This window comes from Zosterops lateralis (assembly GCF_965231275.1).
Source record: "Zosterops lateralis genome assembly, chromosome: 28".
In the NCBI taxonomy this organism is placed as follows: Eukaryota; Metazoa; Chordata; class Aves; order Passeriformes; family Zosteropidae; genus Zosterops; species Zosterops lateralis.
In genome coordinates, this window is record NC_139788.1 from 5,628,971 (window position 1) to 5,903,682 (window position 274,712).

Consider the following 274,712-nt stretch of genomic DNA (forward strand, 5'->3'; position numbering starts at 1 on the left):
TGGTGTCTTTCAGAGGGAAAATGTTCCCAGCTAGGTCTGTGAGGGCTTTGGGAAGGATTGGGGATGCCTCCAGGCGGCATCCAGGGTGGCACCCTGAGCTGGACACACATACTGGGTGACCCCACTGCTGCCCAGTGCCGGAGCAGCTCTCCTGCCACCCAGTGTGAGCTGGGCAGCCCAACAGGAGCTGGGGTGACAGCCAAGCAGGGGGGACAGATGAGAAAGAGCCCTCAAAAATCATCCCCGGCTGCAGCTGATGCCTCCTTGTGACTTGTCCCCTCTTCTCCAGTTAGCTTTGCCCTCGTTCCCAGGCTGGTGGCACAGCCTCGTGTCCCTCCTTGGCGCTTGCAGAGGGGGATCCCCCAAACCCTGCCCCTCCCGGTGGGCGCTGGGAGCCCCCGGGACGCTCCTGGGGGCAGCGAGGAGCCCCCAGCCCAGCGCCCGGGGTGGCTGCTGCTCCAGAACCCTGTGAGCATCCCCGGTAGCGACAGCGGAGACCCCCGGGGTGGGGGGCACGCACCCCTCTCCCCGTGTCCCTTCGGTGGGCGGGACACTGCGCATGACCGCGCCTTTTATGCAAATATCAGTCCTGCGATTGGCGGAGGCGGGGCCGGGCTCCGCGGCCGGGTTATAAGAACGGGGGAACAATGCGCCCGCGGTCCCGGCTCGGGGGCTGGCGCCGGGGTGGGGGTCCCCCCTCATCCCTGGGGCTGCCCCTCTCCTGAACGCCCGTTTTTCTCTCGACCGCCCCTCTTTCCCGTGCCGAGATGGAGTTTGACTCGTATCAGCATTACTTCTACGATCACGACGCCCAGGAAGATTTCCACCGCTCCACGGCGCCCAGCGAGGACATCTGGAAGAAGTTCGAGCTGGTCCCCACGCCCCCGCTGTCCCCGCTGGGCACCCCCGGGGAGAAGGGGTGCTGCTCGGGGGCGGAGGAGCGGCCGGGATGGCTCTCCCGGTACTGCCTGGCCGGGGAAGAGCCGGAGTATCTCATAGGGACGGGGCAGATCTTCGGGAACCTGAGCGCTTTCATCCTCAAGGATTGCATGTGGAGCGGTTTTTCAGCGCGGGAGAGACTGGAGAAGGCGATGACGGAGAAACTTTCCACGGGCACGCAGAGAGCCACCCCGCACAAACCGTCCTTCGCGCAGGATTTTGGCTTCAGCAGCTCCGTCAGCGAGTGCGTGGATCCCGCCGCCGTCTTCCTTTGCCCGCTGGCCGAGAGCAAGATCCCCTCGTCCTCGGGATCCGAGGGCCAGAGCGATTCCGGTAAGGGATGGAGCCGCTCGGCCGCCGAGCTGCCCGGTGCCCCCGGCCCTGCTGGAGCCCGGCGTGGGGAACACGCGTGTCCACACATGTGTGTGCAGGGATCCTCCCAGCCGGCCTGCGCCTTTGTTGAGGCTCCAAGCGAGCCCCGGTCCCGGCCCCGCGAACAAAGCGGGCTCGGCTGTTCCCCTTGCCCTCTGGGTTTCTGCTCGGGAAGCCTCTGTCCCTCTCGGGAGGGTGCGTGGGGCTCCCTCCAGCTGTTGCGTGGGACTCTGGTGGCCCCTGTCGCTCGTCCCGACCCCGCGGAAACCTCGTGGGAAGGTTGAAGGGCAAGTTTGCAGCTCACCGTGGAAAGTTCGGGGGTTTGAGCGCTGCACCGCGCTCTGCCGCCGGCTCGAAATTCGGCTGCTCCCCTTTCTTCTTCCCACGGCCCACCCGGGACGGGCTTCCCTCGGGACAAAAGGCAAAAGATGCCCTGGGGGCAGCAGGTTTGGGAGCAGCGGCGTGTCCCCCGAGGCGGTGGCTCGGTAGGACGGGCAGGAACAGCCACCCCGTGTCCCAGCCCAGCCCCGGGGCACGTCTGTCTGTCTGTCCCGCGTGGGGTGTGTGTAGGTTTTTACACGGGGGGGTCGGGCTGGGACGCGGATACCTCCAAAACCCACCCGCCAAGGGCGGTGCGGTACCGCTGCCCCGCACCTCTCCGATCTCACGCCGATTTTCGGTGCTTATTTACAAACACCCTGCGGCTCTCTACAACCCCCCCGCCCCGCAGCCCCGTGCGTTGTTTCCCTCGTCCCGCGGAGGCCGGGCTGACTCGGCTGCCGTGGGAGCGCTGACGCGGTGCTGTGACCCCGTTAATAAATCTACCGGTGGCCGCCACCTGCGCCGGTGAGTCACGGCGCGGGGCTTAATGCCATTAGTAGCCCGGGGACTGTAAGCCAGGTCGCGGGCGTTAAGAGGCTTAACCCAAATATGCGGGGGCCTGGCGGGGGCCTCGGGGATGCCGGTGCGGTCCCGGTGCCGCGGGGGTCCCGGAGGGGTCCGGCCGCGCCACGTGGGCGCCGAACAAAAAGCAACAGATTGCAAACAATGAGAGGGGCCGCGCTGATGGACGGGAGCGCGGACCAATGGGATGGCAGAGAAGCTGACCGACCCCGCGGGACAGCCAATGGGCGCCTGCAGAGGGCGGGGCTACGATGTCTGACTTTTTTTTATTAATGAGCGCGTGTGTGTGTGTGTGTGTGTACGGGGCTGAGGCTGCGCGGGTCGTGACACTGATGAGTGTCCCCCAGCCCAGTAGCTCCAGTATCGGGGGGGTTTGGGCTTCCTGAGCTGAACCCTAAAGCCTGGAGAGTTTGAGGTATCGGCTGGGGCCGCTATCAGAAGCCCACCTCTGGACCCCTCATAGGAGAATGGGGGCCAGGCCTCTGCCCGCGATGCTGGTGAGGGTTTGAGCATCTCGAGGGACCTTTAGCAAGTGGCTGTGTTTTCCCCCAAAGCCTAGGAAAAAAATTGGAGGCCCATCCCCTAAAGTGAGAGCTGTCGCGGCGGATCTGTCTGGAGCCTGCTCATCCCGCTGTCCCCGAAGCAGCCATCTCCCTGCCACTGCGCTTTGCTGGGACAACTGCAGTGGCAACAGGCAGAGCGCTTCGGGGCTAATTAGGCTTTATTTAGGTCTTTCTGTTTCTGGGCTTGAGCTGCCTTTGAGGCTCAGAGTCTGCTGGAGGGACCTCTTCACCTCTCCCTCCCTCCCTGCACAGTGGGGGATTGTCCCCTCTGTCCCTGGGAAGCCGGGGCTGAATGGGCTTTATCACTTGTGAAAAGTAACAAGTCACCGAGGTGGGAAGCTGCAGCCAAGGGGAACAAAGGGTAGTTCTGCCCTTAAATCCCTCATTTACAATTCCAATGGGCCATGAAAGCACCCGACCGGGATGAACTTTGGAACTAGGCTGTCCCAGCATCCTGCTCCTCCAGTTCACCCCCACCTCGCAGGAGGGCTCGAGTGTTTCTTTCCTGATGATCCTTTATGATGAACACATGTTGCTCCTAGTGCTGAAGTGAGGCGGAAGTAAAGCCTCCCAGTCCAATTTTGGGGGACCGGGCTCATGAAACAGGGAGGGAATTCCACTCCTTCCCATGTGATGGTATTGGAAGGGCACTTAAATCACTCAGTCCCTTCTGGAGGTCGCAGAGTTCGCAGTGCATGAGCGAACCTTAGTGGGGAGGTTATCCAGGGAGCTGTGGGGACCCCCAGAAAGGTGACGAGAGGTGACTGAGCATTCCCAGCTGACGGGGCATTTGTTCTTTCTTTGTCACGAGAGCAGAAGGTGAAGAGATCGACGTGGTGACAGTGGACAAGAGACAATCACTCGGCCTGAGGAAGCCGGTCACCATCACGCTCCGTGCCGACCCCCTGGACCCCTGCATGAAGCGTTTCCACATCTCTGTCCACCAGCAGCAGCACAACTATGCCGCCCGCTCGCCTCCAGACTCCTGCCCCCCTCCTGAGTCACCCCAGCAGGACCAGGAGGAGGAGGAGGAACCACCGAGCGCTGTGGAGCCTGTCACCCCTGCAGTCACCCTGCCTGAGCCTGCCTTGCCAAAAGCCAGCAGCAGCCCCGGCTCGGACAGCGAGGACGTGGCCAAGAGGAAAAACCATAATTACCTGGAGCGCAAGCGGCGCAACGACCTGCGCTCGCGTTTCCTGGCCCTGAGGGACCAGGTGCCCGGGCTGGCCAGCTGCCCCAAGACCCCCAAAGTGGTGATCCTGAGCAAATCCTCGGAGTACCTGCAGTCCCTCATCAGTGCCGAGAGGAGGATGGCAGCAGAGAAGCGGCAGCTGCAGCTGCGCCAGACCCAGCTGCTCAAAAGGATTGCTCACCTTAAGGGGCACTAGCAACCGGTGTGCCCCCTACTCTGGTCCCCACAACCCCCCAGCTCCTTCTCAATTTGCACATTTTTTTATTTTTTGGTTGCTTCTTGAACTGTTGGCCCTGGGGGCTGGAGCACGTGGCAGTGGCTGCAGGAATGGGTCCACAGCAGAGATGCCCCCCAACAGCATCACCTACCTGGGGTTGGCTTCCTGGCACTGGCTATTCCAAGATTTCCCTTGTCCCTGCTGTGAACCTTCCTCAGTGACTGCTCCAGTTCAAGAGCTCAACTTTATTCCCCTTCCCCAGCAGCCCCTGCACCCCCTCTCTGCCATTTACCACTGACAGTGTCGCTGGGAGCTACCCCTGGGCATCCACCTCACCCTAAAACTCCCAAGCAACCACGTCTGCCTTGGATCCTGGAAGCAGGCAGACACAGAGCCCAGCATGGGGCTCACCTCTGGATAGATCCCATGGAGGTGGTGATGGCAGGATGTGCCTCTCACCAGGATGAACAGCACCCCGTGGGCAATCCCCTTGCTCGGCTGGACCGTACCTCATTTCCTTGTCACTTCACGCAGTAGCTGGTCCTGGATTTTATGTTCTAGAAACTGCTGCTGTAACTGCGAGTCTTATACTGGAGGCTGTGTTTTTATACTGTATTTTTGTACCACTTTTTGAGAAGTATTGGTAAAGAGTTTGCTTTTTTATATATATATATAAATATATAAAACCTTTTTTTTTTTTTTTTTTAAGGGGGATTTCCTGCTGTGGGGGAGGGCTCAGTCCTGCTGCACTTTAGGGAGATCAGGAAGGGGCTGGTTCCTGCTGGACCCTTGAGCTGAGTCCTCGCAGAGGCCATTCACCCCCTTGCAGCTCTCCAAACCACCCATTTGCAATAACAGGGGATTTTATCCCTTTCCCATCCTTATGAGCATCCTTGTGACCCCTTTTTCCACTCTTGTGAGTTTTCCTTCACCAGCAGCCACTTAAAATCCTCAGCAAAGTTTTGGGCTTTGAAGGGGGCGGGATGGGCTGCGCTGCCTTCCCTGTCTGTGCCCTCCTGCTGCCCAGCCTGTGGGGAGGTGTGTGGGTGACAGAGTCCCCTGTCCCCTCCCAGGGGTGCTGGCAGGGGTGGTCCTGCAGGATGGCACCCTGGGGTTCCTGCTGACCTGCTGAGAACGGTTAGAGTTAACACTGGTTGGATTTAGCACTTTCTTCATTACCTCATACTTCATAAATAAATAAGTTTGCAACAGCCTGGGTTGGCTTTTTCCATGCAGTCGGCTCTGGGTTTCCATGCATCACCTTGGTGCTCCTGGGGGGGCTGCTCTGGCCCCGGGTTTTGGGGTATCCTGGGCATGAATGGAAATTAATCTATTTTGCACCAGGGCTCAGCTGCACCAAGACTGAGCTCTTTGTCCTGGTTTTCTCCCAGCGCTCGAAGAAGAAGTGGCCATGGTGGTGGGGCCAGGGAAATGAATCACCTGGATTATTTTTCCTCCTTTTAAGTGGTTTTATTGGCAAGGGAGGGCAGAGAGCCCAGGCTTTGATGTAACTATAAACCCCCCTAATGGCGTTTGGGGCAGGGGGTGTGGGGTGATCGCTGCCCCACAGGTCAGGGGCTGGGGCTGTGTCTAGCAGTAACCCTATAGGGAGGGGGGAATGCAATCCACTCTCTTCCAGGGGCATTGGAGAACTCCATATCCCAGATCTGCCAAGTGGATGAAATTATATATACGTGTGTTCTCCCTGCTGCCCCCAAACCTGACGCCTTTGGGTTTCTTTTGTCCTGGCAGCAAAAGTCTTACTCGAAATGCAGGACGGATGTGGGATTATGTTACTGCTGAGGAGTCAGGAGCGAGGAGCTGCTGCTGGAGCCTTGATCACCCGGGGGAAACCAGCCTTAAATAGCAACGATGCCACACAGAAGCCCTTAAACACCCATCCCTTTCGGTCCCAGCAGCGTTTCACACTCTGTGTTGCATCACATGGTGTCACAGCCTTTCAGAGCTGCATTAAAAGGTGCTCCCATGACCCACAGCTTAACCAGGGAGCGGGCTGACCTAAATCTGACACCTCGCTCATGCGCAGGAAACAAAGCCCAGATATCCCAGCCCCTCAAACGGTTATTTTTGTTGTGTTTTTGTGACACTCACACTCTCAGTCTGTCGTCTTTCCTCAGCTCAAGGTGACCCTCCCGAGAAGGTTTTTAGCAAGCTGGGCTTTTTCTTTTCGTGCTGAAGGTACATAGGAAGTTTAAAACATTACTTATCTTCCTTGGAAGTGATAAGCACATCCGTGGACTTAGCTGAGACTGTCACCAGTGGGAGATGTCCCCAAAGCTCAAATCAAAGTGAAGAACTGAGTTGCAGTCTGTAAACACCTTTGAGTTCTCCTGCCTAAAGCCTGCATTCATATGGATCTACGTGAAACTTCCCTAGTTACTGCAGCACGTGTCTCCTCTCATATTGTCACGGTCAGGGTGAGGGAAGGAGACTGACAGTGCTATGAAGAGAACAAAATAAGCACACAGGGCTTTCCTACTTGCTTGTTCAGCACACTACAATTTTTGAGTGTCAGCTGCAATCATCACAACTCGGCATTGCCAGGGCCTGAATTATTTTTTAATGCACACTGCCCTGCTAACCCCCTGCTCTTTGCTGTACCCCCCATACCACTTCTACTTGCCCACCACATCATCCCTCCCATCCCAGCCCCGGCCCGGGGGTGTTGTGGGCGCGATGCCGCCTTCACGCCTGGGCTGGCAAATTTTTAGGACAGTTTCCCGAGGCGGTGATAATCCCTTCCCTGCCGAGGGGGGGGCGGCTGCCCACACCCCCCTGGCCCGCAGCCTGGCTCTCCCTGTTGCCGTGGCGAGGGATGTGTGTTGCCAGGGAGAGCAGCACCGCGGAGGTGCCATGGCAACGGCCTCCCCTTTTCCCTCCCCTCTGTTGCCGCGGAGACAACGGCCCGCTCCCCATCTCCTCCTGTTGCCGTGGCGATGGGAAGGAAGGACGAGCCTCAGTGGAAGCTGCGGTCGCCACGGCAACACGCTCCTCTCCGTTGCTATGGCAGCGGCCCCCTGGCATCATCCTACTCTGCCCCGTTGCTATGGCAACAGCCCCGCTCCTCAGCGCTTTGCCCCGTTGCTACGGCAACCGCATCCTTCCCGCTCGGTGGTGAGGAAGGGACCACGGGGAAGAGCCCCACGCGTGGACAAGGGCGTGAAGGGCTTGGGGGGTCACAGGGGACCCGAAAAGCGCCCGCGGGAATGGGGATGGGTTTGGGCACCCGGGACACGGGGAGGGGAGCGGGCTGGGTGTGGGGACCCCGGGCACGGACGGGGACACAGGGGCACGGAGCGGGCTGGGGTTCGGAGCGCAGCCCCGGGCACTCGGAGCTCGGGCCCGGCCCCGTCCTCCCCGCGGGCGGCCCCGGCCCCGGCCCGCCCCCGTCCCGCCCGCCCGTCCCCGGCCGGGCCATGGCGGCGGCCGCCGCGTTGTGCCTAGGCCGGGCCCCGCGGCCGCCGCGGCCGCTCGTGGTGATCCTGGGAGCCACCGGCACCGGGAAATCGGCGCTGGCGCTGCAGCTCGGGCTGCGCCTCGGCGGGGAGATCGTCAGCGCCGACTCCATGCAGGTACGGCCGGCGCCGGCACCGGGGAGGCCGGGGCCGGGCCTGGGCCGGGGAGGAGCCGCGCCCGGAGCTCCGGCGGGGCCTGGGCTTGGGCCGGGGGTATTGGGTGGCGGCTCGGCTTCTACCGGGGCCGGCCTGGGCTGTCCGGGAGGGCTCTGAGCTGTACCGGGGGAGGTCTGGCCTGTGCCGAGGCCGCCTGGGCCGCACCGCGGAAAGGCCGAGCTGGGCCTGGAGGGGTGCAGGGCTCCGGGCCGGTTCCCTCCGGTTCCCCCGTGCCCCGCGTCCCAGTGCCTGCAGGGGAGAGCCCGCGGGCTGTATCCTGCCTGTTGAATGTGCTCCCAGTGTCCCCGGTGCCCCTGTCCTGTCCCCGGTACTCCTGTCCCAGCCCTGGAGCCTGTCCTGCTGCCCCTGTCCCAGCTCCAGTGTCCCTGTCCCAGTGCCCCTGTCCTGTCCCCAGTCCCTGTGCCTCTCCCAGTGCCAGTTGTTGGGTTTGTGTCAGCAGTGCCTCTGTGTCCCCTCCCTGCCCTGTGGGCTCTGAACATGGCAGCACTACTAAAACTGCGGAGTTTGTTCTAAGTGTTTGTTCGAGCCCCTCCCCCGCCCCCATCTTCAATAAATTCACCTTTTGGAATGAAACCAGAGCGAAGGTGTTTTAATTTTAACCCACCGGAAGCTACAGAGAGGTGTAAAGGGTTGAGTAAGGGGAGGCAGCAGGTGGAGTAACTTGGTAATGAGCAACACCCAGGGTGGTATCCTCTGGCATCAGCAAAGGGACACCAGGAGATTTGGGGAAGAGTATTAAAAATTATACTTTCTACTTCTGTGCACTAACCAGTGACAGTGTCTGTGGTCTCATCTCTCATTGCAAGCAGCAGTGTGGAATATATCAGTTGTGTGGTTGGGATAAGTCAACAGCGAGGAGTCAAAACTCCTTTTTTTTGTCTGAATTTTGTTCAGCTACAAGAGCTTTGTCACAGGATGGACATTTCAGCCACCATAAGAATAACAATTTTATTGTTGTTTAGCAAAATATTTTCCTTACCGATCCACACTTTCATTGTTCACTTCCTGTAGTGCCTGAACTTTCCATCAAGTTTAATATTAAATGTATTTATTATTCTGTGTAAAAAGGTGTTTTCTGCCAGCAGCACTGTTTGTGCTGCTCAAAGATCAACTCCCGCTGTTCTGTGCCCACCTCCCTGTTTCCTGGTCACTGTTTGTGTCCCAGTGAGCTAAATTTAAAATCTCACTCCCCTGAATTTGGGGCAAGCAATCAGAAAGTAATTTTATGGAATGTTTCCCTTAAGCTCTTGGGGAAAAAGTGAGGTCTGAGCCGAACTGAAATCCTGAGAGGGCAAAACATGAAGCGCAGGAGCTTTGCCTGTGTTTAATATTGAGGAAGTGGCTGCTGCCTGGAACCATGCTGGGGCCACGAGGCTGCTGCTGCATCCCGAGCTCTGGGGATGGAGCTCCTGGCTTTGGAGCCTCCTGGCACGCCGTGAATCCCCGTTTGGGATTGGGAGAGTGCGTTTTGTGCTCTGTTCCCTTTCAGGCCCCACCATGGGAATGCGGGGAGGACCCTGCTGCAGGCGCCCGATGGCATCCGGGCTCCGGTGCCTCTTGTCCTGCTTTCCTTTTAATCTCATTCTAGCGTGACTGTGGAGCCAGGGCCGAGCAGCTCGGCTGCTTTATCCCGTAATGCAGCGTGCTGGCGGGGCGGGGCAGCCCGGCAGCCCCCGGCACGGCCCCCACCACGCTCCACTGACCCCCGGTGCCCCCCAGCCGGGGCTGCCTTTGTTCCCGTGGCACTCCCTGTCTTCCCCGTGGCGTGTCCCCCCCCTCCCCTCCCCGCCACGCAGGGCTGGCTCTGCTGTCCTCGCAGGAGGCTCGCCGGGGTTTGGAAATCCCTTTGCTCATTCGGGACTGACAGCTGCCAGCGACCGTGTCGCCCCTCAGCCCCCTCTGTGCATTCATTGCTGGGCTCCGAGCAGCTCTGACAAATGCTGGCAGTGTTTTGGGCAGCTGCTGGAGCGGGAGCCAGGCTCGGGAAGGGGCTGGGGAGCCCCGAGCCCACCTGTTCCCACACACAGGCACCCCTCTATCCATCTCCAGGGTGTTTTCGTCATGGCTCAGAGTCGCTGTGCTCAAATTACAGACTTAACTGCTGCCTGCTTGCAGCTCAGGAGCTCTAGTTAATCTGCTGGCCTCTTAATCTTTCTTTTTGTCCTTTCTGTTGCTGTTTGTCATCCCAGTGAGTTTTGTTGAGGAGTCAGTAATTCCTTGGAGGCAGGGTGAAGCCAGTCCTGTTTCTTCATTCCTGACAGTGAATATGCAGAGATCGCTGAGCCAGCTTGATGAGCACCCCATCCACTCAGGATCCCGGTGTCCCTTCTGGATCCCAGTGTCCCTTCTGGTTTTCTCCCTTGGGAGTGATGATGCAGTTGCTGTAGCACACAATTGGCTGTCAGTGTGTGGAATCAGGACATCTCCAGAGCCTTTGCTGGCATCGTTCTCATGGCAGAGGTTGGGGCAGGGATGCAATTGTGCTCTCCTTGCACCCTTGCTTGGTTTGGGTCCTCCAAGCCCCTCTCCAGCATGGCCCCTGTGAAATCCTGATGTTTTCCTGGCCACAAATGTCCTGGATGTTTTTGGGCTCTGTCATGTCACCTTCTACATTTCTTGCACTCAGGGTGAGGATGGTGCTTTCCCCCCCAGTGGCAACAGAGTTTGGGATGATGCACAGAACTGGAGTCAGAGCAAAGATTTGGGAACCCTGCCCTTCCCGGGCTGCAGATCCTGAAAATGGTGGGTGTTTGTGTCCTGCCTCAGTTTCCACACCTTTTCCAAAGGGGGCAGCGCTGACCTTGCAGCCCAGCGCGGGGGCTCAGCGCAGAGGTGGGAGGACGCCGTCAAGGCTAAGCATCTTTAGTGCTGGCTTGGGTTCCGTGTCTCGGAGCCCGGCTGCTCCAGGCTGCCGCTAATCTGTTTTGGGGCCTTAGAAAGCAACAAAGGCTTATCTGAGCCGCTGGCTGAAAATAGAAATGAGTGTCAGGAGGACGTCTCGGTGCGAGGCCCTGCCGACAGCCAGCTGGTGGAAACCTTCTCCGGGCTTACTGCCTGTGTGTAAAAGGCTGCCTTTGTTTCCTCCCAGCCCACACACTGACACCGCATTCCTCCCCTTGTTGCCAGATATTCCGGGAGGCTCTGGGTGTTCTAATCTCCGGGAGAACCCGGGGGTAGCAGCCTGAGCTGTTGTATCCTGAATGTGCCTGTGCAGGGCACTGGGAGCTGCTGGCTGACTCCGAGCCGCCCGTCAGCCCTCGGTGCTCGCTGTGATTTCAGGCGGGCAGTGGGAACTGGAGGAGCTGGAGGGTTGCAAATGGGGAGAGCAGGCACGGAGCCAAAGCTCGCTGAATTCAAAGGCTTTCTGTGCCGGCTGGAGCCCCGTGTTGAATGGAGCTGCCGAGCCCGGGGATCAATAGGCTGCCCGCAGCCACGGGGCACGTTGGCAGAGCTGCCTGTGGGCCCATCCTGCCTGCTCACCGTCCCCTGGGGCAGCTGCCTTTCTGCAGGTTTGGGTTGCCCTCCCTCTCCCCCTCTCTTCCTGCCCCCCGGGCGAGCCTTTTGGGATGGGAGCAGGAGCCAGCCCTGGTTCTTCCAGCTCCAAGTGCCAGAGTTAAGCAAGGTGGGTGCAGAGCTGGTTCAGCAGCCCCAGCAGCTCCAGCAGCTCGCATGACTGCTCCAGGCAGGGCTTGGGCTTCCCTGCTCCACTAACCTCATATCCTCACCGCCTCTCTGTGCCTGGTGCCCGTGGGTCACCTCTGTGTCACCTTGTCTTCCTGTCTGGAACCAGGGGAGCAGTGGGTGGAGGCCGTGCTGCAGCCAGAGGCTTGGCAGCTTCTCAGAGGGGATTAAGGGGAAATTTATTTCTTGAAGTCTGGCTGGGGTGGTTTCTGAAGGGGGGATGGAGAAGGAAACGAGTACAGCTATTTCCAGTCCTTTTCCCCATCATGCTGGTTTATCCCATGCTGGGAGAATTCTCTTAAGCAGGAAGGCTCTGAGAACTAAACACATCCTTCCAAAGCACCTCCTTTGCCACCTCCTGCTCAATCCTGGGCACGGTACAGAGGTGGGCTGGACAGAGAGGCTTTATGTGCCCCACTGTGAGCTGCCAGCTCCCTGTGCTGAGGAGGGTTGTGTTTGCATGGGAAGCAGGGTGAGGAGCTGTCCTCCCTTCTCCTGCCTGGGATCTGCTCTCACTGGGAAGGACTCTTCTGGTGGAACACCAAGCTCCAGCCCTTATAACCCCTGCATCTTCAGGCTGGGCTGTGGCTGGTGCTTTACACAGCCTGGAGGGTGGATTTGGTGCATCTGCTGGGATCCAGCTTGCCTTGGCTCTTTACCAGGAATGCTGCAGAGGAGTTGGTTTGGGTGGCTTGTCTCCCTGCTCTGCTGTCAGCTGAGGGCCAGCATCTCTCAGCAGTGCTCTCACAGGTTGTGTATCCCCAGTTTGAGAGCAAAGACATGTGGGATGCTGCTGGTTGTGCTCACCAATGTCTCTTGGTAGCTTGGCCAGGACGGTGCCTCATTCCCCTGGGATCACTGACCTGCTGCCTTCTGTATCCATGAGACTCAGGGAGAGCAGGCAGCATGTCACAGGCTTTTAAGGTGTACATGAGGTGAGGCTGTGTGTGTTTAGGAGGCTCCATGGAGTTGTGGTTTGCATCCACAGAGATCTGTGTGTGTGTTGCAGGAAGCAGCGATCCTTGTCCCCACATGAGACTCTGTGCTGTGCTGGAAATATTTGGAGAACAGCACACCTGAGCTTTTAGGTGCAGCAGCAGATGAGGAGGTGGCAGCTTGGAGGCCCTCATTTTGGAGCTCTGTGCTGGGCTGGTGACACTCTCTGCCTCTGACTGCACTGTCCAAGAGCTCAATCAGCCCTCCCACCCCTAATTACAGGATTATTTCACACCAGGAAAGCAGTCACGAGCAGTTGGACTCAACGGTTCATCTCCCGTGGGCAGGAACAAACACCAGAGAGAGGCAGCTTGGCCCTGGCAGGAGCAGGTGTTGGCAGCATTCCTGCTGCCCTGCCTGAACGTGGCACGTGCCCTTGCTGTGCCCCTGCCTCTCCCCTGCCTGTGCTGCCTGCCCCAGACACCAGGAGGGGCTGGGAGGGGTGACTGGGACAGGGGGAAGCAGCAGTGGTCTCACAGGACACAGAGGTGAAGGACAGGCTCTTCTCTTCCCCAGGTGTACAAGGGCTTGGACATCATCACCAATAAGGTTTCCCCGCAGGAGCAGCGTCTCTGCAGACACCACATGATCAGCTTTGTGGATCCCCTTGTCTCCAACTACACCGTGGTGGATTTCAGGGACAAAGCCGTGCCTCTGATATCCTGTTCATGCTGCAGCCTGCCTGGCCCAGCAGGAATGGGCGTCCCCCCTCCGTAGCCAGGGGGATCAATGTTTGGGCTCTCCACATCCCAACTGACTCTATTTTTTCAGAGGATTCTGCTGGTGAGAGGGCCTTGGGGCTTCTTTTACCCAGCTAACCCTCAGGACAGCCCAGGGAAGATCTGTGCTGAGTGTTGCCCTCCCTGGAAGTCTTGGAGTGTCCCTGAGTTTTGGTGGTGGCTGGCAGAGGTGACAGAGAGTAATGAGAGATGGGGAACATCTCTAGCCCTGTCCTGCAGCCTTACTGGTTCCCTGGGGAGAGTGGGATCTGAGCCCCAGGCTACTGCTCCCACAGCCCTGCCCCCCTGCTCTGCAACTCTGCTTACACTCCTTGACTCTGGCACATTGAAGATATCTTTGCCCGGGACAAGATCCCCATTGTTGTGGGAGGAACCAACTACTACATCGAGTCCCTGCTCTGGAAGGTCCTTATCAACACCAAGGTACTGTGAGGAGCTGTGAATCCCTTTGGGAAAGGATGAATCTGATGTTTAGGGCTTCCTGCAATTTGGCACAGTGGCACAAGGAGAACCTAAAGCCCCTCCTTCACCCCAAGGCTCGGGGGATCTTGTCGCTTACACTGGCCTTGCACAGGGTTTGGTTCAGGGCTGTCCTGTGCCCCACAGGAGAAGCCCAGCAGTGTCCCCAGGCCGAATGGTGACAGGAAAGTGGAGCTGGAGCAGCTGGACAGTGCTGAGCTCCATCGGCGGCTGAGCCAGGTGGATCCGGAGATGGCAGCCAAGCTGCACCCCCACGACAAGCGCAAGGTGGCCAGGTGAGCTTGGCGTGCTAGGGGCTAGGGGCAGGAGGTGCCCAGCACCCCGTCCTGAGGGAATTGTGTGCCTGGGAGCACGGCAGGATGAACATTCCCACCCCAGCTGGATGCTCTTGGGTTCTCAGCCGGTGCCTGGGGACCTTGGAGCATTGGTGCTGAGGACTCTCTGGGATCTGAGCCCTTTGGCCACACAGCCCCAGCCTGAGCTGCCTCTGGGGTGCTGGGCTGTGCTCTGGGGCTGCTCCCGTTCCGTGCCCCAGCAGCAGCAGGGTTTGTCTGGAGCTATTTAAAGAGCAAGCTGCCCTGCTGGCTGGGTAACATAGCTGAGCTCTGTGGGAACAGCACAGCAGCAAGACCAGGCTTGCTGCTCCTTCCCAGCCGAGCCCTGGCCCCGGGGAGCAGAACACCGCCCACCCCATTCGCACGGTGCAGGGGGATGGAGGGTTGGGCACCAGCACAGCTCCTACACCTCCCTCCTTCCCTGCCTGGGCTGGTAAAGCTCCACAGCAGCATCTCAGCACTGGTCCCTTCCCTGCAGCCCTGCCTGGCTGGAAAGGGCAGGGCTGGAGCCAGATCCCTGTCCCCTGCAGGGCTTGTCCCAGTGCCAGGCAGGAGTGGGTGGCTGTGCTCTGGGCTCCTTGGGTGCCAGCACTGCACCCTCAGGACCTGGGTGTGTGAGGATGCCGGGCACGGGACAGGGCTGGAGCCTGCCCTCCCCCCACATGAGAGGGTTGGATCTCAGCGAGTGTCTGCGGGTTCCCTTTGCTGAGTCCCCCGGGGCTGCTGGGGAAATGGGAACACTCATTCTCACCCAGCCTCTGAGCTCTGTGTGTCTCTGCTTCCAGGAGCCTCCAAGTGTTTGAAGAGACAGGGATCCCCCACAGTGAAATCTTGCACCAGCAGCAGGAGGAGGAAGGTGGGGGGCCTTTAGGTGGGCCCCTGAAGTACCCACATTCCTGCATCTTGTGGCTCCATGCAGACCAGGCAGGTGAGAGCGGGCACCTGGCTGGCTGAGGAAGGGCTGACTCCCTGCTCCTACCCCAACCTCCTCCCTGGAGAAGGCAGCAATTCCTCTGGCATCAGTGGGTGTGACAGAGAACTCCCTGACCTGCCGGGCTCTGCCTTCCTCAGGTGGAGCAGCAGCCTGGTAGTGCTGACTCATGTCCTGGCAGGCTGTGCAGCCCCCCAGGACACTTCTCCCTGTAGCTCAGCATGTCCTGCTCTCCTCCTGCAGCTCTGGATGCACGGCTGGAGAAGAGGGTGGATGACATGGTGGCTGCAGGGCTACTGGAGGAGCTGCGGGACTTCCACCGCCGCTACAACCGAGAGAAGGTGGCAGAGAACCGGTGGGTGAGCAGCCAGACCCTCTCTGCTCTTCCCTCTGGAGGTCTCCCACTGTTCCACAGGAGATGGCTGTGACCCCTGCCTTTGGTTCTCCAGGCAGGATTACCAGCACGGCATCTTCCAGTCCATTGGCTTCAAGGAATTCCACGAGTTCCTCGTCAGTGAAGGGAATTGCTCACCTGAGACCAGTGCCCTGCTGCTAGAGAAAGGTGGGAGGAGCACCCTGTGTGCCACACAAAGCTCCAGGTGATCTAAACCAAGGTCACAGCCCCAGCTGCACCTTTCTCTCTGCATTTCCCACTTCTGCCAGCCCAGAGGGGCAGGGACTTGTTTTCCAGTGCTTGGAGAGCATCTCTGAGCACACCCAGAGCAATCCCTCCATCTCCTCAGGCTTCTTTGCAAGATGTACAGGGTGACTTGGGATCTGGAGCAGGTCCACTTGGATGATGGGATCCCAGCTGTGGAGAGCAGGGCTGGAAGAGAGGAATGAAGCAGAACTCAGTATGTCAGCAGCACTGTGGTGACAAGGAATGTGGGCATCAGTCAGCAGGGATGCACTCTTTGGTGGTGTGTTATTCTGGAATGTCTGGACTGATGTTGGAGGGGAGCTGCTCTTCTCACAGGGAGGGCCCAGGCAAAGTCCATCTGTGCCAAGGAAGGTTCAGTGTGAAGTGGAGGTGGAGTCTGAAGAAACCACAGAAATGATAAAAGGCTTGAAAACAAGTCTGATGCAGAAGGAGCTTGTTGTGTCTGCTTTGGAGGGATTTGATAAGCCTGGTACTAAATATTGAACAGTTGTAGAGTGGTAAATCATCCTCTGCTGGGTGGGATGAACAGTCCTGGGCTCCATTTGTGCAGAGAATGGGGCATTATGAGAGCAGTGCAGCATTTGAACAGGTTGTTCTACCTGCTAAAAGCTTCAGAGTGGATGGTTTGGGCTCTTTGTACCCTCTGTTTATTCAGGGGTATTTGGGGTACCTTCTCCAGCCTTTCCATGCTGCCACTGCCCCTCCACTGTGTGTCAGGGCTCAGCCTCTTCCTCAGTGCAGGCACAGACCCCCAGACTGACAGTAAAAATAATTCTCATGGTGCCACTCAGCACAAACTTCTTTCTTGTGTGATTTCCCTCACCTGGAGCTGACAGCCTCTTCTCACTGACCTTTAGGGTTTTTTTTTCTTGTGTTAATCCCTCTGTTCCAAAGGGATCCAGGCCCTCAAGCAGGTGACCAAGAGATATGCCCGGAGGCAGAACAAATGGGTCCGGAACCGCTTCCTGAAACGTGAGTCCTCTGTTCCCACCTCTTCTCACACCCCACTCCAGCTCCAGAGGGGACACTGGTGCTTTGAGGCAGCCTGTGTTTGGGAATCTGCTCCCAACCAGACCCTCCAGGAGCCACCCAGTGTGGCTCCCACCAGGCTCTGCCTCACCCAGCTCCTTCCTGCTGGTTTGGCTTGCAGAGTGGATCTCCTGCCCCTCCTGAGATGTGTCCTGCCCACAGCCTCTCATCTGAGACACTCAAGAGCCAGCTCCTCCTCCTGTGCCCCTGTACTCCATCCCTTTCTCAGCAGCAGTACCATCAGGAGGGATAAATCCCAGGCAGACTCTCAGCCCCATGTCAGGCACCACTAGATGATGATGGTCACAACATCCCTGCAGCTTATCCTGCCAAATGCTCCTGAGGGACTTGGGGAGGGGGTCCCCACGCACCCACACATGCTCCTGGCAGGGAGAAAAGCCCATTTGACAGCTGCCCTCCAGATTAGGAGCAGGAGCCCTGTGGCTGCTCCGAGCCCAGGCCGTGCTCTCTGCTGTGGCAGAGAGCCAGCAGGACTTCCCCATCCCAGCCCCAGCCTTGGAGCAGGGCCAGCAGCAGCAGCTGGGAGCCGGGCACTTGTTGAAAGGTGCTCAGTAGGGTCAAAACAACAATAAAACAAATAATAAAAACAAAACAAAGCAAAAAACCAACCAAAAAAAAAAAAAAAAAAAAAAAAGAAAAGAGAAGAGAAGCAGGGAGAAACTTGAGTCACAAAAAGATGGACTTTGAAGGAGGCACAGAGCCATGTGCTGGGTGGCTCAGCTCACCTTTCTGGTGGCAGATGTGCTTCACATGAGCCTGTCAGGGGCTTGTTTGTGGGCACAGCAATAAAATCAGCACCTGCTGGGGACTGGCACGTGGAGCCTTTGATGGCTTTGTCCAGGCAGGAACAGCCAGGTGCCCATGGAGGGCAGGTGAGCCATGGAGAGCAGCCAGGTCACCCAGGGAGCAGGTGCTCTCTGATGGCAGCTGTTCCACGCTGTCCAGGCTGCAGCAAGTGCCCTGTGCCCTGGCATTGGGCCAGGGGTGACCAAAGGGGTGGCTGTGAACTGTGAACCTGTCCCTTGTCATTATAAAGCATCTCCTGCCATGTCCTGTTGCCAGGAACCAGGAGCATCAGCCCCTGCACAATCAGTTCCAGCTCTAGGTGGGAATCTACATGCTCAGGTCCCTCATCCAGGCTCCATGCCTACATCTCCTTGTAAGCATGGTGTGGTGGCTTTGTGCCTGGATCCAGCTCTTTCATCCTCCCAGCCTCCTGTGGACCAGGGCTGGGCTGAGTGCTTGTTGTGATGGGCTGTTGGCACACTCAGATTCCAGAACATTCTCCCAGCTGTAAAGATGCTTCCCTGAATCCTGAGGTGTTCCTGCTGCTTGCAGGAAAGAATTTTGGCTCTGGAGAGCCTGGTGCTGTTGGCTTCTGGGTGCTGAGAGGAAAAAGCAGATCCCTCTGCTCCCCCTGGGTTCTGGGAGGGGGTGCTGGGGATTTCTGGTGCTGACCTGCCTTGTGTTTCTGTAGGTCCTGGGCCCAATGTGCCCCCAGTTTATGGCTTGGAGGTGTCTGATCTCCAACGGTGGGAGGAGGATGTGCTGAAACCTGCCCTGGAGATTGTGGAGAGCTTCATCCAGGTACTGGGGAGCTGGGCTTGACATTGACTGGCTTCTCTGTGGTCTCCAGGCCCCCTCACTTGGCACACAGTCTCTCCTTGGAGCAGGGCTGGCTGTTCACATGCCCAGCCTTGGCATTTCCTTGCAGCAGTAGACGTTTGTTGTCTCAGCTGAACATTTCCCCCAGTTCTCAGTGCTGCACTTGATAAAACTCCGGTCCTATCCCAAACTCTATGAAAGTGAACTCTGTGAAAGGCAAATTTTCGTGGCAGAGACCAATTTAAGGCATTATTTGATCTCCAGGGCCGTGAGCCCCTGGCAGAGCCCCTGAGGATGGAGCACGACGAGAAGGAGAACAAGCGCAGCCACCACGTGTGTGAGCTCTGTGACAGACTCATCATCGGGGACAGGGAGTGGGCAGGTAGGGCCCAGACGGGGCACAGGAGGGCGTCTGGGAAGGCTATGGGGCTGTGGGATGATGGAGCAGCTTCCCTGTGGCAGGATGACCCCCAACTCATGATCCTGGCCTTTCAAGGATTGTTTGCAGCCATTTGCAGGAGCTGTGCCACAGGAACCATCTGTCAGGATTCCCCCCTTCCCTGGGCTTCCCTCCCTTCCCCAGCACTCAGCAAACACAGAGAGCATCACATCAGGGACCTGTATGTGGCATCAAGCTCAGGGCTGGCTGTGTTTAGTCAGGGCTCCTGGTCCTTCCCAACACTCTGGATGCTTCCTCAGAAAGCACAGAGCAAATCTCTCTCGTAAAATTCTGTTGTGTTGGAAGTTCTTAATGTTTTAAATCATTCAGTTTTGCTGCAATATTTCCTGTTTGTGTGTTTGGTTTTTTTTTTTTTCTTTTTAAACTATTCCTAGCTGTAATAGTAATAGAAAGGGATTTTCTATTTTCAATAGACTTACTTTAAAAGAGCTCAGCTGGAATCAGATTAAGTCAGTGAATTTATCTGTGCTGGGAGGCTCATGCTGAGAACCAGAAACAAAAAGTCATGGAGGAACTGGCTGCAGAAATTAAACTGGTAAATCTCCATGTGTTCCCCAAATACAGATGTGCAGGGTCATGGTTTAACCCCAGCATTTGAGCCCCCTACAGCCACTCGCCCACTCCCTGTCTCTGGGAGAGAGAATTGCAAGGGTAAAAATGAGAAAATTTGTGGTCTGGGTTAAAGTTTAATAGAGAAAGCAAAGCAATACAAGGATTTAATACACTGCTTGTCATGGTTGGGCAGATGCTCAGCCATCCCCAGGAAAACTGGGCTCCATCACATCTAAAGTTACTTCTGGGAAGACAAACTCTATCATGTTGGTGTCTCCCCCTTTCCTCCTCCTTCCCCTCTGGAAGCGTGAGCCGTATGGTCTGGGATATCCCTGGGGTGAGCTGGGGTCAGCTCTCCCAGCTGTGTCCCCTCCAACCCCCTGTGCACCCCCAGCCCCCTCTGTGTTGCTGTGAGGAGCAGAAAAGGCCTTGAGGCACTTCCAGAACTCTCAACAATAACAAAACATCCCCGAGTTATATCAACCCTGCGCTCAGCACAAATCCAAACACAGCCCCAGACCAGCTACTGTGAGGGAAATCAACTCTGCCCCAGCCAAAACCAGCAGATGCAGACACAACCAAAGATAAATTTCCCAAGTTGTTGGGTTTGAAGGAATTGCTTACTCCTGACTGAGGCAGGGAAGTGCTGAAAGCAAAAACGGGAGCTGGCTCTGAGTAGGAGGCTCCTTGCCATGAGATCAGTTCAGTGCAGTTGTTACTTTAGCCAGTCTCAGCTGTCTCAGGAGCTGCTTTGAAGGAGCTCTGCTTGTCCAGAACTGAAAGCTCTCGGGGTCCCTGTCATCCTTTAGGTCCAGCAAGTTCTGTGACCAAGTGGGAGCTCCTTGAGGTCCCCCCAAATGCCACAGCTGCAGCTCCATGTCCTTAGAGATGTCACCCCAGATAGCAATCGATGGTGACAATGCCTCCCTCAGCCAAGACCAGCTGTTATTATTCCCTGTATCCAGCTGAAATGGGCTCAGACCCCCAGATGGTGGGAGAAAAATGTTCCAAATCCTGCATGTTACTTGTGCCTGCAAAATGGAAAAGGGAGGTGAAAACAGTGGTGGGAGCTGGGTGGATCTGCACTCTGGTCTGTTTTCTTAGGTCAGGTGGCAGAGAGTTTTGGGAACTGCTTCCCAGTGCAGTGCCCTGCTGGCTCTGGGGGATTTTAAAATTGTATCTGATTTTACAATTTATATGGACTTGAAGAGCACAACTCCCCAGACAGCAGAAGCAATTGGCACTTCCTCAGCCACTGTGGCTTTGGTGTTGCTTGTGACAAATTGCAGGAGGTGAGACTTTATCTCAGGCTGAGGGTGACCCTCCAGCATTGTGATAAAGCAGCAGCTTTGCATGTGACTTCATCCTTTGACAGAAAAAGGATGGCTGGTAAACACCTGAGGGCCTTGATTCAGCAGAGCACATATCCTCGTTTAATTAAGGACCTGCTTGAAAAGTTTGTGCTTTAATTGCTGCTCTGATCTCTTGGAAATGGCAAAACCGCCCGCCAAGATGGTCAGACAAAGCCTCCCCTGAGATAAAACCGCTGATAAGGAGGTTTGGCTGTCCTTAAGGATGTGATTTCACCGAGAAATGCAGCTCCTGCTGCTCCAAGCCCAGTCCCTGGGATTACCCCTCTGTTCCCATCTGACTCCTGCTGCTGTGCTTTCATGGCTGGGGCACTGCCCTGGAGTTATTCAGAAGTTTAACTCTGCTCCAGGCTTTTCCCTGTGGCTGCCCTGTAGGACACACAGGACATTCCCAGTGCTGTGGTGCAGAGATCCAGTCCTACAAATGATCCTGGCAGTTCTCCACGGGGAGCAGGGAGTTGCACAACCTCACCTGCAGCCTGCAAAGTGCCACCTCTTGGGAAACACATTCCCTCTTCCCTGGAGAGGTTGGGAGCAGACTTGTTGGGAGTGACAACCTGGAAACTTCTGCTTACACAGAACCAGGATTTTTTCCCTCTCTCAGTTCTTCCTGAGGAGGTTTGGGAGCTTTATCTTTTTCTGAGCCCTGATAGTTTGTCCTGGAAGTGTCCAGAGGAACAGCCAGGGCAGGGTTTGGGAATTCACTTTTCTTCAGGAGTGAATTGTGCAGGAGGCTGGGAAGGGAGGGTGCTCTGCCTGGCGTGGGGGGTTTCAGCTGTTTCCTCCTCCAAAATCCACAGATTAAACTCTCTGTTTGCCTCTTCCTCCAGCTCACACACGGTCCAAATCCCACCTGCACCACCTGAAGAAGAGGAGGAAGCTGGAGGCGTCCGGCCGTGCCGGAGGGATCGTGGGGGACAGTGGAGATGCAGAGACCTCAGACGAGGATGGCAGCCTGCCTTTGCCTTAGCCTGGAAAAGGGAGCAGCTGTGCATCCACCTGCATGGAGAGGAAGCTCCTTAGTCCTGGGCAGCCTTGAACCAAGGAGCTGAGTCTTTTTCTTTTTTGGGATGAGGCAGGTGTGTGACTGCAAAGGCCGTCGGCTGCATCGGATCCTCTTCATGTGGCCTCATCCCGCTGTGTTCCCAGGCTCCCCCAGCCCTGCCTAGAACAGGCTGGGCCCCGGGGCAAGGCTGCTGGGAGCTGTCCTCCCATGCAAAGTGTGAATTCCTGCCAGAGCTGCATCCTTGGAATGGCTGAGCTGCTGGTATGTGGTTGTGTGGATCTCAGAGACACAAATACCCCAACTCCTCCAGCTTGGCCGGGAGTGCAGCTCCGGAGCCGAGTGAGCTCTGCCTGCCTTTATTGTGGAGAGGATATTTTTTTTGTTCTTTTATATGCAAATAAAGTTGCAGGATTATTGTGGGTTCCCCTCCCTGTTAACAAGCGCGGTTTCCTTGCTCTCTGATTCTGCCTGGCCCCAGTTCCCTGCTCTGGGCACAGGGCAGGAGATCCAGGTCTGGCTCCTTCTCTCAGTCACCTTTTCCACAGCTCCTGAGGGAGCTGAGCAGATGTTCCCAGCATGGTGGGGGCAGGGAGCCCTGTGCACACAGCAGGTGCAGGAGGAGCTGGCACCTGTTAAACAGGAACTTGGAAATGATCTCATCGAGTTTGCAACAGATGAGCCTGTCCTAGTTAAGGCAGAATTCCCGGGGGGTTACACTGTGGTTTGGCACTGGGAACTGGCTCTGAATTTGAATCCAAGCTACTGAGCAGCAAATTCCTGGTGCTGTGTCCGCCAGGCAGTTGGTGTCCCAGTGTTGTTCCTGGAGGATGTGAGTGCCATTTGTGCCTGGAATGCCACTCTGGTGAAACCAGGACAGCCTTTCCAGAGCCTTTGGGATTCTCCTGGCAACTGCAAACCTGGGAGGGTTTGCAGAGCACAAGTTTTTTCCTTGTGCTGCGCCATGTGGCAGGAGCCAGGGCTCATCCTGCCAGGGAAGGGCTGCGTGGGTGGATTTGCCGGCGCGGGCTCTGGAGATTCCTGCTTTGGTGGGGATTAGATTAAACCTCCGGTTTGTGTTCCTTGGTGTGGAATTATTCCTGTAGTGCCCCGTGGGGTGCCTGCCTCGGGCCGTGTGATGGGGTGTGGGAGCTCAGACTGAAGGGAATATGTGGGGAAGGGCTGGGAATTTGGCACTGGGCAGAGCTGGGCACCAGCTTTGGCATGCTGGGCACTGCAGTGTTGCTGGGTCTCTTCTCCAGCCCAGACTTGTTTGCCATCCGTGCTGACTCAACCCATGGATGTGGGCTCAGCCCAGTGGTGGAGCACACAGCCACGAGGTCGTGGCGTGGAACCGTGTTCTCCCAGCCTGGGTGGACAAAGTGTGAGCTGGGAATGAAGCCCCATGTGCTGAGCTGGTTTGTGATAGACAGCTCTGAGATGTTGAGTCATCTCCCCAGGCCAGTCTGGGATCACTGGGGCATTGCTGGGAAGGAGGGCTGGGATTATCTGCTCCGGCTCCTGAGTGCAGTCAGATGTCCATACTGTTAGAGATGGATTAAATATCCTTAATCGGTTTAATATGAACTTTGTTATCCCCACGGATACATGTTATTCCTCTTCCACAGTAGCCTGTTCTCTTTGGGAGCCTGCTAGGGATGGCCTGTGCTGAGCAGGGTGGGCAGGGGCTCCCAGGCCTTTTACCTCTTGGTTCCCAGGTGTTCCAGGTGAATAGAGTGTGCCACATTTCCTTGTCCATGCAATGGAGTGGGAAGTGGAGGGAGGACAGGCACCTGATCCTGCCAGCACCACAATACAGGTGGGCTTGGAGAGGTGGGGCTGCCACTGAGAACAGTTTATTTAAGCAGAGCCAGGGCAGCATCTCTGCCGTGGGTTGCTCTCCAAGGGAGGCCACTCTCAGTGTCTTGTACCTCTGCTGTTTGAAGATCTCCAGGCAGTGACTGGGATCGAGCTCCTGGCAGGGTCACACCAGTTCCTGGTGCTGGCACCAGCTCCTGCTGCTCCTCCTGCTGCTCTGGGCCCTGCAGAAGGGACAAACAATGCAGGAATCGCTCGCCAGTCCCAGCCAGGGCTCGCTGAGAAAGTTGTTGTGGTCTCATGTTTCAGGCTGCTGTCAGTGCCGGGAGGTTTGGGGATGGGGAATGGCACTTCACTCCATCTGCCCTCCGCTAATCCCCAGACAAACGCGGCTCTTCCATCTGTGCAGCCGGAGCCGCCGAGCCCATCACACCAGCCACTTAATCTAAATGGCTTTGGCCAAAGATAAGGTCATTAATTACACTGGGATTAGAAAACAGTCCAGGCCCGGCGTGGCTTGGCTCGCCATCAATTAAAGTCCTCGGCACCCTGGTCTGGCTGAGCATCGAGCCCAGAGCCTGAGCTGGAGGAGCTCTGTGTCCTTGTTGACCGGGCACCATCCCGGTGGCACCGCCTGTCCTCGGGGCAGTCCCCTCGTTGGACACTGGCGTTTTGGCACGGTGCTGGTGTGCTCCTGTCCCAGGCAGGGCTGGGTGCTAGGCGGAGCAGAGGCAGATCCAGGGGTCCCCTGGCACTGTGGCAGCCCAAATCCTGGTGCCCAGCAGTGAGAGGTGCACAGGCAGCACCTCCTCATCTGCATCCCGTTGTGTGCTGCCTCCAGCAACTCCTGCCACACCAAGCTGCCCCTGACTTGCTGCCCACAAGGGTAGCCACTGTCCTCTGAGCTTAGATGTTTGTGATGATCAAGGAGTTGTACATCCCTCTTGGTTCCCTTTTCTCACCCGGTTTTGGCTCTAAAATACTCTGACAGGAAATGTCTCATCCGTGCAGTGCTGCCCTTTGCCAGGGTGGCACATGCCACCTGCTCTGCCCTGAGAAGTGCCACATTGGGGACAGCTAGGGCTGGGATGTGGCACGAATTTGGCCTCATCCCTCACAAGCAAGGGGCATCACAGGGGGGATGTTATGGGCTCTGTGCCAGGACCCCACCGGCACTGGGACACCGGGACACAGCTGCCACCTCTCCCAGCACCGGTGACCAGCTGGTGTCTGTGCCCGTGCTCACTGGTGGCTTTAAAGGATCTGACTGTCCCTTGATTCCTGTTGGAGAGTCCCGGGTGGTGACACTGTCCTGGCTCTTCCCAACCCAGTTCCCACACTGCAGGGACACTCCTCAGATGGGCCAGGGACCATCTGGGGGACGGTGTCACCTGGGGACATCAGCTCCTGCAGACACGCTGCAGCTGCAGCCACCACACTGAGCCATGTCCTGGCCTCATCCTCAGCTCCCAGGTGGGATCCTTGTGCTGTGGAGCACCGGGGGGATTTAACCCTCGGGGTCCATGTGGGCTCAGCAGGGCTGGCTGGCACCGCTGCCATCACAGGGCTGGTGGGTCAAAGGAGCTGATGGGGAAACTGAGGCACGGCCAGGGCATGGAGCCGCTCGGGAGCAGCACAGGACATTGGGGAGCCTGTGGCCCATCCGATGCCTTGGCAGCGTTTCAGGTGGTTGTGGCAAAGTCAAATGTTGCAAGAGCCTAAAAATAAAAGGAGCTGTTGGCTGGGGTTGTGCAAGAGCATGTCCCCATCCTGCCCCGCGCGGGAGTTTGGAGGATTTGGCGGCAAACCCGGCCGTGCACGGCAGGATCCTGGCACTGCGCCCAGGAAATGCCAGGATCCAAAGGGCTGGGGACTGTCCGCCCTCTCTGTCCTCTCTGTGCCACCCTGTGTCTGATGAGGGGGGTCCGTGTAGGTTTGGGGACATGGGGGCCAAACTGCGCTGCAGGTGGCTGGGATGGGTGTCCCCGTGGTGGTACCCGGAGGAATTCCAGAGGGGTGCAGAGCTTGAGGAGCTGTGGGGACACTGCCCACGTGCCCCCCAGCACACACGGGGCAGTGGGGAAACTGAGGCAGAGCCTGCCAGAGTCACCTTGCACGAGGCTCTGGGTCTGTGGTGTCACTTGTGGGGTGTCCGTTGTCCCCCCCGGACATGCAGGGCAGAGGGAGGAACAGCGGGGCCGGTAGCTGCCGTGTGCCCGGCGGGAAAGGTGGCGGGAAGGAGGGGGCTGGCAGGACACCAAACCCCAGGGGACTTGGCCCTGTGCCACAGCAGCGCAGCCGCGCTGGGGCCAGTCCTGGGGGTCCCCTTTGGGGGGTGACACAGCCCCAGCCAAGGTCCTGCCATGCGGGGGTGTCCCCCCGCTCGGGGGGCTGCGAGTGCGAGGCCGAGTGTGTGCCCCCAGGGTTGGCTTGGCACGGGTGGGGCCGGCGTGGCTGCCTTGTCACGGTGTCACAGAGCCATCTGCCGGCAAAGGGCCCGTGGCACCCAGCCACAGCCTCCAGCAGCAGCCCAGTGCTCCCAGTCTGCAGCTGAACTGGGGAAGGAAGGAGCCCTGAGTGGCACCCTGGGCTATTGTCCCTCCTGGTCACTGTGGGAGGTGGGAGTTGCCCCACAGGGTGTCACGGTCCCTGGTATGGGACATAGTAGAGACAGCCCCGCTCTGGCCACAAACAGATTAAATGTCATTTTATTTCACCCCCCCCTTGCCCTCAAAAAATGTAGAAAAGAAGAGGTGAGTGTGGATTTAATTGCTCATATTAAAAATCTACCAGGTGAGACTGAGCCGTTTCCTCCAGAGTCAGTGCAGATCCACAGGGATACTTCTTCCTTCTCCTCTTCATCTTCCTCCTCTTCCGCTTGGGGACCAGGATGGGGACAGGGGCACCAGCTGCCCGCTCCCCAAGGTGCCCCCGTGCCATGGGCACCCTGCTGCCAGCCCCACCAGCACTTCCCTTGCCCGGGTCTCTCCTGCCCGGCCCCGGCCCCCCCACCGCGGTGTCCCCAAGGAGCCACCCACACCTCGTGTCCAGGAGTGGGTGCTGATTTGGGGGTGGGAAAGGGAGGGGGGACAGGAGCTCGTGGCGGGGGAGGTTGGCCTGGGGCCGTTTTGATTTGCTTTTTAGTATTTCTGTGTATTCCTCGTTGTCCCTTTTCCCTCTGTACAAAATGAGCTGTATGGTCATGGTTGTTGGTGACACGGTGACACGCGCGGCTCCGGCGGCCGCCCCGCGCTCACTGCAGCAGGGCCCGGATCTGTTTGGACGTGGTGTCATCGTTGAGGTGCCGAGTGGTGTACCTGGACGGGGAGGGGACACGGGTCACAGCCCCCTGAGTCACTCTGCTGTCACCTCAGAGTGCTGCCAGGGACGCCACGTCCCCGATGTGTCCCCAAGACCCCGTCTCACCTCAGAGCATTCAGGAGCCCCTCGGTGCTGGTTGAGGGTTGGTCTTTCAAGACTTTAATGCAGCCTTTCATCTGATGGGGGCAGAGAGAGAGGCTGTGAGCTCCCTGAGGGGGCTGTCCCCCTTCCTCCCCATCCTCGTCCTCACTGCTCAAGCCACTGAGAGGGACCTCAGGGATCACGGCTCCTGGGATGAGTGGCATGGCCTGAGACCCCACAGGTGTGACCCCACGTTGACTCACATCAATCTTGGAGGTCTTGGCGAAGGCCCCCACAGGGTGGACGTGGTCGTAGAGGATGATGACACCCACCATCACCCTCATGCAGAAGAGCAGGGTCTCGGTGTTGGTGAAGCGGCTCCGGTACTCCCTGTGCCAGGAGAGAGGCTGCCTGAGCCTGGGCAGGGTGGCAGAGGGACCCCAGGACAGAGATGTCCCCCCAGACCCCGACATGGGGTACTCACGGGGTCTCCAGCATCACCCTGCACACACAGGCCATGGTGCTCAGGCAGTCGGTCGTGTCCTCAATGGGGAGGGTCTTGTTCTGAAACCCAGCAGGTCCCAGCTGCTGTTTCCACCCCCAGCCCCATGTGTGGTGGCTGGAGGGAGGGGTTTGCCTACCTTGAGGGTCCCCCCCAGCCTCCCTCACCTCTGAAACGAACTTGGTGGTGGCATTGCTGAGTGTTTTCAGCATGGGGGTGGCCTCGGCGTAGAAGAGGGACATCCTGTTGGCCATCTCGTTGTTCACCTCACTCTCTGCATCCAGCTGGGGGGGTGTGATGAGGGTCACTGGGGTGGCTGAGCCCCCCCCAAGCCATTCCCAGCCCTGTGAACCCGTGGGGGAGGCCACGGGGGGAACAGCAGAGCCCTCTCACCTGCAGGTTGTTGATGCGATTCCGGCTGATGGTCCGTCTGTAGTAGCTGAAATCGTTCTGGATGGCGGGGTTGGTCATCTGAGGGGGGGACACCAGGGTCAGGGGTCCCGAGGGACTCTGCTGGCTCACAGGGGCCCAGTGTGGGGACCCCCCTCGTCGTCCCCCCCGCACAGGGAGGCACCTTGAGCTCATCGAAGCTCAGGGTGAAGTGCAGGATCTCGGCGAACTGCTTGGCCAAGGCTTGCTCCCGCTCCAGGTGCTGGGTCGGGGCGTAGGGAGGGCTGGTGAGCGCCTCCAGCAGGCTCCGCAGGGCGTTCTCTGCGGACAGAGCACTCCCGGTCCCTCTCTGCACCTCCACACCCCCTCCGAGGGGAAACTGAGGCACAGCTCAGCCTCCCGAGCTGAGCACACACTCCTGCAGCCAGGACTGTCGCAGCCTCCGGCGCGGGGGATGCAGGATGCACGGCGGGGATGCAGGAGGCAGCTCAGACACTCACCCAGCCGCAGGGAGAACTCGTAGAAGCGTTTCAGCTTGGCGACCAAGGGGCACACGGCGCTCCAGGCGCGCTCCTGCAGCCGCAGGTCCCCGGGGTTTTGGATGGCCTGGGAGGGAGAGCTCCAGCGGTTGCCCCAAGCCGCGGTGGGTGGGCGGGCAGGGGGGCGCCGGGGCTGCACCCACCTCTCGGATCTCCTGCCCGGCGCCCGTGTAGGACTGCAGCTCGGCCAGGATGGTCTGTGCCTCCTCCAGCACGGCGTTCACCTGGTTCCACACCGCCGTCTCGGCCTCCGTCGGCTGCGCATCTGCAGGGCAGCGCCCCGGGGAGAGAAACCCGGAGGGCTCTGAGCGGGGCCCGGGGCGGCGAGAGCCAGAGCGAGGTGCCAGCACCCCGTGCCACGGCTCCCCCGCCGGCCCGCAGCCCTTCCTGGCGGGATTCTCCCCCTGATCCGTTCTCCTTGCCCGAGCTCAAGTCAAGCCGTGGAGTTGGGGGGGGGCAGGTGGGGGTGAGTCCTGGCTGCCCTGTGCCCGCGGTCCTGCTCACCACGAGGGGTTCCCGAGCAGCCCTCGGCCACAAGAGGCTGCAAAGTGCCCCGGGGGAGAGGTGAGGAGCGACAGCCCCCGGCCACGGGTCTGGCCCCCCCTCCCCGGGGACACTCCCGGATGGCAAAGGTGGGGGGAGGACGTCTGGGATGGGCGCGATGCGATGGGCGACGGGGACAAAGAACTCAAAATGGTGTGGATGTGGAACTCAGGATAAGGACGAAACGAAAACGGAAAATAAAAATCCCATCTCACTTTCAAAGTCAAGGAAAAAATTAGGGCCTTGGTCAAGTTCGTTATAAGTCAACACTTTTAGAAGGTTCCCCATGTGAAACCTGCAAGAGAAGAAACAAGAGGAAAAAAGCATGATGGTGAGGTGGAGCCCGGGGAAGAGGTGCTGGGCTGCGGGCAGCGGCGGTGGCCGGAGCCCCGTCCTCCCTCCGCTGCTCCCCGGGGGCTCGGGGGGCTCCGGGGGTGACCCCGCGGCTGCTCCCGGCCCCGGTGTGCAGCCTCTTCCCCTCCCTGATGGTGATGAGCGCTGGCGGATGGGGTGATGGACAGGGAGGAGCGAAGGGAGGAGAAGCCGCCGGGAAGTCCCTGAAGTCCCCGGAGTCTCGGCTACAGCCAAATCCCTGTTCTAGGGCAGAGCCAGCCCCGAAATGAGGGGTCCTGGGGAGCCCCCAGAACCTGTGCCGCGGGGCTGTGGAGGGGATTGGAAGCAGGAAAAGTTCGTGCTGCCTGAAAGGAGCCAGGAGGAGCAGGAAGATCCCTCGCCGTGGGAGTGGGGGGCTGTGTGACCCCAGCCCGGCCTATTTTGGGGGATGCTGGAGTCAGAGGGGATGTGGGGAGCTGTGCACGGCCTGTCCCCGCTGGGGATGGAACTGGGGCCAGGGCTGGGGCGAGCAGATGCGGCTGAACTCTTTTCACCCTCCTCACTCTTGCTCTGAGCTGCGCCCTGGGAGGAATCGCGGGAGGGGGAGTCAGAGGAGCCCTGGGGCTGTGCCCGGCCTGGCATCCTGTCACAGCGGCCACTGTGTCCTGTGCCCCCCGTGTCCATCCCGGGGGGGCGAGAGCTGTCCTTTCCTGTCCTTTAGATCCATGGGAAGCTGAGGCACGTCCCTGCTCCCCATCACTTGGTGCAGGCTGCGGCCACCGCACTGACCTTCCCAGCAGTGCAGGTGGTGGCACGGATCATTCCCTCCTTCTCTCCCAGCCTCCAGGCTGTCCCTGTCCTGGCCGTGTCACGGGACATGCCACACGGCCACCAGTGCCATCAGCTAACAGCAGTGGGTGTGTGCCTGAGGAGGTGCCGGGCCAGGTCCTGCTGCATCCTGCATCCCACCACTCAGCCAGGAGGTCTGCCCCACTCTTTGAGGGATGGGACATCTTCTTGGGGGTCCCCTGCCCCATTTTGGAGACTTTTTCAGGGCCCCAAGGCACCTGGGGACACGGGGATGCTGTGCCTGTCCCCATCCTCTGGACAGCAGCCATGGTGGCAGCCCTGGTGCCCTCCCCATGCCCACCCTACTCATGGGACTTACTTTCAAAATCCAGGAAAAAATGAGGACAGTTTTCTAAATCTTTGCCCAATACCTTTATCAGGTTGCCCATGGCCAGCAGACCTGAGCGAGAGAAACAGAACAGAGTGGAACAGCACCGGTGCCACCTCAGTGTGACACCCCAAGTGCCACCCCTGGGCCCCCAAGTGCCACCACTACGGCACCTCCCTGTGCCCACCCCACTCCGTCCTGGCTGGGCACACAGCTGTGAGCATCTCCTGGAATGTCACAGCTCTCCCAGCACTTCTGCCACTTCCAGAGGTGGGAAGGGAAGAGAGGTGAGGGTCTGGGGGCCTTGTGCTCCTGGGGCACCCCTGGCCATGCTGCCACCCCTGAGACACCCCAGTCCCTCACCCCTGGTGTCCCCAAGCGATGAGGGGCCGCCCCCAGGTGTTCCCCATGGTGCCATGCCATTCCCTTGGGCTATGGGGCTGGGCATCCCTCATGGGCAAGGGAAGACCTCAAGTGGGAACTGTGCCCCACAAACCCAGTTTGGAGGTCTGGTGCCCGTGCCAGACCATCCTACCCACCCCACAGCCATGGCCTGGGGTCCTTACCTCAGCACCTGGTGTGGCAGTGGTGGCTACGGCAGGAGCAGGGGCTGTGCCACCCACCTGGGTCACTTCATGGGCTGGCAGGGACCTGTGGGCAGGAGGGCAAGAGGGTCAGGGCACCCCACTGGGCACCTCCCTGCCCTGGGGACCCATGGGTGGGTGACCAGGTGGGGAAGCACGGTGAGACACTGACTCTCCCCCTCCATCTCATGCTGCCACAAGCCTTCACCTCATTTACCTTGATTATTTTTTTATTGCCACCGGGAGAGCTCACCAGGCATCAGGGTGAGCATCCCCATCCCTCTTCACCCCTTGAGGGACCTGCCAGCAGCTCGGGGATAACCCCAGAGTGGAACCATCTGTCCCCATCTCCCCTTGGAGAGGCCAAGATCCCGAGGGATGACTTTGCCAGCTCCAGTGGTTGGGTTTGCTCTTTCCTGAGCACTGCCTGAAGATCCCTTTATGCCGACGATGAGCTACAACCCAAAATCCTGCAGGCAGTGGGATGCTCCCCCAGATCCCTGCACCCCACCTTTCCTACAGGGATGTGGGGGGGGGGGGGTCAGGATTGGCCCCATGGTGTCAGCAGGCACCAGGAAGCAGCCGCGGGACTCAGCAGGTTGTAATTAAGTGCTTGGGTTTAATTAATGAGGCTGGGGAAGGGGAGAGGGAGAGCTGGAGCAGCAGGGGGAGGGATGGGATGGCCTCGTGCCTGGAATGAGGCTGTGCCCCCCCAGCCAGTGCTCCCCAGTCAGCCCCAGTACAGACCATTGGTATCAACAGTGATGGCTCTGCCTTCCTCCTCATCCTCCTCTTCCTCCTCCCAGGCCCAGTAAGTGATGGCTTTACACTGGGGCTGCACAAGCCTGAAATGCATCTGGTTTTGGGGGTGATTGGGGTACATCAAATACACCTAGACCTGCTGCAGTCACCCCGAGGTTCATCCTGCTGAGCACTGGGGTGTTTTGAAAGGGTGCTGGGAGGTGCCTTGGGTGCTGGGGGGGTCCCTGGGGTGCTGGGGCAATCGGTGGGGTGGGAGATTGGCACCTGCTCTGCTCTGGTACTGGTACACAGCCTGTGACCAGCGTGTGGACATCGTCCTGCCCGTGCCACGGTTGTCCTTGATGGGCAGCTTGGGGCTGGGATTTGTCACTGCTGAGCCCTGCCTGTGCCCAGGGAAGGGGCACGGGTGGGTCCCCAGAGTGAGGACACCCCGGGGTGACTTCAGAGCCGTGGCACAGGGGTTGGGTGCCAGGTGAGGGTTTAGGGATTGCTGCAGCCCCTTGGGCTGGGGGGTGGCTCTGCTTGGGGTTCAGTCCCTGTTTTGTGCCATTTCCTTGGTCCCAGATGCTTAAAACCCCCCTGTGGCACTTGGGGAGGGGGCACAGCACATCCCTCCCGGGGGCGCTGTGCCCAGGGCGAGGGGCTGCCCCCAGTGCAGGCTGCCCACTGCTGAACTGGGGGAATCGTGTGCCCCAAATCCTCCGGGAGAGACACCCCAAACCGGCAGCACTCCCAGAGGAGTGTGCTGCCACAGGAGGGCTGGGAACAGCAGGCTCCCTGTCCCCAGCCACACCCGAGGTGGCCCCGGCTTCTGTCCCTCCCTGCGGTGGCCTCGTTGCACCCCAGCCCTGCTCCAGAACCTGCCCCTCTTCCCGCAGCGCCGCCTCTCCTGCCCCATGGGGACCCACGGCGGGTGTCACCTCCCTGGGGACATTCCATCCGATGGGGTGAACCCTCACTCCTGCTCCAAACAGCACCAAATCCTGCATCCAGGAGCATCCCTCCCCCGAGCCGGCAGTGCCCGGGCTGCCCACGCCGGAGGGGCAGCGATGCCCCGGGCTCAGGCCACCCAGTGTCACCGTTTTGGGGCTGTGCCCCTTTGCTGCCGGCGCAGCATCGCCCTGGGCACCGCAGCCTGGTGCAGCGCCGCAGCTCCGGCCGGGGGCTGCCTGCCCCTTCCCCTTGACCTGGCCCCGCTCCCCGCAGCCCCTCACCCGCTGGGTGCCCGCCGGGTGCCCGCTGGGTGCCCCCCAGCCGCCGCCGAGCCCCCCTTGCCGCTGCCCCCCGCCCATGGCCGCGCCGCCAGCGCCGCAGCCGCCGCAGGGTCGGGAGCGCGGTGCCTGAAGGATTTTCCATGGGGGAACACAGTTTATCCCGGGAATCGGGGCGCCGGGGCCAGATCTCACCCCAGGATCAGCCGGGGCACCCCCAGCCCTGAGCAGGGTGGAGTTGTGGGGGTTTCTCAGCACGGTGACCCCCCCGACCCCCCCTCGGTTCGGAGATCTCCCTGGTAGGAGGGATGTGTGAGACCCCCATGGGGCTGAGCCCCCCCTCGAGTGGGGCCGGGGGGCGCAGGGGGCTCCGCCGTGCCCGGCTGCGGCTGTGGCTGAGCAGGCGGATTTACCGCAGGGCTGCCGGCAGCCGCAGCACCCGCCAGAGCGGGCGGGCACCCACCCGTGCGCCCGCACCCACCCGGGGCCACCGCGGGGCTGCAGCAGCCCCAGGTGGGGCCAACCCGCCCCAGCATCGCCCACCCCATCAGCGCCCACCCCGGCACCCTCCAGCGCTACCGAGCACCGGGCCGGGGGTGCGCAGAGGAGAGAGGGGCTCCTCTGCGAGGGGCTGCCGGAGGGGTCCCTGGGGGACGCAGCCAGCCCCTCGCCCCGCTCCCAGGCCCGCTGGCAGCCCTGTCCCCGCGGCCGTGGCGGCCCGCGCTCACCGTGGCGGTGGGTGGGAGCCCGCGGCGTGGGCAGGCGGTGGCGGCGGCCGGGAGTCTGCGGATGCTGTGCCGAGCGCGGGGTGTCGGGGACGAGCCGCCCGCCGTGTGCGTGAGCCGCCCTGCGCCAGCTGCCGAATGCACCACAAAGACCACCATAGCCCCCCGGCCCCCCCCACGCCACTGGTGACGGTGACGTCTCAAGTGTGAGGGAGACGGGGAGGCTTAACCCCCTGCGTGCCGGCCGGCAAAGCTCTGCGGCCTTGGCGGGGAGAGGGGTCCGGCTGCTGCTCCCCGGCTTTGGGGGACACGGGGACATCGAGAGGGTCCCCCCTCGCCCCCAGTCAGAGCCAGGCCCAGCTCCCAGCAAAGGGGAGGGAAAACCCAAATATTCCCAACTATTCCTTTGCTCCTGCCCCAGTCCATGGGTGGCACCGCTCACCCCGGTCCCCTCTCCGGGGAGGGGGACAAGCACCGGCCCCACCTGGTGTCACCTCAGCGGGGACAAACCAGACCTGAGTGCCAGGCCCTCTGTTTTGGGCAGCAGCACCCTCTGTGCCCCATCAGCTCCCCCAGGACAGGGGCAGAAGGGGTTTGGGTGGCATGAACCAGCACAGAGCTGTTCCTCCAGGGGTGACGTAGGAGGAAGTAAGCCCCAAAATTGGGCTATTTCTGCTTTTCTACCCTGACTCCCCCCTTTTCCCTGACAGTGGGGACATAAAGAGGGAGCCCCCAGTGTTAGGGTCACCCCAGGTCCAGCTTTCCCAGTGGCACCCAGAGCTGCCCCTCAGGGATGAGGGGGGTGGGTGACAACAGCTCCTCACTCCTTTACAGGGGTTTTTGTGCTGGGGGGTCACAGAGGGGCTGGCTGAGCCCCCAGTGCCCCGAGCAGTGACAGTGTCACAGTGGGGTGACCTGGCAGGGCAGTGGGACCAGAGCTGTCGGTGTTCTGGGATCAGCAGCCCTGACTCCTGCTCCCCACAGCCCCCCGCAGTTTGTGGGGCGCTGACCCGGCTGCAGCAGCCCGAGGCAGAGGGGATCTCCCCCAGCGGGCACAGCCCCCCGGGCCGTGCTGCTGCAGCCCGTAGCCGCTGGGGGAAGCTGCAGCCCTTTGCATTCCTTGGAGCCGCTGGATAGGGAGGTTTTTAGGAATCAGCAGCGCCCTGGCAGCTCTGCGCCCCGGGGGTGGGTGTTGGGGGGATGCTGCTGCAAGAGTGGGGAGGGAAAAGCTGTCGCGGAGCCAGCGCTGCCTGCTCAGTGGTGTCCCCCCCAGACACGCCCTGTTGTCCCCAGTGCAAACCCAGGGCCAATATCCCATTTGAACCTGGGCTCAGGCAGGTTTTGGGGTGCTGGGCTCAGCTGGGTGCTCCAGCGGGTGCTCTGCCAGTGTGGTCAGCCCTCCACGACCCCCAGGCATCACCCCAGGACCACGACTTAGGGTGTCAGAGCCCCCAAAAGGACATGCCATGACCACACAGTCACCCCCATCCTCATCTCAAGGGCATCCCTGTCACTTGACACTCCCCTGCCTCTTCAGCACTGCCCCCCCCCCCCCGCCCCCCATCCCTTCGGCACCCCCTCCCCGTGAGCTGGGCCGGGCCAGTCTCAGCCCTGGCAGCCTGTGCCGCTTCAATTAAGCCCTCATTAATTTTTCAGTCCCCCTGAGCACCCCGGGCACGGGCGGTTTGCAGAGCTGCTAATTGGTGTCTTCTCTACTCCTCATCCAAGAACAGCCAGCGGGGCCGGGGGGGCTCATCCTCATCCCCGGCTCTCGGGGACGCTCATGGAGAGGCTCTGGGGCCACACTGAGCCACGTCTCGTGCCTGGGAGAGACTGTGGAGGTGACCCAAAATCCCTGGGGCTGAATCACCTCATTCCAGGTTCGGTCCAGCCCTGGCACAAGGATGCCACGTCCAGCCTGGGGGGGTCCCAGCCCTCCTGCCCCCAGGGCGGGGGAGGATGAAACACTTCAGCCCCACTGCTGCAAATATGTGTGGGTTTTGTAACCCAGCCCTGTCTCACCTCCAGCTGGGGCGGTTTCTGCAGCCACCCCTGCAGCAAGGGTGGGTGCACACCAGGGCAGGCGCCTTGGAGAAGGGCTGAGCACCCCATGGAATCCCACAGCCCCACTGGGGATGGGGTGGGGTGGGATGGGATGAGGAGCAGCCCTGGCTAGCTGGGGACTTCATCCAGGCTCAGAAGCCAGCTGTGGAAGGTGGCACTGGGATCACAGCAGGATGCCAAGGTCACCGGGAAAAGCGCTCGGTGATCTCCATGGAAACATTCCACGTTTGGTCCTGGACATCAAAGTGGTTTTCTTGTCCCTCTCTCCTCTGTGCTTCAGCTCTGCCTCTGTGTCCCAGTGTCCCCTGTGCAGGCAGTGGGGGGCCAGCATCCCCGGGATCCCAGTGCCGACATCTCCCTGCATCCCGGTCCCAGCAGCGCCCCGCATCCCACCTCCAGCATCCCCCAGCCTCGCGGTCGCAGCATCCCGGCCCCATTTCCCCTCGCAGCATCCCAGTACCCCCCAGTATCCCACCTCGACCCCCATCCCGCGGCCCCTCCCGCTTGATTGTCAGCACTCCCAGCCAATGGACGAGCGTCGCCGCCGGGGAGGGCGGGGGGCCCGCGGCTACAAGAGGGGCGGGAGCGGCGGGGGCTGAGCCGGCGGCTGGACCGCGGCCCCTCCGGTACCGGCTCCGCGCCCCGCCCGGCCCCGCCAAGCCGCCACCTGCCCGCGCCGCACCACAGGTAAGGGCCGTCGGGGCTGGAGCCGCGCCCACACCGGGACCCGGTTCCCGCGGTGCGGAGCCGCCGTCGGGGCAGGTACCAGGAGCCGCTTCCTCCGGTGGCCCGGAGCTATCCCATAGTGCGGGTGAGCAGAGCATCCCCGTGCCCCCACCTATCCCCCGAGCCCCGTCCCTGCTCCCCGGGGTGCCAATCCAGAGGTGCTGGGGTGCTCTGTGCTGCCCAGGGTGCAGCCCTGGGGGCGACCGCCGTAATGACGCCCCTCTTGTCCTGTTTTGGCACCAGCAGCCGCTGATCAATCGGTGCTTTGGGGCGGGCGTGGGGTGGCCCTCCGGGGTGCTGTCCCCTGCCCTGGCATGGCTGGGTGCTGCTTGGAAAAGGGACTCGAGGGCTGTGGACCACAGGATGCTGCTCTGGCCAGTTCGAGGGCTGAGCTGTGGTGAGGGGCTGCATCCTCCTGCCAGGGCGGCTGTGGGAGATGCGGGAGGACTTGGATCATGGCAGGTCTGCCCGTGGAGAGTGCCTGGCATGGTTTATAATCAATATCAGCAGTTTAGAACCAGACCGTGGTGCTGAGGGGGTTCGTGGAGCCGAGCTGGGGTGGCTGGGGAAGCCTTGGTTGCTGTGGGTGTCTGGACATTCCCTCAGCTCCGGCTGCTGAGGGCTGGTGGGTTCGGTGCTGCTGTGGCAGACGGTGACAGATGCTGGTGGGATGATGGGGCAGGAAGGAGCTGCTGCCTGTGGGATTTTCTGGGAGCGGGGCTGGCTTGGAGCATGAGGAACCAACCCCACATCACTCACCCCAGGGTGTGCCCCAAGCCCACACAGCCAGGACATCAGACCCCTGAGAGAGGCTGCTTGGTTGGGCTCCAGGTGAACTTCTCCTCAACTTGATGGAGAGAGGAGCTCCAGGAGCTCCTGGAGAACCATCTGCTGCTCCGGCTGAGCGGCGCTGGCAGCCGAGGCTGCGTGGGAGCGGGCACGGCGCGTCTCGGAGCGGCTCCTGCCCACACAGCCAGGGCCTGCCAGGGCTCCCTGCTGCTGCCAGCCCCCTGGCCAGAGCCTGTCCCCACCAAGGGCTGGCCAGGAGCAGCTTGGGCATCGCTGTGGCCAGCTGGATGCTGCCAGGGAGGTTTTCGTGTGCCCCAATGGCAGATTCTTCGTTCTCATCCTTAGAGAAGGTGAAAGGTGTTCCTGCTCACAGCAGTGTGGCTGGAGCTAAATGCTCTTTGAGGTCTTTTCCAACCCAAACCATTCTAGGATTCTATGGTCATGCTCTGGCAAAGGCAATGGGAAGAATTCTGAATTTTTGGTTGCTTTTTGAGTGTTTTCCTGCAGCCCAAAATGAGCCCAGGGGATGGGATGATGCTGCTAGCTGCCCTGGTGGGCTGGACATCTCCAGCAGCAAAGGCCACAGCCACACTTCCAGCTGCTGTCCTGAACGGACACCCATCAGCCAGGTGTATCAGCTCCAGCAAGGAAAAGAGGGATGTGGGATCAGCCAGCTGCCAGGGTGGAGGAGGGCCTGGGAGGAGAACCATCCCTCTTCAGCCTGGAGTGGATTTTCCTTTCCAGGGGCAGCCATGGGCAAGCACAGCAGCAAGCTGGCCCCGGAGATGCTGGATGACCTGGTGAGGAGCACAGAGTTCAGTGAGCAGGAGCTGAAGCAGTGGTACAAGGGCTTCCTCAAGGACTGCCCCACTGGCATCCTCAACCTGGAGGAGTTCCAGCAGCTCTACATCAAGGTGGGCTCCAGCTGGGGGTCTGAGGGCTGCCTGGAGTGCTGGAGCACCTCAGGTGCAGCCTCCACACCAAGTTCCCCATCCTCATGTCAATTCCTCTTCTCTCCTTCCTGCAGTTTTTCCCATATGGAGATGCCTCCAAGTTTGCCCAGCATGCTTTCCGCACCTTTGACAAGAATGGGGATGGCACCATCGACTTCAGGGAGTTCATCTGTGCCCTGTCTGTCACCTCCAGGGGCACCTTTGAGCAGAAACTCAACTGGGCCTTCGAGATGTACGACCTGGACGGGGATGGGAAGATCACACGCCTGGAGATGCTGGAGATCATTGAGGTACTGGTGATTCAAACTGGCAGAATTTGTTTGCTTTTCCCAGGCTTTTCATAGATATTGGGTCTCTCTTAGCACCAAAGAATGAGTTTTCCTACCCAGAGCCTTGTCTGAGAGGTGCTTAATGTGGATCTGATAGAAATGGGTGCCAGCAAAGCAGCAATCCTGTCCCTGTCCCCTGCCTTGTCCTGGGATCTTGTGTCCTTCCAACAATCCCTCTCATTCCCACTCTCATCCTTCTCCAGGCCATTTACAAGATGGTGGGGACTGTGATCATGATGAGGATGAACCAGGACGGGCTGACGCCCCAGCAGCGAGTGGACAAGATCTTCACAAAGATGGACAAGGACAAGGATGACCAGATCTCCCTGGAGGAGTTCAAGGAGGCCGCCAAGAGCGACCCCTCCATCGTCCTGCTCCTGCAGTGTGACATGCAAAAATAGAGCCCTGGGACTCAGGGCTGGACTGGCTGCAGCCAAACTCTGCCCCCTGTGATGGTTTCCATCCCCACTTTTCCCCCGTTTGGCCCCAGGCATGAGCCGCATTCCATCCCTCCTGCTGCCCCTGCTCCGGCTGCACCCTGGGCAGCCCACATTCCACACCTTCCCAGGGCAGAGCCTGCCCTGAGTGTTGTCAGCCTCTCCCACCCTGGAGCTGGACACCCTGCAGCCACTGCTGTGTCCTGGATAACCAACTGTTCCCACATCCCTGTTCCTTTCTCCTTGCTTTCCCCCACCTGGCCCATTCCCTGATCCTAAATGAGACCAATTCTGCCCCCTTTCTGCTGTTTTCCCCCCACTTCCTGGCTTGTGATGTCTCCAGGGAGGCTGAAAAGTCACAGGTCCTGCTACTGGTCCCTCCTTCACTGGAAATTCCCTGGAAAGCTGCCTGGAGAGGCCAGGGCAGGGTCTTGCACCAGTTTTAGCTCTTCCACCTCTTCTTTTCCTGCTGGAAACAGCCAGGGTTGGTCTGGACACTTTAGCAGAGAACAGAAGTGTCCAAAGCCAGCCCTGGATGTGTCCAGTGTCCCATCCCAGAAGCCACCTTCCATCCCATCAGGTGGGTGACATCCACAACTGCCCTTGGTGCTCTGTGGCATTTCTGACCTTCCTGGATATTGAGGTGACCCCTTCTGTCCCAAACTGAAGGGTCAGGAATGTGGGTGTGGAAGGCAGGTCCTGGTGCTGTTCCTGGGTGTGTGGCACTGCTGTGGAGACAGCTGGGTGCTGGATGGGGGCTGTGGGGAGGTGTGTGGATGGTTCCTGTACCTGCTGAGCCTCCTGGCAAAGCTCTGAGGCCACAAGAAACAAATCTGTCTCTTTCCTCTCCTCTCTCTCAGCCTGCTGCATCTATCCCTCCTGTCCCAGGTTAGTGTTTAGTCTGCATGTTGTGGTGTTGATGGCTGTGGTGTCTGTTAGGAGATGGTGAAGTCCTTACCTATTTTTTTAATGGAAAAAATAAACTGTCCCCTGTGTGTGGTGTCCCCCTCTGGATGGTTTATTGGGGCGGGGGGGGCAGCTGACTGGGGAGAGTGAGGTGACAACACTGTGCTTCTGAGAATATTTTAGAGGTCTCACCTGAGCCTGTGACACGCCAAGAGGTGGAGAAACCCTTCGGGACAGCAGAGTGGGGCTCAGGCTGGGGAGCCTTGAAGGTGGGTGGAAATTAAACCCTTCAGTCATGCAGGCAACTCTGGGGAAGAGAATGCCACTTTTGGGGTGAGGAGCCCCAGACCCCAAACCTCCCTGGAAATGGGTTTCATTTGTAAACCAGGAGCTGGCCCCTGGCTATGCCCTTCCCTCAGGGCTGGTGGCTTTGTCCTGGGCTCCATCTGTCAACAGCTGGAACCTGCTCTTGGTGCATCTTTGTCCTTTTCTCCACCCCCATCTTCCCTGCACAGATTTTCCTCCGGCCTTTCTTCTCCCTCAGCAGCCTGCACAGACAGTGACTGTTGCTAAGGAGCTCTCACAAAATTTTAATCCTTCTCTGCAATCAGTCGGGCAGGGCTGGCTCCTGGGCAGCAGTGCTGGCGCCCAGCTCACCCCATCCCACCTGGATCCTGCAATTCCCCAGCCTTTGGTGTGTCCTGCAGCTGCCAGCACGGGGAGCACGGGGATGGGAGGGTGCCAAAACCACAGCAGGGAGTGTATTTTTAGGAGTGCTGCTGATGGGAGAGCTCTGCACCTCAGCTTTGGCCACTGTGCTTTCCAGGAGTCTGCGTGTGGGTTTGCAGCTCAGCAGGGCCTGGGGAAGAGGGAACAGGGCAGGTTGTCCCACCCTGTGGGAGCTGGGGAGGTGCCAGGGCTGCTGCCTGAAAGGGCAGCGACTCAAAAGCTGGAGAGAGAACTGCCAAGAATAGTCTGGTGATCCCGGGGCCCCTCCGAGCTCCTGCTTCCCTGGGGGCCACCCCAAAGGAAGCTCAGGTGTTTCCCAGCAGGGAACTGCCAAGGCCCTGGGGAAAGGAAGTCTGTGAGGCTGAAATGATGTTGATTCCCCAAAGGGTTTGGGATTCCTGGAGCCAGCTCCTCTCACGAGCACACAGCTTCCCCTGGCTCTGCTCGGTGCAAGCTGGGGGGGTGTTGGATTGGTCTCAGGGATATGGGGGTCCCCAAGGCTGTTGTCTGGGAGAGTTTTTCTTTAGCTGGAGCACAGGGATATGGGTAAAACCCTGTTCCGTGACCTCCCCTCAGGAGCTGCCCTGTTCCAGGTGAGATCCTCCATTCCTTGCCCCTTCCCGGCTCTTGGGTTTTGCTCTCTGGGATGCACCCCCTGCTCTCCAAAGGACTTCGGGAAGGGGGGAGGTGGGGTGTCTGCTGGTCGTGGTGGAATTTTTAGCCCGAGCTGGATGTGCAGCTCTGTGGCTTCTCCCACCAGCACTCCTGGGAGTGGAGAGCCTTAATTAACACTCGGCACAGGTCACCCCGGCACGGAGCAGGGTCCCACCACCCTGGCTGCTCCATCCTCTCCAGTTCCCAGCTTTGGCCACCCTCGTGTCCTTCCCTGCGCTCTCAAGGATGGCCAAACCCCAGAGAGCCTCGGCTTGGGACGAGCAGGAGCTGGTGTCCCCCAGCGGTGCCCCATCGCTCCTGCTCCGCGTCCTCCCGGGGCTCTGCTGATGCCACCTTTGTCCCCAGCCCCCTCCCCTCTCTCCCGGGCGCTCGCTGCCCCCGGCGCTGGCTCTGCCCCAGCAGAGCTCCCTCCTCAATTCCCCGCAGCTCCCCGGTATCGCCGGGGGGGAGCGCGGCGGCGGCGAGGAGCGCTCGGTCTCGAAGAGGTTAATCCGTGTCCCGGTGGACTGAAACCCCGGAGCTTCATGGGATGCCTTATAAAGCTCGTTCCGCCGGGCCGGCCCCGGCTCCGGGAGCTCCCGGGACGCGCGGAGCCGCGGCCGCGCACGGAGCGGAGCGGCCGGTGCCCCGGAGCCGCCGCGCTATGGAGCCACCGGGCCCCGCCGGAGCTCCGGGGCGACCCTGGGATGAAGCCAAGGCTTTCTACGACAACCTCGCTCCCAAGAAGAAGCCCAAATCGGTGAGAGCCCCCGAGGTGCCGCGCAGCGTTCCCCGCCCCATCTCCTGCGGGTGCCCCGGGGCTCTGCAGGCTCTGTCATCTCCTGCACGTTCTCCTGGGTGCCTCATCCTCTCTGGATTCCCCTATGGAACCTCCCCCGGGTGTCTGTGGGTGCCCCATCTCCACCAGGCTCTCTGCGGTCCCTCTCGGTGCCCCATTTCCTCCACGTGTTTTGGGGTCCTCCCGGAGTCTCTCCATGTTCCCTGTCTCCTCCAGGCTCTGTGGGGTCCCTCCGTGGTGTCTTTGGTGTTTCTTTGACCCCCTTTGCCTCCATCCAGGTCCTTGAGCATGCCCTGGTTCTCACTCACTGCTTCATGGCATCCCTGGGTTACCCTTGGTTGTCTGGGGTCTCTCTGGGTTCCTGGGGGTCCCTGTGGTGCTCCTGGCTCCTTGCTGGGCTGAGGTGTCCTTTCAGAGTGGCCCGGTGCCCCATGAGCTGCCAGGCCCTGGCAGGGACAGGAGAGGTGGCATTGACAGAGCCGGGGCAGCCCGGGAGCCGGATGGCTGCGGGCTGTCACAGGGGTGTAGCTGTCCCTGCCAGGCTCGCCCGCTCCGGGAGATTACCGGGAAAGCCTGTGCGTTATCTAACGAGGGCTGAGCCTGCCGCCTTTAAACACGGGGAGCGCCTGGAAGTGGAAGTATCCCGGAATAGCAGCGGGAGAGCGGGGCTGGCCCTGCCCCTGCAGCCTCTGAGCCCCCCTAGACACAGCCACTGCCACCCTTGGGGCTGTGGGACCCCCAAAACCCGAGATCTGGCGGAGGTGCTGCCCACGGTGAGATGAGGGACCGGGTGACAGCTGGCAAAGCTCTGTGTGTCACTTCTCCACGAGGGGACACGTCCAAGCCCTCACTTGGGGCAGCCCTTGTGCTTTCCCTGCTGCCACCCCTGGGCCTGGACCTGCTGCCAGCTCACGTTGCTGCTGCCTGTGCCCTTCCCAGAGGAGAGGGACAGCCTGGCTCGGTGGCAGGATGCAGCTACTTGTCTTTCATGCCATGCTTTGCTCATGGATGTCAGCCCGGGCTCCTCCTCTTCCTCTCCTCGCAGCCGGCTCGCTGACCAGTGACCCACCCCCGCTGTACAACTGGGGAAACTGAGGCACGGGGGCAGCCGTGTGCTTTGCAAACCGAGATCCAGGTGCTCATGTCCCTGGAGCTGGGCTGTGCCACCACTCCCTGTGAGGCTGGGGATGACACCAGGGGCTGTGCCACCACTCCCTGTGGGGCTGGGGGTGACACCAGGGGCTGTGCCACCACTCTCTGTGGGGCTGGGGGTGACACCAGGGGCTGTGCCACCACTCCCTGTGGGGCTGGGGGTGACACCAGGGGCTGTGCCACCACTCTCTGTGGGGCTGGGGGTGACACCAGGGGCTGTGCCACCACTCTCTGTGTGGCTGGGGATGATGCCAGGGGCTGTGCCCCTCTTTTGGGGCAGGCTGGGGGCCCTGTGCCTGCAGGCAGCCAGCTCAGCTGCCCTCACACAGCCAGGCAGCTGCCAGCCCATGATGGATGGCTGCAAGGCGCTTTTCTGCAATATAAATAATGTTCCTGGAAAACTCCAAACCACCCTGAACTTTAATCTGATCCCGAGCAGGGGGCTCGTGGTGCTCCCGGAGGAAATGGGGTTTGGTGTCGTCTGTCTGCGCCCTTAGGGGTGCTGGGTCTGTCTGTCCTGGCCCAGCAGGAGCAGAAGAGAGCTGTGAGGTGACAGGAGAAAAGGGGGTTTTGGGAATGGGTTTTTGTCTGGGGAATGGGTTAATGGGGCATTCCTGCTTTGCAGTGGTCAGAGCTCTTCCCATGGCTGCTCCAGCTCCTGCCAGGAAGGTCAGCGATGAGACCTGTCACCCTTCAGCAATGCTGGAAATGTCCCCCAGCCTCTCTGGTGACACCAGGAGCTGGTTTTCTGCTGGCTCCCTTCCTCTGGGCACCCTGCCCCACCCATTCCTTGTGCCGGATTTTTGGGATGCTGTAGCTGGAGTGGGGACAATGCTTGACCCTTCCTGCAAATCCTTCCCTTTCTGTAACCAAAATCCACCCCTGAATATTGAATTAATCACAAGAATTTGGTCTTCTGCAGCATCCAGAAAAGTGCCTGGGGCTGCCAGAATTCCCACAGGGTTTTAGGATGGAGTTGAGTCCAGCCCCAGGCAGTTCAAAAGGATCAAGGGGTGCAGAGTGAGGTCCCCACTGTGGCTGCAGCCAGTGGTGGCCTCCAGGGGTGGAAGTGAAGTTTAGTGGCACCGGTGGCTCTGTGGTTGGGTTGTCCCACTGCACATCCCGGGAGCCTGTGGGATTTCCAAATATCTGCCTCTAATCCTTGGGGAGCTGCTTAGGATTTACATCTGATTAGAGCAGCGGTTTAAAGGCTGCCAGCTGTTGGATCCGCAGGGAGAAAATTGGGCTGTTTGCAGTCACTCCTAAAAATACACCTTTACCCCAAAACTGGGAGGTTTGGGGTCTGGGATGGGGTTTGCACTCAGTGGAGCTGGACCCTGCTGGAAAGGTCTTTTTACACTCCTGAAGTGGGGTTTGGACCTTGTGGACCTCCTGGAGTTGTGCCAAGGACTGATGTTCCTCTTCAGAGGGCTGGGCCATCAGGACATGTCCCTAGTTGTCCCTCCTGTTTGGCTGACCCTAGGGAAGGGCCCAGGATTGGGGTGGGACCTTCCCCCACCCTGTTCATACTCCTCTTAAACCCATCATTAATCTCCTACTCGAGGTTCAGGAGAAGGCTGGATCTGACCTTCCCATGGGAAGGGAGAGGAGCTCACCATGAATCCCCAGGCAGCAAATTCAGTCGGATTCGGCTGAGCAGAGCCTGGACTTGTGTTGGATGAGCTTTCACTGACCTTGGCTGACCTTGGATGCTGCTCTGAGGGCAAAACAGAGTTTGTGATTCAGCCTAAACCCTCCAGGGCTCCAGTGCAGGAGGCTGTGGTGGGATGGGGGCTGAGGGACCAAACTCTTCCCAGCCAGGACTGGCAGTGGGACCCCTCCCATGCACACATTTCCTGTTACAAAAGGAGAGTGTTTGCCTTGAAACATGACAATTTCTGGGGAAAAGTGGGGTTGGGTGGGTTGTTTGCAGCACTCAGACAGAGGATTTGAGGTGCTGTGGTTCCTTTTTAAAGGATTTGAGGTGCTGAGGCTTTTTAAAGCTCATTTTTTGAATGTTGTAATGACCATCTGCAGCACTAATGGGGACCGAGAGGCATCCAAACAACCTTGAGGAGGGAACGCTTCCAAATGAAACCTCCACTTGAAAGAAATGTCAAAATGCAGATCCCTCCTTGCAGTGCAGAATCGCCTCGTTTTCCAAATGTCAGCATTTCCCAGAGAACAGCAGGGCCCTTCCAGCCCAGCCGGAGCTGGGAGCTGCCTCAGCACCCGGGTGAGACTTTCCTGCCCCCCGCCCCCCCCACCCCCCGAGTGCTCCAAAAGGTGCAAATTTTCCTCAGCAGGATCCGGCAGGTCCCATTCCCAGAGGCTCCCTGCCCGCAGGCACCTGGGGCTCCAGCAGCCCACGCTGGGGCACAGTCAGGCCTGGAGCTGAGGGTTATTTTTATTGCTGTGTTTATTGCCTCTTAAATGAACCTCCCGGAGGGGTTGGTGCCTTTCAGAGGCGGGGAAGAGACCTTGAGCAGCCGGGGCTGTTGTGCAAGGTCCTCAAGGTGTGTGCCAGGGGAAGAGGGAGATGGAAATTCCCTCTGGGCTTGGCTTGTGGCCCTGAACATCCTTCTCACCCTCTTGAACATGCCTCAGTGCTGTTACATCTGTTCTGCTGACCTGTTTTCTCTCCTGGGAACCTCCCTGCAGGGCTGACCCTGGTCCAGGATCAGGGAGCAAACACCTGGAAGGTTTCCTTGTACCCAGCACTGCAGGGACTCGGGAGCAGGATGGAGCAGCAGGACTCCAGCTAATGGCCGGATGTCCAAAGACCTTTCAGAGTTATTAATATTTTCAGCTAATAAATGGCCCATGACACCAGAGTTATTAATTAATGAGCTGAAGTGCCAAGGCTTGGCCCGTGACCAGTTAGTAGCTGACACTCCTTGGGGACCTGGCTGTGGTTCACTTGGAGCAGTGCTGGTGTCGTGGATCAGGTCCTGCCTGTCCTGGGGGTTGTTCCCTTGCTTTCCTAAAAGAGCCACTTCCACATGGGGTCTGATTCCCCTGAAAATGCTGTGGGAAAGGGATCCCTGTGGCCGCAGTGATCTTCTCAGCCCGAGCTAATCTGGGTCTTGTCCTAATCGCCTGCTGTTTAATCGCTTTGCTGGGGATTTAGGGGATTTTGGGGACGGACGCAACCTTTGGAGAGGTGCCTGGGACGGACCTGCTGCGGGGCCGGCGCTGGGAATGGCCTGGAGGCTCCCCACTGACTCATCTCTGGGTGGGGCTGGGAGCAGAGCGAGCCCAGCCCTGCGGGGAGCGAATCCCGGTGTGGATGGGGCACCTCCTCGGCCTTGCCAGGCTGCTGCTCCTGAAGAGTTCAGCCTTGGGCAGGGTGGGAGCTTGAACTTTGGAGCACCTGGGTGTGCGGAGCAGCTGGAGGAGGCAGCCTCCACCCTGGGCAAATGGCATTGCCAGAGGATTACTCATGGATAACATGGCATAATAGAGGATCCTGGAAGTCACAGAGGAGCAAGGGGTGAGGTGTTCCTGAAGTGCTGACAGCCAGGCTTTCTCAGAGACCCCCTCAAGCCCTGTTCTGCTTGCTGGACTCCTCTGTAGGGGACAGGACTCCCTGTGCCACTGTCCCTCTGTAGGATTTGCTGTCCTGGCAGCCAAGATTTCTCATTGGCCATTGGTAATTAAGTTATTTTTGTGCTTGTGAGTGAGTGATGGGGATTAACACCCTCCCTGCCATGCAAGGGGAGAGAGGGAGGACGGCTGGGGGTCAAGATGAGCTTGACTTTCCCTCTGTCCCCTCTGTCCCTGCCAAGTCCCTCTGGAGGCACCTTGTCAGCTTCAGCTTGAGGAGGTTTGGGATTTGGGTTTTGGATCGAGCCCTCCAACATTAATAACAATGACTCATAAATCGTTGCTTGCACCACCTGTTTGTCATGTTCCCACCCACAATAACTGTATCAAGTGTTTGTGGGAGCTGAGCTGGCACGGGCTGTTTGTCACATCTGGACGGCATCACGGGATGCGGATCTGGCTCAGCTGCAGAGCGCAGCTCTTTCCTGGCTGGGGGGGTGGTGAGAAAAGCCACACAAATTCCTTCTGCATGGGCTCCAGCGCTTCCCCCTGGGGTCTGCACGGCTTCTGGGAGCCTGTTTGCAGCAGGAGGGCTTGGCAAAGGGATCTGAGGTGTCCCAAATGTGCGGGGATGCAGCATCAGGGCTTCATCTGTTGAAGCACTGGGATGCAGCTTGCTCCATTGTTCTCCAGATCGTTCCAGAGGTGTCACCCACCTCGTGGCCTTTCATGCTGGGGGTGAACGTCACAAGTAGAACACGAAAGACAGACACTCACCCATCCGCGTGAGAGGGAGAAAAAGAAGCATTTTATTTTGGGAATCCCAAGTTATATAATTCTTGGGATTTGGTCAAGGATTGGGGGATGAGAGGAACACCCCTGTTACCCCAGTGGTCAAACCAGCAGTCCAGTACAGAGAGAAATGCAAAAACAATCTACTTTGTTTATGTTTCAATGCATGAGAACTACAATATGAGAATGCAAAACAATCAGAAGGCTGAAAATCAGGGTGACAGGTGAACAGATGCCAGCCCAGGCTGGGAGCAGGGGCTGCCTCCCTGATTTTCCCCTCTCCCCACACAGCCCAAGCCCGAGAATGCCATCACCATCGCCGTGTCCTCGCGGGCGCTGTTCCGCATGGAGGAGGAGCAGAAGATCTACACGGAGCAGGGCGTGGAGGCCTACGTGAAATATCAGCTGGACCACGAGAATGAGCCCTTCCTCCCCGGGGCCGCCTTCCCCTTTGTCAAGGTGAGTGGGCACAGCGGCCTGGTCCCCAAAAATTTTGGGGCGAGGACAGAGATTGTGTGGGACCAGGATGGACACGAGCAGCGGGGCAGGAGGGATGGAGCAAACAGAGGGCAGATGAGCCTCCCAGCAAGTGATGTGCTGCTTCCAGGGCTGGATTTTCCATCTTGAGCCCAAGAATTGAACAAATCATCTCCTTGGATCACATTTAAAGTTTCCCTTTAGGGAATAGTCTTTTTTTTTTTTTTTTTTAATTACTATTATTATTACAATTTATTTATTTATTCTTGTAAATTGGCTGAGTTTAGCCTTGCTCTCAAGTCAGCCAATTTCTAATCCTGATGTGTTGAAATGAGGCATTTCAAACTTGAAAAATATTTTCTAACTCCTGTACCAGTTAGTGCAGTTTTGGGTGCTGGAGCCCATTCCCAATGAATAAATTAATCAGCTCTGTGGGGCCAGACTTGTTTCTGATTGCTTGAAAAACACTTATCTGTAACTTAGAGCTAATTTATCCTCATTTAATAACTCCAAACCTTTTGTGTTTGCAATCAGAAGAGTAGCTAGGTGGATTATTTTTTCTCCCCAAAATGAATCTATTTTTTCCCAGCTCATGTCAGCATGGCTTGGGGTGAAGTTGAGGTGAGGATTTTGGGGATGAGGAGTGTTTTGTTGATGGGAAGGGGTGAGGACCACACCTGGGGTAGGCCAAATTTGTGGATTTGGTGACCAGGAGTGTTTTGCTGGGTGGAAAGGGGGTCAGGACCACGCCTGGGGAGGCCTGGCTGACACCCACCCCCTCTCCCCGGGGTACTGCAGGCTCTGGAGGCAGTGAATGCTCAGCTCCGTGAGCTCTACCCCGACAGCGAGGAGCTCTTCGACATCGTCCTCATGACCAACAACCACGCCCAGGTTGGAGTTCGCTTGATCAACAGCATCAACCACTACGGTGAGATGGAGACAAAGCTGTCCTTTGGTGGCTTTTGGGTGCTGTCATTGCCTGGCACCAAGAAAAGGAGATGTTTTCTCCCGTTTTTCCCAGCTTCTCTCAGATTTTCTGGGTGTTGGGCAGGAACTGGCTGGTGGGGAGGGGCTCTGGCTGCTGGCCCCGCAGAACCAAAATTAACCCCACTCCTTCTAGCACCAAGGCTGGGTTTCGGGGGCAGCCAGGCTCACCTCAGGGTCCCTCTTGCCCTCAGATCTGTTCATCGAGAGGTTCTGCATGACGGGAGGGAACAGCCCCATCTGTTACCTCAAGGCCTATCACACCAACCTCTACCTCTCCTCCGACGCCGAGAAAGTGAGTGGGGCCATTGAAGAGGGTGAGTCTGGGGTCCAGCTCAGGGGGGGCAGTGGGGGGAGCCTGGAGCCCTCAGGGGGTTGATCCTAGGAAGGAAAACTCCAATATCCACATCCCAAAGCTGACATTTATTTAAGTGTTGCCTTGCCCCACATCATCTGATGCTCCAGAGAGCTTCCAGTTTCCATAGAAATGAGCCTTTCCTCCAGCTCCACAGCTCTCCCGAGGCAAAGGCGGTGTTTCTTCCCTCCTTAATTCTTGTATGCAAAGGCTGATTTGTCATCTGGGGGTTTGTTTTTGCCGTGGGAGCTCTCAGGGCCGAGCTGCAGGTGCTCCCGGGCGTGTTTCCCTCGCAGTGTTTCGCTCCCAGCCCTGTCGTGTTTTTGCTCTGCTCCACGAGGACAGATCCTTGGATAACTGCCACCTCTTGCCTCATCCTTAGGGATCGCTGCAGCCACCATCTTCAGCCCCAGCAGGGACCTGGAAGTGTCAGAGAAGCAGCTGCGGGTGGCATTCGACGGGGACGCCGTGCTCTTCTCGGACGAGTCGGAGCAGATCGTGAAGGCTCACGGGCTGGACATGTTCTTTGAGCATGAAAAGGCCCATGAGAACAAGCCCCTGGCACAGGTAGAGCTGGGCTGAAGGCAGGAAAAGGCTCTGGGAGAGACACAGCCCCTCATGGGAGGCTCCTAACTCTGGGATCAAGCCAGAGTGGGGGGCGAGGTGGAGTAGGGCAGCAGCTGCTGCCTCAGGGGATGGCATTGGGGTCATTTTTGGGAGGGTGGCTCACAAGGTGAAGGGATGGTGACAGCAAGGTGTCGATTGGAAGGGTGACAGGTTTCTTCTTGCCCCACCAGGGCCCCCTGAAGGGCTTCCTGGAGGCTCTGGGCAAGCTGCAGAAGAAGTTCTACTCCAAGGGGCTGAGGCTGGAATGTCCCATCCGCACGTACCTGGTGACGGCACGGAGTGCGGCCAGCTCAGGGGCCCGGGCCCTAAAGACTCTGCGCAGTTGGGGCCTGGAGACGGACGAGGCTCTGTTCCTGGCCGGGGCTCCCAAGGGGCCTCTGCTCAGGAAGATTAGGCCCCACATCTTCTTCGATGACCAGATGTTCCACGTGGAGGGAGCGCAGGAGATGGGCGCCGTGGCTGCCCACGTCCCTTACGGAGTGGCCCAGAAGCACAAGAGGCCGGCGCAGGACAAGCAGCAGAACCCCAACAGCAAATAATGGGGTTGATCCCACAGCCCCCCACCCCACAGGCACGGACCTCATCCCGTGGGCCACGCTCCCTGCAGGAGATGTTTGTTCTGGGAATGGGAGTTCATTCCCCCAGGCAGGGGGAGAGGAGGGGAAGTTTCCTTGGTGGCTCTGTTGGTCGGGGTGTTGTGGTGTTGTCCCTGTTGTTCATGGGGCTGGAGGCTCCTGTGTGCCAGGAGATGTTTCCCCAGCTGGTCCGTAAGCTCTGCACTCGCTTCAGGCAAAATCCCTCGAGGATGGCTCTGCCTTGTGTGGAATCTTTGTGCCAGGCAGGTTTAACTTATTTATTTAAAACCTCCAGTGACTCCCAAAGCCTTCTGGCTTTCCCAAGCAATTGTTTAGGCTGAACTGTTGAACTGGAAAGTTGGGAGCACCCAAAAAACCTTCCAAGCAGCTTTGAAACAAAATTTTGTTCCTTTTAACTGGAATTAAACTGTGATATTGTTCCTTCACAGCCCCAGTTGCTGCTCCCCAACCAGAAAATACTCAATGTCTGTCCTTTCACCAAGATTTTACCAGCTTAAATTTGGAAAAATAGAAACAAATACTTAACATATTTAAAAAAAAAGAATCACATTTCCTGCTTGGAGCTTTGGGCTGTGTATTGTTGGCCCAGGTTTTTACATTTGGGTTTCACACTTGCATGATTTAGCACTTAAAACTAATAATCTCAGTGAGCATCCAAAGCCCAGCTTGTCCAAAGGCTGCAGATGCATGCCCAGGGCTTGAATTAAGTTAAAAGCAGGCCCTGATATAGTAGGGACGTCATTTGAAGTCCATTTAGGTAAATCTGCAGAGAATTTCAGCCTGGGGATTTCAATTAAAGGATTTTTTTTCCTCCCTTTCTAGGCTGAGCCCATATGAGTTGATAATCTTTTTCTCCTCAGCTTCTTAAAACCTCTGGTGTTTCCTAAAATAGACACTTCTGTTAGCGATGCTGTGAGAGAACCAAATCTCTGATTAAAAAAACAGGATGGGAAATCAATGGGAGAGAAACTGGTGTGAAAATCACACTGACATTTCTGCTCAAAGCCCCATCCCAAAGGAGACTCTCGGGAGGAAAATTTAAAGATTATTTCTTCCTTGTGGGTTTTTCTTTTCCTCTATTTTTTTTTCTTTTTGCACGACACCCCACGGCTGAGCAGGAAGGATGTTCAATATTATCAGACAGTTTTCTACAGATTCCATGGGCTGAAATTTTCCAAGTTGTGTGTCTGGCTCTTTCCAGGGAAGTCTCAGCTCAATCAGTGAGGCTGGAGCTGGAGTTATCACCCTTTTGAAGGAATATGTAAATAACCAAGCTGGAGATGCCTTCAGTGGCTCGGGAGATTTTTCTCATTGCACTAAATCCTGCTTTAGCAGCAAAAAGCAAATTGCACTTTTTCCCTCCCCCCAAAAAAAATTCTTTGGCAGACTGTTAACTGTCACATCTGGCTGACAAACACCTCGGAGGAAGGTCTAAAATCCAAACAAACAAATGCAAAATCTTGAGAGAAATGAATTTCTGAGTGTCACATCCGCCAGCACTCAGGTTTATAGGAAGGTCTTGTCTTTTTTAATGTGAACCCAAGATTTTGGGATCTGAACTGGATCTTGGGAGACCTTTTTTGGCAGCTGGGAGAGGGAGCACAGCCAGTAAACATTTCCAAGGTGTTTCCTGAAGATCATGGAAGCCCAGCCAAGCCCGGCTTGTGCAGGGGAGAGGATGTTGCAGGAGAAATGGAATTGTCAGCCAGCCCTGGGGGACAGGGCAGGGTGCCAGTGGGATTGGGGACATGGAGATGAATCCTTGGCATGATCCAGAGGTGATGCTTGTGTTGGCAGGAGGAGATGGATGCCCAGGGAAGTGATGGGTTGTGGTTTTGGGGCAGAACCCTGGATTTTAGCAGGTTCCTGCTGCCTCTCCAGGCCCTGAAGTGCACAGGGAGCTGGGTGCAAGCTGGGGACAGGGTTTTAGTGACCCTGCTTTGGATCCTCCTGCTGCCAGGGCAGCTTAGGGGCTCCCTGGGAGATGTGAGGCTCAGGAAATGGGCCCCAGGTGAGCCAGACCTCCCCAAATCCTTCCTGAGCAAGGAGGATTTTCCATTCCCACAATGGCTGCCCCTTTTGCTTTTATCCACGTGGCTTCCTCTGGGTTTTTTTTTTTTTTTTTTTTTTTTTTTTTTTTTTTTTTTTTTGTTTCCTTCCCTCCTTCATTACTACAACTTGAAGACAAGGACTTGCTGCTTGTGTTGTACTTCCCTCGTGTCCCCTCGGGCTGGGGAGTGTCCCTGGGATCATCCCCTGGGATGGGCACTTCTCCCGCAGGGTTTTGCCTGTCCTGCTGTCCTGGCTGACAACTGGATTTTTCCTGCTGTGTGTTGTTGCTGTGGATTTCGTTGTCCTCCAGTGGGTTGTTGTTTTGTTTTGGTTTTTTTGTTTTTTTGGTTTTTTTGGGTTTTTTTGCCATGTTAATGGGATCCCTCGAGGTGTTTTTCCGTAAATAAACCGTGCTGGTCCCAGCTCCGGCTCCCTCTGTTCTCACAATGAATTTTTGGCTGCCTGGTGCAGGGTCTGAGCTCCCTGCTTGGGACCTCCCAGGTTTTATGGTGATGGGGTGGGGGGGTGACAAGAAGAAAAAAGGGGGTTTGGGGTTTAAGGGAATTCAGAAAATGTGATTAAAGCTCCCACTCTGGGACTGGAGACCTGTGGGAGAGGTGGGATTCCAGGGGTGGGATGTGCTGTGACACAACCACCTCACTCTGCTTCGTGAGCAGCTTTTGTGGGGCACCTGGGCTCGTGATGAAGCCCTGGATAAAAATACAGCTCGGCAGGAGACTTTTGTCAACTTGATCTTCTCCCAGCCAACAGGTGGGAGGCAGCACAAGCTCAGCAGAGGAGATTTATGGCTGCTGAAGTACCGGCTCCATCCGAGCAGCGACACTGCAGCTCTGGCGCCGGCTCCTCCCTGCCAATGAGGGGAACAGATGGACTGAGGGGAAGCAACAAATTCTCCATCCATCACCAAATATAGCCAAGGAATGTCCGTAGGCCCCAGGGCAGCATCCCCTGCTATGGGTCTTCATTTAAGGGATGGATGGCCCTCAGCAGAGCAGCTCCTGCTTTGCTGGAATGCTTTCCCCCTCAGCCCATCCCTGACTCTGCTGTGTTCTTCCACCAGATGCTTAGAGGGGAGGGAAAAAAAAAATCAAATTCCAGCCCAGATTCCAGCCTGTGATACACCAGGGAAAATCCAGGTGTGTCCATCCAGTCGTGGGAGGTCGGGATGTCCACAGCAAAGCCAAAAGCTGCAAGAACAACCCCAAACAACAAATCCTTGATTGTGAGCGTTGTCACTGAGATCAGGCAGGGACAGGGGGAGGTTTGTGCAGGTGGATTTGGGATGCCTGGCTCGGCTTTGCTGCAAGCCTGAGGTTTTGATTCTTCTGCCTCTTTTCCAAGCTTTTTTTTCCCCTTCATCAGGCATGGCAGGGCTTTGCAGGGAGCGTGCTTTGAAATAAAGTGGAGGAGGAGGAGGCGGAGGCAGATCTGGTGGGAATTATGCTGCCACTCAGCAATTGTCAGCACAGATGTTCCCGAGGTAATCATGGCCCTGAATAGCAGGAGCTGCTTTTCATGAGGAATCCAGGATTTAACCCCAAGAACTTGTGGGGTGTCTTGAGAGAGTGGGACACCCCTGATGAGCATGGAAGGGAGGTCAGGCAGAGTGTGGACCCTGCTCTCCTGGTCCTTTGGGTGCACCAGGGAAGTTGTGACACATCCTTGCCTTGATTTCCCCATTGCTGTGAGAACCACAGAATCCCAGACTGGTTTGGGTCAGAAGGGACCTTAAAGCTCATCCAGTGCCACCCCTGCCATGGACAGGGACACCTCCCACTATCCCAGGGTGCTCCAAGCCACATCCAACCTGCCCTTGGACACTTCCTGGGATGGTGAATATAAAACTGACGAATGATCCAGAGGGAATGGAGGATGATTCCAGCTCCTTAGGGAGGGAAAGCAGAAACCCAGGAGTGCTCTAAAGTGCAGTGAAGCCCCTGCAGATCCTGCAAATCCAGGTCTGCTCTGTGGCCCAGGTGGGAACTCCTCTGCAGCACGTTTAGTTTTACATCCTGAACAGGAACCTGCAGCCATCCCAGGGGGATAAAATGTCATGGCAGGGGACGTGGTGACAGGGTGACAGAAACACCCAGGGCTGGAAGGACAGATAAGGGGACCTGGCGGCAGCAGAACAAGCAAAGGCCACTTGCTATCAGCACTGGCGGGGCCGTGCCAGGATTTGAGCAGCCCCGACCATCTCGTCCCTTCGACACCGCTATTTTTAGCTGTGGCTGCTGACACCTCTGTCACCAGTGCCTAAAATGGTCCCCCCTGAGCTCACCCAGGGCCACCCTGCGCTGCTGAGGCCACCAACGAAGCCGTGACTCAACGGGGCGTGTGTGGAGCCACTGCCTGGCGGAGGCAGCCGGAGCCTCCCGCTGCCAAGAGGCAGCTCCGTGCTGGGCCAGCGCCTCAGGAGATGCTCCAGAAGGTTTGGGTTGAGGGCCTGGCCCCTCTCCAGCAAGAGTCAGTGGAGTATGTTCACCTACCTTCCACCTCGACCCACCTTCCACCTCGCCAGAACTGCGAATTGTGCAGCCGTGACTGGGAATTGTGGCTGGCCCTTGGTGTTGGTCCTTAAGGGATGGCTCTGTGGGGATGAACTTCCACTTACGCTGGTGGGAATAACCCTTTGGCTCCCGGGCTGCAGCAACACATGAGAGGGAAAAGACTTTGGAGCCACAGAGCAAACCCACCCTGTTCCCTGCCTGGAGATTCCCCTTTTGTAAAAAACTGCCTCCTTTTCCCACTTCTGCCCAAAGCAGTGAGCGACGGAGGCAGAGATCTCCCTGTCCTGGTGTTCTCCCATTCCTGCAGCGAAGGCTCCGTTACCGGGGCTGCACTTCAAAGCTTTGCTGGCAGTGCTGTGCCCGATGGGGCTGTGCCATAATCCCCCCCGGGAGGAGAGCAGAGCTGGGGGGGGGGGGGTGTGTCTCAGGGTCTTTTGGAGCTACAAGAGAGCTGGAGAGGGACTTTGGACAAGAGCATGGAGTGACGGGATGAGGGAGAATGGGGTTAGACTGAGGAAAGGTAGGTTTAGATTGGATATTGGGAAGAAATCCTTCCCTCTGAGGGTGGTGAAGCCCTGGCACTTGTTGTCTGGAGAACCAGTCTGTGGATGCCAGGGAGGATAAATGAGGGAAAATCTGCTCCCATTGCACTGTGAAGGAAGCTTGTCTTCCTCGACCTGCGCTGACTTTTGGTGGGAATTGGAGCACGGGTGGACACTGTTGTCCATGCTGGAATTCCTGATGGGGATGCGCTTGCCCCAGGGAATGGGGGAACATTTCTAGTGGGGACAGGATGGGGACAGGGACAGTTGTGGTGCAGAGCAAGTACCACGAGAGGGCGTGGAGGGCTGCGCGGTGCCGCCAGAGGTGACCTGGTGGCCGATGTCCCCCTTCTTGGTGTCCTTCAAGGGCCAACGTGCCCTAAGTGGCATCACCTCCTTCCACGGTGCCACCTGGTGCTCCTTCCCTTCAGGTGCATGTTTGGGGTGCGTGAACAGGCACCTCTGCCTCAGCACAGCCCCGGGGGCCACCTGAGCCCCTCAGAGTGTCCCCCAACCCACCCCCCTGCAGGGTTTGACCTCCACGGGGAGGGGCAGCTCCTTGAATCCTACCAAGCTGCACGTGAAGATTTTCCTCAGCGCCAGTTCCAGCGTGGGACACGTCCTTAAATGCCATCTCAGGCACTTTGTCACCCAGGGTGACCTGGCTGAGGGGGCTGTGGGGCCACCCCTTATGGCAGGGGTGGAGTGACTGGGGGCTTGTCCTGCTGGCTGCACAAACAGGCCCTGCTTCCTCGCCGGCCTCCTCCAGGTGCGGCTGGGAATCATTAGGAGCTCTCCGCGCCGGCTGAGTGTGGGAACTGGAAGAGAAAGCTGGAGAGAGGCCTTCTTTCATCTCCCCACTCCCTCCTCCCCCCGCGTCTGCCAAGCCTGGCTTCCTTTTGAATCCTTTAGCTTGTGCCAAGCGAGGGAGAAGAGGAGGGGGGGAAGAAAGAGGGGAGAAAAAAAAAAAAAAAAAAAAAAAAAAAAAAGCAACAACCACAGGAATGTGTCCAGGGATCTGGCTTCATTCAGGCTGCCGAGCCCTGAATACCCCGGCTCCACTCTGGGAGCTGGAGGGAGGGCAGCAGTGGGAAAACAAACAAGGAAGCACAGTGAGTGTCACCACAGGGGGTGACAAAGGGTGTCAGGGAGGGGGACACATCCCCTGCTGTGGTACCAGGGGTTTGAGAGCACCTCCGGGTCAGGGTGCCACAAGTCCCATGCTGGGAGCAAAGCTCCCATGTCTGGGCGAATCCGTGTTCCATCCTGGAATGGGATGGGTCCTGTTCCATCACCGTGGGGACGTGGTGCCCGTGTGCCAGGCCTGTCCCTCCCTGCAAAGGCAACAAGGCTGCTGCCAGGGAGGGCTCCTGGAGAGTCTGGGAGCCTTTCCTCCAGCACATCGAGAGAAGGATGGTTTTTGACTCACTGCCGACTTTATTCCCAGCAAATTAATAATTTCCTCTTGTGGCAACGGCATTGGCCTGTGAGTGCGTGTGCTGGGGGCTCCCACTGCCCTCCCAGCCGCCTCTCCTCGCTCCCGGAGGGTCCGTGCCGCACCTCCCGCCATCCTCGCCCTCAGCTGGGCTCCTTCCAGCTGCGCAGAGCTGTCAGATCCAGCCCAGCTGTGCCGGCCGCGGCCTCGGGAACACCCCGGCGGGAGCAGGGGCCCGGCTGTGAACTGATGATGCGAGTGCCGGAGGTGGCGGGGAAGCGCCTTGGGTGGCGGCGAGGGAGGCGCAGCTCCAGGAAGGAGCTCCCGCCGCCTCTTGGCTTCGCAGCCGCTCTGGCAGCGCTCGGAGAAACGGGGGAAAAAAGCAGCGAGGGAGCCACCAGCGCACGCCGGACTCTGTCCTGGGGACACGGGGCAGCTGCTGGATAATCCCAGCGTCGGATGGGAGCACCGGTCCCCCCGGCAGAGCGCCTGGCAGCGACCTGGGCATGGCAGTTGTCACCCGCGTCCTTGCAGAGCTCCACACACGCTCGCTGGCCGCTCCTGCCCGTGTGCCATGAGCTCCGTGCATCCCATCCTGCGCGCTGGGCGCTCATTTCCAGCGCAGGGAAGATGCTCCCGGGGCTGTCCGTGTGTCCGGCCGGGGCACAGACACCATCCCGTGTGCGGGCACGCATCGTGGTACCCGCTATCGGCAGATCTGCTGGGAATGCCGGCCATTCCTCGGGCAGCGATTGTGGGTTTTTGTTCCTTATTTATATCCCCGGGGTGGTGCCACAGGTGGGCGATTGTTCCAGCTGACAGCCTGAAAGGCAAAGGAACGAGATTGAACTTCCTGCTATTCAATTAGAGAAAGTGAGCATTCAGCAGCAGCTGCTGGCTGCTGGCAGGAGCCGAACCCCTGCCGCGGTGGGCGCGGAGAAAGGCAGGAAAAGCTGCCTGATGCCATGGGCACGGCGGGTTCGAAGCACCTCTGGCTGCCGCTGCTCTCTTCTGAGTTTGTTTTTCGGGAGGAGATTTCCTGATCAAAGCAGCTTCCATGGAGCAGAAGTCAGACGAGGAGGAGCTGGGAAAGGGGCTCAGCCTGGGGAAAAGTGGGGTCAGGGGGGTCCTCCTGGCTCTGCACAACTCCCTGACAGGAGGGGGCAGCCAGGTGGGGGTCAGGCTCTGCTCCCAGGGAACAGAGTGAGAGGAAACAGCATCAGGTTGTGCCAGGGGAAGTTTAGGTTGGATATTATGAAAAAAAAAAATCTTCACTGAAAGGGTGGTCAGGCTGGAACGAGCTGCCCAGGGCAGTGGTGGAACCACCATCCTTGGAGGTGTTCCAAAAACACGTGGATGTGGCACTTGGGGACATGGTTTAGTGGAGAGCACAGCAGTGCTCGGTTAATGGTTAGACTCCATTTTAAGGGTCTTTCCCAACTTTAATGACTCTATGGGAAGCACCAGCGTGGAAAACAGCAGCGTGTGGTGGTAGGGGACACTCAGTCAGGAGCTCCAAGTGCCGGAGGGAGCAGCTTCTCCCCGGGCTGCAGCTTCGCCTCTGCCCTGAACTCTGTGTGATCCTTGACCCTGGGGCCTCTGAGGCAGAGGGCTGGTGGCTTTGGAAACCCTTTGGACGAGCACTTCTCCTCCTCTGGGCTGGAAGGACCAGGGGATGATCCCTTCCCCTCCTTGTCCCTGTTCCTCCAGACATGTCTGCGCTCCCTCCTGGAGGGCAGCAAGGGAGGAAGGAGTGTGTGTGCTCCTGTGAGCTCCACATTGGGAACAAACCTCTCCCCCTCTTCCCCTGCACTGCCTGGGCCCCCTCTGAGACACCCAGCACCTTGTGGAAACTCCTGCAGCACCCAGGGTACAGTGAGGGCTTCAGGGTTTCCATATGCCAGGAGCCCAAGGCCATCTCTGTTCCATTTCCTTCCTTCACTCTTCTCCTCCTGGGGCCGATCCAGCCTCCCGCTGCCACTTCTCCCTGCCCCTTCCCCGTGCCATCTGTCCCCAGCACAGTGACAACCTCACTGGTGGCGTTCCTGCTCGAGATCTTCCCGTGCACCCCGCAGTTCCCTATTTTTAATCCGTTTCCGCGGCCTCGGGGTGTCTCCCAAGCTGGTTGCGATCATCGGGGCTGCAGTTGGAATCCGTTTGGCACGGCCGCGGCACACGGAGAGCCCCACATGCCTCCACGCTCGCCAGACCCCGCAGCTCCCTCACCCTGCCCTGACGCAGAGGGTGGGAGCGGGCTGAGCTCAGCACCTCGCACGAACATCACAGGCTGGGGAGGTGACACTCCGCAGCCAAGGCAATCAGCAGCAATTAAGCCCCTTTTGGGAAACGCTGCAGAGGCTTTTCCGTGCGTGCCGATGCTTTGGAAGTGACACGGGGAGCGGGTTGGACGTGCCAAACCACCGGCCACGTCTGAGCGAGGCTCGGTGCCTCGTGTCACTTCCAGGAGGCTGCGAGGGCTCGGGGGTGATGTCTGTGAATGTTAAAGGCACTTGTGTACCCGAGCAGCTCAGGCACATGCTGTCATTGCCTCTGCAGTGCCATCTGGCCAGCAGCAACGCAGCTAGAACCAGGGTTGTGCGCAGGAGAACATTTTACAACAGAAAGCAATTAACAGAATAAAGCCCTTTTTAAAATCCAGTAATTAAAAACAGTCCCTCCCCCTTGTTTTCCTTTTAAGCTGAAAGTTGCTGTTTACTCATTTGCTTTACAAAGTGTGCCTTGTTGTGGCTTCAGAAGAAATGAAAGTTTGAAGTGGTTAGAGAAGAAAGGCTTTGGGGCTGGTGCGTTCCAGGCAGGGCGGAGGGGCAGGGGCTCTCCAGCCCGGCTTGTTTGTATTTGTTCTTGTCTACTCACAAGATCGCTAAACACACATTTAACAAGTGGTGAAACTGTCTACCAGCCTGATCTCTCCCAGGGTTCATGAGAAGAGCCTGGCACATTAGCATTGCTGGGGGAAGAGGAGGGGGAGGACAGGCCTTTTGAAGGGTTGGTGTTTTGGGGCTGAGCGAGGGAAGGGCTCCTTGAGCAGGCCAAGTCCCAAACAAAGGCATTGTGTTCCCGGGAGCCCTTGGGGACTGGCCCCGGGGGAAGGCCAGGACCTTGCCTCACCAGCCACGGGTTTTCCCATCCCAGCTCCTCTCATTTCCTACATTTCCTAGCACGGGTGCAGCCCTGAGGCCATCCAAGGCTTTCCAGAGGCCAGAGGTGGGAGCGGGGCTGGCACCTCCAGGGCTGGCTCACCCCATCCCTGAGAGCCAGAGCCAAGGAACCCAGGGCTGCAGCGGTCATGGGGCACCCTGTGCCACTGCAGCTCACTTGGTCCCCATCACCCTCATCTTGTCTCCATCACTCTCTCTGCATACAAAATACCAGAGAGAAGCAGCCCAGTGTCCAGTGGCAACAAGTCTTTTGTCCACCCTGTGTGGTCACAGGGGAGCCCTGACCTCAGGGAGCTCCTGGACATGCAGTGACCCCAGTCTGTTGGCAGGTTTGGTGCAATATTAATTATCACTCGTTGTGGTTTCTCTGTGAAGTGAGTGCCCAGTGCAGCAGCATCATTATGGGTGGGGAAACTGAGGCATGACAAGGGCCTAACCCACTAGTGGTGTCTGGTGCTGAACTATCAGGATGTTCTGCTGATTCCATAGCAGGATGGTGGTGATCCTGTCCCTGGCTGTCCCTCAGCCCCACTGACCTGGTGACACAGAGTGGCACAGACTCAAGGGGACAGCAGCAGCTCCAGGGTGTCCCAGCTGTGGTAGGTGCAGCCTCGTGGATCCCAATCCCATGGGATTTGCAGGGCTGAGCTGCATTCCCAGACCCGCCGTGGGGCAATAGGTGTGAGGACACAGACAGCCCTGCCAGGGTGGTGAGGGCAGCGCCGAATTTCAGCTCCAGGATCTGCCCTGTGCCTGCCTGGGGAAGGGTGAGGCCACGGGTTTGTGGGAAAATGTTGTTTTTCCCTCCCCTGGACTGCCCGTAGCAGTCGGCTGGGCGGGCTCTGGATTGCGTGGGCCGGGGAAGTGGGGGGGACTTTGCAATTGTGGTGCCTCTGGCTTGGAGCAGAGCCACGGCAAACAATCCTCTCCTGGCCCTGCTCCAGATCTGACAAAGCACGGAGGTGATACCGTATTCATCCCTCCACGCTTTCATCCCAAATCACCTCCTGAAAGCCCTGCCTGGTTCTCCCGCCTGTGATGAATCTGCTTAGCCACAGAGCAAGGCAGCCTGTCCACACACAGCCAGGAATCCTGTCCAGCATCCCTGTGAGGCCTCTGCTCGGGAAATTACAGCTGTGGCTCTGGCAGGCGGCGGTGGGACCTGAGGTTAGGAGGTGATGTTGACTGAAGATGTGCGGACAGGGCATTCCAGGCATGCACGGGGTTAAATCAGAGGTGTCAGTTCACGGGGAGGTAACAGATAAGTCCTGCTCCTCGGCTGCCTCTGGCTTTCCAGAAGCCTTGCTCTCCCTCCCACATTCCAGCTGCTGCAGCTTTTCACAGCTGGCTGCTCTCCTGGGACATTTCCCAGAGCTGGGAAGGCGGGAGGGGAGGGAGCAGCGTGGTCCCAGCCTGCAAGGGGGGTTGGTGGCTGGGCTGACCATCTCCCCTCCAGGGACACTTAGTCTGGAGCCCTTCATCCTCAGGACAGGCCTGGCAGAGGGAAACCAAGGCAATCCCAGGTCCCTGGCAGGGATCCACCCTCAGTCCTGGCCCGGAGAGTTTTTCCTGCTGCAGGGAAGGGACATCAATCTTTGCAGCTCACTTATTCCTTGGCCTCTGAAGCAGGGTAGCCAATTAGTGCTGGGTGTGATGGATGGCTTAGCCCTGTCCTCGTGACACCCATCCTCTGGAAACAGTTCCCACCACGGAGAGGCACAGCCAGCCCGAGCAGGGGACAGCTCTCACCAGCCCCTGAATCCCTGAGGGTCCCAGAGGGGTCCCAGGGACGGGGACAGGCATGGCAGCAATGCTTGCTGTGATTCCACAGGGGAAACAGCCCTGAACACGGGGCCAGCGCTGTTAATTCAGGGCTTGGGGAGAGATTTCCTCTGATAATTCCCTGTTTTGGCTGTGGCAGAGCTTGGAGCTCTCCAGGGAAGAGCAAAGCAGAGGTTGGTAACCCACTGCTTGTGGCTCTGCTCTTGGGGTCACTGTACCGTGGGAATTGGCTGCAAAGACACCCAGCAAGAGGCCAGGAAGGGCTGAACCCCCATTTCTGCACCCCAGCTCCCCTTGCTTGCAGTGGGGGAGGTCTGGCTGCTCCCTCCTGTGGGACACGGGTGACACTCCCAAAATCCAGCTCCCCTCAGGCAGCTAAACCCATTTAATCCTTCCCTGAAGGTTCAGTCTCCACTGAACCGGTCCCTGAGGGGTCTCTGCTGCATCTGGGATGGTTCAGATGCCCTTCACAATCCCCCCTGGGATCCCTGGGGTCGATTGTAAACGGCTCTCCAGGAGCACAGGCTGGAGAACGGATCCGATTACAGGAGAAGTGGGTTTCGGGGGCCCTGCTCTGTTCATAATGAAGTGTAATCCTAGAAAAACATGTTGCCAATTACACTTCAATTGAACCCAGATAATGATGCTTAGACAGGGCCCAGAAAAGATGGAGTCTGGACAGTGAATTCCTTTCTAATGGAGAAGAAAAGTGTTCCTCTGTGGCAGGTCTGGGCTCGGCTTGGTTCAGGCTTGCTGTGATATGAATAAGAGCCTGAAACAACCAATCTCAGGAACCCATTTAAATGGTTTTATCAGTGGAAAGAGTATTAATCTCTCAAAAACACATGTTTATGGGAAGTTTGGTTTGGAGATGTATGTGTTTCTAACTGAAATCACTTTGGAAAGGGAGGAGGAGCCGGTCTCAAAACTGCTAAAATAACACTTTTCTAATTCTTCTGGTTCAAAGTAACTTTTCATTTGGAAATGTAAGCTAATAACAGCTCGGCTTCTTGACCACTTCTCATAGTGAAAACAAAACACCAGAATTACAGTAACAAAGTGCTGCGACCCAAAGCAAATGTTTTACTCCCCTTTTTCAGTTTACAAACACCGCCGAGATGTCAGTTTTCCACTCCAGCCCAGGACGGCTGGTTCAGGTCCCTGCTGCTTCACTTCAGAAGGGAAGATGGTGTGGTTCAGTCCCAAAAACTGCTAAGGAAGGGAAGGGAAGGGAAGTAGGGGAGCCGTGCTTTGCTGGGCTGGGGCAGGCGTGGGCGAAGGGCAGGCAGGAGCCGGGATTTGGCTTTTCCCGAGCTGCTGGCGAGGTGCTGGGGAATCGCAGACACCTCGGTGTTGGCGGGTGCAGCGTGGGTGAGCTGGCAGAGATGGCTGAGGGAGATAAGGGAGCACCTCAGGAGGCCACGGGAGACGGGCGGCTTGGCTGGCCCGAGCGGCGACGGGCTCTTATCGCCGCCGCGGTCTCTGCAGAAGGGCTTTGGGAAACCCACGTGTTGCCAGATCTCAGCGCTGATTATTTTCTTCAAAATAAAAGGCATTATTTTCGTACTGGGAACCTCCACTTCGGCGCTCTCCCTCCTCCCCTTCTCTCTGTCTCTCTCCCACACGCACACGTTTTTTGCTGCCTTGGGGGATTTTAGCAGCGCAGGGCTCTGAAAAACAGATCCCTGCCTCCTTCCCGCAAGAGCAGGGAAACGGAGATGCTCGCTCGGTGCTGGGCTTGTGGGTTAAAGTTTCCAGCATTGTGGAAAGAGACCAGAAAACAACGATTCATCTCAGTGTTAGGGAGCCTAAAGCTGGGCTTCGGCCGTTTTGTTCTCACAGGGTGAGGTGTCAAATGCCCTGGCAGCGGCCCTGAGCTGGCACTTGAGGAGGCTCCAAAGGCTGTGGGAGCGTGGCAGGGGGCCGAGCTCCCGGCGGGACCACCGCGGTGCGGTGCCAGCCCTGGCCCGAGCGCGGTGCCACCGCTGCCGCCGCGGCCCTGGGCAGTGGCCGCTGATTAATCCCAGGCGAGGGCCCTTTGAGCGGCGTCCTCAAACAGCACCGCGCTTCGAATAAAGCCGGTTTTCCATCGGAGCCCTGAGCCTGCAAAGTGCCTGCGCCGCGCGGAGCCGGGCAGACATGTGTGTGCGTGTGGGGCTGGATGTTGATTTTTCCCTGAAACAACTCAAGGCTTTATCAGTCCCATCTCTTTCCCACGGTTTTCTGTTGCCAGTGAGGTCACTGGTCCCTTTAAACTGGGGCTGAGGCCAATGTGCAGCGGGTGGAAGGGGGGCCGTGGGCAGGAGCGGGGGGGACATGAGACGGTTCACACAGACTGTTCCTTTTACAGGAAGACTTGGGATTTCGACCAGCGAGCGGGAGGAGGCGGAGGGGCGAGGGGGGGCCCTGGGAACCGGGGAGCGCCGGCGCGGCCGCGTAATCCGTCACTCCCGGGAGATGGTGGCTCATTAACCCATTACCCGGGAGGTGGGGACGTGCCGGGAGGGAGCCAGGGAAGGAGAGCCGAGGGTGGGAGAGGCAGAGCGGGCAGGGGAGGAGCCGTGCGGGGCCGGAGCGGCGGAGCCCGGGCAGGGACAGAGCAGTGCCCCGAGCACGGCGGGCAAGGACGGCGGCGGCCACCGGGGCCACGCGTGGGGCAACCTCGCCGAGCCCAGCGGCCTCTCCCCCCGGCAGGATGAAGCGGCTCTGCGAGGAGAGCTCGTCCGACACGGAGTCTGACGGCACCATCGACGTGGGCCGGGAGGAGGAGTACAGGTGAGGGCAGGCTCCGTCCCACGCGGGTTTTTGGGGTCCCGGCACCGCTCCCCCCGAGCTGCTCGGGGCGGTAGCGCTCGGTGCCTACCGGGGCACGGCACGGGAGGGCACCGGCGCTGCCACCGCCGCACCGGGAGTCCCTCGCGCCTCGTTTAACCCCTCGGGGTCGGGCTGGTCCTGCGGGGACCGGCAGGATGACCCCAGAGTGCCGGCCAGGGCTGGTGCTGGTCATGGGGCTGACCCCAAAAGGAAACCGAAGTACCCATACAAGTGTTAAAGCTGTGTTAGGAGCTTCAAGAGAATCCCATTAAAGCCACCGCGGTGGCCTTGTCCTGCCAGGTGGGAGAAGGGCAGTAGGAGCCCGTTCTCTGCCCCCCAGAATGGGGCAGCCCCACACCCCTGCGCTCCCGGCACTCCGAGGGCTCCCAGGCAATGTGGAAGAAACCGGGTGGTTTAGCATGAGAAAAACGCTTCTGCTCTGCTGATGCATTCGTAACGCACCAGCTGGGGCTGTGATGTGTTAGGGGGGAGCCCGAGCAGGGAAGGGCTGCCCTGGTGCTGCCCCTCGGCAGCGCAGTTGGCAGCTCTGTCCCATCGGTGCCGAGCTGCGCTTTCAGCTCTGGGGCTTTGCTGTTTGTGAGGGAATGGTGAGGACAGGAGCCGTGTGTGGTTCCCCAGGCGATGCCCTCAGGCTCCCCTGGCACTGGGCATCCCCAGCGCCGCTGGCAGCCCGGGTTCCCAGGCTGGGTCAGCCCTCCCAGGCTCCGAGGGTGCAGACGGCACAGGGGATGAAGGAAAGTCTCTGTTATTTGTTCCCATCCAAAAATCAGCTTCTTTTGAACTCTTGTTTCAGTAGCCAAGTGTCCCCCCCTCCCTCTGCATCCAGAGAGGCCTTGGATTAGTTCATTCCCTCTTGCTCTTTGGTATCCTGAGTGGAGAAACTGCCTGCCTGGTGCCAAGCTCAGGTTCTCATGGGACTAAATTCATGAATCTGCATCTGATACAGTCACAGCAGAGTCGGGCACATCTTGCACAAAATGTCCTGCAGAAATTCCCCGAGCCCTTATGCAGTTTCCAAGTGCATCAATATTTAAGCTGCTTTCCTGCTGCAGGTGAAATATATCCCAGCTCTTCACATCAGTGCAGCGCAGAGTCCATAGAACCCTGAAATACTGGAATTGTCACAATATTTTATTTCAGTGACCAGTAATCATGAACTTTTAATCTCTCTCTGGTGCTGTTAATGTGTTTGCCTTCTCGAGGCAGTGGTAGAACCAGGCTGGCTGTGATCGGGTGATATTTGTATAGGTGGATGTTGTTCCTCATGCAACGCAAATCCACGGCCGAAAGAGCTGTTCCTGCCCTGCTGAGGTCACACCCCAAGTAATGCCATCCTGCATGGGATGCTGGTGCACCCAGAAAAATCAGACACTTCCAGGTGGGGAGTGAAGAGGAGTGATTAGAACAGAGAGAGGCTGCCTGGCTGGGGTTTCCAGCCCATTACCCACCGGTTGAGTGGTTTGGGCAAACCAGTTTCCCTGTAGTGAGGGGATGAGTCACGCCGGGTGTGAGGCTTGGATCAGTGCATGGAGCAAGTTTAGGCTCCAGGGTCACTGCAGAACTGTGAGATCCCCTCAGTCCACAGCTAAAGCTGTGCTGTGGATGATAAAACTAAGCAAAGAGCTATGCAGAAATTTTAATTGTCAGAGAATATACTCATGCTATCTTTTATGTGGTTCAAATCCACCAGATGTATTTTTAAAGTAGATTTTGCAGTGAGATGGATGTTGATATCCACATCTGGACCTGAAGCTCACAAAGAACAGCGCATCCACACTCCTCTACAAAGAGAGTTTCAAAAATCACTATTCTTCTTTGGGTGCCTACTTTGTATTTCCAGATGAATTCAGCACCTTCCCCCTGCACCTAAAACACCCCAGTGTCTATACAGAGCCCATTTTCACATCAAAATTGCTCATTCTGTGTGTGTGTCTGTGTAGCTGGCCACACTTGTTAGTACTTGTGGAACCAGCCAGCACCTCTGCCCAGAGAGAGCCCACCCAGCAGACATTCAAATAGGGGACCTGTATGGAGATGAGCAGAGCAGGCAGTAGAAGAACGTGTTATTGTGTAAAACCACTTCTGAAAGTGCCTCGCTTGGGCCTATTTTTAATAGGCTGAGTGGGTCTAGTTTTCAGCTGGCTGCAGACAGTCTGTGCAGGAAAATCCTTAATAGACTCCTATTAAAATGCTTCGTCAAACTGAAAAACATTTGGATTGGGGTGAGCCCAAGTGCCCCTTTTCCAGATTCGGGTGTCTGACACGAGCTCTGGTCCCTGCGGCGCTCTGGGCTGGCCGGGATTGCAGGCGGGTGTTCACATCCCTGCTCCGAGTTTCGTAAGGCACAGAAACAGCCCTGAGCCAGCTCCACTTTCCAGAGAGACAAACCCTGCTCGGGGGAGGTGGGAGGTGGCCCAGCCAGCCTCATCCTCCTCCTCAGCCATGGGGGTCTTGCTCCAGGGAGTTTCCCATGCCCAGTTATCCATGGTTGTGGAGACTTCACCTCCATGGGGACCTAAGGGTTGAACTTTGCCTCCCTCTGCATGTCTAGTGCTGACCTTTGGTGCCTTTAGCCTGGTAGTTTGTGGGGCCCTGTTCCTTAGCCTGTCCCCATGATGTCCCTTGTCCCCTGAGCAGAGCTGCAAGCCAGCAGGAAGGTCCCTGCTCTGTCACCTCCTGCCAGGTGTCCTCCCTGCCCAGCTGCTGGCCCCTCTCTGAATGGTTCAGGGGTGTCTGTGAGTTTGGAACATCCCAGCCCACCCCGAAAATTGTGGTTTGGGAAGTGACTCTCTGGGAAGCCCTCAGAAACCACATCAGTGCCACCACTGGCCTCACCCTGAGGAGCAGCCAGCCCTCCCTGGGTGGGAGCTGGGATCCCAGAACTCAGATCCCTCCTGCTATCGTGGCTCTGAGATGCAAAGCCCGGCAGACAGGGCAGGCTCAGACACGAGAGACGGGAGGTTCACACATGGAGGAGAAAAAGGCCATGACTCCAGAGCTCAGATCACTGCTTTTCTAACACCATGGAGATGCCATCACAGGTTGGGATTGAAGAATTGTGTCTGGCAGTGGATGGACAGTTTGGTGCAGTAATCTGTCCCAGGCTGGTGGGAGATTCTCGGAGGGGAGAGAATGGGATTCAAATCCCTGCTTTGCTCCTCATCCCCAATTCCTGAGCTCTGTGTTGTGGGTAAAAATGAGATGGGAACCATAGAAGACATTTTTTGGGGTGGTGGGGGAGGAAACTGCAGATGGCAAACGTGTGTACAACATATGTGCAACAGAGGTTGCTCTCCAGCCAGAAATGATCCCCTTTCCTTCCTTTCCAGCCATGTTTCCAGGTCTGTGTCTCCCACCACGACATCTCAGATACAAGCCAGGAAGAAGAGGAGAGGGGTGAGTGTCCTTTATGATGACCAAAGCAGCTGTGTCCCTTGGTCAGGCTGGCCCTGTGTGCCAGGGGTGTCCCCCTGTGCGAACTGGGGGGCTGTTGGCCCATCCTTACTGTTAGGACACAGTGCAAAATCACTTTTACACCCCTCCTGCAGAGCTCTCCCCAAAGCAAATTTTTTTTCCCCAGAGATTTGTCCTCAAACCTGGCAGAAAAGAGGAGAGCAATTTCCCCTGGGGTTACCACACCAATTCACGTTTCTTCACTCAGCTTTTGCACCCCCAAAAACATTCAAACCCAGAGCCCTTCCAAAAGCACCTGGAGGGCTTTAGACCTGTGAGCTGTGCCTGTGAGTGACTGTGGTTTCTTCTGTTTGCTTGGAAAATCTCCCACAGATCATCGAGAAGCGGCGCCGTGACCGCATCAACAGCAGCCTCTCGGAGCTGCGGCGCCTGGTGCCCACGGCCTTTGAGAAGCAGGTGTGTGTTTGAGAAGCAGGTGTGTGTGCTTTTTGGGAGCCCCTGGTGCCCTCCTGTGAGGGCTGCAGGCTTTGGGGTACAGCCCCCAGAATGAGGAAGCCTGGAGCCGAGGCTATGCCTTTCTTATCATCCTCACTCCGGGGAGTAAGTAGGTGGTGGAAATAGGGTGGTGAAACGATATTAGCAAATATTCAGGAGCCCTGGGGAGGATGAATTCAATCTAAGTGTTTTGCAGATATGAGGAAGCACAGAAATGGGGATTTTTCAATCTGCATCGGGGAGGAGATCTTTTTTTTTTGCTCATTTGATGTAAAAAACAGAGCCCTGGTGGATGCCCTGTGCCATTCTGAGCACTCCTGGGCTTCAGGGAGGCTTCAGGGAGGAAATCATTGGTCAGACCTCGGCTCCTGAGAGGCACAAAGCCCTGGACCATAAAATGACAAATGGCTTTTCCTTTCTGCTCCCAACACAGGGGTCTTCCAAGCTGGAGAAGGCAGAAATTCTACAAATGACAGTGGATCACTTAAAAATGCTTCATGCCACAGGAGGAACGGGTAAGAACTGCTCTTATGAGCACAGGGGTGAGGTGAAGGTGCAAACCTGGAAGGAAAATTCCCCAGCAGCAGCAGAAACAGCAAGCTGCCTCCAGCCAGCTCTGCCTGCTCCCCAAGGGAAACACCTTTTGAGGGAGGGCAGACGGGCATTTTCCTACAGGTGGGTCAGCATCCCATGGATCCACTTGGGAGACTGGGGTATGTGAGATGATGAACCCCCAGCCCCACAGGGACAGTACTGTTGGTGTCACACCCCCTGCTAAAAGCTGTTTTGCCAGAGACTCATTTATTCCTGCTCAGAAGTGGAGCCTGCTTCCAGAAAAACCATATTAAACTCTTTACCTCCTCCCTGGGATACATTTCCTGTGGAGGCTGAATTCTGCATGAGGACTCTGCAAATAAACAAGGCTTTTTTTCCCTTTCTGTTCTTTTTTTCTTTTTTTTTTTTTTTTTTTTTTTTTTTTTTTTTTTGTGTGTGTGTGTCTCTTGGTTGTTATAGGAAGAGACAGGGAGCCCTGTGCAAAATTCAACAAAGCTCTTATTTGTACCGAGACCTCAGTACAGACCCTCTGTCCTGTTCCAGTTAACAGGATGGAGATCACAGCTCCAGTAAAGAAGCCTCTGGCTTGCTTACCACCCAGTTTTGGCTTGCTGGGGACATTGCTGGCATCCAGGCTTTGGTTCAGGGCTGTAACTTGGTCTGGAACATTTGTTTAGATATTCAGTTTGACTGCACTGCAACAAAGGGCTGCATTGTCACAAGAGACCCCGTCAAGCACAGTGGTCCAGCGCTTCACTGTGCAGTGACATTCTCTGCTTTATTGCTTATGGTCTCATGAAGCTGCAAGTTGGGAGCAGAAGCCTGAAAATCAGCGGTTGGTTGCTGATTTCTGTGGCTTTGAGCTTTTTCAGCCCAGCTGTTTTAGTTCTGCCACTGGCCTGTGACATTGGCTTAAAGGGAGGGTAAATTTTTGTGAGCCAGGCAGAGGGAGGTGGTGCTAAGCTGTGCCTTGAGGAGACACTGTCCTGAGTGAAATATCCCACTGGCAAAGGCAGCCCAGTAATCCCAGTGCCCATCTAGCCCACAGCCATGTCTCCAGCAGTGGTAACTGATAGAATCCAATAGGAAAAAATTCTTCTTTCCTGAGCACAGTTAATGAAACCTCTCACTGGTCTCACACGGCGTGAGAGGCTCCCTGACCCTGGCGGGTTTATCCCGGTGAGATAACCACAGATGCCTCTCTCATCCACACTCCAGTCCCTTGGGACACCCACTTGGCTGCCTGCTTCAGGAATATCACACGGCAGCAAAGTGCCTCAAGTGAAATACACAGTGCATTTAGAGAGGGTAGTGAAATCCAAGTGCATTCCTGAGCTCTCTGCACGGCCTTACTGTCACCCATGTCCTCTCCCTGCAGGCTTCCTGGATGCCCGGGCTCTGGCCGTGGATTACAGAAGCATCGGCTTCCGCGAGTGCCTCACCGAAGTTGTCAGGTACCTGGGCATCCTCGAGGGCCAAAACGCTGCCGACCCCATCCGGCTCCGCCTCCTCTCCCACCTGAATAATTACGTGGCGGAAATGGAGCCTTCGCCCGTGGCCACGTCCCTGCTGCCCATCCACACCTGGCCGTGGTCCTTTCTGCACGGCGCCGCCGGCCCTGTGCAGATCCCCAGGAGGGAGGCTGCTCCCGCTCCGGTTGTTTTGACTGCGTCTTCCCTGGCTTACCCCAGCCCTGCAGTGAGGCCAGCCCCTCTCCGCCGTGTCCCCGGAGAGATGCTGCCGTCCCGCCGGAGCTTCCTGGCCGGCAGGATGGGCTCCTCCAGCCGGAGGGCCCGGGCTGCCGGCTCGGCTGCAGCCGTGCCAGCCGTGCCCAGGATGCCGTCGCCAGCGGGAGCACTGAGAGAGGGCTCGTCCAAGAGCAGCCAAATCGCCACGTTCCTCTTCTCCCCAGGCTCTGCCGGCATCCCTGTGCCACCAGCTTACGCGGCACCTCCCGTCTTGGGCACCGCCGCGCAGGGACCAGGGATCAGGGTTGGGACATCCAGGATCTGCCGCTCCTGGGCGACGGAAATCGGGGCTTTCTGACCCTCCCTTCCCCTCCGGAGACAGGAGTTCTTCAGCACTCATCGCCCACAGGGCTGAGAACAAACTCGGTTAAAAAGGCATCTTTCCTGCTTTGCAGAAGCCAAGGATCCATAGAGAAAATTCTCTCTGCTCTTCCCCCCCTCCTTGCACCACCCTCCTCGCCTCACCATCGCACGTCCTCTCCCTCGTTGACGCCTGCAAGCATAAATCACATCTAATTCCATGCACTTGTCTGCACGAGGCCACGCTCCAGACCCTTCTGGCTACGAGGGAGGGGGCACCCGCAGATCCCAACTCCCTTCCTCCTCCAGCAAACCACTCTGCAGAACCCAGCCTTGCTCTCCTTTGGAAAACAGCCAGCCTCGAAATACTGTCTTTATTTCCCTGGGGACTCGGAGCTGCCAGCCAGACTCGCTCGTGCTGATTCCCTGCAACGCGTGCCCCAGCTGCAGCACCTAATTTTGGTGTGGTGGGATGGACACAGCTCCCACCCCGTGCCCAGCACTGCTGGCACCCACGAGGCAGGCTCCAGCCCCCCCAGCTCCCGAAGAGAACTGGCTGCCTGCTAATCCCTGTGCTTTCCTCTCTGCATTACCAGCTTTTCCCACTTATGTGCCCTTAAGGTGGAGTGAGGCAGCGGCTTAGCAGGGCTGGCTCCCACAGCCCGGCTGAGATCCTGCCGTGGCTGCAGGGCCTGTGCTGGGTTCCTGGCACAAACCCTGCTGGAGCAGCTGGCCAGGCTGTCTGGGCGCAGCCCCTGCCCCTCGCCGAGGTGTGAAGAGGTGAGACAGAGGATTTCAAAGGGACGCCTGTCACAGAGGGGAAGGCTTTGACGGCCGAAGTGAGAAGAAAATGCCTTTCCCTCTGCCAGCCTCCCTGCTGGAGCTGTCTCTCCTCCACCCCCTGCTGAACAGCCGTGACTGCAAAGGGGGAAAATGGGTTGGAGCAGCCTGAATTTGAAGTGCCTCCCTCACCCTCCCCTCCCACAATGTCTCTGTTTTCTTTCTCCAGCACCATGTTTGAGTCTCACACCTCTCACCCCCCTCCCTGGGCCAGGACCAAAAGCCACTGTGGTGTCACTGCACTTGTCCTGAGAGCTCTCCCTGCCTTGCCCTGTGTGCCCCTAAGTGTCTGACATAGCAGATCACACCTCTGCTCCTGCAGCTGGCCTCCCCTCCTCTCTTCTTTGGGCAGAAAGAACAGAAACTTGAAGCTTTCAAGCCACCCTGCCCCTGTGCCAGGTCCTGTGGTGGCAGAGCAGGGTGTCCCAGTGCTCTCCCTCACCTGCTCCCTGCATTTGTGCCTTGACTTGCTGGGATACATGTGCAGAATATTCTGGACCCAGCTGCATGCCCAAACCCTTGCCCACCTCTACAGCACTCCCACATGGAAAGAGAGAAAAGGTCAGTGCAAAGAAAGGTTAAAAAGTGGAAGATCTCTTTTGAATGCGAGAAACTCTTCCCATGCCTCAGGTCAGAGGTGCAGCCTGTTGGGCTGTGTGGATGAGCTGTTGTTTTCCTTCCTGAAGATGGTATCTGCCATCTGCATGTCAATGTATGTATCTGCCACTGTTTGGGAAGTGAGTCCCTCCCAGTTGTTTTGATGGAAGTCATCGCACTTAATACACAGAAATGCCTCTGCTGCTTCTCACCCTTGTCCTCAAGTGCAGGAATCAGCCAGGAACAACATATTCCCTTTTAATAAAGTCACAGGAGGGAAATCCTCGTGGACCCTGGCTGTTCCTGCAGCTGGTTTGTGCACTAGAGCTCACGGCCTCACTTTACACTGTGCAGTGCTCTTAGATTCACGAGCTGTGACATCAGCAAAGGTGTCAAATAAAGTCTTTCAAACCCCTTTCCTGGTTGTGAAATGTGGTGTTGAAGTGAATCCGATCTGCTCATCCAGCCTGCCTGGATCATGGAAGGGACCTGTGAAAGTCATTGATGAGTAGTTTTGTGGCAGGTTTTGATTCCTGAAAAGCTTCAAAAAAGAACAGGTAAGATGCAGCTTTTCAGGTGACATCCCCTCTGATTGTTTTATAGCTCTTGGTCATTCTGGCCCCAAGACTTTTTACTTTGGAAAACAAGTCAAAATCAGCTAGGTATTCACCAAGGCTTGCCCTGAGATTGGCAATAATCTGTCACTTGAGAAGAAATAATATAATTTAGGGTCTACAAGTGTCAGGGAACAGATGGGATCCGGCAGAACCTAGCAGCCAGACTGAGGGCTTGCCCTGGTCTCCTGACCCTTTGCAGCCAGGACCAGAATAACCCCTGTGGCATCTCGCTGTTGGGAAACTCTGGACTAAACAAAGAGCCACAGCTGAGAGCCTGTCTCTGTTTGGAGGAAAGGACCAGTAAATGATCCCTCTTCGTGAAAGATGCTTGGGAGAACTTTACTGGGGAATGGTGGGAATTCAACTTCCTTTCCCATAACTCCTTCTCGCTGCAAAATGCCTTTCAAAACCGCCCATAAATCCCTTCCTTAAGTGCTGTGTGGGGAATTGCTGGAAGGGAGCAACTGCAGCTGTGATGGAGTAATGCAGCATCCGTCTGGAAGCGGGGAGAAACTTCAAGAGCAATAATAGGGCTATTGATGACGGGTCGTCCCGCTGGTGCCTGGGCTGCCCTGACCCGGCTGGAGGGAGCTCTGGTGTGGCCTCGGCCAGAGGGAGAGGAACCAAATTACCCTCCGTGGGAGGCAGGCACACAAACCGGCCCCGCGGGCTACAGTGCTAAAACAAAGCAGAGACAGTGGAGAAAAAACAACAACCTCTTCCTGATCTCTGCGGATCAAACGGGAGCTGGGATGGGTGGAAGGGCATCGGTTCAGGCCTTGGGGTTTTCTCCCCACAGCAACACGGTGATTATAGAGCAGTACCTTGGGACTGCAGCTTTTTTTTTTTTTTTTTTTTTTTTTTTTTCCTTCCCCAGGGTCTTCTTTAGTCTAAACTCTTAATACATCCTGGCAACTTTTGATCTAACCTGCAGGGGAAATCCCCGAACTGTCCGTGCACTCCCTTCATCCTTGTTCTTCAGGCAAAAAAATCCTGATGGAGAGGCCTGTGGGAAGGCGTGGGCGGGGGGGGCACAGTGGTGTCAAAAAAGGCTCCCACCCCAACACGGCGGGAACAAAACAAGGTCCTGATGAACGAGCTTGGAGGGGACAGGGACACTCCCAGGCTGTGGGAGATCTGCCGTGTGCAGATCAGCAGGTGCTCCAGGAGCGAGCCCTGCTCTCCCAAATTCCCCTGCATGAAAAATGCTGCTTATCTCAGTTCTGCTGCTGTCTGCTCTGGGCGAAATGTTCTCCTTCCTTTCTGCTCGTGGAGCAATCCCGCCCTGCCATCTGCTGGTGAAATCCTAAAGCCGATGAGAAATCCTAAACGGAGGGCAGCATTTGGTTGAAAACCCGCCATCGATGCTGAGAATTGGGCGGTCTTTTAGAGTGACCATCAACGACTGAGGGGCACAGCTCAGACACACGGCAGCAGAGCAGCTTGGGAGGACCCTGGAGGACCGACCCATGGGTCACCCACCAGCACCATCGGTGGGGATGGATTGGCCAGATAAAGCCATTAACAGATGTCCCCTCTGCTCCAGGCGCTGCTGAAGGTCCTGATAAAGCCAGCTGGGAGGATCTCAGGTATCGCTGGTCGCCAGGAGCAGCTGCACTCGTGTGTTCAGGGCACCAAGAGCAGTGGCGTCCCTGGGGCAGTTTTGTACCCCCTGCCCGTCAGTCCCTGTGGGGAGTGAAAAGGATCGAGCAGGACACAGGACACTGTGGCTGTCTGCACAGAGTCCCCTGGGAGGGAACACAAATGTCACTAAATATGTTTCAAATCAGAGCCGTTTGCAGCGTAGCCACAGCGGCTGCTGCAGCCAAAGGGCGTTTTATGTGGAAACACGCTCTTTGAGCTGAGCTGTGTTTTGACTTTAGCTGTCAAAGCAGGAGCTGAATGCTCCCACAGCGACATGCCTGTGTCAGTCCCTGGTTTCCCAGCGGAGGAGGTGCCAGCTGTGAAGGACCAAGCACAAAACAGTGGCAGGTGTGATCCCACCAGTGCGGCCTTGCAGCTGTTTGGAGAGTGATGAGACCGAGAGGAGGAGGATTTGTGCCATTTGTGTTTTTCAAGGCAGAAAATACTGCAAATCGCTACAACTTGCTTCGCTATTTTAACCTTTATTCTGCTACTCTTGAATATTCCACTGCAGTGAAGAGGAAGATGTCATATCCCATTTTTATGATAGCGTTGTGTCATGCTTTTAAAGCCAATTAAAGTTAATTTAACAATTGAAAATCCACAATGCTCAGCTAACCAGTGTCTACAGACTATCTTAATCCCCCTTAACAGGACAGCCATGGAGCCTGAAGGTCACTGATGAATCACTGAATCCTGCACTGCCGTGTCCTCACGCTCCGCTGAAGATGCTGGAAATAGATAATTACGGGTCTCCCTGGAGCTGATCTCGTGAGCGTGAAGCCACGGGACAGCAGCAGAGGGGGTGGATCCTGCTCCTATTCCAGCAGCTTGCTGTTGGGGGTTGTTTAAGCCTCACCCTGAGAAGAGGGACTGACAGCTCGCTTCCACGGCGAGACATCAGGACCCTTGGTCGTGCTCCAGGGCAGCCCATGATGGGAGCTGGCACAGTGCCGCAGGAACTTGTGCTTATTTGAGGAAAAAATGATGTTCTGAAGAGAAGGAGGTTGTGAGAACAGCTGCAGCTCTGACCGCTCCTCATCCCACTGACAGCGACACCTCCAAAAGCAGAGCTCGGAGCAGTGAGAATGATCCCACAGGAATTGTTTGCTCTCCTGGTGCATTCCTCTGCTCGACCTCTGCTCCTCAGCCCTGGCCCCAGCCCCATGGCATAGCTCTCCCCAGGAGACTTCCCTGGATTTTTTTGTGTTTTATGGTGGGACCGAGCTGCCCTGTGAGACATCTGCACATGTAAGATGGGGTGGGAGGGAAAACAACACCAGAAACTTCTGGGGTTTGTTGCTGTGGATCCATCTCTCTGCCAGCTGCCCACAGAGGATTGTTTGTCCCCAAATCTGCCTAAACGTTGAAGTGTTTTAGCTTATGGCTATTGCTCCTTGCTGGGTAACACTGAATAGTTTGGAACCATCCTCGGACACCCCTTTTTAAATATTTTATGGATTTATGGGATCCCCTCTCAGCCTTCCCTTCTCCAGAATAACCAGGCCCGGCTCCCGCAGTCTGCCCTCCCGATGCTCCAGACCTCAAAAGCAACTTTGTTCCCTCTGCCGGATCCCCTCCATCATCTCCTTGCCTTTATTATCCTAAAACTAATTAGGGAAGCCGCACCATTTCCAACAACGATTAACTTCAACCATTCCCAACGCGTTCTCCTGCGGCGGCCCCGAAATGGCGGGAGGCGGGCGGGTCCTCCCGCCCGCTGGGGGGCGCTGCGTGCGGCGCGGGGCGCTCCGGGCCGGGCCCGGCCGCCTCCTCTCGGTGGCACCGCGGCCCACTCGCGCCGCCGCGGCGCCTATAAAGGGCCGCCCGCCGCCGCCGCTCGGAACCGCCGCCCCTCCCTTCGCCGCGGCCGCACCGCGTGAGTTCGGGTCGGGCCCGGTGCCGCCGAGCCCGCCCCGGTTGGGCATGGCGGGGTAGGGAGGGCTCGGGGGAGCGCGGTGCGCCGGGAGAGCGCGGCGGCCGCGCCCTGTCCGCCCGCCCGCCCTCAGGCCGCCGCGTGCCGCGCCGCCACAGCCGCTCTGGTTTATTTATAATACCTTTAGGCTATCTAGCCGAGCCGGTTTTAAAAGAGGTAGTTATATTCATGTATGTTAGAGCTTTATTTATTTATTTATTTATTTATTTATTTAATTTTTTTTATTTCCTCAGAAAATCAACGGGCCGCCGCTCTGCAGAATCTGGGCTAAATCCAAGCAAAAAAATAAGAGACGTTGGTGTTCAGGAGGTTTTTGCCTCAAAGCGCTCGGGGGCCGGCGTATGAATTTTGGCGTCTCATACGATCCCTGCTGTCCAGGAGGCTTAAGTTTGGGGTGTTTTTGCTGATTTTTAAGCTTGCACGACCCTCTCCAGCTGCTCTGTGTCCTGGTGCCTACCCTGCCGCCAGCCCCCTCGTCCCAAGCTTCCGCCGGGCAGCTTAGGCTTTAATTAAGAGCTTGAGTGTTCCCCCAGAATTAATATTTATAAGAGGCTTGACTTGAGAGACCCCAAGTGAAACCCCCCCGTGGTTGAGAGCGCCGAGGGGAAGATGAACACAGCCGCCAGCAGTTACCCCATGGCCTCGCTGTACGTGGGGGACCTGCACCCCGATATCACCGAGGCCATGCTCTATGAGAAGTTCAGCCCGGCTGGCCCCGTACTGTCCATTCGGGTCTGCAGGGATATGATCACCCGCCGCTCCCTGGGCTATGCCTACGTCAACTTCCAGCAGCCCGCAGATGGTAAGTGACAATTGCAGCCACATCCATGGCTTTTTTCCCCCCACTAATTCACGTGTTGCCATGTAGCTGCCCAACACAGCGTTACAGGGTGAGTCGTCGCTTTCTGGTGATTGCAACAAGAGTATTTTTTACTGCTTGGTATCTATAAAATGCTCTGTAAATGCACTTAGTAACATCTCTTTTAGACAAGCCTGTTTCTTGCACTGATACTAAATTTTAGAGATTTGTTTGTTCCTTGCATAAGAAAATAATCCCCGCTGTGTTTCCCTTCATTCTGGGGTAGTTTGGGGCTGTTTCTGTGGGGATTTGTGCAGCCAGTCCTAGCAGAGAAAGTTCAGAGTAGTCAGCCCTGGCTGAATGCTCAGTTATAAGTGACTGATCCTGTGGCTGCTCCACAGACTCACAGTTTAATGAATTCAATATTCAAGCAGCTGGATGCGCCTCTCAGTTTGGGAAGTGGTGTTCTTGCTTTAAAGTGAAATAAAATGGCTTGTTCGGTGCGTGGAAAGCAGATTGTCTCATGTGCAGAAGCCACATTTGCTTTGCTCTTGCCAGACTCTCCTTTTTTTTTCCTCACACTTTGTTTCCTGCTCAGAGCCAGGTGTTGCAGAGCTGAAGCAGCATGTGAAAGATGGGACAGGAGAGGTCATTTTGGAACACGTCTTTTCTGGAAGGAAAATGGGTCAGCGTTTTCTGCCCCAGTTTTCAGAGCTCTGCCTGCTGACTGCTGCAAGTTTATTGCACCGTGCTGGGGTTTAACAGCATCTCTGTGATAGAGACATCCAAGTAGAGAAGAGAGTGAGCTTTTCCCTTGAATTCAGAATCAGTTTACAACAGCACAGACTTCAGCAACAAGTAAACTTTCCTTTAGCCTGTAGCAGGTTTTTTCTTACTTTATATTTTTGCAGAGCTTCCATCTCTACCCCAGGGCAGTTCTTTCTGATGCCATTTCCTTGGAGTGATCTGACACTGAGCACTTTTGATCCTTTCCCTTGTCATGCTGATTAAAAGCTGACTGGCACCCCATTGCATCATTTTTCATTCATGGCTCTCTCAAAAAAGCTTTTTTTTTTTTTTTTTTTTTTTTTTTTTGGGTAGTGTATTTGTGTTTTAAGGATTCTCAGTGAGAAGGAAGGAACCTGAGAGCCTGTATTTGTGATTCTATCCTGCCCTGAGTGCCTCTTACAAAATTACCTTAGTTCATTTATGTGCTGAACAAAGTTATCCCAGCTCACCTGCCTTCCTTAGGCTCTGATCTCATTTTGCAGGACCAGAGAAATAAAAACAAGCAGCAGAAACAAAGCCAGCAAGGAACTCCAGCTTGGATTAGATAAATTTTGGGGAGATTTTGGGGTGCAGAAATGTAGATAAATTCTCTCAAAGCAGAGAAGAGTGATCTCAGAGGAGATCAGTGGCTGGTTCCACGTGCTTTAACAGAAACATTTTGCACCTCGTACAAATGGGGACCCTCCCAACATATTCCAAGGTAATCTTTTATAGTAATAAATAGGCAGGAATTTAGGGGGAGGTTGCACCATTCTGGGCTGCTGAGGAGGCAGCAGACATTTTAGGAAGCTCCTGGACTTGAATTGATACTTGGAGCAAGTAAGTGGTGTCCTGTTACTGGTAGGTCTTAGAAGGTCAAGTGGTTTCAACCTAATCGTCGGGTGAATATCGGGACAGGGAAATAGTGAAACTCCTCCTGCCTCCATGAAGAGACGTGAATTTCTGAATTTCTCCTGTCAAACTGCAGTGTGTGTTACCCTGCAGAAATAAAAAACCCGGCTGCTGCACTCCATGTAATGCAGCAGGACGTGGACAGATAATTTGGAAGAGGGTTGTGGTCTCTGCAAAACAAACTTGACTATGAAGAATATAATCTGTGTTGTAAAATGCAGAAATTTGGACTGCTTTCAAGGTGGCACTTGCCTGCATGAGGCTTTCTGAGAGGAGGAGGGATTCTGTGTTTTCTTCCAGGAATGCATAATCAGAAGTGCACTTGGGCTTCATCCCACTAAGTCTGAGAAAAGCTGAGAAGGGAGCACTGTAGGAATCGGGTTGGATTTATGGTTGAGAGTAGGTGCTTACAGTAATCGGGAGGCTTTGTGCTCTGCAGACTTCATTGTATGTTTGAAAGGTGCTAAAAGGTTGATAAATGATAGTTTGCACTTCCCTGGCACCTTTGGTTGAAGGGTGCGGGCTTTGTAAATCTGAAGAAAGCAATGTTTTAACTTTTTTTTTTTGGTGTGTTCTGAAGCAGGACTCTGCCCCTGTGTCCACGGAGCAAATCAAGCAGCCAGAACTGTTCCCCATTTCAGGGTCACAAGGAGCTCACACTGTCCCATCTTGAGCTCTGCACTTCCATGTTCCTGTGTCCAAACTGGGCCAAAATTTGTGTTTTTCTTTACAGTTTTTTAGCTGCTGGAGGGATGCTGGACAAGTATCGTCTAATGGGCAGTAGTCTGCTGCAGAGAGGTTATTTTTAGGGAAAATGAGCTCTGCTGGTTTTGATTGCAGTTCCTTGCTGTAGTAACTAGGGAATGCTGAATTCTGAGCCTGTCATCCTGTGATAGGCAAGGTAAGGAAGCACTTCAAAGTTCTGGCTAGTTCAGGCTCAGCGGTGGTTGTTAATATTTATTAATTTTGACTGTGAAGAAGAGAAAGAAAACAAACTCAACAAACAAGCTGAATTTCTCTTTTCACGCATTCCATGCAATTGAATTCCAAACACTGACAGTCAGGAAATGACAACTCAGGTTAATGAAACAGAGAGACTTTGGCTGCAGAGATAAGGTGTTCTGAAAGTGTAGGAAAAACAGAATGTTTCCCAAACTAAGGAGGATCCCAGGACTGGGAATAGATATGTGTTTATGTAGAAAAGTATAGATAAAGTTGTTTTCCTCCTTGAAAGGAGTGTAAAGGAGCTGTGTAAGGCAAACTGTGAAGCTAAAAAGGAGGAGTTGGTACTGACACAAGCTTCATTGCAGCAGCATTTTGTTGTAACCTCAGTGATTGAGGAATTTAATTATTTTGAATATGCCCCATCTTTTTTAAAGAAACAAGTGGCTAAATTTGCACTGTGTGCTTTCCTTGTCAGGACTTTTTTGCTCAGTGACCTGAGTGAGAACCCGGAGGTTTGGGGAAGAATAAAACTCCTTTTTGGGGTTTCTCGGGGTGAATCTTGGGGTACGAGGTTGGTTATCAGTCTCCATGCTGCTCCAAGCACAGCCACTAATTCCGGCATTGCGTTAACCCTCCATCTGTAAGGGAGGTTAATGGCCCTTGAGGCCTGAGGCAAACTGCAGTGAGTGTTCAGGTGAAAATGAAATTAAAAGAAAGCCTGAAAGGGGCTGTGAGTGTATTTAATGTTCTGCGTGAACCGCAGTTGAGTCTGCTGGAAGGATGACAGGAACCAGTGGGAGAGAAACAGATACAGGAACCGAAATGGCTGAAGCTTTGTGGCTTAAATAGAAGAAAACGAGAAGGTGTTTGCTCAGATGAAGGAAATGAATCAGATGTGCTTGGTGTGAGTCATTCACAGAACTCTTGCAGATCCCTTGCAGGTTTTCTGAGGTCCTGGTGGTAGTGGAGTTGCATTTCCACCTGTGGGTGTGGCACACATCCCTCGGGGAATCCATGTAGGGCTTTCACCGCTCTGCTAGAAATGTCTGGGTGAATTTCGAGCGCGGTGTAATAATAGAGTGGAACAGTAGCAACCTGTTGAAAGAGCAGTGCAATAGTATCTGCTCAGGGAGCTTGGAAGAACCGGGAGGAACTTGCTAACTGCTCTGGAGCCTTCACAGCTCCCCCCTGGTTACAGCCACTGCTTAATCTGCTCCTCACCTTCCAACAGGAGCCTGCTCCTGCTGCAAATGGTGTTATCCACACGGTTTGTGCCCTTGCCAGCACATGCTTCTGCAGGACTTCTGCCTGCTATAAATAAACACTGCCAAATTTGACGAGCTGCACCGGGTCGTCTGCTGAGCTGCCTACACTAGGAAAGGACTGCAGCAAGAACCTGGGGCTTGCATGGACTTGGAGCAGCAGCTGAGGAATCATTTTAGCCTGGTAGTTCATTGCATTTAACACCTCGGTCTAAACAGAGCTGTTGGGAGTCCTTTAAATTACAATTTTTTTTTTCAGGCAGAGCTTGTTTCCAACTGGATTTGTGTGTGGGGAGAACAGTGATGGTCCCACTTCAATTTAAAAAGCAGCAAGAACAGAAAAACACATTTCAAAGGACGAAAAAGTTTGAGAAACTTCCATGCAGTAGTGAAAGCTGGCATTGGGGGTAGGGAGTGCAGGTTTTTGTAGGAAATATTCTGTTGGAATTCCTGGAGGTAGTTTTGCGACATGCTGAGTAGTTACTCAGGCTGCACAGGTCAAGCCAAGTCATGTGCAAGGTGTTCAGATTGGTCTTTTCCTTGAATTTTCAGCTCCTGAAATCTAATCAGCAAATACCACAGGGTGGAGGTGGCCTGGGAGAACTGAGCCAAACGAATTTGACATACTTTGGTTCTGCCCTGTTAATTTTCCTTGATTTTAATGCACGACTTTCCATCTCTTTGCCTGCCTCATGCTGGGAATTAAGAGTCTTTCTTTCTTCTCTGCTTGCTTCATGCTGGGCGTGTTTTCTGGCACAGAACAGTGCAAGCATCTCAATTTTATGAACAAGATCCTGATGTGTGTATGTAATGATCCTTTTAATACACCAGCAGGCAGCAGAAATAGCCTCGTGGAGGGGGGTTTCAGTGAGGTTACAATGACAGTGCTGGCTTTTGAGAGTTTAGATAAACACTTCCCTGTTAATCAGATGGGGTGTACAGACTTTTTTCTCCCCTAGAATTTTCTCAACTCTTGTCATCTTTAGCTTGAGTAGCTTGGGAATCAGTTTTTGGCCACATAAGTTATGTAGAGGCTGACTCATGTCCTCACAGCCAGCCATGTGTTTGTGCACATTTTCCCTGACCTGACAGGGAGATGATCCTTCTCTCTGAATAGAAATGAGGATAGGGAGATGTGAGCCTCATGAAAAGCAAAACAGCCACACAGTCACTTTATTTTTTTTTAACCAGAGTTTCTTGTTTTTCTTTTCCTTCTTTGGGTTTGGTAATTTACCTTTATAATAATTCAGAATATAGCTAATAAACCAGGCATTTTGATATCTATTTTGCTGTGGTGGTGAATATCTTCCTATAATGTAAATTTAAAGTCTCTGAAACCTCTTATATACTTAGTAACTGTGCTGCGAAGCCTCCCTTGAAACATTGAGTTAAAAAATCATTCATCGCCTCTGATAATACCCCAGATGCCTCCATGAGCTGAGTAAAATCCAGTGAAAAGGATCCCCCATCCCATAGAAACGTTTATTTTTTTAACCAACCCCAGAAATCTGTCCTTGGCTTCTCTTGCAGCTGAGCGAGCTCTCGATACCATGAATTTTGATGTGATCAAAGGGAAACCCATTCGCATCATGTGGTCCCAGAGGGACCCTTCCCTGAGGAAGTCGGGGGTTGGGAATGTCTTCATCAAGAACCTGGACAAATCCATTGATAACAAGGCACTTTATGACACATTCTCGGCGTTTGGAAACATTTTGTCCTGCAAGGTGAGATGCGGTTACATTGTCCAGTTCTTTTAGGGTGGGGACGTGATCAGAGATTTGAGTGGAAGTGGTGAAAAGGACACTTCTTGCCAAGTGTAAGGAGAATCACAATATTCTGAGTTGGGGCACAAAAGGCTCATCAAGTCCAGGTCTTAAAATGAATGGTGCCTACAGAGATCAAACCTGTCACCTTGGTGTTAAAACTGAATCTCTGAAAAACAGAGATTTACTAAAAGCTCAGGGATTGCTGAAATTACATCAGATTTGGTCATGAAGTGCAGGAATCTGGCACACAGGTGGTGTCTGCCTGGTGCTGACCCCTGTCAGGAACTGCCTTGTGCTGGCCTTTGGCAGCAATGCATTTTCACCCACCGGCCTGTGGCAGAGGAGGGACGCTGACACCTGGCTTTGCTCCCTGTCCTGCAGGTGGTGTGTGATGAGAATGGCTCTAAGGGCTACGCCTTTGTGCACTTTGAGACCCAGGATGCTGCAGATAGGGCCATCGAGAAGATGAACGGCATGCTGCTCAACGACCGCAAAGTGTGAGTGTCACAGGCGGCAGCAGCAGCGCTCACATGCTCCGGGATGCATCTCGGTATTAACAGGGACACACAAGGCACTGGTTCTCCTGGCCCAAGCCTTGGCCTGCTACCTCTCCACTCCAGGGCTGGTGAGTGACCCTGCCCAAGCCATGGCCTGCTACCCCTCCATTCCAGGACTGGTGGGTTTCCCTGACCAAGCCTTGATTTGCCACCTCTCTGCAAGTGGGCTGGGGTGGGTTCTGTCTAGGGCCAGTGGGAGTCCTTGGCCAGCCACAGCACAGGTGATTTTTCTGGTTGGTCTGTGGGCTGTTTGTTGTTCTCTGCTGTCACCCTTTCTTGTCCCCATTCCCAGCTCCTACTGCACACTCATTTTTTTTTTTTTTTTTTTGCCTCGCCACGAGTCACACATTTTTTTTCTCTTGAGACCAATCTGTTTATTGGGATTTTTGTTTTGTTTTTTTTTATCTTACAGATTTGTTGGGAGATTCAAGTCTCGTAAAGAGAGGGAGGCTGAGCTGGGAGCCAAGGCGAAGGAATTCACCAATGTCTATATTAAAAACTTTGGGGATGACATGGATGATGAAAGACTAAAGGAGCTCTTTGGGAAATACGGTAAATACAGAAATACCTTTATTGAGGCTATGAATTTCATGAAATGTGGTAGTTTGGGTCCTACTGTGTAGTCCCTACCTGGGTCACTTTAAGGCTGAGGACTGGAGCTATTATCTGGAATTTAATAATCTTGAAATACTTTTGGTATTTTACTAATCCTGTCCCTTGGTTACAGGTAAAACTCTGAGTGTTAAAGTGATGACAGACCCCACTGGAAAATCAAAAGGCTTTGGTTTTGTAAGCTTTGAAAAGCATGAAGAGGCCAACAAGGTAGGACCAACTTTTATGTTGCTTGGATAACTTCAGAGAAGAAAAACTTGGTTTGTCTTGGGAGCCTGTTTCTGAAATGGAAGAAAATTCTGCCTCAGGCATGACCTCTTGTAGATGTGGGAACTTGGAAACCTTTTGCACCTTAATAGCTTGATATTCAAGGGTAACTTGGCATTCCTCCAGTTTCCTAGATCGACACTGAGTGCAGTGGTATAATCATGAATGTTAATTGCTGAAGAAATACTACAGAGCAGGGCTGAAGGAGGAGGAGGGCACCTAGAGCGAGAACACTGCTCAAAAATGGTATTTTCTAAGCAGGAATGCTTGTTAAAATGTAGTTTTAATTACAAGAAAGGGTGGGGATGAATTTCCAAGTTAGTTCTGTGGTGTGTCAGCTTGATCTGTGTGATAACTTCAGCTTGTCTTTAATGAGCCTGTTGTTAACAGGAGCAGTGCAAAGGTAACGTGCAAACTCTGATTTATTGACTGACAGGCAGGGGCACAACGTCAGCTCTGGGCAGTCCTGTTCTGACAGGACCAGGGGCTGTCCTGCTGCAGCACCTGAGAGTTTCCTCTTGAACCCTCTGTGCAGGCAGTGGAAGAAATGAATGGGAAGGACATCAATGGGAAAATGCTGTTTGTGGGCAGAGCACAGAAGAAGGCTGAGCGTCAGGCAGAGCTGAAAAGAAGGTTTGAACAGCTAAAACAGGAGAGACTCAGCCGGTACCAGGTGAATAAGCTGTTTCTTTTCTCAGTTTAAGCACTATTTCTGGTCTGTTGAAGGAATTACCAGAGTAGTTATTGTCCTGTGAGACATCCTGGGTTAAAACACAGAGGTGTCTCTGTGGTATTTGCTGGAAAAGGGGGGCATCAGGGCTTGGTCTTGTTACTGAAAGCATTTAGGAGGATGTGAGACAACAGGCATGAAGTCTTCTTGACTTTCAAATGAGGATCCCTGGAGGGATGGGAAGAGACAGCACAACTCTGCACTGCTCTCTGTAATTTGTGGCAGAACTGGATTGTGTCAGAGGGGGCATCTGAAACTACCCCACTCCCTGAGGTGCAGTGCTGGACTGGGGACATATGGTGATGCCACAGGAAGGCAGAGGAAATCCAGACAAGCTCCTTTCACCACAGTGGGACTTGTCTCTACGCCTTTGCAACATATATCACCTTCAGCTTTGGGTGGTGTGGAAAGAACGTGATGCTAAATTAAGAATTTTCAGATAAATTACAGCTCTGGCAGATGGGTAACAGTTGATGTGCTTAAGATTTTTTTTTTTTTTTAATGTTGTGAATGTCATGCTGTTGTCTCCCTTCCAGGGTGTGAACTTGTACATTAAAAACCTAGATGACACTATAGATGATGAAAAACTGAGGAAGGAGTTCTCACCTTTTGGGTCAATAACGAGTGCCAAGGTATTGTGGGATTTGGGGGTTACTTGGATTTTGAAGGCCTGAAGAAGGAATTGTTGTCTGACATGAGATTAAAGGCTGTGGCTTTTGTGATTCTGAAAACACCTTGGCTAGTAAATAGTGGGATTTTACTGAAAATTTCATTCTCTTGCCAGAAGGAGATGGAGGAAGTGGCAAACATGCTTGCTTGAGGTGATAAGCATGAAATGGCACTTTCCTCTGTGCATTAAGAACTGCACCAAATCTTTCCCATTCCTTACTGCGCAGTGTGGGCCTGGGGACACATGGTGCTGACAGCAACGCAGAGCAAATCCAGACAGGTGACTCTCCATGAGAACCTGTCTCTACACCTCTGCAACAAGTTATGTCCTACCTAAAAATCTAAAAAAAAACCCCACAGATTCTTCAGCTCAGCTGTACTGGTACTCCATTAGTAATGGAATCTTTACTGCAGGTGATGCTGGAAGATGGACGGAGCAAAGGGTTTGGCTTTGTCTGCTTTTCCTCTCCAGAGGAGGCCACCAAAGCTGTGACAGAGATGAACGGGCGCATCGTGGGCTCCAAGCCCCTCTATGTGGCCCTGGCACAGAGGAAGGAGGAGAGGAAGGCCCATCTCACCAACCAGTACATGCAGCGCATCGCTGGCATGAGGGCCTTGCCTGCCAACACCATCATCAACCAGTTCCAGCCTGCTGCTGGCGGGTATTTCATGCCTGCTGTGCCCCAGGTGAGCTGCTGTGGTGGGTTTTTTTTAACCTGTGTTGATCTCACTGAGCTTTTCTTATGCCTGTAAGCAACAACCCCTAATGAGGGGTGCAGCAGTGGAGTTAATTCTGGGACTTGCCAGCTGCCTGCTCTCTTAATCTGACCTGAGCGTTGAGTCCTGGCAACGGCTGCCAAAACACATTGTAAACAATGTTTATGATGCACTTGGATGTTGCCTCTGAGCTTATCTGATCTTCCTCCAGGCTCAGAGCAGACCCACTTACTATGCACCCAACCAAATGACACAGATGAGACCCAACCCACGATGGCAACAAGGAGGGAGACCTCAAGGTGAGAGTGCCAGAGGTTGTTTTGGTTGTAGAACCCTTTGAGGGTGGTACTTCCCAACAAGAACAATTAATTCTTTCCTTTGTGAGAATGCTCCTGTGCAGGGCCTCTGATCCTTGTATGTCGCTTCCAACTCAGCATATTCTGTGATTATTTTTTATTCTTCCCATGCACCACTCCTGTAGCTGACTGTCCTGCTTTACCAGCTGGTTCCTTTCTGAGGATTTCCCCTCATTCCATCCTTTAGGATTCCAGGGAATGCCGAATGCCATGCGCCAGTCGGGGCCCCGGCCTGCCCTGCGCCACCTGGCCCCCGCCAATGCTCCGGCCTCCCGGGGCCTCCCCGCTGCTGCCCAGAGAGTTGGTAAGAAAGGGTCTCTTCCTGGCCTTTTCCCCTTCTCTGGGAGGGAGGAGGGTGCTGTGGAGACTCGACTTTTACTCCCAAAGATGATTGTCAGACCTGGGATGTCTACAAAGAGCAGAGCCAGCACCCACCTCATTCCCGTTCCTTGCTGTGCAGTGCAGGTCTGGGGGCTCTTGGTGCTACAGCACAGCAGTGGAAATCCAGATGAGTTCTTCTTTCCTGGTGTGGGACTCATCTCTACACCTCTGCAACACCACTCAAAAAAATCTCTGTAGCTTTCAGGTTTTGCTTTCAGGGGAGAGCATCCAAATTTGGTTGGTTGTTTTTTTTTTTTTTTTTTTTTTTTTTTTTCCCCAGTGATCAGCTGTAATACAAAAGATGTGGATCTATGGATTGCTTCTAGGGAGAACAGCCCCTTCCTGAAGTAGCCAGCTGCACTTTGGTTTCTAAAGAAGCATTACCAAGCAGAGCATAGTTTGAATTCAGAATTAAAACCAGACATCCCAACTTGTTTGCATGTTGTCAGTGTTCTCCTTCCTTTGCAGGTGTTGGCACAGCAGCACAGAATTTGGCTCCCCGTCCTCCTGTAGCTGCCCCTGCTCCCAGGGCTGTCCCTCCTTACAAATACGCCTCAAGTGTCCGCAGCCCACACCCAGGTGTCCAACCTCTGCAGGTACCACCAGGGGCTGGGCTGGGAAGTTCCTGCAGTTTCACATGCAGCTCTGAAGTATTTTTATAGAAACTTCAAGCTACTTTTATGACCCAGACAGTGCTAATTTGGAATTTAAAAACCTGGCAGTTGAGACTTTGCCATGGGCATCTTGGTTGGTTTATCTGTCTTGTACTCACAAGCCCTTTCGTAGCCAGACTGGCTGTAAGGATATTTTTCTTGGTACTTTGTTCCAGTTTTGCAACCATTTAAGTCTCTCTCCTCTTTGCCAAGTTCTCTCTGGGGTATCGTTGAAAGAAAGAGCACCATCCACACCTGGCTTTCTCAACATCTCATGATGCTTGATCCAGTTTTTGTAAGATATTTACAGTGTTACTGTGTGGCATTCCAGTTTTTTGAGCTCAAGACTTGCAGGGAATGTTTGTGCACCAAACCAGCCCTTTTCTGATCCTGAGGTGTTCTCTAGGCTTCACAAAGGTGGTGTTTTAGGAGGGAACGTCTTTGAATTGTCTAAATATGAAGCAATCATGCTTATTTCAAAATCCTTGTCTGCCCTTTGCAGGCACCTCAGCCCGCAGTGCATGTGCAGGGCCAGGAGCCACTGACAGCCTCCATGCTGGCTGCTGCCCCTCCCCAGGAGCAGAAACAGATGCTGGGTGAGTACAACCCCACTGCTCACCCATCATTTTTTATCCCCTCAGGTTTCAAAGATCAAAACTTATCTGTCTGACCTCCTTTTTCTCCTTCAGGAGAACGTTTGTTCCCTCTGATCCAAGCTATGCACCCCAGCCTGGCGGGGAAGATCACTGGAATGCTGCTAGAGATTGACAACTCGGAGCTGCTGCACATGCTGGAATCTCCAGAGTCCCTCCGGTCCAAGGTGAGCTGCTGTTCCTTTTTTGTGTGTGGGAGGCTTCTGGGAAGGGAGAAAAATCTCACTGGATTTGTGTCCCCAAGGTGGAGGAGGCCGTGGCAGTGCTGCAGGCTCACCAAGCCAAGAAAGAAGCTGCCCAGAAAGTGGGTGTGGTTGCTGCTACCTCTTGAACCAGGATGACTGGTGAGTGTCTCAGTCCTCAGTGAAAAGCTTCCAGAACGGGTAAATAAAACACAGTTGTTAGTGAACAATTCATGTGGGTCTGTGACCAGCACTTACCTGGTTATAGTCCACTCTTCAACAACAAAAAGCTCCTACAGTAGTTTCTCCCAGCAGAATACTTATGTAGAACTTTAGAAATACTCATTCTGATGCTTATTTAAGGGATCTAAAGTTGTTGAAGTCCCTGAGGTGTTCCTTGGAGCTGACATGCTGAGGATGAGTCTTGTGGAACTGCTAATCTGGGAAATAGCCACAAGGAGCTCTGGCAATTTTGAGGCTAAACAGGCTCTTAGTGCCCATTCCTTATCCTGGAAACCATCTGCCTTCAGGATATAATAAATGTTGGAAATGTTTCCCTGCATAGGTCTGTCTAACACAAGTGGTGTCACCTGTGTTTGGAGTTGGCTCTTAATAATTTATGAATAAAGATTTTGATTCTTGGAATGCCTCTTCCTGTTTTTCATGATCCATTTTCCTGTGGGTTGTCTGGAATTGCCATCTCCAACACTTTCTGTGAAGCTGTTTGTGATCAGATGTCACAACTCAAGCTGGTGAAGAATGATGAGCATTCTTATTTTCACTGGGTGGTCTAGCAAAGAATTTGAGTTTCTTGTGGATAATAACAATTTCTGACTATCTGACCACCATGAGCAGCCTCTCTGTACCAATTATACTGGAATCCTTGTTCCTTGGAATTCTGGAATGTTCCCTAGCGTGGAGCAGGGATGCTCTGAGTAACTTCTCTCCCTTTTTTCCCTCCAGGATACAAAGAAGCCAAATAGCCCCTTCCTAGGCATCAACTCAAGATGTTTCAAGATCCTTCACTGTCCTGCAGATCTCAAGGCCATGCATTGTATCACATAGTTATATTGCATTTTGTAAATTAAATCTTAAAGATCTTATTTAAAAAGCCAACTCTGAAGCTTGAGGTTTCCAAAACCAGAATATGGGGGGGTGGGGGGTTTGAAAGCTTTTCCTTTGCCAGAACAGAGCTGCCCCTTATGTCTTCTAAAGAGGACGTTGAGGATTTTAGGCTGGAAGTATTTTTGTGAGTTTGTGTTTAATTGAACAATCCAGTTTGGAAAGTTTGGAAAACATTTATCAATAAAGGAATAAACTTGCACTGTGTTTGTCATCATTCCCCTCTTGGATAAAAAAACATGGTGTGTCTTTGTGAAATTAAACTGATGGTCAGTTATTGGGGGGGGAGTAGATTAGGCAGGGATTTGACTTGCTGTGATTGCTAATTTTGGATAATGAGTATTTTGAGGCAGCTGTGTGAAAATTATGCCTGGGGCAGTGTCTGAAGGGCTGATGACTGTAAAGAGTGATGTAAGAAGGGTTGGAGAGGTATTTTCAAGTGAAGGGTACAAGGATTTGGGCTCCATTTTTGTCATGGGCTGCTCTTTGTTTACATTTCTATATTTTCAGCTGGATCTTCAGTGGTTCTGCTATTTTATACTCCAAAGGTGGCTGAGTTTTGACACTGGAAAAAGGATAAATCCTTTTTGAACTTATTGTGGGTGATCCTTTGGGATAAAAAGCATTATTCAGATAAACAGCAAGTACTAATTCTGAAAGTAAGAATCAGGGACTTGTTGAGCTCAGAGAAGACCTCCACACTCCAAGGTACAGTAATCTTGTTCAGGCTGGAGCTGAACTGTCCACTGTGTCAGTTTTGATCTTTGAAACCTGAGGGGATAAAAAATGATGGGTGAGCAGTGGGGTTGTACTCACCCAGCATCTGTTTCTGCTCCTGGGGAGGGGCAGCACCAGCATGGAGGCTGTCAGTGGCTCCTGGCCCTGCACATGCACTGCGGGCTGAGGGGCCTGCAAAGGGCAGACAAGGGTTTTGAAATAAGCATGATTGCTTCATATTTAGACAATTCGAAGACGTTCCCTCCTATAACAAAAGCCTAGAGAACACCTCAGGATCAGAAAAGGGCAGGTAAGCTGTGTTTAGGAACAGCCTGGGAAGGATTGGAAGGGGCATGCCGGGGGTGCGGAACTCTGCTGGATTCTCTCCCACAAACGCGCTCCGTCCCGGCGCGGCCCCGGCGGAGGGCGGGGCGATGTCGCCGTTCCGGGGCGGGCCGGGCCGAGCCGAGCCGTTCCGGGGGAGCGGGGCACGATGGCGGCCACCAAGCGGGTGCTGTACGTGGGTGAGTGGCCGGGCTGGGGGACCCCCGAGGGGCCGGGGCCGCCGGCGGTGCCCGGTGACCGCTGGCCGCCCCGCAGGCGGGCTGGCCGAGGAGGTGGACGAGAAGGTGCTGCACGCCGCCTTCATCCCCTTCGGAGACATCACCGACATCCAGATCCCGCTGGATTACGAGACCGGTGCGTGCCTGGAGGGCCTGGAGCGTCCCTGGGGTGCGGGTTTGGGCGGGGGGGTTTGCCCGGGATGGGAAGCGGTGTGTTCGTGTTGCTCCTGACCCCTCGCTTCCCTCCCTGCAGAAAAGCACCGGGGATTCGCCTTCGTGGAGTTTGAGCTGGCAGAGGTGAGGAACCAGCAAGCGCTTCAGCTCTTTGTGGGTTTTGCTCTCCTTGGGGTTTTGGGATGGATCCTCTTCCTGCTGGAGAATTCTGTGAGATCGGGTGCGGGTTTCCCACCACGGTATTCAGATGTTTGGCTCCTCCAAGTTCCCACTTTTCCCATTTTCTCTTGGGCTGAAGTTCCCACTTTTCTTGTTTCCAACCCTAACTGCTCCCCTGCCACCATCCCTGGATGCCTTTCTTGGTTTCATGGCCACCACGGGCTGTCATATATTTGTCCTCTTATCATCTGTCCTGGGCTCTGGTACACATATCTCTCCCACATGTTCATGGTAGCAATAAAGCATCTTAAATACAAGGGGTTAGTGGGTTGTTGGAAGATGAGACCCACAGGGATGAGGTTTGGATATGGCTTTTACAAAACCCATCAGTTCATGCATCCCTGGGGTAGATGAGGTTTAGGAAAACCTGGCAGTCATCTTTATAATGAGATGCTGGGACATGGCTCTGCTGGGCCTTGAGAATAAATGTTAATAATGATTTTATTTTGATTTTTTGGCAGGATGCAGCAGCAGCTATTGACAACATGGTATGGGCCCTGCTCCCACTCCTGTTCCATGGGGATGTGTGGCTTTGCTGCTCTGTGGGCTGTGCTGTGGGCTACAGAGAGAGCACAGGCTCTGTCCCCTGAGCTCTGCAGGGCTCTGGGGGGCACGGTGGTTTTATACTTTTTGGTGGGCTTTGTTGTGCTTTTTTTCCCCCTCTGCAGAACGAGTCCGAGCTTTTTGGCAGGACAATCCGTGTGAACCTGGCCAAACCCATGCGGATTAAAGAAGGATCATCCAGGCCTGGTGAGTTGGAACATCCCTGGGGATGCTCGCTCAGAGCTCTGCGCATAAGCTGAGGGTCAATTCCTGTGCTCTGACCTTTCCTTTTGTGGCTACAGTCTGGTCAGATGATGAGTGGCTGAAGAAGTTTTCAGGGAAGACTTTGGAGGAGAACAAGGAGGAGGGAGGAGCTGAGGCCCCCAAAGCAGAGGCACAAGAGGTAGGAAAAACAACTGGATCCCCGTTATCCCAAAGGATATCCCAAAGCTGGAGGCAGAGCAGAGAAACATCACCACAACTTTGCTTTTCTTTCTTTTCCTGCCCAGGATGAGCCTCCTGCCAAGAAATCCCGGGTCAACCCCCAGGTTTACATGGACATCAAGATCGGGAACAAACCGGCAGGGCGGCTGCGGATCCTCCTGCGCTCTGATGTGGTGCCCATGACTGCAGGTGAGGAGAAGGCTCAGCCTCCCCTCCTGCTGCCTCCCAGGGTGGCACAGCTCTCACTTCTGCCCCCCACACAGAGAATTTCCGCTGCCTCTGCACCCATGAGAAAGGGTTTGGCTTCAAAGGCAGCAGCTTCCACCGTGTCATCCCCCAGTTCATGTGCCAGGCCGGAGACTTCACCAACCACAACGGCACCGGCGGAAAATCCATCTACGGGAAGAAGTTTGATGATGAAAACTTCATCCTCAAGCACACAGGGCCAGGTAAAGCCATCTGCAGGCAGGGGTTGGAGAGAAAAGGGCTCAGCAGCACTTAGGGAGCGCATTTGGGCTGTTTTGGCCGTGTTGATAGCAGCAGCCATGAATTCTAATTATTATAATCTGCATTGGCCAGATTCTTCTGCCACGTTCAGACCCTCGTGTCTGAAGCAGAAATTCATCATTCTCTCTCCATCCCCTTTATTTGCAGTGTTACATAAAGGAAAACCAATTTCAAAGCTGCTTTTTCTGCTTGATTTTAAACGAAGAATGTCACAGCATGACTGTGAAAAGCAGGAGCAAGCAAGCAGCTTTATCTTCATACAAACAGCTTTGCTGTTACTGCAGCTAAAAATAGCTGACCATCTTTCACACTTGCAAGTGTTTCTCAGCATAATTATTTCCAGAAGTTTCTGTGAGTTTTGATATCCAGGAGCTCCCCTGAATCTGGCAGTGTTTTGTGGGGTGTAGGAATGGGGCTGGGCTGAAGAAGCAGCTCCTGTGCTCAGCCCATAACTGCACTCTCTGATCCCAGGGATGGTGTCCATGGCAAACTCGGGCCCAAACACCAACGGCTCCCAGTTCTTCATCACCTGTGACAAAACAGACTGGCTGGACGGGAAGCACGTGGTGTTCGGGGAGGTGACAGAGGGCATGGATGTGGTGCGGGAGATCGAGGTAGGTGAGGGCAGGGGGGATGCTGGGGGCAGAGTCCTTCCTGCCCTGAGGATTCATGTCTGGAATTCCTGCTGCTCGTTTTCTCCAAGGCTCAGGGCACCAAAGATGGGAAGCCGAAGCAGAAGGTGATCATCTCGGACTGCGGGGAGTGCCCATGAGCTCTTGGCGGGGCTGGATGGGGGGAGCCTGGCCTGGAGGGACAGGGAAGCAGCAGGGATGAGACACCCCAGAGACTCCCCAGCACTGCCCATCCTGCAGCTTCCATGGGAATTCCCCTCCAAAGATTCCTGTGGGCAGGATTTATCCTTCCTGGGATAAATCGCTTCCCAGCCTGCGCTGCCCAAGTGGGGCTGGGCTGGTCCTGTTGCTGTGTTCTGGAAAAAAAATTATGTTTGGTAAAAATAAAACCTAGTTTTGAAAATACTGAGGGCCTGGCTGCTGAATTCCTTCTGTGGGAGGCTGGTCTTTGAGCAAAGATGCTTTTGTTTTGTTTTTTATTCCCCCTCATCTTCATGAATCCTGTGCCTAAATCCTGGCTCCAGGGGAAGATGCCTGTGCCAGGGAAGGAAGAGCAGAGCTGAACCTCTCGTGTTTGTTCCTTAGCAGCATCTTGTGGAGGCATTTCTGGCTTTGTAGTGTCGTTTTCCAGCAGCAGAGGGAGTCAGGTCCCTGGGATGTGTAAGAACGTGGTCAGGACAAGGAGCACCAGGAAATGAGGGAGCCGTTTGGGTGATGAAGAAAAAAAAATCCAGAGTGATGAGGCTGTAGGAAGGGATTTCCAGACTCCAGAGTGGGATAAACCACATGGATTTATAGTTCCTGTGGTGGGCAGCCCTGGCTTTGCACTTAAAGGTGACCAGGAAGTGATGGATTTAGGATTTCCTGTGAAATTACGGAAGGGATGTTTGGTTCTGAGCTTGGCAGGAGGGGTGAGGCTGCTGAGGTGGAGAGGAGAATTTGATGTTTGGATTTTGGGGATGTTTGGAAGTACTTGTGCCATTGGGATTTTGGGGTTGCCCAGCCCAGCCCCTCACAAGTCAGAGGTGCTTTTTTTTCACTTGCTGGTTCCCTAGGGTGGTTGAGGCTTGTTCATTGTCCTAAAACTGAGACAAGGTGAGCTGCAAGGATGTGATTCCTGACAGACAAACCAGCCCAGCTTTCCCCTTCCTTGCTCCCTCCTTTTTGTTTAAATCCCACAATTTAAAGTCAGCCCTTGGAGGTACCTTCAGCAAGGCCTGAGAGGGAGAGTCCAGGGGCAGTGGAAGGCCTGGATGTTCTCTCTGCAGGAGGCACCAAATCCCATGGAGCCAGGGTTGCATCCTGAGCTGGATTTCGTGTAGAATTAGAGACCCGGATGAGCAAGACCTTTCCTTGGGAAGCTGAGCACTGACAGGGACCAAATCTTTCTCATTTTGGTGGGTTATTGGGATTTTTCCCTGACTGTGCCAGGTTCTTTCCTTGTTCATTGATGTAAAGTTCCCCAGGTAGCTGAGCTGAGAACCAGAACCTTTTCCTTTTAAAACCAGAGCAAATAAATAATTGAATTGTGCAAATAGCCTGGGACTGGTGTGGTCACAGCCCCATTGGGAGCCCATGGGATGGGCACAGCCTGACCTAAAACTCACATCAGGGCTCATTTTCAAGCAAATAGGTACAATTTTAGATGATTCTGAGTATTTTTCATTGCGAAATGTCCTCTGAACAGAGCCCTGTTGTGCTGTGACATTAAAAAACAAAGAGCAAGAGAAACTCTGTGTTTACTTTCCAAACTTAGCGTTTATTTTACAACAGTGCTGTAGCTCAATATGGATATTTTCTTTTTTTTTCTTCTTTTTTTTTTTTTCCAACTGGCTGAGTTTGGTGAACTTTGGGTAAACAGGAGGGGGTTAGTCAGCCAGCTGCTTAATTAGCTGATGATATTTTCATTAAGGGAATTAAAAGCACTTGGGGTAGAAGATTGGTGAGTGGAGAAATACACAGCTAGAAACAGGTCATTCCCAGATCAACCTGGATGCTGCCACCCCCCCAAAACTGCCTCCACCACAGGGAAAACAAATCAGTCACAGACAAAACAGAATCAGCCAAAAATCCTCTCTTTCCTATATATATATGTGTGTTTGTATATATCTGTGTGTCTCATCAAGCAGGATAAGAGAAAGGAAGTTTTATATTATTTACATCCACTTCTAGAAATGGGTGGGAGGTTTTTATTACTATTGGTTTTTATTACTATTAATTGTTAATGGTTTTCCTCTGATGCAGCCCACAAAGCTCCTCTTCTATGCATGGACCAGAAACCCAGGGGTCACATTGCTCTGGTGTGAATGGGAGGGGACACTCAGGGATGGGACACCCGGGGGTGGGGATGGGACACCCAGGGGTGGGGATGGGACACTCAGGGGTGGGGATGGGACACCCAGGGACGGGAATGGGACATCCAGGGGTGGAAACTGGGACCTGTCCATCAGTGGCAGCCGCAGGATTTCACCACCATGTTCCGATGCTTCTTGAGGATGACGTTGTTGTTGCTGTCATAGTAGAGGACAGAGGTGGCACTGAGCTTGGTGGGGGCACAGCATGCCTTGGGCACAGCCTCAGGCTTCATCAGGTGGACCTGGGGGGATGGATGGAGCCCGTCAGAGCCAGCAAACATAGCTTCAGGCAACAGAAAAAGCATCAAACCAACCAAAAAAAGTCCGGTTGAATGGGGGGATTATTTCCATCTTTTTGCAAAAATATTTATTCTAAACTCCAGGCAGTCCCTGCTGTGGTTTATATTGGATCAGGGCTTGCAGCACTGCGTGGGCCAGGCAGCCCCTTCATTAATTTGGGATTTCAGGGCCCTTTTTCTCACAAAAATAGATAAATTAGTTTAAAAAAACCCCCATAAATCAGCACAGCACGGGTCAGGCTCCGGTGTGGGCGGGGGACGCTGGGTGTTGTTCCAACAGAGATTCTCCACCCTAAACTTCAAACCTAAAACCCACAACACCTCTGTGAACGCGACTCCGCTTTGGGATGGTTTTCCCCTGCTCGGGACACGCTTTATCCCGGTGTTTTCCTGCAGGGAGCAGCCGGAGGGAGGCTGGCAGGACTCGCGGCTGCCCCGACATGTGCGATTAATTTATGGCAGGGGCAGCCGAGCTCTCCCAGCTCGGAAGTCCGGTGTTTTTGCTGTCCAACCCTGCTATTTGCAGCTCAGGCCGGGGCTGGCACGGCTCCTCAGCCGCCTTTGCCCTGCCGCTTCCCAGAAGGGCCGGATCCAGGTGATTCACATCCTGCCCGAGCGGCTCCGTTTTTGGGAACAGCGCTGGGTTTAGGGGTGATGGGTGGCTGTGGGGGGGGGGGGTAAGGGCCCCTCCCTGCCGCTGCCAGGATGGTTCTCAGCCCCCGGATGGGCCCTGGAAGCTTCGTTAATTTCCAAATTAAACCCCGCCAGGCGACACCTTCAAAGGCCGGGCCGAGGGCTCGGCGCTCCCTGTAATTAACCGCGAGCACCGGAGCCGGGGTGGCTCTGCCATTGGGAAACCAAACACTCACAGGGCAGGAAATTCCAGAAATTAAAGCGCTGGCTGGGATGTGGGGTGGGTTTGGGGAAAAACAAAACAAAACAAAAAAAAACCCCGAGGCATTAAAGCTTTCTTGCTCGGAATATGCTGAGCCCAACGTTTGGGTGCCGGGGCTGTGGATGAACCCTCGGAAACAGCTGGAGAGGAGGATGCAAGGATGACATGGAGCCTTTTTTGGGAAGAGCAGGGGGGCTCTGGTGTGCCATGGGCTTGTCCCTGCTCCCCAGCTCCTTGTCAAAGGAAAGGGAGCGTTAATCTGTCAGAAATCATCAGTTTTTGCCCCAGTTGCTGTGAAACTGGAGCAGAATCAGAATATCAAGAGGTGAGGGAGCTCTGGAATTTCAAAATCCAGAGGATGAAGATGAAGGACAGAGCTTTGTGCCCTCACTCTGGGTCTCTCCTCAAACGCTTTGAAATTCCATATTGGAACCTCCCACGAGCCTGTGGTGGGGGCCAGCCTGTGAGCAGCCATCCAGATGTGTGAGCAGCCATCCAGATGTGCATTCACCCACCCAGATATGCCTTCACCCACCCAGATGTGCATTCACCCATCCAGATGTGCATTCACCCACTAATTCTTTATTTCAATCAGGAGCCCAATCACACCCTCCCACCTAAACGCCCTCAAACGCAGCCGTGCTCATCCCAAAATTCCAGCTCTTCCTCAGGACCTGCCGGGCTCTGACTGTCCCCCAAGACCCCAAGAATGTCCCCCCAGGGCCTGCACTGACCAGGGATTGCAGGATGGCGTGGTTGGTGGCGTTCATGCAGGAGTCCAGTGGGAATGCACACTCCCCCTCGCAGTAGTAGGCTGAGTATCCCTGTGGAGCAATCACCCAGTCCTAAAAAAAAAAAAAAAAAAAAAAAAAAAAAAAAAAAAAAAAAGGGGGGGGGGATTAACATGGAGGGCTTCACTCTTTGTTCCCCACCTGTTTAAACAACTCAGCCACCTGCTCCCCGCATGGCTGTACCAGCAGCAAGGGTTTATTTTGATTTTTTGGACCGAGCCATGGGTTGTTCGGGGTCACCGGTGGGGGTTGGGGTTGTGGCAGTTCATGTTTGCCTTCCCAGCTCCCGGGATGGTTTCATCCAGCCTGGGAGGAAGCCCAGGGTGGGGGAATGGAATGATAGGGGGGGCGGGGGGGGAGGTTTGGGGATTTTTGGTCATTTACTTCTCCCAGCAGACAAGTACCAGCCAGCCGAGGTCCTGGAAGCTGACGTAGAGCTCGTGGCGCCGGCAGACCTGCCGCCCATCTGTGCTGTGGACATCATCTGTGGGAAAAGGGGAAAATCTCAGCCCTGGAATCCCCCATCCCACCCTTCCCCTGCAGTCACACCCCTTCAGAGGTTGGATACAGCCCCTGGGATTGGGATTAGCCCAGGAGAGCCAACGGAGAGGAGCCTTTGTTGCTGCACAAAGGGAAAAGCAGCTCCAGACTGGCCCATAAATTGATATTCCAATATTGGGGTGAAGGAATTCAGCCTTGAAAGAGCTGAACCCCAGCTTTGCTCACTTTGAGGGTTTCCCAAACTCAGTGGTTTCAGGGCCTTCCTGCTCTTCCCTCCTGCCTGAGCTTTCTGGAGCTGTGACACCTTCCCAGGGCTCCGAAGCCAAGGGCAATGAGGCGAAAATTCCAATATTCAGTAATCCTGACACGCTCACAAAACACCATTTCCTTCAGGGCATCCAACCCAAACCCTCTCCACACCTCCCAAATTGCAAAAACCTCCAACCCTAAAACCTCAGAACTTCTTTGCTCTGTTGCCCTTGGGCCAAAAATCGGGATTTCATGGCACTGACAAGCATAGCCTCGTGTTTTCCATAGGGGATCCCTCCTCCTCCAGAAAATACCTTACCAAAAATCCCCGGGAGCTTGTTTGGGTGGGGGAGGTCGTTGGATTTCTTGGGTTGCCGCCGCCTCGGGGGTTTGGCCGCTCGTGTGACACGGGAGGGGCTGGGGCTGGCCCGGAAAAATGTCACCATGAAAGGCTGGTTGGAGCGGGGTCCCCGGCGCCCCAGGAGCCCGGCTGAGCCCGGATCGACGCTGTGCCCTGCGGGGGACAGGACCATGGCTGGGGTTGTCCTCAAACAGAACTCGTTTGGTTAAAGCAGAGATTAAAAATACAGGAAATTTGCGGCAGGAGCTGCGGTTTTGGCATCCCAAGGAGCCCCCCTGCGCATCCTGTTCCAGCACGAAATGGTCACAAGGGGCTATTTGAGGATTAAAATCGATTTTCTCTTTCAGTCCTGTGGAGGGAAAGGGATGGATGGGGAGTTCCACCCCATGGGCTGGGATTCCACCTCCCATGGAAGTGGAGCTGCTCTTTGTGTGCCTTCCCACTTGGAAAAGGCACTGCCGGAGTAGATTTAATCCCGTGGGGAAAAGGGGGTTAATCCTCTGCCACACACACAGAGGATCCCTTCAGGTAAGGAGTTCATTAAGTATTAATGGGGTTAATTACAGTCCATGCCATCAGAACCTGTGAACACAGACTTCAGGCTCTCATCACAGCTGGAAATTGAAAATTGCACTGAGGTCAACCCCCTTCTACATCCCACAGCACCAAGAGGACTCCAATTCCTGGGAATTTGGCCCCAAACACTGCAGGGATGTTGGGAAGACTCACCATCATCAGTCTCCACGTAGAGCCTCAGCCCCAAGTTGTATTTCTGATCCACTGACCAGTGATTGCTGGCGGCTGTGACGTCAAACACCAGCCAGCCCTCTGTCCCAGCATGTAGATCCTGCACATCCAGCAGGAACAGGTCAGATTCCCTGCAGGAACAGAGGGGAAAAGGAGCAGCTGAGTAACAGCACCCAAAGGGCTGCAGCAGGAAGGATAATTAATGGAAATGACTCCTGGGAGCTGTGTCCGGACACATCCCAGCTCTCAGTGCCACCGGCTGTGCTGGACACCACGGGGGTGTCCTGGCAGCTGCCCTGGGAAAAACTCCCTCCCCTCCCAGGTGGAAATGCCAGGGTGTGGCACTGCCCTGTGGGAAAGTGTGGGAGCAGCTGGACACGGCGGTGCCACTGCGGGTGGGGTGGGAAGGGAAAGCCTGGAGCTGGTCCTCATACCTGCCTCCATCTCCACCATCTTCATCCCAGTTCCCATCCCCATCATCTTCATTTCCCTCCCCATCACCCCATTCCCACCCTCATTCTCTTCTTCTTCAGTTCCATTCCCATTCCCATCTTCATTCCTGTACCCATACCCATCATCTTCATCCCCATTCCCATCTTCTTCATTCCCTTACCCACATTTTCATTCCCACTCCTATTCCCTTTCCCATCATCTTTATTCCTATTCCTGTTTTCATATTGCTATCCCCATCAACCTTGTTCCCATTCCCATCTTCTTCATCCCCATCCCCTGCATTCTCACCCCCATTCCCATCATCTTCATTCTCATTTTCATTCCTATCCCTCTCCCTATCCCATCAATCTTGTTTCCAGTCCCATTCCCATGATCTTCATCCCCATCCCCTGCACTCTAACCCTCATTCCCTTCATCTTCATTCCCATTTTCATTCCTGTACCTATCCCTATCCCTATTAACCTTGTTTCCATTCACATTGCCATTTTCTTCATTCCCTTACCCACTCCCCTTTCCCTTTCCCCTTCCCATCATCTTCATCCCCATCCCCTGCATTCTCACCTCCATTCCCATCATCTCCATTCCCATTCCCTTCCCATCTTCTTCATTCTCATGCCCTTTCCCTTCCCCATCCCCTTCATCCTGACCCCCATTCCCATCTCCTTCACCCCATCCCCAATCCCATTCCCATTCCCACACCCCTCTCCTTCACGCCACACCCACTCCCAGCACCTTCATTCCCATTCCCACCCCCCTCATCCTCATTCTCAGCGCCCTTCCCACCGTTCCCAGCCCCTCACCTGTTGGAATGCTGGGCTGCCACCTCGTAGATGCTGACGTGGAGGGAGCTGTTGGCGTGGCTGGGGACACCCCGGGATTTGTAGATGCGGAACTCGGCGGCCGTCACGGCCTCTCCCACCGGCACCTGTGTCAGGTCGAACCTGAACTCCTTCCAGTAGGGCTTGGGTGAGAACAGGTCCCTGTCCTGCTCCACTGCAGAGCAAAAGGGGTCAGGGATGGCTGATCCAAGTCTGGAATCTCCCCCACTGAGTCCCACCAAATGGAATTCTGGGGACAAACCCAAAACCCCGTTTGGGTTCTGAGCCGCTCGCCCTTGGCTGGAGATTCCCGTCTCCTCAGAGTTTGAATCCTGGTGCAGTTTCTCCCTATTTCTGCAATTTGTTTTGTTGTAAACCCACCAGCTTTCCTTCCCAGCCCCTTCATTTCTTATTAACTAAAATAACTAATTATTAAAAATAATTAAAGAATTATTAAATAAATTATTAAAATAATTTAAAATTAAAAGCACAAATGCTGGCCATGGGAAGAGCACAGAGAATGTGCCATGCTTTAGGGGCTGCAGCCTTTTCTGCTTCATCGAAAGATGAAAAAAACACACAAAAAAATTTGAGGTTTTGGGGTTCAGCAGGGCCATCTGGAGCAGGAATTGGGGTTTTCCAAACTTTTCTTGCAGCAGACAAGCCCAAGGCTCATCAGAACCATCACTGGCTATCACAGGTCCACAAGTAAAATATTTGTCCACAAGTAAAACTTTATCCACAAGTAAAGATTTTCAGCCTGTGTGTTTTGGGAGAGTTGGGGGCAATTATCTCTCTAAAAAAAGATCCTCCTTTTTTTCCCAAAAACACCTTATTTCTCCATCACACCGGGACAGAAAAAATCTGATTTTATTTTATTCATCCATAAAGAATAAACCTTCCTTTCTTTATGGTAATGCAGCCCCCACAGTTTTGCTAATGTGCAATTATTTGCTCTAAATTATTCTTTAAAAATATCCCAATCTTCCTCGTCTGAGTGTAATTAAAGTTTATGATTAAATATGATTCAATGTGACTAAAGCTTCTCCTGCTTCAGGCACAAAAACAATGTAACCAATTCAAGCTGGCGCTCACTTTTAAAACTAAAACAAACAAATAATTAACTAAATAAAAAAATAAACATTTTGCATTTTATAACCAATAAAAAAAATGCATTTTTTAACCAATTCCAGGGGGGAAATAATTCAAATCTAACCCACCATAAGCTTGCCATTCCCATTTATATGGAGGGAACAGCACATCCCTCCAAACCCAACACCGAGATTTTACTTATGTACCCACAAGACTTTTTTTCCTTCTTCTTCTTATTTTTTCCTTTTTTTGCCCCCTCCTTTTTTTTTTCAAATCCCACATTCCCTCCAGCTCCTGGCCTCACCACAATTTTTTTTTTTTTTTTTTTTGGTGTTATAAAAAAAGCCCAGGGCCAGGCGGGCAGGGCGGATGCGGAGAGCGCTTCCTGCTCCGGCGGGGCGGCTGCCAGCTGCAGCAGGAGGATGCTGAGGGGACATAACCCAACCCCTGTCCCCTCTGAGGGGGACACAGAGCCCCCCAAACCCTCTACAGCACCTCAGGCTCTTCCCTCTTTTCCATTTCTTCCACCACTGGAAGGTGGGTTGGGTTTATTCTCCTGGATTATTGGTGGTGCTGAAGCTACTGAGGCCTCGTGGTGCTTACAAAATCCTTAAATTCCCCCCCCCCCCCCGCCCAAAACACAAGCAGAGGAGTCACCTCTGCTTTTTTAACCCCCAACAGGTGTCCCACAGTCAGTCCAGGGGACACTCGGGTAGAGAGTGGTGTCCCCTTGGGTGTTTTTGGTCATTTGGGTGATCCCTTTGCTCCCAAATCTTTGATTGTAGCTGGACCCTCACCCAGGGATGGACAGAGGGATTTTTTTTTTTTTTTGTCAGAGACAAGGAGGTCAGAGAGACCCTGCACCAGATAAAAAAAGCCAAAAAGGTGATTTTTGTCCCTAGAGAAGAGTGAAAGCCTCTGCTAAATTTTTAAATGAAAACTTCCTGTTGCTGTGAAGGTGATGGAGGGGTCCAGGGATGAAGCAGAGGAAGGGATTGGGTGGGAGGGGAGCCCAGGGACACCTTGACAGTAGGGGAAATTCTAAAAGGGCTGCAATTAGCTGAGCTCCTTGATGAACCAAATAAGCTGTGTCTGACAGCAATCTATCTATGTTTGGAGTGAAATTCTGGGAGCAACCCCTGAATTCTCTGCTTCTTCAGGGATTAAAAAAAAAAAGAAAACCCCTTTGGAGGGAGAGGACTGAAGGAGAAGCTTCCCCTTCTGTGCCACGACTGGAACACAAACAGCAGCTTGGAGAGGGTTCAATATCACCGTGTTTGCTGCTAAAATAAAAACGGTTGTTACATGAGAACCCTGCAGTTCCCCCAGAGCACCCAATGGGTGCCCCAGCAGAGCTGTGAGTGCTCAGATGCTGCTGGGGATGTGCTGCAGGTGCCCCCCCAGGCTGGTTTTGGGGAGCCCACGGTGCCTGGGAACCTGCCCCTGATCCGGGTTTGACTCAGCCACACCAACCAACCCTCAATTATCTGTGGGTGGATTATCCGGATTGCAGAGGAGACGCACCAAAAAAGCCCAACCCAAGCGCTTTGCTCTCCTTTCCCCCTCCTTTGGCATCATCCCCAGGAGCTGCTGCATCTTCCCCTGAAGCTGAGTGTCCCCCCTGTGCTCTGTGCTCCCATCACCCCCACAAAAAATAACCTAAAATGATTATTCACTAATATAAACAGCCTTGGGGCTGTTCCCCTGCGCAGCTCCATCTCAGCAGAGCCTCCTGGTATCTCTCAGTCCCTGAGCATTCCCAGATCTCTTCCCAGATCCATCCCACCCTTCCTCCTGTTCCCCAGGTTATTCTTAGCTGCACGTTTTTCATTGTGCACTTTCTGTGCTTCAGTCGTAATTACCGGCCCTGGCTGCTCCCAATGGGTGCCCATGATCATTTCAGACACCAAATTAAAAGGAAATGCCAGGATATTCAACCACATCAAGTGCTCTGGGTCCTAAAATAGGTTTAAAGGAGATGCAGGGAAGATGCTGTTTTTCACTAGCAAGCAGGAAAAAATAAGCTCTGGAGGCTTTCTGAAGTGGGGAAGGATTTAGGAGCTATCCCAACACATCCAGGCTCACAGTTTGCCTCATAAGTGCTTCCTTCATCCTCCTGGGATGAGCACTGGGAGCTGCAGGACATGGGGCTGGGCTCTGGACACCCCCTTGGCCCCTACACACATCCAGCCGTGTCACAGGTGGATCCCAGGGATTTATTTGGGAAGCTTTTCCCGTTTAAATTCACACGGAGGGTGAATACAGAGCACTGACACCTTGGTACAGGCTGCCCTCAGGTGGATGCCCAGAAGAGGAGACTCAAATAGCTGCAAAATGAAGCTGGGGGTGGGAAAATCCTGATTTCAGTGGTAATTGTGGAGGGAGCGAGGGCAGTAGGTGATGAACTTCCAGTGTGGAGTGAAGCAGCACATCCCAACTCCTAAAATTCAATCAAAGAGGCTGCCCTGTTACCCACAGTTTCGGTTCCCTGAGGTGCCTGGGGTCCTGTGGCTGTCTTTGCCAAGGTGTCCTGCCTTCCTCTCCAGGGCTCCCTGGATTTTCCAGGGAGATGTTTGGCTGTGGGCACAGCCTCATCTGGAACAGCCACGGAGGGAGTCCAGCCACGTGGAATTACACACTGCTTTGGGCTGGAAGGAACCTTAAAGATCATCTAATTCCAACCGCTTGCCATGGGCAGGGATACCTTCCAATAAATCAGGAGCCAGGAGGGAAAGGGGGGATGAGTGTGCTGTGGTGCCCTGGGGGACTCAGGAATGCTGTGAGTCCTCACCCCCTTCCCATTACAAATCTTTCGTCTCCACAATTACACCCTGCTTGTATCCATGACTCACAGCTGAGGCGAAATCCCAAAGCTCATCCTAACCCCAGGTTTAAAATCCCAACATCCCACCCGACTCCTCCAGCGAGGGCACAGAAATAGCACAGGTCAGGCTTTATCCTCACCCTGAAAGGAGAAAAAGGGATGGGATGGGTGGATCCACCATCACCAAAGGCAGCTGGGGGTGCCCAGTGGGCCTGGCTGCCCCTGACCCCAAACTGGGCCATGTTTGTGCTCCAGGGAGGTTTGTCATTCCCTCTTCCCAGGAACGAGGTGTGCCTGGCTCACACAGAGGTGGCTGCGAGCAAAGAGGTCCAAGTGCCCAATGGGGCACAGACTTCACCCCATTTGCATGTCCCATCAGGATAATTGTGCAGCTAATTATGTATGCAAATGAGAGCTGGCCTTCTCCCACAAAAAGAAAAAAAATCCCTTATTTAATTAACATGAAGGGGCTGACAAAGCTGCAGAAATCAAAGCCATTCAAATTGAAGGCTGGAGTTGTGTTCCCCCTTTCCTGACTACTCCAGGGGCACTGGGAAGGGGAGCAGTGCCCCTGGACCAGCAGTGACACCTCCCAAAGGCTCCCCTGAACATCCCACTCTGGTTGCCATCAAACCTGACCATTTTAAAGCCCATTTTGGTGCTTTGGGTGTTGTCCCAAGTGCTTGAGGGGATTTGGTGCTTCAGGTTTTTTGTGTCCATCACTCTGGGCTTTCCCAGGATGCTGAGCTCCACCAGTTCCCTCAAAACTCTGGAGGGGAGTTGAGTGCTGGGAGCCTGCACCTGTGGGCGCCCCAAGCACCTGGCTCTGTCCCTGGCAGACTCCTCACACCCACACGTGGGACAGGGGGTGTAGGAACGAGTGGGAGACACCTCTACAGCCCTTCCCTCGCCTAAACCTCCTCCCAAGGGTGAAGATCCTCCTCCCTGCCTCAGTTCTCCAAGGAGTGATTCTCCCCATCCTCAGAGGTTGTGCTTGGGGCACCCAAACACCCCTTAAAAGTAAAGAGCAGTGGCAGGGAAAAGCTTCATATCCGAGCTCCTGGTCTGCAAATCCACTGGGCTCAGGCCACCCCAGTGCCTGCTCTGCTCTGGGAGAGGACTCCTCTCACCCCGAATATTTGCAGCCCCGTTGATGCTGGGAATAGCTCTGCTGCTGCCGGGAAAGACGAGGGATGCTGGAGCTGGAGCCCGATAACCAGCTGGACGAGATTCCAGCAATGATTAGCAGCCTCGAGGATTTTATTTGGAGCCGAGGTTCGGTGTCCCATCGAGGGTCACCCTGCTGCTGGCACCAGAGCCGCTCTCCCGCCTGTCCCGAGCCCCTTGTGCCCACCGAAATGGGGAGAGAAGGGTGGACGAGCTTCCCTCAGCTCCCCCTTGCTGCAGGACATTCCTCTTCTCCATTTCCCCTTTTTAAACGAGTTTGGGATCCATCCCGGCCACCTTCACCCAACTCCCGTGTCCCTCACCGCCACCGTGTTCCTCACAGCCTGTTACTGAGCTTAACTTTGGGAAAAAGGGTTCCCTACTTGAACAAGGACGCCCTGAGAAACCACCGCAGGGCCGAGGGATGCTCGGAGCTGCCGGTACCGCAGTCCCAGACCGGGAGGTCGGGTTGGGGTCAGCTCAGCCCCGTGTGCCCGTCCCGCCGGTGTCCCCCCGGTGCCTTCCCGGCTCTGCGCTGTGCGGGCTCAGCCGCCGCCTCCTCGCCGCTCCTGCTCGTCCACTCCTGTTCGCTTTTGTCCCCTCGGTCCCTCGGTGCGCCCCGGTGCCCCACGGTCCTGCCCAAACTCCCGGGATAGCTCCCGGGATAGCCCCCGTGCGCTCCGTGCCTCCACAAGCCCCGGTCGCTCCGGTGTGCTCCGATCGCCCCGGAGCTCCAAAGCCGCCGGGATCCTGCCCGCACATCTCGGCATCCCCTCCCGGTACCCTCGGTGAGCTCCGGTGTGCTCCGATCGCCCCGGTGCTCCAAAGCCGCCGGGAGCCTCCTGTCCGCACGTCCCGGCTCCCCCGGTACTCCCCGGTGCGCTCCGGTCCTCCCGCTGCCCCGCACATCCCGGTGTTCCCCCCGACGCCCCCGGTGCCCCTCGGCGCCTCTCACCCATGTTGACGAGGCTGACCACGGTGTCTGCGCGGCTCACGACGCTGCCGGGCGGGGGGCTCTGCGTGCTGAGCCCGGTGAGCACCGGGCGCGACACGGCCGCTTCCTCGCCCTCATCCTCCTCCTCCTCGCCGGCCACGGCGTGGTACAGATCGAGCATGAAGAGCGGCGCGGCGGCTGCGGGAGCTCGGGCAGGGGCTCGGGGCCGGGGCCGGCCGGGCAGCCCCAGCACGGCCAGGATCTCCCGCTGCACGTCCCGCCGCTCGCCGCCGCTCAGCCGCCGCTGCGGGACCCCGGCGGCGTGGAGCCGGCGGCGGAGGACGCTGCCGCTGCCCAGCTGGCACAGCACGGCCGCCACCCAGAGCAGAGCCACGGTCCCACGCCGCCTCCCGCCCGCCCCGCGCCCCGGCCCCATGGCACCGCCGGGACCCCCCGCCCGCCCGGTGCGGTGCGGCCCCGGGCACCGGCACGGCCCCGGCCCGCCCCGGCGGGGCGAGGGAAAGGGACGGTCCCTTCAGCGGCACCGCCCCGGCCCTCCCCGCCCAGAGGCTCCGGGGCAGCATCGCTGGGCATCAGAAGCGGCGGGCAGCCAAAGCTGTGAAGACCCAAATCCATGGGAACTCATCCCTAGGGATGCTTATCCTCGTGGGCACCCAAAGGCGTGGGCTCCCACCCTCACTCACACCCAAACCCATGGGAACCCATCCCTACGGATGCTCCTGCTCGTGGGTGAACAAACCCATGGGAATCCACTCCTAGGGATGCTCACCCCATGGGCATCCACTTCTAAGGAGGGTCACCCTTGTGGGAAACCAAGCCCCGGGGCACCCACCCTCACTGGCACCCAAATCCCTGAACATATACACCTGGGGATATTCACCCTTATGGGAAACCAAACCCAGGGACACCCAAATCCCTGAACATCCACACTTGGGAACACTCGCTCCCATGGGCATCCACTCCCAAGGCCACCCAAACTCTTGGACACCCCCTTGCATCCCTTCCCCCCACAGGCAGCCACTTCCCCACCCCACTGAGCACCCTCACCAGCCTCACCCACACACCTGGACAATTTAATTTTGGGGCTGAATGGTTCCCTGCTCCATCCCACAAGAAAACCCGGGTGCAAACACCTCCTGACTTCCCACATGGGATAACCAGCTCCAGCTCATCCTTACAAAGCTAACACTTCGGGAATAAAGTAGGAGGCAAGATTGTTTATTACCGCAAGCAATTTTAATACAAAAATGTGTCTTTTTTTTTTTTTTTTTTTTAACAATTTCATTGGTAGAGCTTCAGGTTTTTTGCCTCAATTTGAAACCAATTGAGAGAATCACACAGCAACACGGTCAGAGCCGGAGAGGAACAATATTTAATAAATACAGGAGCTGTGGAGAGCCCTCGCCCCCAGCCCGTTTCCTGGTCACTTGGTCAGTTGGATTTTTTTTTTTTTATTACAAAGAAAAAGGAGCGTACAAAAGCGAGACAGGACTTGCAGCAAGTGTGCTGGTGAGACTCATTTTCAAGGACAAGCAACTGTGCGTGTAAGTCCAGATTTCTCCTAGGAGCAGAGTTCACATCAATCTCAGCCTGGCTGGAAGTGGAATGACCAGTTAAATAATAAATAGGAAACAAAGATAGGAGATGCAGATAAAACATCGATTGTGTAAGGAACGCCTTGGGGGGGGGCTGGTTAAGCCATCAATCCAGAAGAATCCTTGATTTTGGAGGGTCCCCACCACCTTTAAGGGATGCATCCGAGTGATCCAGACCTGCAATCCTACCCTGTGCTCTCCCCTCAGTGTGAAGCCCCTCCTCGAACCCCTCCCCAAACCCCTCACCCTCGGTTTGTTCTTTAAAAACAAAGTTGTCAGGACAGTATTTTCAAGACAGCAAAATTGTCACGGCCTTTGCTGTAGTGTGTGCAAATTTTATTAAAGTCAAATTCCGCTTTCTTCAGGTAAAACCACATAGCTTTAAAAAAAATGGAAACATAAGCCCCAAGTCCCCTCACCTCATGTTTCTCTGGTTGAGGTATCTGTGATTTACAAAAAGAGAGTTCCTTGAACACTGCAGGATTCAGGTCTTTGCTTTTAAATATAATTTACCTTGCTGAGACAGCAAGTTAAGTTTATAAAGATGCATTTAGGAAACAATCCTAAAAGATAAAGCAGGTTCACACCCTGCACCGCGCAGAAATCCTATTTATATTTTAGTTTTTCTTTACACTTTCACATCTTGACCTTTTTTTTTTTTTGCTTCCTTTTTTTTAAAATCTTTTTCTTGATTTTTTTTTCTTTCTCTCCCACATTTCAGTTTTCCAGGCCCCTCTCTAAACAGGGGTCACCGAGAGGCAATTTTTTTTTTTTTATCTACATAAATATTCACATGAAAATAGTAACTTACAAAAAAGAAAAAAAAAAAAGAAAAAAAACCAAAAAAAACCTCAAAACAAATAAGGCAGCTTCATAACACAACTTCTCTTTTACACTTTTTAACAATATAGTTTCTCCCATTTAGAATAAATATACATCCAATGTACGGAGCAGGGTTAAAAACTGGACATGGGTTGGGTCGGGTTGTTTTTTCCTTTTTCCTTTCTCTCTTGGGAGGGCGGCGGGTACAGTATTATCTCTTAGGGCCCGGAGTTTTGGGGGTGGCAGAGGGAGTTTTCTTGGACATGGTGGGGATTTTGGAGGGTTTGGCCCCGCCCCGCCGGGAGCTCTGCCCGCCGGCCGCGCTGCTCTCCGAGGTGTCCGAGCACGCCGACTGCGTCTCCAGCAGGTCGAAGTCGGAAGCGTCGCTGCCCCTCCTGCTGCTGGCCCGGCTCCCCGTGCGGCTCCCCGCTCGGCTCGTGGGACGGCTGGCTGCTTTTTTGGGGTCTGTAAAAAAAGGAGAGGCCCGCCCCGCCCCGCCAGGCAAAGCTGTGAGAAGGGAGGTTTCACGGAATCACAGAATTTCTAGGTTGGAAGAGACCTTCAAGATCATCGAGTCCGGTCCATGCCCTAACACCTCAGCTAGATCATGGGCATTGAGTGGCCACATTGTCGCCCTGATCTTTTTCAGCCTTCTGATGTTTGCATTTTTGTAGTGGAGTTTCTCATGGAATTTTAGGTAAGCAAAAGTGATGTTTACATTTCTCTCTGGAGGAGGGACTGTCACTGTTCACGACAGGAGAGAATGATACTCACCCGTCACATTGAGAAGTGAGGAGCAAAAGAGAAAGTTTATTATGATTTAGGGTTTAAATAGGGTTTGGAATTTGATCAGGGATTGGGGGATGAAAGGACCACCTCTCTGACCCCAGTGGTCAACTCTGAAGTCCATCACAGAGAGGAAGGAAAAACTACCTTTGTTTATGGTAAATGTGTGAGAAGCTCCAGTAGAATTGTGTAAACAAGATCAGAAGGCTGAAGACCAGGGTGACAAGGAACAATTGATAGACTTCTAGTTTGACCAGTGTGGTTGGAGAGGTGTCAACCTCGTTTCTCCACTCCCTGGTCCTTGTCCAGAATCTATATAAACCCAAGTAAAAAATAAAACGCCCCTCTTTTTGCTCTGACAACCTAGCTGCGTGTCGTTCTTTTTGTGTCCTCTAGTGACACCACATCCAGTCTTTGTTTAAACACGTCCAGGGATGGTGACTCCATCACCTCCCCGGGCAGACAATTCTAGTACTTTATCACTTTTTCTATCGGCTTTTGCCACACGATGCCATTAATGCCTTAAAGCCAACCATCAAAAACTGCCCCTCGTAGGTCCTACTACAAATGCACCTTTCATAGTTCTATTTCTCCAAAGTATCTAGCCTTATTTGCAAAGCCATCATTTAAAACTTGTTTCCAGTTCCACTTCTCTCTCAACAATGTCTGTCCTATTCCGTAAAATGTCCAAGTCGGCATTTTCTATCTTGAAGTTTGCATACAGGTACATACTATGTGAGCCTTCTGTCAGGCTTTGAGAATTCTCTACAAATCCATTTCCCACATTCCTCCTCAAGCCTTAAGGCATTGGGATTCTGCAAACTGAAAATTTCAGGCTTTTTGTGCTTAAAAGGTGCTGACCCTCAGGTGGGTGCTGTGTTTGATCTGAGGCTATGGGATGTTAGAATCCTAGAAACTTAGAATCTGAGGGACAGGCTTCTGAAATTGAGTGATAGCACTGGGGTTGGGGGTGTGTGGTTTGAATAGTATTGTGTGATCTCACAGGGTGAAAGACTTCGATTTTGAGATTTTTGAATGTATATGGGGCAATATGGAGGATTTAAGGTGTTGTCTAAGTTCTTCTTTACCACCTTCTTCTTGGTTTGGGGTGTTTTTTTGTAATTCGGTGGAAGAGGTCTACATTGCGGACCTTGGGTGGTCAATTATTGGGTTAAAAGTATAAATAATATAGGTGTCATCTTGGTATTGGATAGTTTATGCTTAAATAACCTTGGAAAGAGTTAGAGGCATATCCATTTTCTACCTTGTTAGAGCTCGTGGCTCGTGAGACTGTACTTTAGATAAGAATTAATAAATACTGAATCAAACACGAAACTGCGACTCCTGTGTATTAATCCCAGCTCTAACACGAAGAAAAGAAGATAAAAACCTCACATTAAGGTTTAGCTCTCATATTTTTCAGATTCTGTACTGCATTGATACGTAACTTTGAACTTCATGTGAAGTGTTAGTAAGTTCTCTTCAAGGTTTAGTCAGACAAAACAATCCTTTTCCAGCCCAAGGACACCACTGCAGCTTCAGACTCAAAAATTATAAACAACAGCTAATTGAGAAGAGCAATCTGGGAGGATGGGACTGCATAACCTGAAGCTGTAATTGTACAATTAACTCCAATATGTAGATGGACCAAAACTTATAAAAACGGGAAAACTTGTGACCCACTGTCCATCTTGGGTAGAGCCATGGCCAGGCTCTTGTACTGCCCAAGGTGTATCCTTTGAAGGCCTTTTAAATAAATACCTACTTTATTCCTTTAACACTGCCTAGCATCTGTGGGTGCTTCCACCAGCACCCCTGAGATGGGAGATTCAACATCAGGCCTGATTCCTCCCTAAATTTCAGCGATTCCTCCCTAAATTTCAGCAATTCCTTGGAGTGCAGAACTGTTTCAGCACATCCTCCCCCATTGCCCATCCCTCGAATATTCCCTATTTTCTCCACTGTGCCAGGGGGGAATTTTTCCATCTTTTCCCTTGACTCACCTGCCCGAGTGGTTTTGGCACCTGTGGAGACTGGTGAGGAGCTGTTACTGGTGTCCCCAGCCAGGGAGGTCCGGCTGGAGTGGAAGGTGGGGCGCTTCAGCTTGCTGCTCGCCGAGGGGGTCACCTTGGGAGGAAGCACACACAGGACATCCTTCAGCTGTCACCTGCACTGTGACCTGCACCACATCCCTCATCAGATCCTCAGCAAAAAATCTGGGCATTTAAGGAACACCCCCATCTTAATGGTCAGGGAGGGCACAAGTAGCTGTTTCAGCAGTTTGTAAAATAAGGGAAAAGCGCAAAAATCCAGAAAATTTGGAGGGGAATGGCAGCTTGTGAGCTGCAGGCTGATGAAAGGGAATTTGTTGGGAAAAGGAAAATTCCAAGCAAAGCTGTTAAAGAGACAGCATCAGCTGGGCTTGAAACATCCACAAAGGGAATGTGGAATCTGGATAGAGAGGGATTTTAGGATCCAAGCAGCTGAGGAGCATTTTGGGAGGTCAAGTCCAACTCCGGACCTTGAGCAGCACAACCCATTGTAGGGAAGAGGTGAGGGGACACTTTGGTGCTGATGTCCACACCACTCCCAGTGTCCAGAGGCAGCCAAATTGGAAAAATGATGAGACACGGGCACAAACCACAACAGATCAGCTCTGGCTGCATCCTGAAACGGTGCCTTTTCCCGACCTTTAAGATGTTGGAAGTGCAGCTGGTGTGGGGTGAAGCAGCACAGCAGGCAATTCTGCTCCCACTGCTGCTGCAGGAAGCCAAGGGGAAGGTGCCAGCAGGGTGAAGGCACCTGGATCCAGCTGGAAAAGGCAGCTCCAGTTCCTGTTCACCATCCCAAGTTCTGGGTTTGGGGCAGTGCTGCAGGAAATTGCCTGCCAGTGGTGTCCCCAGCCCTGGGGGTTTTAGGGTTGCTGCATCCCTGGAGAGATGGACACAGATCCCAGAGGGCATTTCCCACAGAGTTTTGAAGCAATAGCTGGAGGGGCTCTCCTCCCTCCTCTGTGATTTTGTGATTTTTGGGAACCTCTGAAATGTTGGAATGTGATGAAACTGGAGCTGCAGGGGGTGAAGGGCAGCTGAGGGAATCAAAATCCATTAACACGTGATTTTCGAGGTACCATTGCCATCATCAGAGATTTCGATTCTCATCCTTGATCCTATTTTAAAATAGGCAGCAAGCATCAATTTGGGGCAATCAGGGAAGTTCTCCTGACCTCCTGGTGAATCAAATTAATCCATTTTTCCACATGGAAGCACCGCTGAGCAAGACACAGTTACCTCACCAGTGCAGTGAACTGCCGGGATCTACCCAGTGCTTCTCATCACCCACTCCCAAGGGCAGGAAAAGTCCACGAGGAGGCTGAAAACTTTAGGGAAACCAAAGCCTCAGCCCAAATTCATCCTCCTGGGAGCATCAGGGCGGTGGCTGGGCACACCAGATGTGCTTCAACATGGTGCTAAACACAAAGCTCTCCATAAAACTGAGGCGGTGTGGTTACGGTGCATGCGCTGTAGCTGATTTTCAAGTCTCAACTCGGCTGCTGGATTTCAATTTTTTGGGAAGCCAAACGCGGCCTCTTTCCAATAAAGCTCGGAAAATTAATACATTTTTCAAAGCACAAGGGGATTAACACAGTTTGGAGGCAGGTGAAGGTGAATTGTGCTTCACTCTGAAGCCGATATTTTTGATTTTAATCCGAGTTGGAGACCCATGAAAAACGCCAACAGTCGGAGCGTTAGCAGTGCTACAAGCGCTGCTCTACTATGAGGAAAGCGTTAAGAGCAGGCAGGGAAGTGGGATGACTCCATGGCAGGAGCACTCCAGCCTGCCAGCAGCTCCTTGGGGCTGGCAGACCATACTCTACCTCGGCGCTTGGGAGCTGGAAGTCGGAATAATCGAATCCCCTCAGGGGGGTGCTCGCTTTACTGTTTATCAACCAGGGTTTGTCATAACATCGAGAGAAGTGGTGTGGAGTCTGTGAAATGGAAAAGCCAAGGAAAGGGGGGGGAGAGGTGGGATGAGTAGTAAAAAAATGAAAAAAAAAAAGAAATGGGAGAATATCTGGAAAACGGGGGGAAAATGGCACTAAAACGGAGCAAGGACCAAACAGGAATTATGTAAATTAAAAAAAGGGGAAATAAAACCCCAAAAGGTGATGAAATAATGGCATGGTGGGGAAGGAGAGATGAGGAGTGATGGCTTCCTCCTGACACCACAGCCCTGCCTCGGGCACCAGGAGCTGCACAGCGAGCGCTGGGGACCCTCCTGTGGAGCCACAGGGCTCCAAGTCTGGGCTGGAAACCTGCAGCATCCACCCCCATCCCCACCTGGACACCAGTCAGCACCTTCTAGAGCCCTCCTCAAGCCTCCAAACCCCAACCTTCCTCCTCCCTACACCTCTTGCAGCTCCTCCTCTGGGTTTTGGAGACCTGCAGCTCCTCATCTGGGTTTTGGAGACCAGCAGTTCCTAAAGGGAAGGGGAAAGCTTCACCCCTGATGCCCACCTTGGCTCCACTGGCTGGAGTGGCTGGGGAAGAGGGCATGGAGGCGCAGCTGTGGTTGCTCTGGCTGGCACTGGAGCTGGATCGTGTCGGGGAAGCTGCCCGGGAGGAGGGTTTGGATCTCCGGCCCCGTGACCGGAACGGGGTCATTCCCTGCGAGGCTCCCTCTGGCAGGATGAACTTCTCACGCAGCTCCAGGTTGGTCCGTCCTCGTGCTGGAAGGGGAGAAAGGAAAGGAGAGCTCAGCTTTGGAGGGGACACAACGTCCTCCAACATGGAGCTCAGGAGGCTCCAGGGCTGGGAGCAGCTTCCTTGGGCATATCCCCACACCCATCCCCAAAGGCGGCAAGGCCGCCCTGGTTCTCCTGCTCTGCCTTAAAACCACCTCCTGCCACGGATCAGCTCTTTGAGAAACTGTCTGATTAAAAGCTGCCCCAGGGCCAGGAATTCCCACTGAATGCTCTGTTCCTCTCTTGTGGAGAAGCAATGGCCTTCAAACTCACTGTGTCACAACAGTGGTCAACGTGATCTTTAACGTGGCTTAAAAATAGCAAAAGCAGCCTTGAAGGGTTGAGATTCTTGAGAATCTCAGAGAAGCTCTCCATGGATTTTTTGGAGGAGAGAGGAGAGAAAACCACCTTCCCAACTTTTCCAACCAGCCACTGAAAACTGACTTTTCAAAACTTTCAAACTTTTTAAAACATCCAAACGCCTCAAAGAGCTGGAGGGTCTCCTTTTGACAAGCAAGGGGTAACCAAGCAGGGAGAAGGTCTGTGGGCTTCAGCTCCTGGGCCAGCTGATGTGTGCCAGAGTGCTTCATGCTCAGGGGTGTTCGAACAGAGAGCGAGGGCATGCACCAAGCCTTACGGGACACCGGAGGAATTCCGGAACCGATGGATTATGGACCAGAAAGCCAAGAAAGCAATTGGAGGAGGGAAGAGCCACGCTGAGATAACCAAAGGATAGAAACAACCTCGATGTCAGCGCTGCAAAAACATCTGCTGCAAAGCGTGAAGGGCAGAGGAGGAGGAGGAGCAGGAAAACCCCGAGGGCTCTCCCCAGAGCTCGCTGTAAATCATGCTGCTTTCAGCAACAACAGCCGTCGGGCAGCCGGAGCACGGAATGCAGCAGCTTGAACAAGACATACCCGAAGCAATTAACACCCCAGAGACCCCCAGGGAAACATGGAGCACTCTCCAAAACACGCTCCAGTCCTGGCCAGCCCCTGGCTAATCCTGCTCTGTCCCCTGGTCATGGCTTTCATCCAGCCCAGTGGCACTGACCACTATCAAACCTCAAGGTTTTGGGAAAGAGGTGACCCCAGCTTCACTTGCTGGGGTCTTAAAACCAAGGAAAACACAACCTTTCCCTCCTTCCCTGGATAAACACCACCAGGTTTACTGCAGCATCACCAGATCTGGTGATTCCAAGTTCTTGGTTTGCTTTGGATCTGTTTTCTCCAGCTCCTGCCCATCTGGATAAATGACCCACGCTGGTTACCCAGCCACAGCATCCAAACTCCCCTCTGTGGGTGGGAAGACTCAGATTGCATCAAGCCTTACCTCTGCACGGGTCATTCTTCACTAAAAACTCGTCCAGGGCCATCCATCCTCCGCCCACACGGACCATGACCGTGCTCCGCAGGATACGGACCAGCCGCAGCTGCTGGGAATCGCCGAACTGTGGGGCCAAGGAAAAGGTCAGAGAAAGGGGAACACCCAGGGGAATGTGGCTCCTTCCCTCCACAGGCTGCACCAAAAGCTTTCATCCACCTATTTCATAGTTTAAAGGCTTCTCCAGGCTGGTTCTTCTGGGATAATAAGTGTAAGGTAATACCAATTGGTGAGGAGTTTTTTCTGCCTGGTTTGAAGATTATGCAACCAACCCTTCAGTTTTAAAGGTATTATTTTAGAGCAACACTTTTAGAATTTGGGGGTTGGATGGGTTTTCTCAAGCAGAATTGTAGCTTTTTTTTTTTTTTTTTTTTTTTTTTTTTTTTTTTTTTTTTGTGAAGGAAATAGAGGCTGCCAATCCCCTGACCCTCCTGGTGCAGCCCACGTGGGAAGGAGCCAGCTGATTCAGCAGGACAAGCCGAGCCTGACACCTCTGATCACCAGCAAGTCTGAAATCCAGGGATTCCCCTGAGCCTCAGACTTGACCCCAGAAAGCCCCTGCTGCAGAATTACCCGGTGAGGATGTTTGGGTGAGTGCAGAGTGATGGGAATCCAGGCAGGAATCCCCAGCAATGTTGATTAGTGATTGCGATGTTCATTAGTGGTTTGAAATGCCTGTGGTATCAAAAAAAGTGCACCCCAGATCAAAAGTATGTGCTTATAAAGCTCCCCTAAATCTCCTGGACACCAAAGCCCAGGGTCTTGGGTGTCTGCCAGGTCTGGGAGGGACATGGAGAGCCTGGCTTGGATGTGGCAGCTCTGCATCCAGGTCTGCAGAGCACCTGCTGGGATGAGAAGACAAGAGAACCAAGTTTTGGGAGCAAGATCTTCTCCAGAATGATTAAAAAAAAAAGGGGGAACCCCCCCCCGCCCCAAACAGGAACATGTTCCATGGGTAGAGATGCAAAAAATAAGAGACTCAATGAAAGCAGAGAGTGCAAAGTGACTGGGATGGATCAGGGCAGGAGGTGACATCTCTGACCCACAGGGACATGGGACCTGGACCATTGGTGGATGTCCCTGCTCGAGGGTCCTACCAAGCTGTCCTTGTCTCAGCTAAAGAGCTGCCACTGTGCTCACAGACAGGGAAGGGAGCAGGGAAACTTTTTCCCTCTCTCCAGACTCTACGTGAGATGTCCTTCAAGAGCCAACCGCAGGGACGAATCAATTCTCATTACTTCTCAATTTTTGTTAAAAACATTTCTATAATCACTGCCTAAATTAAAGCCAGAGCTCTCAGGAGTCATCCACTTCCAACATCCAAGTTTGTTTCACTTTGGGCATCTTTTGGGGCAATTTTTGGGTGGGCACCATCACTGCATGTGAAAAAGCAGCTTTTTTTTTATCCAAGCAGGGGCAGTGGGGATATCAGAGGGACACAGGGTGCTCCAGCCCTGTTCAGAAGGGGGCTGGGTTTATCTCAGGTCACTCTCAGGATATATGCAGATTCTGGGAAGGGAGCCTTGCCCCAGTGAGGAGTTACTCAGTGGGAGTAGCAGGGATGAGGGTTTAGTTGTCCTACAGGATTACTCAGCGCTCTCATTCCATGGTGATTGCAGTCCAAACCCACCCTGAGCCTGGTGCAGGTTGAGTCTCCTGGGCTGGCTGTGCCCCTCAGGAGAACACATCCACCTGTGGTCCAGTGCCATGAGAACACCCCCAATATAACCAGGAGAAAAACAGAGAGAAAAATTCCTCCGCTTTTGCCAAATCCTGCTTTTTCCATCGAAAGCTTTTTTTTTTTTTTTTTTTTTTTTTTTTTTTTTTTTTAGGCGGGGGTGGCACTCCCCTGTACCAGACTCTGCTGAGCAGCTCTCCCAGATCACATCCTCCCACAGCACCACAGGACAGAGCAGCATCACAACACACAGAGAGCTACGGTGGTTAAAAAAATTCCAGAGGTGAGAGACAGCACCACAAGGTAAACTGTACCTGATTGCCGAGGAAGAACTATGGAGGGAAGAGGGAATGGGGAGAGGGAAAGAAAAGAGGAAGAGGAAGGGAAAGAAAAACAAGAAAAACATTTATGGGATTAACAGTGCAATAATTATGAAATCTGTTAACTGCAGGAGTTAGAAATCTGGGGAGGTTTGGGCTATTTTGGGGGGAAGGAGAAGCTCTGGGAGCAACTGGAGGCGGATCAGCTTCTCCCAGCTGGAACATCAACCCCAAACCCAGCTGGGGCAGGGAAGTGGGAATTCTGCTGCCACTTCACCTCGGTGAAGGGTTTGAAGTGTAAACAGCAGTTTGTTACAAAGAGATTCTGTCAGGAAATTATTCTCCCTTCTTTGGGGAGTGAGCTAAGAAAAACACAGGCGTAAGGTACACTCATCCAGGAGGGAAACTTCAAGGGCGGCTCCTGCCCAGTGAATGCAGCATTTCACTGGGCCCCCGGGCTGCCTGCCCCAGAACAGGGACACTTTTATGTTCTCCCAGTTCAGGGAACGCCCTGGGGCCAGGGATGGAGCTGGGAAAACACATCCCAGCCACCTCTGCCAGTGCCAGGGACAAGGTCTCAGCCTCACTCTGGGTCCCCCCCTGTGCCAAGCTGGGCACCCCCTGGGTGATCCCCCCCCTCCCTGGGTGGGAAGGGGGAGGAGGATTTGAGGAGGTTTCCATCCCCCTCTGCCTTACCCTGTATTTGTTCTCGCCGATCTGCTCCACTTGGAATCTCTTGGCACACTTGCACTGGGCCACTTGCCTGGTGACCTGCCACCACCAACATGAGAGGTGAGGAACCAGGATTTTTTTAGGAGTCTCCCCCAGTACAAATCACTGCTCAGATAAAACAGCCCCAAGCAGCCTTTCCTCCTAAAATGCACTCAGTTCCAACCAATTAATTTGGCTCAGCACCACCAAAATCCTCTTCTAATCTAATTTTTCACTTCCCCACTGCATGCCCGCAGCCTGAACCGCCCCCAACCCTGCTGAGCACCCCGTTTTTTTTGGTGCTTCACCTCATCCTCGATCTTGTCAGCATCAGTGGTGGGTCTGTAGGCATCCTTGTTGGGATGGAGGGCAGCCACAAACTCGTAGTAGTCAATGTAGCCGTCACCATCACGGTCAAAGATATCGGCCACCGCCGTCATCTCCAGCTTCGTGGTGGGGAATTCTGGAAGAAGGGAATGAGGAAAGGATGAGCTCCTCAGTCAGAGACAGGGATGGAGGACCAGCAAGGTTGTCTCCCAGGCTGGTTTCCAGGGACTCACTGGAAGCCAGGATGCCATCGATGAACTCCTGCCGGGTGATCTTCCCATCCTGGTCCTTGTCGATGCGTCGGAAGAAATCCATGACCCGGGATTTCTTATGGTTCATCCAGCGCATGTACTTCTTCCTCCAGACGTCAAAGTCGAAGTTTGCAAACTCCTTCAACTGGAAGGAAAACCCAGGGAGAGTCAGTGGGGGAAATGCCAAAGGAGCAGCACCCACAGAACCACCCCAACCCCCCTTGGGTGAGCTCCTGGACTTCCTGGGAAGGTTCATCTGGTTTATCCAGACAATTCCCAGGGAGGGGCTGCCCAAACTGAATTCCCAGCACAGGACACACAGCAGAGCCAACAGCCAGCACGTGGATTGTGCATCCCAGGAGCTTGGGATGCTACTGTGGGGACACACAGGCAGGGAAGATCAGCTAGAGGCACACACAGACACACACACACACACACACCCCGTCTGCTCGGCCTTCTGTGGATGCTTCCTCACCCCAGGGATTTGCCAGGGAGGAATTCCCACTGCCAGTATCATTCTGGGCATGGATCTTCCCTCTCCCTTTCCCTCTGAGCAGCCAAGAAGGGATTTCTTGCTCATCTTCCAGTTCTACAAGTCCCAGCCTCAGACCCTCCAATTTAAGCACTTTTCTTATCACCCCACCCCAAAAGGACTCCCATGACCCCAACCAGCTCAAGCAGCTCACACCAAGGTAAGACAACATTTTTAAGGAGTTTTGGGTTGGTTTTTTTTTTCTTTTCTCCCTCTCTAAACATTCTTGGGGTGAAAAGCAACAAAGAAAAAACATGAATACGAAGGAACTGAACTGACCTACAGCAAAAGCAACAAAAAACAAAAAAAACCACTCACTTCTGGGCATAGCTGCTTTGTTAAGCGTAAATAAAAACAAAAATGACATTAGATGGTTGGAAAAAATAGAGACAGTAATTGTTAAACTAATTATTAGGAGGAAAGCAGGGCCTGGCTGTCATTAACTTTACAGATATCAAATACAGCGGTACAAAGCTGGTTAATGTGCAGTTAATTACTTAATTACCAAAGAGGTATTTTAGCCTTAATATTTTAGGAATATTTGATTTCTGCAAGGAACTGTCTGCAAGAGCCGGGGCAGCACTGATTTAAAATGCTTCTTGCACCTCTCTGGGGATGAAGTGCCAGCTCCCACCCTGCCAGGGGCTGTTACCTCCTCCAGCCTGTCCAGGGCATCGTTGAGCTTCCTCTGCCTCTCAAGGGCCAGCAGCCAGACCTGCTGCCAGCGTGCTGAGAGCTGGTTTATCCTGGGATTCTTTGTTTCTGACTGGGAGATAATGGGCATGCTGGGGGGAGCAGCCTGCCCCAAGGATTTCCCTGGAAAAAAAGGGAGAGAAGTTGTTTGAGGTGCTGTTCATGGGTGCAGCGAGTCTGAAGAGCACCAGTGAGATCTGTTTTGGTTTTTTTTTGGAAGGGAAAACCTCCCACGGCTTTGCTGGCTGCTGTCCCAAGGGATGCATTGTCCCCAGGTAGGAGGACAGGGTGACAGACAGCTCCACACCCACATCCCCCCGCACTTGGGAGCTCACACTGGACTTTGACTTCAAGAAACTACATAAAAAAGACCCCAAAACTTCATCCCAAAGCAACTGCAGAGAGAGAGAGAGGAGAGCAGTGCTGGCCCAAACACCCCCAGGAAGAGCACACCCAGCACGGCTGTTTTGGGAAATGCCACCTGGATCCTCCCCTCCTGACAAGGCTCAGCCGCCTTCCTGGTGGCTGTTAGCTCAGGATGCCTTGTTAATTGATAATCAGAGCTAATTAGCTTCCTAGGAGTTTAATTTCCTGCCATCCTAGGACCAAAAGCAGACTCACTGTTGCTGCGGGACTTGTCGATGAAGGGCCCATGGGGAGGCTCAGTCGCTTTTCTTTTGTAAGTCTTCGTCACCCTGTCCACATCCGGCTGTTTCCTTGTCATCTCCTCCATAAAGGACTGTCAAAACACAAAGAGCATAAACCCCCCCCCTTTGAAATGTCACTGTTTTCTGCTTTCCAGCCCTCATTGGGACATGCCAGGCCTGTAGAGGGAGCTGAGCATCAAGCACCAGCGATTGGGGATTGTGGCTGAGCTGCTGCTTGGATTTGCCAGGGCTGGAGATCATCCCTGGGCTGGTTTTGCTCCAGTTGGGTCCCACGCTACTTTAATAGGGAATTCCAGAAGAAGTCAGTGCCTCCTCCACCCAAGGGAAGCCTCCCTCCCCTGCCCCTCTCCTGAGCTCAGCTCTGGGCTCACCTGGTGTTCGGAGATGAGCACCTTGACCTGATCAATATTCTGGGGCATGGGGTCCTGGTCTCGCTGGATCAGGGTGGTCTCAGCCCACTGGATCCAAGCCAGGAGCTCCTCCAGAAGCTCTGCATTGGCCACCAGCTCAGAGAGTGCTGACTCCAGTCTCTGCTGGTGCTGCTTTGCCCATGTGAGAACCTGTTGGAAACATGGTGTGACCATCCAGAAGGAGCAGGACCCATCACTCTGTGGCCATCCCTGGAATCGCCACCAGGCTTGAACTAATCCTGCAGGACTCACCTCCTCAAACCTGGCTCGGATGATGGTGATCCAGTGCTTGATGGTGGTGATGCAGTCGGGGTGGCAGGCGCCCAGGATGACCTCGCCCATCCCCACCGCCGCGTTCACGTCCACCCTCTTCTCCTCCACTTTCTTCATGAACTCCTGGAAGTCCCAAAGGAATTATTTGGTGATATTCCCCCCTCTAAACTTGGCCTGGGTTGTGTTTTGGAACTCCCCCTTACCTTGTGGGCATCGATGAGGGCCTGCAGGGCCTCGGCATCGTCCGGCAGCGCTCCCCGAAAACGCAGGGACTGCTCTGCTTCCGAGAGCCACTCCAGCAGCATGTGCACAGCTGTCCTGAACTCTTCAGCCTGCAGCAACAACAGCACAGGCCTTTGTCAGCCCTCTCCATCTCCCCAAACAGGCTGCTGCATTCACTCCTGGCAGCTGGAGTGACAACAGGGCTGAAAAGGGCTTTAAAAGTACATCAAAAAGAGGGAAAAAGCCCTGTTTGGGGCTGGGGTTCGGGCTGTCCTGCAGCACTCAGGCACCTCCCTCCCCTCGGCATCAGCTGCACTGAAGAAGGAAATGTTTTTAAAAACAGCACAAGTGCTGTATCCTGAGCAATCTGGCACCTGGGTAGTTTATTCTGTAAATTGCCTACTTGACGTAAAAGCTGCTTAAGAGCCTTTGACCTTTTTGGGTTTGAAGTTTTTGGGGTTTTTTAGCTTCAGTTGAGTCTCTCTGGACACTGGCAAAGTGCACAGCAGTGAGATCTTCCCATCCTCCCTTCTCAAACCAGTCTTTATCTGCTCATTTTTTAGGAAAAAGAATCAGTAATGGGGGATTACCCACCCCATTTATTTGCAGGAACCACTGTAGGGCTGGCGTGTCCTGCCCAGCCAGGGCAAAACTTCTTCCCTGAGCATGGTGCAGAACAAACCTGGAGCCCAGCAAAGCACCCCAAGACTGTGTCCAGCCACATTTTTTTCTCCTCACCTGCTTCAGGGCTTGCTCCAGGCGGGTTTGCTTGGACACAGACAGCTTGCACACGGTGTCCCAGCGGTTGCTCAGCTCCTGTAGCTGCACCTTCACCCAGGTGGTGTCATCACGGCTGTTCTCAATCAGCTCCCGGCCTGAGCGCTTGAGCACCTGCACTGTCCCTGTGCGCTTCCCCAGCTCCTTCTGGAACACCTGGATGGACACAGCAGAAGCTGAGCAAGGTTAGACAGCTCTACTCCTGTCACCTTCCCAGTAATGTGGAAGTACTTCCCATCTTTTTGCTGTTTTTTAACCTCTTTATCCGCTGCAGGAAAGTGGCCAGGCATTCCTGCAGCAAAGCACCAATTCTGTGTCTGTTCTTTGGCTCTTGGGGAGGACAAGCCCTGCTCAGGTCTTGGAGAAGAGCTAGGGAAAGCTGCTCTCACCTTGTGAGCATCCATCAGGTTCATGACCAGATCCAGGTCCCCGTGGACAGGCTGGTCCTCAGCTAACTGGGGCTCCACCTTGTAGAGCCAGTCCACCAAAGCCTGCAGGGCATCCATGAACTGCCCAGAGAAAAGAAGGGCCTCTTCCAGCTTGTGCTGCCTGGAAAAAAAACACCCCAGAGAACTTCATGAGCAAAAAGCCACCTCCTTTCGTCACATCCTAGTGACCTCCAACCAGCCTACAAAATCCCTGTGGCACACAAGCACTGCTGGTACAACCTCAGGGCCAGGCTCACCTTTCCACGGATTTTCCACACACCGTGTCCCACTTATCCCGGACTTCTCCCAGCAAATTGTCCAGCTTTTGAGTGTCATCTGAAAGCAAGGCTTTTTCTTTGAGGGCTCTGCCTGTCCTTATAGTGGTGTCATAGACAGGCTGCTTTCCACCCAGAGTCTTCTGGAACTCCTGGGAAATGGAGAGAAAATGAAACTGCTTCAGAAAGCCTGGCCTTGGCTCTGAGGATTCCCAGATTTCCATGGCAATGGGAGGCATGGACACGCTTTTCTCCTGTCCTGGCAGAGGAAATATTGCCCTGCTCATCCTCCCAACAGAGCCCCTTCCACCCTGTGTCCAGGACCAGCCTGGCTTTGGCAAAGCTTCACCTTGTGTTTGGAGAGCTGGAGCTTGATTTTGTCAGGATCATTGGAGATCTCCAGCTCTGAGTCCAGGTGATTCTCTGCATCCTCCAGCCAATCAATCAGCTTCTTCCAGGCTTCATGGAACTGCAAGGCAACATAAGCCAGCCTGAAACTTCACACTGGTTGTGTCCCCAGTCCCTCTGTGGTCCTGGGACCTCATACTGGCCATTCCTTGGGGCCTGTCCCACCCTTCCCATGCCTCTCACCTGCTTGGCTCTCTTCCTGGCATCATCAAGAGCCCGTCCCCGCTCCACCGAGCGCTGCACCACCTTCTCCCAGCGGGACTGGACACTGACCAGCAGGTTCTTGATCAGCACCACGTCCTGCTTCTGGCTGAGGAACTTCAGCTGGTTCCCGGTCTGATCCAGCTCAATGATGCGATCCCGGTGTGCGTTCACCTCGTTGGCGAACACCTGCCAACAACAAAGGGTGCCCCATGTGTCAGAGGAGATGGATGTGACCTCCAGAAGCCACAGGGGAGTTGAGGAGCCACCCCTGGGTCCCTCTGTCCCGGGAATGGAGCCCTTGGGTACCTTGTGCTCGTCGATCTGGGCCAGCACCGCGGCGAGGATGAGGCTGGGGGGTGGTGCAATGTTCAGGCTCTGCTCAGCCAGGGTCAGCCAGTTGATGAAATCCTGGAGGGAGTTCTGGAAGTCCGTGGCCAGGGCCAATGCCTCCTCCAGCTTTGCCTGTGGCAGCGGGGAGGGAGAGAAAGAGAGGAAAAAACACAACACGGAGGGTGAGAGCTCTGATCTGCAGACAGAGGCAGCCTTTGTGTCCCTGCAACAGGAACCTCATCGTCCCAGCCCGGGAACGCCACTGGCTTGCCAAGAGGAGGGGGCTGCAGTGAAAGGCACGGCTTTCTCTCCAAACCAAAGAATGGTTCCTGAAAGGGGAGACCTTCCTCGGCACACAAGCAGCTGCGTCACCCTCAGCTTCCTGGGAAAAGGATCTCCGTGGGGATGGGGCTGGGTGCATGGGGGATGATATTCTGATGGCAGCAGCTGCAGTGCTGCAAATTTATTCTGGGCCCAGGCCATCGAGGCCCTTGTTTTATCTCATCCCCGGCCAAAAGCTGAGGATGGAGTCAGCTTGGAGGAGGGTTTGGCTTGACCAACAAAGCCTGCCTTTGAGAGCTGCGGGAGGCTTCTTCCCACCTCCCTGAATTAACTCAAAATGCCATTTCACTCCCATTTTCTGTGTGATTTACTCAATTTTGATGACTATCTACTAAAAAAAAACCAAACCCACACTAACAGCTTGACACTCAGCACCACCTGAAAAACACACTCAACCTTTACAGCAGAGGGAGATGGACAAAAAAACTCCAACTCCCAGCTTTGTGTGGGAAAGCAAAACAGGGAGCAGCTGCTGTCAGACCATGGGGCAAGGTTGGATGCATTTTTCCCTCAAGGTTACCTTTCTCTCCTCCATCTTGGTGCTGACCAAACACCATTTCTGCTCCAGCAGGGCCACACTCTGCTCTGTCTTCGAGCCGGAGCTGGAGTCGTCGCGGTTGAGCAGCATCAGCCTCCCCTTGGCCAGCAGTTGGCTGTACACATCCTCCTTGGCTTTGAACTGGCTGTACAGCTCCTGCAAAGAGCCACCACCAAAGGGTTAGGCAGAGAAAAAGCTCAGGGAGTGAACACATCATGCTGCAAAGCTCCAGGTGATGGGAACATGAGGTTGGGAAGTGACAGCACAGCGACACTTTGAGCTGAGAAAAGGTGGTTAAAGCATCCTGATGGTTGTTCCAGGCATCAAGTGCAAAATGATCTGTAAGAGGAGACCAGAGCAGCCTCTTTTCCCCATCACACACAGAAAGGGGAAGTTTTGATGCTGACATTTGACAGGAACTTGCTGAATTAAAAGCATTGAAAAAAAAAATTGTCTCCTGAGAAATTACCATGTGGGCATTGAGCTGTTCCCGGGCAGTTTCTGGCAGACCTCCTGTGGGTTTCGATGCTGACAATTGGCTCTCCATCCTCGTTAGCCACAGGAGGAAGTCTTCAATCTCACCATGGAAACCCTGAGCCTGTTCAGGAACAGAGAATCGGCCCCGGATCAGATGACATCAGCCACCATTGATCATGTGCCAGGGGGTAACGCTGTGTTTGCTTTGAAAGCAGATAAAGAGGCAGAGCTGGATGTGCCAGCGTGTTCAGGAGGGTGAGACGTGGTGTGTCCAGAACCCACAGGTGTGCCTGGTTCCCACTGCACTTCTGGGCAGGCACTGAACCACAGAAAAATTTCCCTTAAAAAAATCCCAGTGTTACCCCAACTCTTTCCCCCCTTTATTTCTCCCTAAAACAAGGGGGAAAGTGGCACCCCACTGCACAGTGGGGAGTATTCCCAACACCTCCTGCTGACCTGCTGGAGCGTGGACTGCAGCTGCTGTTCCCTCTCCTCTGTCTTCTGCAGCACTGATTCCCAGCAGGAATTCAGCTTCTCCAGGCGGTTCCGCAGGCTGCTGGCATCGTCCCCTGCGCTTGACTCCAGCAGCTCATTCCCTGCTTTGTTCACTGTCTCCACAGTGGCTTGGTGGGCCAGGACGTCGTTCTTCAGCACCTGCATAAGGTGGGAGAATGTTGGACACCTCTCCTAAACACCCTGTCTGCTCCCAGGGATCAAACCAGCTCAAATCTCAAATGAGATTTGAGCTCAAATTTCTCAAATGAGAAATTGAGTCCTGCCATGGGAACAGGCTAAATAATGTAGCTGGAGTGGGAAAACACTCACGTGATGCTTTGCAAGCTCGACCTCGATGACTTTTGGGTCCCCGTTGATGGGTTTTTGGGCATCCAGCAGCTCCTCAGTGTGGGTCAGCCAGGCCATCAGCTCCGCCAGGGCGTGCTGGAACTGGCCCAGTGCCAGCAGAGCAGCTTCCAGCTTGTGCTGGGAAAATACAGGGATGAAAAAGGGGAGTTTTAAAGGGTTGGGGAGCACCACAGTGAGTTTCATCTTGTGACAGCCCCAGGTGTTCACTCTACCTGTCTGTGAGCAATTTTCTCGCCCAAGTTCTCCCAGAGATGTTTGAGCTCTGTCAGTGGTTCCTTGATGATGTCTCTGTCTGTCTCATCCGTAGCCTTTTTTAGCATCAGTTCACCTTGGTGATTAAGCTTTTCCATCTCAATCTGCTGCTGGTAAACCTCCATTTTAAACTCCTGCCAAGACAAGCAGGACAAGAACCAGAAGCGAGTGAATCACTGGAGCTCTGTGAGGTGAAGCAGCGCCGCAGAACCCGTCCCTCCCCTCCCAGGTACCTTCATCTCGTTCATCTGCTCCTTGACCGTGCTGAGGTCAGTGCCCACAGGGGACATGTTGCACAGTTTGATCACAGCGTTGTCCAGCCAGTCAAACATGGCCTGGAAGGAGCAAGGACAACATGAGGGAATGGAAAAGTGTCCCCCCTGCAGCTGGTCAGGGGATAAAGAGGTCCCTTCACCACCCCACAGCTGTGAAAGTCGTCTGTCAGGGCAGCTCTGCCTCTGCAGCTCCCTCTTGCCTTCCCTCATCCTGCTGCTCTGAGCAGAAATCAAGATTTGGGAAGACCAATGCTCCTCCTCAGAGCTGGCAGTTGAGCTCAGGCTCCCTCAGAGCCTGCAGACACTTGCCAAGGAGATGTTTCCTGCTTTAAGGAAGTGCAAATCCCAGCACAACTCCAGACAGAGGGCTCAAAGTGATGTTCCCAAGGTCCACCCACTCCACACCAGCAGCCCTGCCTCTTACTTGGAGTGTATCTTGGTACTGCACAGCCGACTGCATGGCTTCCTCCAGCTTTTCCAGCCTCTCCTTCCATGTTTTGTTCAGGTTTTCCCATGCGTTGTTCATCTGCGGAACATGGGATTGCCCACAAAATTTGTTAGGCTCCTCAACCAGAGCTCCCACTTGCTCCCACCTGATTTTATCTGGAGGGGAAGCTGCTGGCTCTCCCCACCTCATCAATGCTCTTCTTCACTTCTGGCTTCTCAGTCTCGCCACAGGCAAAGATGAGGTCAGTCCCGAGGAGGCGGATGAACTCCAGCTCTTCATGCAGCCCGTCTGTCTCCTCCTTGATAGTCTGCAGAGGCATAGCCACAGAACAAAAACCTTTATGATCAAACTCTCTTCCAAAGCTGCTCCATGAGCAGGAGGGTCTTTTCTGCTCCAGCGTCCTGCACCTTGGCCAACAGCCCAACTCCAAACCCCAGGAGCAGGTGACACAGACAGCAGGTGGCCAGTTTTGTCACCACCACCACCCTGGTGTGCTCCCACCTCTGGGACTAAAATAAGAACATCTGCATTTAGCTGTGAGCCTGAACTGTCCTGGCTGAAGATGTTGTTTACAGATGTGCTGTTTACAGGAGTGTTTGGTCAATACAGGACTGAGGGTTTTGAGGCTCAAAAGGTGCAAACCAGAATCAGAATGGTTATGAAAAGGGAGCAACAAGGCTAAACTTAGCAAAGCATAAAGAAACATCCCTGCTCCTCAAGGCCTGAGTCAATTCAAATCCACCTGAAGTGGATTTTGCCACTTACTTGAAGAAATCAGCAAAACACAAATCTAAGCACTTATCTCTGGTCTGACCAAAATCTAAATATACTCTTCCCACGTCAGCCAGCCTCTGGCTTGGGTTGGGAGCAGAGCTCTGCAAGCTTCCACATTATTTCAAGCAAGTGGGCACAGAGCTGTGACCACACAGAGCTCCATGTGCTTTCCAAAAGAGCAGCAGATAATGTGATTTAAGGTGAAGGATGTGTGAAATCCACTTCCGTTTTTTTTCCTTGCAGCTCCAAACTGCAATGGAAATAACTCTTCATAATCCGACTGACAGCCTACAAAACTGATTTACAGCCACCTCTGGCCATGGTCATGATCTAAGATTTTCCCAATTTAGCAGATAAGCTGAGAGCAGACAAGCTCCAGACTGAGGAGCAGCCTCATGGGCCTCACCTCTGCTGCTTCCACCTGCTGCTTGATGATGGAGGGGTCAATGCCTGGGCTCTCCAGGTCATGGACAATGTCCTGGGTGTCCTTGATGGTTGTCAGGAGCGCTGCCATGTCGTACCAGAACTTCTCTGCAAGCTCCAGGACATCAAGGAACTTCATTTCACGTTCTTCTGTCCGAGCTTTGATGTCCTCCCAGAAGAAAACCATCTGATCCAACTTGTCCTGGATGACTGTGGAAGGAAATTAAAGTATTCAGGGAAGAAGGAAACCTTTTGACCATGCAAGAGCATTTTGAAAACACTCAGAAACAGCCAATAGAATATCCAGAGGAGAATAAAGATGGCCAAGACTACCAGGGCAGTAACTCTGGGAGATGCTGAGGAATGTGAGAAACTCCAGCTTGCAGAAAAGCTTTTATTTATGTGCAAGCTCAAGGCAAATTTGCCCACACACTCTCCCTCCAACAAACCTCTGTTCTGGCCACCTCTAGCATGAAGTCCCTGCTCACTCAGTCCATGAGCTGCCTGTTGAGCTGCCAAGGGAGGTGCCAATTAGTGCCAATCGTGCTGATGGCTTTTTTGTGCTGGGGGATGTCCCTCCCCTCCATTAGATGCTGAACTGACATCAACAAATCCTGTCTCGAGGGCCACCAACAAGAGGCCAGCTGGACTGAGAAAAGCCACAAATACTTTTTTTCTCTTCTGATTGATGCCACTCTGTCTGTTCCAGATGGAAGCAGGCATATCCATCCATCCATCCATCCATCCATCCATCCATCCATCCATCCATGCGACCTCGGTCCTAAGTCCAGGTTAACCTCCCAAATCCATACAGAGGACTCAACCTTGGTCCTAAGTCCAGGTTAACCTCCCAAATCCATCCAGAAGACTCATCCTTTCCCCTAAAACCAGGAGAGCTTCTCAAATCCATCCAGAAAACTCATCCTTCCTCCTAAAGCCAGGAGAACCCCCAAAACAACACCCCTGGGACATCGAAGCCTCCTCAGCAGCAACAGAGGCACAGTTTGGGGAGAAACTGGACGCTTCAGTGCCCCCAAAGGTACCTTTGGCTGCCAGGTCCTTGTCTGCCCCCTGGGAGCGGCTGATGAGCTCCTCCCCACGGCGTTTGAGGGCCTCGAAGGAGGGCTGCAGCTTCTCCAGCTCCACCGTGGAGTTCTTGTTCTCGCTGATGCACTCCCGGATCTTGTCGACCTCGGCGGGGATGAGGGGCGGCAGCCGCAGGCGGGAGGAGAGGCTCTCCAGGGTCTCCAGCATGGGCTCGATCTTGTCGTGGAACTGGAGAGGAGCAAAGCCATTAGGAGGGCAGGAGGGAGGGGACAAAGTGACACCACAGAGCCGCTAGCAAGAGCCACAGTGCTGCCCCGGAGAGGGGACAGACAGCGCCTGCAACAGCAGTAACGGCAGCTCTGCAGCAGCAATGGCACCTCTGCAACCTCCTGCTCACACCTGCTCTGCTCCATCAGAGCCAGGGACACTCACAGAGCACCTGTGACCCAAACACGGCAGCGCCTTGGATTCAGCCCTAAAAATTTGCGCTTTTTTTGCTGCTGTCTCGGGTTTGGTGGCTGGGCAACCTCAGTGCTGGTTGAGGGAATACCCAGGCAAGAAATGCTGCTGGAAAAGCGCCCGTGTTTGGTGCTGATGGGAATCTCCACGTGGTGCAAGGCCAGTGGAAACCCATCCCAGCTTTTAGGATCAGCGGGAGCTGCATGCGGGTGGGGATGAGCTGCCATGGAGCTGCGGCCTCACAAGCAGAACCAGAAAGCCAGAAAGTGAGGGAGGGAAGGAGTCTAGCAGGCTTTATTGTTTTCTTTTTAAAGAGAAGTCAACTTTGGCCTTAAAGATCCCAAACTGCCTCTGCTGGTGGGAAGGACAGCTCAGCACTGGGGCTGCTCTTGTCCCTCTCCCAGTTCCTACTGGGAACACATTGGTGCAGGTGCCCACCAAATCCCAGGCTCTCCCAGCAGAGAGGGGCCAGGGCTCTTGGTGCAAAGTTGATCAGGACAGGCTGGCTCAGCCAACAAGCAGGAGCAAGCCAGTACATCCAGCTGGAGTAGTGTGAACCCTTCCAAAAGCAAAACCTCTGCCCTGCAGGAAGCATTCCCAGCGAAAGCTGAGACCAGGCAGCAACGCAACAGAAGCCATCCCAAAAATGTGAATCCAGGCCCCCCACCCCAGCATTAATTTTTAAGCATGTTCTGCTGAGCTGTGCATAGACCAGAAATGAAAGTCTGGGTGTCAAACAGAATCAGGCCAGGGAGGATAAATGAACATCTGTGGTGGGGGGACTCGCTTACCTCCGAAATCTGCAATGGTGGGGCGCAGTCAACACAAGAATGAAATGGGACCATGTGGGGAGGACGGGCACAGGCAGCAACACACACAGACAAACACATTCCACAATGGGAGTGAGAGATGAGAGGGAAGGGGAATGTGGGGGGGGAAAAACTCGGAGTTAATACAAGTGCAAACCAAGAGAAGTGACTACACAATACAGGAATTAAGAAAATAAACACCCAGGACATGACAAAAACCAACCGTGCTACGGTAACACGGGGTGAAATGAAACATAACTGGGGGTCATCAACCCTTGGTAGCAGGAGCACTTCACCCGTTTTCTGGACTTTAGCACCTCCAGTCTCTGCCCTTCCTTTCCTACTTCTCCTCTTGCACTCACCCACCTCCTCAGGAGATGCCCAGACCCCAGAGACATCCACTACCTCTCCCATACAAAGCATCCCATGGCTGCTCACTGCATTTACAGCTTATCAGAACTGAAAATTATCTCTTCAAGCTCTTTCAAGAGGCCCTTTCCAACCTTGGGTGGATGCCAGAGCAGCCCCTTTGAACCAGCATCATTACTGAGGCCATAAAAATTTACAACCCTATTTACTGTGTGGAGCCTTAAACACATTCTCCTCTGCTCCCACAGCCAGCAGGAAACTACCCTTGAGGTGCCTGACCACGTTATGCCTTATAAAGGCGTTTTACAGGGGGAATAAAATCACATTCCAGAGCACGTGGTTCTCCCAGGGGGGCTGTGAGAGAAAGATTCACCTCCCTGGCACCCCAGCGTACCTGGGTGGACTGAGAGAAGGCCTCGTCGAGTGCCAGGGCCCGCTGGCAAACTTCCTCCTTGATTTTGGCATACAAGGCCTCAGCCCTGGAGTATTTTTCCTGCACCATCTCCCCTTCCTCGGGGTTGAGGTCCTTGAGCTGGGGCCCGATTTTCAGCAGCTTGTCGATGTGAGGTTTGTGTTCAGCGATGGACTCTCTCAGTTGCTAGGGAATAGAGGGAGGGGGGGAAAAAAACCCACATTTGTTTAGAAATCTGCTGCGAGCTGCTGCCTATTTATTCCAAACAGCACTCCAAGAGCAGTGATCCTATCTGGGAGGAACTCACACCCTGGATTTCATGCCCCAGCATCTGCCAAGCACATGGCACTCGGCTCTTCCCAACATGGCTATGGCACAGCGCCTGGCACGGGTCCTCCCCCAGCCCCTGACCCTCCCCACAGCTCCACGGGGGACCCCAGGGGGAATTTTTTGCTTTGCAGTCTCTACCCTAAAAGCACAAAGTGTTTCTTTGCTGCCATGAGCAGGAAGGAGATCCAAAAGCAGCCAGGTTTCCTTGGAAGCGAACTGAATTTTGGTAAGGAGTGCTCCAACATAACAGGGGATTTCCATGTGGCACTCTTGCATAACACAAGCAAACTCCCCAGAAAGAACAGAGAAGGGGGAAAAAAGGAGGAAAATTCAGAAGAAAAGAGTGCTCTTTCCCCTGCCCTCTGCTGAGGGCAGAACTGATGGACAAGAGGTGCAAACTCTGCATCCTCTTTACCCTCATGTCGTCCTGCTGCTGCTTGAGCTGCTCATGGTCAATGGCTGGGGGTGGCAGCTGGGAGATGAGGGCTTGGGTCTCCTCAATCCATGGGTTCAGCTCCTCGTAGGTCTCCCAGAACTGGTTGACCAGAACCTGTGCACGCTCCAAGCGAGCGTAGCGCTCCGAGTTGAGCTGGCTCACAGCCTCGTACTGCTGCACCAGGGACTCAGTTTTGTCCTAAAAAATAAAGAGGGAGGAGAGTTATGGGGAGGGATGCAAAAGGGCCCAGGAAAAGGGCCAGCTCCACGCTGTGAGCTGGAAGAGAAGGAGGTGTCTTTGGTGGCCTTCCATGTTGTAATTCCAGTTAAAGCAGCCTGGGGAATCTCCCCCTCCCCATCCCCAAACCGTGCAATAAAAATAGGCAATAAAGGAGAGTCATAAATGTAAAGAGATTCCTGCTAATGCTGGTGGGAATTGCTAAAGATGGAGTGATTTTAAACTCCTTCAGCCCGTGCAAGGGCTGAGGATTCACCTCTCTGCCCTCTCTGTCCCACTGTGTTGCAGGAAATAGCAGAGGGGGCTCACCTGGAGAACAGCTTTTTGTTCCTCGCCGCAGGTGCCGAAGATCTCGTTGCGCTGGCTGAACAGCTCATCCATGGAGTCTTTGTGCCGGATGATGTCGATGGAAAACGCCTGCAGAAAGAGCAAGGGGAGAACTCAGAGCCGAGCCCAACTTCTTCCCAGCCCATCTACAGCGTACTCCTGCCAAAAGGACCCCGCAAAACTCAGTGCAAGTGTCCCGTGGCAAACTGAAAATCTGGCTGGGAATGCAAATTCCCGCCTGTTTTCCTCATCTAAACCAACCTCTCCCTTTCAAAGACCCGAAAACAGCTCTTAAAATTAGGTATGATCCACACCCAAGGTCCTCAATGGAGGAAAAGCTCCATCATCCATTTGTTAGTGAATGTTATACCACAAAATGATGCTCTCCAGAGCTGCATCCACCAATAACTTTGCCATTCCCAAGGTCCACGAGATTAACAGTGGGAAGCTGAGCTCAATTTAACTTAATGCTCGATGGTTTAGTCCCCCATCTCTTCTAACACTGCCTTATTTTCCCTTTTATTTCTTTAATTTTAAATCCAATAAGCCTGCGTGCTGCTCTGATTGCCCAGGCAAAGGGAAGAAAAGGGCCGTTTATTTAAAGTGCACGTTCTTTCAGGCATGAGCTCATCTCAAAGATATATAGGAAAAAAAAACCCCAACCCCTCCAGCACCTCTTTGTTCCACGTCTGGCTGCTGGGAGGGAACTGTGGAGTCCCTCACTGCAGGGAACAATGAACAAAAAGCAAATGGAAACCACCCTCATTAATCAATATATACATTTCTCTAAACCTTTCATGCTGCCAGCACCAGTGAGACCCTGGCAGAGCTTGCTCTGGTGGCCACAAGGAAAAGCTTCCACGGGAGCAGTTCTCCCAAGGGAGACCAAAGCAAAGCACCCATCAAGCCCTAAACGGCTCCTGTAAGCAGACAAGGAGCTTCTTCCTTGGGAAGCCCAACACTTGCATGAATTAGAGCAGTTTTTCCTTTGTTTTTTTTTTTTTTTCCTTTCACATCTCAAGGACGAGTGTTGCATCTCTCCTGGTGCTCTGGGCTCAGCACTGCACACCCCAGGTAAAGCTGCTCACCCAAAACACATCCCACGACCCAAACTGGACCATCCCTCCTTGCTGCCCACCCCACCCAACCCATCAGGAGGTGCACACAGACCTTCTGCACCTGCAGCTGAGCTGTTGTCTGGTCCTGCTCCAGGCGGATGGGACCCAGAGCCATCAGCTTCCGCTTGGTCTCAGCCACCCAGGCCAGCTCTGCATCAGCTGCCTGCTCGTACTGGCACAGGGGAGAGGAGGGGCAGTGGTCAGTGCTGGGCAGCAGGGATGGAGCACAGGGAGAACTGGGGACAGTGGGAATCACAGAGGGACCCAGTAGGACGTGGGGACAAACATGTGGAGAAGGGGACACTGGGGTGGGGCTCAAGTTTCTGAATCCACGCTGCCCTTGTGGCTCCTGCAGCTGGTTTTTGGGGCAAGCTGGAGCAGCCACCTCTCCCTACACCTCCCTGCCTGCAGGGAAAGGGAGGAAAGAGAAATCCCTATAAACAGGAGCATGTTCTTTGCTCCTTTGTGGAGAACAAACTCTATGGAGCGAGGTCAGGTATTCCCAGCACTCCACAGCCTCCAGTCCAAGCAAGACCAGCCTTTGGGGAGGACTGTTGGCCTGGAACAAATCCCTGTGCTCTCCCAGCAGGAGATGGCATTTTCCCAGCTTTGACAGTCACCTGCCACCACTTTTACACCATCTCCATCACCCCTGCAGGCACAAGTTCACAGGCAGTGCTGTTCCAGAGTTATCCCACCCCAAAAATACACACCAGGATGGGTCAGCCACCATTCCTGCCTGCCACACGCTGCTGCTGGGGTCCATTTCTTGGCATTCCTGATGGGATTTGCCCTTCCTGTCTGGCTGTGCTTGCCAGCCCTCCCGCTGCCATGGCCCTGTGTGCCCAGCCACTCATTCCTGTTCTCCCGAGAAAACCCTGCAGGGGTTATTCACTCACCTGCTGAGATCTCTGAATAGCAGCATCGATTTCTTCCACCCTCTGCTTGATGGTGTCACTGACCAGCTTGTAACGCTCGTTGGTGTCTGACACGAGCTTGTCCAGCCCCTCTCGGGCTCTCCACGGCACCAGCTCCAGCAGAGCTCTGCTCACCTCATTCACCGTGTCCAGGATGAGTCTGTGTTCCATCACCTCCTTCTTCAGCTCCTGTGGAAGGCACCCATGGGATGTGTGTCCTTCCCTAGCCTCCCAAAAGCAGAGAACAAACCACCCCCAACAGTTCCCCACCCCAAAGGTGCTGCTCTCCCACCTTTTGCCGCTGCTGGAATTGGGGGATCTGCTCGCCAGCAGGAGATTGTACTCCGCTGGAAGCCAGCTCATCCTCCACCTTGCTCATCCACCCAGTGAGCTCCTCATGGGTGGACTGGAATTTGGTGGCCAGCTGCCTGGCCTGCTCCAGCGTGCGCAGGGCCTTGGAGCTGGCGGCGGTGATGTCAGAGTAGCGGGTCTTGATCCCATCCAGCTTCTCCTGGATCAGCAGCACCTCCTCCCCTGAAGGACAGCAGCAAGGGGAAAATGATGTTGGGCTCTGAGGGCTGAAGGAGCCACCCCAGGAGGCTTCAGGAGCAATTTTCGCTGTTCATCTCTCTTTCAAACAGAGACTTCCAGCCTCGCTTTCTTTGCATTAATGCAACTTCAACCTGCTTTTACTTAGAGTTGAGATTTTCCACCAGCATGAACATACACCTCATCCCCGGGATGGGATGGAAGTGTGCTGCAAAGCCCAGCTTTGCCACAAGCCCCAAAGCCACCTCGACTCAGTTCTCAGCAGCGTGTCACAGCTCCAAGAAAAAAGGGTCAGTTCACCCCTCGCTGCTGTTTCCAAGAGGACACAGAGCTGCCTGCCAAATCCTTTGTAATCACTCTTCCTGCTCCACAGCTCCCACAAGGACACAGGGCTGTACATCTGCTCCGAGCAGACCACATCTGAAGGAAACGCAGCGCCCCGACCTCTCTTCCCACTCATAAACATAAACTCACACCCACGTGGCAACAGCCACAACTGCTCAGTCTGGGAAAGCAATATTAGGAGAGGGCTGGAGGTATTTTTAACCTCTTTTCCATGTGATTTAGCAGCTGGCTGCAGTGAGAAAAGCCTCCCTCAGCACTGAGCATCCCCACAGCAGCAGTGGGAAACACCCGCTCCCCAAGCTGTGAGGTTGGGATTTTGGGACCAAGCAAATCCTAAGCTGGAGTGTTTGTGGATGCAAGGCTGGATGCAAACCAGCTACTTTGAGAGTTTCCAAAAGGAAATGAAGACCTGAGGGAGAAAAGCCTCCACCCAACAGAGCATGGACTTCCCAAAGAAAAGCATGTGGAGGATGGATTCCCAGACCCCCCACATTTGCCAGTGTGCCAAGATCTCCTCTGTGTTACCTGTGGTTTGCTTCAGGAGAGCTTGTCCATTTCTAATGGCTTGGTCCACGTTCTTCTTCCTGTTCACAATTTCTTCATTCAGAGCCTGAAGAAAATGCAAATTTGGGTTATCCTGGTGTGGGCAAGTCCCTGTGTCCTGCCAGCCAGAGATGCTATGGAGGGCATGAACCTCCCTACTGAGCACAGGCAGGGTGGACAACCCATCTGAAAACTGTCCAGCCATCCTGCTATGGGAATTTTTGGGATCAAAGGCCCAAATCTCAGAGCAAACCCGACCCAACGCATTGGATCTGTGTCACCAAAGGACTCGCCCTTGTATTAGACAGAACCTCACTCTTGAACAGAGCCTGCAGAGCCCCAGGGAGTGGAAGCAGAAGCTTCTTCGGTGGCCAGCCAAACTCCAAAAACCCACCAGGCTTTTCCAGCTCTCAGTTTTGGAAACAGCATCCAGCTTTCTGAAGGCACCAGGGTGGCCAAGCTGGCTCAGACACTGTTCACAAATCAAACCAACCATTTGAAGCTCCCCTGCCTTGAGAAACCCATTTTTTTTTTTTTTTTGGAGGGGGGGGCACAATTGTTGTTTATAACACATGAAATCTCTTTACACTCCTCTCCAAGCCTTGGAGAGACCCAGCAGTGGAATGAGCTTCTCAAAATTAAAGCCAGGCCAGAAACATAAACAAAACCAGCTAAAATGCAACAAAACAACAACACAGACATGGAAAGGAGAGAAAAGAAAAAAAAAACCAAAACAAAAACGGAAAATACCAGCTGGTCGGCATGCTGCTTCTGCAGGACGTCCCGTTTGTAATCCTTTATGGACACTGAGCCCAGCTTGTCCTCCACCTCAGCCAGCCAGTTGAGCACTTCCACCTCCTCCTCCCCAAAAAGCCTGGCGTTGGCCAGGGCTTGGTCCAGCAGTGCTGCCTTCCGGCCGCACCGGTCCCGGACCTCTCCGTAGCGGCTCTGCAGAGCCTCTAATTTCTCTGCCAGCAGCCTCTGCTCGGCGGCACAGCTCAGGGAGGACAGCGACTGCCCGACCCCCAGCGCCTGAGACACGTCGGCAGCGTGGCTCTCTATCTCCTCCTCAAGAGCCTGAATGGTGGAGGGGCAAAATGGACAACAGAAAGGGGTGGGGGGGAAAAAAAATATGAGTGGAGAATGAAGAAAATAAAAGAAATGCAATGTAAAAGGGTGAATGCAACTGAAAAAATGGAAGGGATGCAAAAGCCACCCGCAAACGGGCAAACTGAGTTGAAATTAAAAAGAAACACATGAATGAGAATGTTTTCTTTTTTTCTATCCAGATCTGCTGGGAGGTGCAAGGACATCAGTTTAATGTTTACCCACGCTGGTGGGTCAAGGCTTGCAGCCTTCTCTGTACATAAAACAGCCTGGATAACTCCTCCAAGTCCCTGTTTGTGCCAAAAACCCCCTCTGGTTGTGGTGGAAACAACCACTGGAGCGGGACCTGACTCCAACCACCTCCATCCTGTTCCTGCACAGATCCTACCTTGTGGCGGCTGATCTGCTGCTGGATTTTGGCAGTCTGGGTACCAATGGGCTCAGAGTTGGCCAGTTTCTTCTCTGTCACCGACAGCCAGTCGGACACGGGCTCCGTGGTTTCGTGGAACTGCTTCGCCAGCACCAAGATATCCTCCAGCTGCTTCTGCCTATAAAAGTGTAATCATAAAATCAGAAGGAAATAATTGTTCAAAGGCAGGTTGGATGCGGTCCTGAGCGACCTGGTCTGGTGGAAGGTGTCCCTGCTCACAGCAGGGGGTCAGAACAAGATGGTTTTTAAAGTCCCCTCTGACCAAAACCAGTCTGTGATTCTTTGAGACAATGAAAACACTTAAGGAGCAGATCCCAGCTGGAGCCAGGCATGGGAAGTATCTTCAGGTATTTAGAAGAAGGAACCAAAGCAGCTCTGTTCAGAACAAGGTGAGATACCATTGTCAGACAAGCTGCAATGGCAAAGATAAAAATCAATGTGGAGGAACTGCAAAATAAGCTTTTCCTGCAGCTGTGCCTTCAGGATCCAGTTTATTGCCCTGGGAAGGTGACAGAAGGCCTTCCCCATTGTGCAGCTTTCTATGAAACAGTTTGAGGTTCAAAAGGACTTTAAAGATCATTTAGTTCCAGCTCCCTTTTTTTCCATCCCTATCACTGTCTTGGACATCCCTCAGCTTGTGGCCAGGCTTTTGGTCTTTCAGAGCTTCTGGTTAAAGACAATCCTGGGGTGGAGAGTCCTGGATGGACAGTCTAGCTTGCTGGCAATGATTAAAAACATGGAGAAGGGTCCAATCTGGCCCTCAAAAGTGACTTCATAACCTCAAACATCAGCTTAGGTAGAAATAAGTAACTCATAAACAAGATTCTGGCGGCACAAAGGTGTCAACAGGATGTTGCTAAACGTTAAAGCTTACAGGAATAAAAATAACATCCCCCCCCTGCAGGGAAATTATTTAATCTCAGCTCTCCCCTGCCATTGTAAACCACTGCTATCAGCATCAGCTTCCTAGCCAGCCTTTGATTCCTCATGTTTTCCAGCTGTTTCCAGGATGTATCTGCACCAAAATCTCCGCCAGCTTCCCGAACGCTGTCACCCTGGGCTCCGGGGCATTATGACTTGTGGGGTGAGCCTGTCCCACCTCCTCTCACCTGGCAGCTGCCCTGCCCAGCAGCCCTTCCCAGCGCCGTGCCAGGCTCTCTAGCTGCCCCACGATCTTGTCCCGATCTGCGGGCTCGGCCGACTGTGCGATCCGGTCACCCTCCGCCTGGATCATCTCCACTGTGGCTTTGCGATCGTCCAGGAGACGCTGGAGCAACTTTGGGGAGGCAGAGGAAAGGGGGAAGTTACCAAACTGGGGCAGCAGAACCAAATCCAAGCCCTTGGAGGGGTCAGATCTTTAATTGTGGCTCAGAATTGCTGCCAGCACTGGGCTGAGAGCAGGCCCAGCCCAGAGGGATGGCTCTGCCTTCAAAACCAGTTCAAAAAATTATAGTTATATTATATTGTTATATTATATTACATTATAAAAATCAGATGCTTTGATTTGGGCAGCACTGAAGTGGTCAGGGAGCTGGACAGGGCAATCACTGTAGGTCCTATCCAACTGAACTTTCATTTGATCTATTCTATTCTATTCTATTCTATTCTATTCTATTCTATTCTATTCTATTCTATTCTATTCCATTCCATTCCATTCCATTCCATTCCATTCCATTCCATTCCATTCCATTCCATTCCATTCCATTCTCCTTTCCCCTTTTCTTTCCTTTTCCCTTCCCCCTTCCCTCTTTTACACTACTCAAGATCCAAACCACTTCTGTGCCAGGAGAGTTTTCAGAGTCTTTCCCACCAACTCCCTCTAACTTATCAAGTTTTTAACTTTCACTTGAAGCACATTTCCTCTTCCAACCTCCACACGTCAGACCAAGCCTGGGTAAGAATTCGTTTCTAAAATATTTCCCCATGACCACACTTGACCTTCTCTCTTCCCACTCCAAGGGCAGGCGCCGACCCCGGGCTGTTATCTCAGCAAACACCGGCACACCTCGGGCCCGCTCTCACACTCTGTAACATTCCCTTTGTCCAAACACCCAAACCAGGCCCTGCACCATCACCAGCTCATTCCTGACGCAGCAGAATTATCGGCACAAAACAAAACTCAGGGCTGGAAAAACACGGCAGACCAGCAAATCCAACTTCAAGAGGCAGTGGGACCACAAAGGCACATGGCGATTTAGGCAATGGAAATTGTTGAGTGTGGGCAAACTGTTCATTCCATTGGGATGTGGGGAACTGAGATCCACCAGGAAAGAAGCTTGGACATCCCAGCTGGACTCCCAAAATATTGTCTGGTTGTCCTGAGGTCCTGTCCCATAGAGCCACTCAGTGCTCACTCACCTTCTGCTCTTGGATCTGGGCTTTCACCACCTTGTACTCAGCAGAGGGAGGTTTCTGGTTGGAGATGAGCTCCTCGGTGTCTGCCAGCCAGCTCAGCAGTGGCTCCAGGGCGTCCTGGAACTTCCCACAGTGCAAAAGGGCTTCCTGCAGCTGAGCCACTCGCTGGGCCACCTGCACCCCAAAAACAACCCCACTGCAGCATCAGGCACTGGCGCCGGAGCCTCAGCTCCTCGCCCTTGATTCCCTCCTTCCCCCAGATCCCAGAGAAAGCAGGGACAGCCCCTCCCCATGCTCCCACCTTTTTGTTGAGGGTGTTCCACCGGGTGTTGATTTCTTCCATGTCATGCTCCAGCCCTTGGACATCACAGTTTTTCCCGGCACTTTGGATGAGTCCCTGACCAACTCCATTGACTTGCTGTAGCTTCAGCTGTAGGGGATCCACTTGCTCCTTCTGGAATTGCTGTGGGTGGAAAAGGTGGGAGAGAAAAGGTGATTTGTTAGCTGTGAGCTGCTCTTCCAGTCGCTCAGTCTTTCCACGGATACAACAGGCTTTCCTCTCCAGGGAAGATGCAGTAGCCACTTGCACTGATTTTATTGGAATTGGGAAAGTTTGTCTAAACTCCTCCCTCGCCTTGACCTAGTGACACAGATGTCACAGGAATCTGCTGCTGTGGAGCACAGCTCAGGGTCTATCCATACCCTCCTCTGGTTTAAAATGAGTAAATCCCATTTTTCCAAGCACTGGAGTGAGGTAAGAAGAGAATACTGAGGAAGGAATGAGAGCATCGGCTCTGACTTGCCATCAGATTGGGAAATAATGCTCCTGGGGAAAAACCTCAAGCAATTCTCACAGTGAAGCTATTGAGAACGGAGACCTGACATCATATGAGTTTTGTTAACCACGAAATTACAGGCAGCAAGGAGCTCGCTGAATTTCAAAAGACAAAGGCAATAGGCAATTAATGTGCGAGTCGTTTACCACGGATTTGGCACGGTCCTGCCTGGGAATCCTGTGGGGAAAAGCTTTCTAAACCAAAAAAGATTTGATAGGGAAGGGGGAGGAGAGCGAATGAAGCTCCCCATTGTCAGGAGAGGCAGCAGGGAGAATCCTGTTTCTCCGGAGGAGATAAATGCTCTTTATCAGAGCTGGGGATCTGCTAGAACCACGCGCTGCCTGTGCACCCTGTCCCTCTGCAGTCCTTCCCCACCAGTCCCAAGGGATGAGCCTGCCCTGTCCCCACAGCAAACACCCCCAAAATAGGGAGCAGATTCCTGGCTCTCTCTGCTTCCCTGGCCCACAAGCCCATGCAGAGCACGGGTCACCCCACAGCCGGCGCTGGGCAGGAGCAGAGCCCTTGGCCCTGCAACATTTTCCCTTTGGGAAGCAGAGGGGATGGCAGCCAGCCACCTGCTCCCTGTGCCTAAGAATGCACTGAAATTGGCTGCACTGAAAAATTCCCACTTGGATGCAAGATCTCCCCCAGCAGAAGAGATCCTCATGGAGCACACGGCTCTCTGCGCCTGGCAATCGCTTTGGTCTGGAGCAGCATGAAGCAAAACCCCCTAAAAACACCAAAATCCCCCAAAATACACAGGCACAGCTCCCAGCCCGAACCAGAGCCACTGCTTTGGCCTTCCCTGCCTCATTTCCAAAGGAAAAAAAGCTACTTCTTCCCAGCAGAGCTCAGCAACCGGAGGGCAGGGAGGTCCCTCCAGGACACGAGGGAAGGGTGAGCTGGCAGACACTGTCCAGAGCTGTTTGCTCATGGAGAATTCTGCCACGGTTATAAGAAATAAATGGGGACTTGGAATCATCGATTCCCGGGCTGTTCTCCTGTTACTGTTTATATATGGAGCTGCTGGGTAGAAGAGCCAAACCCACAAAAGGATCTGGCTGATAAGCCTGGCATGCCAGGCTGGTCTGAGCTCTCCATGTACTGCAAAACAAACTCCAAAGGAGCCAGGCAGGGAGGGAGCCCTGTGGAAAAGCCTGGATGATCCAACCAGGGCTACCTGCCACACAGGTAGCAGCCAGCCCGAGAGCCCGATGCTCCCTGAGGAGCCTGACAAAAATAATCCCAGCAACAGCCTGAGGGTGAGCGTGTCCAACACACTTGTTTTCCTTTGCTCATAAAAGATTCCAGCGATTTAGTTCATTAACCTCACTGTGACTCAGCTTGGAAACAAATATTTAACGACCCGCCTTTGCTGTGGAGAGAGGTGTCCTGCCCTGGGGAAGAGCTGGACAGACATTTTGGGAGAGCAGAAGGACGTCTGCTCCACCACACCTCCTCCTCACTCCCAGAGAGGCTTCCCAAAGCATCCCCTTGCTTTCTGCTTCCCTCATTTCCCTTAGCCCCACTGCTGCTGGATATTGAATTCCAGGAAGCATCTCCAGCAATGCCTGGAGCAAGGGGAAGGTTTGTGGGGTTAACAATCAGAGGTGCTGAACCTAAAATAAAGATCCTCCCACTGAATTTCAAGCAATAGACAACTATGGCAAGAACCTAATGGTTTTTCACTCATCCATGTCCCCTTTGGATGTGCCAGCCTGTGCTCACATGGACCCCCCATGTGAAACCACCTCTCCAAGCCCCTCCACGTGCATATTTCAAAGAGGTGGTACAGCCCAAAGGATGAGTAATTGCCACCAAATCGGGATTTTTGGTGCTGACTAACTTCTGATGTCTCCTTAGTGATATTTCTCCTAATCCAGATGGCAGGAAATCAGCGCTGGGGTGTGGGAACTCCAGCACCGAGGTCTCTCCAGGCAAGAGCCACAAGAAACACAAATCCCCAAACACCAGAGAGAATCTGAGCCCCTTTCCCAAGTGCTTTCTGAGCCTCAACACTTCAATGCTCACAGAAAAAAAACTACAGACAACAGTGACTGCACGGGACAGGAATTGCTTGCAGTTAATTCATTTCACAGGTTTCTCTTTCCTGATATATTTTCTGCTTCAAAGATGGGAACTCCCTGCCAGGAGCCAGCAAGAAGGTTTTTTTCTGAAGTCTGTGATTTCCATCTGAGTGACCACAATGTACTTTAATAAGCCAAAAAAAAAAGTGCAAGTCAACATTTCAGGTCATCGAGCAGCGAGAATCTTTTGCCTCCCTTACTTACACAATCACACAATTCCCTCCTCCCATCCCCCCAAAAAACCCCTTTTTGCCTGCCAAATTCAAGCCCATCTCAGGAAGGGAGAAAGTTGTTTGGAAGCCCAGATCGTGTGTTACTGAGTGGGCTCCCACCTCCCACCCACCCCTGGAGTGCAAAATAAAGCGAGTTCTGCGCCTGAAGCCCCGGCTGCGGGAGCCTGAGCAACAAATACCTCGTTATCTGGAACGAATCCATCTGGGAGAGCAGGGGGCCCTTCTGCCATGAGAGCGGCGCCGAGGGCTCCCTCTGTGCCCGATGTCCCCTCTCCCTCGCTGGGACACAGGGGAAGGGCACCCCCACAGCTGCGAGGACCGAGGGGGCCCCTCAACATAGCCCTGGGGAGGGTTTGTGCCCTGGGTGCTGTGGCAAAGGGTGTCCCCAGCAGGTCTGGGGTGGTGGGACCCTCTGAGAGGGGTGAGAAGGCACCAGGGGGACCCTCCCAACCTGCCAGCCCTGCTGCAGGTGCGCTGGTAACAGGGTCATCCTCCAAAGCCATGGCTTCAGCAGGCAGGTGCTCCAGGATGGGTGGTACAACCATGATGGCAAAGTCATCTGTATCCCCTAAAGCCACCACCAATGGCACAGGGTCACCACTGAGGTCCCCGGCACCTGAGGTGAGTGGCTTGGCTGCTGGTGCTGGCAGGATGGCAGCAGGCACATCAGCAAAGGGTGGTGGGGCTTCCAGAAGCTCTTCCACCATCAAGGGCATGGCAGTGGTGATGGCTCCTGGAGGTTCCTCAGCATCCATGGTAGGATCCCCGGTGGCTGGTGGTGTCCTCTGAGCCTGGGGCTCCAGGACAGCCACATTTCTTGGTGAAAGTGAGTGGGTTGGAGCAGAAAGCTCCCCAAAATCCCATGGGATGGCAGGCCCTGCAATGGACAATGTGCCAGGAAGCTCTTCAGGGGTGGCTGGGCTGGCAGAACATGGGACCTCCCAGCTGGGGGCGAACAACAAGTCCACATCTCCTGGCTGCAGGATGGCTGCTGCTGTCCCCCCATGTGTGACAGCCACCTCCACAGGGCACCCCTCTTTGTGGGCAGCCCCTTCCAGAGACAGGCCATGGCCCAGGGAAACCATTTCCCATGGGAGATCCTCAACAGGCACGGAGAATGTTGTCGGAGCCTTGGAGCCTGGCTCTGATGCAGAGCCAGTGTTGAAAGGCAGCAGAGAACCACAGCAAACATCCCTACTCTCTGCTGGATGAGTCCAGCCCTCAGCTCCACTGCCTGATCCCAAATCTGCGGCTTCATCCTCAGAAACCAGTTCTGGGACATCCCAGCTGGCAACCTCAGTCCTTCCAGGCAGAAGGTGATGGGTCCTGAATGGATCCATGCCCTCAAGGCCAGCCTGGCGGTGCTGTGGAGGGGACCCCAGGTCCTCCATCGCTGTGTCTGGAGCTGGGGGGTGGCAGGGAGACACTTGGCCAGGACAGGTGCCTTCAGGAAGCAAGTCTGGGTTATCTTCACCCCACCCCACTGGAGCGCTAGGGTACCCATCTCCCCCCAGTCCAGCAGCTGGATGCGCCCCTGTGCCAGAACATGGCATCCCACCAGGCAAAAACCCTGGGTCCATGAGTGGGTCAGGATCAACCTCCCCCACCACTGCTGGGGAGCACTCCAGGAGGGACCCCAGCCCTGCCATGGCCACAGGGCTGGGGGAGGCCCCTCCATCTGAGTCTGTCGGGGTGACAGCCAAGGTGTCCCTTTCTGAGAAGGGCTCTGTCAAGGGCTCCAGTGTGCTCAGCACCTGGGAGCTGCAGGTGACATCAAAGTCCTCCAGATCTGACACAACTGCAGAGTCCGAGGCGCTGATATCCAAGGGGGCCCTGTGCTGACCCCCTTCAACCACTAACCCGGCCAGTTTGGCCGAATCTGGGTCCAGCCCCTCTGAGTCACTTGGGGACATCTGAACCTCCAGAGAGCCAGGGACAGCTCCATCGCCCCCATCCTCATTCAGGCACTGCTCTTCCAGCTCCAGGAACATCTGCACCGAGTCCGTGTCAGACAGCTCGGGGCCTGTGGAGCTGGTTGAATGCTCCAAAACTGGAGCGAAGTCCTCAACCCCACATTGCACCACTGCGTCCTCTGTGCAGCACGTGCTGCCACCACCTCCTGGGGATGTGCAGGACCGGGAGGTCCCCGGGCTGGGGGCAGAGCCATCCTCCGGAGCAGTGGATTGTTCTCTTTCTTCAGAAATATCTGCCAAGCAACAGCTCCTCTTCTCCTCTGCCACCAGAACAGCCTTTCCTCTCTCTGATAGCGTCGCCTCCTCCCACTCCTCCATCATCACCCAGCGCTCGTCCTCCTCAAATCTCAGCTCAGACTCCGTTTTCTCCCTGAGATTGGAGGTGATGAGAATATCCAGCCCTGTATCCAGCAGCTCTTCACTAAGGCACGGAGAGAGGTTGACGTTCTCCACTGTAGAGTCCGACTCGGAGGCCTCCAAGGTCTCCTGGTGCCCATCGTTGAAGTTTCCCCTGATGAAGTTCTTCCTAGCTCGTGGCCAGGTGGCACTGGGGAGGCGGCAGGCCCTGGCCAGGACCCTGACATGGCTGTCACTGGCGTTCAGCAGGGGCTGGCGCTCGTCCCGGGGACCGCCATAGCCATCCCCGCCGAACTGCTTGGCCGCCAGAGCCTCTGTCGTGCCAGATGACTTGGAGACGTGCTCCAAGGTGAGAGACTCCGACATGGGCTCACCGTGGTTGGGCTGGCCCGACTGCTCGGCCAGCATGGCGCTGGAATCCCGCTTATCCCGCAGGGAAGGGTTGGAAGCACCTGCCTCCGACACCTCGCTGAGTGAAGCCCCCATCCTCTCAGCAAACTCGGTGAAGTTGGGTGGCATGAAGGACTTCCACGAGCGCCGGTTGACGTTCTCCTTCTTCTCGGGGTTTGGCCGCCTCTTTGGAGGAGCCGGTGCCGGCTTGGAGACGTCACTGCTGAGCTTCAGCTGGTCAAAGATGACTCGCTCGTCCAGCTTTTTGGGTTCTGGCGGCCTGGACTCGAAGACGTTGGCAGCTCCCAGAGTCCCATTGCTGGATATGGTGCTGCCATCCCCCTTGCCCAGGGTGCTCTTGGAGAGCTGGTTGAGCTTCGAACCCTGATCGATCTGCTCATTAATCCTCATTGTGTCATATATCGATCTCTGGGGCACGTAGCAATCCTCTATATAACCATCCTCATCCTCACCCTTCCCCAGGCAAGTGCGGTTCTGCCGTAAACAGTCTGGCCGGCTCAGTGGTTTGCCCATACTCTCGTCCTTAGGAATGACAGAACCACCCCGGCAATCTTTGGCCCGCCACGGCAGGAAGCATCACACAGAGCCAGCAGGTCCCAAACCTGCCGGGGACAGCCTCTAGTCCCAAAGTGACACTACGGGGACGGGAGGGGGGGACCGGCAGCACCGCGCCGGCTCAGCAGCCCGACCGGTGGTCCCAGGCAGTAAAACAACCCATGTCATCCCCCCTCCCAATCCCCCTAAAAAACCCCATCCATCAACGGATCATCCAAAATCCAACAGCTTCGGTAAAATATTCCAAGTGGTTTGCACCAGAAACGGCGGCAGAAGAGTTTGAAGCTCTTAAATTATCCCGTCCGTCCTTCTTTACTAACAAAGGCACTGCTTGTCCCGGCCGCTCCCGGCCAGCAGTGGCGAGCGGCTCCGCGCGTTTTCTGCCCGGCTCCGAGCGCCGTGGAAGTCCAGCTGGTCCGAATTAGCCTCTCCCCCCGACTCTCGTGTTTTCATTTGAACTGAGCTTGTCAGCGGATATTCGTACAACTTTAAACACAGGAAGTTCTTCATTCAGGGCAAACTCGGAGGTTTCCTGTCTCAAAAACATGATGCCATTGTCGCTGCCGTCACCTCGCCCGGTGCCACCGGCAGTGGTGGGACCCCCAAAATCCAGCCGGTGGGTGTGAGGCGGCGGCGGCACGGCCGCGGAGCCCGGAGGTGGAGGAAGGCTGCTGGGTCTTTGCTTTTTTTTTTTTTTTTTTTTTTTTTTTTCGCTTTCTCCCCAGGAAAAAAAAAAATTGGCTATAAAACGCATCCAAAAATGGCAAAGGGACGGAGCGGGATGGAATCCCCTGAGTTGCCTCCGGGAGCCGACGAGGAGCAGCCGCAGCTGGAGGCGGCTGTTGCCGCTGCTGCTGCTTCTTCTTCTCCTTCCTCCTCCTCCTCCTCCTCCTGCTGCTGCTGCCGGCCCCGCTCGCACTAACTTTCCCGGCGGCCAGTGTCGGGCTGCGGCGGCTCCGCGCCACCGGGCGGCCCGGCCATGGCGGGGCGGGAGGCGAGCGCGGATCCGGTACCGGTGGCGATGCGGGGCGGACCGGGGCTGTCACACACACCCCCCGGGACCGCCCTCCCGTTCCCCTTCCCCGCCGCTCTCGCCCCTTTTGTGCGCGGCTCAGCGGCCGGGCCGGGGGCGGGGGGCTCCGCGCCTCCCCCGCGGGCAGCCCCCGGCCGGCGCGGCGGGATGCATGGCCGCTGCCTTCCTCCTCTTCCTCCTGTTCCCGCTCGTCCTCCTGCTCCCGGCCGCCGCCGCCCGCTCTCCTTCCCGCCGGCGGAACAAAAGGCCGAGCCGCACAGGCCGCCGCACGCCCCGGCCCCGCCGCCGCCGCCAGCACCGGCTCCCGCGGAGCTCCAGCCCCGGCGGAGGGCGGGGGGACGCGGGGGCGGGCGGGGGGCGGTGCCGCGGGGCGGGGCGGCAGCGCCGGGGCCACCCCCTCCCCGAGCGCCTCGGTGCCTCCCGCGCCCCCCCGCACCGACCCCCGCCACCGGCCCCGGGAAGGGGGGCAGCGGAGCGCGACCCAGCTGGGGAACGGGGGGTGATGCTCGGCGTTAGCGCGGGGGTGGTCCCCGCCCGCCCCGCCGGGAATGGCCCCTCCTCCGGGGGGAGGCGGCAGCCCCCGACAAAGAGCAGCAACGCCCTGGCTCGGCGGCGGCTCCGGCTCCCACCGCCACCGGCCCCGCTCCCCCGGCCCTTTGTCCGCTGTTCCCCGAGCCGGCGCTGGCAGGGAGGTGGCGACCCTCCCCGCACATCGGGTCTCCCCGCTCCTCACACCCTCCCTCGCACAAAGAACCGAGTTTCTAAATCACCGGAGAAACCCACCCGAAACACCCCCGAAGTACCAATTTTGCCTTCCCCCAATCGCTCTGCCAAAAAAAGCCACCTGCAACTTGCCACCGTTCCCCCCGACCACTGCAGGCTCTTTTCCTAAAAATCATGATTTTTTTATAGCCCCGGCTCTACGGTAGCATCCTGCTCCTCCCATCCTGAGTCCTGTCACCCTCTTTTCCTCCCCCAAAACCCTTGGGTTTAAGAGATGGGGAACATTGGAAGTGGGGAGGGAGGCAGCCCGGGCGCGTGAATCACCGCTGCGAAGTGATGCTGAGGGAAGTCACAGACTTGGGAGAGAAAACAGGAGGGTTGGGAACAGCCTCCACACATCTCCAGGCAACAACCCGCCCCACCAGCCACCCGGCCTGCTACTTTGGGATGAATTATGGCATCGGGATAAAAATACAAGGTGTTTAACAGAGAAAAACGTGCAGCATTGCACTCCAAAAGCACTAACACTGGGAGAAATCAGACTGAGATCTGAACTTTGCTGTGCCACAGCTTCACCAAAGCCTTCCCACCTGGCCATAGTGAGCCACAACCAAGGAAGATGAAATCTCGAATATTTTTTGATGCGCTGCGATCCTGAAAACACTGAGGCTTGGCCAAAGTCATAGCATGGTGTGGTGGGAGCCCAGCTTCCACATCCCCAAGCTCTCAGACCCTTCATCCCCACGTCCCAGCACCAACTGCACGTGCAGCAGCTCCAGCACCACATTCCCAAAGCTTTGTTTTGCTTTCAGAGAGATGGGAACGGATGGGAACGGATGTTTTGTGGAAGGGGAGGGTTCAAGGGGAATTACCCATGAAATGGCCCGAAGTGCTCCTCAGATGGAGCTTTTTGCACAGTGGGAAACCTGTGGAACCCCTTTTTTCCTCGACCATTAAATATAACCAAGGAAAACAGCGGGAGCTGGGGAGGGAGTGGGAATCTGCGAGGGGATTCCGAACATCCCCCACGGAGCCTCTTTGGCCATCCAGGGCATGTCCCCTCCATGTCCCCCTGAGCCCTCATGGACAGACAGCCAGACATTCAGCCCTGCAGCCTCCTCCAGCCCCAGCTGCCAACACTGCCAGGATTTTTCCCCTTGGCGGGGGACACCGCAGCTCCTGCTCCCTGGTATTAATCCAGAGCAGCTGAAACAACAAGAGGACAAGGGTGCTGTGCCAGCAACACCGCCCCGGCTCCTCTGCTACCACCTTGGCCGGGAGCTGACGGAGCTGCACCGTTACCGCTCCGCTCCGGGGCCCCTCCACCAGGAATCCCAGGCATCCGGGCTGGGGTGAGGAGGATTTTTTGTTCCACTGTGAAGGAATGATCTCTCCCTCCCTCTCTCTCTCCCTGTCTCCCCGACGTGGAGCTGCCCCGTTTCACAGCCAGAAATTCTTTTCCCATTTCCTCACCGAATCACGTGCCAGGAGCGAGCCGAGTCTTCCTCTGACACGTTCCCCCCACCAACAATTTTTAAAACCATTAGGGAAATATTGGGCAGGGATGAAAGCCAGTTGGAAACCTGCTGTGCCTGGCCTGAAGATCCCAGCCACAGCTCTTGCAGGTTCCCCAAATCACGTCTTTAAGCCTCCAAGTGCCACCCCAGCGATGGGGACAGGAGCCAAACAGTGCTGAGAATTGCAAGGTCAGGGCTTTGTTTGAGCCTTGTGTCACTGCAAGGCATGGATGTGGAAGGACATGAAGGTCTTGTCTGATTTTTGTCCTCTCAGGTGTTTCCAAGTGACCACCAAGACCCCTCATTTGGCTTTTGCTCAGTCCCCAAACCTCCCACAAAACAGCTCCTGTCACCCAACCTACACCTGGACCCACCCCAGGCCACATCCTGCAGCTCACCCTCAGCTAAAAACCACCTAGAGGTTTTTCAAAGACCTTCTCCAAGTAGGAGCATCTCCATTTGTCTCCTGAACCTGCTGGTTTCAAGCTTTCCTCATATGGCCACAGGCCCCGGCGCGTGTGGACGCGAGCTGTCCCCGTCACGGGCTGATGTCACCCTGTTTACGGCTCTGCTACATCCTGCCACCGCTGCTGCCACTGTTTACATGGCACAGCACTATTTGGAAACCAATGTATTTTTAGCTTTCTTTTAATGCATCTCAGCAGCTGGAAGCGAGGGACCTGTGTTGTGTGATGAGCGAGAAAGCTCAGATGCCTCTGATGGATGGGTCGTTTATAAGATCAGGGTGCAACCAAGGGTCTTATTTGCCCTCAAAGCTTCTTTAATCTTCACCTTGGTGCCTTTCTGCCCTGGGAGTACAGAGTGGGTGGAAGAGAGCTCCTGGTTTGGCACTATGAGCTTTGTCCCTCCATGTCATAAAATCATAAAATAGTTTGTGTTTGAAGGAGAGGAAAACTCATCCCCCTCCCTGCTAAGGGAAGGGACACTTTCCACTAGACCAGGCTGCTCCAGCCTGGCCTTGAGGGATGGGGTAGCCACAGCTTCTCTGGACAACCTGTTTCCTGTGTCTGTCATTGTGTGTGTCATTGTGTCCCCCATATCTGACTCCATGAGTGCTACCTCTGGACTGGGACACTGTGCCATGTCCAAGCTAGGCAGAGTGGATAAGGCCAAGTGCCTCCAGCCCAACAGAAGGACTGAGGGTGCATTTCACCCTCCCTCAGACACTGCAATAGAAGCACAAAGCCAAATCAAGCACACACAAAATCTCCCTTAGAAACAGTGCTTTAGGTTGCGATGGGATTTTTAGCAGAGGATTCATGTTTTTTAAAGCCTTTGCTGCATTTGTCAGGTCAGAGGGACTTCTTTCTTTCCCTCTTGCCCTCCTCCTCATTCATTCCTTTTCCCAAACCTCTGTGATTGCCATTCCAGTGCCTGATCCAGGCAGGAGCACCGGGGCTATTCCCACCCCGCTGTGCTCCTCCGGGTGCTCCCTTATCCCTTTGGCTCACAGCTGACTTCCAACCAACCTCCCACCAGGGCTCTGCCACCACTCAATCCCTCTTCAAATGCTACAGCTGCTCGGGATGCAAGGAGCCAGCACATCTTTAAATCAGCCATTTGGAACCTGGAGCCTGTTCTTTTGGGACTCTCCTCCACAGGGCTGTGGGAGGAAACCTCAGCAGGCCCCGTGGAGGTCTGCACCTCCACGGGGAAAGTTTTAGGAAGAGGTTAAAACCCATACTACTCCCAGAGAAACCTCCTGCACTTTGGATGCACAGCTGCAGTGAGCGCTGTAAAAAAAATAAAATAAAAAATTAAATTTATTTTGTTCTTGCAAGAATGCAGGAGCTGCACCGCAGCGCTTTCGCTTGCAAGGCAGCTAATATAGATGTTGGTATAAATAATTCTCGTGAACGAAGCCTGGAGCCCACGTGTTATAGCAGCACTCAGGCACAGCCCCACGGCACTCAGCGTTCCCATGGAACCCCATTTTCGTGCACAGAGAGCCCCAAAACTCCCTGGCAGCAACCTGTGAGTCAAGGGTAGAGCCACGTGCCGGGGCCCTCCTGGCCAGGAGGAGAAAGCTACTGAAATGCCCATTTCTGTCCTCAGCTGTTCCGTTTCCCTGCAAATTGAGGCACTCTGAGCTCTTCGAACATCCCACTCCCACCCCACTGCCCACGAACTGCAGAGGCTGCTCCCCAGAGCAAAGGGGGACAACAGGGATGGGGTGATTAATGAATTGCTCTGAGGCTCTTTAGGAAGTGAGGTAAGTGTGTTATCATCCTGAGAATCCTCTGCATGGGAGACATCGAAACCACTCCTTCAGCAGGAGAGTTGGCAATTGTTCTTGAAAGGCTGCAGTGACTAATCCAAGCCTGAGTCCTTCCCTGCTTGCTCCAGACCCGGTGGCCACAGTCCCTCCCTTCCCAAGCTTGGCTTGGATGCTGTGGGTGATGGGAACATCCACAGATTCCCCCCTCCAAGGCTGCATCCTGCCAGGACCAGGCTACTCTCCCTCCTCTGCTCAGCCCTTGCAGACAAAAAGCTTCCCATCTCCTCCTCCCTCGGATCCTCAGCTCTCCTGGTCTTATGCAAAGCTGGTATTTTTAGTATCTCCTGGAAACACTGTGAAGTGTCATCACCACCAGCTAACGAGAGTGCTCCGGAGAGAGGACATTCCTCCGGCCCATCTCCCTCGGGCTCAGACGTGGCAGGGTCACCAAAGCATCTGCAAGTGGGTGGCTTTTGGAGCACTGACCCAAGGCAGCTCCTGAAAGGCAGCATTTGATCACAGCCTGATTGTTTCACGGTCAAGGAAAGAAAAGGAAAGGAGGGAAAAAAAAAAAAAAAAAAAAAAAAAAAAAAAAAAAAAAAAAAAAAAAAAAAAAAAGCGCCTTGCTGTGATTTGGTTGATCTCAGCAACTCTTGGCTCAATTTTCTCTTGTTCTCGGGATCAGGGAAGTGTCTGTGCCTCTGCTGACACGTCAAGGTCAAAGCCCACCCGTGGTTTGCTGATGAACCAGCACACCGGCAGTGTTCCCTCTGGAAAGGAGGTGCTCCAGGGGTACATTTGCTCTTCCCTCAGTGCCAAAATTTACTTCTAAGGAGCACGGAGGCTGTTGGGGCCACTCTTGTGGCACAAGATTGCCAGGTTAGAAATGCACCCAGCCCCACCATGGATCTGCAGCTTGGGCCACTCTCCCCAGCCAGGCTTGGTGACAGCCCTGTCGCCCAGCACAGCCCGTGCTTATCATCCCCCGTTTATCATCCCCTTCCCCAATGAGGGGAGATGGTGCCTTTAAGGCAGCTTAACAGCTGTCAGAGAGGAGGCATTTCTGCCTGTGCTGCTGATGCTGAAAATACAAGCCAGAGATACTTTAAGTAGGTCTGGAAAGCGTTCAACGAGAAGACACCGTCACGCAGCCTGTCCCCACTCCCAGCCCAGTCCCACCCAGCTGCTCCCAACCCCACGACTGTCGGGAGCCTCACGCATTCCTCCGGGGGCACAGAAGGGTTAAAAATACCCTGGGCCAGGCTGGGGCACAGCAAGTGGCAGTGTCCCTTCCCTGCCACATCCCATTCTCAGAAACCCACCTCCCCTTGCCCACCTGCCGGGGGTTTGGCTGTTTGATGGGGTGTGGAGTGCCCGAAAAAGCCACCCCGGAGGCGTGGGCTGGGTACTGGGGCATCGCCTGTGTGACCACTTGTCTTGGCTGAGGATCACTTGTCCTGCTGCCTTCAGAAATTAAGGCTTTGAGTGTCAATACCTTGTGCCATCAGCACAGGGAGTCTACTCCTGCTCTCCAGTCCAGCCCTGCAATCCCAAAATGGGATGCTGCTTTTCCTCTTTGCCCATCTCTGCTCTCCTTAGGAGGGTTGGAATGAGATGATCTTTAAGGTCCCTTCCAACCCAAACCATTCTCTGATCTTCAAGAGCAGTTCAGCAGTGGCAGGAGCAGAGCTAACAGTCCCAGGGAGAGCCACAAAATCATTGAGGTTGGAAAAGACCCTCAAGACCACCCTACAAAGGAAGGTCACAAAATCCCCCTTGTGCACCCAAGGACCAATGAGGAGCACGAGCTGCAAACCTAAAAGGGTTAAAACTTCTGGGGAGAAACCCAAACTTTGATCCTCCTGCAAAATATCCTTGGTGAAACACTGCAGGATGCTGGGCAGTCATGTCCCACTCTCTCCCTGCCTCTGACATCAATGACTTATGCAGGGGACACGATGAGGTGACATCAGTAGCAGCCCCCTCTCCAAAACCCTCAGGCAGTGACACCTGGGAGAAACCCAGGGACATGAAGCACCAGTGACACTTCTTTGAGTCAGCTCCCTGGTGGAAAGGTTGGGGGAATTACGAGTCATAAATAAAGTGCTGAGAGAAGCTGACACCCTCCCCAGGCAGGAAGAGGGGCAGGAGGAGCATGCCTGGGCTCCCCATCCTGGGCTAACTGCTGCCTTCTCCCAGGGAGGGCCTGGAGCAGGGTCAGAATGGCATTACAATGGCCAGATGAGTAATTCTGGTTTGAGCCTCACTCACTGCATCACCACTCCTGGGATTTCTTTCCTGATTTTTTTTTTTTTTTTTTTTTTTTTTTTTTTTTAATTGAAGCAGACAAAGAGGGTGCTGGAGGCACAACGGCTGCACGGACTCTGGCCGACCTGACCTACTCTAAAATAAAGCAGTGAGGCTTCAGTTATTGCTGTCTAGGGATTCTCCCTCCCCCTCTTCATCATCCATCATTAAACCTTTATTGCTGTGACACAGCACTGCCAGAGTTCACCGCATTGAGCAACTCCAGTTTCCAAAAACCTTCCCAAAAAAATTCCAAGAGGAGAGGCAGGATCCCAAAATCCCATCTCTTCCCTCCGCTGCCTGGGCAAAGCCATCACCCACTGAAAGCTGGATGCGGGAGACCCCCTCCTGCTCCTCCCTCCTCTCCAGGGTGGGGTTTAATTAACTCGGGGAGGCCAGACCCTGGATAAACAGCCTGGCTGTGCCAGCTGCGGCAGGTCCTGGCTCGCCACATTCCTGTGCCGTGCCCCAGCGCCGCCGAGCTAAGCTGTGGTGACAGCAGGACCCACCAGCCCATGGTGTCCAGCCAAGCACAGACACGTCACCAGGTGTCCCCTCCCCTCAGCCAGCTGCACCTGCACCCACCGAAAGTGACGGTGACCCTTTGGTTTTGTCAAGCTCGATGCTTTTCATCCTTGGGTTTCATTCTGGGGGAAGTGCTCCAGATTCTCACAGAAATCCCTTCTGGCTGTTGAGCACAGCTTGGAAGAAATGCAGGGTTGATCCCGCTCTCATCTTCCTCACGGGGACAAAGTGTCCCCAGCAAGGCAAAGCACCCTGTCGGGATACAGCTGAGATTCCTCACTGGAGGAAATGCTCACAAGAAGCTATGGCTGTCCCACCCCTGGAAGAGTTCAAGGACAGGTTGCACAGGGCTTGGAGCAACCCGGGACAGTGGAAGGTGTCCCTGCCCCAAACCATTCCATGATTCCATGACTGGGGAGGCACCAGGATCCTTCACTCCTGAGCATTGTAAGGCAGAGAGCCCAGAAATCCCTGCCAGCTGACCCAGGGCTGAGCATCAACCCTGTGCCTCGTAGGTGAAATTAAGAATTTGTTCAAAAACAACACTGTGAATCAAAGAGGGTCCCAGACCAGAACTGCCAACGCCAAGCACAAGCCACACTTTGAAACCCAAGTTCAAAATCCACTGAGTAAAAGATAAACAAAAGCCAGGCTTAAGCTTGCTTAGCCAGGAGGCCAAGCTACCCCAGCACAGATGTCTGCCCCAAAACACCCAAGAATTTGATTCCATGAGCTCCGTGGCCCAGGCTGATGGGTGCTTCTTGGCCAGACAGGACCAGCCCATGCCTGAGGCTTTCTGGCACCTCTGCTGCCAACCAGCAAACCTCACCTCTGCTTCTTCGGCGTGTAAAGGAGGATGAGCCACTTGCACTGAGCAGCACAAGCTTTATCCCATTAGTTTCACGATTTTTGGGGTTCTTACTCAGGGTCATCCAGCTGATCAGGGCTTGCTGGTGATGGAGAAAAAGCAAGGCAGAAACCCCCTATGCATCCATGTGAGTGACCCCCCCCCTCCCCCCCCGTCTCATCTGTACCTGGGGAATCACTTCCCTGGGGAATTCTGCTGTTTGCCAAACTAAATCCACAGAGCTGTTATGTTTAGAAACATCTCAACTGTAGCTCATTTGATTCCAGTCATTAAAATTTAATATTAGCGTAAGCTTTGAGAAACCTGAGCTGACAGCAGAGACAGTGGAGGGGGAAGAAGTGCCCCAGCCTGGAAACTCCTACGAGCAGCTCTTGCTGGTGCCTGCCACTTGTCCCTCGTGCTGAAGAGCCCAACTTGGCTGTGTGAAGCTCAGCACAAAGATTCTCCCAGCTTTTAGCACCTTTTTACTCAAAAAAGAAGCTCCTCAGAGAGGCAGCTATGGAATGAGAGCCACTTGGGTTAAACTCCCGCTGGAGATCAGGAGTTAAAGATGAGGTTCCTTTGCTCTGACAGCTTAACATGAGCTAAACCCATGTTATTTCTTCTGTGGCACAGCTGGATCCAAAGCGATCCATAAGGATGTCCATATAAGCACAGGCTCCAAACCACAGAAATGCCTTTCAGCTGCACTTGATCTCACCAGAAAACTCGGGGCTGAATTCGATGACCCCTTCAAGTCTCCTCCAGATGGGGTTTCTTACAATCTTGCTACAACCAACCAGTCCCTGCCTAGTTTTCCCACACTCCCTGAACTCCAGCTTCATCCTGGATCATTGTCCTGGCTCCTGACGGCCGTGGGAGCTGGTGAGGACCCATCCCCAAAATCGAATCTGCTTGTTGACTGAAGCAAAACCCCTCCTGCAAACAAAGCTTCCCCCTGAGCACAATCCAACAGCTGCTTCCCAGCCTCCTGCCTCGGAGGAACCCAGCCAGGAGGAAAACTTACAGCGGGCTCATCCATCCCAAAGCCAGGATTAGTCCCTCTGTGACCTGAGAAAGGGGCTGGGGGGGTGGAGAGAGAGGAAATGCACAAATGGCAGTTTTCCAAAAGTTAAGGAGGTTGTGGCCTTTTGGGGAAAGAAAAGGGAAAAGAAAAATACATGGGAAGCTTCAAATATGAGCTGCTTCCAAAGTCATCCGTTCCCAGCCTCCACCAGAGCCTTCAATGTATCTCCTTTATTAAAATCTGGACACAATGAGTCCAGAAGTGCCCACCTTTGTCAGGGCTCCACTGGCAACTTGCCTGGAGCCCCGGGGGCTGTGCCTGATTTGCATCTCATTTACACAGATGTTCATTAAAATTAATGCCTTAAGACATAATATCTGCCTGCATTTGAGCCTTCTGGACAGACAGAGCGCGACTGCTCCCAGAGAGCCCCCATCACCCCATCCATCACCCCATCCTCCCCCCGGAGCACTGCCAGCATGAGGAGCTCCTCTGCTCCACCAGGATATTCTGGGCGCGCCCCTGGTTTGCAATCCAAGGAGGGCAAGAGTTGTGATATTGTCTTAGAGAGTTAATTTATTGGGAAATAAAAGCCTGGTGCAAGCAAGAGAAGCCCCCCAAGCTCCCCACGGAGCACGAGCCAGGCTTTTCTACAGCTCTCCCTCTCCAGTCCCCGCTGATGCTCTTCCACATGCAGATCAAAATCTGGGATTGTATTTCCCTTAGATAGGAGCAGAAGGTGAAGCTTTGCCAAGATCAGCTCTGCAACCGTTTGGATTTGTGCAAAAATCCCTTGGGATGAACCGTGCATGGGAGGAATGGAGGAAAGGGGGAGCGAAGGAATGCTGCTGTAACCACGATTGCTCCATCCTCCACTTGTGCTTCTCCCCTATTTCACTCCCAGCCATTACACAGCAAAACCTTCCCACCACTGCTGCAGCTTTCACTTTCCCACCCCCAAAGGCCTCAACTGCTCCACGTGGCCTCAGTGGCCAACGAATGACTCTTGGTAAGGACACCTCAGAGCCCCAAACCCCCTCAGCTCAGGTCACCCACACCTTAAAGGGTCATCCTCAAGGTCACTGAGTTGTGGACCACGTGCAAACACCACGGTGGGTTAAGCTGCTCCTGCCCAGTCTGGGTTTTGTCATTGTTCCTAATGAGAGCTGCTCAGCCAGGAATAATCCCTTGTTCTGCAGGAAAGGTTCACTGATTTTAAGGACTCAAATCTCCTTTTTGGATATATTTGTTCCAAGTGACTCTGTGGTGTTTAATGGTGAATCGAAATCCTTCTCATCAACATCAGCTCAAAGCAAACTGCCCAACACAAGCAACACCATAAGGTGAGGTCGAATTTGTCCCATAAATACACTTCAGCTCTTTTTGTTTTTGGATAGGCAAAACCCAAACCAGGAACAACTTGTCCTGGTGAAGGTTTCACAGAGCTGCTCAAATGGTGGAACGTGATCAATTAGCCATGAGATGAAAAGTAAATGGCTGTAAAGCTGCCTCTCCCTCCCGCCCCCCCATTAACACCAGGAAACAAGCAGCCAGATGTAAATCAGCCCAATCATCAACTCCTGAGCACATCAGGAATAGAAGTTTCACAGCAAGAGAATTTCTAAGCCGTGTTAATATAATTAATGTAGTGTAACAGCATGACCAAACATCATAATACTGTATAGAAATATATCAAAACACACTCTTCCCTCTCTCAAATCTTGATGGTCTCCATCAGCTCCTTGCTGGAAATGTGAACAGCCCACATAAAACTTCACCTTGGTTTTATTTCCTGAGTGTACTCCTTGTCTCACAGTTTATCTGTGGCACTTTTTGTACCCAAAGATCCCAAAATGGACGTAATGTGTGACCCAGACCGAGTGAACAACAAACAGGAACAGTGAGCCAGGCAGAGCCAGACCTACAGGAGGATCTGGTCTGGACTAGACTCTCAAAAAGTGCAAATTCACAGCCCAGGTGGACTCAAACCCCTCCCTTCCTCCTCCAAAATCTAAATGCCAGCCACCTCTACCAGCCCACGAGGTGCTGGCACGCCAACATCACACATCACCAGGAGAACAGGGATTTTCCTGCCAAGCCCAGAATCTTTCCACACCTTTTCACCACAGACTATCAAGTCCACCAGCAGGATTACACATTCTCCAGAGCAAGGATGTTACAGTGCAAACCCACTCAACAATCACAGCAACAAACAACGAAGATGCCGCGGCTTGAAGCCCACAAAAAACCACAACGCCAAAAAACCACTTTAAAAAAAAACTAACAAAACACAATAAAAACCAAACCATTGTAGAATCAAACTCACCTTGAAGTCTGCCAGCTGCTGGTTGATGGTCTCCACCTCTGTCCCCACCACCCACTGCAAGGCCTCATTCTCCTCAGCCGCCGCGGTCATGTGGCTGAGCTCCTTCAGGCGGCTGTAGAAGTCCTCGACACGGGACAGTGTGGTCTCCACCTGCTCCTGCCGGTTCCTCCCTCTCTCTGTCAGCTTGCTGCACTGCTTGCTCAGCGTCTCCAGCTCCCGCTTCAGCCCCACCAAGTCGGGGCTGCCCTCGTCCTCCAGCATTTTCTTGCACTCACTCTCGGAGGACTCGATGTCACCTTTCAGGCGGAGCAGCTTGCCCAGGAAGGCACGGATATCCTCAGCCTGGGACTGGAGGCTGTCAGAGTCTCTCCCAATGGGGCCCATGCTGTCCAGCTCATCATCCAGATCTGCCAGCTGGGAGAACATCTCCCTGACCCTGCTGTTGAACTGGCCGATCCCTTCCAGTTTGTTTTCCATGAGAGCACAGCAGTCGTTGACTTTCTGCTTCACAGCCTTGAAGTCCTGCTGAGCCACCTCAGCTTGGCTTAAGAGCTGGGAGCAGTCGGATCCGTCTGGAGCATCTTCTACCAGACCTTGAGTGAGGTTTTTCAGATAATCCACTTGTGGCTCCAGGGCCTGCAGCACCTCCTGCTGCGCTCTGAGCTTCTCCAAGTTCTTGTTGCTGCAGGCTTGCGGCCCCAAGGCATCATAGATCTCCAGCTGGTGCTTTGCCCCTTCCAGCTTCTTCTCGATGTTCTTGAAGCTCTCCTGGAACTCCTTGAGCCTCTGGGACATTTCTTCAATGGAGCCAGTCTTGGTTTGCAGCTCTTCTGTGATGGCATCCATCTTCTGGTTGATGCCGGCCTTTTCATCACGGATGTCATCCTCGTCCGTTTGGGAAGCGTCAGTCAGGATGTCAGCAGCACTGTTGAGCATCTCCAGCAGGGACCGGCGCTTCTCTACGTCACTCAGCATGGCCTTGGACCTCAGAAGAGTGGCCTCCAGCTGCACTGGATCCAGAGTTACCTCCAGCTCTGCCATCCTTGCCTTGCAGTCCTCCACCCATGGCAGGAGGTCGTCCGCATGCCGCTGGTACTTCTGAGCTTTCTGCAAGCAGTCCTTGAGCTTGGAGTGTCTGTCAGCAGCCTGTTTGCTGAGCTCCTCCCAGTGTGTTTTCAGGCTGACCAGCTGGTTCTGCAGAGTGGTCTTCTCCTCCCCAGGCTGGACGGAAAGCAGCAAAGATTCTCCCTCAGCCACAATCATCTCATAGGAGCCGCTATGTTGGTTGAGGCTCTTCTGGAACTCTTCTTGCTCCTGGATTTGGCTCTGCAGCCTCTCCAGTTTGGCAGAAATCGGTTGGCTCTGGGCTTGCTGGCACCTTTTGTCATCCAGCCAGGTCCTGAGTTCATCAAACATGTGCTGGAACTGCTGCGAGCTCGCGAGCGCAGTCTGCAGTCGGTTCATCCGGTCGGCTGGAATGGCAATGAGATTAGATGGTGACAATTAAGCTCAAATCAAATAAGCAAAGTGCAATTATTTAAAATCATCTCAGATGCACCAACTGTGTTTTGATTAACAGGAAGGAGCTTTCCATTGCATCACCAGCTCCTTTTTGCTCACTGATTCATAAATTTCTTAAGTAGTAAAAGGCAGCAGTAATGCAGAAATCTCAGCTCTCCTGATCAGTCTCTAAATGTAACCTCTCAGAAACCAGACGATGCACCCTAAGATCGGAGGGTGGCCTGGGGTTTAGGAATTTAGGAACCAGGTTTTTTTTCCAAGCACATGTCACCCTGCTTGGTGAAGAGCCCCATCAGTGGGACTAAACACCTCTGCTCTTTCCCCAGGCTCAGGTATTTCTGGAGCTGGAACTCTCCCATGCTTGGTCCCACATAAAACAGCCATGAAGAATCCTAAAAAGTGATAAATGGTGCTTTCCCCTATTATTTTCATAAACCCAGTGATAGGAGAGCCCTTGGGAAAAGAGCAGCAGTGGAGCTTGACACTCCAACATCTCTTAAGCAGTTTCTCCTCCATCTCACCTGCTAGATCTTCCAGCCCTTTGAGGGGAAGTGCCACCGTCTCCAGACGTTTCCTCAACTCATCTTTGAGGTACTGCTCTCCAATCAGAACGGAGAGGTCATCACAGAGGGTCTGAGCCTCTGAGATCTCTTCTTCCAGCTGCTCCAGGTCCGAGCGGATCTCACTGGTCTCCTCCAGCTGCTGTTTGACAGCATCAGGCTGGGTGCTGATGGCAGACTGGCTGCTCAGGCGCTGCCCAACAGCCTTCACCTTCTCTGAGAGGCCCTGGAGAAGATCCTGGTACTGGGTGCTCTTTACTATGGCTTGGTCGATCTGGCTGGAGCGGGAGTTGAGGCGCTCCATGAGCTCGGACCATTTCTGGTTGATCCCTTGGAGCTCATCCCGCACCTGGCTGGTGGATGGAGAAACATCTCCAGGCCCAGTCAGGATGCTCTGAGCTGCCTGGTTGAGCTGCTCGTGCTGTTGTCGGCGAGCTTCGAATTCCTTCAGCATAAACTGGAACAGAAATAAAATAAAAATGTTTGCATAAAACTGACAGCTCCAAGTACACACAGTCAAAACAAACCAGACCTCCAGGGGCTTTATCCAGCCCATGGAATCAGCAGGAACAGGCCCTGGGATGGAACAGCAGTTGGGCTGAGTAGCTCAAGATTTACTATGACCTTGGAAGTTAAAAAGCTGGGAGGGGTCTGTGACTTCAGGACTTTGCTCTCTCTCTTATTTGTCTTGTAATGTAGCATAAACCACTTAGATGAGATGCAAATCTAATTATCTCCACTGGGGCTTTTTTGCTCCATGATGTGGCTGGTTACAGCCATGTTAGGATTTGGAAGCAGGAGGAAAGAAAGGCCAGGCTGGCTGGCAGAGGGGCAGCATTAGCAAGTCCTGCAGAGCGTCAGCACAGCCCTTGTTTAAAGCAATTCCACTCTCCAAGAGGGGCCAATTGATTCACTGGTGAGTCAATCCAGCATGGGAAGGGAGCTGATCACCGCACCCTTTTCAAGTTACTCACAGCAGTTTGGGCTCAACAGGGTTTGGAGCACTTGGAAGAGCAGCCACAAGGTCTCTGAGCACTCACTGCACATCAGAGCACTCACAAGACAAGCACACCCTTCCACCTCCCTCCTGGATGAGGCGCTCTCCTCCATCCACGAAGACACAACCCCCTCTCACCTGGACCTGCTGCTTCTGAGCACTCAGCATGTTGGGGTCGATGGAGAGGGGGCCCAGCACACTCATCATCAGCTCCTTCTCCATGAGCCAGGGCCGCAGCTGGGCCTCGGCAGCCTGGAATGTGGCCAGCTGAGTCACCGACTCCTCCAGCTTCTGCTGCCTTGCTGCTGTGGCCTGGCTGGCCCTTTCCCACCTGCAATCTGAAGCACCACCTCTTGTTGGCCATGGTCAAGCTGCTGGTCAGCTCACCCCTCCATTCACAAGGTTATTTTCCCCTCCCCATGGTTTGGCGGAATCTCTGTTTTCCAATAAAACTACTGTGGCTCCATCTGCTCTTCACCTGATAAAGCCATTACCCAAATCTAGTGGCTGCATGGTCTGGAAGCTTCTAGAAGACCTTGCAAGCAGGATTTCTGTGCTCTAGTCACTATTGCCATGAGCTGGGCTGACCTTGGGTGAGCTATCTCACATCCCTGGCCTGATAAATGAGGATACTCTCATGTGTACCTGTCCTCATACAGCACACTCAGATCTCCTGGATGGAGTCAACACATTCCTGCTACTTCAAAGAAGGGAATCTCTGGGCTTCTTTTTGAACACACAGCCTTGTTTAGTCAACACTTAATTACCTAGGATAGCCTCACTAATGACTAGAATTTTGTATCAAGCAGTGAAGCTTTTAATCAAAATAATCAACCTGTGCCACTAACACATTTCCCCCCCACACCCTTTTTTTTTTTTTTTTTTTTAAAGCAATTTAAGGTGGCAATCCTTTCAAATCCACATCCATCACAGAGATTTCATTAATCACGACAGTGCTTGTCTCAGGAACACCTTCCACACCAGACAGCTCAGAGATAGATTTGCTATTTACTGAATTTTAATTAGAAGTGACTCTGCTCTGGCGTGACTTTGGGGTCGCTCCACACTCCTGAACCACGTCTAACGTGATGTTTGGAGACAGAAGCCTCATTAGTGCTTCAGGGCACTTACTCAGGTCTTCCTGCATCTTCTTCCAGTTCGCTGCTTCTGGGGAATCTGGATATTTCTCCAGCAAGCTAGAAAGTGCTTCCTTTACCTTCTGGATCTTCCCAGAATTCTGTTCCAATTCAGCCAGAAATGCCTGGAAAATAATGATTTGAACTTCCTCAGATACAGGGCAAAAGAATCTCTGAGTAGGAATGAAGCAGCAGCCACAAGCTGGAGCTTGATAATTTGTGTTCTTTGCTCTTTAATTAAATCAATTTTTTAGCAATATTGTGAGCTAACTTGGCTGCAAGGGCAGGGAAAGGCTGGGAATTGCTTTCCAGGAGAAGCTGGAGTGACCCAGCAGCAAGGGCTCCAAATAATCTCTTTTTCCCTCTAAAATCAAAGGTGAACTTTTGGCTGGTGCTCCATGGGTCTGCCTGGAATTCCTGATCTGGGATTTCCCTTCATTAACTCAGGGCAAACCCTTGTGCTTAATTCTGTGCAATAAAGCACATCTTTGGGAGATGCGTGGCAGAGGGGTAGAACTGGGCCCCTTTGTGATTCTATGACCCAGGCAGCAACTGACAGAACAAGAGGACACGGTCTCAAGCTGTGTCAAGGGAACTATAGGTTGGATATTGGGAAAAAGTTTTTTACAAAAAGGGTGATAAAGTACTGGAATGGTCTGCCTGGGGAGGTGGTGGAGACACCATCCCTGGATGTGTTTAAAAAAAGACTTGATGTGACACTAGGTGCCATGGTTTAGTTGAGGTGTTAGAGCTGGGTTGGACTCAATGATCTTGGAGGTCTCTTCCAATCTGGTCATTCTCTGATTCTGTGGCCCCAGAAAGTCGGGAAGAGAAGTTCACCTTGTTATGCTCAGCCTGAGCTCTCATCATCTCCGTCTTTGTGGGCGAGGAGGAGGCTTCCAGCTCGGACAGCGTCCGTTCCTTGGACTCCAGCCACTTGAGCATGGAGCTGGCCTCCTCCTGCACCTCCTGCATCCTGTCCAGCATGGCCGAGAGCTGCTGCTGGCGCTCCTGCAGCGCCGTGCCAAGCGCCTGGTACCGCCGGCTCACATCCGACACGTCACACTGGATCTCCGTCAGATCTGTGCCCGAAAAACCAGCCCGGGGTCAGCACCACTGCCCATGTCCTCCACCTCAGGCTAACAGGTTCTAACTCAGCCCCAGGCAGCCACACACAGCCCAGATGAGGATCAAGAGGCCATGTTATGTCCGCTCTGCCTGCAGAGCGACGTCTCATCATCCTCACCTCTCCTGCCACAGGGGATTTTCCACTTGTCCCCCCTATGCCCTTTGACAGTTTACAAACAAAGCTCTCTGTGAGCCTGATGCAAACTGAGCCCCCTTTTTATAAAGCCACTGCTAATACAAGGTTAAGTAATTTGGCACCAAGATATGAAGCCATTTTTATGCACCTATTACCTCGTTGAACTGGCGAACTAACAGCAGATAACGGGCAATAATTAAAATTGCTCTTCAAACTGGAGGGTTGGATGCCATTATAATTCCACAGGACCAATAAATTTAATTGCAGGCCTTAAAATGATCTCCCATTTATCAGCTCCTAACACCACCCTGACGAGGTGTCAGGGTGCTGTCACTCACCAAGGCGGCCCCCCTCCGTCCTTCAGCTCGACCTCCACCCTCCATCACAGCAGCTGAGAATTCCCAACCCATTGCCAAGCTCATTTCCCTTCTACCGGGATGATGACAGTGTCACATTGAGGTTTGTATTCCCAAGGAATGGAAATGCATGGACAAAAACGGGGCAGGGGGACGGCTCAGCGATGTTGACAGCGAGCTCACCTTTGCATGTGTGGTATCCATTCACGCTGCCTCCTGAGCCTCCTGGGGTGGGCAGAGTGGCACCTGGGCAGAGGGGACAGGGGCAAGAGGGACAAGACAGAAGCATTAGCAATGCAGACAGCACATGGTGAATGGCTGCTGCATGACAGGGATCACCAAGCACCAACATGGCATCTCCACTGCCCACCTGCCCAGCACTGGGCATTAATTTGGTTTAGAATCCCTTTATCTCTACTCCTCCTGCTCTCCTCACTTTTCTGGAGCTGCTCCTGGCTTTCTGGAGCTTCTGAAGCTTCTGGAGATGGGCAGCTCTCCCAGCATCCCAACATCACCCAGAGAGCAGGGATAATGTGGCTCCTGCATGGGCTGCAGTACTGGGGACCACAAGCGTCTTGCCATGTGCTACCCTAAGCATAATTTTGTGAATTACATCCAATAAAACTGCTGAATGCCTTCCATGAAGGGATTAATTCCCTCATATCCTCCTTTTTTTAATGGGATGAAACTATTCAAACCAGCCCTGTGTTCATGCTCTCTTTGCCCAGAGATGCAGGATGCACCAGTGTCTTCTCTGGACACCAGATGTCACAACCAAAGTGACATTGACATTTTCAGTCAAGACTCTTTTATAACCACATATTTTAAAGCTTTCATGGATGTAAGGGGTTGCACCTTTCATCACTCACAAGCCTCTCCCCACTTCTAATGGTTTTCCAAAGAATTGCTCATGAACTTAATCCTAACAAACATATCCAGACTGTAAATTCCCATCAGTGATGAGAGTCCAGGGACTTGTTCTCACAAGCTGGAAGACATCTTTGAGCTGGTTTCCAAATGAACCAGACATAATCTCATTGCCTCACAGACTTGAAGCCAAAAGGGAGACCAGTAAATCACATCTGCCTATCGCAGCCCCAAAGGTCATCCAGATATGAAACCCAAATGCTGGAAGTTGATTAAAACAACTCCAGCCCCCAGGAGGCTGAAGAACATCACCAGGAGAGAGCAGGAGCCACTTCCACGAGCTCCCAAGCTCTATCAGAGAGTGATATGTGTCTGCACAGCAAACACAAGGTAATGTAGAGCTCATTAGGCTACAATTAATTAAGCCAAATTAGGATGATGCATTAAAGCAATGAGCACCAACGATTCAACCAGTGGGCTGAGCCTCACCATACTCAGATCACCACAGGCCCTCTGAAGGGGGAAATAACCCCGATTTTTGCTCAAGGCAGGCTCAGAGAAGACACAGCGGTAACAGCAGAGTTGTCCTCAGGAGCATCAGCCACAACTCACCTGCCTTGGGTGGGGTGTTGGGGGCCGTAATCTCCACGATCAGGTTCTCCAGGAGGGTCCCTCTGCGGCCAATCTCCTCTACTTGGGACCCCTTCCCCTTCCATTCCTCCAGGAGATCCTGCTCAAAAGCAAAGTTTGGGATTGGAGGCCACACTTGTTTGGCCACAGCCCTTCCTCCCTCTCCTGTCCCCTCTGGTGACACAGTGACACCGGGACACAGCACCCAGGGAACCAGCCCACGGCTGCATTGGGGAAAGCGGGTGTGACACATCTATTTTTGCCAGGGGGGAATCAAACAGCAAAAAGCTCTTCCCAACTAATGGGTCTGCTGAAGGAAACCTTCTCCCTCCCACCATTCTGGGGACATCCCTCCTCCCCCTTCCTGCAGAGCCCAGCCTGGATGAACCCATTCCCACTGCAGGGTGTGAGGGCTGTGGGTGACTCAGCAGAGCTGCTCTGCCTCTGAGTCAAACTCCGGGCACATCCCAATTTATCATATCCCTGTGCTGGAGAGCAGCGGGGGCTCGGGTGACAGGAGGCCACCTTCCACACCTACCACAGGAAACACCCAGAAAAACTTAGTGTGCTTGGGTCTCTCACTCCCAAATCCCACTCAGAGCAGGCACAGGGAGTGACAGGAAACCTCTCACACTGCTCCCTGCTCTGAAAGCCATTGGATGCACACTGAGGATTCCTTAAACCACCTCCCAGGCCTCTCTGCTTCTTAAGATTTGTTGCACATTCCAGCATTTCAATGCTTTCCCAGTTTGATTCCAGCTTCCCTTGGCCCACCTGGATCTGCTGCCTGCGCTGCTGCAGCTCCTGGGTGCCCAGGGAGGTCTCAGCAGGTGGAATTTTGCCTTCGCTCTCCCTCAGCCACTTCCTCACGGCGCCAACCAGATTCCGAAATTCATCCAGTTGCTCCTGGCAGGATGATGCATCCTTTTCTCTGGGAGTGAAAAGGTTTTGGAGAGTCAGAGCTCGTGCTCTGCCTTGCAATTATCCCCTCCTGAATGCAGCATGGTTGTGTCTCTAGGAGCCCTTTTTAAAATTATTATTATTACTATTATTAGATGTTGCCTGGGAACAGCACAAAAATGAGGCGCACCCGGTGCCAGCCCCTCACTGCTGCTGACCCCCTCAAATCCTGGTTGGTGGCACTTTTGGGCACCCCAGTGGTGGCCAACAGCCATGGGACCACCACTGCCAACCTGCCCAGGCTCTTTGTCCTGGGAAAAGCGATGCTTTTGGGAAGACAGGGTTCATTCATGCCTTGTCTCCCCAGGCACCTGCATCCCGGGGGGAGCCCAGGCTGTGCTGCCTCTCCTCCCTGGCCAGAGTTCCATCCATTGAACAAGGCAGCCTCTGGATGCGAGTCACAGGCCCCTCTGGCTCATCTTTGCTGGCCCCAGCTGCAAGCAGCCTGCACAGCACTGAATTACTGGGGATTATTGGGAGTTTCACCTGCTTTTCCCCACCACCTTCCCTCCATTCCGCAGGGATTTCAGAGATACAACCAGAGAGGTGTGACTCCTGGGATGCTGTCACTCTGACCCTGCTCAAGCTCCCTTTTATCCCCGTTTCAGGGCACTCCAGGAACAGGCAGCTCTGCTGTCACCTCACTCCCAGCACCCAGCAGGAGGCTCTGGGATGGAGCTGTGGCAGCCCACATGCCGGGAGCTGGGAAGCACAGAGCGCCGGCTCCTGCTGCAGCAACACCAGAAATTTTTCACAACGCCCCCAGCCAAGGCTTTTTTTAAAGCGTCAGCTGGAGTAGAGCTGCCTCAGGATCCTGGCGTGGGAGGAGGGTGGCAGGAAGAGTTGGAAAGGAGATTTCCACAGGGTCTTGTTCAGACCATGAAGCCACCCCCAAGCTCCCCTCCCTGGGACTCACCTGTCTATTGCCACCTTTTGTAGCTGCAGGAAATCTTTCTTGAGGCTCTGCAGCTTCTCCTGCTGCTGGAAGGTGCTGGGGGCAAAGCCACAGGAGCTCAGCTCCTCAGCCAGGTGCTCCAGGGTGGCCAGGTCCTCTTGGTGCTGCCTCATCTCTGAATTCAGCTCCTGCCAAGAGGAAAGGGTGATGCTGACTGTTCCCCACCAGAGGGCATGAACTGGACAGTCCCACGTCCTGGAGAGACCTTCTGTGGGCAGTGCCATGCATGGCACCAGTGCCAAATGTTGGGCACAGCTCAGTGCCACCTGCTCCTCCAGCTCAGCAAATACTTTGAGCAGCTGCAGGGGCAAATCCCACTTTCCCTGTTGCTGGTGACTGGGATGGGATGGGAGGCCCTAGACCAAGCCAAATCAACCCCTCCCCACAGCACAGGTGTCTGGTTTTGTATCATCTTCCACCATTTCTGAGACTGTGGATGAAGCATCCCCTGTAGCAGAACACTTGTGGGAAGCCAGAGGAAGGAACCCATGCACAGGCACCATGGCCCACAGCACACCTGAAAGTGTCCAAGGCAACCTTGAGCAACCTGGTCTAGTGGAAAGTGTCCCCGTCCCTGAGAGGAGACCTGGAATGAGATGATCTTTCCAACTCAAACCATTCCAGGATTCCCTGATTCTGCACTGCCCTCACTGCCAGCACAGGGATACTTTCCTGTAGTAACCCCATGGAGTCTTTAATTGGTAGAATCCTGCTGCATTTGGACTGGATCCTAAAAGCCTGGCCACAGATCGCACCTGAAAATCAGCCTGGCTCCTGGGAGATGTTATCCCCTTCTCCCACAGCTGGGAACAGCTGGACCCTGCCTCAGACACCTGGTGCAGATAGAACCTCCTCCCTCAGTGCCTCACCTGGATGTGCTGGGAGAAGTGAGCGATGTCGTGGTCCGGCTGGTTCCCAGACGCCAACATCCGCGTCCTGCTCTCCGTGAACTGCTGCAGCTTCTCCGCGAGCTGCTCGTACTGCTCCACCTTGGGGAGGAGGCCCTTGAGGGTGTCCTCCCGCTCCTGCTGCTGCTGGCACAGCCTCCCAAAGTGCTCTGTCACCTGGGCCAGCTTGTCCTGCAGGGCAGAGGCCGTGGGGCTGTCAGCGGCCTCCATGAACCGTGTCACCATCTCCCGGGTGGCTTCCAGGCTGCTCTTCTGCCGGGCAATGTCCTGCTTCAGCTTCTGTGGGGGGCACATGAGGACAGAGAGGGCTTTTTAAGGAAGGTTCTCGAGCAGAACTAACTGGGCTGCCCTTGGGAGCAGCAGCAGGTGCTTTGACACAAGCACAGTTGGGAAAAAGTAGTTTTATATCCCGGTTTTCCTTTCCTTTCTGACCTGCCCAACATGTTCTGCTTTTCCCTGTGTCTAGAATCTTGTTAGCAAAGAAAAAAATAGGTTTTCAACAAGTCTGTTCGTGACCTTGCACAGTTTGCCCAAAGATGCTGGAGCTGCCCCATCCTTGGAAGTGTCCAAAGTCAGATTGTACAGAGCCCCGTGCAATCTAGTCCAGTGCAAGGTGTCCCTGCCCATGGCAGGGCATTGGAATTAGATGGTCTTTGAGGTTCATTCCCACCCAAATCATTTAGTGATTCTATGAAAATAAAAAGCTTCTGCTCACATTCCTTTTTAGGGTTTTTTCCTGGTGCTTTCAGAACTCAGTAGTTAAACCCCACCAAGCCCTGCAGAGTGAAGGTGCTGATCTGGGGTGCTTGGGGTGAGGGAGCCGAGCCCAGCCTTACCACACTCATGGCAAGCGAGTCCTGGATGGAGGCAGAGGAGAGCACAGCTGGCTGATCCTTCTCCAGGTTCTTCTCAATCTCAGCCACTGACTGGAGGAGGCTCTCCAGGCTCTCCTGGACGCTCTGGGACTGGGCAATGGATTTCTGCAGCAGGTCTGAACGTTCAGACATCTGCTGGGAGAGGCTCTGGAAGCGGCTCATGATGGCATCTGCAGGGTTCAGCACAGAGGACACTCAGTGGTACAGAGCTCCAAGTGCTCACAGAGCAGCCAGGGTCACCTTTGGCACCCCCAGAACTCTCAGTGATGACAAATCCCTGTCCCCAAGCAGCATCTCCTGTCCTCAGCAGCAAGACAAGTGGCCACATCCCTCCCCACATGCAAACACAAACCCCGAGGATGCACTACCAAATGATTACTCCCAAATTCCCCAAAAAGTGACTTATCTTTGCCCCCTCTGGCTTGCTCTCACTCTCCCCAGCCCTCCCTGCCAACACTGCTTTGCTCTGTACCTGTTGTTTCCTGAATGTGGCCGTGGTCTGGGGCTGGCTCCCCTTGGATGTCCAGCAGAGTCCGAGCTCCTTTCTGGAGCTTCTCCACTGGAACCTGGTGCTCAGCCAGGTCTCCCTGCAGTTGCTGTTTTCACACAAGACAAGCCAAAATCAGAGATGGGTCCCAGGAAAGATTCCCACACTCATGGAGCCCAGGGCTCCATTTACACCCTCTGAGGGATCCTCTGCACTTTGTCACTGAATGGTTAACAAATGATGGAAAAATCTATCCCCACACTGCAGGCAGAGCTAGGTCTGAGGGTTTGGCTGTCCCAGTGCTCTGGCACACTCATGGGGGATGAATGTCCCCCTCTATGACCCTCTGGGGTGTCTGCGACTGCAGCCCTGGGTCCTTACTCCAAGCACCTCTCCAGTGTGACCCCACCTGACCTACAGCACCAGAACCTGCTATAGGTGCATCTTTGCTCTCAACCATCAAAAAAACCCCAATGGGTCATATCTCCTCCCTGCTGCTGACTGCTCAGAGCAGCCAAATTCCCATCCAGGCTCCAGCACTTCCCAGGAAACCCCCTAGGGTGCCTGTACCTTGGTGCTGGCAAGTTGCTCCTGCAGCACGGCCAGATCTGACGAAACGGTCTCTGAGAGCAGCTTCCCGAGGGCAGCTTCACTCTCCTGCAGCCACGTCCTGAGAGACTCTGCTACCTCCTGGAACTGCTGGTAGTGATCCAGCAAGGTGTTCAGGTGGGAGCCCAGCTTGGAGCACTGCAAAGGAGCAACGAGAGGTGACAAGGATGCACACAAGTGCTGAGCAATCCGTGGGAAAAGGCACAGAAATCAGCACGAAAGAAAAAACAATTAAAAAAAAAATCAATCTTGCCACAGGCTCAATGAATTACTGGGGTAACATGCAGACTAGCAGCAAGACAAGGGTGTTGCCTAAGTTCTGAAGAAGACAATCCTTGTTCTACAATCTATATCAATGTCCTAGAAGTCCAGGCAGGCAGCTGGGACAAAAATCCCTCTGCTGTCATTGCACAGGACAAAATGAGCACCCAGGGTCCAGCTCGCACAGCTCTTCCCATACCTTGGAGTGCAGCGTGGTGTATCTCTGTGTGGCATCCTCCAGCTTGCTCTTGACCACACTTCTGGACATCAACAGCTGGGATTCAGCATCCTCAGCATCCCCATCCAGAAACTTCTGCCCTGACATGGTGACAAAGCGCAGGTCGCCCTTGTGGGAGATCACATCCTCCGAGAAGCTCCCCTGGCGCCGCAGCAGCTGCCTAAGGGAGGCAGGGTCACTGTCCCCTTTGTACATCCCTTCCAGGTCCTGCTCCGCCTGCTCCAGCCAGGCCTGGAACTCGCTGTGGTCCCGCAGGAACTTCTGGAGCTCGTCTCGCAGGAGCTGCACCCGTTTCAGCTGCACCTCGGAGCGCGACAGCGATGCCGAGTACTGATCCCTGAGCTCGGCCAGCTGCGCCTGCAGCCGCTCCCGCTCCTCTCCGGCCAGGCTGTGCCCCTGCTTGTCCAGGAAAGCCTGAGCTGACTGTGTGGCCAGGATTACGTCCTGCTGCTGGGACAGCAGCTCCTGGTGCTGCGCCTGAAAGATCCAGGGGGCAAAGGTGAGGCTCAGGGATGAGGGTCTCAGCCTGATGCCTTTAAGTTTGAGCTTTCATATTTTTCGGATTTTGTGCTGCCTAGGGGTGCAGTTGTCACCCTCACATTAAGTGTTACTAAGCTCTCTCCACAGAGTAGGTAGACAAAACAAATCCTTTTCCTGCTGAAGACCAAAGACAATGAGTACAAATTTCAGGCCCAAAAGCACAATTGAAGGGAGGAACAAGAAGGATGGGACTTTGCAACCTGAAGCTGTAATTGGACAATTAAACCCCAATATGCAAATGGACCAAAACTTATAAAATTGTGAGACTTCGTGACTGTTTGTCCATTTTGTGATCATTTTGGGTCCACCATGGGTGTAGCACTGGCCAGGCTCTTGTCCTGCCCAAGGTGTACCCTAAAGGCCTTTCAATAAGTATCTACTTTATTCTCCAGCTTTGTCCAGTCTCTGTTTCAGGTCAGCCTTCCCAAAGCATCAGTTTCTGGTGACCCAGATGAGGCAACTGAAAACCCCCTCTGGACTAGAGGAACACACCGTATGTGTGTCTGAGCCTCTGTGTCCCCCAACAGCTGTGGCTGTGCCATCCCTGGAAATGTTCCTGGCAGAATTGGAGCAGCCTGGTCTAGAGGATGGTGTCCCTGGCACATGGAGTGGAACAGAAGGATCTTTAAGGTCCTTTCCAACCCAAACCTTTTCACTATTCCGTGACAAAGCACCAGCAGGGTGGGGAAAACTGGGAACATATCAGGTTGGGCTACAGGAGTTCTGCTCACAGAAGAGTGACTCTCCTGTGGCCATCATGGGCACCTTCTGGACCCTAAGTACACCTTGCCAGGGCAACACACATCCTGCATCTCCTGCAGGAAGCCAGACAGGGTCTTCCTGAGCCTCCTACATGGAGAATCAGGTGTTTCTGACCCATCTGACACCAAGGTCAGGAGGCTTTGGGTGAGATGAGGTGTCAGTGCTGACCTTCAGCCTGTCGTACTGCTCATCCAGGCTCTCAGCAGCACTGTCTGCTCCCACAACGTGGCCATCAGGGACATCCCCAGGGCTTCTTCCTGTCCCTTGATCGACAGGGTGTGGTCTGTACTCTGGGAGCCCTCCTTTCTGCTCCAGCGATGCCATCCAGTTCAAAAGGGAATCAATCTTATTGCTGTTCTCCTCCAGCTCTTTGGCAGCTTTCACCTGAAAGCACAAGGGCTCCAGATAAGAATGACCCAGTTCTTGCAAATTCACCAAACTGCTGCATGGGGGAGGGAGACAAAAATCAGCAGAAGGAAAAAAAAAAAAAAAAAGAAAACCTGAAGAGTTTCCCAGCTTCAGCAAATGCCTGAGACACTCCCAGACCCTTTGTGGCTCTCTGGAAGGTGCAAGGAAGCTGTGAAAACACTCACCCTCACTGCTACACTGAATTTCTCATCCTGATACAACCCAGAGCCTCCACCCCAAAAGGACTGGGATGTGATTGACAATCCTCATCCATTAAGGGTCACCCCAAAGGCAGAGTCAGGGACCTTTTCCTCCTCCATTCCTTCCACAAGCAGCTCATCCCTGGCTGCATGTCTCAAGGCATTTCATGACAGAAATAACTGGTGGAAACCTTGCCCGGAGAATACCCATGGAGGAACCACAAACTGTTTTGTGCTGCATCACCCAGATGGCTGCCAGGACCTCACAGCCTCCCTCAAGCAAAGCCTGATGGCTCTACAGCTCCTGGCACATTACCTTCTCTGTCTCCTGCTGCACTGCAGCACTCACAGCGCTCTCCAGCTCCTTCTGAGCCACCTCTGTCCTCTCCTGCAGGGACTGATACTGCTCCTTGGCACGCTGCAGGTCCTGCTGCAGTGCTGCCAGCTCCCCTGGCTCCAGCTTGGCCTTGTTCTCCTCCAAGAACTGCTCTGTGCTCTTCAGGACGCTGGCGAAGGAAGCGGCTCTGCTGTGCATGCTCCTCTGCAGCTCCTGGGCGGACAATGCCGTGAGGCTCTGGGGGCACTCCTGAGGTGAAACCTCTCCACCTCTGCCCCCCTGATTTTTAAATATCACTGACCTTAACATCGCTCTGCCTCTGCTGCAAGGCAGGCAGGTCCCCTTCTGCCCTCTGCTGCTCTGCCAGTGTGTCCTCTGCCTGGCCCAGCCAGCGGCTCAGCTCGGCCAGACTCTGTGCCCGAGCTGCCTGTTGTTCCTGCAGCGTCTGCGGGCACAGCAAAGGGGACAGGGGGGACAGGGGACAGTCACTACCAGCCCTGCACCTCCTCTCATGCTGCTGAAAGCGAAGGTGAGGTTACAGCTGGAGCAGCTCCAGGAGGCGAGGATGCAGCACAGAAAACTTTGCGGCTCTCCAGGTACTCCCTGTCCAGCAGCAGGTGCTGCGTCCCTGCTGAGCTGGTGGCATCTTTGTCACCATTCCAGGTTTCTGAGGAGCCCAAGGTGCAGCTGCACTGCTCTCCAAGGAAAACTTAGCCACGAGTTTCTGTGCTTTTTCCACTCCACTTTACAAACATTAAAACAGCAGCAGAAACTCACTGAATGAGAGGCAACAACGACCTGGGTCAGGCAGCACTACTGTGGAGCACCAGACAACCCCAAATAAGGGATTTTTAAAATGATCTGGGGTTGGAAAGGGAGCCCTGGAGAGGGAAAGTGTTTCTGTAGCTGATCCAGCTCCTCTTTTTGCTGCCAGAGCACAACACAGAAGCGCCTGTTTGAGCAATTGAGCATGATGTGACCTGAGAGTCCCTGTGACACCCCCATCGCCCTCTGCCAGGGGGGATAAAAGGTTTTTCAGTTTTTCACTGGCATTTTCAGCAAGGTGATGTACAAACTTGTGCAAAACACTGTGCCTGTTTCTCCCAGTCATAAGATAAAACAACAGAAGCAAATCGAAAGAGCCTTCTTAAGAGCTCTTCAGCTGCAAAGCGAATTCTTCCTGGGTTAGGATGGGCGCACACTCAATCTGAAAAGGCAAAGCAAACTGGTTAATACACACACTCCAGAGAAGACAGGCAAAAGTTACAGAGAGCAACTGTTAATAAAAAAAACACATTAATTCTGCCTTGGGTGAGAGGATCCATGCAGTGGTGGGTGCTGCAACAGTGCAGCAGAGAGCTGAGGACTTGTTTTTGTCCTTGCCAGCTGTTTCCCTTGGACACCAATGCCTGATGTATGCAGTAGGTAATAGGCCATTAAAACTGTTGGGTGTCTGTGGTGGCCTCTCTGCACAGGGATTTTGGGGGCAATTGCAGGGTTTATTCCACCCAGCCCCAAACAATTCTATATCTAGCAGAGAACTGCTACCCAGACCTCAGCAGGGCTCTGTATTTTGGGAGCAAAGCAACCCTCTGCCTGGCTGGAAGAAGAAAGACTTTTAGAGGAAGCTCATGATGTGCAGTGAGAACTCCTAAAGTGGGAGTGGCATGCAGGAGAAATCCCAAATTTGAGGTGCCTCAGCTCCTGTTCCTGTGGCTGGGAAGCACTTCAGCGAGCAAAAGGCAGGCAGGGAAGAGATGTCTCACAACCTTCACCTGCTCCGTCTGCTCCACTTGCTGGAGACAGACCTGCAGCACCTCCACCCGTGCTGTCACACGCTCTGACAGGTCCCTGAAGGCTTTCTGCAGCTCATTGAGCAGCCTCAACAGCTGCCTGCTCTGCTGGGGGGTTAAATCCTGGGCATGCTCCGAGATCAGGAGCTGGATGTCAAAGGCAGTGGCATCCAGCTCAGCCTTGGTCTCAGCGAGGGGCTCCTTCAGCTCCTGAATGAGAGAGAAAAGGTAAAACAGGTAAAACGATCCTGCAGCCAGGGCTGTGCTGCACTGCTTCTCATCTGCAGGTACCACAGGAAATATATATCCCGGAAACACCAAGCTCTCCCAAAACAACACTCAGCATGGAGGTGAGAGCATCTCACCCTAGGGATTTTCCCTCTGCACCAGGTGCTGGAGGCACCTCACCAAGAAGTTTCTTGGATGTGTGTAGGGCTGCCCTTGGGTCTGAAGATGACTCAGACCTGGCTAAAGTGACTCCATGTGCTACCAATAGCTCTCAAAGCCTTCAATCCCCTGATTTCCATGCCGAGGTGCCACCAAACTTGGAAATAATCTTTAAAGCTATTGCTAGAAGATGGATAAGGAGAGTGGGCTCCACCTACAGGTGACAGTGACCAGGGTAGATGTGATGGAGCAGCTTCCCAGAGGATGCAGCTCTCTCCTCAACAGCCTGACAGGAATCTCCCCAGATCACTTAGCCACCACCACACACCCTTGCACAGGAGCATGTTCAAACAACCAAACCAGGCCATTTCTTATGGAAACAAGTGACTTTAAAGAACACCCAACACCCAACTCCTGCTGCAGCAGAAGCTAAGGGCAAACCCTTGGTAGGCTCTGGGAGAGAAGCAGGATTAAAAGCTTCTCCTCTGTGCAGAGGGCAGCAAGTTCATCAGCCTGCAGGATTAGGGGCATTGCCATGGTTACCTTGTAGTGCTGCAGGCAGAGATTCAAGCTGTTGGCATCTGTGGCCTGCTGGAAATCACTGTCATCCAGTGACTCCGTGGTGCCAGAGACCCAGCTCAGCAGCTCCTGGAGCCTGCCCTGAAGAGCCTCGTGATGGGCCAGGATTTTAGCCTTAAAAGCAGAAATTCATAGTTTAAAGGAGGAATTTTAGGGAGCTTGTGTGACAGCAGGGGGCAGTTGCCAGCTCTACCTTTTCAGCTTCTGCAGCCCCACAAAGGTTTTGCAGCCGGGACTGCAGGACTTCCTTTGCAGAGCTCAGAGACTTCTGGAGGTTCTTGGCATCCTTCTCCAAAGCCTTCAGTAACTGCTCAGGGACTTCTTCAGGGGGGTTGGCCACAATCCTCTGCACAGCATCCAGCTCCTGATTCACTGAGAAGCTCAGCTCCTGCAACTCAGTGCCCAGAGCCTGAGACAAAGACAGCATCGTTATGTCTAAGACAGGGTGACTTCACCTCCCTGCTGCCAAAACCCAGCAGGGGTTTTGGAGAAGCAGCTCCAAACACTGAGTCTAGGAAGATTCATCACCACCCTGCAGCCCTGCTCAGCTGCCAGCACTCTCCTGCCTTTCTCCAGGCTGTAAAATTCATGTCAGCCAAGCTCAGGCTGTTGTCTGGGCAGGGAGGAGAAGGTGGATGGATCAGAAGGAGGGATGAGGTTTGATATAAAAGCCTATTAAACCTGAGACAAAACTCCCAGAAGCAGGGAGGGGTGCAAAGGCTATGCAGGAAGCTGGAGAGAGGGGGGAAAAACTCTGTCTAACACCAGCCAAGCCTCACTCACCTCTGCTTGCTGCCTTAGGTCATGCAGGGCTGCCAAATTCTGCTCTGCTGGCTGCACTCGTTTAATTCTCATCTCAATATCTCGGAGCATGGAGAGATAAGATATCAGCCTCTGGTCGTGCTCCAGACACATCTTCTTGCTGAACTTGATCTGCAGAATCAGACAGGAAATCAAAGCTTCAAACTTAGGCAGAAAAGGAGACAAAGTGTTATATAAAATTCTTTTTTTTTCCAAGGGAGAAATTTGTTAATAACGTTCCCTCTCAGGGACTTGCCACTTGCCAGCCTTATCTACAAGATTTACTACAGGAAAAATAAAACACATGGCTCTTTTTCCAACATAAGCTTATAAATGGCAAGAGATCTCTTGGTGTTGCAGCAAAAGTGCCAAAAAAAGAGTTCTACTTGTTAGTCATTTAGCAGTAATGCTCCAGCAAAAGGAGCCACAACTAAGCCCTGAGTGTTTCCAGTTGTACATCACTGGCTCCTTTGCCAAATCCACTGCAGCTGATACTGCAACATCCACTCCTCCTGCTTTAGCTGCCCTCTGTGCCAAGATTTAGCATCAAACATCCACAAATAGCTCCGAAAAATTGCCAAAATAGAAAAAAATATTCACTGACCTGGGCTGGTCTCGTGGACTCCCTGGAGGTTTCCAGCAGCTCCCCCTCCATGATCACAGGCAAGAGCAAACCTCGATCACCTGGACCTGGCTGCTTGGTCCTCTCCTGGGGGGTTTCTTCCTGGGATTTTGGGGGAGCAGGGGCACCCCCCTGGTCTGCTCTGAGCTCAGCCATTTGCTCGTGCTGTTTCTCTTCTCCAAGCTCCAGGACTGCAGAGGTTTCCCGAACTTCTGTGGGTTCCTCTCTGATAATTAAGTCACGGGGCAGTTCCTGTGCCAAGGTGGTTGTGCTGGACACATCCTGGATGGTTTCCACCCTGGTGTCTTCTTGAGCCATCCTTTCCTCCAGACTCAGTGCTACCAAGGAGTGGTGACCATCCTTGATCTCACCTTTCACCACCTCTCGAGCTTCCCCTTGCTCAGGGGGCACAGGGAACACCTGAACCTCTCTGGGGGTTCCTGTCTCTTTCCCAGGAATTGTTTTCTTTCCTTTTCTACCCTTGTGCTTGGCTGTGTCTCGTGCCAACCCAGCAGCAGTCTCGATGCCGGATTCATGTTTTGGCTCTGGCACCCTGGAGACAAAGTGCTCCTCCTCACCCTTTTTTCTTGGAATTTCATGGGAAACTGGAGAAGGAAGGAGCTGCTTTTCTGCAGAAGGTTTCTCTGGCTGAGTGCTGTCTCCTGGAATTCTGCCCTGCTTTGCTTTCTTTTTCTTGCTTTTCTGTTTCTGGGTAGGTTTTAGCTCAGTTTCACTCGTTTTTTCCTGATCAGTGGGACCTTCTGTGTGAGAGGTTTCTCTTTCTCTGTGTTTGACAGCTTTTTTCCCTGCAAGTTCATCTCCCACAGGCTCCACAGGAACACCAACCTCAGGGGGTTCTCCAGACTCTGCAGGACCTTTCCCTCCCTTCTCTGGGCTCACACTGACAGATACCCTCGGGCCTGCTGCTCTCTCCTGGACCACACTGGCCACTCTCTCTCCTTGCCCAAAAGTCACCACTGCACCTTCTCCACCTGCTACAACTCCCTCTGCACTTACAAACTCTCTCCTCCTCTCTTCACCATCCTCCTCCCTATGAAGCACCTCGGTGCCCAAGAACAATTGCTCCTTCTCCAAGCCTAGTCTCTCTACTTTCTCTGTCCCTCCATCCACTTCTTTCCTGGATTCCTTCTCCCAGGCTGCTCTCACTTGGGAGCTGCCTTTTGGGATCTCTTTTTCCACAGCTCCTATCACCACTGTCTCTTCAGGGAGAGACACTGTCTCCCACACTGAGGGGTGCTCTGGAGTCATCTCAGCCTTTGCCTGGGGATGATGAAGATGATGATGCTCATCTAGAGGATGGACACCACCCTCTGAAGCTTCCTGGGGTTTTAATTCCCTTTTTGTCTGTGTTTTGGGGGTTTTCTCAGTGGCAGCAGCTGCACTCGGAGCTGTGTCATAGCTCACAGCTTCAGGCTGAGCTTTGGGCTCAGCACCATCAGACTTGGCAGTTCTGGCAGGGGGAATGACACCTTCCTCTTTTGGAGATAATTTTTCTGTTTTTTCCTGTGAAAGTTGCACTTTTTCTACTTTGCAGACCTCAGAACCAACCTTCTCTTTGGTTATTTGCACATCCCGAAGACTGGCAGCTAATTTTTGGCTAATCAGTCCTTTTCCAACAGCTTCCTTCACGGTCAACCTTTTCCCACTGGGGGCATCAACAATTCCCCCAGCCCTAAGCTGGTTGGTGGCGATGACTTTGGCCATGGCCTCATCCAGCATCCCTTGTTCCACAGCTGCCCTCAGAGACAACCTCTTGCTGACAGTGCCCTCCACCACCCCTCCACTGTCTGCCTGTGCCTGCAGCAGCCTCAGGGTGGGCAGGGGGTCCACCTTCCCCAGCTTCATTGCCTCAGCACAGGGCAGCTTGGTCCCTGTCACCTCATCCCTGATGGCCTGGAAGGGATGGACCTCCAGGTACCTCTGCCCAGATTCGATATCGATCTTGCACTTCTTCAGGAACTCCGAGTAGGGAACGATCATGCAGGTCTCGGGGTCTACGATTCCTTCTCTCATTTCTGAAGATGACAGGGCTTTCTCCACCACCTGCTGGGGCACCAAGCCCTCCCGCACTGCTTGACACAGTGCTAGTCTCTGGCCAGAAGCTGGATCAAGAATGCTTCCACTTTCAGCCTGGATTTCCTGCACTTTCCTCTGGAATTCTTGGCTAACAAGCCCCAGTGACACTGCCTGGGGCAAGGGCAGCTTCTCCTTTGTGGCTGGATGGACAAAGTCCTGCAGGACCACACTTTCAGCTTTCCTGAGCTCCTTGCAAAGATCTGGATTGATCAAACTGTGTTTCATCGCATTGTCCACTGAGAGCCTCATCCCTGACACATGATGGATGACTCCTCCATCAGCAACCTGCTTGGTCAAGAGCTGAAAAGCTTTTTCCTTCTCCAGGAGCCCTTTTTCAACAGACTCTGCCACAGTCAAAGGCCGCTTGGTTTCAGGGTCCACAATTCCACTGGTCTCAGCCTGTAAATTGATGAGCTTCTGCCTGGTCACCTCATCAGTGCCTTTCCCCTTGGAAGCCTTCTCCAGCTTGACCAGCTCTGTCTGACTCGTTGGCTCTATGAGGCCCAGGTTTGAAGCCAAAGTCACTGACACTTTTTTGCCACGTTTCAAGTCAACAATCCCCCCAGTAACCACCTGCCCTTCCAAGATCCTCATTGCTGTCTCCTTGTCCAGAAGGCCAATGGCAGCAGCATCCTTGATAGAGTAGACAAAATTGTTGCCTGGGTCAAGGACACCACTTATGGCTTTGTCGGGCATGAGGACCTTCTGGAGCAGCTTCTCATCCATCAGGCCTTCTTCAATCACGTCCTCAGTGGTCAAGGGTTCACACACCTGAGAGTCAAAGAAGCCACTGAACATCTTCATCCTCTCCATGAGCTTCACAGCTGTGTGGCCAGACACCACCCCAGAGGCCACCGCCTCGTCCAGCAGCAGCATCTTGCCCGTCTGCTCATGGACGATCCCACCACTTTGGAGCTGTGTCAGGAGCTTTTCCAAAGTGTCCTCTGCCTCTTGCTCCTCAAGGTCTGGCAGGGATGGTTCCTCAACACCCTCATCACCCAATGCTTCTTCCCGCTCTCCTTCTTCCACTTCCAGCACACTTTCTGTGTCTTTGCTCTGCCTCTCTGCTGGCGCTGCCTCTCCACTTGCAGGGAGCACAACCTCCTCTCCTCCCAGCACACCATTTTCAAGTGTTTCCTCCTTTAGCAAACAAACCTCTCTAACATCTTCTGCCTCTTGTTCAGATACCCTCAAACCCTGAGACCTCTCTGCTGTCATTTTCAGTCCATCTCTACTTTCTGGAACACCCATTGTTATGCAGATTTCACTTTTCACAACCACTGTCCCACTTTCCAATGCCCTCTTCTGATATTCAGGACCTTCCACTCCATCTACTGCAGGAGGCTTGGACTTTCCTTCTGCCTCAATCATCATTTCCACTGTTTCTCTGATTAATCCACTATCAAGGTCACTGGGAGGATCTGGCATCAATAATTTTACCTGATGTTTATCCTTGGTTGTAAAAGTGACCTGTTCTTTTCCAAATTCAGCATCAGTTTCACTCCTGATGGTCTCCTGTTCAGTGGAAATCTGCTCCTGCTCTTCCACACGCAGGAAATCCTCTGCATCTTGCAAGAGGAGACTTTCAGGTCTCTTTACCACCTCCCCATTCTCCAGAGCAGTTCTGGGTGGTAGGATCTTCCCAATTTCACCTTTTGAAGGAGTGAACTGAAGTTCAAGCTGCTGCAAAGCCAAACCACTAGAAGGTTTGCTTTCAAGAGCTGCGTCTGCCTCTGTCTCCTCAAAGCCTTCCTGTGCACAGGATCCATTTTCTTGGCTTTGGATGATCGCTTTGGTGAGATTGTTCAACTCTGCATCCACTAAGAGCACCTTCTGGCCATCGTGGATGTTGATGTAGCTGTGGTTCATCAAGTGGAATATTAGCCTTTCATCATCACTCCTTAGCAGAGGCTCCTCATGACCTGTGGGGCTCCTTCCAGGGGAGCTCTGGCCATGCCTGCTCCTGCTTGGAGAGCCAGCAAGCTGCACACTGGCCATGACATCAGGTATGGCTGTTGATTGCAGCTTCTTCACCACCTCTCTCTCCAGAATGCCTTGTTCCACTGCCTTTTGCCAGGACAGCACCTCTGTGGTTTCTGGTATAAAAACAGCCTGAAGGAGCTGTCTCTTGCTGAGAATCTCCTGAATCAACTCTGTGGAGAGGATCCCCTGCTCCAAAGCATCTGCGACAGGGATGATCTCCCCCGTCTCTGGCCACAGCAGGCCCACGAAGCACCACAGGGATTCCAGAGCCAGCAGTGCAGTCCTTGGAGCCACCAAGCCCTTCCTTAGGGCTTCATCCATGGTCAGCCTCTCTCCTGTGGTGGTGTCGATGATCCCACCCATCTGCAGCTGCCGGATCAGGAGCGTGCAGGCCAAATCCTGATCAATCAAACTATGCCTGACAGCCTCATCCACGGTCAGCCTGTGTCCTGTCCTGGGGTCTACAATGCCCCCAGCAAAGAGGTGGCCTTCCAGCAGCCTGATAGTCACCTCCCTGTCCATCAGCCCCTCCTGGATTGCACGGAAGATGCTGACCTCCCTGCCTGACCTCAGGCTGACCATCCCACCTGCCAGCTGCTTGACTGGGAGCAGCCTCAGCCCAGTCTCTTGGTGGATGATGCACCGGTCCAGAAGCTCAGGCAGACTGATTTTCTCAGCAGTGTTGGGGTCAATCAAACCCTTGCCACCTTCCAGGTGAGACAGGAGCCTGGAGTGAAGCTGGGGGGGAAGGAGCCTTTCTTGCACTGCTGTCTCCATGCTGATTCTGCCCTGCTGGAATTTAAAGCCCCCAGTAGCAAGCTCAGTTTCAAGAATCTTTAGCCCAATGCTCTCACTGATCCTCCCCTCTTCTATGGCAGCAACAACGGGGAGGAGCTGCCTCCCTTCGCATCTGACTTCTTCCACCTGCTGGAGAGCATCCTTCAATTCCTGCAGCACCTGGAATGCCCTGAGATCAATGATGTTTCTTGCCAGAGCTTTCTCCAAGGAGAGTTTCTCACTGGTCTCTGGGACAACTAAGTCAGAGGTGATCACCTGGGCCTCCAAGAGGACCAGACCTGTGTCCTGATCTATAAGACCTCTCTGCATGGCACCAAAGACAGGGAATATTTCTACCGTGCCAAGATCGATCACTCCTGCCACGGCTTCTCTGCCCTGGAACAGAAAGAGAAGGGAAAGAATTAAAACAAAACCCAGCATTTCCAGCACTCATTGCATGAGCTTCATGGAGACCTCAGTTTAAAAAAAAAAACAAAAAACAAAAAAATCAAAAAAAACCCAACTAACTTAAAATCCCCAAACAGGCTAGAAAGTCCTAAAGTGTTTGAAATCTAGTCCATCACCAGGGCAGCACCAAGATGCTTCCAACATCCACCACCAGTAATGCAGCAAAGCAGCAAGCACCAAAACTCAGAATCATTCCTAATGCTCCACGGAAGAGGGCAGGAGACCAACAAGCACAACAAAGCCCTCCAACAACTCCAGCTTTAAAAGGTAAAGACAACACAAATCCCACTGTGCACTGATGGGGAAGAAAACCCCCCAAAACCACCCACTTTGGAGTAAAGAGGAACCTCTCCCAGCACAGCCTCCATGCTGATTCCTGCCATGCTGAAAATCCTGCACTTCCCAAGCAAATCCCAAGTGCCAGGATGGATGGGGAACACCACAGAGCCCCATGCCATGGAGCAGCTCCCTGCCATGCATCAGGGCAGGAGCAGGACAGCTCCCCAAGCATGACCACGGCCCCTGCTCTGCCCACTCCAGCACCTCCAAGTTGTTCCTCAGACAGGGCCAGGGGAGAAATGGAACAAGTTGGAGGTTCCAGCATGGGAACAGTGACAGACTGGGACCACACCAACTACTGTGGCGTTTTTTTGGAGGGGCTTTTCTTCCTGCTATTCCCACAGGGAGGACATTCATTTACGTGATAAAGAGTGTCTTAGTTCAAAGGCCCTTTGGACATTTGGGTTTCTCCCAGTGTCACTGGTTGAGTATAAGCCTGGCCCAAGCACTCCAAGATTTCTGTGGGGATAGCAAGGAGGGAATCCGGACTAAGGAATGAATTCCTTTTGCATCCCAACACCCTGCTGTGGGGACCGGAGGAACCTTCTGGGACAACCTAAGCTCTCCACCACCATCGCCAGACCCTGACGTGCATACTCAGAGATGAACAAGCCGTGGAAAGACAAAGAAGAGAGGGAAATGAGGGAAACAAAAGAGAGATAAAAAAGGAGATGGATGGGAGGGAGGGGAGTAAAAGGCTTTTACTTACCGACTTGCAGGGTGTGCCTTGAGCAGTTAAAGACAGAGCCTTATGGAGCAGTTCAGCCGTATCACACACAGTGTAAAGCTTGGGGTTAGCGTCCAGCATGCGACTGTTTTGTTTTGCAAAAAGAACCCCACCACACACAGGTCCGTCCTCTTTCCCTTTTGTGTGTTTTGTTTGTTTAAATCCCAGGGGGGTTAGTTAAACTTGTAAGCAAGGATGTCAGTTAATCATAAAAACAGTTGACATGAAACACAAACCGTACAGGGACACATCATGCTCAATTTAGCGCGTTCTGCTTTGCATTTTTTTTTTTTTTTTTGGTCTTTTGTAACTTCTTTCTGACAGTTGGATGTTTCCAGCAAGCAAATGTTAAAGAGTTCTTCATGCTCCCTCTACAGTGAGGCAACGGCTCAGCAGCAGAGCTGCAGGGATGGTTTTGCAGACGGGGATTTAAGGTGAAGCCCCACTGCCATGTCTTGTTTTGCTGCCTGGGCTTCATCGAGTGTGTGAGTGAAAACTGCTCCAGCCCCAAAGCAGCCTCATGCTGTACCAAAACAGCTTGACAAGCCCTGGAGAAGGCTTTTGCTCTAAAATCATTCTCCTGACCAAAAGGGAAGAAAAGGGAAAGGAAAAAAGCATCCATTCCATAGGGAGGCTGCAGCAAATCTGTGATAGCTTAACAAAATGATCTGTCCACCTTTCTGCTGCCAGCACAAGGGCTAAAGGGCTTGCAATAAAATAAATAATTTCCTGCTCTGAAACACCTGGAATGTGCTGTAAAGTCCAGTTTGGAGCAAAACACTACATATTTAGGTGGAGTCTGGAAAGCCAGATCGCAAAAATAAAAGCAGCTCTGCCACCTTCTCTCCCATGAGTGGCTTGAACAGGGCTTCACTCACAGACCCGAGGGCCAAGACCTGCGTCTCACAGCCAGATGTGAGCGGGCTGTTGCTTCAGGGTACAGGGAGCCAGCAAGCAAACACACAAAAAATCCATTGACACATGAATATACACTTAGAGAACACGCACACGTAAATCTGTGAATGACAGCTCGTAACAAGAGGCAATAAGGATGTGCTTCCAGCCCTCCCTACAAGGATGGGGCCTGGTGGATATGAGCAGGGAACAGGTCCTGAAGGTCTCCCAGGTCAGCTGAGGGGCTGGACAATGCAGTTGCCTTCCATAAGGAAGAGCTACTTGGTTCAGCCATAGCTGAGAAAAACCTTTGACCAGACCCTGAGACGCCTGAGGCCACATGAGTCCCACTTTCCTGCACCCCCTGCCTGCAGGCAGCCTGTGGGATTGAGCCCTCTGAGGTTTACAGCCCTCCGAGGACAGGGATTTCCTCAAGGGGGCCATTTCCAGGGCAGAATTCCAGCTGCCACCCTGCTCACCAAGCAGTAATGAGACAGCCCTTGTGCAGAGGGCAGAGCCCTGATGGGAACCAAAGGACAACTCTCCCATGGACCTGGAAGGCAGCAGGAAAACAGCTCCTGCTTGGCCTCCAGGGACCACCAGATGCTTTGGGTGACCAAAATGGATGGAAGAGAAGGGAGGGCAACCACAAGCAAGTAAGAGGCTGTGAATGGCCAGTGGCCATGAGACACACAACAAAATGAAACCTTTTCCACACCCTGAGGAGTGAAGGTGAGGAGTGAACAGGGCTGAGCAGGGAGCAGTACCTTGTGCTCTGTCTCCTGGGCCAGCTGGCTCTGTAGCTGCTGGAGCTGCTCTGTGGAGTTGCTGCAGAGAGCCTGGTAGGTTTCCTTCAGAGCACCAATCTGAGCAGAAATTTGGTCCTTTTCTTGTTGGGAAAGCCTGCAAGGGGAAAGGGAAATATCTCAGGATACTGCCCAAACCAGGTCCATAGAATTACCATGTCCTTCCAAGCCCAGGAAAAGGCCAAATCCACCATGAGTCCCTTCCTCTCCTTGCCTAGCTCAGCTAAAACCTGCCAGGAGAACTGAGCAAAGGCTGAGCTGCATGGTAGCAATTGAATCCCCAAATATATGGGGCTGCATCTCAACTAAAGAGGATTAATATTGTCCCACAGCATAAATGGATTGCATATTTCACAGGTCTCACTGCAGACAATAAAGAAGACAACTGTTATGTGCAGCTCATTGTTTTTAATGAGTCAGGCACTGGATCCCAAGGATCCACCAGCTCTAAGGAATCATCTCCAGCTCCTGGAACCACACTCACTTGTGGCTGTGTTTTGCCAGGAAGATCTGGGAAGTTTTGATGGCCTCAGAGACCTGCTCCTTTTTTGCGGTCAGCTCGTCATTCAGGGCCTGGAAAAAAATATAAAAAATAAAGAAAGCAGCTTAATGCAGCTGTGAAAAAAGACCAGAAGTTAAACCTCAGTGTCTTGGTGTCACTCCTGCTTTACCTGCTGCTCTGAGATGGATTTCTCGATGTCTCCCAGCTCTCTGCTCCCAGCAGCAGCTGTCCTGCCCTGCACACTCTGCTTCAAGCCCAGGGCCCAGCCCAGGAGCTCCTTCACCTTGTCCGTGTGCTCCTGCTTTTCCTCCTCCACCACTTTCTGCAAACACAAGAGGAAGGAGGAAGACAACCATGTCAAAAAGGATCTCCAAAGTGGGGAGCAACACCCAGGGTGTACCCTCAGCATGGAGCAGCATCCTTGGGGATGGAGGGAATGTGATGACAGAGTCCAGATGTGTCCCATTTCCTCACCTCCTCCTCCTCCAGCCGCCGCAGTGCGTCACTGATATACTTCACGTGCTGGGTGGTCAGTGTCACCAGGGCCGTGTAGCGAGTCCTCAAATCCATGAACTGCCAAGGGAGAGAGGGGAAAACAGAAGGAAAAGGGGGTGCATCAGTCCTGCTGCTGGATCCAGAGTGTCATCCTTCACAGTACATGACACGGATGAGGCACCTCTGGCCTGGGAACCCCCCGAGGTGCCTGGCAGACCCGGGATGGCACCAATGGAATGCAGCTGGTCTGCTGGGGAGGGTGGTGGCCACACAAGGCATGCTGCACGACACTGGAGCGAGGGGAGACTCCGGCCACGGACACTGGGGTGGATGCTCAGCTCTTTACGGAAGGGCTACCGGCATCTTTAATATCCACACAGAGCAGACAGGACCTCGGGTCCCTAAAGGGGGTCTCATCCCAAAGATGCACACACAGCAACACTGCATGGTGCTCTGGTTATTTACCTCACAAGGCTGAAGGGCTGAGCCGACCCTGCTGGATTTGACCCAGGGGTTCCCAGGAGTCTAGGTATGGCATACCTGGTGCTTAGGGCACTAAGCCATCCTCTCTGGCTATTGGAAAAAACAGCGAGGGTGGAAACTTTATTCATACAAGAGAGTTCAGCAGAAAGAAGCTCATTTCACAGAGGCTGCTGGGTGATTTTGCTGGGCGTGGAAGAACCCCCCGCTGAAATTTCCCCCTGCTGAGCTTAGCTGGGTTCCTACCTCCTGGGTGATAGCATCTGAGGAGGAGAGCATCCGCCGGCGCTTCATGGGGGACTTCTGCTGCGACTCCACAAAGGCCCTGTAGGTCATCAGCTGCAGCTCATAGTCCTGCAAAGGTGGGGAGAGGTGGAGCTTGTGAGATCTGCAAACTCTGCCGGGGCTGCTCCTGCCCAGCCCACCCTACCCAGGTGCAGGGGGGGAGCTGTACCTTGACAGCGGCCGAGTATTGCTGGGAGAATTTCTGACACTGGTCCAGCTTGGCTTGGTTTTTCTCAATTTCTGCAGCCAAAGCCTTCAAGGAAATTCAAAACAAAAATGGTTGTCAGAACAGGTTGGCTGAGCTGTTGCCCAGAGAAGCTGTGGATCCCAACCCTGGAAGTGTTCAAGGCCAGGCAGGACTTGGAGCAACCTGGTCTGGTGGAAGGTGTCCCTGCCTTTGGCAGGAGGATGGAAACAAGATGATCTTGGAGATCCCTTCCAACCCAACCTTTCTAGGATTCTATGACAGCAGCTGTGGGGACATGAGCAGAATTCTGGTTTGCATCCCTGTGCTTTTTGGGTAAAATCTTTACCCTCTCTAATTTTTCACGCAAGACCTCATCTGCACCTCGAGTCAAGCAGAGGTCCTCCACTTCCCAGACACCCAGCTCAGGCCTGCAGCCTCTTCCCTGCTGCTTTTCATATTTCCAAGCTCAGAGATGAAAAAAGAAGTGACATGGTCATGGCAGCAACGAGACATCACGAGGTCCTGCCTCACCGTTTGCTGGCTGAGCTGCTCCGACAGCACACGGCTGTCCTCAGCCTGGCCAGGCTTCATCAGCTCCTGCTGGGCTGTGATCTCCTCGATCCACTGGACCAGGGCGCTGTGGCACTGCCGGTAATCACTCAGCACCTCCTGGATGCTCTCCAGCTCTGTGTGGCTGAGAGAAAACCACGACAGGTTAAGAGGAGAGGGGTGAAACGCCACCAGTGGGAATCCCAGCTAGAAAAAATTCACCACCACTAAGCCTGACCCAAGCTCTGAGCTGAAGGACGGGAGTAAATCTGGGAGAGGAGGCAGGGGGGTCTCTCACCGGGTCTCGATCTGGGCACAGACTCGTTGCCAGCGATCCCAAAGCTGGCTCCCCTTCTCCTGGAAGCGCTCCAGGTCGATGCTGCGCTCCTGCCTCAGCCTGAACAGCTGCTCCCCCACCTCCTTCGCCTTGGCCATCTCCTCCTCCAGCGTGGAGAAGACGGAGCCCTTGTCCTTCACCTCCCCCAGCCATTGCTGCAGAAAGAGACAGCAGCGGGTCAGTGTCACTGACAGCAAAAGGGACCAAGTCAGAGATGTTCTCCCACCCAGAGGTGACAAAGCTGCAAAGGGGTTAATGAGTTTATTTTCCCACTCTCCTTAACCTGCAAAAGAACTGGGAGGTTATAGGAGGTGTAGAATGAAGGGGAACATGCTCCCAGGTCAGACTGGTTCAGGCCCTGTCTTACAGCAGCAGACAGAGCACAAGCCACAGCACCTCCTCTACACTTGCAAAGCAATCAGGGCTCTCACATCAGCAGCACAAAACCCTCTCAAATGCATCAAGGCAAGAAAAATGTCCCGCAGTCCAAATTCAGCAGAAAAAAAGGGAAGGGTGCTGCCTGACAAACCAATAGCACCAACCTGCAATGCCATTCTGTGAGTCTGAATGGCTGCCAGGTCAGCAGGAACAGCCTCCTCCTGGCTCAGCTTCACCTCATAGCCTTTGACCAGGGATTCTGCCCCTTGGGTGTTGCGGATAATGACATCAACCGTCTTCAACCTGCCAAGTCAAACAGAGGCAGCATGGTGACATCCCAGATGTGGCACAGATCTGGAGGCTGCACCATGTGCTGCAGGGGGATGGATTCAGTTACATCCAGCACAAGGTGTGTTGGAGGGACAAAATAAGGCCTTCAGTGAACTGGGAACACTCAGAAAGGTATTTGGGAACAGAGGCACATCCCACTCACTTTTCCAGGTAGACAGAAGACAGCCCATGCGTCTGCTCCATCTTGTTCACCACCAAGTCCAGCTCTGAGCGCAGGTGGGGCGTACTGGGCCCTGCAGGAGCTTTGTCCAGGAAGCTGTAGCACCTCTCAGACACAACCCGGAGCTCCGACTGCAGCTGCTGCAGATCCTCCTGCGTGCGCTGCAGAGGGAGGGAGGCAGCGTGAAAAGAGAGCTCAAACAGGCAGGGAAAAGGCAGGAATTGCCCTTGGCAAAGGAGCTGCTAGGAAATGAAGCAGGGAGCCCACCTGCTGAGGCTTCCCACTGCCTTCCGCGCAATGAGATTCCCTCAAACCCTGCAACCCCTTCGCCCACGTGGAGGAGCCACAGCTATTTTTGGGTCTGTGTCCATCCCACCCCTCCCCTGCCCACCCCACCTCCCAGAAGCAGGCCTGACCTCCTGCTCTGCAATGCGGATGGCGTTCTCCTGGATGGTGTCACCATCTGCCCGGGGGCTGCTCGGGGTCTGGATGCGGTTCACGAGCCTGTGCTCACACTCCTCCAGGCGCAGGCGGATGTTCTTCAGCTCTGAGAGGTATGTCCTGGCAACGGTCTCATCCTTGTCCTCTGCAGGCCAGACACACACACAACAGCAGCTCAAGCACCCTCAAGCACCACTGGGCAATATCTGTCCCAAACAGGACCTGCTGGGATCCCCAAAGCTGAGCACAGCCTTGTGCTGACACCAGGATCTCTGCTCAGATGGAGAATATGTTAATTAAATAATCTCCTGGAAATGAGTCCAGCCACAGGGAGCCTCACAGTGTCACAAGTGCCACCGCCGCGTGTATTTTCCCAAAGACTAAATGCAGGAAGAGCTCCTTGCTTGGAATGCATCCCCATTGCCAACACTACAAGGGGAAGAGGACTCAGCAGCTTGGCTGAAGCCAAGACTTCTCTGCAGGAATAGTGCTGGACAAAGGCCGAACACTTGGATGGATAGATGGAGAAATAAGCAGAGCAGCTGCTCACACCATCAACCAGCTAGCTCAGAAAAAGACGAACACGAAGCTGTTCCATAAACCCTTTGTTTATGAGTTCCCACAGCTCCTGCTTAAGCCATCATGCCCTTTGAAGCTCACCGTTCTCCATGGACTCCAGCAGCTGCCGGATGTGTTCCTTGGAAGACTCCACTTCCTCCTCCAGGCGCAGCCGGTCCGACACAGAGAAGAGCTCCGAGTCCCGGCTGTCCTGCAGGAAATCCTCGTAGTGGGCCTGGAGGCTCTTCAGGGCTTGCTGACACTCCCCTTGAGCCAAGGATCTGAGCTGTGAGTGGAAAAAGTGGCACATCCAAACATCAGGAACAACTTCCTCCACACCAGTTGAACTGCCTTCATTTGCCCAAGGAGTATTCTCAGAGGGGGAAAGGTAAATCCTCTGTATCAGACCCGTGCTCACTCCCTAATGAAATGCTCATTTCACAATTTCTCAGCAGCAGCAAACTCCTGATGCTCTTTTTACTGGGAAAAGCTGCAATCCTTTTGCACAGCACCCCCCAACTCGGGTTTTCAAGGTGTAAATTGTTCCCTTTTTCCTCCGCTGTTCCCCTCAACTGTAAACTGTGACCCTTTTCAAGATGTGCACTGTCCCAGGTGTAAAGACCCTTGGCTTCCCCAGTCTTGCACTCTCTGGTTTTCCCCTCTCTTCAGCCACACAGAGAAGCCTGGAGAGCAGCACAAACCCAGAACCAGGCAGGGAAGCTCCTATGTACCTTTTCCATGCTGAAGCTCTGCACCAGGGCAATGTCCTTGCGCAGGTAGTTCCAGGAGATGAGGCTCTTTGTGTTCATGTGGAGCTGGTGCCAGAGAGCCATCACTTTCTGGTACAGCTGCTCCACCCTGCAAAGGGAAGGAGAGGATCCATCAGTCCTGGATCTTCCCAGCAAACCCAGCTCTGGCCCCATTAATCCTCCAGCCATCACTGCCAGACAGCAGCCCACCAATCCAGTGATCCCAGTCTGGCAGTAGGCCGGGAGTGATGCTCGTGCTGCTCAGTGCCAGAGATCCCTGTGGGGATCTCTCCTCCCAAATTGTCATTTTTTAATTTTGCAAGCTACTGCAGCAGTCTACTGCAATGGAGTTTGCAACTGTAGAACCATGAGGGATTCCTCTCCTCACCACAAACCACTTTCATACCTCCATCTCCACCCTTTTCCCATTCCCACCCCAAATCTGTCCCCTCCCATGCCACCACCCCGTCTCCCTGTGACTGCCACCAAGTTACCTGTTGGCCATCTCAATGGCCTCTTTGTTGGGTGGGGGGATCAGGAAGCAGACAGAAGGCACCATGGCCTCATTCCCTGTGGGGCTGATCACCTTCCACTTGGTCCTCTGGGAATTGTCCTCCAGGACACACTCGTCATTCCTGCAGATGGTGATCTGCAACAGCAACAACACCAGCAGCCCATCAGAATCCAGCAGCAGGGACCTGCACGCCTGTCCCTGCTGCCAGCCCCTCTCCTGCGGTGAGCCCGCTCCCAAAAATACACAGATGGATATGTTTTAATCAAGTAACAGCCTGGAATGGTGCCAAGCAGTGCGGCACACTCGTGCCGGGAGAGGAAGGGACAATGAAGTTACAGGGAGTTGGCTGCCACCCACATGCTTGTTTGGCTGAGGCTGATGAAGCCTGTCCTCCTTGGAAGGGGAAAGGACTCCAGCTCCTGCCCAGAATAAATCTGAGACATGGAAATCTGCTCCAGGAAAAACATCCCTGCCGTTTTCCCTCCCTCCGTCTTCCCACTCCACTCCTGCTTTCCGTTGACAGATCCTACAGCGCTCATCCTAAACCACAACGGCCTGTCAATCCCCCTGCCTTGTCTCTTGTCCCTGCCTTCCCTTTCCAATGCCATCAACACCCTGCCAGCCCTCACCTCGATCTGCCTGTAGTCACAGACAGCCTTGATGGGAATGGTGCTCTTCACAGTGTGCTCTGGGTTCCTGGGCCGCAGTTGGACGATGGATTTGGATCTTCCCACCAGGCTGGCAACAGAGCTCTTGGACTGGATGAGCTGCTCCTTCTCATCCTGGGAGGGAGAAGGAGGATGGGTTGCTCAAGGATGGTGAGGGGAGGTCTCTCCCAGGCATCTTGGTTCTTCCCCCCCCACCCGAATGCTGGCCTGGAAGGGCTGAGCAAACACATCAGGAGGGTCCTGCTGCTCTGGCAGGATGGGAACAGGGCTCAGGAGATGGGATGGGAGGGAGGACGGAGGTCACTGCTACTCCCACTGCCCTGCAAAGCCACATGCACACCTCTGGCTCTCTGGCTGGTAGGACAAGAAAACGTTTTCTTTCAAAAGCACAAAAAAAAAAAAGAGAACACAACATCCACCAAAATAAAATCCCAGGAGCTGTGAGGGGCTGAGAGCAGGACAATGTCCAGCCCAAAGCTGGGGAGGTTTAGCTGCCTGGAGGAGAGCCCAGGGAAGCATGCTCCCTTCTTAAAGCAAAGGATGAAGTGGTGTTTAAACCAATGGCTGAAATGGGAGATGATGAATTATGGGGACAAAACATCTCAGGAGAGGGGGCTCGGGGTGGAGCAATCGCACAGGCCTCTGGCTTTGGAGGTAACTGATTCCTACAAATCCCTGCTGGGTTTGGTGATGGGACCAACCCGGGGGGGAATAGTGCAAAGCTCCCCTGGAACAGCCTCTGGCACAGGTGGAGACGTATGCAGATCACAACACTGGCAGCTCATGAGATTAGTGACAGCTCACAGCTCAGCTGGCGCTGGCAAAGGTTTCAAAAAAAAAAAAAAAAAAAGGATCCCAGAAAAGGTTCTCCCTCATGCTCATTATTCTGGGGTTGGTTAGTGTGCTACAACAGTGGAGGAGAATTTAATGGTTTAAAAAGAAAATAAAGAAAATAAAAGAAAAAGAAAATAATAAATGATTAAATAAACTACCTGTGCCTGTCCCAGGGAGCATGATTGGAAGAAATACAACTTTAACTTATTAGGTAAGAAAGAGTAATATAGATGAGCTCAGGGCAGCTGCCCCAGTCCTGGGTTTATGGCCACTCTCTGGCTGCCCAGAACTGCCTCTCCCACCCCAAATGGCACCTACCAGACTCCTGATGTTCCAGGGCTCCCAAACACAGACCCAGGAGCCAGGCTGGCTGCTCCATGTCCTGGCAGCACCACAGACAGGCCAGAACAACCCCAAGACCATGACAGAGAGGATGGGGGAACCCCCAGGCCTCCAGGAGAAAAGACAGTGCTGATGCACCCATCACCCCCAGTAAGTGCACCCCAGAGCCACTGGGGACACCCTGCTAAGAGCAAAGTGACCACCTGCCTCCACTCAGTGTCACCTCCTGATGCTGCCAGCACAGCTCAGCACTTCAGCCACAGCCCAAATCCTCCCCTGGCCCTGGTGTCAAACACCAGCTGATGCTTTGCTCCTTGGGGGGTTGTTTTTAGGTCGTTTTTTTTCAGGCCAAATCAGGCAAGAAGGTGACAGTGCCTGCTCAGCTAAGCCAGGCCACGTGTTCAGAGATCAGCCTCTGGCACAGCCAGGCTGCCCTGGCTCTCCCCCATCCAGCAGGATGGATTAACACAGGATTTGGGCTGGATAAAGAGCAGGCATTTCTCCATCAACTCCAAAGCAGAACCAGGAGCATCCTACAGGCCCTGCCTTTGTTAACAGGACTTGAGCAGGATGGCAGGATGGGCATGGCAGGGGCAGAAGCAGCTCACACATCAGGCTGTAACCTTACACAGACAGCACAGTCTACCTGCTCCTCACCCTGAGGACACACAGAGGTCAGATGGTGCCTCTAAATGACAGCCACAGCACAGCCTGCACCCCATCCAGGGAAAGCAAAGGTGGAAAACAAACCACATCCCAACAAACTGTGGGGATGAAGAGCCTGGTTCTCCCTGAGGAAGCAAGAGGTGTCCCAGGCAACGCTGCTGGACCAGAGCAGGGTGGTGGGGTGTGGGAGAACCCACCATGGAGTCCTGCAGGAGGTCCTCCAGCCGTGTCAGGCTTGTGTTGTGGTCACAGGAATATTTCCTTTTGATGGAGTCCTGCAGGTTCCGCAGGTACGTCTCCGACTCCCGGGCGTCGCTGAAGAACTGCCAAGGCAAAAAGGGTCACAGGAACCTGGGCAAGCCCCCTGAGCAGCCTGAAAACAGGCAAGGAGCACCCCAATGGCTCAGCCAGCAGCTCCTGACACTGCTCTGGCTTTAGGGCTGCATGGGCAGTATTATCCCACGTGGATGATCAGAACTACAGGGAAGTTGATCCCCCTTCCCCCTAGCAATACTCAGGAAACAGCTAACAGATATCCCAGAGAAAGTCCAAATCCCTCCTTCCCTCTCCCCCAGCAGTGTGAGGAGCTCATGGAGTGGGATTCAGGGGATGGGACTGAGGGAATTTGGTCCCAAATACCTGAAAATAGGCAGCGTTCTCTTTCACGTGCTGCTCCACGCACAGGCAGAGCTGCTTGATCCACTGCCACTGGGTGTGCACAGCAGCACTGTAGGCCTGTGGAAAACATGGAAAAGAGCTCCGGAAAAGGGGCATTCACAGCCACGAGGGGAACAGTTAGGACACAGGAGCTGGAGGGAGGGACAGAAATGACCAAATTCTGGCTGCAGCCAGGAGAGTTTGGACACAGGAGATGGCAGACCCTGTCTCAGTGTCCCCATGTCCCACACACCCACGATGCCAGAGACAGGGACAGATTTGCTTTTACCCCATGGAAAAGGTTCCCACAGCCCTTTGCTTCATCACTACAGTGTCCCTGGAAGCCTGGATGACTCCAGGGTAGCCAAAGCCATTCCCTGCATCACCTCACTGCAGGAAAGGCCCATGCTGTGTGTGTTTGTGTCTTAATTTGAGGGGGGATTATTTGGAAACGGCCACTTCCCAAAATTAAAAAGCTCTACCACTGCACTGATGTCCTACCACCACAGAACACTAAAATCAGGCACTGTGGGGTGGGGCTGCAAGTCTCTCAGTTCCAGCTGAGATCATTTGATCCTTGGGAACCCCACAGCTCTGCTAGGTTCCTGATCACCTCTACGGTTTGCTTGGCCGGGTGGTTCTCCAGGGAGAGCAGCTCAGCCGTGTCCTGGAGGGAACGGAAGATGTCCTGCTTCTCTTCCAATTCTGCTGTCAGCTCCTGCAGGAGGGAAAGTCCAAATTTCAGCTCTGGGATCTCACCCAGACCATGTGTCTAACTAACACAGTGTGTTAAAGGAAGTAGTAGCAGCAGATCCCAGCACGGCACCACAGCCTCATTCCCAACAGGAATCTGCCTCCCGTGTCCTAAACAAGCACTGGAAACCTGCCCAGGGACCTCTTCAGCTCCACACAGTGTGATTGGGGAAAGATGGGAATTTGTTTATACTGCTTTAAAAAGGAATCAATCTTCCTCTTTGGCTCAAACTTATTCCCCTCACCCCCACTAGTTTGAGATGCCTTGAGCTCCAAAATAATGATAAAAATACATATTTTGATGCCTTTTTGATTGCAATTCAATTGAACACACATTTCCATTTCACTTTCTGCTCTGGGAGAGCTTCCATCAGCTCTGTTCAAGAGCAACAAGCTCAGTGAGCTGGGAGGAAACATCCAGCCTCAGGAATTCAGGTCTGTTGGGAGCTGAGGGCTCCACAGTGGATCAAAAGCAGCACCTGCCCTCCCAGCACTCACTGAGAAATAATTCTTCTTGGCTGCAATGTTGGGGTTGTTGTCACTCCAGTCATAGGCCAGTTCCTCCTCCTCCTTCTCATTCAGCCAGATTAGCTCAGCAGTGGCCCGGGACACAAATCCATGCAAGCTCTGGAGATGCCTCAGCCTGAAGCTCGAGGTTTCCTGGACACAAAGAATTATTTATTATTCCTCCTCCCTGCTCTGTAGCTGATGGTTTTTTTCCCCACTCCTCAGCCTTGGGGCAGGGATGGGCCCCAGGCACCATGGGCAGTGCTGGGAGCCCACTCACCATCAGTTTGCAGTACTGAGTCTCCAGCTTGCCCAGGGTCTCCGTGTAGCTGGCACGGAAATTCGCAGACATTTTACCCTGGAGGATGAGAAATGATCCTGTTACCCATCACAGGGCAGCATCACTCAGAACCCCATCACCAAATCTTCCTCCACAGCTCCATTGTGAGGAAGAGGAGGTGGAGAGGATGGCTCAGGGCAGCACTGCATCAACTCAGAAGCTCCATCCTTAAAAATCACCTCTGTCCCAGGAATGTGACCCACAAGAGCTGATCCCAATGCCCTCAGCCTCCATGTGGGGCCATGCCCTGTGCTCCCACCATACCTCATACATCCTGGCCTCCTTCACGCTGGAGCCCAGGTCCTCCACACTGGCGTGGATGTGCCTCTGGGTCTCCAGCTGGGATTCCACACTGGGCAGGTCAGTGCCCCACTCTGCCCGCTCCAGTCTCATCTGAAACCAAGAGGCTCAGGTCAGCACTGCTCATTCTTCTCTCAAAGGTACACCAGGAATCCTCCCAGGTCACCCCAGAAGAAACAAACACCTCCCAGTCCTGGTAGAAGATCCTAAGCCAGTGCTCCAGCATTGAATATTTCTGGGACAGCCTACATGAGCTTCCCACCCACGTAAGACCAAGTGACTGCATCAGCACAGGTCTGCTTCCAGCTTTGAAAGGCTCCTCTGATCCCCACTGGCCAGCAGGACCACAAGAGAGAAAACCCAGCTCCAGACAGAAGCCTCAGATCTCCAAAAACTACAAACCATCAAAGCAACTATTCACAGATAAAGGCAGGAAAAGGCCTGGGGCAGCTTCCCACATCAGTCTGAGCGCAGGCAGGAGGTTTGGCCCAGCACTCACCTGCATCTCCTCCACCCAGGCCAGCAGCTCGTATACAAAGCGGAGGCTGCCTTCATCTTCAGAGGAGGAGATGGCCACCAGCTCTGTCCTGGTCATTGGCTTCCTGAACCAGGAGGCCGAGGAGGTGTGGAGCCCTTTGGTCAGAGACTCGCCCTTCAAGTGTGTTGTGCTCAGCGTGGATGTGGGCACCAGCTCCAAGGTGGAGAAGTGACCTTTCCTGTACAGGTTGGTGCACTCCAACCTCAGTGTCACGAGCTCGTCCTGCAACCTCACGATCCTGGGGAAGCAAGCAAGGATGGGTAAGGAGATGGACATGTGGCTCCTCCTCCTTGCCCCACAGGGAGCAGATGTGCAGCCCCTGAGGGAGGGACAGAAATTACTAAATTCTGGCTGCAGCCAGGAGGGTTTGAACACAGGAGATGGCAGACCCTGTCTCAGTGTCCCCATGTCCCACACAACCACGATGCCAGAGGCAGGGACAGATTTGCTTTTACCTCATGGAAAAGGTTCCCACAGCCCTTTGCTTCACCACCAGTGTCCCTCTCCATGATCACCTGAACACCAGCTCCTCCAGCTGGTAGTAGTTTTCATCCCGGAGGATCTGCACGTCCACCTGGAGCTGGCGGATGAGCCCCTCACACTCCTGCAGGTACACCACCACGTCGGACTCGTACTGCACTGGCTGGCCCGACTCCAGGTGAGCAGCATCCTGAGGGGACATGGGACACTCAGGGATGAGTCCCCTCAGTCCAGGAGGGGCAGGGAGAACACCACAGCACCCCAGCTTGGAGACTGGAAACACCTTTGGATCCATGAGCTCAACTGGAGCAGAAAATGAATCCATCCCCCCACAACACACCCAGGACAACCCCTTTAGAAAAACTTTTGGAGATGACCTGAAAGCTTCCAGAAATAGATGGGATCACCATTTTTAGCTCCCAACCCTTTCAACCAATGTCTCTTTCTCCCATAACAAAGAAAACCTCTTTAGAAACCTCTCCCTACCCAGGGTCTGCTACTGAGTCCTTTCTGCCAGGCAAATAAAATAGATTTTGGGGGTTTTAAGCCTCATTATACAACAAAAAATATTCCCAGACATGCTGTTTTCCTCCACATCAGCATCTCTGCAGATATCCAGCCTCATTTGCTGTATTCCCAGAGAACAAGATCATTCCCTGTCCTCCTGTCCTCAGAGTGATCTGTGGATCACCAAATGTCCACGAGTTCCACTACAGCACCTCTGGGACAGGCTCAAGGGCAGAAAAGAAAGGAAAACTGTCCAGGGGAACCCATCACCCCAGGCAGAAGAGAGGGGAGGAGATGGGTACAAAAGAAGAGTAGGAAAACAAATAAACCAATGCAATTGGGAGGGGGAAACCCAGCCCCCCACTCACAGCCTGTAGCGTATTCTTTGCCAGGGTGAGCTTTTCTTCACAGCTCAGAGCACCATTCTGGATTTTGTTAGCAATTTGTAGCAGCAATTCCAGCCTGGAATGACAGAGGGAGATGAGGGAGGGGTTTTGGAGGTCCCTCTGGCCAGAGGAAGGAGCAGGGGATGTCCCTGCCATGGGCACAGCACCTACCTCTCCACCGCCGGCCGCAGGAGCTTCTCACGCTCCAGCATCTCAATGATGAGCTTGCCCCACTCCTCCTCCACATCGTTGGGGTGGTAGCCCTGGGGCAACTTGATTCGTCCAAATTCAATCCAAACCTGGGGGAAAACACCAGCAGAATGGCATTTCTCACCTCTTCCTTGAGCTGGCTGGGGATTACAGCAAGGGAAGAGGGCCTCTGCCTCTGCTCCTGCAGCATGCTGCTCACTGCCTTGTTTATCCTCAGGGTTATTCCCACTTCTCCATTCCAAAATAAACCTGAACTGAGCACAGTTTAGTCTTGCTTAAAAAGCACAACGTGCCAGCCTCTGGGCAGCCACGATGATCCTTACCTCTAGCAGTTTGTAGAGCTCCTCTATCTGTCCTTTTTCCTGCTCTTTCGCTGGGATTTCAGTTTCTTTGAAGTGTATGTACTGGTTATAAAGTGCCTGGGATGAGAAAGGCTCATCAGGAACCACTCTGGGGAATGCCACCACCCGTCCCTCAGCACTGGACACAGGACACACTGAGGAGGGACCGTGTCCAGGACCTACCTTTAGCTCTACAGGGTTCTGGGGGAAGGATTTGTCTGACATGAGTATTGTGTGCTGTTTGATCCACGAGATGAGGGACTCCACACGGGTCTGGTACTCCAGCCACCTCGAGTCCACCTCCTGTGGGGCGAGAGTGTCTTTGCAAGCACTGCTGGTGGGCAAATCTCCGTTGGGATAAGTCAGAGCCCAGAGCACAGAGGGAACTGAGGTGCCACACATAAGCTACAGGGTGGATCATGTGCCAGAGTCTTGCTGCTGTGATGCCACCCCAGCTACAGGGAGGAAGAGGATCCTCTTTGCCAGCTGCTCTCTGGAAGCTCAGCATTTTTCCTGCAGTGCTGTGGCCTTACAGACACCCCAGCAGGTAATAGGGCAAACACCACAATGGGGACTTCCTCCCTCTGAGGCTCTTCCCTCTCCTCAGCTCTCTTCCACAGGTAACAGAGCCTTTCCCAAACCCTACCCACTAGCCCCAGCTGCCTCCCAAATGGCTGTTCCAGCCCCAAAGCCTGCAGCAGTGCTTACAATGGCGCTGATCCCTTCTCCTCCTTCGGGGACTTTGGGAAAGGCATCGTAGATTGAAGACACGTAAGTTATCACAGATTTCTCATCTGGAGAGGGCACATCCACGTCTGCCAAGAGGGAAGCAGAAAGACAGTGAGGAAAGGGAGTGGGAAAAGAGGTTGGCATCTCCCTGCCCTGGTCACATGCCCTGGCCACCCACCTTCAGCATCCAGCAGCCGTGTGACCCCCAGGCGCTCAGCGATCTCGAAGGCCTGCTCCAGGTTCTCCCGGTTACTCTGGATCTGCACCCTCTCCATGTCCACCAGATCTGGCCTGCAAGACACACCCCAGAGTCACAACCAGCACCAGGTGGCCAGGGCAGAGCATCCTGGATGGGCATCACTGCCATTCATGGCTCCCCGGGTTGGTCTGAGCCAGTGTGGTGGCTCTCCAAGGGGACCTGGGCTGCAGGACTTCCCTGTCTCATCCTGTTTGGGAAGGGAGTTCAGGCTGCAAAGAAAAACCTCTTGGTCCCAGCTAAGGAAGAAGAAATCAAGAGAGGTCTAAGTAAGTGCTGCTCAGGAGACCTCTGAGATCCTTGGATAAAAGCATGGATGGAAGTGCTCCTGCTCATGGAGACCAAAAGGGCAGCACTGACATGTAACCACTGCAGTACTCAAGAGTTTAAAAGCTTTCCTTTTCTGCCTCTATCCCCAACCTCATTAAGATTTTTTTTCCTGCAACTTGATGTAATTTTTGCTCATCTCAAGCATCCCCTCCTCCACAGCTACTTGGTAGAAGAGATAATTCCAGGTAAAAAAGACATTGCTCCTTGCCTGCCTCACCCACATCTCCAAGCACTCCAGCCCATCACTGACCACAGTGGTGAGCAAGGACTCTTGGGAAATCCTCATCCCTCCCCCCACCCTCATGACACTTCCCATTGCTTCTTCCAGCCTACCTGTATCTGTGGATGAGGGCGTTGAACATTTTGCCATCGCTCCAGCAGGAGGAGAAGTTGGTGCACTTCACCCCGATGTAACCTGCTGTCACCTTCTGTGTCCACAGCAGGAGCTTCTCCTTGGCTGACATATCCCCCAGCTCCCCACTGATGTAGATGTCAGAGATCTGGAAGGAAGTAGCACAGCCATGGGAGAGTGCAGGAGCAGGGAAACTTCCATCAGGCACATCCAGTTTCTATGAACTTGCCCCAGGCCTGGCTACCAGAAAGGGCAGGAGGAAACTCGTGGTCACTATGGGGCAGAGGGGATGGCTGAGGAATTTGGGAAGGGGTGCCTGGACCTGCATGCTGTGGGTTGGGCAGGCTGGAGACCCAGAGCCAGACATTTTCCAACCCCATTTCACAGGAGCACCAGGGGCTGCCTGCCCAGCCCAGCCCAGCCCAGCCCAGCTGGGACACGAGCTGACAACAGTAAACCCCAGCTCCCAACAAGCACCAGAGCCGCTCCCTCTGCACCATCCCTGTCCCCACCAGACAGGGACACGCCTCACTGGGAACACAATGTCCTGGAGAGAGGAGGCCCCAGGCAGGTCCTTTCCTGCCTCTCCCTGCTCCAAACACCCTCTTGTACCCTCACTCCCCCTGCCCAGCACCCACCACGAGGTGTCCCAGCACCCTCAGACACCAAAAGTTCCCACAAGAACTGTGACTCCCACCCAGCAGCAGCCAGAGTGGGCAATGAGGAGGGACCACCACCAATATCTCTTGTTGGGGCTGCAGGTATGGCAGGGGAGCTCCACCTGGAGCATCCTGTTGTAAAAAATACCAACTTAAGAAGAGAGAAAACACTTGGAGACGAGTTTTGTCCCTGACCTCCAGCCACGGAGCAGCTCTGTGGTGGGGGAAAAGGGAAGGATGGGGAGAAAAATGTGACATTCCCCCTCTGCCTCATTGGTGCCAGGGGGTGCTGGTGCCAGGGGGTGCTGTGACCCAATTCCCAATAAAAGACAGCGACAGTCACGGACCCCTCAGACAGGACTGGCTGCGAATCCCAGACTGGCACGTGACGCCAAGCACGTGTCCCCGCATGCCAGCATATTCCTGATTGGCACGGCTTCCTCCTCACCCTCCCCTCTCCAGCTCCCCTCTTAGTACAATTACTTCCCCTTAATTAAGGAGAGGACAAAGGGGAGGATGGGAGCCACTCGGATTCTCCGAGGTGCCTGAGGAAAGGCAAGGTAGCTGTTTGCTCCCCGGATTCCTCCTCCCGGCACTGCAGGGAGAAGGTGTGCCAGCACCCAGCCCTACCCAAAGCCCTGAAAACACCCAGTTGCTTTTTCCCTCCCCAAAACAGACCCAGCTGGGTGCTGGCACCGCTCAGGTCCCAGCTGTCAGACATCCCTTTGCAGGCAGGAGACAGGGGACCTGCGGGATTATCCGTCTCTCCCGCCGGCGGGGCGGATGCTGCCGGTGTAATTGGTATGCTGCAGCTCACCTCCCTCTCCAGCCTGATACGCTCATCACACATAAAACTGCTCTTTGTCAGCTGCTACCACACTGCCAAAGCTGCCTTTAACTCCTCCAGCCCCGGGGCTGGCTTTCCCCAGGGATGTCGGAGCCAGCACCTGGTGGCAGAGCTGGAATGGATGGGACGACGAGCTGGGTGAACAGCAGGATGCAGGATGAGACCCTCTATGCCTGCAGGGAGCAGAGGAGGACCCACAAACCTCCCTCTGCTCAACACCCCTTTATTAATTGGCTCTTAATTAAGGGCAGAATGAGTTCACCCTCTTGTGAACCCACTCACCAGCTGTGCCTCACCCAGGCTCTCCAGCAGTGCTGCCCATCCAGGAGCACCTCATAGCATCCATCTCTGATAAATCCTTTATTTTTAATCCCTGACACAGCACTGGGGCTCTCCAACCACTGGGCTTCTTCCCTGAGAGCATCCTTGAAGGAAACTCTCCTAGAGATGTGCTTAAAGAGGTACAGGGTGCGGCACCAGCTCCACCCTCCTTTCTTCACATGTCTGTGACAGGACAAAGATTTAGGGAGGCACCAGCAAGAAAAGAGAGTGGAAACTCGCAGGACTTGGGGCCAAACCCTTCCAGCATTGGCTTCGTGCATCAAGCAACTGGTGGTAGGATACTGAAGGCCACATTGTGGCTGTGACACTGGTCTCAACCTGGCAAAGGTATCAGGGCCACAGCCCCTCGAACCACACACTTGTCCTAGGGCATTCACAGCTTGACCAGACCTAAAGGCACCTTTGCCCACATTGTCACCCCCAAAAGAGTGACCACCAGACAGCAACAGGCTCCAAAACACAGCATCATCCCCTCCTGTTCCTCCTGGAGACCCCTTGGAGCAGGCAAAACCCTCATGTCTCCATGTTCATCCTGCTATCATTCATCCTGCATGGGCAGCAGAACAGGACACCTGAGCCAGCAGCCCTGAGGCCACGAGTGCCACTGGGGACAGCAGCCACCAGCCGCACCCACTGGATCCAGGGACTGTCACTCCCAGCAAGGGACAGGACGGGTCGGTCCCCAAAGGACACTTTCTCAGCAGAGATGCTGGAGGGGAAAAGACTTCAGGAGCTTTCTGCTTCAGCATCCTGCCACCCATGCTCAGCACGAGGTTGCTCCTCACCAAAACGACCATGCCCAGGAGCCACCACGATTTGGGGTCCACTGACCCAGGGGTGGGATTTGCGTCCCCCCACCCCACTGCAGAAAGGGGGCGAAGGCACACACACACACACTGACCATTGCTCCGGCTGTCCCCGAGCTCCCCCTGCAAGCCCGGCCCTCCACAGCGAGCCTGAGGCCACCATCAGAGGGTGATACCGTGGTCCCACCAGCTCCTGTGCCCTTGGCCGGCCGGTCACTGCCGTACCCCGAGGAGCTCCGGGCTGCGCTGCCACTGAAGGAGGACGGGCTGCGGGAAGCCGGCAGCCCGTGACCATCTCCCTCCCCGGCCCGAGACGATGGCAACCCTGAGCTTCTCCCCACGCTGGGGTTTTCCAGCTGATCCACCATGGGGGACGGTGTGGACAGCTCGGACACGGTGCCCGGCTCTGCTGCGGAGGAACACGTCCATGCGGCGCTGGAGCTGGGATCGTCGCTGCCTCCTCCTTTCCCCCAGGCATCCAGGGCGCTGCCGGCCTCCGGCTCCCTGCTGGGCGCTGCCTCCTCGCCGGACGCCGCGCTGGTCGGGGACAGGAGTCCCCCCGCCGCCGCAGGGCCATCGGCCCCTGCGCGCAGGGGCAGCAGCACGGCCCGGCAGCTGCCGCTCCTCTGCAGCTCGACCAGCCGGCTCACCGCCTTCTCGCAGTCCTTCTCGGCCGGGTTCTCCAGCAGGCGGGCGATGACGGTGGTGCCTTCCTCCCGGGAAGCTCCCGCCACACCCGGCCGCTGCGGCTCCAGCACCAGGCGCGCTTTCTGCACCTCCCCCTGGAAGCGCTCCTTCACCTGCACGATGATCCCGGGGTGCAGCGCCGCCGGATCGGGGTCCCCGCCGCGGGGCCGGCTGCCAGAGGGCTCCTCTCCTCCCTCCTGCTGAGGGGCTGCCTTCGACTTGGGCGCCTCCTCATCCTCGGCCACCTCCAGCGCCGGCGGCTCCTCCTGCGGGGCTGCCTCCGGCATCGCTCTCCTCTTCCCTCTCCGCCTCCGTTTGAAGCGGACCCTTTTTTTGGGAGACAGCGGTGCCTTCCCCACAGCTTTTTCCTTCTGCTCTTTAACGCAGCCCAGCGAATTCCCCATCTCCTCCCGTTCGGTGCCGGCAGGAACGCAGCTGAGCGAGTCGCCGGCTCCCGAATAAATCCCAAGCCGGGCTTCATCGGCTCAAACGCCCGGCGCGCAGCGTTCCACGGACTGCCCCTTGTCGCTGTCCCCTCCCGCCAGCCCTGCCGCCACCGCCGCCGCTCCAGACAGCCATCTTACAGCCTGGGCGCTGCGAGAAGACAAATTCAAAGCATCTCACTGCAGTTCAGAAATCACTTGACCTAAAAGCAGAGGAAGCGGGGATTGGCTGCGGCGTCCTTCTCTCCAAATATGAGGTAATTGGAGCACGGCCCTTGCCAACACAAACAGGGAGCAGGAATCAGGCAGCGGAGCGAGGAGGGGAGTGGGAGAGGGTGGGGAAGACGGGGATAAAACACAAAACCTAAGGAAGGTTGGCAAAGGTAGAATAAAGGAAGGGGTGGGAGAGAAATGGAAAAAAAAATGAAAAAGCAGGGAGGAGTCAGAGTGACTCTGCATGCTCGCCAGCCGGCTCCGCAGGGCTGCCTCTCTCCAGTTCGGGAGGTTTACTCCTTAATTCTTAATTCTGGGAGCCCTAAAAAGCCCAACTGAGGGGCCCACACTGCTGCCGGGCTCACTCAGTTTGGGGCACAGAGGGGCAGCTCCAGGTGCCCTGGGGACGCGGCATCGCTCCAGGGAGCTGCAGTCGGAGAGTCCCGACAGGAACAGGAGCGTGATGCTGTCCATCCCAGCCTGGCCCCAGCCCTGCCTCTCTCCTGTGGCTCCTGTGTCTGCCCAGGGCGGGGGTTTGAAGAGCACGGAGCATCCCAACTCTGCCTGCCAGCTCAGACCAGGACAGGGTAACATGCACCAAAAGTGGGAGTGAGACAAAAACTGGGGAGCAGGGGGCATAAAGATGGGGGTGGACTGAGCTCAGCCCCAGGAAAGCAGGGAAACATTCCACGAGGAAATGCTCAACAAGGAGCAATCCAGATGATGACTAAGGGAAACCAGTGACCACAAGAGCTGCCAAGGCACAGGGAAAAGCCCCCAGGGCACCGGGGCACCCCCCTCATTGTCACCACACCGGAGGTGGCCGGTGCCTGAGCTCCACACCAGCACCATCCCATCCCAAACCTCTCCCGGGGCTCTCCCAGCCGCCTGCCCCCAGGCAGCAGCACTGGGACACGGGAGATTAAGAGGTTCACAATGGAGCTACAACCCCAGAAAAAATCCCGTTAGTGCAGCGGGAGGAGGACGCGCAGGCTCACCAGCCTGGCTCCTCTGTCACCCGCCTTGTCCCACACGCCAGGGTGGCAATGTCCCCTCCCAGCCAGGCGTGGAGGGGACACCCAGGACCTCTTGATGTCCCTCTCCTGCAACAGAGGATGCACCAGAGCTGGATGACCACAAGGACAGCAGGGACAAGATGCCACAGCCAGGGCCCCACCGGAGATGACGGTGACTCATCACCATCCAGAGCCTGCTCAACCCTAGCTGCTTCCCAGGGCCAAAGCCTGGGAAGAGCCTCATCAGCAGCCTCACACCCAGCTCAGCCCCATGCTCCCCACAAAGCCTCTCCCTGAGGCACTGCCCATCCTCCAAAAAAATACAATCTTCCAGTGCAATCTTCCTTAAGAGCCTCAAAGCCAGCGCTAGTCCTGTCTGGAAGATGCCAGCAGGGATAAGGCAGGGAGCTGGGATACAGCAGATCCCACAGAGCTGATGCCACACGGCCAACGAGCTGCTGACAGCAGCACTGCCCAGCAAACCCCAAATGCCAACTCACTGATGGCCACACGTCATCCCCCTGAAGCCATCAGAGCTACAGTTAGATAATTTGAAGCTATGAAAGACCCAAAACTCGTTTTTCCAAAAGCATCTCTAGCACACAATTGCTGGAGACAGTCCCGGGTTGGGGAGCTTCTCTCACCCCTGTGCTGTCACCCAGCTGACACATTCCATCCCAATGAAAAGTTCTGTGGCTGCAGTGACCACCCAAAGGGCCGGGAGTGCCTTGGGATAGCAGCCCATGGCCCCTTCCAAATTTGCTCTTCTCCTCCAGAGACTCCAGCTGAGCAAACAGCCACGGCCAACATCCCCCAGAGGCCACAGCACACAACCTGTCACTAATGATTTCATTATGCAAATGAAATTTGCATATTGCTGTTCACCCAATGTGGTCTCCATGACACTGCCATGAACCTCCAGACCCATCCGTGTGCTGACATCACCATAGAAAATACAGAAAACACTGGAAAATGCAGATTCTGCTGCCCCGGAGAGACAACACGCTCCCGACGCCCGCCCCGCATCCCCTAGCAAGAAAATTCCATGTCCTACCTGGAAGTGGAGGATGATGGTCCAGATGAGCCCCAGGGTGAGCTTGGGGTTGCCATCTGTGATGTCATCATTGCGGATATTCACCAGTTTCACCTGGAAAAAAAGGAAACAGGGTTAAAGTTTCCCCATCAGCCTCACCTGGAGAGAAGAGGGGACACATCCCTGTCCCCAGGGCCATCCCAGGCACTCTCGTGAGGAGCAAGCACACAGGAAGATCCCAGTGCTTCCCAGAGAGGCAGAGATGCCACCTCATCTCCTGTCTCAGGGAGGATTTTTCCATGTTTCCAGCACTCTCCATCCAGAAGTGCTTTCCCAGCACTTAATGGCTTTACTTCATCTCACAGAGCAGCGTCCCCGAAGCCCTGAGCACTGGTGCATAGTTGAGCAGCTACAGACCACAGAGAGAGGGGGAAAAAGGGGATGACCATGCTTTATATCCAGCCTGGGCTCTAAACCAAGCTCTAATGAAGGCCGGAACACCCTCACTCCTCCCCTGGGGAAGTCCCCTCTCCCCAGCACTCCATAGGACCCCAGGGATCATTCCCTGGCAGGAGTGTCTGGGGTAAGACATCCCAGCAAGGCCACCACACTTCAAAGGAAAAAGCTGTTTCATCCAAGTGGAGAAACAAGTTCCCTAGAGCCTTTGGCAAAATGTCTCTATCAAGGAACTGAGGAGGAGGAGGAGGGGGCTGGAAGCAGTTCACCCTCCCTGGAGTAGGGAATGTGCTCAAATTTATTCTGTGCCCTCAGGCCAGCAGTGAGGGAGAGAAGTCTCTGCTTCAGCATGAACTGGTACCATTTATCATCATCAGCAGCAGCATCTTGGCATATCTGGGAGCATCATGGAGGGGAGAACCTGACCCAACAGGCAGAACAGGACATCCAGCCACCCCCGGGCTGTGGGGGTTTCACCTACAGAGCCAACGAGTTTTGGGATGCATCCCATTGCCCCGGGCAGGATCTGCCCAGGGCTGTGGAACTCAGCTGGTCTCTGCTAGCAGCACAGGCACTGAGGGGCCAGCACCTCCCAAAAGCCTGGTGGAGAGAGCCTGCCCTCCAAAACCTGAGGGATAATAAGTCCATGCTGATATCCAGAGGGGTGATGCCACACAGAGGCACCCCCAGTGCCTGCCCCAAGGTCAAGGATGCATGGGCTGGACAGAGCCAGCTGCCACATCTCCCCAGAAGCTGGTGGGAAGGCACTGGTGTGTCACAGCCAGGATCTGCCAGGGAGCCCCAGAGGAGGCTTTTGGGGTGCAGAAGCGACATTTGCCAACCCCTCCTGAGAGCTGGGGTCAGGTCCCTTTTTCACAGTGGTTTTTGTGTGCAGGCTGGTTTCCAGAGGCACAATACCACAGGGAAAAAGCCCCCTGAAAGCCATCCTCAACCAGCACCACAGAGACGGGCACGCCCCAGTGCAGGCTGACGCTGCTTTCTCGACTACTTCCAAAGCCTCAGACAAGAGAAAGAATCCACAAACCACCCAGCTCTGCTGGATGAGCTTTTATCAGCCCTTACCTGTCGCTGCTTCAGGAAATCCAGGGCAATCTGCACATTCTGCAGGCGGTGGAAGCGCATCCGCCCCTTCTCACGCGGCTGCAAGAGACAGGCAGCAGTTTTAGGTCAGACTACTGGGACTGGGCTGGGCTTGGCAACACCCCACATGCACAGTGAACCCCCCTGGGAACTGTCAGCGTGCTGCTGTGACCCCCCTGTGCCCCCACACATCCTGCTCTACCTTGTTCTGGAGTAAATAAGGTCATTGCTATGCACAGTCCTGCTGGAAGGAGGTTAAAATGCCCTGCTGGGAGATGGAGGTGGGAAGATCCAGGGTCTGTGTCCAGGCCTGGCTCAGCCTCTGAGATCCCAAGACAGGATCTTGCCCAGCTCATGGACAGCCAGACAAGCTGAGAAGAGGGTTCAGCAAAAGGATGGACTCAAACAGGTACAGAGTCCAATTTGTCCAGGTGGAAACAGAGGCAGGACAGAAAGACTCAGGCAGGTTCCCACTGATGGCAGAGGAACCCAGATCTCATCACCAGCCCCTCCAGCTCTTCTCATACATGGCAGGGGCTGCTGCTCCAGGTACCTCTGAATCCCTTGGGAAGGGGCATATGAGACCCTGGGCCTTGCCCATTGCTGCTGAAGGTGAGGGATTTCCAGAGGTATCCATCAACTGAGCCACGGACAGGGAAAGGGGATGGGAAGCTTTGAATTGGCAGGAGCAGGAGGAGCGACACCCAAAACCAAATCCCAGCCTCAATATGAGGAATCACCAGGATGTTCATAGAATCACAGGAGCTTTGGGTTGGAAAGGACCTTAAAGACCATCTAATTCCAGCCATGGTGGGGAGACACACCCCACAACCATGTTCTGAACTGTTGGGACACCCCAAGTGCTCCGAGTCACCTTCCTTTTCCAGACTGAAGGAAAAGAGCAGTCCGTCCAAGAGAAAATCTGTCCCTGCCAAGGGGAACATCTCCAGGGCTGCAGGGGACCATTGGGAAGGTGACCCAGCTCCTCCTGCAGCGCTCCAAAGGTGACACCGCACAAGGCCATCATCACCCCCCTGAGCACAGGGGCTGAAAAATACAGCTGGGCACATTTTGGGGTCTGACCCTCAGCTGGGGCAGTGCTGTGCTCACTCCCACCCCCACTCCCATGCAGGATCCCAGGAGGTGCCTGTGCCCAGAGCCTGTCCATGCAGTGCAAGGTGTGCAGCCCTCAGAGTGGCCCCGAGCAGCGTGCGGGACCCGTCCCTGTCCCCTCCCGCCCTGTGGAGGGGACACATGCTGTCACACTGGGTGGGTGGCGTGGCCTGCCTGCAGCTTGACCCCACAGTGCACACACACAGATAATCCAAATCCCGGGAACACAGCCCTGCTCCAGCACAGCACAGGATGGGTTTTATCCCAAACCCCGCAGGGAGAGGAGCACTGGGATGACACTGGATTATCTGGTGGCACTGCCAGGGGGATGCTGTGGCTGGGGGCAGGCTCAACCTACTTCTTCATCATCATCATCTTCCTCCTCCTCGCTGCTCGCACGGCACCAGGCCGGTGCTGTCACCAGGCGAAGGCTCCGCTGAGCTGGCGGCTCTACGGGCTAAGGAGGACGGGAGGGACGGTGGCAGGAGGGGTGGCACGGCAGGGACACAGGATGGAAACCAAAATGTGACACCCAGGCACGAGGAGAAACAAAACAAAAAAGACAGCAACAGCACGGGGTGAAGGTGGCTGAGTCCCCGGTATGCCCTGGGCTCCAGCACTGGAATTTCCTCCTGATTTTGGAAGCTGAAGAGCAGGAAGCTGTCTGGATCACAAGTAGAGTGAATCCAAGTTTTCAGCCCCCACAAAAACCGATTTGGCATCTCCGGAGGGTACGGAGGGACGTAGGAGATCTTTGCCCAGATCCTATTTTTGGGGGAAACTAAAATAATTCCTGCTGTGCTACAGCAATTGGGATCTTCCCAGAGCTGAGGGAATGTGTCAGTCAGAGAGGGAAGAGGAGGAGGAGGAAGGAGGGGGAATTCTACGATGCTCCAGGCACAGGGAGAGGTTTGCACCAATGACTGCTACAAACCCAGGAGCTGAGCGTGAGGCAGGAGTGTCACATCTGAGATAAACTACTGGGCACGCTGCCACAGAAGCAGGTTTTGATCAAATTGTGCTGTTATCCATGATTTTAAATATGGAGCCACATCTGGAAGGTGAAGTTGTGTTAAACTTGGCAAGAAGAGGGCTTTACCCAAGGCACCTTAATCAGGTGAGAGACCAGCCTGGGGAAGGGAGGTTTGAGTAAAAATAAAGAAATAAAAAATACAGTGAAAAATATAATAGTAAATAATAATATTCCTAATAATAAAAGAAACAATGACAGACATTTGAAACTGAAACCATGGTGTGAGAAAAGACAGCTGATGGCTGAGGGTGAAGGGGAGCAGAGGGAGAGGATGGAGGGGGCTTAGGGGGACTCCAGAATCCCTGCCCTGCCCTGGGAACTCACCAGCTTCACTCCTGACAGCACTTCCAGGAGGGAGATGAGGTTGTGGCCATCTCTCAGGTCTTCATAGAGGTCATTGATGTGCTTACGCACCTGGGGAGGGGAAAAGCCATCAGTGAAGCCAAAATTATCACCAGAGAAAGCAGCCTCCCCTTTCCCAAACAGCCTGGCAGAAGCTGCTGCCAATTTCCCACACAAAATCCTACCGTGGCACCATCTGTACTCCAGGTTAACCCTAGGATGCTGCAGGAAGGGCAGCCCCTGCTGAATTTAAATATTCTCACATTCCTCACAGCATATCCCAAAACACAGCTCCCACCTGGCAGCTTTCCATGGGCACCACGTGCAGCCTCTCTTCCCCGAAACACCCAGACCTTGTCCTGGGCTCTTACTCACTTGGGAATCCCCGGATGTTTTCCCCCAACAGCCTCAAGATTTTTCTCTGTTTTTCCCCTTCTCTGTAAGGTTTAGGAAGCAGCCAAAAGCTTGGCGCAGAGCTTTGCAAAGCTGCATGAAAACACAGCTGGGACACCTAGTGCTCAAACCACTTTTTTTCCTCCTTTTCTTTGGCAAATGGAGGATTAATTGAAACCCACCCAGCATTAACCAAGAAAGCAGGAGGCACCTCGTGGTGCCACGTTAATCCTGCTCAACAAACTTTGGACCTTGTCTCCACCCTGGAGCATCTTTCAAAGGACAAAAATGCCCCTTTTTCCTGACAAGGGGGTGTGAGTGGGGGAGTCAGGATCCCCCCCTTTCCCCCAGGATGCTCAAGCCTCATTTTAAGCAAGGATCAGGTGCCTAGGAGGGAAAGGTAATAAAAGGACTGTGTGGTGATGCTACAGTGCCCTCCAAAGGCTCCAGCACATTTCCAGCACACCCTGCTTTGCTCTGACTCATATGAACACTCAAAACAAACAGTCCTGGCATTAAAAAAAATAAAAATAAAATTAAAACCCTTAAAAAGGCATTTATCTGCCAGCCCTGAGCTGCAACAGAGAGATGGTCATTTCAGTGGCTTTATAACAAAATCCGTGACTCTTACCTTCATCAAGTGTTTATTGACCCATTTAGTGAAGGTTTTCTTTTGGACTCTGTCCCGTTCATCTGTCAAAAGAAGACAAAGACAGCCCTTGGTCAGTGGTTCTCATGCAGAAACTCAAACGACTTTGAAAATGACGGGAAGAGACAGAGGGATCGCCGGCGGTGCCAGCACGGATCCCAGGGAACAGAGGCAGCTTATTCAGGGAATGGTGTGGGATGGGGCTGTTCATGAGGCTCCAGCACGGCCCCCAGGCAGGGAAATGCGAGTCAGAACAAAATACACCGGGTTTTTTCTGGTGAGAATAACGATTTTTAACGAAAGCAGCGTGGATGACTGGGATAGGTGAGCACTGACTGAACCCCCGGAATTCATCCCCTCTGGGCCTCCCCCAGAGGCAGCACGGGGAGGGAAAGGGGGGTTTGCCCAATTTTAGGAGGGTGTCCCCCTCCCCTGCCCACTCCTGGAAGGCTTTAGGGTGTTACATAATCCCCCAGATGTCCCATAACAGGTCCTGGCCGGGCACTGCCAGCGCGTGCAATTAGCAGCTTATTCTGCCACTGTATTTTTGGTTCATTGGATTGCCAGGATTTAATGTTTATTTCTGTCCCACAGCTCAGCCCTGGCAAGAGCTCTGAGTGCTGCTGGGACAGGGTGGCAATGTGGGTGTCATCCCCAGAAGGTCCCAGTCCCCAGGGGTGGCAGGGGGACGGGATGGGACATTTGTGTTGACGCCAAGCAGCGATGGGGGAGCTCTAGGCAGGCTTTTGGCTTCATGAAAAAATAGTATCAGAGGAAAAACACAGGCAAACAGGTGAAAGGAGATGGTCCCACAGGGCAGAGGGGGGCCCACTCAGCCCCCCTGGCAGCCAGCCCTGTGTCCAGCAGGATTTAACAACATCATCTTGGAGCACAGAGAGATCCCCAGCATCAATCCATGGCACACACCCCGAGCACTGTGTCTCCAGCCCAGAGGACCCCATGGATATTTCAGGAAAGAAAAGGATGAGCCCTGCTCCCACAAACCACATCTCTGACATCAGGGTCTACCAGGTAGCAGCACCCCTTGCTTTGGTTTTAAGTCAAAAATCGGGAAAAAGGAGAAAACCAGCATCTCCCAGGCCAAGCTCCCCAGGACAGCCCCAGAACCTGCTCCTGGGATGGAAGGCCACTGGAGGTCCCTGCCCAGCCCCAGGGACCCTCGGCAAAACCTCCTGATGTCTTCATCCACCCAGACTGGAAAGCACTACCCAACGTTCTTCCTCTCTTCCTCACCCACCCCGCGGCTTCCCCCTCCGAAAGCACCGCAAACACGTGGCACAGGGTGACACAAGCGTCACCTCCCTGTGTCCCACTCTGCCCCCAGGCCACGGCACGTAACCAGGTGCCAAAAACTCCCTGTAGGCTGAACCACGTCCACCCTCACTTCCCATCCCGCCAGGCTCCAGCCTTGGCACGACTTTCCAGGAGCTGATGCCTGGCACCGCCGGCCATAGGGAGCTGTGTCACTCCCACGTGGTTTTCGGGATTTTCCTTCACCGGACCCCTCCAGAGGCGCAGTGTCGGGTCCCTTCCCAACTCTGGTGTCCATTCGGGATGGATAAAGGCCGTGGGCAGTGGGTACTAACCGATGCAGCACATCCGGCACACCAGGCAGGCGCTGAGCCGCCTCTTCTCCCCGGAGAGAAGCCGCCTCTCCATCGCCCCAGCCCGGGATGGGCGAGCGCTGGGCTCCGGGCAAAGCGGCAGCGCCCGGGGAAGGGTCTTCTGGCTTCACCTCCCGCTCCCCGGAGGGTGTGGACGGATGAGTTCTGGGCCACAGCTCCTCCCACCAAGCCACTTCCTACCCCCGGTGCCCCCGGCGCGGGCAGCGGCCGTTCCTCCTCCGCGGCGTCGCCACCATCCTCTCACCGCCACGCCCGTTCCCGGCTCCTCCGGGTGCTCCCGGGCTCTGCAAAACCCTCACCGCTCCCTGTGGCCGGCAGAGCAGCTTAGAAAAAACTCCCGGCAGCGAAGGGCAGAGCCTCTGCTCCCTCCGGCACGTGGAGAAGAAGCGATCCGAGCGCCGTGCGGTTCCCGCAGCCCAAAGCCCGGCGCGATCGGCATGCGGGCACAGGCTCGTCCCGCAGAGCCGGGCACTGCCCGCTGGCCGGCTCTTGGCTTGTTTTTCCTCGTCTTGTTTTCCAGTTAATTGCACCAGGGACAGGAGGGACAATGCCGGGCTGTTCTCCGCTCTCCCGCCCGCCCGCCCGCGGCTTCTGCCCAAATCGTGTCCCAGGTCCGGAGCGCTGGAGCCGGGACGCGGCCCCGCTTGGCACGCGGGGAGATAACGGGGGCCGCCTTATCACCGCCTCTCTTCCTCTTCTTCTAAATATAATCCCCCTGAAGCCCTTCTGCCGGCCGCTGGCCCGACCTGCAGGGCGAGAGGAGCCGGGATGATGCCTCAGGAAGGTGGGAGAGTGTCCCCGAGCATCGCACGGAGCACGCGGGGACAGAGGGATGGATGTCACCGGGTCCCACACGGACAGTCGGCAGCCAGCCACCTCCAGTGCTGCATCCCAGGGGTGCCCACAGCCCAAAGGCTCTTCCACGAGATCCTTCTTCCCATGTCCTGCATAAATTGAGGGGTTTTCCTCCGTGTTTTTTTTGCCCTGACTCACCTCCTTTGGGTGGTTCCCGGGCTCTAACCAGATTAAACCTCCCCAGCCTGGACCCGCGCTATCAGCTGAGCTAATAATAATGCTGGTTACTGCTTACTAACAATATTAAGGCATTGCAAGCTTATCTCTGCCCAGCTAATCTTTTCCAGAGTCACTCTGACAAAGAACTTGTTGCAATCCCCCTGATGCTCATCCTCTCCCTGGTCTAGCAGAGGTTTGCTGGCCCCAGCCATCAAAAACCATCCTGTCACCAGCCAGGGACAGTCAGCAGAGGCCCGGCAGGCAGGTGAGGCAGGGCCAGAGGGAAGATTATGGGGAAAAGGAAAAATCTGTCCCACTCCAAAGACAAGCTAGTGGCAGGAGAAGGGAGTGCAGAGCCTCAGGTCCCTCACACACAGGGCATGGAGCAAAAGCTGGTGGCAATGACACAGGGAACATCAGTGAACAGAGACCATGAGCCTCTGCAGGACCACACATGGTTTAATTCCCTCCCGACATTGCCCATCAGACCTCAGCTCACTGCATCCCCAAAACTGGGGATCTCAAAGGAACAGGGGCACTGTGGCACAAATCCCCCACAGCAGCTCAAGGGGCATTGGTAGCTGCTCAAGGGGAAGGTGAGGCTTGGGGGTTTTCCGCTGCTATTGAACTCACCTACTGAAAGGAAACAGGGAAAACCATCCTGCCCCAGAGCTGCTTTCCAGCACTCCAAAACCAGAAAAACTCCCATCCCGCTGGACCTCAGCATCCCCAGGCACTTTCCATCATCACAGGGATGGCTCCCAGAGGTGCTGGATGCCAGAGAACCCCCTCAGCACCACCACAATGCCCTGCACAGACAATTCCCTCCCCATTTCCCTGTGGTAGCCTCTGTCCTGGCAGCCTGCCTGTCCCCAGCAGCTCCTAACATGTCTGGCCAGGAGCTGCTGCTCCCCCTTGGATCTCTCCTCCATCATCACCGGCCTTCCTCGCCATCATACTCCATCCCTGTGTGCTTCCTCCTGCCTCGGGCTGCTGCCAGAGTCCAGCCCCAGCCTCAGGAATCAGCAGGATAAAAGGTGCCTGGCCAGGCACATCCCTAATCCCAACCCTGGCTTGGTACCCTCCATCCCACTGACACCCAGGGCTCCCTGGGATGGCTTTTTGCCATCCTTGGGAGGGAACCAGGGGGTTTCATGCTGCCCACCAGCTTCTGGAATAAAGTTGGGAGGTGGCTCCCAAACTTTCTTCTGCTGTTTAATCCAAAGGAACACAGGAAACATCGGACAGGGCACTGCACTGATCTCTCATAGAGATCTCGAGCATATTTCCAAACCCACACTCAGTGTGAAAGTGGGATTAAACAAGAGCCAACCATGGGGTAAAGGAGGGGTTGGTTATTTAAAAAAAGCCCAAACTCCAAATTTTTAAGCAATGAAACCCAGGGTTTTCCCTTCAAGGCAAGCAGAGAGTGAGAACACACAGGGGGCTTTTTGAACCTGGCACTTTTGAGAGAGGGGATATGCAAAAAAAAAATCTGTCTGGCTGAGGAGCACAAGGTATTTCAAACATGCTGGCTTGCCAACTTGAGAGCTGACATAATCCATCATGACAACAGAGCCAACAGGACAGGATTTACGGAGCCTTTCACCCAGGGAGAGGAAACGGAGCCTGATTCAGCCTGGAAGAATGCACAAGAGATACCTGCGGTGGAAAAGGATCCAACACCCTGATATTTAATGAGGGAGACACCTGAGATGTGGTGATGCAAAGGAGAGCAGGGGCAGATGCTCAGCAGAGCTGGGTGAGCATCACAGAGCGAAAAACCTGCTGCAAAATGATCCTGGTCTTCCAGGATTGGGCTTTACCTGCCCTTTTCTGGGAAAAAGTGATTAAAGAAAACAGGTTTTAAATATACTTGCTGCTTGCAACATTTACTCAAGGAATTTTTCAAAAAGTGGTGGATTTGGAGGGAAAAAAAATCCCTCCAAACAGGATGAAGCAGTAGGTCAGCATGGGGAAGCATCCAAGAGGTCCCCCAAATGGAACCAAGAACATCATTGGACAACATTGCCCAGCCACAGAGATTAATTAAGATTAAATAAGTGGGCAGGTCAGGAGGAGGAATTGCAGCAAGGCTGGGTTCAGTGGGTGACAGGGTGCATTCTGCAGGACGTGTTTGTGCAATTCCCTCTCAGCCTCCCTCTCCCAGTAGTTTAGAGGGAGAAAAGGAAGAAGTGTATCCCAAAGCAGCATGCAGGGAAAAGCCTGCCCGAGTGGCCGGCTGCTCAGTCCCGCCTCTTTGCATGGAAAACAGGGAAAGAAAAGAGGGAATCGGTCATGGACGCGGGGAAAGGGCCCCATGCAGAGGCACAGGCGAGAACAAGCGCGACTGGAAAGAAAGAGCGAGGAATCAAAACAAACAAATCCTAGGGGGAAGAGGTCGGGGACAGAGCAGGAGTTACCAAGACTTCAGCTGGGGCCTGGAGCTATCCCACACCCCTGTAATGAATCCTTGCCCTCCTTGGGCAGTCATGTGCGAGCCCTATTTTGGGAAACTGAGGCAGGGTCAGCCCCAGCTGCTCGGCAAGGCCGTGCCAGCTCCGGGAGAATCTCCCAGGGCTGTGTCTTGCCGGTGCCGGGGGCTGACAGAGACGCCACTGTCACGGCCAGGGGTGGGAGCGACGGGGCAGAACCCCAGCCACGTGTTGTGGGATTGTGTCAGACAAAAAGCAGCCTCAACCCCCCTCATCCCAGTCACCCCCAACCCTGCATAAGCCAGGAATGGGCGGTGAGGCCAAATTTAGGCACTCAAACCTCTGCCTCCCCCTCCCCACCCGGGTTCGGAGCCCACTGAGGGTTCCCCATTGCCGTGTCCTCCTCCCTCCTCTCCACAGCCACGTCTGTCCTTGTCCTGCCGCTGCCACGGCTGCTGGGGAAGGAAAACAATCCGTGCCCTGCTCATGCCGGCCATCTTAGCGCTCCCTGCCCCCCCGGAACACCCCTACCTTCCCTGCTCCGGCTCCTCCAGTACAGGACGCCGGCGATGCCCAGGACGTGGCTCAGGACAAAGGCAGCGGGTGGCAGATAGGAGCTCTCCGAAAGAGGCATCGCTTCCTATTCCCGGCCCGTTATCCCAAGCCTGGCTCCGGCTTTCTTTTTCTCCTGCTGCAGTCCGGCATCGCCGGGAAGGGTGAGGGGATGGGGGCTGAACCGCCGGTTGGACAAACTTCCAAAACTTCCTGCCTGCGCCTCTGCCTGCAGCTGGCTGTGTCCTGCGGCGTCCCCGGAGCTGGCACGGCTTAGGACAGCCAGCGCCGCTGGGACTGGGAGCTTTGGGAGCTCCAAGAGGGGGGCGGGCAAAGGGAGAAAAGCGAGCGTCAGGCCGGCTCAAACATCTTTCCTCCGAGTTCTCGCGGCCAAACTTCGTCGTGGTCCCCCCCCCCCCCCACTTCCCTTCCCGGCTCGGTTGGGGAGGAGACGTCATCTCCTCAATATCCATTCCCAGCCCCGCTGGAAAGGAGCCGCAGCCGAGGGGATATCGGCGGCGGCAGCGGCCGTGGCGGCATCGCCGTCCTCACGGGGGGCTTGGGACAGGCACAAACCCTCAGCTCCCCCCGATGGGTGACAGTCAGCAGCGTCCCCTGCCAGCAGACAGCCAGGGATGCCAAGCGCAGCCGGGATCGAGGGGGAGCGGCTGGGACATGGAGGCAGCACTTCCAGGGGCTCCCGGGCTACTTGGGCTGGAGCCAGCAGTGTCTGCTCGCAGGAAACTCTGCCCAGCAGGAGGGTGAAAGCAACGGTGGCAAAATTCGGGCTTCTGGGAGTTGAGGACCACAAGCACATCCCCATCACCCTCCCTGGATGCTCTGTATAAAGTAAAAACACTCCCCCTCCCGGAGGAAACACCCCAAAAGATGCTCTAACAGCAGAGGTTTGGGCACTTCCTATGGCTGGGTGTCCCGCTTGCTCTCAGCATCACAGACTTTGCAGCTCAGCCCCATTTACCGAGGGTTTGCACCGTGCTGGGCGTTACTCAGGGTTTCAGTTCTTTTCGGAAACGCTTCCGCTGCCGGCGGTACCAGGAACGGCAAAACCAGGGAAACCGAGAGCAGCCGCTGCCTGGCCCGGCCCCTCTGCCGTTGTAACCACAAGCAAACGGGCTGGGGAGGCTCCCACAAAGCCTGGATTGATCTCACAGCCCCTCACGTCCCCCCCTTGCCAGCTCCAGAGGGAGAAACTGGCTCTTGGATAGAAGTAGGGAATTAAAGGCTCATTTTTCATCTTTCCCTTTCTCCCAAGGGCTCAGACAAGAGGGGGTTGTTCTGCCAGGGCTCGGGAGAGTTGTTAAGGTGAGGGTGGTAGAGAGCAGACCTGCAGAGCATCAGCCTGGCTCAGGATTTACTGGTGGGAGAGCCAGGAATCCCAGCTCAGGATTTACTGACCAGGAGATGCAGCTCATGGGGGGCCAGCATGGTGCCAGATGCCGTCCCACAACTCCTGCTCCTAATTTGGGAAACCCTATGAGGTCCAGGGTTTCATCCAGCTGCAAACAGAGATTTATATTATATTTATAACCCTGAGCAGTTCCCCAAGTCCAACAGCCACCAGCCAGTCAGGCACACCAAGAAAACTATATCAAGCAAAACCTGATAAACCCAAATATTGACTGAAACATTCCAAAACCTGGCACAGGGTGCCCAGAGAAGCTGTGGTTGCCCCTGCATCCCTGGAAGTGTCCAAGACCAGGCTGGATGGGGCTTGGAGCACCCTGGGATGGTGGAAGGTGTCCCTGCCCATGGCAGGGGAGATGGAATGAGATGATCTTTAAGGTCCCTTACACCCAACCATTCCATGATCCTAAGATTCCCTGTTCCCTGTGGCATTCCTGCAACCCCCACATCTTTTGGGACAATGAGATAGTGATAAAAAATACAGAATTACTCCTGGGCTTGGCGCTGTTGCAATATATTCTCCAGAGCTCCATCCTGGATGAAAAATATCCTGGCATAGTTTTCCTCCAAAGACGTCTGCTTTTCTTTAAAGCTGCAGGAGGAATGACCCACCACGAGGCAGGCACGAGGCCACCATAAATGGGCCTGTGGTCCAACCTGAGAGGGGCAAAGAGCCTCCTGCAAGGCAGATGAGTGCTGCTGATGTGATGGAGCTGGGATGTGCCAGTGGAAAAGGGTCCAGGAGGCAAGAGCTGGTTTCCTACATCCCCTCATCCCAGCTGCAACCATGGGAGCTCAGCTGCTCTTGGGCTTCCTGGGTGTTTCCTGCACAGGGGGATGATAAAATGCACTGAGCGCTGCCAGCTGCTCCAGCTGGAGAAGGCTTTGGGTAAAAGAAATTCTTAAAATATATATAATTGTGTGTAAATATATGTTTTTATTTCTTTGTATACATATAAATATAATTTAATGGAATTGTAGAATGCCCTGACTTGGAAAAGACCCACAAGGATCACCAAGCCCAATTTTTGAATATATTTATATAAATGTATATTTGTATCAATACATCCCTCTGCTGCATCACGACACCCTGGGGATTCCTGTGATCCCAAACTCATCCAGCTCAGTTTAACACCATCACCCCACTTCCCCTTTCCCACTGCAGGAAGCTGATAGGGCAGGAAGGAGGTGGCTGATCCGGGGTGTCAGAAGCCAACGTCAGGTTTTGGGGTGACTCTGCTGGGCTCAGGGGACCACCCAGGCCCGGATGCAGCCACCACACACTCCCCCTCCCTGCCATGGAAACCACCCTGAGCACCCAAAACACAAACAGCTCATTTTTAGTTCCTTGCAAGACGGCTTTGCCCGGAAAGGAAAGGGGTGGGGAGAGGACACATCTCCCGCCCGCGCAGGAATTTGGGGAGCGGAGAGGCCCTGCCCTGCCCTCCCACGGGATGGGGGGGGTCCCAATCTTGCAAGGCACCTCCTTGTTTCTAAGGGCATCCTGGGCAGCATTTTGCATCACCCAAATCACACCAGCCCTACACCCCACCTGGGTTTAGGGTACCCTATGGGGCAGCTTGGGGGGATACAGAGGCCAGACCCCCCTTGGTTCAGTCACGTTCCCACCCAGAGCTGAGTCATGCCAAGCTTTGGGTGTCCTGGACTGTTCCTCCCCCCTCCATGTGCCTCCTCAGTGAGTAATGCTCAGGCGACAGAGATCAGCTCCCTGCTCAGCTCCCGGCTCTGGCATCTCCTTATATGACCGGAGAAGCTGCCGGGCAGCGTCACACGGGAGCCGGGCACATCCCCCGTGTCCCTGGCACCATTCAGGGTATGGAGGCACCCTGACATGGGTGTGGGCAAAGCCACTGGGGTGCTCCTTCATCCCCTAGGTGCTGCAGCCCCATAGAAGGCAGCAAAAGGTCCGGTGAGCTCCAGCCAGGGCCGTGCGTCCCAGCCCCGGGAGGTGGCAGCCAGGTGGCACTGTGGAAACGCTGGAGTGGGCATCTCTGTGGACAGAGCCAGACCTGGCACATGGCAGCACGGAGCCGGGGTGAAGAACAGCCCCGGGGCTCTGCCTGCACCCCACCGTGCACAGGTGGGCACCCAGTGCCCCCCAGTCAAGCCCAACAAAGCTCCTCCGTTGCCTCCAGTGGAAAAAACTGGACATGAGAGCAGCTGAGGGCTTCTCTGCCCCAAAGGGTCATCAGGGTCACCCCACCCTCCCCACGAGGCACCCCAGTTCCCACAGCAGTTAAAGGGCCTGCCCAGCAGCAGTGCTGAGCACGCACAAACTCGTGACTGCAGGACAGGAGCCAGGTTTCCTGCCGTGCTTCCTCAGCAAAGCTTTACCCCTTTCTGTTGTTTTTTCCTCCTTTCTGGGAGCTTTAGGAGCAAATCTCAGTGGCTTAAGTCAGGGGCTGAAAATCCACCAGGAGGGGAAGGAGAGTCCAGGTTTTGGATCGGGGTGTTTCTGGTGAATCAAAGACGCATCACCCAGGGACAGGCTCTGCTCTGGAGTGGGTCAAGGAGTCTGTCTGGGCTTCCACAGGGGCCTGATAGGGGCACAGGGTTGGAACAAACACCGTTCCTAATCCTTAGCCAAGGGATGAAGAACATGCCCCACTCCAAAGCTCAGCTGAGATCATTCCCCCTCGGATCACAGCACTTCCCCCTCTCTTACAGCATCACACCCTCCTGGCAAACCACAGCAAAGGCGGCTGCGGGCAGACAGACAGACAGACAGACAGCTCAGCAAGACACATCCCTGGCTGCCGAGCACTCCCGCACGTGCCAGGGCACCCCGTTCTGCCGGCAAGCACGGGCAGGGCCCCGCCGGGGTGCGGAGCCTCGCTCCACCCTGCCCGCGGCGCCAGCAGCCTTGGGAAAGGAAAGCCAGAACAAAGATGACGTTTCTTCTGATCCAGGCTATTAAAAACAAGGTGGAAACGAGCAGGTCACAGCTCCCGACGCTGCCCAGCTCCTCGGCTCCAGCTCCCAGTCCCCTCCTGCTGCTGGTGAATCACCTGCCCGAGCGTGTGCAGGCACAGCCGGTGAGCCCTCGCCAGGCGGCTGCTGGCACAGCGGGCACATTCCCCACGTTCAACATTTCCTTCTGGCTTTCATCATCCCCATGTGGCTGCATTCCTGCTGGGAGGGAGAGGGAGAAGCCCGCGGGGGTCCCGTGCCGGCCCCACTGGGCATCACCACCCAACTCCAGTGCTGCAAAAATTGGGACTGTGGAAACTCCCAGACAGCAACACTTGTGGCCCTGGAAAGTCAACATCCCAAATACAGAGGTTTGTGCAAATAGGGATTTTGGCTCTGAGCATCCCTCCATTGCTCCCCATTTGCACAGGAATAGTGGGAGCTTGAGCTGGGCTTCATCTGGATTAACCAGAGCAGCTCCATGCCACTCAGGGCTGGGGGGCTTTTCTGCACCAGACCCCCCCAGTCTGCCCGTGAGGGCAGCATAAATCAATATTTGCCTGCAAACCTCTCACACAGGAGCTTCCAAAGGTCAGCAAAACGAGAGGAGAGGGAAGGAGCTGGGAGGGAACCTCGGAACCCCCCACCCAGGCACCATCAGCGGTAAAATTGGAACTGAGCGAAAGGAAGCTCCGGTGATAAGAATGGAGATGTTCCCTTTTCCAGCAGACGTCTGGGCACCAAAATTAGAATAATATCTTTAAAAAAAGACCAGATTTCCCTTACCACAGCAGGGCTGACAGTGCTGCATCAGAGAGGGACGTGGGAAAGCACCCCAGGACCACCTTGCTGTGGGATACAGAGGTGGAGGGCAGGGATAAGAAGGTTTGAGACAAGGCTGGAAGCAAACATCATTCCTGTGGCTTTCATCCTGCAAAGGCAAGCAGCTGAGCTGGACGGCCACCTGCTCATGACTTAATCATTCCCCAGCAGCATGAACTCCTGCTGCCAGGCTGGAGGGCTATGGGGTCTACGGGAATGTGACATCCCAGCAGGGGCCATCCAAAGGGACCAACTCCAATGAGATGGACAGAGCCAACAGGAGAGCCCAGGGCCTCAAGAATCTCAAAATTAACTCAGGAGACAGTTCCCTACACAGCAGAATCGGGGAGAGACTCCTACATCTCCTGCAGGAAGAGCAATCAGCATTCCCAGGGCATCACCTTCCTTCCCTTCCTGGGGCTCACTTTTTGGTGTCCCAGACTCAGCACCTTTCCCAGGGACACTCAAAGCCATCAGCACTTTCAGCCCTGCTGCTCGCAGCACAGGCGGGGTGCCCACCCCTCCATGCACCCACCAGAGTGACCCCAGCTCCCTGTCTCTGATCCCAGCAGATCCTTGCCCATGAGCCACGTGCTGGACACATCTCATTCCAACATCACCCGGCCTTTGGAACTCTCCCTGCAGCTCGGGAGAGAGCGTCACGCTGGAGGGGGGGGTGATCTCACCGCTGCTTTCCCAGCATGACAAACCTCCCTCCCTCCATCCAAGGCTGCTGGGATTCTGCTGACGCAGCAGCTCAGGCATTATTTCATCGCTTCTCACTTCTCGGAAGCCTCCCCGTGGCTTGTCACCCCTCTGAGGACACTGGCAGTGCCTGCTTCATTGAGTGATGCCATGAAAATTCACAGCGATGTAACCCCGGAAAGCACCGAACCCCGCAGAGCTGGCACGGACTTAATGGCATTGTCCTGCATCGAGAGGGCAGGAAGGAACAGGGACAAGCATGGAGAGCTTGGAGCCATCCTGGATGCACACTTGGAAATGCTGGGTGAGAGGGAAGAGGTGAAGCCAGCGCCGCAGGTGAGGAGGATGGGGATGCACAGAGAAAGGAACAGCAAAGGTCTCCCAGCAGAAAACACCATGGGCTCTTCAGGAGGGAGCAACACCAGCCCTGGGCAGAGGAAAGGCTTGCTCGCACGCCCACGTGCAAGAGGACACACACGTCTGCACACCTTCCCAGGGGCCTGTACTGACACGAGAAGGTGGCTTCTTTCCCAGGCAGGGGGAGGAGAAGGAAGGCGATGCCATCTCCGGGTCCCTCCCTGCCCCTCCAGCCACAGGGACAACGCCGCACACCTCCACAGAGCCGCCGTCTCCACGGCTGGGTAAACACCCGCTCCGGAATTCCCAGCACACCCCGGCAGAGCATGGAGAAAGCCATGAAAAAACAAGTTGCCAAAAAAACCCCAAAAAACTCCCCACCATGAGATTTGCTGGAAACCCCAGCAGAGGGGATGGGCACATCCCTGTGCCGGAGAGCAACACAAATCTCAAATCCTGCACCTGCTCTCACCGTCTGCACAGGAGCCAAGCACCAGGAATTCCCTGAATGCTGGAAAAATGCCCCCAAATGAAATCTCAGGCCCCAGCCTCTCTTGGAGGAGCTGTGGTGTGGCTGCTCGGGGTGCAGAGCTGCTGGCCAAGCCCCGGGGAGAGCCTCGGGGAGCTGGATCAGAGCCGCAGTGCTGGGATCATCCCCAGCAGCTCAAGTCCAAGCTTTGCACTTCTCACAGCAGCGGCTTAGGGAGCAGGAAAGGTGGGGGGCGGAGGGATGGCCGGCATCAAAACTCCTTTTCTAGCAGCTAACAAAAGAGCCGGTGTCTCCGCAGAGAGGCTCGTTATTCCAATGCCAACCAGAGGCTGCTTGGCAGCGGCAGAAATAGGGAAATGTTGGGCTAGTAGGAACTGGCTGCGCTTTGTTTGGGGGGTGCTGTGTTTGCACAAGCCCCACACAATGGGGGTGTTGGGGCCAGGAGGGTCAGAGCTGGGTTGGTCCCTGGGTATGGCCACCAGCTCTGGTGGCCTCGTCCTGCTCCCCACAAATAAAGCACAGAAGTCACTGCCCAAGGTGTTGCTAGGAAGTTGTGGGTCCCCACTTTTTTCTGCCTTCAGCTCCCAAAAAGCAGCTCAGGGTCTCCTCACTCTCGCCACACTGCAAACACAAGGTAGTGGAGCCAGAGATGTGCAAAGCCTCCTCTGAGAAATGGAGGTCAAAGAGAAGGAAGCAGCCGATTCCCTCCTCTTCCCCTGCAGATGGAGGGCAGGCAGCAACCTTGAGCCCTGATCTCATTAGATGTCCCAAACTAAGCAGTGTGAAACCTGATTAGCGCCGGGCAGGAGGTGGCCGAAGGAGCAGCAGCTTGTTCTGCCAGCCAGCCCCAAGCACCCTGCCTCTGGAGAGGGGGGTCTGAGAAGCAGGGCACCCACAGCTGCCTCGCCACAGCACCCAGGACCTGCTCTTGGTCCTTCCAAGCTTGATCACGCCCCAGGTCATGGCCATGCTGTGCCCTGAAGTGATGCTTCAACCCAGCTGCTCCTGCCAGCTCCTGGCCAGTTGGCCTTGGCATGCAGCAGCACAGAGAAATGTAGGATTAAAAAAAAGGGGGAGGCAGGAGCCCAAAACCTCTGTTCCCTAGAGACCTGCTCTCCTGCAGAGAAACTTAATCCCTGTTAAAAAGCAAATGAAATAATCCAGTTGCTAACACTGCTCTGGCCACGCCGTTCAAGCCCCAGATCCGCCGGACCCCTCCAGCCTGGCCCAAGCCCAGCAGATTCTCTCAGCAGGGCTGAGCCGGACCTTTCTGGAGCTAAAACCATCCCTGGCACCACAAAGCTGTGGTGGGAAAGCTGCAAATCAACAGAGATCCTCAGTTAGGGCACAGGCCATGAGTGTCCCTGCCTGGCAGGGCTGCCCAGGGGACATCTCACTGGGTGGTCAAGCTGGAAAAGTGTCTCCCACCCTTTCCCAGGAGACACCAGACCCATCTTGTCCTCCTCCTACAAAGGGACACAGGGCTGGCAGAGCAAAAACTCAGCAGGGCCTCCACCCAGGACAGCCAGGAAAGATGTTGGCCCTGGATCTCTTATCACACCCGGCCACCTTGGGCGGCCCCATCTGCTCCTCAGGGAAGCCACCACATGATGGGACGAAAGCAAACAGTGACAAGGGGATGAGCTGTGGCACCACTCCAGCAATGTGGCACACAGCAGGGCAGGATGCTGCTCCTGCCTCCTGCTCTGATCCCACACATCCCTCAGGCAGCAGAGCCACCCAAATCCCTCCTTTTTAACAGCAGAAACTCAGCAGAGCTGTGAAATTCCTCACTGCGGGCACATGCACCATGGTGAGGTGACAGGAACAAGGATGGACCTACTCCTTGGTCACGGGGAAAAATCTGAGCCCCGTTCCCCTGGGGAAAGCACACAGCAGCTCCAAGGTCAGATGGAGCCAGATTAGCTGGAAACGCATGGACAGGGCCGAAGAGATGCCAGGTTTGAGCCGGCTGCCAAGTAAACAACAAAACTCCTCAGAAAGCGAAACCAGCCGGCCTCGTGCTTGCTGGTAAAATTAACCCAGCAATAAATTTGTAATCTAATGGGTCTCCTCAGCCAAGCCCAAAGGATCTGGTCATCTCGGGGCCATGACCAACGCTGCCCCAGGAAACTCAAGATGGAAACTGTGTGGAAAGTCCGGGTGACCCCACATCCACCGGGGCAGGGTCGCTCTGGGAGCAGCATCCTTTGTCCCCGGCATGGAGACAGAGATCTGGCAGGGCCCCCCAGCCCCATCCCAGCTAGGCAGGCTGGGGGGGCACTGGGATGCTCTCCAAGCCCCTTGGAGGGCTGACAGGGATGGATGCTGGCACTGAGCCGGGGGTCAGGGGCCTGGACTTACACACACGAGCATTTACATATGAAACGCTCCCAGCTCCAATATCGCTGCTGCCTCCACCTCCCCGGGGAGATGAATAGAGATGAGGGGGGAGAAGGGAAAAGAAACCTCTCCAGCAATAAAACCTTGTTTTCCTCCAGCTCTGGCCTGCCCCGCAGCTCAAGGGCAGGCTGGTCTGGCTGTTTTCTGTGCTGGGAGCACACTTAGATCCATGGCAATGCCAAACAGCGACAGCAGGATGCACGGCACAGCATCCCCATGCCAGTGAGCACCACAGAGCCAACCATTCCCTGTGGGCACCCCTTTTGTGCTTGGATGCACAGAGAAGCCTCCCAGCAGTGTGAAAGGGCTCAAACTGTGCTGGCTCAAGCAGCGTTTGGCCTCCTCCAAGCACAGAATGCCAGACTGGTTTGGTTGGAAGGGGCCTTAAGGGCCATTTCACTCCCATGGGCAGGAACACCTTCCACCAGGCCAGGTTGCTCCAAGTCTTGTCTAACCTGGCCTTGGACACTTCCAACCTCTCCGCCCCTTCCCTATCCACATCCCCCTGATTTAAAGCCACAAAGGGTTGTGGTAAACACAGCTGGTGACAGACAAAGTCGGCACCACTGGATCTAGAGGCAGCAAAACAGACCAAAAACCCACAGGCTGTGCTTCTCGGGGACGTGCCACCCGCGTTCTCATGTCCTTGTTCCGGCCTAGTGGGAGCGGAAAGTGCCACGAGCTCTGGGATGTGGGAGCCAGCATGGGAGCCAACGCTCCCAGCAGGGCTCTGGGCAGCACCTGGAGAGGGGAAGGCTGCCAGCTCAGTTCCTGCAAGCAGTCACCTTGTAAACACGATTAATAATGTCATCTTGGCTCCCCGCACCTCGCTTGCGCGGGCAGGACGGGAACTCACCAAGCTGCAGCTGGAGACGGGGCTGGAAAGCTCCATGGGAGAGCTTCAGCAGCAGCCCCAAAAGCTATAAAAGGGCTCAACGGCACCCAAACCCAGCACCCAAACTCAGCACCTATCGCTGCTCTGGCTGCCAAGGGGCTGGAGATGGAGGGAACAGAGCTGGCCACCACCCTTGGCACACCCAGCAGGCACATGGCAACTCAGGGCTCCTTTTACATTGATTCCCAGTGCCAGCTGCAGCGAGGCTCAGGAAAAATTTATGATGGACACCACGGCAGCATAAGAAAGTGAATTATATTCCTCCCAGACTCGATAACTCAGGGCAGCTGTCAGCACAGAGCTGCGGGATTAACCCTTCGTGGCAGCGGCGGCACGAGAGGGTGGGGATACTGCCAGCCCGCTGGTGACAACTCCCTTGGCTCCCTGCTAAATTAAACATGGAATTGATTCACCTTTGTTATACAATGGGATCAGCTGGTAAAGCCCAGCTGAGGCCGCACTGTAAAAAGGGCGAGTCAATGACAGCATTGTTGGATGACAGGTTGGATGATGGCATTCCAGGTGCCTTCTGTTTTCCTCTCCTCTCCTTCTAGCAGGAGAAGACCTGCAGCAGGATGAGGCTGGCTGGGAATTCCAGAGGAAAACGCTCCTCTGACAGCAGGGAGGATAAAAAATAGAGAAAGGAAGGGAAGAAAAAGCATTCCCAAAGCACCAGGTAAGCCGAGCTGCTGTCTCACAGCCTGGGCTCACTGCCTGTGACAGTGGGACAACGGCTGCCTGCCTCCAGCCACCTGCCAGGGGCCAGCCCAGCACGATCGGGTGTCCCAGCTGGCTCTCCAGGGACAGCCTGAGAGGCAGGAGAGGCCATGAGATTGGGAAAGAGTTTTAGAAAGAAGAAAAGTGGGAAAACAGAAATCTGCACCCGGGTGCTACCGTGCACCTGCAGCCACGCGGCAAAAACACCCGCAGAGGAGCAGGATCAGCCCCCAGTCCCGTGGGAACAGCAGCCTGCTGTCCCCCGGAGCAGGAATTTGAGCTCAATTCCTTCCTCAGTTGTTATTTGCAAAGCAACTTCCCCGGGCTCCCTGAGCTGCTCGCAAGGGCTGGGCCGGCCGCTGCCCCAGCGCTCCCTTTGTGCCCAGCTCCAAATCCAAAGGAAAGGACAAAAGAGGGAAGTGAAGCGGAGCCGTGGAAGCACCACCTCTCCCGGCTGCTCCTGGCCATGCCGGGAGCGCTGGATCCGCCGGGATCAGTGACAGATGGTGGCACCCAGCAGCTCAGCCTCGCTCCCTTTGTGGGTCACAAATACCTCTCAGGGTGCCAAGTCCATCCAGGAACTTCTTGTACTTCTCCACGTTCATCTTCCAGCCGGACCAGCCCCGCTGCTCAGCTGGGTGGCATCGGGGCACCCACAAGCTCCAGGCACTGTCCCCAGCTCAGCATTCCCGCTGGACTCCTCTCAGTCGCCCTTTGACCACTGGCAGTGTTTCCTTATTTGATGAAGCACATGAAAAACCTCCCAGGGCTTGAGGCCACCCCCCTTTTTGCAAATGAGCCCAGCAACTGCCCCGCACCACCAGGGCCCCCCGGCATCCCTTTATCCCACCCCTCCACGCAGCAGCTTTCAGAGATTGTATGTCCTGGGGATATTTCCAGCGAGGAAGGGAATTGGGAGGGGAAGGAAAAAAAAAACAATGGGATTTAAGGCTAGCAGGCAGGGGATGAGGAAAACGCAGGCAGTGGGCTGATGGGTTCCCATCCTTGTGGGAAAAGCCGCCCTGGTGACTGACACCAGGGAGAAGCCATCACAAAAATGCAATAAAATGTTGCAAAACTGGGCCAGGTGAGACCCAGGAGCAGACAGGGAACAGATCCCTCCCATCTCTGCCCCCCGACACTTGCCACATGTTCACTTTGCCCTGGCTGCAAGGCGCTTACAAAGCTGAAAAGGAGATTTACTGGTTTTAAAGGAATTTTTGGCAGCAGGAACCAGCCCAGAGTGATCCAAGTGGATCCAAGCGCCTGACCCACTCATTGCTGCCCTTCAGCAGGACTGGTGTCCACCGGGCACGGATCAGGACTTCTGTTAAATCAAATAATAAAAACAATAATGACCACTATAATTATAATAATATAATCATCATCAGTAGTGTTGAAATGTGCTGTCATGGAGGTAGATCCTGCTCTCTTCATTCCCTTTCTGGAAAGATCCCAGCAGATTGAGCAAGACCCACCACACGGTGCAGGATCATCCTGCCTGGGCTCCCACACAGCATTTGAGCTTTGCCAGAGGAGAGGGAGAGAAATAGAGCAAGGATGTGCTGCAGGAGGAAAATCTCCCCCCAAAAACCAGGGTAATGAGGAGATTCCCCTCATCAATGGGCACATGAATCCCTGGCTCTTTCACCATGTGTTGAGATGCATCCCCACAGCAACCCACATCCCACGGCAAATTATCCATAAAAATATTAATAAAACCGGAACAGTCATGGAAACAACCCTGTGTCTACCTCCTCCACAGCTCCAGGACAGATGGACACTTCTCCAGGGATAGACACACACCATGGGTATCGCTTTGCATGGCTAGCAGAGCAAACCCAGCAGGCCAGTTGCTGCTTATGCCCCTGACAGCTGAGAACCAGGGAGCCAAAATTCCCTCAGGGAGCTCCCAGTTGGAAAGGAGGGGGCAGGTGATGAGGTGCCTTCTCTACACTCTGATCACCCCAGCACCCTCTGAACCCCTGGCCCCGCTGGGATGGAGGTGACATCCGTTCATCCCAGCAAGGAGCTGATGCAGGAGCTGATCCAGTCACCAAGGAGGGACACATGAAGAGCCTGGATTTAGGATCTGGAGGTGCCCACTGCATCCCTGGCATCACAGGGTCATTCCCAGCCATCCCCCCGTGCCCACCGGCAGCACCGGCAGCAGAATGAAAGTTGTTGTGAGAAGCCAAGTTGTCACCACTAAAAATAGCACAATGGAATTTTCCTCTAAAGGAAGAAAAAAAAAAAAGGGGGGGGATGGAAATCTTGATCCTTGCTGACAAAGGGACTGTGAGAATGAAGGGTGGGAACAGCCCCATGGAGGGGACACAAGGGGACGTTAGGTCCTTCCCCTCCAACACTCCCCAACAGGCACGGAGAGCTAAGCCCATCACAGGGGGACAGTGAGATCCCACCCTGTTTACATCCATCCTCTCCTTCCCATCAAAGGGGAGAGACCAGACCTCACCAGGATGGCCACTGGACACAGCAAGCAGGCAGCTGCTCCAAAATTCCAGCAGCAGGAAGGAGATGCAGTGAAATCACCCAGAGTTCCCCCAAACCCTGCCTTGATGGGGAGAAGGCCACTTCCCTCCTCCTGTCCAGAGGGGGTTAATGGAAAGCGGGTCTGACGCCACCAGATCCCATCCCCAAGCATCTCAGCTCCTTCTCCCCTCTGCCGGGAACGCCAGGAATTCCTGGAGGAGGGAAGATCGCTCCAGCTGGCTCGATCAGCACACTGAGACTGAGAGGGAGGGGGGAAGTCAGGGGAGCCCCCAGCTCCCGAAACATCCAGGAATCCCAGATCTCCCAGCACAGCAACTGCCCTCCCAGCAGGAACGAGAAGCATCCCAAACAGCCGGCCAGGATGAAATATCTCCACAGGCAGCAGCGTCTGGAGGCGCCTGCACTGAAACCTCCCGTGCCACCCCATGGCTGTCCCCACCGCTGTCACCCCGGAGCTGAGGGGATGCTGGGAGACCCCACCAGCCTCAGGACTGGGGAGGGGGTCGTTCAAGCCACGCCAGGGATGTTGGCAGAGGCAGGGAATGGAGGTGTGATCCTGGGGTGCAGCATGGATTTATTTAGGGACAGCCTTAAGGCTGCACCGTCACCGCCCTGGCGAGCCCCCAGCGGGGTCACAGGGCCACACCAGCTGTCCCCAACATCACTGTGTCAACCGAACATGCCAGAAGGAGAGGTGTGGTGTGGGGGGGCATTAATTAACGCTCATTAGCTGGCGGGGCAGCACGTGCAGAGAGGGACCACCGGGCTGGGGAGACTTCCCGACCCCGCTGAGCACGGAAAGGAGTCGCTCCCCCAGGATAGATTTACCGGGAGCAAAACTGCCCAAGGTCAGCTGGAATCTCCCAGCCAAGGGAGCCCTTGTATACAGTTCTCTGCACGGAAGAATAAGCTGCTGGCAAAAGCATTTCTGTAGGGCCACAACGGACCCGAAAAACGATTAATAAAAACCAAGATGAGTCTCACCCTGACACGGCATGAAAATCCCACTGGGATCAAGGCACAGCTCCATGGCTTTGCAGGAGTGGGGTGGGTGGCTGGGGGGAGCAAGGGCAGAGCAAGAGATCTGGAGAAGGAGCTGGTTTCAATCCCAGCCATGCCAGGATTACACCCCCAGCCTGGGCAGGGGTCCCAGCAGAGCTTGAGGAAGAGCAAAAGGCTCCCAGCAGGGCTCAAGGTGGGCAAAACAGAAGCTGGGAGAGAACACAGCCCACGCAAGGTGCTGCAGAGGTGCAAAACACAGCACTCATCACCTGTGGGAGGCTGAAAAAGCTTCCCCAGCATCATTAAAAAAAATGCTCATCTAAGCAGAGGAGGGCAGGCTGGGACTTACCGGAGGGAAACAGGGCTCAACAGGAAATGAAAAATGGAAATACAGGCTTGTCACGCACAGGAAAACAACAAAATAAACACAATTGTGGCCTCCCAGCGCCCGGAGCTCGCTGGCTCAGAGCACTGATAAACACTGGGTGACAAAGGGACACTCCAGGCACAGGCCCTGCAGCCAGACCTATCCCACCTCTGCTGGCAGCCACAGAGCCAGGCTGTGCTCTGAGGGGTGACAGGGAGCTGCAGCCCATCCTGCCAGGATCAGCATCCTGCTTCTCACCTGGAATCTCCCAAACCACCCTGCCCAAGAGCCTCCCTCCCACTTCCCTCCCCCCCCCCCCCGCCACCCCCACCCCCATTCCACGAATCTCTGGGCTTATCTGACCCAGAGGCAGGACACACATCTCAGATCACATCCCAGGACTCATTTTACCATGTCCATGGCCAAACACACATCAAATCTGATCACTCAGCCTCCCACCCCACCACACATCCCTGCGGGAAGCTGAGGCTGGAGGATCCCCCTCCCCGGCCCCCCCAGCCGGGTGGGATCCATCCAGACACACAAAACCCCACCACAGGAGCTTGGAAGTTAAACTTCCCAGCTCATTAACACAAGCATCCTCCGTGCAGGGAATTTCCTTGGCGGTTTCCCTCTCCAAGCTGGAGGCTGTTTGAACATCCCCAAACCCGGCAGCGAGCCCAGACCCCTCCAGACAGGGCAGTGCTGAGAGGTTAAATCTGGAGTTTTCCCGGGAAGAAAGACCTTCTGGAAGGAAAGGGAGATCTCAAGGACAGCATCCAGCAGGGCTGAGGGGTGTGCTGGGGAGATCAGCTCCACCCCTGCTCACCCACCACCTCCCAGCACCGGCTCTGCTGGTTCCCACCCCACCCGCAGCCTCCGATGGGATGGGATGGGAAAGGTGTGAGCAATCAGGGATGAGGAGAGGAGCCGGTTTGCTGGTCCTGCCCATGGACCTGGGAGGCTTCACCTACTGCCGGGGGGCACAGCACGGATGACCAGCCCCGGCAATCAGAGCTCCCGCTGCGTCCCCGCTCCCGGCCCCATCCCAGGTGTGCCAGCACCTCTGCACCGCCTCTCCCCAGGGCAGCGATTGCTTCACCTGCCTCGGAAAACTCAGCTGGCGTTGCTAAGATCTGGCCACAGCACTGAGCTTCCACAGTAGCGACGCCCTGGGCACGGCAGAGCCACGGAGAGGATTGGGAAGGGATGGATTATTTGAGCTCAGGGAGTGAGGTCCCCCCTTCCAGGGTTTCCCTGTGCTGCTTTCCCAGCTGCTCCGTGCATCTTCCCATTACCCCACGCCTGTCCCGGCCCTCCTGCTCCAGCCGGCAGCGAAACACTGCCCCGTGCAGGAACCAGCCAGGCTGAGCCCATGGTCCAGGCAAGGCTCACAGCCCCTCTGTGGAGGAGGATGGAGCTGTATCCACAAATCCCAGCACGGACCAGTCTCCTTCAGGCCTTCCTCGAGCTCCAGCACAGCCTCTCTCCGCAGGAAGACAGGAGGAACTGGAACCTGCAGCACCCTGCTGCTCCCGCAGCCTGGATTCATCCATTTCAGGTCCATAAAAAAGGCACTCATCACCCGGATATTCAAACAATGGTGTTAAGACACTTGAAATTTAAATAAAACCTCTTGTTTTACTTCCCTCTGGATGGTTCCTTGCCGCTGGCATCAGCCACGGTATGTCCAGAGCAGTCTAAACTTAGCTGACACAAGCGAGACGAGCCTGGAAAGGAGCTTGGCTGGGACCCAGCAGACGGAGGTCAAAGACTCCGGTCTCACCCCGAAGCATGAGCCGGGAAGGAAAAGGCTCCACGGGAATGCAGAGCTGAGGAGAGCAGGCAGAGAACAGCCCCAGCCCTTTCCAAAGGCTCGGCATGCTGAGAGATCAAAGCCTTTCCAGCACAGCCCTGCGCACCAGCGGCCACGTCCCAGTGATGGTGCCAGCGAGGTACCACAGATGAGGCCACCTTGCAGCCACCCCCCTGCCCTCCCAGGGGATTTTCTCTCTGGGTCAGAGGCACACGGAAAGGAGGAGAAGCAGCCAACAGCCGCAGGAGCTGTGAGAGCAGGGCTCAGCCATGGTTCTGGTTCATTAGCAGGGCACCAGGACACTCTGGCCATGGCTTCCGCTGATCCCTGTGGGATGGGGGGAGGCACACGCCTCTCTGCCAGGCAATCCCAACCCAGGAGGCACTGCTGGGCCTTGGAGTTAGGATGACTCCATGCAGAGAGCCAGCCAGGCCAGGTGGGATGGATCCTGTCACCTGCAACACCACCAGCCCCATTTCCCCACTGGCCAAAACAAGCATGAGCAAAACAGCTCCTTGCACCCAGTGCTGGGGGCTCCACCTCGGACATCCAGGGCTGCCCCAGGCTCCTGCCATCTTCCTGAACCCCTCTTTTGCCCTCTCATGCCAGAGAAGCCAATGACCCCCACAAAAACCAGGGTTATTCACCCAATGGTGGAAAATCCCATGGCTTCCAGCCCAGCTTCTCCCACACTTCCTCCAGCCAGGGACTCGCCACTCCAAAAGTGGAACTTGGCCAACCTTCCTCCTGAGGGATGAAGAGGAAGAAGGGCTTCCTCTCCCCCACTGAGGAGTCACCACCATGCCACGCAATGCTGTCACAGGCCACAGAGGCCTCGTGCAGCCCACTCAGCACCAGCCAGGAGTGATGTTTATCCTCGTGGGATGGATCTCCCAGCAATCCCTTGCATCAGGAGGTGGCTCCACACTGGGAGAGCTGCTTGGCTCAAGGATCAAGGCATCTCTGAGTCCCCAAACATGTCCAGGTGCATTTGTTGTGGCACAACACCAGCCACAAGTGGGACAAAAGGAGGTTCTTCAGAGATGGGCATGGTCAGGAATGCCACCCAGCACCAGGAAGGCTCCAGTCCCAACGGGAATGAGTCCTGGTTGATTTATACAAGGGTCTCTTGTATAAATCAACCTCTCATGCCCACCCTAGAGTCTCCTCCAGTCCTTGGGAGGTGTTCCCTCCTCCTTCCTAAAGCCAGGTTACTCAACCAAGGTGACAAACCACCCTGTGCTGTCCCAGTCCAAACAAGCCAGGCCACGTGCCGGGCACCACGGAGCAGGCAGAGACAGCGCCGGGAGCGGGGAAAAACTTTTGAGATGCCACAGCTCCAGGTTTTCTACTCCCAATCCCAAAAAAACCTCCAGTTAATTACGAGAAAGAAAGGATTTCACCAGGATTGATTAGTTAATGTTTACAGAGCTGTGAGCAGGGGAAGCATGACCTGTGTTCTGAGCTTGGCAGAGCTGCCGGCACCCTTGAGCTGCCGGGGGCTGCTCAGCACAGGGCCATGATTTCCATGTGCTGGCTCCTGATTTTCCAAGGGGGGCAACGAGGCTCAGCACGCTCCAAAACACAACAGGAGGCTGCCATGGGAATGGAGAGTGGCTTCAGCTGCTGGGCTGACAGAGACTCCCCTTCCTGCCCAGACCCCAAAAGAGAGGTGTCCAAAAAGCTCCACCATCGCCACGCCAATGCCGTCATTCCCACTGGGATCGGCAGGTCCCAGCACGTGCCACGGCACTGTGATCCAGGGATGAGGTAAGACGGGCTGGAATCCTCACAGGGAACTGGCCTGCTGGCTTTCAACTGGGCCACACTGGTGAAGATGTGGTGGCACTGGGGACCTCCCAGCTGTCCCAGACAGCACAACCCTGAGGACACCTGAAGGAAGTGAGAGCCAGGGAAGCGCTGAGACAGCACCGGAGTCACCACCCCCAAAATCTCCACTTTTAGCCCTATCCTCTGGTTGAAGCCACCCCCTCAGGAGCAGGACACAGCAGGTGGGTGCCCCCGCAGCGCTGATGAAAACGTCCTCCCCCAGCATGCCCAGGGATCAGGAGCATCCCAGCCAGCCCCAGCGCCGCAGTGCTGCTGCACAACTCCCCAGCACCCCGCTGCCGAGGGTGGGTGTTCTTAGAAAAAAAGGAATCACGGGGATCTGCCAGCTGCTTCACTCCTGCTCACCAGGGAAAATCAGGACTCGCAGCCTGCTCTGAGACCTTTCCTGTGCTGCTGCTCTCTGTGTCTCTGGACCTGTCCTGGCTCGCTCGACAGCAGAGGCCTTGCTGCTCAAATTGGGATTCTTTAGAGTGTTTAGTGGTGCTGTTTAAGAGAAACGCAATTGCAATCCTGGCTCTGGCAGTGCCAAGTGTCCTCCTTGTCCTCCTTGCTGGATGTGGCAGGTCCAGGGTGGCCACCACAAGCTGGACACCAACACCACAGGTCTCTCCACTCGGCCCTCAGCAGTCCCATTTCAGTGAAAACTCTGTTTTTGCAGGATTAAGAGGGGGAGGGGATGAGCCAGTGGAAAACTTGTTCTGGACAGGAAAAACCAAACGGCTTACAGGAGCTGCAGTGGGGAATAACAGGGAAGAGACAACAAATCCACCAACTCAATCCCAAACAACCCAAACTGGGGCTTCAACTCAGCCCTTGCAGCACTGGTGGGATGTTCCAGGAGGGGTAGGGAGTAGGGAAGGGGTCAAAAGCAAAGGAAAACTTCTATGGAGTATAAACACTCATTTCCCCTATGCCACAAACAAGCTCCAACAACACCCAGCAGGGTATTTCCAAGTTAACACCAGCTTTCTACCATATCCCAGTGCAAAAATCAGGTATTCCCTAGAAAAACTCCTTCCCAGAAGACCCCAATTGCTCGTGGAAGGCACCAGCTGCCACAGCAGGGAGCAGGCAAGGGGAGCCCAGGTGCCTGGGGTGCTCCAGCTGGACCAAGGCTCTGGAATTTCCATTTCTTTTCTGGAACAAAGCAAACCCGATGCAAACAGCAGCACCTTCCACGCCAGCGCTGCCATCCGCGTCTCCACGCTGAACCCAACTACATCAAAGCAGCTTTTTAGTAATAAAGTTTGTCAAGTACTTGGACGACCCCAAGTTTCCCAGAGGCTTTCCAAGGCACCTGATGAGGTTTTATTCCCTGCTCCCTGCAGAGGCTGCACATCTCTCCCACCTCTGAGATGTCTGAGTGGCACCCCTGAATCAGAGAGCCGAGGAATCCATTATTCCCCTTTCTCCGCAGGCGGAAAGGAAAAGGAAACTCCTCTCGGCCCGGCCATCCGCATTTTAAAGATACTTGGCCGCTAAACTTATAAAACAGAGCGCTGGGAGCCCTGTGGGGCTGGAATCTGGGCTCCAGGACAAGCCTAGCGCTGCAGCGGGGAGGAGGAGAAAAACAAATAATAATAACAAGCAGAAGAATGGGAACGCACACAGCTGCCGGGGATGAGCTGCTGACATCAAAACTGCACACTCACTGCCGGTACCGGCACCGGCCTCGGCACCACCTGGGCCCCTCATCCCTGCCCGGCTGCGGCTCAGCGAGGGCCCCCGGCGGCACTGGGGGGCTGTGGGGACACGGATGGGTCCCCACACCCCTTGTGGCACCGCGGGTGAGGCCACAGGGATGAGGGATTCCGTGCTGCTCCGAGCGACGGGGTGCCCGGCTGGGATGCTGGGCACCCCATGGGAGGGACACGGGGACTCCACAACTCTCGGAAAGCCACCCAGGGGATGTGGGAACCTCACGCAGGGCTGGCGAGCACTCCCAGACATCCCACGCTGGGGACAGCAGCGCCGCTTATCCCTCGGGCAGCGCACGCAGAGATGCTGAGCCCACGGGCAGCCCACGCAGGAGCCGCGGCACCCAGGAACCCCACGCGGCCACGCTGCTCCCTCACACAGCCCACCCAGGAGCCGCGGGCCCCTCACGCAGGGGACACCTGGGACGCTCAGACGCTGTCCCCATGCTGGGGACGCTGGGATCAGCACACCCCACGCGGGGACACCGCGCTCCCCGAGGATGCTGCTGCCCCCGAGCATCCACCCCGCAAGCGCTCCGGCCGCAGGCACCGAGAAAACACAGGGAAAACACCGGAAAGGCACAGGAAAAGCTCGGGACAGACTCCGGGACGGCGCCGGTTCAGCCCCGCGGGGCGGCCCCGGCGCGCTCCAGGCCCGGGCGCGGCCCCAGCGGGCTCGGTACCTTTGTAGCGCTCCAGCACGTCCTCGTAGGCCTGCACGAACTCCTTCTCCTGGCTGCGGTTGGCCGGGAGCAGCCCCGGCACGTACCCGGCCATGGCGGCCTTTGTGCCCGGGCTGGGCGCAGCTGCCGGCGGCGCGGCCAGGGCCCGTCTGTGCCGGGGCCGCTTCCGCCGCGCCGCGCCCGGGACCGACCCGCCCCGGGGACCCGCCCATCGCCATCGGGACCCGCCCATCGCCATCGGGACCCGCCCATCGCCATCGGGACCCGCCCATCGCCATCGGGACTCACCCACCGACAGGGACCCGCCCCGGGAACCCGCCCATGTCTCCCGGGACGCTCCCACCGGCCCGGTGACCGCCCATGGATGGGGACACGCCCCTGGACACGCCCCAGACGCCAAAATTATGGTGGTCACGCCTATGACCATGCCCATCAGAATAGGCCGCGCCCACCGGGCCGTGATTGCTCCGCCCCAATGAGGCCACAACCCCGAATAGGCCACGCCCCCTGGCTGTCGCCCCGGGCCCGCCGCGACCCCTGGCGGCCGCTCGGGGCAGCACCGGGCGGGAGGGGCAAGGGGACAACGGGGGGGTGACACCAGGGTGACATCGGGATTATACTGGGGTGACACCAGGTTGTGACACTGGGGGTGACACCGGGTTGACATCGGGAATTACACTGGGGGTGACACCGGGGGTGCCACTGGCCATTATACTGGGGGTGACACCGGGGTGACACCGGGGGTGACAATGGCTGCGATACCAGGAACGACATCAGGAGGTGACACTGTATGTGTGACACCGGGAGGTTACACTGGGAGTGATACTGGGGGTGATACCAAGAACAACACCAGGGGGTGACACTGGGAGTGACATCGTGGACAACACCGGAGGGTGACTGACACAGGCAGTGACACCAGGGGGTGACAACAGAGGGGTGACAGCGGGACTGACACCAGGGGTGACACCTTGGGAGGGGGGGAACGACACTGCCCGGATGTGATGCCGTGGCCTCCCAGTTCCACACAGTCACCCAGAGACCCCCTAGTGACAATTTATGCTGCTGGCACATCCCAGTGAGTCCAGAAAGTTCATCCCAGTACGTCCCAGCAGATCCCACTGTACCCAGTGCCTCACCTCAGCTGTCCCCAGTCCTGCTACCCTCAGGATGGGGATCCTGCTGCTCCCCCAGCATGGGAGAAGCTGGGGGTGCTGCCGAGCCCCTGCGGATCCCCCGGGCAGTGATCCTGGCTGGAAGCTGTGACCAGGGACAGCCAGACCCCCTGGCACTGCCTGGAGGGGCTGTGGGGGAGTGCAGACCCCTCAGCATCACCTGGTGAGGAATGGGCAGGACAAAGGAGGCCCTGAGAATCAGCTGGGGGATTTTGGAGGGGATGGAAAGGCCACACCAAGGGGAACAGTGAGGCAGAGTCAAACCCTATGGGGAAATGTGGGTTCAGAGCCTGGCACTCCCAAATCCACAGAAACCCCACTCACTCCCCCAAAATCCCAGCTGAGCTGATGGAGCAAAACCTCCCCTGGAAATTGCTCTTATGGGGGCACGAGGGTGGCTGTCCCCAGCCCAGGGGACACCCCAGTCCCCTCAATACCCACCCACACCCCGCCGAGACCACAGGGCACCCCCTCACCATGACCCTCGCCGGACTCAACCCCCCCCTCACTGGGGCAAATCCTGGCCCCTTTTTTGGCCATCTCATGATGTTGCTTTCTCACCCCGACGCGCTGTTCCCATGGCAACTGGAGGGCCCGGCTGGGTAACCACGGCAACGAGAAAAGCCCCATCCCGCTCAGACAGACACCCTGGGTGTCCCCAGCGCCGCCCAGGGACCCCAGGGCCACCTCAGGGTGGGAGGGCCCGTACCCCGCATCCCTCCGGGGAATGAAGAGGGTCCAGGGGCAGCGCCTCCATCTTCCTCCTCCTGCAGCCCCCAGCCTGGGGTGGGGTCACACAAATCTCCCCCTCATCCCGGTTTTGGAGGCATCTCCCTTTCAGCTTGGCGCCTTAATTAGGAAAAGTAATTAACGTGGCACAGAGCGCCGGTGCTCGGCTGCATCCTCGGCAGAGCCTCCGTGGGGAGGAGGGTTTAGATTGCGGCAACCTCGTGGCGGGGCCTTTGTGCCCAGCGGTGCCAGGGCCTGGCACGCATCCTCAGCGGAGCATCCCGCTGGGAATGGCCAGAAAATCCCCTGGGAACAGCCCCGGGGGCGCAGCTCCCCCGGCCCTGCCCGCGGAGCCGCCCGGCACAGAGCCCTGCAGAGGTGCCTGTGCCCGCCACATCCCTCTGACCCAAAAACGCGTTCCCAGGGAAAGGGAAATCTGTGCCGGCCAGCTGGCACTCAGCGATTCCTCCTCGGGCAGCGGGAATGCTGCTCGGAGCCTGCCCCGGCCCCGCCAGCCGGCGGCTTCGCTGCTCCCAAGGCAGCGGAGAACAAGGGGGTTTGTTCCCATGTCCCCGGGGATGAAGCACAGCTCCCTCCCTCAGCCAGCGCCGGCTCTGCCAGCGGCGCGGGTGACGCGCCCGGGTGACAAAGGACTCCCAGGAACCTTTTCAAAGAGCCCTTGGAAAGCCCTCGCGACGCCTCGTCCATCACCCCTGTCCGCTCAGCCCGGGCATCCCGGAGTGCCCCGGCCCCTCCTGCCTCAGCCCCACCAAGTGCAAACAGATTTGGGATGAAAGAGCCGGTTTTTTTTTTTTTTTTCCCAAAAAAGCAGCACCTCCCGCCCACCCTCACCCTCTGCCAAGCGCCTGGAGTGAGACAGAGCAAGGCAGGGCCAAGGGTCACACTCTGACCCTCCACGTCCTGCTCCCCCCCTCCCCTCCCACCACTGCCTCCCGAGGAGATGCCAGAAAAGCAGGGAACGGCTCCAGAGCTGCCTGGAGACCTGGGCCAGCCATATCCCAGCCCCCACCAAGGCCCTCCCTGGGCACGGCTGTGTCCTCCTTTCCTTGGCTCTGACCAGAAGGGATGCAGAGACTGCTGGGCCCCACAGATAGCGAGGAGAAAGAGCCCCCCCAGATCTCTGTCCCCCCAAAACCAAGATCCCTGTGTCCCCACAAAGGTACCACTCCTTCTGTGTCATGTGTGCAGGGTCCATGGTGGCACAAGGGTGGGGCTCCCCAGCCCAAAATCATGTCCAGGCTCCACCCCCAGGCCCTGGTGCCTCCTCCTGGGGATCCCAAAAAGCAGAGCCCCCATCACCCTCCCGTCACCTCACTGAGAGGTGCTAGGTACCCCAGGGCACATTCCTCAGGCCACTATCCCTGCTCCCAAGCCTGATCCCAGTGGGAAGAAGCACTGGGGCAACCAGCGCCCTGCAGACATTCCCACTGAATAATGCAAGGATCTGAATCAATATTTCAGCTCATTTTCAAACTTGGTGACACAAAACTGTCTCCAAACTCTTCTCTTTTTTTCCCAGCTCAGCACTGTCTCACTGCACCTCTCGAGTTATTTTTAATGAAGAATCTGCATGAGACCGAATTTTGTGACATCCCCCTGCCTTTCATCACGGGTTGGATCCAGCCGGGGTGAAGACAAGCACTCAGCATCCCGGGCAGAAACAGAGCTGGGGAATTGCTGGGCCTTGGCAGAATCCATCCCTGGGGTGTGGGAGGATGAGGATTTTGGAGCAGAGTGGGTCCATGAGAAGCAGTGAATACGGCAGGATCCTGGTTCCCCTCCATCTCCCAGCCCCAGGGATTTGGGATTTGGGGCAGGGCCAGCCACACCCTGCACATTTGCCTATCCCAGCCCTAGACGGTTCATTCTCAAGAACCATCATTTGAATCAACTGGTTCTTCCAGCCTCAAGATTCCCGGGCTGGCACCACAGCACAGCCAGAACCACACACACCCCCACGCCATGGGGGAGCCAGGCAGGGAGGGAGCAGCACCCCACAGCCACCCCTGACCTGGTGGCATGTGCCCCTGTGCCAGCTGCTGTCCCTGCTTCCCAGTGCTCCCAGTCTGTGTCTCCACAGGACGGTGAGCCCAGCACTGGGGCAGGTTTGGGGGCTGGCTTGGCAGAGCAGGCACCTCAGGGGTTTGTCATCCTTGTGCCGACGCCCACCAGTCAGATTAAAGCCCAGTCCCACGTTTCTCTTGGAGCAACAGCCAGAGACAGCCTGGCCAGGGCTCAGCAGGGGTCCCTCAGCACAGTACTGAATCCCCAAATCCCCATTTGCTCCAGCAGGAGAAGATCAAAGGCGCCTGGAGCACCGGGAGATGTGGACAGACTCCAGCAGACACAGATCAAAGCCCTTGATGGCCATTTGGCCCCAGTGAAGATCAAATCCCAGTTCTGGTGCCTGGAGCCACTACCCTGAGCAAATTCCCCCATCCTCCCTCCCCAGCCATCCTGGAGCAGGGTCCCCACCACTCCACAACTGGCGCTTGGAGAAGGAGCCATCAGCCAAGGTGGGTCCATCCCTGTCATTGTTCCTGCTTCCCATTCCTGCTCCCTTCTCTCAGCTATGACTGGGTCAGCAGCACGGCAGGCAAAGGGACATACGAGGCGCTGTCCCTGCCACACGGGGATACCGGCATGTCTCAATGGCCACAGTGATGGAGCTGCTGATGGGCACCACAAAGGAGCAGCCCCAGCTCCATCACCTGGGTGAGGAATTCCAAACCTCCCCAGGCAAATTCCTCCACGGAGTTCAGCCAAGGGCATTGATCCACCAAGGAACCATTCAGTCCTTAATTAAGCATTTTAATGTCACCCAACCCGTGAATTGGAGGTTCCCAGTCATCCCTTAACCCCAGTGCTGAAGGGATGAACCGCCCAGGGCGAGCCTAGGGAGGACAAAGCCATGGCAGAGGCAAACCACCACCCTGCTCCTCGGCCACCAGAGCTACATCCATCCATCCCCTCCTCTCCCCATCCATCCCCAGGCTCCCTGAGGAGCAGTGGGATGTACTTGGGGTACAGAGATGACCCCAAGTCACTGCGGGGGAACACAGGGACACCCAGAGGGGGAACCAAGGCTCTGCCTTACCTGCGACCCTGACGACAGCCCTCTCAGCCGGGTCTAGCACCGAATCCTGACTCTTCCTCTTCCTCTGCTCATGGAGGGGTAAATTCCAGGGCAATGTGTCCCCAGGGGGGCAGGGGGAGAGGCTGCCCGAGCGCTCACTGCGGTAGGAGCGCTCGCTCCGGCACGACCGCTCGCTCCGGCACGACCGCTCGCTGAGGGTCTCCTCGTCGGAGGACGACATGGCCCAGGGCACGGGCAGGAGGGCGGGCAGGATGTCCCCGCGAGCAGCAGCACCCTGGAGAAGGAGCAAACAGCATGTAACACCGGGCCACCGGCCACCAGGCCCTTCCCGCCACAGGTGCTGGGGGTGGTGGAGAAGGGATCGTCCACCATGGGTGTCTCTGCCCTCTCGGCCAGGTGAATCAATCCTCCTGGAGGTTGTGAATGCTGCCTCAGTTTCCCCCCAGCTGGGGTTCCCAGGGATGGGAACAGTGGCACGGCTGCCCCTCTATACCAGCAAAGCTCACACTGGAATCCCTGAGCTCACTCCCACAAAGCCAAGTCCAACCTTTTGAGCTCGATTTCTTTGTGCTCAGTACAAGAAGGAGCATCAGCTCGGCTCTGCCCTTTGTACCGGCAGGTTTTTCCCCTCTGAGAATGGGAATGGCTTTAAAAATCTTATTAATCATGGCAGAAGAAGATGGTTTCTGGAGCACGCCGGGAGTGAGCTGTGCCGCGTACACACGCTGGACAAATAAGCACCTTGCATGAGACATATTTAAAATAAATCTCATTGTGTCCTCTAGCACGGCCAGGAAAAAATGCCTGAGACTCCTACAACCGATGTGCCGCGGCGCAGGAGCCGCCTCCATCACGCCGAGCCTTTCCTTATTCCCATCATTTAATCAGCAAAACAGGAACAAAGAGACCCAAAAAAACATTGAAAGAAACGGAGAAAGGATTCCATGAGTCATTCACCCCCCATCGAAAAGCTGCGAAAAAATGAATCGCGGCCCAAAACCGCCGCTCCCCTGGCAGCCCCGAGGGGCTCAGCCCGCGCCCTGTTTTTGGAGGATCCAGGGTTGTGGGGCTGGGGGGGGGTGCGGGGCCGGGCGGGGTTCGGTGCCCAGGGAGCGGCAGGGCCGGGGGCTGCGGGGCTTGGAACCGGGTTTGCGGCGCGGGCGGGGGGGCAGCAGGTGCAGGAGGCAGCGGGGTGCGGGCACGGCTCTGCGGGGACACACGGGCCCGGTGTGGCCCCCATTGGGTCCTGCTCCCATCTGGTCCTACCCTCGCTCCCGGCACCCTCCGGTTCCCACAGCTCCAGCCCAGCCCCGGCGGCTGCTGCCTCCCTTTCCCGGTCCAACCCCATCCCCACCGGCCGCCCTTCCGCGCTCCATCCCCGCTGCATCCCTGTGTCCTTCCCTTCCCGCTTCATCCCCCGCTCAGACCCTGCGTTTTCCTGCTCCATCCCCGGCCCATCCCCGCTCCATCCACCGCCCTTCCCGGCTCCCTCCCCGGTGCGCACCCCCCCCTGCCCGCAGCCCCGGTCCCGCTCACCCCCCGCCGGCGTTCCGGTACCGACTAGGCGCGGGCAGGACGCGGCGCTCCGGTGCCGGCCCGGCCCCGCCGTGCGCTCCCGGTCCGGCCGCTCTCGGCCCCGCCGTGCGCTCCCGCCGCCGCGGCGCCTCCCCCGGCCCGGCCCGGCCCTGCCCACCGGGCGGCGGAGAGCGGCGGGGGGGGTCTCGGCCGCCTCCCGCCCCGCGCAGCCCCGGGACCGGCCCCGCCGCCCGCCCCTGCGCCGGCACAACCGGCACCTCCACCCCGGGCACCCCCGGGCAACCTCCTCGAGGGTCCCGCCCTGCGCCCGCCAACCTGCCCGTGCTCCTCAGGGCACCCCAACGCCTGCTGCCTCCCCACTCTGCACCCCCATTGCTCTGGGGGTCTCGCCCAGCCACACAGCAGCTCCCCACACCCCACAGAGCCAACCCCCCCCATCCCCCCGTCATCCTCCCATCATCCCCGTTCCATCCTCATCCTCCGGATCCCCCCAGGCCCAGGGTAATTAGAGCACCCATCGATCGGGGACCGAGGCCAGCAGCCGCAGCGCATCGCCGGGGACGCGGGTGCGGGGGACAAGCTCGGGAAAGGTCCGGAGGGCCGCGCTGGGAGAGCCGTGCGCTGCCCAGGGCCTCACCTGCAGGGCAGCCGGGTATCCCAGCCGCAGCCGAATGTGTCCCAGCGCCAGCCGCGGAGCGGGCAGGGACACCAGGAGCAGCCCGAAGGGGTGACGGAGCTGCAGGACAGCCCCAGCCGCTTGGCAGGAGTGAAGCAGGATAAACCGCTCCGGCTGACGGCAAATCCAGCCGCCCCGCACCGACGGCGGCATCCAACGAGCAGCAGCAGCAGCAGCTCCGTGCCACGGCCCCGGGCCAGCGCGGCTGCTTCCGCGGCGCCGCAAGCGGCCCGGCCAAGCCCGGCGCCCCAGTCCCCCCGGGGTCTCGGAGCAGCCGAGGGCCCCGTGGGCATCTCTCCCCCGCCGGTTTTCAGATCTCATCCCAACACCTCTGCTTCCCGGTGTGTGTTTTCCTGAGTGCTTCCAGCGAGGGGGTGGGACGCGGTGCAGGACACAGGGCGTGGGGTGTGGTGACATCTGCCCTCGGACGCCGCTTGGGACGTGGCTGGAGAGGAGCACGTGTTGCCCTGCGGCCCTGCCCGCTCGGATGCAGGGACGGGGAGGAAACACTTGGCCAAAACCTGCCCGCGTGTGGATACACCGGTGGGGTGATCCCACAGATGCAGGGGCAAGACCTCGAAGACACGAGCTCCAGTTAGGAACGAGGGTGTGGGTTCTGGGACCTGGGAATCCTCATGGGCTGCAGCCAGGCCGGACTGGGGAACTGGGGGCAGAGTAAAGGGTGTACTGAAAGGAGTGTGCTTGTGGGCTGGCACCAGTCCCACCACTCAAATGACAGGTGACAGAGACAGGTCCATCACCCCGGCGCCACCCTGACACTACTTTCTGTGCAAGCCTCACACCCTTGGAGTGTGTGGTCGGGTCCGTACTGGACACTGATGCACTCGAGTGCAGCTGTGGTTCCCATCACTATGGGGAACCCCAAAACCCGTGAGAGCCGTGGAGCAGGGAAGGCTCATCTCGGCAGAGCCGGCGGCCCCAGAGGCGCTGGGAGGAGGAGGAGGGAAGCGCCTCAAGAGCCAGACGCTGCCGCAGCGCCGTTCCCAAAGCTCCCGGACGGGTTGGGCGGCTCAGCCGCGTGTCTGCAGCGGGGCCGGCCCAGAGAGCCCGGCCACGGCCAGCCCGGCCCCCGGCACACGCCGGAGTGATGCTGTGACACCCTCGGTCACTCCTGCTCCCTCTCTTGGTGACCAGGCACCACTCGCCCTCGGGACACCTCGCAGGGTTCACGGCCCGGCCGGCTGCGGGAAGTCCGGTGCTGGCTGCAGGGTGATGTGTGCCTTTGTCACCTCGTGTCACCAGCCTCCTCCCTCACGGTGCTCCCGGGGCAAACGCAGCCGATTCCAGGCATGCTGTGTCCCAGAGGAGCGCGGGCGGCTGGGAGACGGCGCCTGTTCCAGCCTGCGTGGATCTCACACCCGAAATGCGCTTCCCAAAATCCCTCGCGGCGCCGCGAGGTGCTGGATTATTTGTGCTGCGAATCTGGGTTAGGATCCTGCATTGTTTTGCCTACGTGGAGATAGGGAATTGTTATTTCAGGAGGAAGGGGGAGGCAGGTCCTGCCTAAATCATTTCATTTCCCTGTCCCTGCGCTGCTCAGCAGGATTGAGGGGACCCCTGGGACCCCAAGTGCCGAGACCTTGGACATCCACAGGGAGCAAATCAGCCAGAACCCAGATCTTCCCCAAGAACTGTCCCCTCTCCCTCATTAAAACCTCTGCCCAAGCCCAGGGCTGAAACCTGCCTTTTTCCCTTGACTTTTGATAAATTATTCATCTCCTGAGAGTTGTTTATTCCCCCTCTCCGAGGCAGAGAGGAACTGCAGATGATGCATCCAGGGAGCTGCAGGAGGTGGGGGCTCAGCCCAATCCCAGACCCCAACTCCCACTCCTGCGGGCTCAGGGTTGTAGGACAATAGGAATGAGGGGCTGTGGGGAGGGATGGTGCTCTGCCCTCACTGACTCCTGCCCAGCCATGGTCATGTCCATGGCAGAAGCAGATCCCCATGAAGATATCTCAGCCCCATGCCTCCTACCCAGCCGGGACGTGGCACCAACCCCGTGCCAAAAAAGCGACAAAAAAGGCAAAGAGCAAAACAGAAATTTGGAACTGGTACAGGCTGGATATAGATCCTGTTCAGGGCTTCGTGGTGAACCACACTGTGGAGCTGAGGATGCTCCAAATCCCTTTGCCCAGGGGAACTTGGTCGGGAGCATGAGATCCATTTTCGATCCCTGCTGCTCAGCCAGAGCCTCGGCCTCAGTCTCCTCCCAGCAGAGCCAAAGGCTGTTTTTTATTTATCTCTCCATGAATTTGATAATTTTCATCAGGTCTTTGATTATTCCCTTTATTGGCCAAAATTCCTGACAGAGCTTTTAATTCCAACAAATGGATCCTCCTGGCTGTGGCTGCTCCCTTCACACTGCGATAACGCTGATCGCCGGAGCAATTGGATTTTGAACGGATCTAAAGAGCCACTTGGGAGCCAGGAACGCTCAGATGCATCCCAATATTTCCTCTGACATCTGGAGCACTCGATGGGATGAGTCACTCTCCACACCAGCAAGCTGCCAAGCTTTTTGCTGAGCCTGGTTTTTTTTTTCCCTCCTCTCCCTGGAAAAGCAACACTTCCTCATCAAAACAGGTTTTTTTTTTCCTCCCAAAACAGCAATTCCTGGGAGCATTGGCCCGTGCTGCTGCGTGGCTCTGAGAGTCACCAGCCCTCACATCCAGTTTGCGAGGGAGTTGTGATGCCACTGGCAAAGCCTCCATCAGAAAAGTCATTCCCAAAGTCTTCTCTGCATTCCTGGCGCCTCCACCAGTGCACATTCTCTTTGGGAAAGGGAAGGATAATTGATAATAATTAATCATCATAACGAGTGATTACAAGTGTAGAGGCTCATGAAGATTTGACCTCCTGGCTTCCCACATTTCCATCTATGGGTGGAACGCAGGGACTGAGCCTGAGGAATTGCAGTGTGGTTTGGTGAGGAAACAGCTCCTGGAACAGCTCAGCCCTGCTCAGATTTTCAGGGTGTTCTATGTGGTCCCTACATCCCCCATCCACAGTCCTATCCCCTCCCTCCCTCCTCCTCCTCCCCAGATTCCCCCAGGACAATTCACTGAGGAAAATAACTCCCATGGCTCCACAGCTCCACTCGATTTCCATCCCCAGCATGATTTTCCCTCTTTATCCATCCTTTATTTGTTCTGGCAGCTCCGTAGCCTACCCAGTCCCTTTCCACCTGATTCCCTTTACCTCACGTGGCTCCCATATTTTCCCTGTGTTTCCCTCTTCACTCAGAGCTCTTCCTTGTCCACTTTTTCAGCTGGAATGCTGAGTTCCATGGAGCACTGATATCCTGACATTGGTTCTCCTCTGCTCAAACTCATCACCACCAGAGTTTTCATATTTAAAGCAGCAACCAGAACCCCTGAGGATTATTAGTCTCCCTCAATTACTGCAAGGACAGATAGGAATTAGCCAGGATCCAGCCAAGATGGGGTCTTGGGTCAGTTATTCCTGCTTTGGGTAGGAAACAGGAGAAAAATATCAAAACTGATGGAAAAAAATTGAAAAAAGGGACATGCACATGACAGAGTGTGGATCAGCAGCGCCAAACAAAGGCAGACACAGGGAAGAGCCAGTCCTGGGTCATGGATTTGCCTCTGGCTCAGAGGATCTGAAGCCAGACTGAGAATTTGGAGCTCTCCAGTGCCACCCTCCTCCTGCCAGGGAGAATCATGGCTGCAGCCCCAGCCGTGACTCAGCCAGAGCACAGGGAATCCATCTGGGCTGAAGCACTGGATCCATCTGGGACCTAATGGATCCATCTGGGGCTGGGGGAAGGGAAAAACCTCGGGCACTGCTTGGGGAGGCTGGTTTGCAGGGAGCTGAGGGGCAGGGGATGGCTGAGGAGCAGCAGAAATCCCAGAAAAAGCTCAAACCCTGCTGGGATGGCTCCTGAGGCTGTCCATGGCTGTCCTGTGGAATCCAGGGAAGGGCTTCTTCCGCTGCACTTTGTTCAAAGAGGAAATAACAAAGCTCTCCTGGTTCAGATCCCTGCTCTGGACACTCTGGGATGGCTCAGAGCCCCCCAAAACAGCACCCAGCTGTGATCCCTCATATCCAAGGGCACAGCAAACCCTGGAGTCAGGGATCCATGAGACTCCTCTCCAGGAGGGCTCCTGTGCCCACCACGGGATTCATGCCCCAGGAGCAGCACAGATCTCTCTTGGGGCAGGGGTCTGGAATGTCCCTCCTGGAATGTCTCTGCCCCCGGTGCCCGGTGGTCAGGCTGGGCTCAGCCTTTTCATCCCAGTAGGGGGATTTGCCAGGTTCAGGAATCTCACAGCAAAGATCCAGCATTAACTCCACCAGCACCAGTACTAAAAACATGGATTAAAGCACAGAGCTGCCCACTCTCCACTTCCAGGGAATCGCCTGCTTCAGTGCTGTTCCAAAACTGAGGGAATTTGGGGGGAATGGAAGGAAAAAAAGTCTCCTTGGGTGGGGCAAACCCCCTGGGCTGTGCCAGGGACTCCATGGATCCTGCTGGCATACGGGATTTCAAAGCCCCTAGTGAGAAAATCTGCCTCCCACATACTGAAAAGCCAGGAGAGGTACAGAATCCATCCACTTCCACTCTGAATCCATGTGGAAATGGGGTGTTTTTCCCAAAAATAAAAGACAAGACAGAGCCAAGGAGCCATTCCAAAGGGATATTTACTGCCTGAGCGATGCCCAGCCTGAGGTTGTTCCCCTCAAGCCACAGCAGGGCCCCTGCCCCGTGCTCTGTGGGTTTTCTTCCAAGAGGAATTCCAGTGGGAATCACGGCCTGGGCTCCTCCTTGCCCGTGTGGTAGTCGGGGGGTGTGTACTTCCCTTGCTTGATCAGCTTGTCCCGCTGCTCCAAGATGGTCCGGAGCCGTTGAGCCTGGCAGGGACACAGGGAGGGGCTCAGGGATCCCTCAGGGGGTCCTCAAGGCAGCCCCACAGATGTGGAACTCACACTAACCCCACCCTGGGGCTCCTCACTCGAGTTTGAGGTTCTTCTCAAAGATTCTGGGGATTTCAGGATGTTCTGCACTGATGATATTCTGGGTTTCCAGCCCAATTTTCTAACCAGGACTTTGTCCTGGATGTGGATGCTGCTGGAGAAGCGCTGCGGGCAGGGAGAAAGGTCTGCTCCGAGCTGCCCCAAAACACGGAATGGTTTGGTTGGGAGGAACTAAAATCCCATCCAGTCCCACCCCCATGGGCAGGGGCACCTCCTACCAATGAGGTTGCTTCAACCTGACCTGGAACACTTCCAGGAGCGGGGCAGCCGCAGATTCTCCGGGCTTCCGCAGCCAGCGCAGCCCTGCGGGAAGGGGCTGCTGCGGGGCCAGACCCCCCCCTCACACTGGGAATGACCAGGCAGCGTTCCCACCCTGGGTTGGGGACCTCAAACCTTCCCCCAGGACCCTCTGCACCCTCTCCTCAGCCTGACCCAGCACTTCGAGTCCCCCCAGGCCGGACCTGGTGTCCCCCGTTTGTCAGGACCCTGCAGACCCCCACGCCCCCTGTGTCCCCCCAAGGCCCCGCGGTGTCGCCCCGCTCACCTACCAGCTTGGTGCGGTTCATGCACTCCATGAAATCCTCGTACTCGAGCTGACACTCGCGGCGGGCGCGGGTCTGGCCCAGCCCGTGCCCGCACTCCACCCACTCGCGTTCGAAAGCATGGCAGACCCCGGCCTGGCCGTACGGCTGCGGCATGCTCTGCCGCACCAGCCAGCTGTCCACATCGATGCCCAGCTGCTTCTGCAGGTCCCAGAACGGCATGGCTGCGTTCCTGTCGCGACACGGCCGCTGTCGCGCCGCCGACACCGCCGCCCCCCGTCACGGGCCCGCCGCCGTCCTTCACGGGCCTTTCGCGACGCTCCCGCCGTCAAGCGCAACCGACGTCGCGGCACCGCGTTGCTCTTTACGGCTGGGCAGAGCCAGGGAGAAGAACAGTACGAACGGCCCCATCCGCTGTAGCCCCCTGGCGGATTGGAGGACTCGCCGTACGCCGCGCCCCAGCGCCGCCTGGCGGCCACGGTGCTCAAGGCTCTCCCAGTGCTCCCAATCCTCCAAGTGCCCTCCCAGTGCCTTTCCAGTCCCCTCCCAGTGTCCTCCCAGTCCCCTCCCAGTCTCCTCCCAGTGTCATTACTCTGTTCTCCTCCCAGTCTCCTGGTGTCCTCCGAGTGCCCAGTGTCTTCCCTCTATCCTCCCAGTGCCCCAGAGTCTTCCCAAGACTCACAGTGTCCTCCCAGTCCCCCGGTGTCCTCCCAGAATAGTTCTCCCAGTGTCCTTCCTTTGGGCTATCTCTCCGAGTGCCCAAATCTGGAGATCAAGGGTGATCTGACTGATGCATTCCCTCTGGTGCTCCCAGTGCCTCCACCTCAGTGTCACCCAGTGTCTCATTACTCCTAGTGCATCCCATTCCCATGATTCAAGGTTCTCCCAATGTCCTCCCAGTCCTCTCAGTTCCTGGGCTTCAGGGTCTCACAGAGGCTGTATCCAGGGCAGGAGCCTTCATGAGGCCTGACAAGACCTCAGGAACCAGGGAGATGCCACAAGGCCCAGGTCTTCCCCTCAATGTCACCCACAAAACCTAAGCCCACCCCCTATTTCCATACTGTCCCAAAATCCCAGGGGTCCCCCTGGATGCCTGAACAGGGTCCGAGGTTCGGGTGAACAGCCCCGCCTTCCCTAACAAGCAAAGCCTCATTAAATGCTGATTGCAGAGGGATTCTCCAGCACCTCTGGCACAGGGTGGAGAGGAAGAGCCAGGGGCTTCCTCACCAGGCCCCTCAAGGCCATGCTGGGCTACCAATTATCACCATCACTTCTAAAAACAGAGCCCAAACCTGCCAAACCCCTTTGGAAGGCACACACACCGCACGAGCTGGAGGAGCAGGATTTATGGGACAGGATTTACTTCCAAGTCCATGAGAGCAGAGTGGGGCAATGCCAGAGGCAGGATGGCACCTTCCCCCTCCCTGGCACTGCCATGGGATCCTTTCCCCCTCTGGTATCACCACAGGACCTGTCCCTTCTGGTACACCACTGCCATGGGACTTTTCCCACTGTTGCACGGCTGTAGGATTTTTATCCCTCCAGTACCACTGTGGGACCTTTTCCTTGGTGCTGCCATGGGATTTTTCCCATCTCAATACCATTACAGGATATTTGCCCTGCCAGTACCACCATAGGACCTTTCCCACCGTGGCTCCTCCTCCCACAGTGCTCAGATGATGCTGGCTGGAGCGAAGATAGGGGTGACACAAAGTGTCTCTGCCATCTCCCAGCCGCAGGACAGGGGGGTGCAGAGGCTCTCACGGTCATCTTCTGTCTGGGGTGGCTTTCCCTGAAAGAGCTGGATGGCTTTCCTGCAAGTAGAGACACCCCAGGGGGAGTCAGGGGAAGGAGCAGCCCCCTGGGAATGGGATGGGCCCAGGGAAGGGGACACTCCAGGGCTCTCCTGTCCCCCAGGACAACAGCCAGAGCTCAGCTGGCTCTCTTTTCTCCAGTGAAAAAACGGCTCAAGTTTGATAATATTAAAAAAATACAAGATTTTTGCCTCTGAGGCCATGATTTTACCCTGAATGTCCAGGTTCTGGGTTTTAGATTTCCCCCTCTCCCTTGGGCCAAGAGCCCAAGTAGAAGAGAAGCCAGCACCTCCCACAGGATCCCAGCCCTGCCCTCTCACCCTGCCCATCCCTTACCAGGCCATGCGGGACATGGCGTAGGTGACCTGTGGCTGGGGACCCCCCGTGAGTAGGGATGATGTAGGGATGGTTGGGATGGTGTAGGCTCCCATGTTCCCAAAAACCAGCCAGTCTCCCACGTGCAGCTGGGGCAGCTCCAGCCCATCAGCGATGCGATCCTCAGTGTGTCCTGGGGGACCCCAGAGGCTGCTGCTGTGCCAGGGCTGCTCTGGGCAGGGTCTCTGAGGGAAAAACACGGAGCAGACACAGGGATGAGGATGTCCCAGTGTCACAGTGACCCCCAAAATTCAAGCCCAGAAGGCCACAGACTGGGTGCAGCTTCCCCCTGTGTCATGGGGTTGGCTGAGGTGATGCCACCCAATGTGAGGGACATCTCAAGCTGTCCCCAAGCCAGGTGAGCTCCTCACCTTGTGCAGCTGAGGCCTGGGGCAGGGGCTGTCGAACAGGAGGCAGCTGAAGGCGCCGTAGATGCCATCACTGAGGTGATACACCAGGCTCTTCTTGCTGCCACACTCTTCCTCTGGAGGGGAGCAGGGAGAAGGCTCAGGGGAGCTCAGGGACACAGGGACACATCCTGCTGTCACACCTACCATCAGAGCCAGGCTGCTCCACAGGGATCTCCTCCAAGGCAGTGATGCTGACAGCCAAGGTGAAGGCAGAGGTGACATAGTAACGCCCAGGCCTGGCAATAATGTCCACCCCACTGCCCTCGGGGAAGTACAAATCCAGGGCAGAGTTTATCCCTGCAGCGATCTGTGAGGGAAGAAAAAGAACTTTCCTCTTGGTTAGCTGTGAACTCTGCAGGGAGCCAGACCTGGGGAGAGCTTCTAAGCTCACTGTCTGCCTGCTGAGGCAGGTGTTGGGAGGTTTGTACCTCTTCCAGCGGGGCTCTGGTGTCCTCAGTGCCAGGGAATCCCCCTCCGATGTCCAGGAGGTGCATATGGTGTCCCAGTTCCATGCCCATGTCAAACACCAGCTGTGCTGTGGCCACAGCCTGGGCCAAGGCCTGGGGCTCCAGCCCACGGCTCCCGAGGTGGAAGCTGAGGACACAGACCATGTCTCAGCAGGGTTTGCTCATCCCCAGAGCAGAGGGGACACAGCGCTGGGATTGTCACTCACGGGGGGCAGCTTCCCACACGCCCACTTCTTACTCCCAACAGAGCAGCTGGGCCACTGCATTGTTCCAGCAGGGCAGGGCTCCCCAGGTCCCGATCCTGAGGGGCTGAGCATCCCTATGGAAGGAAGCCCATGTCTGTACCTGATGCCAACAACCTCCACAGCTTGTTCCTTGGCTGTCTCCAGCAGGTGCCGGCAGGATTTCAGCGTGGTCCCAAAAGTCATGCTCGGGTGGGCAGAAGGGATGGAGTCAGCAGTGATCCCCAACAACATCCTGCAAAGCAAAGCCATGCTGTGTTGAGCGGTCTTGGAATAATAAGATCATGAAAAGAAAAGCCTTTGACGGTTGGAAAAGCCCTCAAAGATCACTGAGTCCAAATATTAACCCCAACTATTAAGTCCAGCACTAGACCACATCCCTGAGCACCACATCTACAAGTTTTTTGAATGTTTCCAGACATGGTGATTCCACCTCTTCCCTGGGCAGCCTGTTCCACCCTCAGATCACCCCTTCAGTGATCAAATTTTTCCCCATATCCAATCTAAACTTCCCTTGGCACAGCTCGAGGCTGTGTTCTCTTGTCCTATCACTCGGGAGAAGAGATTGACATTCACCTTATACAACCTCCTCTTGCCCCCCACAGCCCCCTGCCCATCCCCTCCTCCAGAACCCACTCCAGTGACACTGCCAGACACCCACCTGGCACGGGGGTGGTTCCTGGCCACCTTGCTCAGCTCCACCTCGTTGTCAAAGGCCATCAGCCTCACGCCATGGGCAGCCGCGTACCTGATGTGGGCAACCTGCTTGCAGGGGCTGCTGTAGAAGATCCTGTCAGCTGGGACCCCAATGCCTTGAACCTGGGTGATCTCTGCCTGCAGGGAGAAGGGGACACATGCAGCAGGTCCCCCCAGGAGCTGGGTATGGACCAGCCACCAGCTCTGGGTCTTGGCCAGCTTGTAGTGCTGAGGAGGGCAAAGTGCCAGCGTTACAGCCTGGGCTTTTCCAGGGAAAAGCTACCAGAGCTCAAAAGAATCACAGTGGACTTTGTCCTGGCTGGACAGGTTTAAAAACACCACGACAATGGGAGAGGAAAAAAGTGGGGTTAGCAGGCCTGGGGCTGATGCCTGCTCTGAGCTGTACCAACTCTTGCACTTTCTCCTCCTGGAAACACGTCCTATTTAATTACATAAAAATGAGTGATTTAATTTTGCCTCCTCTCTGGAAGTCTGGCTGTTGCAAATGACAATAAGGAGGGAGCAAAAATCTTTAGGCTCAGCCCTAAGGACACCAAGAGTTGGACAGCCATGGCAGTGACACCCCAGGGATGTGCTGTGCCACCAGCCAGGACAGCAGCTCCAGGGACAGGAATGTCAGCCAAAGGGAACAACACAGAGGAGACAAGGGTTTCTGGGTTGTGACAGCAGAAGTAGACTCCTGTCCCTGTAAATGTCACCTAGAGCAGAGACTTAGGAAAGGAGGGTGAGCTCTGCCACTCCCCCACAAACATTTCCCCTGGAGCTGTCCTCCCACAGGCCTACCTTGTTGGCACAGGCAAATCCTGCCCCCAGCTCTGCCAGCAGCCGGATCACCCCTTCACTGCCATTGCATTTAACTGGGAAATACGGTTTCACTCGGGGCAAGGCCTTCAGGAAACACAGGTGTTTCTTCACAATGTCCCCAAGGTCTGCCACAAAGAAGGCCTGCTGGTCGCCCTAGGGGAGAGCTGGAGTGAGCAGCAGCTCCAGGACTGCCTTTTCCAAAGGCAGCAGCAGAGCAGCAGCCCTCACCTCTTGGCACAGCTCCTCCAGGAGGTTCTCCAGGAGGTCTCTGGTGGTGAAGCCCTCCTCCACCATCAGGAAATTGGATTTGTTCAAGTATCCGTTCATGGTGTGATGTTCTGGGTATGGTGATGCTCCTTTAAAGGCTTCTAGAGTAGGGGATGGATTCTAATGATGGGACACACCATAAAAAGGAAAGGAATATTAGAGGAAGGGTCCATCAGCATGGACCCCCCCCAGCCCACAGCCCGGGGTGCCCCTGGGTAGAGCTCTGTCCTGCTCTGCTCCAAACCAGCAGCTCAGCAGAACCCTGCTGTGGTGTTAAAAAAACACACTTTGGGTTACAGCATCTTCCCCGGGGGAGGAGACACACTTTTCTGCAGTTCAGAGCTCTGTTTTGGCACACAGCAGTCTTGTCTCCATCAGCAGGCACCAGCACAGTCAACAACAAAGCAAACTGCACCACAAAGAGCGGAGATGCATTTCTAGGCCAGGACAGGCCCCTTCAGGCTCTGGAATGCAGCTGGATCTGCTGCATGTTCAATGGGGTGAACATCCCATATGGATTCCAAATAACTGAAGTTTCCTGGACCCACTTTCCCAGTGGAAAGCCTCAGGACAAGAAAGGCACAGCACAGGCCACTTGCTGACACCATCCAACCTCAGGACAGCCTGAATCTGTGCTGTGGATGCAGTTCCACAGCTCTCCCTGTGTCACTGGGAGAGCCTAGTGGACAAGAGAGAGCCAAAGTGACAAGGGGAAAATTAGGCAGCATGGATTTTTCTGGCTCATCCTAGCAAAGCTTTAGCTTTGAGCTCACCCCCTTAGCTTTAACAATCTCCTGCCCTGGATCCAGCCCAGCTCATAACCCAGGGAGCTGAGGAGCTAACAGGGAACATTTCCACTCCAATAATCCAGGTTTAGCTCCAGGGCTCTTTCAGGAGCATGGGCTCTCTGATTTGAAGTGAGCAGGAGGCAGAGGTTTCATTTCTCAGAGCTGCACATAACCTCCTCCCCACAGAGACCTCCTAACAGCATTCCAGGGGCACTGGGAGAAAGACCACGCTGACCCTGGAGCAGCAGGATGTTGTAATGCATTGAGCAAGCAGCACCAGCCAATTCCAGAGACAGGGAATGAATAAAAAACATGTTCTGAAGCTCTTAGAGCTTCATAATCAGGGAAGGAGACCAACTCCTCCAGCTTTACCCTTCACTTCCCATCACCAAGCAGCACCCAGCCCACCATGGTCAGGCACAGAAGGGATGAAATGGGTCATTCCTGTCAGAACTCGTCCCAAGCCTCAGATATCCCCTCCTTACCACGGTCCAGTTGTCCCTCCCAGGTGTCCTGGTGTGCTATCAGGGAGGATCCCTGAGGAACACCAAGCTCCAGCAGCAGCCCGCGGTGTAGCTGTGCCTGGGGGTCCGGGGTCTCTGGGGAGAAGCAGTGCAGGGGCTTAGAGAGGGAGAGGGGCACCGACAGCACGATGCCCTTCACCCCATCCCCAGATTCAGCAACCACAGCTCCCTTCTCACTGTGCCAGGCAAAACAGCTCCCCCACAGCGCCCCTCAAAGCCCCCTTACCTCAGAAAGCATTTAAACAGATTCTGCCATGGGTCTCCCAAGAGAATGAACCAGCTCCAGGGCCGGTTGTTTGTCCTGCCCGAGCTCCCTGCCTGCCCCGAGCTCCTGTAGAGGATGAGGGGGCTCTGCACCCCTTCTCTTCCAGCTCTGCCTCCCTGCTCTGCCTCCCAACCGTAGCCATGACAACCAAATCCAGCCACCCCATTGGCTGAGCCGCCTCCGAGCATCCTTCATCCCTTTTGGAGAACGCTCCCCCTCCTCGCCCACCCTCTCCCAAGGCTGGGGCTGTCCCCTGCAGTCAACCCGGGCTCTCACCGAGTCCCCGCAGCTCATCCCCAGCCTGGCAGCCCAACCCTGCTTCCCGCGGCTGCGCATCCCGAGTGCCGGCGACCCTCAGGGGGAAGAGAGCCCGAAATACCTTGGAAACGCCGCTGCCAGGGAAACCAGGCTTCCCGCAGAATAAAGACTGAGCGGTGTTTGGCTGGGACTTTGCAGAGGGGGAGATAGTTGGGAAGCTGTCAGGGGCTGATCCTGCCCTTGCTGAGCTGCTGCTGGTTTTGGTGGGTGCCCCAGATCCATCTCTGTCATCAATGCAGATGCTCTGTCTGATCTGTGAGACCAGGCTCTTGGAAATGGTGTCACTGCTCCATCCCACAAACAGGAGGGGCTCAGCAGGGATTTTTTAACTCTTCTTGTTAAATGTGCAGGTCCCTCTCTGGTGTTGCTGGGGGTGGCTGTCCCCACTGAGGGGAGGGTGAGAAGGATCGACTTATCCTGAGTATTTCTGTATTCAACACTGTAGTCTTGGCTTTGCCACGGACTCTCCTGGCAACCAGGGCCAAGGAAACTCTTGTCTGCTGTGAGATCCTGGCCAGTTTTGCCTGTGCCTTGGCCCATCACCAGTGCTGGACTGTGCTGTGTGGGATGTGGGGACCATGCAGGGAGGCTGGGAGAACAGAGAGATGCAGAATCCTGCAGTGCCAGTCCCTCCTGGATGTGCTGGGCAGCGTTGTGATGCACAGCCCACACAGAGCAGGGCACTGAGCCCACCTCATGCAATGCCAGGGCAAGCACAGCTCAGAATCACAAGAATCAATTAGGCTGGAAAAGATCTCTGAGATCACGAAGTCCAGCTGTGACAGGACACCACCGTGTTAACTGCAGCACAGCACCAAGTGCTACCTCTAGTCTTTCCTTAAACACTTCCAGGGATGGTGACTCCACCACCTCCCTGGGCAGCCCGCTCCAATGTCTAATCTTCCTGTGAGGAAATTCTTCCTAATGTCCAACCTAAATCTACCCTTTCATCGCTTAAGACTGTGTTCTCTTGCCCTGTCACTAGCTGCCTGGGAGACAAGCCCTGCCCCTACTTGGCTCCAAATTCCTTTCAGGTAGCTGCCGAGAGTGATAAGGTCACCCCTGAACCTCCTTTTCTCCTGGCTCAGTCTCCTCAACTCCCTCAGCCGCTCCTCATCAGACTTGTACTCCAGCCCCGTTGCCCTACTCTGGACATATTCCAGAAGCTCAATGTCCTTCTTGAGCTGAGTGACCCAGAACTGGATGCAGCAGTCGACTCGACCCCAGGACTTGGGGACAGCTCGGAGCGAGCGCGGCGACACGGAGCCACCCATGTGGCGCCACAAAGCCCCGCCCACCACCGGTTAACCACGCCTACTTCGGATACAACCGCGCCCACTTCATGGAAAACACGCTCGGGTGTTTGCCTATTCCACCCCTCATTTGCATGCCCCGCCCAGCCGGCGCTGTCCCCGCCCACGAGGCGCGGGCCGGGCGCGCAGTCGGTGGCGGCCATGGCTCCGAGCGCGCAGGCCGGCGGTGGCCGCGGGCAGGCCCCGGCCGCGGGGATCCGCCACGGCATCCGCGCCGTGCTGCTGGGCCCGCCCGGCGCCGGCAAGGGCACGCAGGTGAGGGCGATGCGAGCGGGAACGGCCGGCGGGACCGGCCTGCCCGGCCTTCCCCACTGCCGGCACTCAGCGTGTGACCCCCGCGTGGAGGGACGCGGGTGTTCCGGCCTTCCGTTGCCCGCGGAGGGATCGGGGTGTGAGGTGTGTTTGGGTGGCCCCGGGCCTCCCTACGGGAAGCATCCCGCCTCCAGAGGCCCGCTCGCCGGGGCTCTTTGTCCCGGATCTCTTTGTCCCGGGCTAGGGCCGGCCGCGGGGTCTCGGCGTCGCTGGGCACCGGGGCTCAGTGCCGGGCCCGGCCACGTGCTGGCCAGTCAACGACTGTCCCGCTGCCTCGAGAGGGGGACAAGGCCCCGCCGGGGCGGGGATCCTCAGCCTCCGAGGTCCGATCTCACCTCTGTCCTCTTCTGCAGGCCCCGAAGCTGGCCGAGACCTACTGCGTGTGCCACCTGGCTACCGGCGACATGCTGCGGGCCATGGTGGCCTCGGGCTCCGAGCTGGGCAAGCGGCTCAAGGAGACGATGGATTCGGGGAAGCTGGTGGGTCGCGGGGAATGTGCTGGGAGGGGACACGGGCTGGCAGCACCTGGAATGAGAGCAGACAGAATCCACCTCCTAATTAGAATTGTCTAATTAGTGTAGGAAGGCAGAATGCAGGGTAAAGGCAGGGATGGGTGCTTTCTTTCTATCACTCTGCAGGAGAAGCATCCTATACAATCATCCTTCCTCTTCAAAATTACTATTTGCTTACCAGCAGCCTGTCGCCTTGGGTTGTTTCTATCTTTTAGTGGGTGCGGTCTGGCTGGCAATTTTCTGGCTCCTGAACACCGAGGTGACAGTGTATCCTTGGAGCTGCAGGATGTTACAGCCCTGCTTTGTGGCTCCTGTGTCTCTTCATGTGATACCTGAGCTCCAGGTATCACTTCAGAGGGTTCATCTGCATCCTAGCATAAACTTGATTCACCTGTAACTATAAGGTGAAAATAGACCTAAAGGTGTTGCTGTGGTAGTTACAGCAGCTGCTATGTGAGAGAAACACTTTGGATCCCCAAGAGACACGAGTTAGAATCTCTGACATTCATTTTCTGAGGGTCTCATTATCTCATCCTAATGACTGAAATATCTCAAGGAAACTCGAGGGACCACAAATGGCAGTGACTTGCCCCAGCGTGGGGCAGATCTCAAGCATCACTGCGGCTGCCACGGGCTCGTAACACCCCAGGGAGAATCTGCAGGCCCCAGATGGGGAGAGCAGCCTTATCTCACTTCTGCTCAGAGCTCATTGCAACACCGAGCCTGCAATATCCAGCTGGTTATGAAAGATATGGACGTTATCTGGCCAGGCTGGTGGTATCTGCCACGTGTGTGTGTCTGTGGCAGGCTGCTCCACGGCCACATCTCACAGCTCTGTGATAACTCACCTGGGAGCACAGCAGCATTTCAGGAGGGGGTTTATGCTCAGGATCTTTTTTCTCCAAAAAGTGTAATCAGAAGGTAGAGAAGTGACTTGTTGCTTACCCCCACACTACCTGCAGGGCTGTTGTTTGTATGTTGTGACAGCCTGGTCCTCAGTCCTGCTGGTTCCCAGCTGTGTGTGCTAGAGAAAACAGCACTGCTGAGGAGAACTGTTCCCAAATAAACAGCTATTGCTGGGGCTTCAGCATCTGTGAGTGCTGCAGTGTGGAAAAGGCACTAATCCCAGTGGTATGCCGAGATTGTTAGATGGGAAAAAACTATCCAGTGAAGCCAGAGCTTGTCAGCAACTATTGGGCTTTTACCTTCATACCAGGTTTATGGGAGTCAATGAGCAACTTGCCTGCTCTGCCCTTCCTGCCCGGACCTGCCTCTGGAGAGGGAATGTGTAGGTGAAGGTACAAAGTAACAGGAAATCAGGGTTGTGTTGATACTTTGTATTGTGAATTGGTTTAAAAAAAAATAATAACCTAAGGGGTTTGAGCTGACAGTGTTGCTTGCAATAAGGCAACCTTTGTGACAGTGAGGTTACAGAGCTGGTTTGTCCAAGTCCCTGCACAAGCTGGAGTGTCCCTGGAGTGAAATGTGGCATTGCCCATGCCCTGGTGTTGCAGGGAGTGCTGCCCTGATATGGGCGGGTCTGAACAGGCAGCTTGAGCATTGACATGAATCATGGAGTCACAGAATATCCTGAGTTGGAAGGGACACACAAGGACACCAGGAAAGAGTGATTAAATACTGGAATGGTCTGCCCGGAGAGGTGGTGGAGTCACCATCCCTGGATATGTTTAAAAAAAGACTGGATGTGGCACTTGATGCCATGATCTAGTTGAGGTGTTAGGGCTGGGTTGGACTTGATGATCTTGAAGGTCTTTTCCAACCTACACCTTCTGAGATTAGGTGATTCTGCGAATTATTGAGCCCAGCCCTCGGTCCTACACAGGACAACTCAAAAATCCCACCCTGTTCACAAGGGCAGCAGCTGTGTGTAAATTCAGGGTGTCCTTTCTGACAACAGACCTGTCTCATCTCTGCAGGTGAGTGATGAGATGGTGGTAGAGCTGATTGAGAACAACCTGGACTCCCCTCCCTGCAAGAATGGGTTCCTCCTGGACGGCTTCCCACGCACAGTGAAACAGGCAGAGATGGTATGGGAGCTCCTGCTTGGGAGCTGCATCAGCAACTCCTTCCCTCAAAACCAGGAGTCCCTTCTCCCTCAGCCCCTCTGAGGTGGGTGTTTTGTTGCAGCTGGATGAGCTCCTGGAGAAAAGGAAAGAGAAGCTTGACTCCGTCATTGAGTTCAGCATCCCTGACTCCTTGCTGATCCGGAGGATCACTGGACGGTAATCCTTCTCTCCCAGTGCATGGGTTGGGATTGCCTAGTCTATGGAAGAGCATCCTAATTTCAGATCCCAGGTTGTCCTCATGGTGCTTAGGGCTGGCAGTAATGCTGGTTTCTATTTCTGCCCTGATTCATTGCCTGTTCTCATATGCCTGGGCCAGCTTTGAGCAGAGCCCCGTCCTTGCCCTATAAATCAGGGATTTCTATAGAAAATCTCAGCTCACCCTATAAGTTATTCCTTCTCCAAAGCTATTGTTGCTCCCTTACACAGGACACTGAATACATTTGGGCACCAGTGAACTTCCTCCAGGGTCAGGAGTGTGTTCTCTTGCACTGTTGTCCAGACCCCTTTCCCAGCAGAGCAGGAAGTAAAACTCCCCTTCTTCATCTCCCGGTGCAGCTGCTTTTCCAAACTGAAGAGGCCCTTGGTACAGAAATAACTGGAGAGAATTTTCTTACAAGTGGAAGGCTAATGATGTTGCTTGTGGCAGATGTTTCTGTGCTGATGAATGGCAGGTTCAGGAGATCTTGTCCTGACCGGGCTGCTTTGCTGACACTTCTTTTCTGTCTCAGGCTGATTCACCCAGCGAGTGGCCGCTCGTATCACGAGGAGTTCAGACCCCCAAAAGAGCACATGAAGGACGATGTATGTGAGCTTCCAAGGCCACAGCTTACGTTGCTTTGGGTTTAGCTGATGCTTTGCAGTCTCTCCCTGGAAAAACTCATTTCTTTCCTTTTCTTGTACCTTCTTGTCCTGGCTTTCTGGGGAGCATTGGGGAGCTGCTTGGGCAGCCTGAGCCAACGGCACTGCGGGGAGCGAGGCCTGGAGGGATGGATGGATGGACAGATGGAAGGGCATGGCCAGTCTGCAGATCTGGCCCAGGCTCTGCCAGCCTCAGAACTTGTTGGACTCTGTCCACAGCTCAAGTTGCAGTGGGTTGTGACTGGTTTCCATCCTGGGGAGCAGCTGTAGCTGGTGCCTGGTCTCAAGGCTCCTTTTAGCAAGCAGAGTGGTGTGTGGGGAAAAAGACCATGGTGCTGAGCCCTTCTCTCTTCAGTAAATGCTCTGCTGGCTGCCCTAGGTTCACTCCGTCTCCCCTGCACACCTGGGGTCTCCTGTGCAGCTCCACCTTGGAGGAGACGGAGCAGGGAGACAAGGGGGGAACATCCCCTCAGAGGCTGCAGCTCTCTGGAGACTGTCCCCTTGCTTCTCCCAGGTCACTGGAGAGCCCCTGATCCGCCGCTCCGACGATAATGAAACGGCCCTGAAAACCCGGCTGAAGGCCTATCACACCCAGACCTCCCCCCTGGTGTCCTACTACAGCAAGAGAGGGATCCATACGGCCGTGGATGCCTCCCAGTCTCCCGACGTGGTGTTTGCCAGCATCCTGGCAGCCTTCACCAAAGCAACATGTAAAGACCTGGTTATGTTCATTTAAGGCTCTGTTCCAGGATGGGGCTCTCCTTTTTTTTTTTTTTCTTCTCTCTTTCTCTGTCTCTGTCTCTCTGGGGCCGAGGAGGGTGAAGAGCTGAGCAGAGTAGAAGAGGAAGGGAGGAGGATGCAGCCCAAGGCAGGGCTGTGCTAATTCTCTAATTAAACGAGCTGTTAACGGTCTCGATGTGGCTGTATGTAAACGTCAGTCTGTGCGTGGATGTTGGGATTTTGGCCTCTAGAGGCCGCAGCGAGCCCAGGCTTCAGCTGCCCAAAATGGGCTCTGCACTCCTTTGGCTCAAAAAGCCTTTGTTTCATCCTAGAAATGCACCTCCCTGGAAGGAACTGTACTTCCAGCTCCTCCTGGCTACCCCACAGGGGCCTTGGAGAAGGTTGGGGATGTGGGGGAAGTATTTCACAGGATATGCGAAGCTGCAAGATTGAAACCCAGGGTTGCTCTGTGTGTGTTGCTGTGGAAGCAGCCTGAGGGACAGACTGGCTGCTGCCAGGGCTAGGTGACAATGTATATGTTTTCTCTTCGTATATGTTTTATTCTCTGTGGGATGACAGGTTCCTGTTCTGATGGCACTTAAGGGGGCAGAAAGAGGGTGGGGGGCTGCAACCTTTATTTATTTATGGAATTTATAGCAAATTACTGAGATGCTTCTTTTTCTTTTTAATGTGAAATCTGTGGTTAGAATCTGACAGTTACTGTGTGGCAGGCTGGGATGGCCTGAGGATAAAAAAAGGACTTCACTCTTGCCTTGGTTTTGACCAAGGAGAGGAAGATGTATTGAGCTTCTCCTGATCCCAAAGTCTAAATATAATAAAGCCTTATTGCAAAACAAATGATTTCTCAAGGTTCGAGAGACAGCATTATTAACCACTGGCTCCACGTGCCCTTGAGCTAACGACCTTTGCTGTGAGCTCATGGAAATGTGCCTGTTTCTTGAGCAAATCCAGCAGCTCCATCAGGCTGTGTTTGAGGACACTGAGTGTGTTTAGTGCCTCGGCCTTTCCAGGGCATTGTGCTGCTGTGTGGTGACACTGCAGGGCTGGCACTGACCTTTGGCCGTGAGAGATTCCAGCCCTTCCTAGAGGACCGTGCTGTAAATATGGATTGCCCAGATGAAACTTTGTCCTTTGGCATTCCATGTGTGTTTACTGATTTGAGTGTTACTGAGTATCCTCGTCTCTCTCTCGGGATGGCCCACTCCATCCTGTGCACTGAGCTGATGTGAGCTCTGTGGCCAGAGCAGATGTTTAATCCTCAGGAATCCCTTGCTCTTTTCCTTGGTAATTTCTCTTTTGCCTGACAATCCCCTCTCTGTCCTCATACCTCCTTTCCAGGGACAGAACCTCTTCCCTTCCAGAAACTGTAAATAACACCGGCAACCAAATGCAGTGGGCTTGTTGCTCTAGAAAGCACCTGACTGAGGAGAAAGAAAGGCTCTGACAATAAACAGGCATGTGGTCCCCTGGGGTTCCCAGATGGCCCTTGCTCTGTCTCTGGGTTTCCTGTGGAAGGGTAACCTGGAACTGGCTTGCTGGGAGGTCAGGATAGCATTTAGGATAGGACTGGTGTGCCCCAGAAAGTGTGTGGGTTACAGCTGCCCTGGCATCTTGGTGACTAAAAGAAGTTGTGTGAAAACAGCTTTTATTTTGAGAGAGTCAAAGGGAGAGCTGCAGCCCTCTACACTCTGGGAAGGGTTCCCAGCCAGTTGGCATTCCTGGATTTGGTCGAGGTTTTACTCTACAGCAAGAGCAAGATGTTCCTCCATTCTCCATTCCTTTCCTCCTTTTTGCTCGCTTCACATCCAACTCGCCAGGGTTGTTTTTTTTTTGGGTTTTTTTGTGTGTTTTTTTTTTTTTTTTTTTTTTTTTTTTTCCATAAATCATGCTTAATTTTGTTTGTTTGTTTTTCCCTAAATATTTTTTTTCTCTGTTCCCATTTATTCCAGCTGAGTGACTCCATCAAGCAGATGAGACACCACCAAACGCTGCACACTCTGCTACATCACCCATTGCAGCCCTTCCCTGGGTGCAGGGAGGGCAGCTGGGAGGGGGGTATGATTGATGGGGGGGGGAAGGACGTAGTAAACAAGGGGTTGGGGTGCTGATTTGGTTGGGTTTTGGTTGGATTTCTTATTTGGCAGAATCATTGTGAAGAGGAGGTGGCCTTCTTCTTAGAAATCATGTTTGTGGAGGCAAAACAATTGTGGAGAGGGAAACGTCTCTCAGTGATCAGCTGCAGGTCTTTCACCTGTTGGAGGGCAGGGCTGGATGTTATTTCAGACTTCTCCAGGACTTTCAGGGCTTGTTTCATGGGGTCTTGGTACTCTGAGGCCACTGAAAGGTTTGCTGTGATTTTTTTCTAAAGCTGCTTCCTTTCAGCAAGGACCAAAATGAACAAATGATTCATCATGTTTGAAATGGAAAGGAAAAAAAGATGCCGTGGTCTTTTCCTGGAAGTTTTGTTTTTCTTGTTCTGCTGCATTCCTAAACCCTGGCATAGAGACTTCTCAAGGATTCTCTGCTGCTGAACAGAGGGGCCGTGGCTCTAGTCCAAACCTGCCTTACTTGGGAATGGGGTGGCTTTTCTGTGATCATGACCAAGCTGGAATTCACACAATGCTGAAGAAATGCAAAAAAGACTTTTCTTAATTGCCTGCAAAAATAACACTTAATTGGGGGAGGTTTTTTTGCATTTCTTTTTAGATCAAATGGTGCCTTGTCTAACCTCTGAATCAATAATAAAATAACCCCATTACATTTGTATCTGGTGCTGTGTCCTCTTTGACCTGCAGACAGTGTGGAGGATGAGGAAGCAGATGACAGCATCAACTAACAATTGAGCTGGGTGGATCCTGGGGCCTGATCCTATCTCAAGGATGTTCTGTGCAGCTGGAAATGTGGCTTGTAATTCCTTTTATCTCTTCTCCTTGCTGAGTGTGTCCAATGCTTTAGATCACCATAGCAATGGTGGTTTTTTGCTGGTTCTCTCTCCTGTTTCTTCCTGTGTGAGGCTGAAAGCACCAAGCCTCTGTGTATCCTCTCTATCCACAGCTCCTTGCAGTATTTTAACTGATGTAATCCCTTTTTTTCCTTCTCCCTTTGAATCTCTAGTGTGTGGAAGAGCTGATGTTATTTCCTTCTCTCCTCCTGCAGCAACTGGAAGCCACATTATTGTGTCTTCTGTTCCTGCCTTTCATACTTTGCTGCATCCCTCCCTCTCTAAATTCATGGGAAAAATCTCTCCTAATGCAGGGAACAAGAGCATTTCCTGGCCTCCCTTTCTCCTGCCCCACAGGGACTCTGATCCTCTGTGGTATCCCAGAGGAGGCTGTTCCTGATGGACTGATGGAGGTTTGTAGTTTACCCATGTTTTTTGCTGCCCTGCATGTGTTCAGGCAGCAGAAAGGGTTGGGCTGCATTTTCCTGCAGAAATTACTGGTTTTCCAGCATAATTGGGCTCTCCTGCTCCTCCGCCATTCTGTCCCTGTGCTCAGGTGTTTTCATTACATCTCTGTGCCTCCCATTACCATTCCTGTGCCTCTCTGGCCTTTGTGGTGTTCTTCTCTTGTTCCTTTTGATGGTGGATGTTAAACTGTGCTCTTCCTCATCTGGGATTGTGTCCTCTGTTCCTTGCCTGCTGTTGTTTTAAAAACCCGTTCTGCCTGCTCCTCCTGGCTTTCTGGTCTGTGGGATGGAGGAGTTTTGGCTTCTCTGAGCTGAGCTGCCTCTGTTTGATCCTTACCTGATTGTGGAGCATGAAATGGATTGTTGGGGAGCTGTGGGGAGGCTGCAGTGGGGAGTCTGTGAGCTCAAGGCTGGATTCTCTGGAGCTGGATCTGTGCTGTGACCTGTCTCTCAGGCTGACCTTGAATGTTTTCCACAGCACACGATGCTCTGCAGGTGCTGTAAATTCCTTCTGCTCAACCATTTCGTTCCAGCAAGCTGCTTATCAGGCACTCTTTTGAAAACTGTGTTCATATTTCATACACACAATTATTCAGCAACTATAAAAGGGGAAAATTCCTATTTATAGCACAAGGACCAGCATCAAATAGGACACTGAATTCTCACTGATAGAGGAAGTGACCTGTTCTCTAATGCAGCAATATTTCTGGTGAAAAGAAACAGCATCTTGAATGGGGGGAGGGAAGAAAGCCCTGGGCCATCTCTTTCCATTAAAAATGTGCTGCAGTCCTAAAAATGTATTTGCCCGTCTCCCTTCCCAATGAAACCATTGGCGACAGGGATTGCAGGAAAACCTTTCACTGTGGATTTGTGGTTAGTGGTAATGAGCCCACCGACTCCTGATGGTCTGGTTTGGAGCTGGGCTTAAGTTTCTGATCAATAACCTGATCTCTGACCTTGATGTGGGGGCGAGGAGGAGCCGCTGCAGAGATATCTGTGGGGAGTTTGTGCCATCACGGTGCTCGTGTGCACGGCCCCGAAGGAGCGAGCACGTGGGGCTGAGGAACAAAGAACTGCCTGGGAGCGAGGAATGGAGTGAGTGGGAATGTGGGAAGAGCTCAGGGGACACCGCTGCGGATAAGGTGAGAGCCTGTTTGCTCTGAGCCCGCGTCCCCTGGCTGCCTCTCCTCTCCCTTCCAGGTACGTTGAGCCACAAGGCCATCACTGGCCGCTCCCTCTGCTTATCCCCTGCTGCCGCCCTGTCCTTCCCGCGGCCTCTTTGGGAAAAGCTGCAGTGGGTGATACCAAGCGAGGCCCCGGGAGGTGGAGGAACAGAGGATGGGATTCCCCTGCTGTCGCTGTGGCAACACTGGGCAGGGAAGCAGCAGCAGCGGGATGCGATGGGCGGCTGCGTGGCGTGGAGGGTGCGCTGGGGAGGCTGCGGGGGCCGGGCTGCGCTGACATCACGCGGGGAGGTGGCGCAGAGGGAAGGGGAGTGGGAAAGGGAGAGCGGGGACACTGCGGAGGGGAGAGCGCGGCACCGGGAGTGGGCTCCGGGGACAGGTAAGGGATGCCCGGGGGCAGCGGGGCAGGGGTGGCTCTGCGAGCTGCTGTGGGATCAGCGCCTGCCTCGGCGTCTCTCTGGGTGATGCGGTGCTGGGGCATGGCTCCTGGGCAGTGGGAATATTATACAATGCCTAAACAGGCTGGCGCAGCAGGGTTTGGCTGTGGGACAGTGAGAGCAGGTCAGAGCCCAGCTGGCTGGTGCAGAAACTGGTGCAGATGCTTCCCCCCAGGAGAGCACTGTGTATGTCACTGGTGCTGTACTGGGAAGAGCCAGGAGTACCTGCACTTCAGAACAGGATAAAGGGACTGGAGAGCAGCCCTGGTCCCTGGCTGGAGAAAGGGAGCAGAGTTCTCCCTAGGGATTAGAGCACGGATCGTTGATGAAATGAATCAGAAGTCTGAGACTCCATCCCCTGAGCTGCATCTCTCTTGGAGGAGGCTGTGGGCAGAGCTGGTGCACTGGGACCGAGCCCAACAGTGCGTTTGTGGTGGGAATCCTAAACTGCACTTCCCCTGCCTGTGCAGCACCAATAGTTCTGGGGAAGGCAGCCAGGTGCGGGGGTACTGCCAGGAGCTATGTGGATCCCGGGGATCCGCAGACCTGGAAGGCAAAATAACAAAGTCCTTGAAGCCTCTACATGTCGTGTTGCCTTTTAGCATAAGGGTTGCATAACGGGATCTGTTTTGTTAGCAGAGGGAGCAAGGGTGATGGCCACCTCTGCCCTGCAGCAGCCCAGTAGTACCTGTGTGCTGTGCTGGCCAGTGATTGTGAAGGGAAACTTCATATTTTTTCTTAATCCAAGAGTTGGGATCGCTCCTTGCTGCTTGTGGCTTCCCAGCTCCAATCCCACAGCAGCGGTGTGTGGAGACTCTACACCTACACTCAGGCTACGCAGCCTTAGCAAACTAGAAAATGAGTTTGTGAGCACCCCACTCATCTGTGCTGACCTGATTCTGGGCTGTCACGATTCTCAGTGTGTATCTGACTGAGGAAAACACATCTGGGGTCAAAATCCCAGTGTTGGTAACCCCTGCGGGTGTGAGAAACCAGTACGGGGACGGAGATGGAAGAGGCACAAAGTAGAAACCTTGCTTGAAATCCAAGCATAGGGAGAGGCAATGCTCCTGTCACGACCATTTTGTTGAACTAACAAATTTCCCGTGGCATTTAAAGGGCTGGGGGGCCGTGACCCAGTGGGACCATGGAGAAATGCAGTCAGGAGTGCTTGAGAGCATAATTGCAACAAGAAGCATAAATATGTTTTAATTAGGGAAGCGATTGCTGTGTGATGCACAATCCTCCCCCACCAAGGCACAGATGCTGGGTCTACTGGGATCACTTGGGAGCAGCCCAGGTGGCCATACTGCTGCTTATGGGATGGAAACTGCCAACAGCAACAGCTTGTGCTGCACTGTGGGGCTTCTCTGGGAGCGAGAAGTGGGAGCCCCAGGCTTGGAAGGTGACAGGCAGTGCTGTCACCCAGGTGGCTGCAGGGCCAGCTGCATTCCAAGCCTCTGGAATGGGCAGTCAGGGAGGGGAGGGCCCATCAGCTGCTCTGTGCCAGCCCTCAGCTCTGGCCAGGGCAGCTGTGCTGGGAGGGAGCCAGCCTGGGATGGGCCCCAGTGCTCCAAGTGAGGCCTTGCTGGGCAAGCCTGAGCTGGGCTCCCAGGGCCCACGAAGGGTGCAGGGAGGAATTAACACTGCTGTTCTGCAGTTTCATCCTCGAGGTTGTGGTCATGCATGACCAGCAGTGGGACTGCTTCAAAGTCACGTTCAAACTTGATTTTTTTTTTCAAGGTTATTCAAAATCCGGTGTGGGAATGGCACCAGGACCTCTCACAAACAAAAAGGCCAAGTCACCCCCCCCCCCGTCCTTGACCTTCTCCATGGCTCAGCTGGCTCTCCTTGCTTTCCTCCATACTTGCCTACACTGCAAAAGGGATGATCATGTGAATATTACAAAGCTGGCATCTGCACATCAGCTGCAGCAGCTGAGGCTCTGACATGCTCCCAGTGCCTTCGTGTGACCCTGTCCCCACAGCCATGCTGTTACCTGTGTGTTCAGCTCCATCACAGGCTGTCACTGCCAGGCACACAATAATACAGAAATGCAATAACTGGGAACTCATGCTCCCTCCTGGGAAAAGTGCTGTGGATCTGCGAACCTCTGCAGAGACCCAGAGCATCGGGAAGAGCTGCCTTTGTGCCAGTGTCCAGAGAAGGCCCTGGGAGATGAGCCAGGTCCTGTGAGACATTTTAATCCTTCCTATTTTACAGTCTATCTTGGCCATGACCTCCACTGCAGTGAACATTTTCCCTTTCTTTTGTTAGGAGCACTCACAGGTACCTACCTTGTGTTTGTTTTCTCTCCTTATCTGGTGCCAGTGGGAGCAGGCAGGCCAGCAGTGCAGCAAGGAGAGTCAAGGAGACTGGGAATACACATTCCCACTACTGCCTGGCCACCCTGGAGTCCCCGCGATCCTCTCCCTAAAACCAGGCTGAAATTTCTTTCTGCTGAGGTAGCTGTTTGTTAAATAGTTGAGGTTAGTTGAGTAATCAATAGTTCTCTGGTTTCCAACAGAAATATTATCCCTTTGGCCAAATTAGCTTTTCTATCTTTGCTATAAACCTGCTCCTGACTCTCAGCTCTCAAAGGATCGAGGTACATTCCTGATTTACCTGCACAGAACCCCACTCTTTTTCTTTCCTCCTGCCAGCACCACTTTTTCTCTCTGAGGTTAAGCCATAAGGGCTGGAAGCACACAGAGAAACTGTTGGAGTCATTGGACTCTTCAGACTCAGCCCTTCTCTTGGCCCTGCCGCAACAGCTCTTTCTCCATGCCTGCTTTTCTAAGGAGAGAGGTGAGAGTCAATGGGATCCTCATGGCCAAGGGCATTGCTGACATAATTCCCAGTCCATGGACTCCAAGAAAACTTGGCTCAGCTGCTGCCAGCTGAGGAAAAATTGTTTCTGTCCCACAGCAGGAGCTGTATCCCAGAGAACCAGGGCTGGAAGACAAGGCGCCCATAGCGAGGTTCCGTGGCTGCACATAAATTTTCCTTGCAAACAGGCAAAGGCACTCCCAGGAGCTGGATTTCTGGTTCCACCCCAGCAGCCAAAGGCTCGGCTGTGGCTCTGGGCTCCAGTTTCCTGTGTCTGAAGGAGGCCACAAAGTCTGTTCTGCTGCTGGGGCAGTGGAAACAGCCTTGATGTGCATTGTGAGCATCTCTGCACGTCTGTTCTTTCCAAACCAGAAAAGGTCACTGAGACCCAAGAGAAACCCACTTCCCTCCTCCACTGAACTCCTTCTGCCTCGCACATGCTTTTGTTGCCATCCCTTGCTTGCCAAAGGCAGGAACAAACACTGGGGTTTGGCAGGGTTCAGAGCCTTGGCGTGTTGGATGGGAAAGAGGCATTCTTGGTCCTCAGCCCAGGGACAGGGCTCTGCTCCACGTTCACTGCCAGATTTTCCAGCTGCGATTTTGCTGCTCATCCCATGCTGAGGGCACTGTTCTGGGGATAAGGGAGCACCCCTGGGTGCTGGACTGTGAATCCTGCAGGAGATCCATG

The 274,712-nt window shown here is 54.9% G+C and overlaps 14 protein-coding genes across 17 annotated transcripts; 8 read left to right on the forward strand and 6 right to left on the reverse strand.

Moving 5' to 3' along the window:
* Positions 1–690: 690 nt before the first annotated feature.
* On the forward strand, positions 691–5,320 carry MYCL (MYCL proto-oncogene, bHLH transcription factor). Its single transcript, XM_083879593.1, has 2 exons — positions 691–1,272; positions 3,594–5,320. The coding sequence occupies exons 1-2, from the start codon at positions 768–770 to the stop codon at positions 4,163–4,165; spliced, it is 1,077 nt and encodes a 358-aa protein (XP_083735719.1). The 5' UTR covers positions 691–767; the 3' UTR covers positions 4,166–5,320.
* A 2,303-nt stretch (positions 5,321–7,623) lies between these two features.
* On the forward strand, positions 7,624–22,739 carry TRIT1 (tRNA isopentenyltransferase 1; the record flags this gene model as incomplete). Its single annotated transcript, XM_083879421.1, has 11 exons — positions 7,624–7,779; positions 13,033–13,180; positions 13,588–13,679; positions 13,863–14,011; positions 14,857–14,999; positions 15,246–15,357; positions 15,452–15,564; positions 16,558–16,635; positions 18,191–18,300; positions 18,583–18,700; positions 21,531–22,739. The coding sequence occupies 11 exons, from the start codon at positions 7,624–7,626 to the stop codon at positions 21,668–21,670; spliced, it is 1,359 nt and encodes a 452-aa protein (XP_083735547.1). The 3' UTR covers positions 21,671–22,739.
* Positions 22,740–26,774: 4,035 nt separating this feature from the next.
* LOC310919749 (CYFIP-related Rac1 interactor A-like) lies at positions 26,775–31,026 on the reverse strand (the record flags this gene model as incomplete). Of its 2 annotated transcripts, XM_083879231.1 has the most annotated exons (11): positions 30,974–31,026; positions 30,399–30,479; positions 28,498–28,619; positions 28,316–28,421; positions 28,000–28,136; positions 27,819–27,896; positions 27,593–27,709; positions 27,408–27,487; positions 27,187–27,313; positions 26,948–27,018; positions 26,775–26,838 (listed from the first exon to the last, which is right to left on the reverse strand). In XM_083879231.1, exons 2-11 carry the CDS (start codon positions 30,466–30,468, stop codon positions 26,775–26,777), a joined length of 972 nt encoding a protein of 323 aa, XP_083735357.1. In that variant the 5' UTR covers positions 30,469–30,479; positions 30,974–31,026. The 2 variants fall into 2 exon arrangements, with proteins under 2 accessions (XP_083735357.1, XP_083735358.1); XM_083879232.1 differs by lacking the exons at positions 30,399–30,479; positions 30,974–31,026 and adding an exon at positions 29,113–29,192.
* Positions 31,027–38,020: 6,994 nt separating this feature from the next.
* HPCAL4 (hippocalcin like 4) lies at positions 38,021–39,189 on the forward strand (the record flags this gene model as incomplete). Its single annotated transcript, XM_083879322.1, has 3 exons — positions 38,021–38,182; positions 38,296–38,511; positions 38,754–39,189. 3 exons carry the CDS (start codon positions 38,021–38,023, stop codon positions 38,949–38,951), a joined length of 576 nt encoding a protein of 191 aa, XP_083735448.1. The 3' UTR covers positions 38,952–39,189.
* A 2,736-nt stretch (positions 39,190–41,925) lies between these two features.
* Positions 41,926–53,078, forward strand: NT5C1A (5'-nucleotidase, cytosolic IA). Its single transcript, XM_083879457.1, has 6 exons — positions 41,926–42,036; positions 47,857–48,024; positions 48,841–48,970; positions 49,221–49,343; positions 49,764–49,948; positions 50,179–53,078. The coding sequence occupies exons 1-6, from the start codon at positions 41,941–41,943 to the stop codon at positions 50,545–50,547; spliced, it is 1,071 nt and encodes a 356-aa protein (XP_083735583.1). The 5' UTR covers positions 41,926–41,940; the 3' UTR covers positions 50,548–53,078.
* An 11,336-nt stretch (positions 53,079–64,414) lies between these two features.
* HEYL (hes related family bHLH transcription factor with YRPW motif like) lies at positions 64,415–73,315 on the forward strand. The gene is made up of 6 exons (XM_083879435.1): positions 64,415–64,612; positions 64,820–64,900; positions 68,290–68,356; positions 68,747–68,830; positions 69,303–69,384; positions 70,803–73,315. The coding sequence occupies exons 2-6, from the start codon at positions 64,821–64,823 to the stop codon at positions 71,468–71,470; spliced, it is 981 nt and encodes a 326-aa protein (XP_083735561.1). The 5' UTR covers positions 64,415–64,612; position 64,820; the 3' UTR covers positions 71,471–73,315.
* Positions 73,316–76,971: 3,656 nt separating this feature from the next.
* PABPC4 (poly(A) binding protein cytoplasmic 4) lies at positions 76,972–90,500 on the forward strand. Its single transcript, XM_083879397.1, has 16 exons — positions 76,972–77,049; positions 77,340–77,908; positions 83,323–83,516; positions 83,940–84,055; positions 84,528–84,667; positions 84,843–84,937; positions 85,530–85,667; positions 86,261–86,356; positions 86,808–87,080; positions 87,322–87,409; positions 87,654–87,770; positions 88,316–88,443; positions 89,003–89,096; positions 89,190–89,320; positions 89,398–89,497; positions 90,299–90,500. The coding sequence occupies exons 2-15, from the start codon at positions 77,716–77,718 to the stop codon at positions 89,482–89,484; spliced, it is 1,890 nt and encodes a 629-aa protein (XP_083735523.1). The 5' UTR covers positions 76,972–77,049; positions 77,340–77,715; the 3' UTR covers positions 89,485–89,497; positions 90,299–90,500.
* Positions 90,501–91,633: 1,133 nt separating this feature from the next.
* On the forward strand, positions 91,634–94,661 carry PPIE (peptidylprolyl isomerase E). Its single transcript, XM_083879680.1, has 10 exons — positions 91,634–91,698; positions 91,775–91,873; positions 91,991–92,034; positions 92,592–92,618; positions 92,799–92,880; positions 92,976–93,076; positions 93,183–93,306; positions 93,381–93,566; positions 94,096–94,238; positions 94,328–94,661. The coding sequence occupies exons 1-10, from the start codon at positions 91,668–91,670 to the stop codon at positions 94,394–94,396; spliced, it is 906 nt and encodes a 301-aa protein (XP_083735806.1). The 5' UTR covers positions 91,634–91,667; the 3' UTR covers positions 94,397–94,661.
* A 1,244-nt stretch (positions 94,662–95,905) lies between these two features.
* LOC310919815 (bone morphogenetic protein 8B-like) lies at positions 95,906–108,177 on the reverse strand (the record flags this gene model as incomplete). Its single annotated transcript, XM_083879361.1, has 7 exons — positions 95,906–96,852; positions 98,539–98,649; positions 99,000–99,079; positions 99,665–99,859; positions 100,436–100,584; positions 101,707–101,899; positions 107,763–108,177. 7 exons carry the CDS (start codon positions 108,175–108,177, stop codon positions 96,703–96,705), a joined length of 1,293 nt encoding a protein of 430 aa, XP_083735487.1. The 3' UTR covers positions 95,906–96,702.
* Positions 108,178–109,671: 1,494 nt separating this feature from the next.
* On the reverse strand, positions 109,672–240,671 carry LOC310919816 (microtubule-actin cross-linking factor 1-like). Its single transcript, XM_083879362.1, has 100 exons — positions 240,560–240,671; positions 214,220–214,281; positions 213,178–213,267; positions 210,690–210,767; positions 209,172–209,264; positions 203,086–203,252; positions 202,345–202,457; positions 202,146–202,252; positions 201,621–201,740; positions 201,420–201,515; positions 201,058–201,185; positions 200,869–200,962; positions 200,029–200,183; positions 199,475–199,751; positions 198,940–199,068; positions 198,616–198,693; positions 198,327–198,488; positions 197,689–197,793; positions 197,058–197,153; positions 196,616–196,741; positions 194,538–194,690; positions 193,889–194,043; positions 193,377–193,503; positions 192,748–192,931; positions 192,063–192,232; positions 191,629–191,807; positions 191,300–191,438; positions 190,719–190,912; positions 190,403–190,565; positions 189,854–189,937; positions 189,646–189,753; positions 188,899–188,997; positions 188,594–188,746; positions 188,407–188,495; positions 187,884–188,019; positions 187,231–187,291; positions 186,205–186,359; positions 179,814–185,084; positions 179,192–179,341; positions 178,602–178,817; positions 178,373–178,522; positions 177,419–177,652; positions 175,951–176,094; positions 175,629–175,862; positions 175,520–175,547; positions 174,873–175,318; positions 173,364–173,879; positions 172,865–173,041; positions 172,280–172,403; positions 171,769–171,977; positions 170,894–171,211; positions 169,986–170,152; positions 168,884–169,040; positions 168,092–168,209; positions 166,796–166,858; positions 165,833–166,074; positions 164,988–165,117; positions 163,995–164,194; positions 162,821–163,316; positions 160,779–162,250; positions 142,084–142,245; positions 141,786–141,956; positions 140,537–140,703; positions 139,386–139,545; positions 138,641–138,967; positions 137,873–137,957; positions 136,746–136,987; positions 136,436–136,642; positions 135,589–135,708; positions 134,401–134,508; positions 133,834–134,052; positions 133,050–133,274; positions 131,036–131,267; positions 129,976–130,202; positions 128,980–129,102; positions 128,772–128,873; positions 128,306–128,407; positions 128,033–128,206; positions 127,782–127,937; positions 127,413–127,610; positions 126,949–127,077; positions 126,462–126,635; positions 125,576–125,731; positions 125,249–125,455; positions 125,007–125,126; positions 124,640–124,809; positions 124,344–124,503; positions 123,916–124,110; positions 123,159–123,287; positions 122,935–123,078; positions 122,644–122,832; positions 122,226–122,343; positions 121,564–121,727; positions 120,362–120,524; positions 120,110–120,264; positions 119,787–119,861; positions 117,042–117,159; positions 115,483–115,694; positions 112,969–113,092; positions 109,672–110,644 (listed from the first exon to the last, which is right to left on the reverse strand). The coding sequence occupies exons 1-100, from the start codon at positions 240,651–240,653 to the stop codon at positions 110,391–110,393; spliced, it is 22,644 nt and encodes a 7,547-aa protein (XP_083735488.1). The 5' UTR covers positions 240,654–240,671; the 3' UTR covers positions 109,672–110,390.
* LOC310919877 (uncharacterized protein) lies at positions 144,657–149,126 on the reverse strand. The gene has a single exon (XM_083879456.1). The coding sequence runs from the start codon at positions 148,190–148,192 to the stop codon at positions 145,019–145,021; it is 3,174 nt and encodes a 1,057-aa protein (XP_083735582.1). The 5' UTR covers positions 148,193–149,126; the 3' UTR covers positions 144,657–145,018.
* An 11,788-nt stretch (positions 240,672–252,459) lies between the features above and the next one.
* Positions 252,460–253,690, reverse strand: NDUFS5 (NADH:ubiquinone oxidoreductase subunit S5). The gene is made up of 2 exons (XM_083879323.1): positions 253,359–253,690; positions 252,460–252,687 (listed from the first exon to the last, which is right to left on the reverse strand). The coding sequence occupies exons 1-2, from the start codon at positions 253,572–253,574 to the stop codon at positions 252,583–252,585; spliced, it is 321 nt and encodes a 106-aa protein (XP_083735449.1). The 5' UTR covers positions 253,575–253,690; the 3' UTR covers positions 252,460–252,582.
* Positions 253,691–254,493: 803 nt separating this feature from the next.
* AZIN2 (antizyme inhibitor 2) lies at positions 254,494–260,233 on the reverse strand. Of its 2 annotated transcripts, none has more exons than XM_083879581.1 (11): positions 259,987–260,233; positions 259,722–259,835; positions 258,410–258,568; positions 258,161–258,334; positions 257,409–257,494; positions 256,764–256,895; positions 256,380–256,545; positions 256,096–256,258; positions 255,913–256,025; positions 255,503–255,726; positions 254,494–255,166 (listed from the first exon to the last, which is right to left on the reverse strand). In XM_083879581.1, the coding sequence occupies exons 3-11, from the start codon at positions 258,506–258,508 to the stop codon at positions 255,025–255,027; spliced, it is 1,299 nt and encodes a 432-aa protein (XP_083735707.1). In that variant the 5' UTR covers positions 258,509–258,568; positions 259,722–259,835; positions 259,987–260,233; the 3' UTR covers positions 254,494–255,024. The 2 variants fall into 2 exon arrangements, with proteins under 2 accessions (XP_083735707.1, XP_083735706.1); XM_083879580.1 differs by having other exon boundaries at positions 257,322–257,494.
* A 1,523-nt stretch (positions 260,234–261,756) lies between these two features.
* On the forward strand, positions 261,757–268,932 carry AK2 (adenylate kinase 2). 2 transcript variants are annotated; one of them, XM_083879583.1, is made up of 7 exons: positions 261,759–261,911; positions 262,322–262,447; positions 264,418–264,528; positions 264,629–264,723; positions 265,296–265,368; positions 265,940–266,135; positions 268,116–268,932. In XM_083879583.1, the coding sequence occupies exons 1-7, from the start codon at positions 261,798–261,800 to the stop codon at positions 268,121–268,123; spliced, it is 723 nt and encodes a 240-aa protein (XP_083735709.1). In that variant the 5' UTR covers positions 261,759–261,797; the 3' UTR covers positions 268,124–268,932. The 2 variants fall into 2 exon arrangements, with proteins under 2 accessions (XP_083735708.1, XP_083735709.1); XM_083879582.1 differs by lacking the exon at positions 268,116–268,932 and having other exon boundaries at positions 261,757–261,911; positions 265,940–266,357.
* The last annotated feature ends 5,780 nt before the right edge of the window (positions 268,933–274,712 follow it).

Bases quoted from the DNA above. Each gene is read 5' to 3' on its own strand.
- MYCL (XM_083879593.1), top strand. From the start codon at position 768: ATGGAGTTTGACTCGTATCAGCATTACTTCTACGATCACGACGCCCAG. The intron at 1,273-3,593 runs GTAAGGGATGGA...TCACGAGAGCAG, and splicing joins CGAGGGCCAGAGCGATTCCG to AAGGTGAAGAGATCGACGTG.
- PPIE (XM_083879680.1), top strand. From the start codon at position 91,668: ATGGCGGCCACCAAGCGGGTGCTGTACGTGG. The intron at 91,874-91,990 runs GTGCGTGCCTGG...CCCTCCCTGCAG, and splicing joins CCCGCTGGATTACGAGACCG to AAAAGCACCGGGGATTCGCC. The intron at 92,881-92,975 runs GTGAGTTGGAAC...TTGTGGCTACAG, and splicing joins AGAAGGATCATCCAGGCCTG to TCTGGTCAGATGATGAGTGG.
- HEYL (XM_083879435.1), top strand. From the start codon at position 64,821: ATGAAGCGGCTCTGCGAGGAGAGCTCGTCCGACACGGAGTCTGACGGC. The intron at 64,901-68,289 runs GTGAGGGCAGGC...CTTCCTTTCCAG, and splicing joins GGCCGGGAGGAGGAGTACAG to CCATGTTTCCAGGTCTGTGT. The intron at 68,357-68,746 runs GTGAGTGTCCTT...AATCTCCCACAG, and splicing joins CCAGGAAGAAGAGGAGAGGG to ATCATCGAGAAGCGGCGCCG.
- NDUFS5 (XM_083879323.1), bottom strand. From the start codon at position 253,574: ATGCCGTTCTGGGACCTGCAGAAGCAGCTGGGCATCGATGTGGACAGC. The intron at 252,688-253,358 runs GTAGGTGAGCGG...TGTCCCTGCCAG, and splicing joins GCATGAACCGCACCAAGCTG to GCTCAACGGCTCCGGACCAT.
- AK2 (XM_083879582.1), top strand. From the start codon at position 261,798: ATGGCTCCGAGCGCGCAGGCCGGCGGTGGCCGCGGGCAGGCCCCGGCC. The intron at 262,448-264,417 runs GTGGGTCGCGGG...TCATCTCTGCAG, and splicing joins CGATGGATTCGGGGAAGCTG to GTGAGTGATGAGATGGTGGT. The intron at 264,529-264,628 runs GTATGGGAGCTC...GTTTTGTTGCAG, and splicing joins CAGTGAAACAGGCAGAGATG to CTGGATGAGCTCCTGGAGAA.
- NT5C1A (XM_083879457.1), top strand. From the start codon at position 41,941: ATGGAGCCACCGGGCCCCGCCGGAGCTCCGGGGCGACCCTGGGATGAA. The intron at 48,025-48,840 runs GTGAGTGGGCAC...GGGGTACTGCAG, and splicing joins CCGCCTTCCCCTTTGTCAAG to GCTCTGGAGGCAGTGAATGC. The intron at 49,344-49,763 runs GTGAGTCTGGGG...CCTCATCCTTAG, and splicing joins GAGTGGGGCCATTGAAGAGG to GGATCGCTGCAGCCACCATC.
- LOC310919816 (XM_083879362.1), bottom strand. From the start codon at position 240,653: ATGGCCGGGTACGTGCCGGGGCTGCTCCCGGCCAACCGCAGCCAGGAG. The intron at 165,118-165,832 runs GTGAACTTCTCT...ATTATTTTCCAG, and splicing joins CTCAGGCTGAGCATAACAAG to GCATTTCTGGCTGAATTGGA. The intron at 110,645-112,968 runs GTGAGTCAAGGG...CTTTTTTTACAG, and splicing joins TGCCAAAACCACTCGGGCAG to ACCCCAAAAAAGCAGCCAGC.
- LOC310919877 (XM_083879456.1), bottom strand. From the start codon at position 148,192: ATGGGCAAACCACTGAGCCGGCCAGACTGTTTACGGCAGAACCGCACT.
- AZIN2 (XM_083879580.1), bottom strand. From the start codon at position 258,508: ATGAACGGATACTTGAACAAATCCAATTTCCTGATGGTGGAGGAGGGC. The intron at 257,495-258,160 runs GTAGGCCTGTGG...TTCTCCCTGCAG, and splicing joins GATTTGCCTGTGCCAACAAG to GCAGAGATCACCCAGGTTCA. The intron at 256,896-257,321 runs GTGGGTGTCTGG...TTTGCTTTGCAG, and splicing joins AGGAACCACCCCCGTGCCAG to GATGTTGTTGGGGATCACTG.
- PABPC4 (XM_083879397.1), top strand. From the start codon at position 77,716: ATGAACACAGCCGCCAGCAGTTACCCCATGGCCTCGCTGTACGTGGGG. The intron at 83,517-83,939 runs GTGAGATGCGGT...CCTGTCCTGCAG, and splicing joins GAAACATTTTGTCCTGCAAG to GTGGTGTGTGATGAGAATGG. The intron at 84,056-84,527 runs GTGAGTGTCACA...TTTATCTTACAG, and splicing joins CTGCTCAACGACCGCAAAGT to ATTTGTTGGGAGATTCAAGT.